A 223,647-nucleotide genomic window follows, 5' to 3' on the forward strand; every position below is an offset into this window, starting at 1 on the left:
TATAAGCAGGTATAGAAAATTTTATTAAGGCCTGCAAAAGGGCAAAACTAAGCAAATAAAATATATAGAAAATAGAATGTAAGGTGGTGAGAATATTTTCAAGTATACATATCAGTGACTGAAGTAAGTGCACATGACCTAAACTTTCTATAAGGACTTCCCTTGGCAGTCTGCTGGTTTAGAATCGACTTGCTGGGGCTTCCCTTGTGGTCCAGTAGTTAAGACTCCGAGCTCTCAATGCAGGGGGCCTGGGTTCGATCACTGGTCAGGGAACTAGATCTCACATATAGCAACTAAAAATCCCATGAGCTGCAACTAAGACCTGGGGCAGCCAAATAAATAAATAAAAATAGGTATTAAACAAAAAAAGAATCTATTTGCCAGTGCAGAGGACATGGGTTTGATCCCTGGTCCAGGAAGATTCCACATGCCTCAGGGCAACTAAGTCCACAGGCCACAACTACTGAGCCCATGTGCCCTAGGGCCCATGCTTTGCAACAAGAGAAGTCACTACTAGAGAGCAGCCCCCGCTTGCTACAACTAGAGAAAGCCTGCACACGGTAACAAAGACCCACTCAGCCAAAGCAAACAAACAACAAAAAAATTAAAACAACAACAAAAAAACCAGCAAAACTTTCCAGTTAAAAGACTGAGAATGTCAGATTGGAGAAAAACACAAAACAAAGCAAAAAGCAACTATACATTGTATGTAGGAAACATATTTAGAACAATGACACATAAATGTGAACAGAAGGTGACAGAAAAAGACGTAGTAGGTAAATACTAATCAGAAGAAAGTTGACACCATTATATTAATAACAGACAAAGTGATCTTGAAACAACAAGCATTATTGGAGATAAAAATGAATGGTCATCATATAAAAATAGAAGAAACAATTCACCAGAAGTATATGACAAAGTTTGTATCTAACAATATACCCTTCAAAATATATACAGCAAAACTTGATAGAATTTATTATTTATTTAGGCTATACATTTATAATAAATTTATTATTTATTTATTTAGTGGGTCTTCATTAATGCACAAGGGCTTTCATCTAGCTTCAGCCAGCTGGGGCTACTCATTGTGGTGGACAGGCTTCTCCTGCTGCAGAGCCCAGGCTCTAGGCTCACAGGCTTCGGTAGTTGCAGCTCGGGAACTCTATAACTTGGACTCAGTAGTTGCGTCACCTGTGCTTAGTTGCTCCGAGGCATGTGGAATCATCCCGGATCAGAGATTGAACCAGTGTTCCCTGCATTGGCAGGTGAATTCTTATCTACTGTAATGGCACCCCACTCCAGTACTCTTGCCTGGAAAATCCCATGGACGGAGGAGCCTGGTAGGCTGCAGTCCATGGGGTCGCAAAGAGTCGGACACGACTGAGTGAATTTACTTTCGCTTTTCACTTTCATGCATTGGAGAAGGAAGTGGCAACCACTCCAGTGTTCTTGCCTGGAGCATCCCAGGGACGGCGGAGCCTGGTGGGCTGCCGTCTATGGGGTCACACAGAGTTGGACACGACTGAAGCGACTTAGCAGTACCACCAGGGAAGTTCCAAAACTGGGTAGAATTTTAAGAAAAAAATGCACAACTCCATAATTATAAAAAAGAGATTGAAAATTAACAACTAAGTAACTGGCAACAAACATAAAACATTCAGAATGTAGAAGATTTAACAGTTAATAAGCTTGATCTGATGATTTCTACATTCAACAATTAGAGAAAACACATTTTTCAAACTTTCATGATGTATATATATAAATTGAGCATACAGTAGGCTGAAAAACTAACATAATCAAGTACCGAAGATTCATGCAGATCACTTTTTCTGATGATGGTACAAAGATAAAAAACATTTCTAAACATGTGGATGTACTTCCACATGTTTAGAAATTAAATAACAAAATACTTCTAAATAATCCATGGGTTTAAAAGGAAATTGTAATGGATACTAGAAAATAGTCAGTGCTGAAAGAAAATGAAACCATTATCCATCAAAGTTTATGGGATGCAGCTAAAAACAATATTCACAGGAAAGTTATAACCTAAATGCATACTTTAGAAACAAAGAAAGATAAAGAATGCTCTAGTGATTAGACTTAAAAAATTAGAGATAGTCCAGAGCAAACCTAAAGGAAGTAGAAGGGGAAAAAATAAAGTAATAAGATAGATAATACATATAAAATAACCATACACTAGAGACTTTAAAAAAGAAAAATCTAAAAGCTGCTTCTTTAAAATAGACAAGTCTCTGACAGATTGATCCAGAAACAAAAATCGCACAGCAGCAATTTCAGGAAAGTAGGAGGGACCACTGTAGATACAGCAGAGATTTAAAGACTCTTTGGCAAACACTAAAAAATTATTGTCTGCTGATAAATTTATAAGCCTTGTGTGGTAAGAGCCTTCAAGATGGCCCACAATAACCTTGACCCTCTGGAAGGCATAGCTCTGTGTAGTCCTCTACCACACTGCTCAGAGCTGAGCCATGCAACAAATAGGATACTGTGAAAAAGATGGTGTGTGAGTTTCAAAGCCAGGTCAGAGAAGACACTGTGGCTTCATCTTGATCTCTCTTGGATCACCCACCCTGGGGAAGCCAGCCACCATATTGGGAGGATATTCAGGCAAGCTCAGCTCCAAATGATGAGGAACTGAGGCCTCCTGCTCTCAGCCATGTGAGTGACCCAAATTAGAAGTGGATCCTCCAGCTCCAGTCAAACCTTCAAATGATAGCGGCGCTTGCTGACATCATGATTGTATCTTCACATAAGACCCTGACGCAGAAATACCTGGCTAGTCATTCCTAAAGTCCTGACCCACAGAAATTATATGAAATAATATATATTGATTGCTATTTAAAGTGCTAAGTGTAATTTTAGAAATTTTAAATGAACTTTACCTACTTATGTATATATTTATTTTAAATATATTTATTTTTTAGAGCTGTTTTAGGTTCACAGCAAAATTGAGCATATAATATACTGAATTTTCATATACTGCAGTCAGTCCCCAAGCTCATACAGCCTCTCCAACTACCAACATCCTGCACCAGAGCAGTATATTCATTATGCTCAATGAACCTACACTGACACAATCGTCATTCAGAATTCACAATCTACAATAGGGTTCACTCTTAGTGTTTTACACTCCATGGATTTTGACAAATGTTTGACATGTAACCACCACCATAGTATCCTACAGAATAATTCCACTGCCTTAAAAATCCTCTGTGTTCCGCAGATTCATCCTTCCCTTCCCCCTTGCTCCTGGCAACCAATGAACTTTTTACTGTCTCCATGTAGTACTGTGTCAGTCGCTCAGTTGTGTCTGACTCTCTGCGACCCCATGGACCGTAGCCCGCCAGGCTCCTCTGTCCATGGGATTCTCCAGGCAAGAATACTGGAGTGAGTTGCCATTTCCTTCTCCGGGGATCTTCCTGACCCAGGGATCGAAACTCTCTCCTGCATTGGAAGTAGATTCTTGTTGTCTGAGCCACCAGGGCTTGCCTACTGTCTCCATAGTCTTGCCTTTTTCAGAATATTATACAGTTGGAATCATTCAGCATGTAATCTTTTCAGATTGGCTTTTTTTTTTTCACTGAGTAATAAGCATTTAAGGTTCATTCATGTCTTCATAGCTTGATATTTCATTTCTTATTAGCACTAAATAATATTTCATTGTTTGGACATACCGTAGTTCATTTAGTCATCTACTGAAGAATATCATGGTTGCTGCCAAATCTTAGCAAATATAAATAAAACTTCTGTCAATATTTCTGTGCAAGTTTTTGAATGAATATACATTTTCAATCCATTTGAGTAAACACAGCATGGTTACTGCATAGTAGAAAAGTATATTTAGTTTTGTGGAAAGTGCTTGTCTTCCACAGTGCCTGTGGAAGATGTTTTACATTCCTACCAGGAATGAATGAGAACTCCTGTAGCTCCACATCCTTGCCAGCATTTGGGATACCCGTGTTCTGGATTATGGCCTTCTTAATAGTTGTGCAGTGGTATCTCATTGTCTTAATTTGCACTTCCCTAATGAGATATGATGTGGAGCACCTATCTATATGCTGATTTGCCATCTATGCGTCTGCTCTGGGGAGGCATCTGCTCTGGGGAGGTGTCTGCTCAGTTTGCCTCCTTTTTAATCAGGTTGTTCATTTTCTTATTGCTGAATGTCAAGAGTTCCTGTGCATTTTGGAGAACAGTCCTTTTTCAGATGCACTTTTTGTTGATATTTTCTCCAGGTCTGTGACTTACCTTTTCATTCTTGTAACAGTGTCATGACCACAGACACAGGAATGATACCAAAATAGTGAAATCTTTGTATTTTAGAATCAGAATTTTAAAAGGGTAGAATGTTAGAGTCATAAAATACTTATGAGTCCCAGAATCTCATAATTAATAGAAGGATACAATCCTAGAATCCTAGAAAAATGAATGCTAAAATTGCTACAATTTGGGAATAACTGAATATTCTTTAAAACCCTTTATTTACTTGTTGTAGCTCCTTTATTGAGCTAAAATTCTTACAGATTCTATCCTTCCTTGAGACCACCCACGACAGCATTTTAAAGTCATATTAAAAAACAATGGTTATATCCCCATTCTTCTCTTCTCAGGGTGAAGAGAAAGTCACTCAGTCATGTCCTACTCTTTGTGACTATACAGTGGCTTCCCTGATAGCTCAGTTGGTAAAGAACCCGCATGCAATGCAGGAGACCCTGGTTTGATTCCTGGGCCGGGAAGATTCTCTGGAGAAGAGATAGGCTACCCACTCCAGTATTCTTCGGCTTCCCCTGTGGCTCAGCTGGTAAAGAATCTGACCACAATGTGGGAGACCTGGGTTCAATCCTTGGGTTGGGAAGATCCCCTGAAGAAGGGAAAGACTACCCACTCTAGTATTCTGGCTCAGAGAATGCCATGGATTGTATAGGCCATGGGACTGCAAAGAGTTGAACACAACTTTCATTTCACTTCACTTCACTTCGGGGTAAAATATTCCTAATTCTTTCACTTATCATATGCAAATATTATACTAAAAGCCGGATACTTTGATATGCTATAGATCTCCTGTTACCCATCAAACTTTCATCCACTATTTTAACAACTATTGATGGCTCTTGCCTGAAACAGTTATTATGCTGCTTGCAAAACAGTGATTTCCTAACTTCATCATTCCTTCTATATTTATTAGTTGACATCATTGTTTATATCAGCATGAATTTTTTTCCAATGGGCATAATTTTTGTTACTATCATTTTTTATTTTGATGCTCAAATTGTTCCAGATTTTCACAGTGGGAGCCACTTGATATGACTCTGCTGCTCCCGTTCAATAAACTGATACAGATACATATTCAGGTCCATGGTGAACATGCTCCCTATCTTCCTTTCTCCGAAGTTACCTCCAAAAGAAGATGGTATAGATGCATGTTTTTGTACGTGTATTACATACCCATGCACCTACAATAAATTTGGTATTTTTTTTCCTGAGTGGTATCATACTTAATGAAGCTTTTCAGTGTGCCTTCTCCTTCATCCATACTGATACAGCTTGGCTTAATTAGGCCATTTCAACTGCTCTCTAGCAGTTTGTTGCATGATACAGCACTTTAAAAATCTACTTCCACTGATGAACAGTTAGGATGCTGCCATTTTTTAGCTATGATTGGAACAGCATGTTTTTTCTTATGTCTGGCTCCATCTGAGAGAGTTAAAGCTTAGGCAGGTTGATGGGGAGTGCAAGGCCCTTTCGCATTCTTTTGCCTTGGTCAGGGTAGGCTGCACAGGCAACATATATCTTGCTCATACTTTCCTTAAGCCTTATGCAACAATGTATCTTGCCTGAGAGAACTAGCTTTTCTTTAGAGCTGGAGCTAATGAATACACAGTGGTAATATATCTTAATCACGGGTATGATTTTCTTAGCCTCTATGTTAATGATTCTAATTGCAACAAATCTTTCCTGGGAACCTGTTTTCTCATATCACTGCTTACTAAGAAATAATATAGCTTGCCCAGAGACATTCTGCCAGTAACCTGTTCTCCTTGACTAATCTTGGGTCAGTGTTATTTGGGGATGTATATTGTGGGAGAAGGGATTTGGTAAAACTTTTACAGCCTTGTACAGCCTTGAAGTGTTCTTTTTATCTATTTTCAGCAGTCAATTGAAAAGTATATAATGCCCTGCTTAAACTAATGAGGCAGGTACTCTTTCCACGCCCTTCTGATGTCTTTGTCAGCTTTCTCTGTCCTTTCACTTTAAATAAAAATCTTTGCTGCACGAAGCTCTGAGTGACTGAGACTGTGTCTTTGGTCCCAGAGTTAAATCTTCTCCTTCGGAGACGACGAACTCAGCACCCAACACTGTAAGCTATCACATTGCCTATATGAGAGAAATTCTCCAGGGTTGACAATCCAGAAGTAAAATTTCTAAGTCATACACTATATGCTTCTTTTAATACAGAAGAAACAATTTGTTCTCCAAAGTGATTTTGCCAATTTACACTCCCACCTGTGAAGTGAAAGTTCCTATTTTTCAGTATTGTCACCAATATTTGGTATTACCAGACTTTTCTAACTTTTGCCAGTCTGAGGGATATGAAATGTTGTATTATGTGTGTTTAAATTCAAATACTTTTCCATGGGGATGGTCTTGATCCCTGTCTCCTGTACAATGTCATGAACCTCTGTCCATAGTTCATCAGGCATGCTATCTATCAGATCTCGTCCCTTAAATCTATTTCTCACTTCCACTGTATAATCATAAGGGATTTGATTTAGATCATACCTGAACGGTCTAGTGGTTTTCCCTACTTTCTTCAATTTAAGTCTGAATTTGGCAATAAGGAGTTCATGATCTGAGCCACAGACAGCTCCTGGTCTTGTTTTTGCTGATTGTATAGAGCTTCTCCATCTTTGGCTGCAAAGAATATAATCAATCTAATTTCGGTGTTGACCATCTGGTGATGTCCATGTGTAGAGTCTTCTCTTGTGTTGTTGGAAGAGGATGTTTGCTATGACCAGTGCATTTTCTTGGCAAAACTCTATTAGCCTTTGCCCTGCTTCATTCCATACTCCAAGGCCAAATTTGCCTGTTATTCCAGGTGTTTCTTGACTTCCTACTTTTGCATTCCAGTCCCCTATAATGAAAAGGACATCTTTTTTGGGTGTTAGTTCTAAAAGGTCTTGTAGGCCTTCATAGAACTGTTCAGCTTCTTCAGCGTTACTGGTTGGGGCATAGGCTTGGATTACTGTGATATTGAATGGTTTGCCTTGGAGACGAACAGAGATCATTCTGTCGTTTTTAAGATTGCATCCAAGTACTGCATTTCGGACTCTTGTTGACCATGATGGCTACTCCATTTCTTCTGAGGGATTCCTGCCCACAGTAGTAGATATAATGGTCATCTGAGTTAAATTCACCCATTCCAGTCCATTTTAGTTTGCTGATTCCTAAAATGTCGACGTTCACTCTTGCCATCTCCTGTTTGACCATTTCCAATTTGCCTTGATTTATGGACCTAACACAATGGCACCCTGCTCCAGTACTCTTGCCTGGAAAATCCCATGGATGGAGGAGCCTGGTAGGCTGCAGTCCATGGGGTCGCTAAGAATCAGACATGACTGAGCGACTTCACTTTCATGCATTGGAGAAGGAACTGGCAACCCACTCCATTGTTCTTGCCTGGAGAATCCCAGGGATGGGGGAGCCTGGTGGGCTGCCACCTGTGGGGTCGCATAGAGTTGGACACGACTGAAGAGACTTAGCAGCAGCAGCAGCAGCATGGACCTAACATTCCAGATTCCTATGCAATATTGCTCTTTACAGCATCAGACCTTGCTTCTATCACCTTAAATCTTAACATTCAGAAAACTAAGATCATGGCATCTGGTCCCATCACTTCATGGGAAATAGATGGGGAAACAGCGGAAACAGTGTCAGAATTTATTTTGGGGCGACTCCAAAATCACTGCAGATGGTGATTGCAGCCATGAAATTAAAAGACGCTTACTCCTTGGAAGGGAAGTTATGACCAACCTAGATAGCATATTCAAAAGCAGAGACATTACTTTGCCAACAAAGGTCCATCTAGTCAAGGCTATGGTTTTTCCAATGGTCATGTATGGATGTGAGAGTTGGACTGTGAAGAAGGCTGAGCGCCTAAGAATTGATGCTTTTGAACTGTGGTGTTGGAGAAGACTCTTGAGAGTCCCTTGGACTGCATGGAAATCCAACCAGTCCATCCTAAAGGAGATCAGTCCTGGGTGTTCATTGGAAGGACTGATGCTGAAGCTGAAACTCCAATACTTTGGCCACCTCATGCGAAGAGTTGACTCATTGGAAAAGACTCTGATGCTGGGAGGGATTGGGGGCAGGAGGAGAAGGGAACAACAGAGGATGAGATGGCTGGATGGCATCACCGACTTGATGGACATGAGTGTGGGTAAACTCTGGGGGTTGGTGATTGACAGGGAGGCCTGGCGTACTGCAGTTCACGGGGTCGCAAAGAGTCAGAAACGACTGAGCGACTGAACTGAACTGAAATGAAATTCAAATACTAGGGATGTTAGGCATCTTTTCATGTGCTTACTGCCTGTTGGAGTTTCTGTATATTACCTGTTTGTCTATTAGGTTAACTTTAAAGAATTATTTTGAGGTCTTTATATATCTTGTGTATTAATTACTATGGCTTGTATGCATTGCAAATATCTTCTCTCAGTGTGTGGCTTATCCTTTAATCTTGTTTATAGTATAGTTTGGCATACAGAGGTTAAATTTTAACACAATCAAATGTATCAATGAAATAAAAGATTAATACTTTGTGGGTTGTAATTTTTGCATCTTTAAGAACTCTTAGCAGGACTTCCCTGATTGTCCTGAGGTTAAGAACCTGCCTTGCAATGCAGGGGACTTGGGTTCAATCCCTGATCAGGGAACTAATATCTCACATGCTGTGGGGCAACTAAGCCCTTGTGGCACAACTAGAGAGACCACGTGCTGCAATACTGAGCCTGTGTGCAGAATGAAAGGCCCTGCATGAAGCAATGAAGATCTTGCATGATACAACTAAGACCTGCCACAGTCAAATAAATATTTTTAAAAAGAACTCTTAGTTACTCTGATGTTAAAGATATTCTCCTTTATTGTCTTTAAGATTTTTGTTTTTATATTTTTATCTACCCTTTGTGTATGATGTGCTTGTGCCATTCTTCCTTACTTACCATGCTCTGTATTATTTCAGTTTCCATCAACACTGTACTTCCTTGTCTTTCTCACTTCCTTATAGCCAGAAGTGGTCACATGACTTGATTCTATCCAATGAAATGTTAGCAGAAGGCTTCTTGAAGAAAGTGCAAAAATACTGCAGAGAGGCCCTGTACCCATCATTTCTCATCTCCCAATGGAAACATCGCAAATAACTATAGTACAGTACCAGAAAGAAACTGACATTAACACCATACACTTAAATAGACTACAGACCTCACTTGGATTTTACCAGTTTTTGCAAGCACTCATTCTGTTAAGTATGTCTTTGTGCATAGTCTATGACATTTTATCACATATATAGATTTATATAAACACAACCAGAATCCAGATACAGGACTGTTCTTTCACCACAAAGGATCTCTCTCTTACTTGCTCCCTCTTCATAGTCACATCCGCCCCTGATTTTCCTGGTGGAAAATGCCCAGAGGAGATGTGGCCGCTACTAGTCTGTCATCCATCTCTAAATTTTTGAAGTTTGAGAGTATTGAGATAGATTGCTTTTTTTTTTTTTTTTTTTTTTTTTGTCCACTAAGAAGAGTTCCCTGAAGATCTACCAAAGTTGTTGTATATTTCACTAGTTTGTTCCTTTTTATTGCTGAACATTATTCCTTTGGTTTAACCATTCTCTTACAGAAGGACATTTGCGGTTGTTTTTTTTTTTTTTTCCAGTTGGTGGCGATTACAAATAGAACTGCTATAAACATACCTGTACAAGTTTTTCTGCGAACATGCTTTCATTTCTCTAGGATAAGTGCTCAGGAGTGCATTTACAAGTTGCATGTTAAGTGTGTGTGCAACGTTTTATGAAGTACCATGTGTTTCCAGAGTGGCTGTACCATTTTATGTTCCCATTAGTAATGGATGAGAGATTCAATTCTATCAGTACTCGGTGCTATCAGCCTTTTTCATTTTAGCCATTCCAGTGAGCGTGTAGTAGTTTCTCATCATTTCAATTTGCATTTCCCTAGCAGCTAGTGATGCTGAACATATTTGCATGTGCTTTTTGAAATGACATATTTAAAAACTGTATCTTTCACTGTACTTACAAACAATACAATTGAATTTCTGCATGTGTTGCTCTCTATTCAGGGGTCATACTAAGCTCTCTAAATTAGTTTTAATAGTTTCTAGATGAGCTTGAACTTACTGTTCACAAAAAGGACAATGTTGCCTCCTTCTTTCTTATTTACACCTCTCACTTCTTTCTCTTATCCAGTTGTTCTTAATGCAGCCCTGGAATTATTATTTTCAACTTCAATGGAAATGTTTCCAGTAGCTCACCATTAGGAATGAGGTTGATTTTTGGCATATGATATATAATTCATCTATCTACTCCAATTTCACCAAGAATTACAGACAACTGAGAATATATGGTGACTTGGTCAGATGTCTTCACAGTCTCTTCAGAGATAACCACGTCTCTCCCACTTTTATCTTTCAACATATTTAATTATAATTTAATTGCTGAACTCAAGCCATTCCTGCCTTTTTGGTATAATGCTAGTTTGTGGTGGTGTGTCATTCTTTTCATGTGCTTCAGAATTCTACTTACTAAAATTTTGAGGATTGTTGTGTATTAATACTTATAAACAAGCTTGGGTTGTTTTCTTTTTGCTGAGGTGTTTTGGTCACAGTGGCCAACAGTGTTATGATGACTTTACTAAAAGCATTTGGATAGTTTCCTTTTCTGTGCACTCTAACAGTTTAGATGGAACTGGAGTTATCCCTTCCCAAGGACTCAAGATAACTCACCCATGAATCATCTGTACCTGGGGCTTTTCGGGGCAGCTCCTTGCTACCTGCGAGATGGACCATTTAATTCTCCAATTTGAGGCTCTTCAGTGGCTTGCCAATGTCCTTAGAATAAAATCTGACTCCTAACCATAGCCTTCTAGGCCCTGCAGGCCCTGGCTCAGGCCTGTTAACAACCTCCTTTCACACATTCACCTGCTGTTCACAGCACTCCAGCCTCACTGGTCCCCTTTTTGAACCTGAAACACACCAGGCTCTTTGCAGTCCACAGCCCTTGCATTTGCTGATTTCTCTGCCTGGAATGTTCTTCTTTTTGCTCTTATATTCAATGGCTTATTCTCATCCTTCAGGTCTTGCTTAATATCACATATCAAACAAGCCCCCCCGTCCCCACCATCTTATCTGCTGTGAGGTCCTTTCTATCTCATCATTCTCTTTATTTCATTAAGGTATCACTCCTTATGCTCTGTTATTATCTTGCTAACTTTTTTTTTTTAATTTTTATTTTTACTTTATTTTGCTTTACAATACTGTATTGGTTTTGCCATACATTGACATGAATCAGCCACGGGTGTACATGAGTTCCCAATCCTGAACCCCCCTCCCACCTCCCACCCCATATCATCTCTCTGGATCATCCCCGTGCACCAGCGCCAAGCATCCTGCATTCTGTATCGAACATAGACTGGCAATTCGTATCTTACCTGATAGTATACATGTTTCAATGCCATTCTCCCAAATCATCCCACCCTCTTCCTCTCCCACAGAGTCTAAAAGTCCGTTCTGGCTTACTTCACTCTGTATAATAGGCTCCAGTTTCATCCACCTCATTAGAACTGATTCAAATGTATTCTTTTTAATGGCTGAGTAATACTCCATTGTGTATATGTACCGCAGCTTTCTTATCCATTCATCTGCTGATGAACATCTAGGTTGTTTCCATGTCCTGGCTATTATAAACAGTGCTGCGATGAACATTGGGGTACACGTGTCTCTTTCAATTCTGGTTTCCTCGGTGTGTATGACCAACAGTGGGATTGCTGGGTCGTAAGGCAGTTCTATTTGCAGTTTTTAAAGGAATCTCCACACTGTTCTCCATAGTGGCTGTACTAGTCTGCATTCCCACCAACAGTGTAAAAGGGTTCCCTTTTCTCCACACCCTCTCCATATCTTGCTAACTTTTTACTTGCTGACTGTTTGCTACATCACCTTCCACCCTACTGTGGACTGGGAACTCCTTTGAGTCCCTTGGAAACTTGCCTGTCTTAGGGACTCTGTCTCCATCCTCTACAACTCTGTTTGGCACACAGGAGATAGCCGAACAAATGAGCAGAAATCACTGCTGACTGAATGAAATAAACAGAGGTCCAGTGAAAGGAACACCATTGTCAGAAGGGAGGTAAGGAATCACCTAGGGCAGCGCTCAGGTTTGTATAGGTTGAGATGACAGCAGAAGAGCCAAGTGGAATAGGCATCTGGAAATGTAAGAATTGAGTAAACTGAAATGCCGACTTGAGAGACCCTTAACCATCTGTTAATGCACTTAATCATCTCTCCACTCATCCATTAATCCATCTGTCTCTTCATTCATCTGTCCATACATGGATATATTCATTCATGGATTCAGTCTACAAACTTCTGAATAAACTATGAGCTAACCATGAGCCAAGCCCTGGGCACCTGGGTTACACTGACCAATAGACAGTCTCCATCCTCAAAGAGTATCAGTCTGAAAGAGATGCGAGAATAGAGGACATAAGTAATAACAGATTGTATTAAGCACTGCTATGAGGTAGCTACAAGCACATAATACAGAGCATAGCCAAAAACACATGGATATAATACAGAATTTAATCTTACGGGTATGCCAGAAATTAGGGAGCCCTGGAGAGGAGGAGCTTACGAGAGCTGACAAGCCAAGGAAGAGGCAGTTCATGGTGATAAAAGGAGAAATAGGAGAGACATTATATCACAGTAAAACAAACAAACAAATCTGGGCTTTTAGAGTAACCACACTTCGAATCCTAGCCCTTATCAGCTGAGTAAGTTTGGGGAAATGATTTATCTTCTCTGAGCTTCAGTTTTCTCTCTGGAAAATAGGGATAACAGTGCTAACCTCATAGCAGTGTTGTGTGGTATATCCTGCCTGATACATGGCACATGCTCATGATGATGGTTGGGTAATGGTGATGGTGGTGGTAGGGATGACGGTGTTTGGTTGATAGTGATAGTGGGGGTACTGATGATGGTAGCTGGCTGATGGTGACGATAGCAGTAATGGTAATGGGGGTGGTGATGTTGCTGAAGCAGAGGTGGTGGTGACGATGATGATGGTGATGGTAATGATGGGGTGGTGGTAATAATGGTAGTGGTAATGCAGATGAAGATGGTGGTGATGGTAACTGGAAGGCAATTTAGAGAGCTTACCTCGTGCTTGTTGAGCAGTCTTCGACTTGGATGTCTGGAGGCATTGCCCCTCGTCAGAAGAAAGCTGCAAGAAGTTTTGGTGGACAACAGAAAGGTGGGTCAAGTTTGTGCTGCCATCTTTTGCAGGATGACTGTAATTCTGGTGGAAGCTGGACACAGGCCATCTGCTTTCTGTAAGGAAAATGCATTAGCTACAGTCCATTAAGCTGGTTTGCTGACTCGAAACCTTTTATGATGAGCACTGAAATTAAGTGATTATATTTTTTTCTATTTTAAAAGATATGCCTTCCTGCTGGGCTTAAATAGTAGGGTTGAGCTCAATGGTCAGGGGAACCAGTTTTAGTTATAATCAAATTTCTCTTGATGAATATGGGGGACTGTGGCTTGTAACTTCACCAAGAGGACCCACATTTTGCCTTCTGCACCTTTGCAGAGTGGTGGGTCCCCTGGGATACTGAGAGTGGGGAAGAGGGAGCAGAGCCTGTTGGAAAAAAATAACTGTTTCTGTCTAGCAGTCCTTAAAGGGTGATACTATCACCTGCTTAAAGCACCCACTGCTATGCCCAGTACCTATCAGCTATGTGGCAAACAGACCTCTCATTTTCTTCCTCACATAGGCTTGGCATCCTGACAGGTAACTTAGTGGCAAGGATCACCTAAAAAGGGCAGGAAACCAGGACATGAGAGCCAAATTCAGTGACTGGTGAGACTGTGGGTTCAGAAATGGCTGGAATGAAAGATACTACTCTTTACTACACGCCTACAGACTGCCAAGCACTGTGCCAGTGGCTTCATGTTTGATCCTTACCATAGCCATGAGCATTAGCATTATCCAATTAATCTTGCAAATGAGGAAATCAGGTCTCAGAGAAGGGAAATGACTTGCCCCAAATTATCGAACTAATTCAAGGTCGAGCCAGCATGCGAGTCCAGGCCTTTCTGACTCCAAAGTCTCCACTCTTTCCATTATACAGCCCCATGAGGCTGGAATGTTGGGGACATGGGGTCTTAAAAATGGAGTATTGGAAAAGAGATTGAGATATGGGACAGCCAAAAGAGATCAGAGATCTCTGATCTCTCTTCACTTAGCTCAGGGCCTAAGTTCCTGGAGGAGCCAAACTTCTAGACAGCTAGGTCTGAGCCAGTCACATGTGGGGAGAGGGCATGGGAAGCAGGAAGGTGCAAGATGAAGGTGGGAAGGCATGTTCAGAATTTCCAGGATATCTCCCTACCCCAAGCCTCTCCCCTCCTTTGCTTATCCCCAGGTCCTCCATGGCACAGTACATGCCCAGAGCCACCTGGCTCTGGTATGAGTTCAGCCTTAAGCTCTTGGGGGAGCCAGGCCTCTGCAAAAACCCAGAGACATTTTAATAGTCTCATGGCCTCATGGTTTGGGGCCCACAAGCTTTCCAAGATCTTACACAAATAGTTAAGCCCCAAGAAGAAAATTATATTGACTCTAAAACATGAGTAGATAGGCAGCAATATCAAAATTAATAAGTGTTTAAATATCTACAAATGCAGTATGATGCCAACTAGTCACAGGCATCCCAAACTAATTTTTAACTTAGAATAAAGTTAAGTCACAAAACAAAATGAATAGTTTACTCTTCACAAAACTCAGAATTATAAAAATCCTTTTCAAAACTTTTACTGCGGAAAATGGTGTTTGATGCAGGAACCAGTTATAATGCTTGGCACAAGTTTATTATGCTTGCCAGCCTATGAAGGCCTTAGCAGGCCTCTGCTGGCCTTGCAGGGCTGGGTCCCTTTGGGTCATAATGGTGGCCACAGAGGAAGCTGCTGCTGATTTCCTTGCAGAACTGGGTACCATAATTCAGTATACAGGGACATAGCTGTGGGCCATCTGCTGTCAGCAGCTGTGGTCTCCTAGGAAACACTGGAGAAGGACAAGGAGCAAGGCGGCTGATTGGCTACACGCAGGAGACTGAACCGTCCTTCTGTCATCTGCTCTGTCCGGGCGAGGAGAGCAAGACACTCGGATGCGGGTTTCAGCAGCTCTTTCTGGCTGCTGCTGTGTGGAGAAGGGGCTGGCTGGAGCAGAAAAACCATGGAGGAAGCTGCATCAGGCTCCAGTGAAAAAGTGATGGTGGTCTGGCCTGCAGAAAGGGGCAGTGGAGATGGAGAGAGGAAGATGGATTTGAGAGATGAGCATATGGTAGAAATGGCAGGACTTTGTAAATAATTAGATATGGGAAGTGAGAGAAGGAAGAGGCCCGGACTGGGGGTGCAGGGGAGGGCTATCTGGTGGTGCTGATGACCTGATGGCATCAGGGGATATAGGAGAGCAACGTTTGTTACATGCTGGTGTCAGTTTGCATCATGTGAACCCAGCAGGCTTGAGGGGCTTGTGGGATCTCCAAAGGAAACTCTCCAGGATGCAAAGTGAGGTACTGGCTTCACAAGGTGGGCCCAAGGTGAGGACACAGATGAAGGCATCTGCCTACAATAGACAGAGCATGTTTATTTCACGTGGAACCATAGAGCAGAGCCCTCTTCTAGAGCCTTGGGCTTTCACCTTATAAACCATTCATTCAGTCTATTCATGAAACCTCCTCTGATGCTCACAGTCTGGTGGAGAATGAGACATGAATGAGGGCAACTGAGCTGCGAGGTGGAGAGGGTCCCCACTGTCAATGCTGTGGACTCTTCTCTATCTGGCGGGTGTGGTGGGGTCATAGCAGACCGTGTGGAGGAGGATGTATTGAATTGGGCCTGGGAGGTTGGGCTGGCTACCTGTGAGAGAAAGTCCCTCTGGGCAGAGAAAAGAGCAGGCTAACTCATGGTGCACAGATTACAGGCTAAGGGTTTTGCCATGGCCATTTGGGATTGCAAGAGAAAAGGAAAAGTTTCAAATTAATATTTACTGAACCTCTTCAAGATGCTATATTAGCTTCCCATCGCAATTACTACAAATTTAAAACAACACAAAGCTATTCTTTTACACTTCTAGAAGTCAGAAGTCAGAAATCAGTCTCATTAGGCTAAAGCCAGGGTATCAGCAAGGCTGACTCCTCCTGGAGGCACTGAGGGGAGAAGCTGTTATCTTGCTCTTTTCAGCTTCTGGGTTCTTTGGCTTGTACCCCTTTCCTTCATATTTAAAGTTCATCACTCCAGCCTCTGCTTCCATCATCACACCACCTTCTCCCATGATTCTCACCCACCGGCATCTTTCTTCTGAGGACAGTTGTGATTGTACCATGCCCACAAATAATACATAATCCAGGATAATAGCAAACTTCTTTAATCATGTATGCCATATCTCTTCTGCTATGTAATGGAGCATTCATGTCTCTGGGGGTAGGATGTGGTCATCTTTGGGGATCATTACTCAGCCTGCCACAGGTGCCCAGTACATTCATCATCCCCAGGGTATGAAGAGAACACTCAGGCCCTGGAAGCCTGTCTGGTCCAAGGTCCAGGCTTTCAGTTTCTACTCCAGGCTGACTCTGCAGCGATTCTGTATGGAATCTGGCCATTGTCCTTGAGCTCAGAAATTGCCAAGTATCTGATTAAGTTGTACTGCAATATTTAGGCAAACAAGGCAGGTGGGGAACAGAGGAATTGAACAGAGCTAAACAAGCTCTTTATAACAGGACCTCAGCATGCTATGTACTGTAACTCTCCAAATGTAACTCATCATGAAACTTTTCTGTGATAGCAAGGCTTCACTGAACATAGTTTAGGCAGTGCTGCGTAGAGTGGGCTACTGTGTGGGGTGTTTAGCCTGAAGGGGAAAATGCCACAGAGGAGGAGGTGCTTCCTTCAGCTCTGGGGCAGGTGAAAGTGAGGAGAAAGCCTCAGTCCTACATTTTTTTATTTAATAAATGCACCTTCTAGCTGCTGGATATAGACTGGTGAATTATACAATTGTGATTCTTGCCCTACAGGAGTTTACAGTCTATGTAGTAGATAAAAGTAAAAATGATTGATTTTAATACCACCCAGTGAGATAAAGGCAATGGAAGAAATGTCCAGGATGGAAGGAGAGGAAATAATAGGGTGTTCAAACATGTCATTTACATCAAGACCTGAAGAGGAAGGAAATAGCAATCATAATGTTGGGGCAAGAACACTCCAGGCAGAGAAGACAGCTTGAGCAAAGGCCCTGAGGTGGGAGGGAGTGTGACATAGCTAAGGAACTGGAAGGATGAAAGGAGGGCAGTGTGGATAGAGCACATGAACATGAGTGGAGAAGAGGAGAAGGTTGGCAGGAGCAACTGCCAGAGAGGCCAGATCACTCCTGCGCTTGTGGGCCAAGGTGAAGAGCCTGGAAATCATTGTGTAACTGTTAAGCAAGCAAGTAGCATAGTTAAAAAAGAAACAAAACAAAACAGTTATAACACAATGGTAACACTGAAGAACAGACGACAAGAAGCCAGTGGATAAGTCTTGCTCCTGCTGTGTTCCCAGTATCCAGAGCGGTGCCTGACAAATAGGATGTGCTCGTCTGACATCTATCTGTTGAGTGAACAAGTCAGTAAGAGACGTAGGAGCCTGGGTACAGAGGCTGGTGTGGTAGCCCCTGCAGGTGAAGGAGAAGGGAGGTGGGCAGACATGGAGGCATTCGAGATGTATTTTGGATCTAGAAATGACAGATGTGACTGATTGGTTGAGGGTAAAGGGAAAGGTGGTAAGGGAGGAATTTAGGATGTCTCCTGGCTTTCTGCCTCAAACTACTGGGTAGACGACGGTGACATTTTCTGTGAAAGAGAAGACTGGAAGAGGTTAAGGAATATTGGGAGTGAGAGTGAAAAAGAGAACCAAGAGTCCATCCTTGAACATGTTAGCCATGAGATACTTTTGAAATATCCAAGAACAGACATTAAGTTGATAGTCTGGAGGACAGGTAAAGTGTGTATTTATAAACTTGGAAGTCATGACACACAGATGGGTATTAAAACCATGTCTTGAGCAACATCACCCAGGGAGAGAATGTGAATGAAAGAAGAAGATGGCCAGGACATAGGTGGATTCAAAATGCTGGTCTTAACTTCAGACGACAGTACAAAGCTACAGTAATCAACACAGCATGGTATTGGCACAAAAGCAGATGTGGATCAATGGAACAGATTAGAGAACCCAGAAAGAAACCCACACACGTATGGTCAATTACTCTTTGACAAAGGAGCCAAGAATATACAAGGGTGAAAAGGCTATCTCTTCAGCAAATGGTGGTGGGAAAGATGGACAGCTGTGTGTTAATCAATGAAGTTAGAACACTCCCTCGTATCATACACAGAAATAAGCTCAAAATGGCTTAAAGACTTAAATATAAGACAAGACACCATAAAACTCCTAGAAAAGAACATAGGCAAAACATTCTCCAATGTAAACTATAGTAATGTTTTTTTAGGTCAGTCTCCCAAGGCAACAGAAATAAAAGCAAAAATAAACTAATGGGACCTAATCAAGCTTATAAGCCTTTGCACAGCAAAGGAAACTATAGACAAAATGAAAAGACAACCTACAGAATAGGGGGGCAATATTTGTAAATGAGGTAATTGATAAGAGCTTAATTTCCAAAATATACAAATAGTTCATACAGCTCAATATCAAAAATACAAACAACCCAATCAAAACACGGGCAGAAGACCTAAATAGACATTTCTCCAAAGAAGACATCCAGATGACCAACAGACACACAAAAAGATGCTGAATATCTCTAATTATTAGAGAAATGTAAATCAAAGCAACAAGGTATCACCTCACACCAGTCAGAATGGCCATCATCAGAACGTCTGCAAATAATAAATGCTGGAGATGGCGTGGCGAAATGAGAACCGTCCTATACTGTTAGAATGTAAAATGGTGTAGCCACTACGGAGGACAGTATTGAGATTCCTTAAAAACCAAACAATAGAGTTATTATATGATCCAGGAATCCCACTCCTGGGTGTGTGTTCTAAAAAGATGAGAACTCTAATTTAAAAAGATACATGCATCCCAATATTCATAGCAGTACTATTCACAACAGCCAAGAATGGAAGTAATCTAAGCATACATTAGCACATGAATGGATAAAGAAGTTACAGTATATATCTATATACACAATAGAATATTACTCAGCCATAAAAACAGTGAAATAATACCATTTGCAGCAACATGCATGGACCTAGAGATGATCATACTGAGTGAAGTAAGTCAGACAGAGAAGGACAAGTATCATAAGATATCACTTATATGTGGAATCTTAAAAAAGATACAAATGAGCTTTATTTGCAAAACAGAAATAGACTCACAGATACAGAAAACAAATTTATGGTTACCAAAGGGGAAAACAGGGGCAGGGATAAATTAGGAGCTTGGGAGTGACATATACACACTACTATAAATAAAACAGATAAACAACAAAGTCTTACTGCATAGCACAGGGAGCTATATTCAATATTTTGTAATAACCTATAATGGAAAAGAATCTGGAAAAGAGTATACATACATGTGTATAAATGAATTAGTTTGCACTGTATACCTGAAACTAACACAATATTGTAAATCAACAATATTTCAGTAAAAACAAACAAAAACAAATAAACAAAAAGGTTATATTATTGTGATGATCTGAAGAAATCTGTTTAACCCCTCTGAGTTTGTTTCTTCCTCTGTAAAGCAAGTAATTCCTCCTCCTAGGTCCATACTTCAAAGCACCAGACACACAGTAGGGGCTCCACAGGGGACACAGCCCTAGGAAGGCTTAGAATTCCCCATGCTGACAAAGCTGGAAAAGGGACAGATTTAGCTACTCTGCAGCCAAACCTAGCAGAAATAGACCACTTAGCCATCTCTGTGAGCAAGTTCCCCTCAACAGCTCTGCCTATTACTCAGGCTCCTCCCCAGCCCTCGCCAGCCCTCCTCTACAAAGGAAGTCCACCCTGCTTGCAACTTCAAAGAGTCGCCACCAGAGGGTGCGCCTCCCCAGGGCTGGTACTGGCTGGCTCTCTTCCTTCCATCCCAAACTCTCCTCGCTTTCTCTTTACTTGCTTTCTCCTTTTCTGTTTTTGTTGTTGTTTTAATTTCAGAAGTACCTGAGAGTCTTAAAAAGCACAAGAGTCCAAACAGAATTTGGACAGCTCCCAAATCTTCTGTATTGTTTCTGCCTTTTATTGGCTAGTTGTTAATTACTAACAATCCTGTTCGAAGACTTGTTAGAACCTTGAGAATTTGACAATTTAATTTGGGCCTTAGGAACATCATTTCTTTGAAGATGATATTCTAATCCAGAAGTTTTATGAATACAGGCTGGTTGGACAGACGGGCTGACGAAGGAGCCTTGAAGGGCTGCTTTCTCAAACAGCTCGAAATGAAGGTGGGATGTGAGAGGCAAGTGGACCACAGATACTGGAAAAGGGTGGACGGACCACAGGATTCCACGTGGTAGTTACCACCTGCGGGTGGACCCAGTAGCACCAAGGGCTGGACAGGAGCGCAGCGCTCAGCCCCTGGCCCTCAATCAGGCCGCTGGCCTGGGAGAGGGGCGGGGATAGGGACTGGGGGCAAGAGGTGGGGCAACAGAAGTGGGAATAGGGCCAGGGGTTAGAGAGCAGAATCATCTTCTCTTAAAAGTTAAAAAACAGGTCTTGAAGTTAAAAAACAGAAAAGGAGAAAGCAAGTAAAGAGAAAGGGAGCAGAGGTGGAGGGGCAGTTTGGGGCGGAAGGAAGAGTCGAGGGTCAGGGGTTCGGGGTCAGGGTTTGGGGGTAGGGGGCAAGGGCAAGGTTAGGCATTGGGTTGGGGGCAGGAGATGGGGTCAGAGACAGCGGTGGGGCTGGAGAGGGGGGAAAGTCAAGGGTGGAAGGGACAGTCGGGGGCGGGGGTGGGGGGGATAGTCAGGGGCAGGGGGGATGCGGGTGTGCGCGGGCCCCGGACTCCTCGACATGCCGTTGGAACTCGACCCTGATGCCCCCGCCATGGGGTTCCAGCATCCAGATTGTTGCGGTTCTTGAGCGCCGGGCTCACCCTCCTGGACAACGTCTTCTAGTCGTAGACGAGGAAGTATTGATATACTTCTTCCCACTGTCCGTCTTGCGCTCGGCCGCTTTCTGCTGTCCACATGGTTGAGGAGAAAGTCCACCTCCACTCTGCGGAAGCCAGAGAAGCGCCGGCAGATGTCACCCGGCGTCCGCAGGCGACGGCGTCCGCAGGCGAGGGCGTCCGCGCTCACCGCGCAGGCGCAGTTCCGCCGCCGAGCCTACACGACCGCCGCCCGCGGGTGGGTGCGGAGCGCACCAGCCAGCCAGCCAGCCGCCCGCCTTGGAGTAGCGGTGTAGTGTACCCGTTTTTGGCCGCTCCGCTGGATGTGCAGGCCTCCGCCCTCATTTCAGTTTTTTAATCAAAACACTTCTATCCTCTCGGTCTGTCTCGCATACTGGGGACACAGGATTACTGAGCTTTGAAGATTTGATGGACTGTTCAAGAAAGGAAACCAGTCATAAGCATGGAATGGAGAGTGTGAAGAAGGGGAAAGAAGGCTCTGGAGTCAGGAAGACCCAGACCGAGCCCAACTCCTGTCTTCTGTGAACTGAGAGACCTTAGATCACTGCGCCTCTCAGAGCTCTGATGGAACCAGCATTTATATTGGAGAGTTGTGAGAATAATGTGAGATGCCGGTTTTTATGTGTGTGAATTAGTGATGCCAGTAGCATCTACCTCACTGGATTGCTCTGAGAACTGAATGGAACAATGCACGTCAGTTCAGTTCAGTTCAGTCGCTCAGTCGTGTCCGACTCTTCGCGACCCCATGAATCGCAGCACGCCAGGCTCGATCGCCTGTTTCTTAGTAGACACTCAAAAATGTTGGCTCTTTTAAAAGTATTAATACAAAGAACAACTCATAGTCCTGTAGGCCCTTAATCTCAGTTATTTACCTTATAGCTCTAATCTCATCTGTTCTATAGATGTAGAAACAGGTCCAGAAAGGGTGGGCGCTTCCTCAGGATCACCTATAGAATGAGAATCAGGGTAGGGATCATTATCTTCCTTTAGTACCCAGTATTAAGCCAGCAGCAAAGACAGAAATCCCAGGCTCTTAGGGTGAACTGTCAAAGAGGGTTTTCTTTTTCTTTTGCTAAAGTTAGGAGGCCACCTGGATAGCAGAACAGACAGGACCTTGCCCACAGGCATGGGGGCTCAGCACCCAGCAGCTGATAAAGTCTTCTGCACAGTACCCACCTCCTGCACTTGACTTTGGACTTATGGTTATTTCTAGGTGGCAGTTCAGCCTGCTTTCTGGGAGCTCAGAGGAAGTCAAGGTCTTTTACCAATGAGTTATAATTGAATTCCTAATTCCATGCTTATCATCCTGCGTTCTCTCAACACCTTATGTTCCAGATACTTTAATTAATTGATCCAGTAAATATTTGAGTGTCTGCTTTGTAGCCAGATCAGGGAGGTCTTGCCCCTTATAGGCTTGAAAGGGCAAGGGGAGGAGCTACCATGGGAGCCTGGGAGAGTGGCAGGATGGAGAGGGTTGCCTGCCTGGCAGGATCTGTGCAGCCAACCCATGAGACCCAGAAGGGAGGTAGTAGATAATAAGAAACATAGAAGAATGCAGGGAAGCACATATCTCAAAGATAGGCAGATTACTGTACTGAGGACCTAGTGTCAAAATTAACAGAAAATTGGAAATAATAAGAAAGAGTCCAATGGAAATGCTGAAATTATTAAAAAAAAGAGAGAGAGAGAGATGAAGAGCTCTGGGCTTATCAGTAGACTTGAGATATCCAAAGAAATGATTACAGATATTGATGATAGGTCAATAAAAATTACCTAGACTGAAACACAAAGAGAAAAAGGAGTAAAAACAAACAACAGAGCTCTAAAGAGTTGCCATACCATATTGAACAGTCTAATACCCATGTAGCTGAAATCCCAGAAGAAGAGATAACAGAGCAGAAGTATTCAAAGAGGTAGGCTGAAAATGTTCCAAAAATAATGAAAGAGATGAAATCATAGATCCAAGAACACAGAGACTCTCAACAGGATTTTCTTTTTTTAATCTAGATGCATTAAATTAAAATTGCTGGAAACCAAAGGTAAAGTGAAAACGTTGAAGGCAGTCAGAGAAAAGGATACATTACATTCAGAGGAACAAAGACAAGAATTGCATCTTTAAAGAGCTGAAAGGAAAAATACGGTGAACAGAAAAAGCTATACCAGTGAAAATATCTTTCAAAAATTTAGGCAAAAATACAGATGCTTTTGGACAAACAAAAGCCAAGAGAATGAATTCCCAATTCCCCGGTGGCTCAGGTGGTAAAGCACCTGCATGCAATGCGGGAGACCTGGGTTCGATCCCTGGGTTGGGAAGTTCCCCTGGAGAAGGAAATGGCAACCCACTCCAGTATCCTGCCTGGAGAATCCCATGGATGGAAGAGCCTGGTGGGCTACAGTCCATGGGGTCGCAAGGAGTCAGACACGACTGAGCGAGCTCACTTCATAAGAAACATTAAAGAAAGTTTTTCAGGCAGAAGATAGATGATATCAGAAAAAACCCTGGATTTATAGTAAGAAATGAGCAACACCAGCAATGATAACAATAAAGACAAATGAAAAATACTTTGGGGGCTTTCCAGATACATAATCATACCACCTGCAAGGGATGGATTGACTCCCTGTCTCCCCCATTCTTAGGCCTCTTCCTGATTTCTCTTACTTTTCTCCTAATGCCGCCAGTACAATGTTGAGGGCCTCTTTGGTTTATTGCTGATCTTACGGAAATACCCTTAGTATTTCTGTGTTAAGTTAGATTCCGGCTTTAGGAACAAAGTGTATATATTTTATCATATTAAGAAATCACTCATAAATTTCACTGTGTGGGGAGTTTTGATCAGGAGCTTTTTCAGCATCTATGGAAATAACCATATGATTATCTTCCTAAAACTGTTAATCTGATATAATATATTAATGGATTCCCTAATCCTACCTGTTCATGGTATATGGTGACGTGATGTTAGATTGTTTCCTAATGTTTTCGAGTATAATATTTCTATTTTCCAGGCAAGAATACTGGAGTGGTTTGCCATTTCTTCCTCCAGGGGATATTCCCAACCTAGGGATTGAACCCTTGTCTCCTGTGTCTCTTGAGTTGGCAGGCAGATTCTTTACCACTGAGCCACCTGGGACGGAGAAGGTGATGGCACCCCACTTCAGTACTCTTGCCTGGAAAATCCCATGGACGGAGGAGCCTGGTGGGCTACAGTCCATGGGGTCGCGAAGAGTCGGACACGACTGAGTGATTTTACTTTCACTTTTCACTTTCATGCATTGGAGAAGGAAATGGCAACCCACTCCAGTGTTCTTGCCTGGAGAATCCCAGGGATGGGGGAGCCTGGGGGGCTGCCGTCTATGGGGTCACAAAGAGTCGGACACGACTGAAGTGACTTAGCAGCAGCAGCACCTGGGAAACCCATTTTATTCAAGTAGTTTGCTTTAATAAAGTAATTCAGTCTATAGTTCTCTTTTTCATGCTGTTTTGTACAAAACTGAGTTTAAATATCAATGTAATACTTGCTATAGAAGAAAGAAATTGTAAGTTTTTCTTCATTTTAAAAGCGTTGCAAACAATTTATGGTGCATCAGAGGTCTCTATCTTTACAGATTTGGCTAACTTCTATGAACCTTTCTGGAGCTGATTTGTGTGTGTGTGTGTGGTGGCGGGGAAATTCGTTGGTAATGTTCTCTGTTTCTTCTATGGAAATTCATCTGCTTAAGTTTTCTGTCATTAATTGGCTTGTTTGGTAAATTGTATTTCCTTAGGAAACAGTCAATTGTATCTAAACATGCAAATGTTTTTGCATTAAAGTTTGCAAAGTAGTTTCTTTTGATTTTTATTGATTTTCTTTATTTATTTTTTCGCACTCGACACAGCTTGTGAAATCTCAATTCCCTGACCAGGTATTGACCTTGGGTCACAGCAGTGACAGCATTGAATCCTAAGCACTAGGACACTAGGGAACTCCTTTTGATTTTTAAAATTTCTTCTATTTCAATTATATCTCCACTGTCCTTTCTTTCTTACATTGTGTATCTGTGATTTGTCCCTTTTATTCTTGATTACATTAGCTAGCAGTATGTTTTCTTTCATCCTTTTTCTAGAAAACTAAAAATTTAATTTATTCATTAGAGCTGTTTTTTTCCAAACCTCTCATTCATTTCTACCTTTAGCATTATTATTTTCTTCCTGTGGTTTCTTTGTTGTTCTTTTGCTGGATATTGTGACGTGTGTCCCCTAAGTTGTGTCTGACTCTTTGTGACACCATGGACTGTGGCCCCCAAGGCCCCTCTGTCCACGGGATTTTCTAGCCAAGAATACTGCAGTGGATTGCCATTACTTCCTCTAAGGGATCTTCCCAACCCAGGGGTCAAACCCAGGTCTCCTGTGTTGGCAGGCAGATTCTTTACCACTGAGCCACCTGGGAAGCCCAGATATCATGACTTGCAAATTAATTAATTTTTCCTTTCATTTTTATTCACATACGTGTTTCCTCAAAATGAACTGTGATTCAACATTTTATGAATTCCAACATCCAAGAGAGAATTTTTGAAAATTGTTGAGATGATTTCAAAATGTATATGGAAGAGTAGGAGTGAATTATAGCCTGGACACTTTTAAGATAGAAGAGCAAGCAGGCTTGCCCTCCCAGATATAAGAACTAAGTAAATAGTTAAGACTGTGTGGCACCAGCAGATATAGACAAATAGACCAATAAGAGTGAATAAGAGTCCTGACACAGGCCACATATGTGTAGAAATCTGTTGTATGACAGAGGTGGCACATTACATCATTGGGGAAGAGAGAGGTGTTCGACAAAAGGGACTGCCCAGAATGGTTCTCATATGTTAAAGATACAATTGGAACCTAACTCATACTCATACTACATAAGCATCCAGAAAGGACTTACATATGAAAAACAAGCTTTAAATTCTTAATGGTAAATATAGGCAAGAAAAATTTTCTGAATCAGACCAAGCAATGACTATTTAATAAAAGGGTGATAAATAGGAATATATTAAAATGTAAAATGTTTGTTCATTCAGTGACACCTTAAAACACAAGCTAAAAGTTGGGAGAAGAGATTCACAACATGTGTAACCAACAAAGATTAGTATCATGAGTGTACTAAAAACTTCAAATTTAGGTAAAAAAAAAATGGAAACAGCTGATGCCATGAACAGTGTAGCGGAGGCTTGCACTGATGTGAAGACCAAGTACAGTGCTTCAGTTGCAGCTTTGCCGAGAAGTTCCTCAAGGGGGATGGCTCCGGAGACCTGTGTGCTGACCTCTTCAAGCACTACCAGCAGTGTGTTCAGAAAGCATAAAGGAGGAGATTCCTGCTGAAGTACTGGAGAGTTCATGGGCCATGGCAAAGAGAAGCCTGAAAGCTCTTCTTGACCTTGAAAGTCACCTTGAATGTGGACTCCTCAAATCAGGAAATTGAGTACTCTGGATCATGTCAATTAAAACTGAAGATAGCATTGATTTGACGAATTTAAGAGGGAGGAGTTTCCTTTCCTCCTCAATATTTTTTTCTCAATTGTAAAAGATGATGAGCCATTACTTTTTGCTTTGAGATTTCTGGTTTTGGCATCTCAGCAGGAACTCATTGTTATGAATAATGGGATTATTTGGGATTGTGGTTGCATTTGAATTAAATTCGCCATTCTCGTCCATTTTAGTTCACTGATTCCTAAAATGTCAGAGTTTACTCTTGCCATTTTCTGCTTGACCATGTCCAATTTACCTTGACTTAACATTCCAGGTTTCTGTGCAATATTATTCTTTACAGCATCGGACTTAACTGTCACCACCAGACATACCTACAACTGAGCATCAAGTCTGCTTTGGCCCAGCCTCTTTTATTCTTTCTGGAGCTATTTCTCCACTCTTCCCCAGTAGCATATTGGAAACCTGTTGCCCTGGAGTGGGGTGGGGGCTCATCTTCCGGTGTCAAATCGTTTTGCCTTTTCATACTGTTCATGGGGTTCTCAAGGCAAGAATACCAAAGTGGTTTGCCATTCCCTTCTCCAGTGGACTTCCCTGGTGGCTCAGACGGTAAAAGCATCTGTCTACAATGCGGGAGACCCGGGTTCGATCCCTGGATGGGGAAGATCTGCTGGAGAAGGAAATGGCAATCCACTCCAGTTCTATTGCCTGGAAAATCTTCACTTCACTTCACTTCTTCTCCAGTGGACCACGTTTGGTCAGAACACTCCACCATGAACCATCTGTCTTGGGTGGCTCTGCATGGTATGGCTCATAGCTTCACTGAGTTACTCAAGGCTGTGATCCATGCGTTCATTTTGGTTAGCTCTCTGTGATTGTGGGTTTTCTTTCTGGAGGCTGTGGAATTGTAGTTCTTGCTTCTTCTCTCTACCCTCTGGTTGATGAGGATAAGAGGCTTGTGCAGGCTTCCCGAAAGGAGGGATTAGCTGTGGGGAAAACTGGGTCTTGCTCTGATGGGCAAGGCCCATGCTCAGTAAATCTTTAATTCAATTTTCTGCTGATGGGTGGGGCTGTGCTTCCTTCCTGTTAGTTTTTTGGCTTGAGGCTGCCCAGTCCTGGAGTCTACAGGCTCTATGGTCGGCCTAAAGGTGACCTTTAGAAGGACTTATGCCAACATGTGCCTCCCAGGACTGCTGTCGCCAGTGCCCCATCCCTGCAGCAGGCACTGCTGACCCATGTCTCCGTAGGCGATCCTCTAACACTCACAGGCAGGCCTGACTCAGTCTCTGTGGGGTCACTGCTCCTTCGCCTGGAATGCACAAGGTTTTGTTGGTACACTTCAAGAGTCTCTGTTTCCCCCAGTCCTGTGGAAGCTCTGCAATCAAATCCCACTGTCCTTCAAAGTCAGATTTCCTGGGGATTCCCAGTCTCTTTGCGGGATCCCGATTGGAAAGTCTGATGGGGTCCTAGAACTTTTGCAACAGTGCAAGAACTTTTTTGGTATTGTTGTTCTCCAGCTTATGGGTTACCCACTTGGTGGGTATGGGATTTGATTTTGACATGATTGTGCCCCTCCTACTGTCTCACTGCGGGTTCTCCTTGGTCCTGTGATGTGGGGTATCTTATTTTGGTGGGTTCCAACCTCCTGTCAATGGTTGTTCAGTAACTAGTTGCATTCTGGGTGTTTTCACATGTTCACTAAAAGGATGCACAATGTGAGAGTTGTAAGTTAAGTTTTACTTGGAGCAAAATGAGGACTACAGTCTGGGGGACAGCATTTCAGATAGCTTTGAGAGACTGCTTCAAAGAGGCCTGGGGGAGAAGATCAATATATAAGATTTTGGTGAAGGGGGAGTTCAATGCAATCAAATGCTTACTTTACAAAAGGTTTTCTGCTAGTCATGAGGAGCTGATGTCACCATGAAGGGATTGAGTGATTTTCTAAATATGAAGAGATGCAAGGATTGGGATCATGAAATCAGTTCCTGAAAATATCCAACGATCTAAAGATCTACTCCATCAGTTTCCCTAGAGCACAGAGTGCCTCACTCTCCACCCTGAACGCCCCTCAGTGGATGTTGAAGGTCAGCAGCTGCAGCAGCATAGGGTTCAGTCTTGGCAGACACAGATGGCAAATGCTTTTGTTGTTGTTGTTCAGTAGCTAGCAAATGCTCTTCAGTTCAGTTCAGTTAGTTCAGTCGCTCAGTCGTGTCTGACTCTTCGTGACCCCATGAATCACAGCACGCCAGGCCTCCTTGTCCATCACCATCTCCAGGAGTTCACTCAGACTCATGTCCATCGAGTCCATGATGCCATCCAGCACTCTCATCCTCGGTCATCCCCTTCTCCTCCTGCCCCCAATCCCTCCCAGCATTAGAGTCTTTTCCAGTGAGTCAACTCTTGGCATGAGGTGGCCAAAGTACTGGAGCTTCAGCTTTAGCATCAGTCCTTCCAAAGAAATCCCAGGGCTGATCTTCTTCAGAAGGGACTGGTTGGATCTCCTTGCAGTCCAAGGGGCTCTCAAGAGTCTTCTCCAACACCACAGTTCAAAAGCATCAATTCTTTGGCGCTCAGCCTTCTTCACAGTCCAACTCTCACATCCATACATGACCACTGGAGAAACCATAACATTGACTAGACGGACATTATTCGGCAAAGTAATGTCTCTGCTTTTCAATATACTATCTAGGTTGGTCATAACTTTTCTTCCAAGGAGTAAGCATCTTTTAATTTCATGGCTGCAATCACCATCTGCAGTGATTTTGGAGCCCCAAAAAATAAAGTCTGACACTGTTTCCACTGTTTCCCCATCTATTTCCCATGAAGTGATGGGACCAGATGCCGTGATCTACATTTTCTGAATATTGAGCTTTAAGCCAACTTTTTCACTCTCCTCTTTCACTTTCATCAAGAGGCATTTTAGTTCCTCTTCACTTTCTGCCATAAGGGTGGTGTCATCTGCATATCTGAGGTTACTGATACTTCTCCTGGCAATCTTGATTCCAGCTTGTGTTTCTTCCAGTCCAGCGTTTCTCATGATGTACTCTGCATATAAGTTCAATAAGCAGGGTGACAATATACAGCCTTGACATCCTCCTTTTCCTATTTGGAACCAGTCTGTTGTTCCATGTCCAGTTCTAACTGTTGCTTCCTGACCTGCATACAGATTTCTCAAGAGGCAGGTTAGGTGGTCTGGTATTCCCATCTCTTTCAGAATGTTTCACAGTTTATTGTGATCCACACAGTCAAAGGCTTTGGCATAGTCAATAAAGCAGAAATAGATGTTTTTCTGGAACTCTCTTGCTTTTTCCATGATCCAGCGGATTTTGGCAATTTGATCTCTGGTTCCTCTGACTTTTCTAAAACCAGCTTGAACATCAGGGAGTTCATGGCTCATGTATTGCTGAAGCCTGGCTTGGAGAATTTTGAGCATTACTTTACTAGCATGTCAGATGAGTGCAACTGTGGGGTAGTTTGAGCGTTCTTTGGCATTGCCTTTCTTTGGGATTAGAATGAAAACTGACCTTTTCCAGTCCTGTGGCCACTGCTGAGTTTTCCAAATTTGCTGGCATATTGAGTGCAGCACTTTCACAGCATCATCTTTCAGGATTTGAAACAGCTCCACTGGAATTCCATCACCTCCACTAGCTTTGTTCGTAGTGATGCTTTCTAAGGCCCACTTGACTTCACATTCCAAGATGTCTGCCTCGAGATTAGTGATCACATCATCATGATTATCTGGGTCGTGAAGATCTTTTTTGTACTGTTCTTCCATGTATTCTTGCCACCTCTTCTTAATATCTTCTGCTTCTGTTAGGTCCATACCATTTCTGTCCTTTATCGAGCCCATCTTTGCATGAAATGTTCCCTTGGTATCTCTAATTTTCTTGAAGAGATTTCTAGTCTTTCCCATTCTGTTGTTTTCCTCTATTTCTTTGCACTGATTGCTGAAGAAGGCTTTTTTAATCTCTTCTTGCTATTCTTTGGAACTCTGCATTCAGATGCTTATATCTTTCCTTTTCTCCTTTGCTTTTCACCTCTCTTCTTTTCACAGCTATTTGTAAGGCCTCCCCAGACAGCCATTTTGCTTTTTTGCATTTCTTTTTCTTGGGGATGGTCTTGATCCCTGTCTCCTGTACAGTGTTACATACCTCATTTCATAGTTCATCAGGCAGTCTATCTATCAGATCTAGGCCCTTAAATCTATTTCTCACTTCCACTGTATAATCATAAGGGATTTGATTTAGGTCATATCTGAATGGTCTAGCGGTTTTCCCCACTTTCTTCAATTTGAGTCGGAATTTGGCAATAAGGAGTTCATTATCTGAGCCACAGTCAGCTCCTGGTGTTGTTTTTGTTGACTGTATAGAGCTTCTCCATCTTTGGCTGCAAAGAATATAACCAATCTGATTTCGGTGTTGACCATCTGGTGATGTCCATGTGTAGAGTCTTCTCTTGTGTTGTTTAAGAGGGTGTTTGCTATGACCAGTGCATTTTCTTGGCAAAACTCTATTAGTCTTTGCCCTGCTTCATTCTGCATTCCAAGGCCAAATTTGCCTGTTATTCCAGGTGTTTCTTGACTTCCTACTTTTGCATTCCAGTCCCCTATAATGAAAAGGATATCTTTTTTGGGTGTTAGTTCTAAAAGGTCTTGTAGGTCTTCATAGAACCGTTCAACTTCAGTTTCTTCAGTGTTACTGGTTGGGGCATAGACTTGGAAAACTGTGATATTGAATGGTTTGCCTTGGAGACGAACAGAGATCATTCTGTCGTTTTGGAGATTGCATCCAAGTAGTGCATTTCGGACTCTTTTGTTGACCATGATGGCTACTCCATTTCTTCTGAGGGATTCCTGCCCGCAGTAGTAGATATAATGGTCGTCTGAGTTAAATTCACCCATTCTAGTTAATTTTAGTTCACTGATTCCTAGAATGTCGATGTTCACTCTTGCCATCTCCTGTTTGACCACTTCCAATTTGCCTTGATTCATGGACCTGACATTCCAGGTTCCTATGCAATATTGGTCTTTACAGCATCGGATCTTGCTTCTATCACCAGTCACATCCACAACTGGGTATTGTTTTTGCTTTGGCTCCATCCCTTCATTCTTTCTGGAGTTATTTCTCCACTGATCTCCAGTAGCATACTGGGCACTTAATGACCTGGTGAGTTCCTCTTTTGGTATCTTATCATTTTGCCTTTTCATACTGTTCATGGGATTCTCCAGACAAGAATACTGAAGTGGCTTGCCATTCCCTTCTCCAGTGGACCACATTCTGTCAGACCTCTCCACCATGACCCGCCCATCTTGGGTTTCCCCGCAGGCATGGCTTGGTTTCATTGAGTTAGACAAGGCTGTGGTCCTACTGTGATTAGATCGATTAGTTCTCTGTGAGTATGATTTCAGTGTGTCTGCCCTCTGATGCTCTCTTGCAACACCTACCATCTTACTTTGGTTTCTCTTACCTTGGGCATGGGGTATGCTTCACGGCTGCTCCAGCAAAGCACAGCCGCTGCTCCTTACCTTGGACAAGGGGTATCTCATTACTGCCGCCATTCCCTACCTTCAACGTGGGATAGTGGCAGGTGCCAATTTGTAATTGACACACAGGAGAAGATGAGCACACGTCCTGTTACTTTGCCATCTTGTTACTATGGCTTCATGGCAAATCACTTCATGGTCCCATCACTTCATGGTAGATAGAGAAAATGTGGAGACAGTGACTCATTGGAAAAGACCTTGATGCTAAGAAAGATTGAAGGCAAGAGGAAAAGAGGTGGTCAGAGGATGAGATAGTTAGATAGCATCACCACTCAATGGACACAAATTTGAGCAAACACCAGGAGATAGTGAAGGACAGGGAAGCCCAGCATGCTGCAGTCCACGGGTTTGCCAAGAGTTGGACGAAACTTGGCAACTGAACAACAACAACAACCTTACAAGGGTTATCAGATCTCATATTAACCTGTGAAAGATTCGTGAATGCTGTGGTGAACACCATTTCAGAGCTCATGGTGTAGTTCAAGAATTCAAATCCTTGGAGAGACTATGGAGGAAGATCCTAAATTACAAAGATTTGCTGCTGCCAGTTTTTAACTTAAGTCAATGAATTAAGTCAACCTGTATATAATAAAAATGCCAAAATGCTGCATCTGGTTGAATGAGGGGATGAGAAGAAAGAGTTAGCTTTATTTCCCTTGTTTACTCACCCTGCCCTATAATGCCTGTAATCATGAAGATGGAATAAATTGTTCCATTTATTGTTTCCATCATTAAAAGAAAAAGCACAAAAAACACTACAGAGGGATGGATGAAAATTAAGAATGAGCTTTTCAAAGAAAAGGAAATTCCTGTGACCAAAGCCATGTGCAACGTGCGTGTTCAGGAAATGCAAGATCCCAACCCTAGCTGGCAAAGAGCCCAACACTAGCAAACAATAATAAGTCTGACCACACCATGAGGCCAGCATCCAAGTGATCTCAGATACATTCTTGGTGAGGGTGTAAACTGGTGCTGCCATTTTGGGAAAAGCCTGGCACTACTCCTCCCCAGCTCGTACAGTCACATACCCTTTGACCCAGCAGTCTCTCTGGCTGTTGAGAGGGAGAAAGGACATAGAGACAGAGACCGGTGAGAACCCTGGTATCAGAGATGATCAAAGAGGCTGGCTGTGGGTGTAGCTTTCCCCTGCAAGAAATATCTAAATCAACAGAAGACTCATGGGTGAACCTGTGATAAAATGATATTCAAATGGCCAATGAACATTTTAAAATGTGCTCAGCCTCATTAGGCAATCTCATTAGGCACAGAGGAAGCCACTGTGAGCACAATAAACTGTCCCCATGTCCTCACTACAACGGATTAAATGTTGAGGAGGATGTGAAGCAACTGGAATTCTCATGTGAAGCTTGTGGGTATAAATTTGTACAATCACTTTGGGAAATATGTGAACTTACACAAAAAGACCCAGCTGTTTTATTTCCAGGCACATACTCAACACAAATGTATATAAATGAGCACTATAAGCCCGGTACAGTACACCTGTCCTGCCGTGTGATACATAACAGAGCTGTGAAGACTGTAGATCAGAATTCTCATCAAAAGGAGATTTTTGTCCCTCTTTCTTTTTATTGTACTATGTGAGACAATGGATGTTAACTAAATCTATTGTAATCATTCACAATGTGTCTAAACCAAATCATCATGCAGTATACCTTACGTTTGTACAATGATGTATGTCAATCTTTTCTCAAAGAAAAAAAATTGGAAAAAACAGAAAAGAATGCCCATAGCAGTACAGTTCATAATAGCCAGACTCAGGCAATACCCTACATGTCCCCCAGCAGATGAATTGTGGTATATCCACCCAGTGAAGTCTTACGTAGCAATGAGAAAAAACATACTGCAAATATACACAATTTGGATGATTCTTGAAATATAATCTTGAGCCAGAGAACCAGTCTCAAAAGAATATTTTGTGTGAGACTCACTTGTAAATTTCAGAGCAGACGAGGGTGGTATGAGGTTTGGAGAAGAGAGGAGTGACAGGCAAAGACGCAGGTGCTGGTCAGGTCCTATTTGTCCATCAGAATGGAGATCACACCAGTGTGTTCACTCTGGGACAATGTATCACCCCTACACTGAGGACTTGTGCCTTTTCCTGTATGTTTGATATATTTCAGTTCAAAGTGCACATTTAAAGGAAGAGATTCAGGAGAACCGACTAAGAGAGGTGAATGGAGAGGGACAGAAAGAGCCTAGAGTGATGCTAAGGTTTTGGCCTGTGTAACCAGGTCACTGGAGTCCCCTTTCCTGCGATGTCAAAGAGCAGAGGAAAGGCTGGCCTGGGCAGGAGAGGAAAGGTCAAGTTCAGTCTTAGACAGGCTGTGAAACAGATGCTGAGCAGACTACCAGGAAGGATATCAAGAACCCACCTACACAGTCAAGTCTGGAGCACAATGGGAGGTCAGGCTGAAGATGCAGTTTGGAAGTGTTCGTCCTGTAGACAGACTCCGAGGCCATGAGCCTGGATGAGGTCTCTGCGGGAGAGAGGAGGGAGGGTCCAGGCACAGAGTGGGCAGGAGAGCCCTGGTGAGGAATAAGAGCCACCGTGGAGACCCAGGGGCAGCCAGAGGGGCAGGAGGAAAACCAGGTGAGTGTGGTGTCCACAGACCAGTGGTTTCAAGGAGGAGGGAGGGACCAGCTGTGTCTGAGGCTGCTGAGAGGTCAAGATGAGAGCTGAGAATTGACCACTGGATTCAGCAGCATGGAGGCCACTGGTGAACTTGTCAAGGGCAATTCCACAGCACAGGAGCTGTTACTGTGTATTTGTGGAGGGGAAGAGCAGACATGGCAGAAGAGGGGAGACAGCTACTGCAGCCAAGTCATTGGGTAGATGTGAGGAGGACAGAACTGCCCTATACCTAGTGCTTGACCTGTCAAGGGGAGGGCAAGATTCAAGCAAAAAGAGAAAGATATCTGGCAGATAAGGTATTGCCTGAGCAGGCGAATGTCCTTCCCTTCCTCCTTCCTTTAGCTGACTCCAGGGCAGGTGGGTTCAAAGGTTTCTCCCAGGAAACAGATTCCTGCCAAGGTGAGGGCAGGGAGGCATTAGGCTGGGCCGGGGTGGGTGGGGCACCCTCCACCCAGACCACTAATGCTTACTCAACCTCTGGCAGCAACAAAACCAGTAGGTGCCTCAGACCACAGCAGAGCTCAGAGAAACCTGTGGAGTCAACCGAGGAGACGGCATGGTGAAGTTCGCACCCCTGTCCGTGCCGTGGGAGCGCAGACTGCAGACCTTTGTGGTTCTGCAGTGGATTTTCTCCTTTGCGGTCCTGGGTAAGGCGGGCTGGGCTGGGGGGACAAGAGACCATGGGATTCTTCATCTCATCTGCTGGCACCATACTAGTTAGGAACGGCTCCCCCAAGAGCTAGTGTCTAGCCTGTGGACAGACCCTACTAGACTGGGGATAAAATATGGACAGACTCTGTACAGGCTCTGAAATGGTCAACAGCCATTTCACACACTCACACACAAACATGCATGCACACACACATGCACGCAGGTACCATATGTATACTCCATGTCTTCCCTTAGATCCTCCCCCAAATTTTGCAGCTAAAGCATTTATCCCCAGGAAAGCAAGAAAACCAGCTCCTTACCACTGGCATCCTTGATGACTGACCTGTGTCTCTGCTCTAAAGGTTGTTGGGACATTTTAAATGTCCCTGCTGCTACTGCTAAGTCACTTTAGTCGTGTCCGACTCTGTGCGACCCCATGGACGGCAGCCCACCAAGCTCCCCCGTCCCTGGGATTCTCCAGGCAAGAACACTGGAGTGGGTTGCCATTTCCTTCTCTAATGCGCGAAAGTGAAGTCGTTCAGTCACGTCTGACTCTTCGCGACCCCATGGACTGCAGCCTATCAGGCTCCTCCGTCCATGTGATTTTCCAGGCAAGAGTACTGGAGTAGGGTGCTATTGCCTCCTCCCTAGTTACCCCCATCACACAGATGAGCAGGGAAGCTGAGTGCCTTAGATGTGCAAGGCTGTAGGTCTGGGCTCCTGTGCTGCCAAAGGATGAAAGGGAAGGAGGCAGAGGGTTGAGAGAGGGCTGAGGTGTGGGAGGAGGTGTGGAGCAGGGGGTACCCCAGGGCAGGGGACAAGTCCCTTGGCTCCTGGAGGAAGGGTCCTGGGGGCCCAGAAGCAGGTAGGCTGATGCCTGAGGATCACAGGGTGGGGGTGGGGGGATGAGGGACATCTTGCTCACCTGGCCTTGGTGGAGCTTTGCCAGCATGAGTGTGTCTATCTGCCCTCATCCACCCCCAGCTCAGCCCAAGACCTGGGACCATCATGAAGAGCACAGGGAGGTCGAGCAGCCCTCAGCCTGGAGCTAGAGTGAGGACAATTGAGAAGAGAGATCTGGGCCAGCTGGTGCTGGGAGCAGGAGCTTGTACCTTGTCCCTTACCCTGGGGAAAAAGGGGAGCCCCAGGAATGCTTTAGGAATGGGAGGGACAAGGTTCAGTTTGTGCAGTACAGGTCCCAGTGCTTGAAGCCTATGGATCTGCTGTGTTTGGAGTACGGGGGATAGACGGATGGCAGGGAGTACATGTAGGGGGAAGCTGAGTGCCCTAGATGTCCAGGCTATATCAGGGGTCCCCAGTTTATGTGGCATGGGTCAAATCCAGCCCACTGTTTTTTTGCACTTGTACAGCCCAAGAATAGTTTTTACATTTTAAATTCTTGCATAATTTAAATGATTACAGGCCTATGTAATATCCTCCAAGTTGCCCCATAGAGCCAGAAAGTATACAAAATATTTTCAATCTGGTTGTTAAAATAAAGATTACTTATCTAGATCTAGGGAAGCTTCCAGTGGATGGAGAGAAGGGACCCTTTCCAAAGATACTCAGGAGATGGGTCCACAAGTCAGGATTTAGTAAGGGCTTCCAGTGGGCCAGTAAGTGCTGGCCATACAGTGAACAGCTGGTTCACACTGGATATAGAGCAGGCATTTGGGAGAGGGGCAAAGAAGTAGCCAGAAAGTGTAACAAGGACGTGTCACCAAGGACTCAGGGCCCAGAAACAAATACTTTCCAGTTGGTTTCTTGTTTACTGTTTCTTTTCCTCTTCTCTGTAGCTCACACACTCACACAGGAAGGTAAACTCCTTTCGAACAGTTGGTCTTGTTCTCAGCTGAATCTCCAGCTCCTAGAAGAGTTGGTGTCCACTAACATTTGTTGATAAATGTCTTGTCCCATCTGACTAACTTTCTGTGTGAGCTCAGTCAATTTGCATGCCCTCTCTGGGCCTCTGTAAAGTGGGGTTTTACATATTTCCTTCTTGGTGTTATGAGAGAAGGTAGAGGTCTCCCTTCCTTAGGGAATGAAAAGATCACCAAGTTTGGTTTTGCCTGCTGATAGGAGTTAAGGGTGATGTGGATGGTGAGGAGTTCTTTCTAAGTGCAAGGGCCTCTTGAGTGGGTTTTTCCTAACCTTAACATGGTACATTAGTTGCAAAAGCCAGCATGTGCTGTTGTAACACTTCCAAACAGAATGTGTATCCTACAAGTGAAAGACTTCCCCAAATCCTATGCTCTTCAGTTCAGTTCAGTCACTCAGTCATGTCCGACTCTTCAGGACCCCATGGACCACAGCACGCCAGGCCTCCCTGTCCATCACCAACTCCCAGAGTTTACTCAAACTCATCTCCATTGAGTCAGTGATGCCATCCAACCATCTCATCCTTTGTCATCCCCTTCTCCTCCTGGCCTCAATCTTTCCCAGCATCAGGGTCTTCTCAAATGAGTCAGCTCTTCGCATCAGGTGGCCAAAGTATTGGAGTTTCAGCTTCAACATCAGTCCTTCCAATGTACACTCAGGACTGATCTTTAGGATGGACTGGTTGGATCTCCTTGCAGTCCAAGGGACTCTCAAGAGTCTTCACCAACACCACAGTTCAAAAGCATCAATTCTTCGGCACTCAGCTTTCTTTATAGTCCAACTCTCTCATCCATACATGACCACTGGAAAAACCATAGCCTTGACTAGATGGACCTTTGTTGGCAAAGTAATGTCTCTGCTTTTTAATATGTTGTCTTGGTTGGTCATAACTTTCCTTCCAAGGAGTAAGCGTCTTTTAATTTCATGGCTGGCTGCAGTCACCATCTGCAGTGATTTTGGAGTCCCCCAAAATAAAGTCTGACACTGTTTCCACTGTTTCCCCATCTATTTGCCATGAAGTGATGGGACCAGATGCCATGATCTTCTTTTCTGAATGTTGAGCTTTAAGCCAACTTTTTCACTCTCCTCTTTCACTTTCTTCAAGAGCCTTTTTAGTTCCTCTTCATTTTCTGCCACAAGGGTGGTGTCGTCTGCATATCTGAAGTTATTGATATTTCTCCTGGCAATCTTGATTCCAGCTTGTGATTTTTCCAGCCCAGCGTTTCTCATGATGTACTCTGCATATAAGTTCAATAAGCAGGGTGACAATATACAGCCTTGACATACTTCTTTTCCTATTTGGAACCAGTCTGTTGTTCCATGTCCAGTTCTAACGGTTGCTTCCTGACCTGCATACAGATTTCTCAAGAGGCAGGTCAGATGGTCTGGTATTCCCATCTCTTTTAGAATTTTCCACAGTTTATTGTGATCCACACAGTCAGAGGCTTTGGCATAGTCAATAAAGCATAAATAGATGTTTTTCTGGAACTCTCTTGCTTTTTCCATGATCCAGTGGATGTTGGCAATTAGATTTCTGGTTCTTCTGTCTTTTCTAAAACCAGCTTGAACATCTGGAAGTCCTACTCTCTAGGGAGCCACTACATATATATATGTAGTGGCATATATATGCCTCTAGTGGCAAGGCTTATATGAAAGCAGCAGTAAAAGTAGAGTCCTAACCACTGGACTTCCAGGGAATTCCCTCCAGGGAGTCACTACTAACAACTCAGTTTTATTCTCTACAAGCAGTTTTCTTTTTCTTTTGAAGAAAAAAAATTTTTTTGATGTGGACCGTTTAAAGTCTTTATTGAATTTGTTATAACATTGCTTCTTTTTTAAGTTTTTTGGATTTTTAGCCCCTGAGACATGTGAAATCTTAGCTCCCTGACCAGAGATTGAACCCACATGCTCCCTGCATTGGAAGGCATGATGGTAAAATATATATAACTTATACTTGGTCATCTGAACCATTTTTAAGTGTACAGCTCAGTGACACTACATTTATTCACTTTGACCGTCATGATTATCCATTTTCAGAACTCTTTTCATTTTCCCAAACTGAACCTCTGTACCCATTAAACAAAAATGCCCAGGTCTCCCTCCTCTAGCCCCTGCCAATCACCATTCTCTTTTCTGTCTCTATGAATTTGATTGGTCTACGAACCTCACAAAAGGGGAATCATCAAGTATTTGTGTGTGACTATCTTTATCTCACTTCACACAATGTCCTCAAGATTCATCCTTGTCGTTGCGTGTTCCAGAAATCCCTTCCTTTTGATGGCTGAATCATATTCCATTGTGCTATTTGCAACATTTTTCATCCTTTCATCCATCAATGGACTGATGGACATCTAGGTTGCTTCTACACTCCTTTTGGGTTGATCACTTTTCTGTTTGCCTTAAATATTTTTTAATAAAGACCTTGAATGGGAAAGTTGTAGAAGAGTGGGAATAAAATGCCACCATTTTCACAAAAAAGAACATGTCCACCCTGGTAGATGCTCATGCCTAGAGGATGGAAGGATGCTTGCAGGTCTGGAGGGAGGAGGCAGATGCCCAGAGACAAGGATGGCTCGGCAGTTGACTTAGATTTTTAAGTGTTTTTTTAAAATCCAAATATTTAATGTAAAAAAAAAAATTATAAAGAATGTCAGCTAGGACTGTCTGCTGCTGCTGCTGCTAAGTTGCTTCAATCGTGTCTGACTCTGTGCAACCCTATAGACAGCAGCCCACCAAGCTCCGCCGTCCCTGGGATTCTCCAGGCAAGAACACTGGAGTGGGTTGTCATTTCCTTCTCCAATGCATGAAAGTGAAAAGTGAAAGTGAAGTTGCTTAGTCGTGTCCGACTCTTCGCGACCCCATGGACTGCAGCCTACCAGGCTCCTCCGTCCATGGGATTTTCCAGGCAAGAGTACTGGAGTGGGGTGCCATTACCTTGGGGCAAAATCAAAAGTGTACATGGGTTATTCCCACTTTCAGAAAACCACTTCTAGGAACTTCCAGACCAGGGACTCTTAGACTAGTCAGCTAGGACTCTCTACCTTAGGGCAAAATCAAAAGTTTACTTCCCTGGTCTGGAAGTCCCTAGAAGTGGTTTTCTGAAAGTGGGAGCAACCCATGTAGACCTTTGGTTTTGCCCCAAGGTAGACAGTCCTAGCTGACATTCTTAAAATTTTTTTTACCTTAAATATTTGCATTAAAAAAAAAACACTTAAAAATCTAAGTCAACCGCCAAACCATCCTTGTCTCAGGGCATCTGCCTCCTCCCTCCAGATCTGCAAGCACCCTTCCATCCTCTAGGCATGAGCATCTACCAGTGTGGACATGTTCTTTTTTGTGAAAATGGTGGCATTTTATTCCCACTCTTCTACAACTTTCCCATTCAAGGTCTTTATTAAAAAATATTTAAGGCAAACAGAAAAGGGATCAACCCAAAAGGAGTGTAGAAGCAACCTAGATGTCCATCAGTCCATTGATGGATGAAAGGATGAAAAATGTTGCAAATAGCACAATGGAATATGATTCAGCCATCAAAAGGAAGGGATTTCTGGAACACGCAACGACAAGAATGACTCTTGAGGACACTGTGCAAAGTGAGATAAAGATAGTCACACACAAATACACAAATACTTGATTCCTCTTTTGTGAGGTTCGTAGACCAATCAAATTCACAGAGATAGAAAAGAGAATGGTGATTGGCAGGGGCTAGAGGGGGGAGACCTGGGCGTTTTTGTTTGATGGGTACAGAGGTTCAGTTTGGGAAAATGAAAAGAGTTCTGAAAATGGATAATCATGACGGTCAAAGTGAATGAATGTAGCGTCGCTGAGCTGTACACTTAAAAATGGTTCAGATGACCAAGTATAAGTTACATATATTTTACCACCATAGAAATTTAAAAAACAAAACAAATTGCCCTAAACACAATACTGTGGAAAGTCAGCTCCATGAAGGCAGGAATTTCTGTCTGTTATACACGACTGAACCACCAATGCTTGGCACATTATACGTGCTCAGTGTTATGTGAGTTCCAACCTATTTCCTCTGGTTTATGAATTTTACTACTGTTCAGATTGGGTCAAAAGTCCCCTCTTCCTGGAAGCCGGCCAGGAGTGACAGACCCAGTCTACTCTACTTTCACATTCAGTACAACTGGTGGCTGACATTTTAACAGCGTGAGTGCATGGTATTGAGGAGAAGGAATGGGATGGGGTAGGAGGAATATGCTCTGAGAATGATGCTCCATTTGCATTAGGTTAGGGTCATCCCCTCAGACCTCCCGACTCTGAGATGAAGCCAGGGTTAGCCTGCAGTAAAAGATTGGGAATTGTAGGTAAGAAGGTATTTCCTCACTTGACCAGGTCATAGCCATGCTGTATCCCTGACCCATGGGCCAGCCACAGGTTGGCCTCTTCCTTCCTCTTCCCTTCAGCAGCAAAGGGCAAGGTGGTCAGAGGAAATAGCATGATCAAAAGCTAAGAGACTGAAGGAACTTCTCTCCATGTAGATACACTGAACAGTTTCATGTGGCCAGAGTATAGGGTCCATATGGGTGAATGAGGCTGGAGCAAGATGGGGGTCATCTAGCTATGCAGAATCTGAATACCAGGCTGAGCTACATGGGCTGTTTTTAAAGTCATGAGAAAGTCATGGAAGGACTTTAATTAGAGGGGGGATCTGGCAGGATTTATAAATAGACAGATGGGCAGTGAGTGGGCAGAGAGAGGGCTGGGCAGAAAGCATTTCTCCTGTTTCTTTGGGGTCCTTAAGGGTGTACATTAGGAAGTGTTAATCTAGTCACTTCTCTCCCAGGCATTTATTGAGCACCCAGTGAATACAGACTACTTAACTGGACAGAAATGGGGGTGCAGGGGTAAAACTGGAACGAATAAGCAGCCTGGTACAGTGGGGAAAACTTAGTGTGGAGTTGGGTCTGCTGCTGCTGCTGCTGCTAAATTGCTTCATTCGTGTCCGACTCTGTGCGACCCCATAGACAGCAGCCCACCAGGCTCCGATATCACTGGGACTCTCCAGGCAAGAACACTGGAGTGGGTTGCCATTGCCTTCTCCAATGCATGAAAGTGAAAAGTGAAAGTGAAGTCGCTCAATCGTGTCCGACTCTTAGCGACCCCATGGGCTGCAGCCTACCAGGCTCCTCCGTCCACGGGATTTTCCAGGCAAGAGTACTGGAGTGGGGTGCCATTGCCTTCTCCGGGTCTACCTGGCTTCAAATCCAGGCTCCCAGTGTGACATGGACAGGCTGCATTCTTTCCTCCTTGAAGTCAAGAGAGTCTCCCCACTTCCTCCTCGGGCGAGGGCTGGACAGGGCAGTGCTGCTAGTTTGGAGGAGAGCTTGTTCCTTCATTCCTCTGACCGCTCATCTTCCTGCTTCCCTTCCCAGCCCAGATCTGCATTGCTGTCTTCATAGGCCTCCTGTTCACAAGATTCTGGATCTTCAGTGTCCTATATGCAGTCTGGTGGTACCTGGATCTATCCAAGCCGTGGCGGGGGGGCAGGCGCAGCGAGGCCTTAAGGCGCTGTGTCATATGGAGGTACATGAAGGACTATTTCCCCATCTCGGTGAGTAATGGGGTGGCTGGGGTGTGGTCAGGACTGTAGTGCCCCACACGTCCATGGGAAGTGTGATCTTCTGTGCAGTGAGCAAATACTGGGCTGGGAGGCAGGAGCTGGGCTTCCACCACTCTGTGGCCTGGGGAGGAGTCAGCTTCTGTCTGGCCAGGATGTAGGGCCACTATGCAGATGGATGGATGAATGAACAGAATTTGAAGGAGCTCTGTGAGCCATATATTGTGGCACACCTTAGGTATCTTATAGATGTAAAGCCCTTAGCAGCCATGCTTAGGGGTGCAAGTTATAAACTTAAGGTTCTAAGAGATCACCTAGCCCCACACTTCATAAGATGAGGAGACTAACCCCTAGAAAGGAACAGGATGTGATTGAGGTCACATACAAAGTTCTTCTACTGGATTAAAGTTTGTCCATTGTCAGTCTAGAGGGATGGGGGGAGGACAAGGAACTTGTTTTAGGTTCTCTAACCTGCCTGTCACTCTGGTACATTATGCATCCTTGGACAAGGACTTGCTGCATTCTGAATGTATCCTGGATACTGTATCCAGTGATCACACCGATCCCTGACACCTGAGTTCTTTTGAATCTCTGACTTTCTGACTGAGGGCACCTGATGGCCATTTGGACACTTGACCCTGGACCCAAAGTTCAGACCTGAGTAGAACAGGATCCTTGATTTGAGTGAACTGACCTTTGACTCCTTTCCTGAATCCCAGACAGACTAAAGTCTTAGATGTAAGCAGCTGGGCGAGGATGATTTATTGACCAGATAGAATGGGGAAGGTGATAGGGACACAGAGAGGTGCCAGCAGGGACAAGTAGGCCTCCTCTGGAAACAGGAGAGTGAGTGGACAGTGCTGAGCTGACCTGAAGGGACCAGGTTAGTGGGTGGTCTTCCCAGGCCCCATATCCACTTCCTCTGCAAGGTGCCCTCCTGGGACCTTGTCAGCAGAAGCTAGTAGGGTTTGCTGGGGCCTTAGAGGAGCCATGGGCCTGCCACAGGCAGAGTCCCTCATCCTCACCCCAGAATCTCTCGACTTTCAGATTATGAATTCCCTTCTCTCTCTTTCTTCTTCCCAGACCAGGGATTGCTCTTCTGTGCCAGAAAAGCCAGAGTTTCCATGAGAAAGTGTTGTGACATCAGCTACCAAGCCAAGGAAAAGCCATAAGTAGTTTCTGGCCTCAAGTCGAGCTTTCTGGCTCTCTTTGTGGATTCTGTCCCTGTGGTCTCACTCCACACTGTGAACTGAATCCCAAGTCCAGCAGGGAAGGAAAGCTGGCCTGGGAAGGGAAGCACACGTACAGGCCCAGAAGCTGACCAGGCCATGGTTTCTGAGCATTAGTGTGACTAAAGCAGAAGGTACACTGGGGATGAAGTTGGAGAGGTTTTTAAGGATAAGATAAGGGAGACCAGTGGGCTTCCCGGGTGGCGCTAGTGGTAAAGAACCCACCTGCCAATGCAGGAAATGCAAAAGACGTGGGTTCAGTCCTTGAGCTGGAAAGATCCCCGTAGGAGGGCATGGCAGCTCACTTCAGTATTTTTGCCTGAAGAATCCCATGTACAGAGGAGCTTGGTGAGCTCCAGTCCATGGGGTCGCAAAGAGTCAGACTCGACGGAAGCGACTTAGCACGCACATGTAAGGGAGACCAGTGCAAGCTATTCCACAGAAATGAAGTCTTCAACTGAAAGCTCTCCAGCGGGCTGTCTTCCTGCCATCCTGGGGCCTCCAAAGGGCCTCCTTTGCACCTGGAGTTTCTGCCAGTTGCAGAAAATGATTCTGTGCCTGTCTTATCCAACACTCTCCTGCTTTTCCCCCAGAGAGGATTTCTCAGCCCTGACACTAGTGACAATGGTGGCACACTGGACACTGCAGAATTTACCTGCACAGTGTTCAGGACCCTTGCCTACATCAGGCCTTTGGCGTTACCACCTACAGAAGGCAGGCAATACCACCTAGTGGCCAGCAGAGGGCGGGCTGATGAGCACTTTGACTTGCTTGTCCAGGCCTGGGAGCCTGCAGGGGTGGGGCTGTGGCCCCAGAGTCTGGACCGCTGCACTTCCCAGGCGACCCTCCAATTCTTCCACACACTTCTACAGCACAGGGCTGGAAGGGATCTTACGATGGCTAGGAGGTAAGGGTTCCCAGGTAAGGAGTCCGCACTCAACTGGAGCTCCCACCCATTCATAAGCCTCTGTACTCTGTGTCAAATTAGCCTGTGTTTCTGAGCTGCCTTCAGCTCTTACTGATTTTATGAGCTAGGGTCTATTGGGAGAATTTCAAGAAAAGTTGGGAAACTATTATATTTCTGAGCATTGGATCTTTCTAAGTGCAACATTTGGGCTTCCTAAAGAGCTAATTTTTTTGCCAAGAGAACGCATTTGGCAACTTTCTTTTGCCAAGAGAACGCACTGGTCATAGCAGATACCCTTTTCCAACAACACAAGAGAAGACTCTACACATGGACATCACCAGATGATCAACATCGAAATCAGATTGATTATATTCCCTGCAGCAAAAGATGGAGAAGCTCTATACAGTCAGCAAAAACAAGACCAGAAGCTGACTGTGGCTCAGATCATGAATTCCTCATTGCCAAATTCAGACTTAAATTGAAGAAAGTAGGGAAAACCACTAGACCATTCAGGTATGACCTCAATCAAATCCCTTATGATTATACAGTGGAAGTGAGAAATAGATTTAAGGGACTAGGTCTGATAGAGTGCCTGATGAACTATGTACGGAGGTTCGTGACATTGTACAGGAGACAGGGATCAAGACCATCCCCAAGAAAAAGAAATGCAAAAAAGCAAAATGGCTGTCTGAGGAGGCCTTACAAATAGCTGTGAAAAAAAGAGAAGTGAAAAGCAAAGGAGTAAAGGAAAGATATAAGCATTTCAGTGCAGAGTTCTTAAGAATAGCAAGGAGAGATAAGAGAGTCTTCCTCAGCAGTCAATGCAAAGAAATAGAGGAAAACAACAGAATGGGAAAGACTAGAGATCTCTTCAACAAAATTAGAGATACCAAGGGAACATTTCATGCAAAGATGGGCTTGAAAAAGGACAGAAATGGTATGGACCTAACAGAAGCAGAAGATATTAAGAAGAGGTGGCAAGAATATACAGAAGAACTGAACAAAAAGGATCTTCACAACTCGGATAATCACGATGGTGTGATCACTCATCTAGAGCCAGACATCCTGGAATGTGAAGTCAAGTGGGCTTTAGAAAGCATCACTATGAGCAAACCTAGTGGAGGTGGTGAAATTCCAGTTGAGCTATTTCAAATCCTGGAAGAGGATGCTGTGAAAGTGCTGCACTCAATATGCCAGCAAATTTGGAAAACTTAGCAGTGGCCACAGGACTGGAAAAGGTCAGTTTTCATTCCAATTCCAAAGAAAGGCAATGCCAAAGAATGCTCAAACTACCCCACAATTGCACTCATCTCACATGCTAGTAAAGTAATGCTCAAAATTCTCTAAGCCAGGCTTCAGCAATATGTGAACCATGAACTTTCAGATGTTCAGGCTGGTTTTAGAAAAGGCAGAGGAACCAGAGATCAAATTGTCAACATCTGCTGGATCATGGAAAAAGCAAGAGAGTTCCAGAAAAACATCTATTTCTGCTTTATTGACTATGCCAAAGCCTTTGACCATGTGGATCACAACAAACTGTGGAAAATTCTGAAAGAGATGGGAATACCAGACCACCTGACCTGCCTCTTGAGAAATCTGTATGTAGGTGAGGAAGCAACAGTTAGAACTGGACATGGAACAACAGACTTGTTCCAAATAGGGAAAGGAGTATGTCAAGGCTGTATATTGTCACCCTGCTTATTTAACTTCTATGCAGAGTACATCATGAGAAACGCTGGACTGGAAGAAGCACAAGCTGGAACCAAAATTTCCAGGAGAAATATCAATAACCTCAGATATGCAGATGACACTACCCTTATGGCAGAAAGAGAAGAGAAACTAAAAAGCCTCTTGATGAAAGTGAAAGAGGAGACTGAAAAAGTTGGCTTAAAGCTGAACATTCAGAAAACGAAGATCATGGCATCTGGTCTCATTACTTCATGGCAAATAGGTGTGGAAACAGTGTCAGACTTTATTTTTTGGGGCTCCAAAATTACTGCAGATGGTGACTGCAGCCATGAAATTACAAGACATTTACTCCTTGGAAGGAAAGTTATGACCAACCTAGATAGCATATTGAAAAGCAGAGACCTTACTTTGCCAACAAAGGTCCATTTGTCAAGGCTATGGTTTTTCCAGTGGTCATGTATGGATGTGAAAGTTGGACTGTGAAGAAAGCTGAGTGCCGAAGAATTGATGCTTTTGAACTGTGGTGTTGGAGAAGACTCTTGAGAGTCCCTTGGACTGCAAGGAGATCTAACCAGTACATTCTAAAGGAAATCAGTCCTGGGTGTTCATTGGAAGGACTGATACTAAAGCTGAAACTCCAATACTTTGGCCACCTCATGGGAAGAGTTGACTCATTGGAAAAGACTTTGATGCTGGGAGGGATTGGGGGCAGGAGGAGAAGGGGACAACCGAGGATAAGATGGCTGGATGGTATCACCGATTCGATGGACATGAGTCTGAGTGAACTCCGGGAGTTGGTGATGGACAGGGAGGCCTGGTGTGCTGTGATTCATGGGGTCACAAACAGTCGGACACGACTGAGTGACTGAACTGAACTGAAGTGAACTGAAGAGCTAATGGTGGAGAATCAGGCATATGCCCCCAGGAGGACCTGTCTCCATCTGCTGTTCCCCCTGTCACAGCTGGTGACATTCTGCATACATAGTCTTGCCCTTTGCTTTTCCATCTGATGAGCAATCGTGGCCATTTTCCCCTATCAGGACAGGAAGAGTTGCATTGTATGTCCCTATGGCTACACAGTGGCCCACAAGGAAGTATTTCATAATTTGTCTAAACAGGCTCTGTTGATATACATTTGACTGGATGCCAAGTTTTGGTATTACCAAAGGGGGGGTGAACTTCAGTTAATAATCATGTTCAGATGCTGTTTTGCACAAGTGTGAGAAATTCTGTAGCTAAATTCCTAGGCAGTGGAGTTGCTGGCTTAAAAAGGTCAGTTACATTTTAATACTGATAGATATTGCTTCATTGTCTTTAAGGGGTTGTAACAAAATTATTTTCCCACTAGCTGAGAAAGAGAATTCATAAAATACTTCAGTATGGGGAGTCAGGTATGTTTTTAAAGAAACATGCTGAGATGGGTTCCTAAGGAAACACCTTTCCCAATGAGAATAACCAGAAATATCTCTTGTCCTTATTTTCGGGGGCTTCCCTGGTGGCTCAGAGGTTAAAGCATCTGCCTGCAATGCGGGAGACCCGGGTTCAATCCCTGGGTTGGGAAGATCCTCTGGAGAAGGAAATGGTAACCCACTCCAGTATTCTTGCCTGGAAAATCCCATGGACGGAGAAGCCTAGTAGGCTACAGTCCACAGGGTCGCAAAGAGTCGGACACGACTGAGCGACTTCACCTTCACCTTCACCTTCCTTATTTTCACATTCAATAAATTCCCACTGCATGAGTGAAAGAAGTTTGCCTTTATCTGTGAAGCAATGGTGACTCCACCTAAGGTCCCCTCAGACTTTCTGCAAAGGGTCAAGGGTAACCAGAGGGCAGAGTGGGGGAGGGAGTTTGCAGAGATCAAGTCCAGGTCAACGACAGGACAAGCTGGGACGGTTCAGCTGCGGTAGGGCAGATAGGCTTAGACTTCCAATGCTGTCCCTTGGGTCCACCTCCAGTGCTATCTCTTGGGCCCCTGCTCTGAGATGGGCGGCCAGGCCTCTGGGGCCTGAAGGTAACAAACATCCTCAGGGCCAGTGCTGAAGATTTCAGCTTGTTGACTTGATGACCTTTCATGGTGCCAAAGCTGAGCCTGAGCGGAACGGACTGCCTGCACCTGGAAGCGCAAATTACGAGGCCTGGGTAGTCTTGTCAGGGAGCTTCCTGCCAGGGGCTTAGGGCTTGGGTCAGGGGCCTCAGGGCCTCTGAGTCTAAAGGCTGTGCCTCCCAGAGCCCAGGGCTCTGTAAAGGGTGGGCCCTGCATTTCCTGGCAGAGTAGGGAAGGGGGTGGTGACACACAGAATCACTGGCAGTTATCTTTGCACACTGAAGCCTGTCCAGTAACTGGTGGGGGCAGCATTATGTTTTTAAAATTATTTTCTGTTCAGCTGTGCTGAGTCTTTGTTGCTGTGTGTGGGCTTTCTCTAGTTGCGGATAGTGGAGATTACTCTTCACTGAGGTGCGTGAGTTTCTCATTGCGGTGGCTTTCTCATTGGGTTTCTCTCTTGTTGTGCAGCATGGGCTCTAGGCATGCGGGCTTCTGTGGTTGTGGCTTGTGAGCTCAGTAGTTGTGGCACACAGGCTTAGTTGCATCCCAGCATGTGGAATCTTCCCGGACCAGGAATTGAACACATGTCCCCTGCACTGGCAAGCAGATTCTTAACCATTGGACCACCAGAGAAGTCCAGGAGTGACATCTGTTAACTCAGTTCTGCCCCCTCTGTCCTCATCCCACTTTGCCTGGAAGCTGCTGGTGATGAACAGCTCTCCTCTCTCACTCCTTCTACAATGTCTGGTGGTTTCTGGTGCACCTTCTGTGCTGCAGGACCAACCAGACCTGGGAAGAGCTGTCAATAGCTAGGGGAAGAGGTGGATAGATGGTAATGAAGGTCTGACACAGGGGGAACAGAGAGCCATCAGGGAGACACTTGAATTGTACAGAGGGGTAAACAGGACTAAGGCCAGCCTCCAGGTCTGCAAACTCCTTCAGTTCGATTCAGTTCAGTTCAGTTGCTCAGTCATGTCCAACTCTTTGTGACCCCATGAATCGCAGCACACCAGGCCTCTCTGTCCATCACCAACTCCCGGAGTTCATTCAGACTCACGTCCATCGAGTCAGTGATGCCATCCAGCCATCTCATCCTCTGTCGTCCCCTTCTCCTCCTGCCCCCAATCCCTCCTAGCATCAGAGTCTTTTCCAATGACTCAACTCTTCTCATGAGGTGGCCAAAGTACTGGAGCTTCAGCTTTAGCATCATTCCTTCCAAAGAAATCCCAGGGCTGATCTCCTTCAGAATGGACAGGTTGGATCTCCTTGCAGTCCAAGGGGACTCTCAAGAGTCTTCTCCAACACCACAGTTCAAAAGCATCAATTCTTTAGCACTCAGCCTTTTCACACTCCAACTCTCACATCCATACATGACCACAGGAAAAATCATAGCCTTAACTAGATGGACCTTAGTCGGCAAAGTAATGTCTCTGCTTTTTAATATACTGTCTAGGTTCCGTCACAACTTTTCTTCCAAGGAGTAAGTGTCTTTTAATTTCATGGTGGCAGTCACCATCTGCAGTAATTTTGGAGCCCCCCCCAAAAAAAGTCTGACACTGTTTCCATTGTTTCACCATCTATTTGCCATGAAGTGATGGGACCGGATGCCATGATCTTTGTTTTCTGAATGTTGAGCTTTAGGCCAACTTTTTCGCTCTCCTCTTTCACTTTCATCAAGAGGCTTTTTAGCTCCCTTTCACTTTCTGCCATAAAGGGTAGTGTCATCTGCATATCTGAGGTTACTGATATTTCTCCCGGCAATCTTGATTCCAGCTTGTGTTTCTTCCAGTCCAGCATTTCTCATGATGTACTCTGCATATAAGTTAAATAAGCAGGGTGACAGTATACAGCCTTGATGTACTCCTTTTCCTATTTGGAACCAGTCTGTTGTTCCATGTCCAGTTCTAACTGTTGCTTCCTGACCTGCATACAGATTTCTCAAGAGGCAGGTTAGGTGGTCTGGTATTCCCATCTCTTTCAGAATGTTCCACAGATTATTGTGATCCACACAGTCAAAGGCTTTGGCATAGTCAATAAAGCAGAAATAGGTGTTGTTCTGGAACTCTCTTGCTTTTTCCATGATCCTGATATAGCTAGCGAATTCTCACTCCCAGGTCCTACGTGCTGAGTTTTCTCATAGGGAATTTGGTTAGAACAGGGCTGTTTGAGTGGCAGCCCTGTGTGTGGCCCTTGATGGTGTATGAACTATGCCAATTATGATTATCCTGTCCTGTAGTCTTGGTAATTCCAGGGAACTCACAGACCTGAGATTCTCAGCAAAATGTAGGCAGGGCAGGGTCAAATGTCCACATTTAATACATTGAAAGCTGGAGAGGGAGACAATTTGTCTGAAGCTCACAGCAAGTCTGGGACTTGGGTGGCAGTAGGATCTCCCTGGGTGCATTCACATGTATATCTCCATCTTCCTAAGAACTAGAGGCTCAGAGAGGGGGCGCAAGCTACCCAAGATCACACTGGTGCTTGCAGAATGGTATGAGGTACAGCTCCGATTCAGCAGATTGCTGTCCCTGCAGCTGGTCAAGACTGCCCATCTGGACCCCTCCCGGAACTACCTCGCTGGCTTCCACCCCCACGGGGTTCTGGCCACCGGAGCTTTTACCAACCTGTGCACAGAGAGCACCGGGTTTTCCTCACTCTTCCCTGGCATCCGCCCACATCTGATGATGCTGAACTTGTGGTTCTGGACTCCTTTCTTCAGGGATTATATCATGTCAGGGGGTGAGTTTTCCCAACCCTGAGTAACCCAGTTGGGTGAGGGCTGCGGGCATGGAGGAGCAATTTTACAGAGGGCTGTCAACACTTCTGTACTTCTTCCAGGTGAATGCGTAGTGGAGAAGGAGGCTAGATTCAAAGAAGCACTTCCCACAGCTCTGTGCTTAGTGATCCACTCAGTTGGGGGTTGGGAAGACCTGAAGGGCTCAGTCCCAGTCCTCAGGGAACTCACAGTTGGGAACTGGAGTGGAGCCTAGCCCACATCTCTGCCCATGGTCCCTGCCCCTTCACCCCATACCTAACCGCCTTTCTCTCTCCCCAGGGCTGGTCCCAGTAGACAAGGAGAGCGCTGCTCACATTCTGAGCAGGGAAGGAGGCGGTAACCTCATGGCCATCATTGTTGGGGGCGTCCAGGAGGCACTGGATTCCAAGCCTGGAGGCTACAAGCTGGTGCTGCGGAACCGCAAGGGCTTCATCAGGCTCGCCCTGATGCACGGGTATTGGGAAGAGGGCTCTGGGTTCAACTGGAGATTGGCAAGGATTGTGTTTTGGTGGGAAGACAGCACAGATGAATACACATCCTATTTTGGCAGGAAGAGTCACAATCCATTGACAGTGAAGATTCTGTGTTGGTGATCCATGTACTGTCTCATTCCTAAATAGCCAGAGAAGATTCTAGAAGGGAGATTTGGTGATGAAAGGGAATAGGGTCAAGGGTCATATTACTGAAAACTTGCATTACATCTGAGTCTAGGGCATTTGGGAGAATGGTGTTTGGGGCATAGCTTAGAGGTGTTCTCTTACCTTGAAGCATCTGTGAAGAATACAAGCTAACTGGGAAGAAGAAATTTTTCCAGAAAGTTTGCATGTTTTATGCCTGGAAGGGCTCTCTGAAGCATTCTGTTCTGTCATGGTGTAACTGGGAAGCCATGGTCCAGAGAGGAGCCCTGACCTGCCTAAAATCACAAAGCAAGGCTGTGGCGGGTCTGGAGAACACCCAGGGCCTCCTGCTTTTGTCCCAGGGCTTTGTCCTCTGCTCCAGTTCCTGCTCACTAGGTCCCTGCAGCAGGCTATGTGGCCAGCTTCTTGCCCCTCCGCACGCTCTCTCTCCTGTCTCCCTCTAGGGCAGCTCTGGTGCCAATCTTCTCCTTTGGGGAGAATGACATATTTAAGCAGGTTGAGAACTCTCCTGGCTCCTGGGTGCGCTGGTTCCAGGACCGACTTCAGAAGATTGTAAGAGTCTCCATCCCACTCTTCTATGGCCGTGGAGTCTTCCAGTACAGCTTTGGTCTTATGCCCTACCGCCGGCCCATCACCACCGTGGGTGAGCCTAGACTCGGGGTGGGAGAGGAAAGGGCTACACAGTCAGGGGCTCAAGCTGGTGTTGCAAAGGGGACTAGACATGAGCCAAAGACATCATTGAATTTCACGGAGTTCACATTCCAGAGTGTGAAACAGATACACAGGCAGATAACCCTGATGAAAGAAAGTCTGGGATGGGAAATCTAACTGAGACAAAACAAACAAACAGTTACCTCTACTGATTACTGGGCACCTGCTGTGTGTCAGGTACTGCACTGACTGCTTACATGCAGCAGCTTAGTTTTCCCAACAACCTTGTAGGCAGTGATTATTATCACCATTTTACTAAAGGCAAACTGAGACTCAGAGAAGGTAAATCACTTCCAAAAGATCACCCTGTCCTTGATACAAAGTTGAGGTTTGATGAGGGTCTACTTCGTTTTTTATGATGCCAGAGAGGAGGGTTTAATTCTGACAGGAGGATCTTGTAAGGCTTATTGGAAAAGTGGATACAAGGGAAGGGCATTCCAGGTCTGATAGTATTGTGTGTAAAGTAGCAATCAGCAGGCTGTGAAGGAGAGCCTGAGGGATTTCCCTGTAAATAATGGGCATGGGCCTTAGTGCCTGGATTTTGCACCATCTTTTCAGCTATTTGATTGTCTCATTTGCTTTGTCTTGGATTCCAACTAGGTTTCAATGGCAAAGCTTGTAGAGTGAGGTCTTTTCATCTCCACTCACCCAGTCATTTCTTAGTTGAGTACAGGCTTGGCCAACCCTCTACACCATGTCTTTCCCTGGGTTGTCTGGCAATATTTTCTTGAATATAATTCACAACGGATGCTTCCAGAACCATTCTCAGGAGAAGAAGACAGGACAGCTGCTTTCTGAGCCAGGCAGAACTTGAGGAAGGAGGTTGATAGGTCCTCCCGTGTCCTCCCTAGAATGGGGGGCACTGTAGTGGAAGGAGAGGAGGTAGAAGGCACTTGGGCTGTGGGCCACCTCCTCTCAGACATACAGACACTTCCACTCATGGGATGTGAGACTCCCAGATCCACGTGTCCATGAGGCTAAGAGCACAACCTCAGGGCTTACAACCAGTCACTGATTCTTCCTAAGTGACCCTGACCAATTTACTCAACCTCCCCGAGTCTCAATGCCTCAGCTGTCAAATAGGAATAATAGCAGGTTCTATCTTCTTAGGATTGTTAGGATGACTTAAGAGATAATGCATTAAAATGCATTAAAACTGGTGCATTAAAACACCAGCTGGAGATATTGTTAATATATCAGAATCTTGGAGTTGCCCTAACATCTTAGAATCTATGACACAAAATAGAATTGCAAGGGAAGGAGAAAGAGTGCTTACCTGCTCAGATGACCATTGTGGTGGGAACCCCGAGGGTCCCTGTGCCTTCAGTGGTTCTGGCTCTGAGCTACCACTCACCTCTGTGTCTTGCAGTGGGGAAGCCCATCGAAGTGCAGAAGACATCACATCCCTCCCAGGAGGAGGTGGACAGGCTGCACCAGCGCTACATGAAGGAGCTGGAAAACCTCTTCGAAGCCCACAAGCTCAAGTACAACGTCCCCAGAGACCAACACTTGGAGATCTGCTGAACACCTCCCCAGAGAAGGGGCTCCTCCAAAGGGCAGTGCTGGCATTAGGGAGGATGGAGGAAGGTTCTGTGATCCCAGAAGGCTTCCTGGAGGTGTCTGTTGAACACAGCTCCAGAGCCTTCCCTGACTCCTGCATCTCCACCCCACGCCAGGCCTTGGGTCACAGCTGGCTCCTTGGCAGAGGAGACCGGACTCTGGCATAGGTGACTTGCTCTCCTGCACTGACTCCTCTGTCGTGGGCCCTCCCCTTCATTCTGCCCACCTGAGAAGTGGGAGAGGATGATGTCTGTGTCTCCGTCCTCTGTGGTCCTGTCGCTCAATGGGCAGGACAAGAGCAGCTCCAGTGAGCAGGTTTCTCTGCCTCTGCCTTGAGTGACAGCACAGAAGCAGCCCCCAGCTGCTACAAGCTCCCCCATCCTGCATTCTGCCTGTCCCAGCTCCTCCCTCCCTGAGCTGGAGAGGAGGGCGAGGCCGCAACCCCCTGACTTATCCTGGCACCTTCAAGTTTCTGAGTCCTCTGAGCCCCAGAGTGGCAGCCAGAGGGGCCGGAAAGTGGGGAAGGAGACTGTAGCTCTATCACTGGCTGAATGACCATGGCAGACCTCTTCACCTTCCCTCTGGGTCTCAGTTTCCCCCAGGGACTAAGATGACCTCTGACCTCAGCTGTGATGTCACATTGGCTGAGAGCTCCATGAGTCAGCCGCTGTTCCTCCTTTGTAACTTCAGCCCTGACTTTGACACAGAAGGGAGCTCCATAAATGTCAATTCATCAGTGAAAGAATTCTGTTTCAGCCTTCTCTTCCTCCACCCTTCTCCCCAGCTGGGAGCCTCCCATTGTGTCCCAGCCTGGCCCTGCAGCCCTGCTGCTCCGTGTCCCCTTCCCAGATGGTGGATCCGATGGGCCACAGAATGGCATGTTACTCCTTCCTCCCCAACCAGTCAGCTCCAGCTTACCACCTCTGTCCTGTTCTGTGGGAGACAAGGGGGAGGCTATGTGCAGACACAGGGCAGACCAGGGAGAGAAGGAACATGAGGAGTGAATGGTCAGTGTCTGCAAGCAGGGCAGATGGGGACAAGCCTTTGATAAGGAAAATTCTGGGTCACTGGCTCTGGGATATGTGTCATGAATGATCAGACAGGATGATAGGGTAGGACCAGTACTATGAACGCCCACATCTGGAGTGGGAAAGCAAGTTCTTTTCCCTCTAGAAGCTAATCATAGCAATAAGTACAAATGGGGTGTTGGGGGTGGGGGGAGTGGGGAGAAATTCTGTGGATGTAAATTTAGGTTCAGTAACCCTGGGCAAGATCCATCCCCTTTCAACCTCAGGTTTGTTATCAGGGAAATAAGAATTACAGTACCTAACTTGGGTTTGTGCGTGGAATAGATAATATTATGAGATGGTTAACCATTCCCCATCCTGTGAGAAGTGCTGGGGAGTAGGAGTAATTAGCAGGCAGGCCATAAATGTACTCAGCATCTCTTGATGGCCTGTTCTGACCCTAGGAGGTGGGAGCAATAGGGTCCCAAGAGGGGGGAATCAAGTGCAGTGGGGTTGAGAGGGGAAGTGATGGTTTCCATCAAGGGAAGAGGAGGGAAGTGGCAGGTAAGCAGGGCCATTGAGGAAGGACTAGATTTTCCAGGAGAGAAGTACCTGCCCACTGCAGTTTCTATTGCTAGTATTGAACCACTTCAGACTTTAGTGGCTGAAGGCAGTAAGGATTTATTAAGTTCGCATCTCTGTGGATGGCGGGGTGATTCTCACTCTTTCAGCTCTCCCACCTGCTGTGTCTTGGGACCTGTTGATATCTTTCCCAGGATGCTTTGTCTCCTCAATTTGATCATCCAAAGGTCACCTCCTTGGTCAAGCCCTGCACACCCACCACCCTCAAGCTAAAACCCTGCTCTCCCAATCCACTGCCTGAATCAAAGTTAGTTATCCCTCTTGTAGAGAAGTTTGGTGTGAAAGATCTATGACTGATGAGTGGTCAAGTTTGTCACCAGAGAGCTGGAAGCACCTAGGTGTTCCTGCTCAGTTCACTCAGGAGGAGGCAGCTGACTTGCTCCAGTGGGAACAGTTTCAAAGCCTAAAGTGGGGAATCACTCCCAAGCTCTCTCGAGTGGCTGCTGGCAGAAGGCTTCAGAGCCCTGCATGTGGGCCTCTCCATCACGCTGTCAAGCGATGCTCACCAGGATTCTCCAGAGTAAGCCAGTCACCAAGGAGAGAGAGAGGGAGCCCAAGACAGATAGAGAGAAGCCCTACTGCCTTCTAGTACCTAGCCCTGAGTCACTCACCATCAAATCTGCCTTATTGTATCTGTTTGACGTGAGGTCCTAAGCCCAGTCCACTCTCCATAGGAGGCTGTGACACCTGGAGGTGAAGTCATTGCGGGCATCTTGCAGGCACTACCACAGTGATAGCCATTGAGCCCTCAGAGAATGCACTGGGCAATCTCAACACTGGCATTGCAGGAGGCTGTCTGCCTGGAGGACACAGGCTGAGATGTGTGCACAGCAGGGTCCCAGGTGGAGCAAAGGTGTGAGCACAGGTCAGAGGTGGAAATCATGGCTGTGAGCCCAGGCCTGCCTGGGAGGCAGTACAAGGTGACCAACAGACTAAGCACATCTGGATAGGGAATGGGGACAGACTGGCTGGGCCAGAGGGAAGGAGACAGCCCTCTTTCACTGCAACCTTGAAGGCCACACATTGAAGACCTCAGTCAAACAAGTGAAGAGCAGAAAGCCTGATCTGAGGGGGCTGCCTACAGAGGTACCCTATTAGGGACATCCACACTGGACTTTGTGTGGACAGAAGTGTCCTTTCATGTGTTCAGCACTGACGCTGAGGTGTTTGTTAAACAGTCGGCCTCCCCACAGATACAGAGATCCAGGAGCTGCAGAGCAAGGGTCCAGTACTACACAGCACCTGCTCCCTGACACCCCATTATCACCCTAACCTGCCTGAGTGTCCTTGCCTTTGTGGGAGGATCTCCCACCAACACACAGGCCAACTCAGACAGCCCAAGGAGCGCAGGAGATGTCAGCTGTGGTAAAGAGGCTCAGAGGTCCGCAGGAGTGTCCTCCTGAAATCAGGCTGCCCTTTGTTCTCAGACATCATTACTCACAGGGAACAAATGGCCTGTTGGGGCCCTGCCTGGTGACACTGCTGGATGGTGACAAGTGGGACAAAGGTCAGCCAGCACAGATCTATCAGCAACCACCTGGCCTGACCCAGCCTCACCCTCTCGGGGGGGACTGGGCTTTGCTAGAGATCAGGAGGAGGCAGAGGTGGGAACGCGGCAGCTGCTGAGGGAGCAAAGGCGGAGAGCAGGGAGTGGGCAGAGCACACGTGGGCGAGACTTCCTGGTGAGGGTCAGGGTCAAGTGAGGTTTAGGGAACAGGAGGCTGAGGTTTAGGCCTTTGTGCGGCGAAGTTCTATTGAGATAGAGAGGGAGCAGGGCAGACAGGGTTCCTGAGGGTGCCTGGCCTGCTGTCTGGGGTCTGCCTCCAGTCCAGGGGTCAGGAATTCATCCCCAGGTTGGGAGGAGCCCTGGAAGGTGCTTGAGCTGGAGCGAGTCGTGGGCCAGGTAGAAGGGCAGTGGGTGCCTCAGGCTGGACTGAGCATCTGTCTGGGTGACTCCACAGCAGGGCAGAGTCAGCTCCCTGAGCAAATTGCTCAGTGATTACTTACTTTGTGCTGGCCTCTGGGTGGATGCTCTACATACAGTATCTCAGTGTAACTGACAGTGACTTCCTCATGCAGATGAGGTTCATATCAGAGGTTAAAGACCTTTCTAGAATCTTGGTCCCAATATGAAACCTGCCTGCACAGATGTCCTGGCCTCACCTTGCCTGCTGTGGCCTCAAACTTGGCCGAATTTCACCCTGAAGACACCAGCGGCGCCAGTTGCAGCTGTGGGCTCCCAACACCACCGGCACCATGTGCTCCCACACAGCCCACAGCCCCTCCATCTTCACCTAGAACCAAAAAGGGTCCAAGCAGTGCCAGCGCTTCCTTGTCCCTTCTGTTGATAAATGCCTGAAAGTGGTTTAAAAGACCTGAGAGGGTTTGTGTCTATCATGAGCTAGGTTTGGGCTTTTCTTAGATTCCATGTCTTCCCCTCACTCTCTGCCACAGAGCTGACCTGAGTGTCTGCGTTTTAACGAGTTGAACAGATGCCATGTCTGTCAAGTTATGGGATTGAAAACAAATAGAAATGAGAGGAAGATTCCTTTTCCCAGCAGATTTAAACCTATGGCTGATTTATGTTGATGTTCGGTAGAAATCAATACAATATTGTAAAGCAATTATTCAATTAAAAATAAATAAATTTTAAAAAATAAAAGGGACCTTGAATAGAATCGAAACATCACTGAACTCTGGTCTTATCTGTAAATGTCAGGGTTGAGGATCAAAAGGGGCCTCCTCCCTCAAAAAAGGTTAACTATGTCTGAAGTTGTTGGAGTTGCCCTAGATTAGTGTTTCGCAATATGTGGTGGTAAAGGACCAGGTTTTTGTATTTTTCCTTCTTTTCTAATCTATCATGGACTTATCTATTTGTAAATGTGATATAAATTATTTTTAAAATGAAGCAAGAGAACAAATAGTACAAATCCAATAATTAATTATTAGTTTCAATACACATACAGCTGCTCTGCCACATTGCTCTAAGGTTTCTGAGCAGTTACTCCCCACCTCTGTACTTACCTGTCAGGAGCCAGTAGCAGGCAGCTCGTGGACAAGGCAGGTCCTCAGACCACACAGGAGCCGCACTGCCCCAGGACGTGCGGTGCTGCCTGGTTGTTGGCCTGTGAAGAAGGGAGTGGGACTTCCCATTGGCACTAGTGGTAAAGAACATGCCCACCAGTGCAGGAGATGCAAGAGATGTGGGTTTGATCTCTGGGCTAGGAAGATCCCCCGGAGGAGGCATGGCAACCCATTCCGGTGCTCTTACCTGGAGAATCCCAGGGCAGAGGAGCCTGGCAGGCTATATAGTCCATAGGTTGGACTATAGGTTGCAAAGAGTTGAACATGACTGAAGCTACTTAGCACACATGCATGCAAGATTGTGAAGTGAGGGGGCACAGAACCCCTGGAGGACTGCTTAGCACTGTACACTGGTCACTAGGGGCTGTCATCTTAGCCCCTAATACCTAGTAGGATGAGGGGCTCTGGGAAGGGAAGGACTTGCCTGAAGTCACACAGCTGGAAAGTGGCCAATGGAGGACTGGTCTCAGCTCTCATCCAGGGCTCTTCCAATCTGCCTTGAGCGTGGACCCTGGAAAATGCCTCCCAGATCCACCTTCAAGGAAGGAGGGGTGGTCCCAGCTGCAGAGCTTCTTGCACATGGGCAATTGATCCTAAGACAAATCCAGGTGGATGTCAGCCTTGGCCACTTTAGCCCAATCCAGGACCACTCTGATGGGCCATTTTGGTTCACCATTGCCCACTGCCTTCCTTCCTCATAAAGTTTTCACACAGAGGAAATGCAACAAATAAAGCCATGTTCACCATTCATCATAAGGAAATGGAAATCAAGACCCCATCTGGATATCTCTCTACACACCAGGAAATAAGGTGTCTGAATTTACCAACAAGGAGAGAGGATCTGCATCCACGGGTATATTCCAGGTGAGATGAAAACTGGTGCTGCTGTTTATGGAAAACCCTGAAACTACTCCTCCCCAGCTCATGCAGTCACATACCCTTTGACCCAGCAGTCCCTCCGGCTGAGTCTATGGGAGGAGAAAGGGCACACAGACAGAGACCAGAGAGACGACCAATGTCAGAGTCGATGAAAGAGGCTGGCTGTAGGGGTGAAAACAAGATTTCACATGCAAGTCATATTAAAATCTGCAAAATAACCTGTGATAAAATAATATTCAAATGGCAATTAAACTTTTTTTTTTTTTTTGCCATGCCAGTCTTTGTTGCAGGAGGGCTTCTCTTTTGCGGATCACAGGCTGTAGATTGTGAGGGCTCAGTAGATGTGGCATGCAGGCTTAGTTGCTCTGCACATTTGGAATCTTAGTTCCTTGACCAGGGATCGAAATCATGTCCAGTGCATGGCAAGGTGGGTTCTTAACACTGGACCACCAAGGAGGTCCGCACAGTAAACATTTATAAATGTGCTTCACCTCCTTTAGGCCTTAGGAAACCACTGTAAATACAATGAAGTATCTGAGGAGCCCAGGCACTCAATAGTGGAAGCCCTAACCTGTGAACCCCAAGGAATTCCTTGTGTAACCACTTTGGAAAGCTCTGACAAAATGTGGTCCACTGGAGAAGGGAATGGCAAACCACTTCAGTATTCTTGCCTTGAGAACCCCATGAACAGTATGAAAAGGCAAAATGATAGGATACTGAAAGAGGAACTCCCCAGGTCAGTAGGTGCCCAATATGCTACTGGAGATCAGTGGAGAAATAGCTCCAGAAAGAATGAAGAGATGGAGCCCAAATAAAAACATCACCCAATTGTGGATGTGATTGGTGATAGAAGCAAGGTCTGATGCTGTAAACAGCAATATTGCATAGGAACCTGGAATGTTAGGTCCATGAATCAAGGCAAATGATGGAAGTGGTCAAACAGGAGATGGCAAGAGTGAACGTTGACCTTTTAGGAATCAGTGAACTAAAATGGACTGGAATGGGTGAATTTAACTCAGATGACCATTATATCTACTACTGTGGGCAGGAATCCCTTAGAAGAAATGGACTAGACATCACAGTCAACAAAAGAGTCCAAAATGCAGTACTTGGATGCAATCTCAAAAATGACAGAATGATCTCTGTTCATTTCCAAGGCAAACCATTCAATATCATGGTAATCCAAGTCTATGCCCCAACCAGTAACGCTGAAGAAGCTGAAGTTGAACGGTTCTATGAAGACCTACAAGACCTTTTAGAACTAACACCCAAAAAAGATGTCCTTTTCATTATAGGGGACTGGAATGCAAAAGTAGGAAGTCAAGAAACACCTGGAGTACAGACAAATTTGGCCTTGGAATGCGGAATGAAGCAGGACAAAGGCTAATAGAGTTTTGCCAAGAGAATGCACTGGTCATAGCAAACACCCTCTTCCAACAACACAAGAGAAGACTCTACACATGGACACCACCAGATGGTCAACACCGAAATCAGATTGATTATATTCCTTGCAGCCAAAGATGGAGAAGCTCTATACAGTCAGCAAAAACAAGAGCAGGACCTGACTGTGGCTCAGATCATGAACTCCTTATTGCCAAATTCAGACTTAAGTTGAAGAAAGTGGGGAAAACGACTTGACCATTCAGGTATGACCTAAATCAAATCCCTTACAGCGGAAGTGAGAAATAGATTTAAGGGACTAGATCTGATAGATGAGTGCCTGATGAACTATAACAAAGGTTCGTCACATTGTACAGGAGACAGGGATCAAAACCATCCCCAAGAAAAAGAAATGAAAAAAGCAAAATGGCTGTCTGAGGAGGCCTTACAAATAGCTGTGAAAAGAAGAGAAGCGAAAAGCAAAGGAGAAAAGGAAAGATATACACATCTGAATGCAGAGTTTCAAAGAATAGTAAGAAGAGATAAGAAAGCCTTCCTCAGTGATCAGTGCAAAGAAACAGAGGAAAACAATAGAATGGGAAAGACTAGAGATCTCTTCAAGAAAATTAGAGATACCAAGGGAACATTTCATGCAAAGATGGGCTCAGTAAAGGACAGAAATGGTATGGACCTAACAGAAAAAGAAGATATTAAGAAGAGGTGGCAAGAATACACAGAAGAACTGTACAGAAAAGATCTTCATGACTCAGATAATCACGATGGTATGATCACTGACCTAGAGCCACACATCCTGGAATATGAAGTAAAGTGGGCCTTAAGAAGTATCACTATGAACAAAGCTAGTGGAGGTGATGGAATTCCAGTTGAGCTATTTCAAATCCTGAAAAATGATGCTGTGAAAGTGCTGCACTCAATATGCCAGCAAATTTGGAAAACTCAGCAGTGGCCACAGGACTGGAAAAGGTCAGTATTCATTCCAATCACAAAGAAAGGCAATGCCAAAGAATGCTCAAACTACTGCACAATTGCACTCATCTCACACGCTAGTAAAGTAATGCTCAAAATTCTCCAAGCCAGGCTTCAGCAATACGTGAACCATGAACCTCCAGATGTTCAAGCTGGTTTTAGAAATGTCAGAGGAACCAGAGGTCAAATTGCCAACATCTGCTGGATCATGCAAAAAGCAAGAGAGTTCCAGAAAAACATCTATTTATGCTTTATTGACTATGCCAAAGGCTTTGATTGTGTGGATCATAACAAACTATGGAAAATTCTGAAAGAGATGGTAATACCAGACCACCTGACCTGCCTCTTGAGAAACCTATATGCGGGTCAGGAAGCAACAGTTAGAACTGGACATGGAACAACAGACTGGTTCCAAATAGCAAAAGGAGAATGTCAAGGCTGTATATCGTCACCCTGCTTATTTAACTTCTATGCAGAGTACATCATGAGAAACGCTGGGCTGAAGGAAGCACAAGCTGAAATCGAGATTGCCAGGAGAAATATCAATAACCTCAGATATGCAGATGACACCATCCTTATGGCAGAAAGTGAAGAAGAACTAAAGAGCTTCTTGATGAATGTGAAAGAGGAGAGTGAAAAAGTTGGCTTAAAGCTCAACATTCAGAAAACTAAGATCATGGCATCTGGTCCCATCACTTCATAGCAAATAGGTAGGGAAACAATGGAAACAGTGACAGACTTTATTTTTGGGGGCTTCAAAATCACTGCAGATGGTGATTGCAGCCATGAAATTAAATGACACTTACTCCTTGGAAGGAAAGTTACGACCAACCTAGATAGCATATTAAAAAGCAGAGACATTATTTTGCCAACAAAGGTCTGTCTAGTCAAGGGTATGGTTTTTCCAGTAGTCACATATGGATGTAAGACTTGGACTCTTAAGTAAAGCTGAGTGCTGAAGAATTGATGCTTTTGAACTGTGGTGTTGGAGAAAACTCTTGAGAGTCCCTTGGACTGCAAGGAGATCCAACCAGTCTATCCTAAAGGAAATCAGTCCTGAGTGTTCATTGGAAGGACTGATGTTGAAGCTGAAACTCCAATACTTTGGCCACCTAATGCAAAGAGCTGACTCATTTGACAAGACCCTGATGCTGGGAAAGATTGAGGGTAGGAGGAGAAGGGGACGACAGAGCATGATACAGTTGGATGGCATCACCGACTCAATGGACATGCTGCTGCTGCTGCTGCTGCTGCTAAGTTGCTTCAGTTGTGTTAGACTCTGCGACCCCATACATAGCAGCCCACCAGGCTCCACCATCCCTGGGAAGCTCCAGGCAAGAACATTGGAGTGGGTTGCCATTACCTTCTCTGCAATGGACATGAGTTTGTATAAACTCTGGGAATTGGTGATGAACACGATGCCTGGCTTGCTACAGTCCATGGCACAGTCCATAGGGTTACAAAGAGTCGGACACGACTGAGCAAGTTAAGTGAGCAGGGGTTAATAGCCAGCTGCCTATTGTTCTGGCTAAGCCATGAGAAAATCACCACGGCAAAAGAATGAAAGCAAAATGTAGCAATAAAGAATAACCCAAATAAAAGTAAATCAGGTTGATTAGTTGGGGTCTGCATACCCTGGTAAGCTAAGGAAAAACGTAATGTGGACCTTGGAATACCGAGTCAGTACAAGTTCAGAACGCTGCTTGTGCACGCACTAAGATGTTTTCCCAAGGCATATGTGGATCGATGACCTCCAGCTAGGTGAAGGCCCTTGTACAAGAAAATAACAAAGATAGTTTAAAGTAATCAGTAAAATGGGAGACGTGACCAGGGGCACAGGAGGCTGACTTCTTCGTAGCACAACAGATACTTTCTGCTAGTCAAGACATTAAATAAAAGTGATGTGGCTCTGAGGAATAGAGCTTTTGATCCAAGAGGTTTTGAGTCCCCTGGTCCCATCTTTAAAACTTTAATTCTGTCTCTAGTTTCTTTTCCCAAAACTGTGCATTGACCACTTTTGATCCCTATTTGCTACACTGGCTGCAGCAGATGAGGGGAAGTCAAATTCAGTCTTAGACAGGCTGTGATGGAAGTTCTGAGCAGCCTATCAGGGAGGATGTCAAGTACCCACCTACACAGTCAAGTCTGGAGCTCAGGGGGATGTTAAGCTGAAAATGCAGTTTGGAAGTGTTGGTCTTATAGACAGACTCCAAGGCCATGAGCATGGATGAGGTTTCTGCTGGAGAGAGAGTGGAGAGAAGAGCAAGGGTCCAGGGACTGAGGGGGCAGGAGCCACCCCAAACACTTAGCCTGGTGAAGAGCTACCGTGGAGACCCAGGCAAGATGGAAACCAGGAGATTGTGGTGTCCACAGACCAACTGTGTCTGAGGCTGCTGAGAGGTCAAGATGAGAGCTGAGAGTTGACCGCGTGGAGGCCATTGGTGAACTTGTCAAAGGCAGTTTCGTGAAACAGTGATGTCTGAAGTCTAGAAGAGGGAGGACAGAATGGAAGGGAAGGATGTGGAATGCAAACGGCTCTTGCAGGAGTTGTGCTCTGCAGGTGAGGTGCAGAATAGGGCAAGAGGTGGAAGAAATGGTGGGGCTGAGAGGTATTTTGGTAGAAACTGTTACTGTACATTTGTGAAAAGGAACCGTGGGACTGGCAGGTGAAAGGAAACAGTTATTGCAGCCAAGTAGTTGGGCGGGTGAGAAAAGGATGGGATTACCCCTTAGTTGGTGCTTCACTTGCCAAGTAAGGGGTAAGATTTGACCAAAGGTGATCTAGCAGATATAAAGTATTTCCTAAGGAGTGAACTGTAATTATCTTCCTCCCTATTCAACTTGGTCCAGGGCAGGTAGTTGCAAAGGTTTCTCCTAAGAAATCAGTCCTTGCTGGATCAGGCACAGTGAGACCTTAGGGCTGGTCTGAACACCTACCCACATCCCTCACAAATGCTTAGACAACCTCTGGCTGAAACAAAAACCAGAAGGTGTCTCAGAGCTCAGAGAAGCCTCCAGAGTCAGAAGAGGAGCCAGGATGGTGGAATTTGCACACTTGTTGGTGTCATGGAGCACAGGTTTCAGACTTTGGGGGCCCTGCAGTGGATTCTCTCTTTCTTGATCTTGGGTAAGGTGAGCTGGGATGGGAATGAGCAACTATGGGCACCAGCCACTTCGAATGTACATGGTGCATTTTTAGGAGAAAGACACAGATATAAAGGGGCTGCTGATCTCATTGCCTGGGAATCACCTGGGATGGGGGACATCTTTCTCACCTGGCCTTGGGGGAGATTTGCCAGCAGGGATGTGTCAGACTAGCTGTGCCCGCTTCCACCCCAGCCCAGGACCTGGGAGTGTCAGAAACATCACAGGGAGGTGAGTATTTCTGGGCCTGGAGCTACAGCGAGGGCAGCGGAGAAATGGGATGTGAGCCTATTGGTGCCAGGAGCAAGAAATTATACCTTCTCCCTTATCCTGAGGGCAAAGGGGAGCCCCAGGAGGGCTTAGGTACCAGAGTGACATGGTCCAATCTGGGTGCAACAGGCTGCAATCCAGGAATCTACAGTGTTGGGGTGTCTGGGGAGATAGATGACAGGGAGCAGTTGTTGCCAAATCAAATTTGGCTCTGCTTATGGGAGCACAGTAAAGCCCATATACTGACACTGGGTTATGGTCAAAGAAAGTGTAGCGTTTATTGCAGGGGCCAAACAAGGAGTCCAGGTAGCTAAGACTCAAACTATAATTGAGTCCCCCATGATTTTCAGGGTACGGTGTTAGAGACTGGGTGAGGTAGAGTTGCTGGATGCATGATCAGCACCAATCGTCTTGGTGTGATAACTGGGAGCCAACATCACCAACCTCTGGTTCCATGTGGTCTGAGATCTACCGGCTGGTAAGCAAATTCTTCTACCTGGTGGAGGCTCAGTATATGCAAACAGCTCACAGATAAGGCTCAGAATATTATCTATAGCCCTTGGGGATGAACTAAAGGTCCTTAACACTGTTGAATGGCTAAATGATTATTATTTTGTCTTGCTTGACTGTTATCCTTTGTCTTTGTTGGGCTTCCCTGGTGGCTTAGATGGTAAAGAGTCTGCCTGCAATGCAGGAGACCTGGGTTCAATCCCTGGCTTGGGAAGATCCTCTGGAGAAGGAAACCACAACCCACTCCAATACTCTTGCCTGGAAAATTCCACGAACGAAGGAGCTTTGTAGGCTACAGTCCACGGGGTTGCAAAGAGTCAGACACGAATGAGCGATTTCACTTCACTTTGTCCCTGTATTTATTATTTCCCTGAATAATTTATTCTTTGACAAAGGTTAGGAGGTGAAGTAAAGTGAAGTTGTTTAGTCTCCCACATTGCAGGCAGACGCTTTACCATCTGAGCCGCCAGGGAAGCCCAACTAGGAGGCAGAAGTGTTTCTAGAAATAAGAGGCAGGCTGAGGACATGAAGAATTTTTCCCAGAAAGGTTGCAGAGATCCTGCTCAATTACAAGGTCATAATCTACAAATGGGATTACCACATAAACCCATCACCACATAAACCACATAATCCAACCCCCTGATTTTTTTGTATCTGTATACCTTATGAGCCAAAAATGGTTTTTACATTTTAAAAGCTTGTATTTTAAATGATTTATTGCCTATGTAATGTTCTCCAACTTGCCCCAAGGAGTCACAAGTCTGATTATTTACAATTTGGCTTTTTAAGAAAAGAAGACTTTCCTAAGTCTAGGGAGGCTGGTAGTGGGTAGAGAGAAGGGGATCCTTTCTAAGGATACTTAGGAGATGGTCCACAGGCAGAATGTACAGGGTGGCATGAAAGTAAGGGCTCCCAGTGGGCCAGTAAACGCTGCACATGTAGTGAGAGCTGGTTCACGCTGGACATAGAGCAGGCATTTGGGGGAGATGGCAAAGAAGTGGCCAGAAAGGTCAATAGGGACCTGTCACCAAGGACTCAGGGCCCAGAAACAAGTACTTTCTAGTGAGTTACTTGTTTATTCTATTTTCTTTTTTCCTCTCCTCTGTAGCTCAAATACTCACACAGTATTTAAAGCTCCTTTCAAATACTTGGTCTTGTTCTCAGCTGCATCGCCAACTCCTAGAAGTGTTGATGTCCATTAACCTTTTTTTTGATTGAATGAATGTTTGGAGACATACTAGTAGGATTGAATGCCAGGTTCCATCCTACTGGCTTGCTCTGTGAGCTTAGCCAAACTGCACACCCTTTCTGGGTAAAGTGGGGTTTTACATTTTTTCTTTGGTATTATGAGGAGAATGAAGGGGTTTTCCTTTCTCATGGACTGAAAATACTTCTAACTTAGGATCTGGCCAGCTGACAGGAGTTAATGGGTGACCTGAGAGTGAGGAAGACGTTGAGGTTAGAGGTGTTCTTTCTGGTCAAGTGAAAATGCCCCAATTTTCCTAAGCTTTTTTTTTTTTTTTTTCCTCACTGAAAAATGAATACATGCTATTGTAATAATTCCAAACAAATTCTGTTCTAGAAGTGGAAAATTTCCCCAAATCTTATCCTCCAGGGAGCCACTATTAACAGCTAGGTTTTATTCTCTAGACATGGATGTGGGAATTTTTGTTTCATGGGTATAGACGTTCAGTCTGTGAAGATGAGAGAGTTCTGGAGATGAACGATGGTGATTATTAGACAACAACATGAATGAATTTAATGCTGCTGAACAGTACATTTAAAAGTCATTTTGGGTATACGACCAACAGTTGGCATGCTGCATCCCAGTGTAGCTCTAGTTTTAGTTGTATGAGGTATATCCACACTGTTCTCCATAGTGCCTTTGTCAAGAAAAGAATAATTTGAAAAGATATGTGCACCACAATGCTTATTGCTGCACTGTTTACAATGGCTAGGAGATGAAGGCAACCTCAGTTCAGTTCAGTTCAGTTGCTCAGTCATGTCCAACTCTTTGCGACCCCATGAACCGCAGCACGCCAGGCCTCCCTGTCCATCACCAACTCCAGGTGTTCATTCAGACTCACGTCCATCGAGTCAGTGATGCCATCCAGCCATCTCATCCTCTGTCGTCCCCTTATCCTCCTGCCCCCAATCCCTCCCAGCATCAGAGTCTTTTCCAATGAGTCAACTCTTCTCATGAGGTGGCCAAAGTACTGGAGTTTCAGCTTTAGCATCATTCCTTCCAAAGAAATCCCAGGGCTAATCTCCTTCAGAATGGACTGGTTAGATCTCCTTGCAGTCCAAGGGACTCTCAAGAGTCTTCTCCGACACCACAGTTCAAAACCATCAATTCTTCAGCGCTCAGCCTTCTTCACAGTCCAACTCTCACATCCATACATGACCACTATATATGAAACAGATAACTAATAACCTGCTACAACGCATAAGGAAGTACTCAAAAACTCTGTAATGGTCTATATGAGAAAAGAATTTTAAAAAAGAGTGTATGTATGTGTATATATAACTGATTTACTTTGTTGAACACCCAAAACTAACACAATACTGAAATGAATTATACTTTAATGAAAATTTAAAAAAATAATGAAATTTAAAAATTATTTTGATGATAAGTATTATGTTAAATATATTTTGGATGATCAGGCACTCAGTCGTCTCTGACTCTTTGCGGCCCCATGAACTGTAGCATGCCAGGTTCCTCTGTCCATGGGATTTTCCTGGCAACAATACTGGAATGGGTTGCCATTTCCTCCTTCAGGGTATCTTCCCCAGCCAGGGATCGAACCCACGTCTCCTGCATTGGCAGGCAGATTCTTTACCACTGAGCCACCTGGGAAGCCCATAAAAAATGAAAAGACAAAACAAAGTGCCCAAAACAACACTGAAGTCAGCCCCATGAGGGTAGCAATATCTGTGTGTTGTGCATGACTGTACCACACCTGGCAGCCAGCCTACTTTGGCTTCTGCATTTTACTACTGTTCAGACTGGGAGAATTCCAGGGACAGGGGAGCCTGGTGGGCTGCCATCTACAGGGTCGCACAGAGTTGGACATGATTGAAGTGACTTAGCAGCAGCAGACTGGAAATCCAGCCAGGCTTCCACCATTATGTGGCCTGGGGAAGAGTCGGCTTCTCTCTGGTGATGGTTTCCCACCTACAGGGATGTTGGGTTAATATAAGGACTGATGAATGAACAGGATTTGAAGGAGCTCTGTAGCGTAGTGTAGCAGGTATATGTATCTTACAAGTGCAAAGCCTTCAGTAGCCTAAGTTTGGGGTGAGCAACCTCAGTTCAGTTCAGTCCAGTCCAGTCGCTCAGTTGTGTCCGACTCTTTGCGACTCCATGAATCGCAGCATGCCAGGCCTCCCTGTCCATCACCAACTCCCGGAGTTCACTCAGACTCATGTCCATCGAGTCAGTGATGCCATCCAGCCATCTCATCCTCTGTCGTCCCCTTCTCCTCCTGCCCCCAATACCTCCCAGCATCAGAGTCTTTTCCAATGAGTCAACTCTTCTCATGAGGTGGCCAAAGTACTGGAGTTCCAGCTTTAGCATCATTCCCTCCAAAGAAATCCCAGGGCTGATCTCCTTCAGAATGGACTGGTTGGATCTTCTTGCAGTCCTACCTGGTTTCAAATTCAGGCTCTCAGTGTGACACTAACAGGTGTTGACTGCATTCCTGTCTCCTTGAAGTCTTGGGAAGCTGACCTCTTCCTCCTGGGGTGAGGGCTGGACAGGACAGTGCTCCTATTGCTGTGTAAACGGGAAAAGCTCATTCCTTCACATCATTGACCACTAATGCTCCTGCTTCCCTTCCAAGCCATGCTCTGCAGTGTGGTCTTCACAGCCCTCCTGTTCACAAGATTCTGAATCATCAGTATCCTGTAGACGATCTGGTGGTACCTGGATTGAGCCAAGCTGTGGCAGGGGGCAGGCACAGTGAGATGGTAAGGCGCTGAGTCATGAGGAAGTACATGAAGGACTATTTCCCCATCTCGGTGAGTAAAGGGGTGGCTAGGGTCCCACGTGTCCATGGGGAAGTGTGACCCTGTGTGCAGTGAGCAGAATACTGGGCTTGGAGACAGGAGCCAGGCTTGCACCATTATGAGGCCTGGGGAAGAGTCAGCTTCTCTCTGGTGATGGTTTCCCACCTACAGGGATGTTGGGTTAATATAAGGACTGATGAATGAACCGGATTTGAAGGAGCTCTGTAGTGTAGTGTAGCAGGTATATGTATCTTACAGGTGTAAAGCCTTCAGTAGCCTAAGTTTGGGGTGAGGAAATCCATACAAATGTAAGATTTTAAGAGACCAGCTAGTCCACACTTTATCAGATGATGAGACTGACACCCCAAGGGGGAGGAAGGTGTGACCAAGGACATAGAGACAGGATTTTTGTTTTGTTTTTATACTGTTTTTAAAGTTTGTACATTAGCTCTGAGAATAGAAGCAGAACAGAGAGCCCTCAGGATCTATCCTGCCCAAACTCTGATAAACTGGGTGTCCTTGGACAGAGCTTTGTCCATTCTGAATCTTAGTTTCCCCATGGATCCACTAAGCAATCTGATTGCTCCTCTTCTGTGTGTCACCGACTTTCTAACTCAGGGTACCTCATGTCCATTTGGACACTTGATCTTGGACCCAAAGTTCACGCCTTAGTGATGCAGGCCCCTGAATTTGAGTGAACTGAACTTTGACTCCTTTCCTGAATCCCAGACAGACTAAACCCTTGGATGTAAACACCTGTGATGGTTAATTGTCTAGTGGGGATAGGAAGAGGAAGGCAGTGAAGACAGAGAGGAGCCAGGCAGGGACAGGTGGCCCTCTCTGGACTCAGGAGAGAAGAATGTATATGGTGTCACTTCTGAGGGTGGACATGATAGGTTTTAATACAGGTTCTGCAACATACCAGCTGAATGGTCTTGGGTTAGTTACACATGCTGTCTTAGCCTCAATTTCATGTGTTAAGTGGAAATGTTGCCACACACATCGTTGGGTTGTGCGGATTCCATGAGCCCTCAGGCCGTTCTTGGGCCTTCTACAGACAGCATCTTGGTCTCTTTCCACACCTGGAGGTGCCATCAATTGCACACTTGGCAGAGAAACCGTGCTGAGCGTCTCTGTGACTGTCTCATCTACGTCTGTTCTGCCCTTCCTTTAGCCAGGCATCTCTCTCAGAGGGTTTCAAAACTCAGGCACTATTGACACTGTGGTACATGAAGTTGATTTGCAGAAATTCCACGTTCACAGTGTTCAGCATTGTAGATCACGTCCACAATCCTGAACACTGCCTGTGACATCATCTGCGGAAGTCAGGCAGTACCACCGAGTGGCCAGCAGAGGGAGAGATGACATGCACTTTGAGTCCCCGGTCCTGGGCTCAGGCCTCCAGAGGGGGCTGTAGTAGGCAGATTTCTGGATTCCCTTACCTCCCAGGGGAACTTTCAAGTCATCCACATAGCTTTACAAAGCAGTCCCTGCAGGGATCTTAGGGTGGCAGGAAGTAGCGGGGCCAGAGATTCTCTGCTGTCTACTGAAAAAAAATGAACAAACAAAAAATTGTCAGGTGTTTTGTTCTAAGACCTTATTGAGGACTGTAGTTGGGAGATAGCCTCTCAGAAATCTCTGAGGAGCTGTTCTAAAAGGTAACGGAGGGGTCAGGATTTCTGGAGTTTTGCTGGGGCGGGGGTGGGGGGGCGGGTGGCGGGAAACACAAGGTTATGTAGAGAAACATAAAAAGATTTCTGCCAGTCACAAAAAGCAGACATCTCCAGTTAATGATTTTCATGTTTTTCTGTGTATGGGGAGATACAAAATCTGGGCTCACTGCAGTTATTCCTGTGATGTGCATCCTCACTTTCTGTGATCAGTATCCTGTTTTCCTCAATCCTGAATTGCTTTCAAGGTCCACTGTCAGTGGCAGCTACAGTGGCTGCTGGTTTGAAGGCAAGCAAGCAACATTCCTTGCCCTAAGAACTCTGCTGGGCCTACTCCACATTACAAGCCTTTGCGCTGTGATTCTATGAGCTACTGCCTAGTGGTAGAGTTTCTAGGGAAATTAGGAGATTAATTCTGAGCACTGGAGTTTTCTAAACATACCCTATAGGCTTCCTAAAGAGCTAATGGTGGAGAATCAACCAATCTTTCCCCAAGAACAATCTGTTTCCACCTCATGATGAAGGTCAGTCCAGGAGCTGGGTTTCTCTGTGAAGATTGCATGATCCTGAAAGCAGCAGTGTCTACACAGACCAAGCCCTGAGCAAGGGTGCAGTGCTGTCGGCAGGCTGTGACCTGGTGTCAGAAAGTGCTGCAGACTTGGCAGGACACCCCCCTGGCCCCTCCCCACCCACACCTGTGGGCATCACCAGGACTTCATGCCCCTCCCCCTGGCACTCTCTTCCCTGCACCCTGGGGTCTCTTACACTGAGTCACAGGAACTCAGGGGTCAGCCCTGACCCGGGACAGAACTCCAGCTGCCATAGTCCTTGAAGAGATGCTCACTCCCTCCTGTGATGGCTCCTTTATTCTGGGTGGGCTCTGCCTGGGATAAGGTTTCCCTTGATGTAGGACAGGGGCTTGTGTCCCAGTCACCCTGCTAGGAGTGCTACCTCTACCTTGGGCAGGAGCCTTCCTTATCTGGTGGGCTGTATCAGCTTCATCCATTCATGGGTCCGTTTTCTCCCTCTTCATCCAACGGTCTCCCAGAGCATCTCCTCTGCTCCAGGCCTGCACCAGGGATGAGGATCCTCAGATAGGCCATCTCTCGTTTCAGGACACTCACATGGGGGTGTGATAGCACTTGGGGACACATAGAAGAGGTCAGCACAGACAGTTAGCAGAGACTGGGGAGGGCATGAGGTGCAGCCCCGATTCACCAGGCTGCTGTCCCTGCAGCTGGTCAAGACTGCCAACCTGGACCCCTCCCGGAACTACCTCACTGGCTTCCACCCTCATGGGATCGGGGTGATTGGAGCTTTTACCAACCTGGGCACTGAGAGCGCTGGCTTCTCCTCAGTTTTCCTAGGCATCTGCTCGCATCTGATGATGCTAAACTTGTGGTTCTGGGTCCCTATCTTCAAGGGATTACATCATGTCCATGGGTGAATCTTCCCAAATCTAGCCAGCACAAGAAGGTGAGGGCTGGAGACATGGAGGAAGGGTTTCAGGGAGGGCTTCTAAGATTTCTATACTTCCTGCAAGAGCATGTGCAGTGGAGAAGGAGACTAGACATAAGGAAGCATTTCCCACAGCTCTGTGCCCAGCAGTGACCTTAGTGAGGGCTTGGGAAGAAGGAAATGATTTAGTCCCAGCCCTCAGGGAACTCCCAGCTGCAGGAGGAGGGTGAGTGGAGACCTGCCACCCGTGCCCCACAGCCTCTCCCTGTCACCCCATACCTAACCACCTTCCTCTCTCCCCAGGGCTGGTCTCAGCAGACAAGGAGAGTGCTGCTCACATTCTGAGCAGGAAAGAAAGCATCAGTCTGCTGTCCATGCTTGTTGGGGGCGTCCAGGAGGCACTGAACGCCAGGCCTGGGGCCTACAAGCTGGTGCTGCTGAACCGCAAGGGCTTCATCAGGCTTGACCTGATGCACGGGTACTGGGGAGAGGGCTCTAAGTTCAGCTGGAGGTTGGCAAGGATTGTGTTTTTGTGGGATACACCAGAGATTAAAGCAGATTCTGTTTTGGCAGGTAGATTCTCAATCCATTGACATTGAAGAGTCTATCTTGGTGATCGATGTTTTGTCTCATTCGCAAATACCCAGAGAAGATTCTAGAAGGGAGTTTGGTGATTAAAGGGAGTAAGTGTCAAAGGTCATATTGTTGAAAGCTTGCATTACATCTGAGTCAAAGGGACTTGGACAATAAAGTCTGAGACATAGCTTAGAGCTGTTCTCCTAAAGCATCTGTGAAAAATACAAGGTAGCTGGGGCAGAAGAGATTTTTCAGAAAATTTGAAGATATTTTCTATCTAGGAGGATTCTCGGCAGCATTCTGGACTCCCTGTCATGTTGCAACAGCCAGACAGTGGCCCTGAGGCAGGCCAGGTCCCAAGGCTGTGGCAGGTCTGGGAGACACCTGAGGCCTCCTACTTTCGGCCCAGGGCTCTGTCCTCTGTTCCAGTTCCTGCTCACTAGGTCCCTTCAGTAGGCTAAGGTACCAGTTTGTGCCTTCTTGCCCCTCCAGACGCCCTCTCTCCTGTCTCCCTCTACGGCAGCTCTGATGCCAATCTTCTCCTTTGGGGAGAATGACATATTTGACCAGGTTGAGAACTCTCCTGGTTCCTGGTTGCGGTGGTTTCAGGACCGACTTCACAAGAGCACCAGAGGCTCCATCCCACTCTTCTATAGCCGTGGAGTCTTCCAGTTCAGCTTTGGTCTTATGCCCTACCGCCGACCCATCACCACTGTGGGTGAGCCTAGACCTGGGCTGGGAGGGGAAGGGCTATTGTGTTAGAGGCCTGGGCTTGTGCTGCAAGGACACTTGGACATAGAGCAGTACACCTTTGATTTTGTGGCGCACAAATTCTAGAGTGTGAAACACACACAGGAAGGTAACCGTATGAAAGGCAGTCTAGAATGAGAAGAGTAACAGGGGCATGAAGACCAGTAGCCTCTACTGATCACTGAGTCCCTGCAGTGTGTCAGGCACTGCACTGGCTCCTTACATGCAGCGGCTTAGTTTTCCCAACAACTTGTGAGGAGGGCCTCTCCTCCCCATTTTATTGATTGCAAACACAGACCCACAGAAGGTAAATCACTTCCAAGAGATCAGCCTGAATTGAGGTTTGATAAGGGTATTTGCCTTTTTATTATGCAAGACAAGAGGGTTTAATTCTGACCACAGGGTCTAATGACAGTAATTGGAGAAGGTGGATACAAGACAATGGCAGTTCTGTTAGAATTGTATGTAAAGGAGAAATCAGCAGTCTCTGAAGGAGAGCCAGAGGGATTTCCTTGTAAATAATGGGCATGGGCTTTAGTCCAAGACTTAGCACCATCTTTCAAATATTTGCTTTCTTCTTGAATTTCAACTAGGTTCCAATGGCAGAACTAATAGAGGTGTTCATCTCAACTCACCCAGTCATTTCTTAGTTGAGTACAGGCAACCTCCTCTCCCAAACTTTCTTTGCGTTGTGTGGTGATATTCCCATGAATGTTTATAGTGCTGTTGCCTCAGGACCTTTCCCAAGAGAAGAAGACATGGCAGCTGCTTTCTGATCCACCTCCTCCCACAGACACAGTCTCTTCCAGTCATGGCATCTGAGACTCCCAAATCCACCTTTCCCTGAGGCTAAGAGCACATCCCTGGGGCTTGCAACCTGACACTGATTGTTCCTGGCTACAGGACCTTAAACAAGTAACCATAAACAAGTCACTTGCTGCTGCTAAGTCACTTCAGTCGTGTCCAACTCTGTGCGACCCCAGAGACGGCAGCCCACTGGGCTCCCCCATCCCTGGGATTTTCCAGGCAAGAATACTGGAGTGGGTTGCCATTTCCTTCTCCAGTGCATGAAAGTGAAAAGTGAAAGTGAAGTTGCTCAGTCGTGTCTGACTCTTAGCGACCCCATGGACTGCAGCCCACCAGGCTCCTCCGTCCATTGCACTTTCCAGGCAAGAGTACTGGAGTGGGGTGCCATTGCCTTCCCCGAACAAGTTACTTAACCTCCCTGAACCTCATTTCTTCAGCAGTAAAACAGGAATAATAACAGGTTCTGACATCCTAGGATTGTTAGAATGACAGAAGAGATAATGCATGCAAATGCCTGCTGACTGTATAGTTGATATATCAGAATTTTGGAGTTGTTAACATCGTAGAATCTATGACTCAAAAATAGAATTGAAAGAGAGGGAGAAAGAATGTTTACCTGCTCAGATGACCATTGTGGTGGGAACACCCTGTGCTTTCAGTGGTTCCTGCTCTGGGCCACCACTCACCTCTGTGTCTTGCAGTGGAGAAGCCCATTGAGGTGCAGAAGACACCGCATCGCTCCCAGGAGGAGGTGGACAGGCTCCATCAGCACTACATGCAGGAGCTGGAAAATCTCTTCGAAGCCCACAAGCTCAAGAACAATGTCTCCATAGACTAACACTTGGAATTCTGTTGAACACCTCCCTAGGGGAGGGGCTTCTCTAAAGGACAGGACTATGCAAGCAATAAATGCTGGAGAGGGTGTGGAGAAAAGGGAACCCTCCTACACTGTTGGTGGGAATGCAAACTAGTACAGCCACTATGGAGAACAGTGTGGAGATTCCTTAAAAAATTGCAAATAGAACTCCCTTATGACCCAGCAATCCCACTGCTGGGCATACACACCGAGGAAACCAGAATTGAAAGAGACACATGTACCCCAATGTTCATCGCAGCACTGTTTATAATAGCCAGGACATGGAAACAACCTAGATGTCCATCAGCAGATGAATGGATAAGAAAGCTGTGGTACATATACACAATGGAGTATTACTCAGCTGTTAAAAAGAACTCATTTGATTCAGTTCTGATGAGATGGATGAAACTGGAGCCGATTATACAGAGTGAAGTAAGCCAGAAAGAAAAACACCAATACAGTATACTAACACATATATATGGAATTTAGAAAGATGGCAATGACGACCCTGTATGCAAGACAGGAAAAAAGACACAGCTGTGTATAACGGACTTTTGGACTCAGAGGGAGAGGGAGAGGGTGGGATGATTTGGGAGAATGGCATTCTATCATGTATACTATCATGTAAGAATTGAATCGCCAGTCTATGTCTGACGCAGGATACAGCATGCTTGGGGCTGGTGCATGGGGATGACCCACAGAGATGTTATGGGGAGGGAGGTGGGAGGGGGGTTCATGTTTGGGAACACATGTAAAAAAAGAAAAAAATAAATAAAGGACAGGACTGGCATTAGGGAAGATGGAGGGAGGTGCGGTTGAAGCTGAAAAGTTAAAATTTTACATAACCTCCTGCTCCTTCTGTTGTAGCCATGCGTTCCAGGAAACAAACTCACTCAGAAGGACAATGCAGATAGTGGAGTGTAGTTTATTACACCGGTGGGCCCAAGGCAGAGTCTCTCTTAACCAAGGACCCTGACCAGCATTTGGGAAAATCTTTTATACCCCATGTGTACGTGTCTGAACCCGCCACTCCAAATTCCTTGAGACTTACATAAACCAAAGAAAATACAATCCCAATAACCCCATCATTCACGTGCTATGTGCTCATGTGCTCAAACAGTCAAACAATTAGCCAATAATCAGTAAACTCGAGGTTACACTCTGATAGATACAGAAAAATTTATGGCCTGTCTGGAGGAAGGGGTGATAGTGTATGTTTTCTCTTAGGCGATGAGTAACCTAGATATGATCTTCAAGGTTCCCCTGTCTTGAGGGGTCTTATCGGTCTGTTGTTGTTCTCATAGGCACTAAACACAGAGTTCAGAGTCCATTGGAAAGGTGGCTGAGCATGATCAGCATGAACAGGCCCAAGATGGAGTCCAGGCCCTGTGAATTCCTTCTTCACTTCTGCCTCTGTAACTCAGCTTGCTCCTTGCAAAGTCTGAATCATGTAGGTCTCAGATAGTGGTGAAGAAGGAATTCACAGGGCCTGGACCTGGAAAATCCCATGGACGAAGGAGCCTGGTAGGCTGCAGTCCATGGGGTCACTGACAGTCGGACCCGACTGAGTGACTTCACTTTCACTTTTCACTTTCATGCATTGGAGAAGGAAATGGCAACCCACTCCAGTGTTCTTGCCTGGAGAATCCCAGGGATGGCGGAGCCTGGGGGGCTGCCGTCTATGGGGTCGCACAGAGTCAGACACGACTGAAGCGACTTAGCAGTAGCAGCAGCAGGACTCCATCAGAGGCCTGTTCATGCTGATCTTGCTTGGCCACCTCTCCAGCAGACTCTGGACTCTGTGCTTAGTGCCTATGAAAACTACAATAGAAGGATAAGACCCCCTCTGGACAGGGGAATCTTGAAAATCACATCCAGGCTACTCATTGCCTAAGAGAAAACATACTCTAATCACCCCTGCCTCCAGACAGGTCATAAATTCTTTCTGTATCTATCAGAGTGTAACCACAGGCTTATTGATTATTAACTGTTTGAACACCTAACACTTGATAACACTGGAATAATGGGGTTACTGTGATTGTATTTACCCTTCCTTTGTTTTAAGTTCCAAGGAAATTGGGGTGGTGGGTTCGGACGTACACATGGGGTATAAAAGATTTTCACAAATGCTGGTCAGGGTCCTTGGCTAAGAGGAGACTCTGCCTTGGGCCCGCTGGTGTAATAAACTGCACTCCACTATCTGTGTTGTCCTTCTGAGTGAGTTTGTTTCCTGGAACGCGTGGCTGTAAGATTTTGGTGCATTGGCTGGGAAACTCCTCGCTTTGAGGAGACAGGTCTCATTTGAGGCCACCCCGAGGCTTTGTAGCTTGAATCTCCTAGAGTGGGGAAGGCGCCTCACCCCTCTGGAAGAATTCAGCCTCTCAACGCCGGGTTTCTTCGCTTTGGCAGGTCGTGAATGGCAGCAAGGGAACTGAGTGCTCAGGTGGGGAGGAGCCCACCTGGTAGGGTGGAAGAGGGGGCCTGATCACCCCCCTGGGAGGGACCAGAAGGGAGACGCATAGGAAACTGTTTAGGTTGGCAACAATAGCTGCTCAACACTCAGGTCGACGGCTGTGCAGGGATAAAGAAAGGGAATTTAGGGTTTAAGAAAGCCAGTCAGGAGGTGTGTCCATGCCATCTTAGGGAACGTGCCGAGCTGTCACCACAGGGTTTTAGAAAGAGGATATAGATTTCTGCGTGCTCATATTCTGCCCTCCCCCAGGAGGTACCCGTCTGCTGTGTGACCCATCATCTCCCCTGCCAGTGGAAACAGGTAGATTGGCTTCTCGGGAAGGCCCTGGGACGTGGGAATCCAGAGGTAAGAAAATAGGAGGAAGCAGATCTAAGGCCACTGTATTGGAGAAAATGATTAAGAATTTTAAGAAAGGATTCGATGGAGACTATGGGAGGAAAATGACGCCTGGCCGGCTCCGTACCCTTTGTGAAGTCAAATGGCCTTCAATGGGAGTTGGCTGGCCACCAGAGGGAACTATGGACTTAAATCTCATAAAGGCAGTCTATGCTATAGTTACGGGAAAGCCCGGACACCCCGACCAGTTCCCGTACAGAGACTCTTGGCTGGGAATAGCCCAAGACCCCCCCGAATGGGCCCGTTTTTACACTCATGGCGGGGAAGGAAAAATCTTGATGGCCCAAAAGGTAACCAAGGATGAGGAGGAAATTTTACAGGACCCTGAAGGAGATGAGCTTCCACCACCCCCATACTGGATGATGATCCCACCAGCTAGTAACACCGCGGCCACCGGAGGCCCAACCGGAGGAACCAGCCCGAGACCGGTAAGCCTCCTGGACTCCTCAACGGTCTGGACAGCTCCATAAGTTGTAGAGCCGCACCCCACCCCTCCGGCCCCCCTCACCGCACTCCCCACCCGGCAGGCTCCAGCCTCAGCTGGAGGGACAATAAGCCCACCGGACGCTACCACCCTGGATGCTGCCACTACGTTCCCAAAACTCTACCCTCCACTTCCGGTAAGTACTCCCAGACAAGGGGGAGGAACCATCAGAATTAAACAAAGGCTCCGCTAGGCCAAAGAGCCAGAGGAAAGAATACCCTTGCAGATGCCCCTCAGAGAAGCTCAGCAACCCCCAATGATAGGGGAGGACGGTGATTATCACCAAGCTCCTGTAACCTATTACTATCAGCCCTTTTCATCAACCGATAAACTGAACTGGCAAAAACACATCCTTTCTTACTCAGTGGAACCCCATGACTAGACTAATGGAGACTATTTTCCACACTCATCGACCAATCTGGGACAATATAATGCAATTACTAGCATCTCTCTTTAGTACAGAAGAGAGATATAGGATCAACACTGAAGCAAAGAAATGGTTACAGGAGATGGTTCCTGAGGGCACTGCTAACCCAGAGAGGTGGATAGAGCAAGACTTCCCCACAGACAGACCTAACTGGGACTACAATACAGAGGAAGGAAAAATCCAATTAGACAGATACCTGACAGCAATTATACAAGGACTTCAAAGGGGAGCCCGGAGGCCGATGGACAGGTTTAAACCGGCCAGAATAGTTCAGAAGGGAAACGAGTCACCTTCCAAATTTTACCAGAGACTTTGTGAGGCCTACAGACTCTATACGCCCATAGACCCTGAAGCTACGGGCTCCCAGATTGTTATCAATTCGGCATTTATCTCCAAAGCACGTCCTGACATAAAACGAAAGCTTCAAAAGACCGAAGGAGTTCTATCCATGTCTAGTTCTCAGCTGATTGAAATAGCAGATAAGGTGTTCTGGAATAGGGACATAGAAATAGAAAAGGAATACGAGAAAAGGTATAAAGGCAAGCAGAGGAGAACAGACGAGAGGTTTGCAATGTTGGCTGCTGCGCTTGGAAAGTCTTCTGAAGACTTTTACAGCTAAAGCAAAGAAACCCCCCCTATCTTCGAGGTCAGGACAGCCCTCCAACCAGTTCCAACGGAGGCCACGGGCTCCATTACAGCCAAATCAATGCGCCCGATGCCGTGGGTTCGGTCATTGGAAGAATGAGTGCCCAGAAGGAAGAAGGGAGAATAAACCCCTCCCGGTTGCAGAACTCACTAACATAGAGACTGAATAGGGATGCCGAGGCTCAAAGACATCAGGTCCCGGAGAGCCCATGGTAACTTTAAAAATTGGGGACCAAGACATTGAGTTTATAGTGGACATGGGGGCAGAACTGTCTGTGGTAACTAAACCCATGGCGCCACTGTCTAAAAGGACCACCGCCATAACTGGGGTTTCCGGAGAAGAAATGGTTAAGTCATTTTGCCAGCCCAGGAAATGTCAGATGGGGGGTCACCAAGTGACTCATGAGTTCCTCTATATCCCTGAGTGCCCAGTACCCCTGCTGGGGAGAGACTTACTCTCCAAACTGGGAGCACAAATGACTTTCTCTCCTGAAGAGAGGCCCACTTTTTGGGTGGGCACAACAACCTACTTACTCTCCTTATCTGTGCCCCCTCAAGACGGATGGAGGCTACATGAGCCCCCTGGAGATAAACAAGACCAGGCAACAGAGTTGGAGAGAAGGCTAACTCAGCTGTTCCCTGAGGTCTGGGCCAAAGATAACCCCCCTGGGCTAGCTAGACACCAAGCCCCTGTAATAACAGAAACTCAAACCTGGCGCCACCCCGGGGAGAAAGCGTCAATACCCAATACCCATAGAAGCCCGAATCGGGATTCTGCCTCACACTGGCAGGCTAAAACAGGCAGGCATCCTGGTGGAATGTCAGTCAGCCTGGGACACACCAATCTTACCAGTAAAGAAGGAAGGAGGACAGTCTTTATAGGCCTGTGCTGCTAAGTTGCTGCTAAGTCACTGCTAAGTCGCTTCAGTCGTGTCCAACTCTGCACGAACCCACAAACAGCAGCCCACCAGGCTCTGCCATCCCTGGGATTCTCCAGGCAAGAGCGCTGGAGTGGGGTTGCCATTGCCTTCTCCAATACATGAAAGTGAAAAGTGAAAGTGAAGTCGCTCAGTCGCATCCGACTCTTAGCGACCCCATGGAATGCAGCCTACCAGGCTCCTCCATCCATGGGATTTTCCAGGCAAGATTACTGGAGTGGGTTGCCATTGCCTTCTCTGATAGGCCTGTACAGGATCTCCGATTGGCAATCAAGCCACTGTAACTCTGCACCTGACTGTCCCAAACAAACCCCTATGCCTTACTTAGCCTCCTCCCACCTAAGACAAGGATCTATACTTGCTTGTACCTCAAAGATGCCTTTTTCTGTATACGCCTAGCACATGCATCACAACCCATCTTTGCCTTTGAATGGGAGGACCCAATCAGAGGCAATAAGCAGCAGCTCACTTGGACCTGCCTCCCGAAAGGATTCAAAAATGCACCAACCTTCTTTGGAGAAGCCTTAGCCTCGGACCTGGAAGCTTTCCAGCCTGAAAGATATGGATGTTGGCTCCTGCAATATGTGGATGACCTGTTGCTGGCTGCTGAGATCTGGAGGAATGCTGGGAAGGGACCCAACCGCTCCTCCAATTGCTGGCAGAGGCGGGATACCGAATGCTGAGGAAAAAGGCACAAATCTGCAAGGAAGAGGTAAGGTATTTGGGGTTTGTCCTAAGGGAAGGCACAAGGTTGCTAGACGAATCTAGAAAAGAAGTAATTCTGAGGCTCCCCACACCTAGGACTCGGTGGCAAGTCAGGGAGTTCCTAGGGGCCACTGGATTCTGCAGGATTTGGATTCCAAGGTATTCTCAAATAGCCCAGCCCCTATTTGAGCTCCTGGCAGGGCCTGAAGAAAATCCAGTAAGTTGGATTGAGAAACAGCAGAAAGCCTTTGAGGAGCTAAGACTAGCAATCACCTCTGCCCCCGCCTTGGGATTGCCAGACCTCACCAAACCATTCACTATATATGTGACTGAGAAAGATAAAACAGCCATGGGGGTTTTGACTCAAACTTTGGGAACGTGGGACAGGCTGATAGCTTACCTTTCAAAGCAACTTGATAACATTGCTACCAGGTAGCCTAGATGTCTGCAGGCAGTGGCTGCAGTCGCTCTACCGTACGTGAAGCCACAAAGCTGACTTTTGGCCAGGACCTGATCGTAAAAGTCCCACATGAAGTCAGCACCTTCCCTCGAGGAGACCCCCACAAATGGCTGTCAAATTCCCAGATTATTCAATACCAGGGACTTCTATAAAACCCCAACCTCCATATTGAGCCTTGCCGGGGTTTAAACTTAGCAACGCTTCTCCCAACAGGAGAAGGTGGACCTACCCACAGTTGTAAGGAAGTCTTAGAGGAGGTCTATGCTAGCCATCCGGACCTCAGAGACAGGCCAATTTCAAATCCTGACTGGACTCTGTATACCGATGGCACCAGCCTGATAAAGCTAGGACAGCGACTGTCAGGCTATGGTGTAGTCACAGAGAGGACTGTTATTGAGGCTGGCTCCTTACCACAGCACTGGTCAGCCCAGTGAGCAGAGTTATGGGCCTTAGTCCAGGCACTGCAGTTGTCAAAGTGTAAGAGCGTGAACGTCCACACCGACTCCCGGTATGCTTTCGCTACAGTCCACGTACATGGGGCCCTAACCGGGGGAGAGGCCTTCTAACGGCCAGTGGAAAGGACATTAAGAATAAGGAGGAGATCCTGACCCTGCTAGACGCTGTCTGGAGCCCCACGGAGGTAGCAGTCATGCACTGCCGTGGCCACCAGAAGGACACATCCCACAGGCTCAAGGAAATAGGCTGGCTGATGAGACCGCCAGATGGGCAGCCGAGGACAGAAAGGAATCCGGGTAAATCCCCATGAGAACATTTGTCCTAGCTGAGCTACCCGAGCTGGCCCTAGACTCCCCGACACACACTGAGGCTCAAAACCAACTAGCTGAAGCGGAGGGAGCCACCAAAACAGACAAAGGATGGTGGGAGCTACCAGGTGGTAAGCTACTAGTGCCTGAAAAGATGGCCCCTCTCTGGTGAGCCAAGCTCATCGTATGACTCACCTCAGTTCAGCTCAGTTCAGTCGCTCAGTCGTGTCCAACTCTTTGCAACACCATGAATTGCAGCACGTCAGGCCTCCCTGTCCATCATCAACACCAGGAGTTCACTCAGACTCACGTCCATCGAGTCAGTGATGCCATCCAGCCATCTCATCCTCTGTCGTCCCCTTCTCCTCCTGCCCCCAATCCCTCCCAGCATCAGGGTCTTTTCCAACGAGTCAACTCAGCATGAAGTGGCCAAAGTACTGGAATTTCAGCTTCAGCATCATTCCTTCCAAAGAAATCCCAGGGTTGATCTCCTTCAGAATGGACTGGTTGGATCTCCTTGCAGTCCAAGGGACTCTCAAGAGTCTTCTCCAACACCACAGTTCAAAAGCATCAATTCTTTGGCACTCAGCTTTCTTCACAGTCCAACTCTCACATCCATACGTGACCACTGGAAAAACCATAGACTTGACTAGATGGGCCTTTGTTGGCAAAGTAATGTCTCTGGCTTTTGAATATGCTATCTAGGTTGGTTATAACTTTCCTTCCAAGGAGTAAGCATCTTTTAATTTCATGGCTGCAGTCACCATCTTCAGTGATTTGGGAGCCCCAAAAAATAAAGTCTGACACTGTTTCCACTGTTTCCCCATCAATTTCCCATGAAGTGACAGGACCAGATGCCATGATCTTCGTTTTCTGAATGTTGAGCTTTAAGCCAACTTTTTTACTCTCCTCTTTCATTTTCATCAAGAGGCTTTTTAGTTCCTCTTCACTTTCTGTCACAAGGGTGGTGTCATCTGCATATCTGAAGTTATTGGTATTTCTTCAACAACACAACACAACAATTTCAACAACACAGCAGGAGACTCTACACATGGACATCACCAAATGGTCAACACCGAAATCAGATTGATTATATTTCTTGCAGCCAAAGATGGAGAAGCTCTATACAGTCAGCAAAAACAAGACCAGGAGCTGACTGTGGCTCAGATCATGAGCTCCTTATTGCCAAATTCCGACTGAAATTGAAGAAAGTAGGGAAAACCACTAGACCACTCAGGTATGACCTAAATCAAATCCCTTATGATTATACAGTGGAAGTGAGAAATAGATTTAAGGGCCTAGATCTGATAGAGTGCCTGATAAGCCATGGCCGGAGGTTCGTGACATTGTACAGGAGACAGGGATCAAGACCATCCCCATGGAAAAGAAATGCAAAAAAGCCAAATGGCTGTCTGGGGAGGCCTTACAAATAGCTGTGAAAAGAAGAGAAGTGAAAAGCAAAGGAGAAAAGGAAAGATATACCCACTTGAATGAAGAGTTCCAAAGAATAGCAAGAAGAGATATGAAAGCCTTCCTCAGTGATTAGTGCAAAGAAATAGAGGAAAACAACAGAATGGGAAAGACTAGAGATCTCTTCAAGAAAATTAGAAATCTTGGGAACATTTCATGGAAAGATAGGCTCAATAAAGAACAGAAATGGTATGGACCTAACAGAAGCAGAAGAAATTAAGAAGAGATGGCAAGAATACACAGAAGAACTGTACATAAGAGATCTTCATGACCCAGATAATCACGATGGTGTGATCACTCACCTAGAGCCAGGTAATCTGGAATGCAAAGACAAGTGGGTCTTAGGAAGCATCACTATGAACAAAGCTAGTGGAGGTGATGGAATTCCACTTGAGCTGTTTCAAATCCTGAAAGATGATGCTATGAAAGTGCTGCACTCAATATGTCAGCAAATTTGGAAAACTCAGTAGTGGCCACAGGACTGCAAAAGGTCAGTTTTCATTCCAATCACAAAGAAAGACAATGCCAAAAAATGCTTAAACTACCACACAATTGCACTCATCTCACATGCTAGTAAAGTAATGCTCAAAATTCTCCAAGCCAGGCTTCAGCAATACGTGAACCGTGAACTTCCTGATGTTCAAGTTGGCTTTCAAAAAGGCAGAGGAACCAGAGATCAAATTGCCAACATCTGCTGGATAATGGAAAAAGCAACAGAGTTCCAGAAAAATATCTATTTCTGCTTTATTGACTATGCCAAAGCCTTTGACTGTGTGGATCACAATAAACTGTGGAAAATTCTGAAAGAGATGGGAATACCACACTCCCTGACCTGCCTCTTGAGAAACCTATATGCAGGTCAGAAACAGCAGTTAGAACTGGACATGGAACAACAAACTGGTTCCAAATAAGAAAAGGAGGACGTCAAGGCTGTATATTGTCACCCTGCTTATTTAACTTATATGCAGAGTACATCATGAGAAACACTGGACTGAATGAAGCACAAGCTGGGATCAAGATTGCTGGGAGAAATATCAATAACTTCAGATATGCAGATGACACCACCATTATGGCAGAAAGCAAAGAAGAACTAAAGAGCCTCTTGATGAAAGTGAAAGAAGAAAGTGAAAAAGTTGGCTTAAAGCTAAACATTCAGAAAACTAAGATCCTGGCAACTGGTCCGATCACTTCATGGCAAATAGATGGGGAAACAGTGGTTGACTGTATTTATCTGGGCTCCAAAATCCCTGAAGAAGATTATTGTAGCCATAAAATTAAAAGGCACTTACTCCTTGGAAGGAAAGTTATGACCAACCTAGGCAGCATATTAAAAAGTAGACATTACTTGTCAACAAAGGTCCGTCTAGTCAAGGCTATAGTTTTTCCAGTAGTTATGTATGGATGTGAGAGTTGAACTGTGAAGAAAGCTGAGTGCTGAAGAATTGATGGTTTTGAACTGTGGTATTGGAGAAGACTCTTGAGAGTCCCTTGGATGGCAAGGAGATCCAACCAGCCCATCCTAAAGGAAATCAGTCCTGAGTGTTCATTGATAGGACTGATGTTGAAGTTGAAACTCCAATACTTTGGCCACCTGTTGTGAAGAGCTGACTCATTGGGAAAGACCATGACACTGGGAAAGATCGAGGGCAGGAGGAGAAGGGGACAACAGAGGATGAGATGGTTGGATGGCATCACAGACTCAATGGACACAGGTTTGTGTGAACTCTGGGAGTTGCTGATGGACAGGGAGGTCTGGTGTGCTCGGGTTCATGGGATCACAAAGAGTTTACATTACTGAGCAACTTTCACGTTACTTGATTAGTGGCAAGTATTACCTCAATATATTATGTTAAAGGTTGAGATTTTTGTATTATATCTTTTTTCTAACCTACCACGAACTAATCTATTTCTAATTGCTTTTGTTGTTTTGGCGGTAAGTCGTGTCCAACTCTTTGTGATCCCATGAAGCGTAGCCCATTAGGCTCTTCTGTCTATGGGATTTCACAGGAAAAATACTGAACTCAGTTGCCATTTCCTTCTCCTGGGGATCTTCCTGACCCAATGTTGATCCCGTGTCTCCTGCATCGGCAGGCGAATTCATTACCACTGAACTACCAAAGAGGCCCAACCATTTGTAAAATATAAGATAAATTACCAAAGAAATGAAGAAAACAAGCAGTTCAAATCCAGTTTTTAATTATTAGCTTTATACAACTAGAACTGCTTTGCCACTTTGCTCTAAGGTTTCCGAGCAGTACTCTCCCACTCTGTACCTTGTCAGGAGCCAGTAACAGGCAGGTTGTGGACAACGCAGGTCCTCAGACCACACAGGAGCCACACTGCCCCAGGATATAAAGTGCTCCCTCGTTCTTTACTTTAAGGGGGCTGTGAGGTGAAGGGCACAGAACCCTGGTGGACGGCTGAGTGGTGTACCTGGGTCAGTGGGGCCCTATCTTTGCCCTGATACCCAGTGGGATGAAGAGCTCTGGGAAGGGAAGGACTTGTCTGAAGTCACATAGCTGGGAGGTGGCCAATTCAGGACTGGTCTCAGCTCTCATCCAGGGCTCTTCCAACTGGTCTTGAGGGAGGACCCTGGAAATGACTGCTAGATGCACCTTCAAGAAGGAGGGGTGGTCCCAGCTGCACAGTTGCCTGCATAGGGGCAGTGACTTTGGAGCCCCCAAAATAAACCCTGTCACTTTTTCTTCTGTTTACCCATCTATTTGCCAAGAAGTGATGGGACCGGGTGCCATGATCTTCGTTTTCTGAATGTTGAGCTGTATGCCAGCTTTTTCATCTCTTTCATTTTCATTAAGAGGCTCGTTAGTTCTTCTTCACTTTCTGCCATAAGGGTGGTGTCATCTGCATATCTGAGGTTATTGATATTTCTCCCGACAATCTTGATTCCAGCTTGTGCTTCATCTAGCCCAGGAATTCTCATGAGGTACCCTGTATATAAGTTAAATGAGCTGGATAACAATATGCAGCCTTGCCGTACTCCTTTCCCAATTTGGAACCAGTCTGTTGTTCCATGTCCAATTCTAACTGTTGCTTTTTGACATAAAAACAGATTTCTCAGAAGGCAGGTCAGGTGGTTGGTATTCCCAACTCTTGAAGAAATTTCCACAGTTTGACGTGATCCACACAGTCAAAGCCTTCAGGATAGTCAATGAAGGAGAAGCAGATGTTTTTCTGGAACTGGCTTTTTTTTTTTTTTTCGATGATCCAACAGATGTTGGGAATTTGATCCTAGTTTCCTCTGCTTTTTCTAAATCTAGCTTGAACATCTGGAAGTTCACAGTTCACGTACTGCTGAAGCCTGGCTTGGAGAATATTGAGTATTACTTTGAAAGTGTGTGAGATGAGTGTAATTTGTAGTGTTTGAACATTCTTTGGCATTGCCTTTCAGTGGGATTGGAATGAAAACTGACTTTTCCTGTCCTGTGGCCACTGCTTTGTTTGTAGTGATGCTTCCTAAGGCCCACTTGACTTTGTTTTCCAGAGTGTTTGGCTGTAGGTGAGTGATCACACCACCGTGGTTATGTGGGTCATGAAGATCTTTTTTGGATAGTTCTTCTGTGTTTTTCTTGCCACTTCTGTTTAATATCTTCTGCTTCTGTTAGGTCCATACCATTACTGTCATTTATAGTTCCCATCTTTGATGAAATGATATCACTCTATCCACCAGCAAATAAGGTGTCTGACTACACGGAGAGCCAGAGAAGATATGTATCTGGACATTGCATATATTCTGCTCAAAGTCGACGTTGGTGCTACAGTTTTGTGCAAAGCCTGGCACTACTGCTCTTTAGCTTGTGCAATCACATACCCAGCAGTCCCTCTGGCTTATGAGTCTGTGGGAGGAATAAGGGCACAGGGACAGAGACCAGTGAGAATGTTGTCATCACAGTCCATCCAAGTGGCTGGCTGTGGTGGTGGAAAGCAGCTTTCCATTGCAAGAGATATTTAAATCAACAAAGAGTAGAGCATGAACTTGATGAAATGATATTTAATGACTTGTAAACACTTTCAAATATACTCACTACCATTAGGAAAGCACTGTAACCACAGTGAAATTTCCAAGGCACCTAGGCCATCAGCCATGAAAGGCAGAGGCATAAGCACTGGTTGACCAGGATTGTCCCTGTGTGACCACTTTGCAAAGCTCTGTGGCTATGTGGAGACCATAGCCTGGGAAGGTGAGGGGAAGTCAAGTTCAGTTTTAGACAGGCTGTGATGGAGGTGCCAAGCAGACTGTGAGTGAGGATGTTAAGTACCCACCTACATAGTCAAATCTGGAGCTTGTGGGGAAATCCAGGCTCGAGATACAGTTTGGAAGTGTTCGTCCTGTAGACAGACTCCATGGCCATGAGCCTGGAGGAGGTCTCTGAGGCGGGGAGGATGGAAAGAAGAGAGAAGGTCCAAGGACTGAGGGAACAGAAGGGCCCTGAAACACTTAGCCCGGCGAAGGATAAGAGACTCTATGGAGACCCAGAGGCAGACAGAGGGGCAGGAGGGAAACCAGGAGAGTGTGGTGTCCACAGACCAAGTGGCTTCAAGGTGGAGGGAAGAAACAGTTGTGTCTGAGGCTGCTGAGAGGTCAAAATGAGAGCTGAGAATTGATCACTGGATTCAGCAGTGTGGAGGCCAGTGGTGAACTTGTCAAGGGCAGTTCCATGGAACAAGTGGCATCTGAAGTCTGGAAGAGGGAGGACAGAATGGAGGAGAGGCATGGAAATCAGACAGCTCTTCCATGAGTTTTGCTGTCCAGGCAAGCTGAGGAAAAGGCAGCCAGGGAGGAGATAGATAATGGGGCCTGGAGATATTTACATGGTAGCTCATAGTTCTTATTGTAAAGGGGAACCTTGGACCTGGCAGGTGAAAGGAGACAATTACTGCCGCCAAATAGTTGTGTCAGTGTAAAGAGTGCAGGATTGCCCTACACTTGCTGCTTCAATTGCCCAGTAGTGGGCAAGATTTGAGCAAAGGTGATCTGGCAGATAATGTATTGCCTGAAGAGTCCACTGCACTTCTCTTTCTCTGTAGTAAGTTTCGTCCAGGCCAGGAGGTTTTGAATATTTCACCTAGGATACTGTTCCCTGCCAGGGTAGGTGCCATGGGACTCTACGGCTGGCTGGATACCCATCCCCCACCCCACCCTCACAAATGCTTAACAAGCTCTGGCAGCAACAAAACCCAGCAGGTGTCTCAGACCACAGCAGAGCTCAGAGAAGCCTCCAGAGGAAGCAGAGGAATCAGCATGGTGGAGTTTGCACCTTTGTTTGTGCCACTGGAACGCAGGCTGCAGACCTTCGCGGTCCTGCAGTTGATCTTCTCTTACTTGGCCCTGCGTAAGGAAAGCTGAGATGGATTTGGGAGGCCATGGGCACCTGCCACTTTGGGTGCACATGGTGCATTGATGGGGAAAGATACAGGTCCTAAGGTGGATGCTGAGCTCAGTGCCTGGGGATCACCTGGGATGAGGGACATCTTGCTCACAGGGCCTTGGGGGAGATTTACCAACAAGAGTGTGTCTGACTGTCCCTGCCCACCTCAGCCCAGCCTGGGACCTAGTAATATCCAGAGGAGGACAGAGAGTCAAGTAACCTTGGGCCTGGAGCTAGAAGGAGGGGGCTGAGAAAAGGCTTCCAGACCCTCTGATGCTAGGAACAGTAGCTTGTACCTTGACTCTTATCTCAAGGGCAAAGGGGATCCCCCAGAGGGCTTTAGGTACAGGAGTGACAAGGTCCAATCTGTGGGAGACAAGCTGTAATTTAGGGATCTTCTGTGTTGAGGTGTTGGAGGAGAGAGATGACAGGGAGCAGTTGTTAGCAAATCAGATTTGGGTCTGCTTGTGGGAACACAGCAAATTTCCTATACTGACACTGGGTTGTGGTGAAAGAAAGTGTAGGCTTTATTGCAGGGGCCATGGAAGGAGTCCAGAGAGTTAAGGCTCAAAATACCTGAAACCCCTTTAATTACCAGGGAACAGTGTCAGAGACTGGGTGAGGTAGAGGTGCATGATCAGCTCCCAGAGAGTCGTCTGATTGCTTGGTGGTGAGGTAACTTGGAGTCATCATCATCAGCCTTCTGGTTGCCTCTGGTCTGAGTCTATGGACTGGTGAGCAACTTCCTCCACCTGCTAGGAGTTCAGTATCTGCAAAACAGCTAAGTGATGAGTCTCAATATTATCTATGGCTATTGGGAGCAAACTAAAAGTGTTTGAATTTATGGAATGGTTAAAGTGTTCTTTATTTTCTTGCTTGACTGTTTTCTGTGCTTATGATTTCTCTTTAGTTCAGTTCAGTTCAGCTCAGTCGGTCAGTTGTGTCTGACTCTTTGCGACCCCATGAATTGCAGCGCGCCAGGCCTCCCTGTCCATCACCAACTCCTGGAGTTCACTCAAACTCACGTCCATCGAGTCGGTGATGTCATCCAGCCATCTCATCCTCTGTCGTCCCCTTCTCCTCCTGCCCCCAATCCCTCCCAGCATCAGGGTCTTTTCCAATGAGTCAACTCTGCATATGAGGTAGCCAAAGTATTGGAGTTTCAGCTTTAGCATCATTCCTTCCAAAGAAATCCCAAGGCTGATCTCCTTCAGAATGGACTGGATGGATCTCCTTGCAGTCCAAGGGACTTTCAAGAGTTTTCTCCAACACCACAGTTCAAAAGTATCAATTCTTTGGCACTCAGCTGTCTTCACAGTCCAATTCTCACATCCATACATGACTACTGGAAAAACTATAGCCTTGACTAGATGGACCTTTGTTGGCAAAGTAATGTCTCTGCTTTTGAATATGCTATCTAGGTTGGTCGTAACTTTCCTTCCAAGGAGTAAGCGTCTTTTAATTTTATGGCTGCAATCACCATCTGCAGTGATTTTAGAGCCCTCCAAAATTAAGTCTGACACTGTTTCCCCATCTATTTCCCATGAAGTGATGGGACCAGATGCCATGATCTTCGTTTTCTGAATGTTGAGCTTTAAGCCAACTTTTTCACTCTCCTCTTTCACTTTCATCAAGAGGCTTTTTAGTTTCTCTTCACTTTTTGCCATAAGGGTGGAGTCATCTGCATATCTGAGGTTATTGATATTTCTCCCGGCAACCTTGATTCCAGCTTGTGCTTCTTCCAGCCCAGCGTTTCTCATGATGTACTCTGCATATAAGTTCAATAAGCAGGGTGACAATATACAGCCTTGACGTACTCCTTTTCCTGTTTGGAACCAGTCTGTTGTTCCATGTCCAGTTCTGACTGTTGCTTCCTGACCTGCATACAGGTTTCTCAAGAGGCAGGTCAGGTGGTCTGATATTCCCACAGTGAATTTTCCACAGTTTATTGTGATTCACACAGTCAAAGAATTTGGCATAGTCAATAAAGCAGAAATAGATGTGTTTCTGGAACTCTCTTGCTTTTTCCATGATCCAGCGGATGCTGGCAATTTGATCTCTGGTTCCTCTGCCTTTTCTAAAACCAGCTTAAACATCTGGAATTTCATGGTTCACATATTGCTGAAGCCTGGCTTGGAGAATTTTGAGCATTACTTTACCAGCATGTGAGATGATTGCAACTGTGTTGTAGTTTGAGCATTCTTTAGCATTGCCTTTCTTTGTGATTGGAATGAAAATTGACCTTTTGCAGTCCTGTGGCCACTGCTGAGTTTTACAAATTTGCTGGCATATTGAGTGCAGCACTTTCACAGCATCATCTTTCAAGATTTGAAATAGCTCAACTGGAATTCCATCACCTCCACTAGCTTTGTTTGTAGTGATGTTTTCTAAGGACCACTTGACCTTACATCTGGCTCTAGGTGAGTGATCATACCGTCATGATTATCTGGGTCATGAAGATCTCTTTTGTACAGTTCTTCTGTGTATTCTTGCCACCTCTTCTTAATATCTTCTCTTAATAATTTTATTTTTGAAATTTAGCTAAGTCTTAGGAAGCTGAAGATTTTCGACAAATAGGAGGCAGGCAGAGGACATGAGGGATCTTTCCCAGGAAGGCAGCATAGATCTGGCTCAATTACAACGTCTCAGTCTACCACAGGGGTCACCATGTAGACCCATGAGTGAAAACCATCCCATGACTGTTTTTGTGTCTGTATAGCCCATAAATGAAATATTGTTTTTACGTATTAAATGCTTGCATTTTAAATGATTTTGTGCCCATGCAATATCCTCCAAGTTTCCTCTTGAACCACAGTGTCTGAAATACTTACAATCTGACTTTCAAAAAGATTACTTACCCTGCACTAGGGAGACTGGCATTGGGTAGAGAGAAGGGGCTCTTTTTCAAAGATATTAGAAGATGAATCTACAAGGCTTCAGGAAAGTAAGTTTTTCCAGGAGGCCAGTAAACATTGCACGTATGGTAAACAGATGGTACTTGCTGGCCTAGCGCAGCTGTTTGGGCAGGGGTGAAGATGTGGCCTGAAAAGTCAACAAGGACAGTTACTGAGGACTCAGGCCCCAGCAACAAATTCTTTCCAGTGGGTTACTTGTTTAATCTGTTTCTTTCCTCTTCTCTGTAATTCACACACTCACATAGGAAGGTAGTTAAGTTCAGTTCACTCAGTCGTGTCCAACTCTTTGTGACTCCATGGACTTCAGCATACCAGGCCTCCCTGTCCATCACCAGCTCCCGAGTTTACCCAAACCCATGTCCATTGAGTCAGTGGTGCCATCCAATCATCGCATCCTCTGTCATTCCCTTCTCTTTCCAGCCTTCAATCTTCTAAGTATCAGGGTCTTTACAAATGAGTCAGCTCTTTGTGGCCAAAGTATTAGAGTTTCAGTTTCAATATCAGTCCTTCCAATGAATATTGAGGACTGATTTTATTTAAGATGGACTGGTTGGATCTCCTTGCAGTCCAAGGGACTCTCAAGAATCTTCTCCAACACCACAGTTCAAAAGCATCAATTCTTCTGTACTCATCTTTCTTTATAGTCCAAATCTCATATCCATACATGACTACTGGAAAAACCACAGCCTTGACTAGATAGGCCTTTAATGGCAAAGTAATGTCTCTCCTTTTTAATATGCTGTCTAGGTTGGTCTTAACTTTTCTTCCAAGGAGTAAGCGTCTTTTAATTTGATGGCTGCAGTTACCATCTACAGTGATTTTGGAGCCCCTCCAAAACAAAGTCAGCCATCGTTTCCACTGTCTCCCCATCTATTTGCCATGAAATGATGGGACTGGATGCCATGATCTTAGTTTTCTGAATGTTGAGCTTTAAGTCAATTTTTTCACTCTCCTCTTTCACATTCATCAAGAGGCTCTTTAGTTCTTCTTCACTTCCTGCCATCAGGGTGGTGTCATCTGCATATCTGAGGTTATCAGGGAGTGATGAGGATGTGAGAATGAGGGAGATGTTTAGATGGGGGAGTTTCTGATCAAGTAGAAATGCTCATAGTTTTAAATTCTTTTTCTGACTGAAAAACAAATACATGCTATTTTAACACATCGAAACAAAATGTGCATCCTAAAAGTCAAAGATTTACCCCAAATCCTACCTTACAATGAACTGCTATTAACAACTGGTTTTATTCTCTCAACCTGGATTGAAGAAGGAGCAGGAAGGTAAGCTCCTTTCAAATAGCTAGTGTTGTTCCCATCTGCATCTCCATCTCCTAGAAGAGTTAATGTTGATAAATGCTTGATGAATGAATGAATGTTGGGATCATGATATGGACTTAACAGTAAAATTGAAACCACCCCTCATCCTACTAGCTTTCTGTATGAGGTTAGCTAACCTGAATATCCTCTCTGGTCTCAGTATAGTGGGATTATACATCTTTCCTTCCTGGCATTATGAGGGGAAAGCAGGTGTTTCCTTGCTTAGGGACTGAAGATATACCCAAGTTAGGATTTTGCCTGCTGACAGTAGCTAAATGAGTGGCCAGAGTGAGGGAGATCTTTAGATGGGGGAGTTCTTTCTGATTAAGTAGAAATGTCCACATTTTAAAATTCTTTTTTCTGACTGAAAAACAAATACATGCTATTTTAACACACCGAAACAAAATGTGTGTTCTAAAAGTCAAGGATTTCCCCCAAATCCTACCCTACAACTAGCTGCTATTAACAACTTGGTTTTATTCTCTCGACCTGGATGGAAGTTCTAATTTCTGGGTACAGAGGTTCAGTTTAGGAAGATGAAAAGAGTTCTGAGATGAAGGCTGGTATAGTTACACAAAAATGTGAATTAATGTAATTATACCAAATTGCCTCTCAAAAATCATTTTGAGTATATGTCCATGAGAGGGACTGCTCAGTTCAGTTCATTTCAGTAGCTCAGTCGTGTCTGACTCTAGGCGACCCCATGGGTTGCAGCACGCCAGGCCTCCCTGTCCATCACCAACTCCTGGAGTTCACTCAAACTCATGTCCATCGAGTCGGTGATGCCATCCAGCCATCTCATCCTCTGTCGTCCCCTTCTCTTCTGCCCCCAATCCCTCCCAGCATCAGAGTCTTTTCCAATGAGTCAACTCTTCGCATGAGGTGGCCAAAATATTGGAGTTTTGGCTTTAACATCATTCCTTCCAGTGAACACCCAAGACTGATCTCCTTTAGAATGAACTGGTTGGATCTCCTTGCAGTCCAAGGGACTCCCAAGAATCTTCTCCAACACCACAGTTCAAAAGCATCAATTCTTCAGCGCTCAGCTTTCTTCACAGTCCAACTCTCATATCCATACATGACTACTGGAAAAACCATAGCCTTGACTAGACGGACCTTAGTCGGCAAAGAAATGTCTTTGCTTTTGAATATGCTGTCTAGGTTGGTCATAACTTTTCTTCCAAGGAGCAAGCGTCTTTTAATTTCATGGCTGCAGTCACCAGCTGCAGTGATTTTGGAGCCCAAAAAATAAAGTCTGACACTGTTTCCCCATCTATTTCCCATGAAGTGATGGGACCGGATGCCATGATCTTCGTTTTCTGAATGTTGAGCTTTAAGCCAACTTTTTCACTCTCCTCTTTCACTTTCATCAAGAGGCTTTTTAGTTTCTCTACACTTTCTGCCATACAGTATTCTAATAGTTTTATAAGAAATCTCCATACTGTTCTCCATAAGGCCTCTGTCATGAGCCCATAATTTGGAAAGATACGATCTCCTCAGTGTTCATAACAGCACATTTACAATATCTAGGACATGGAAGCCACCTAAATATCCATTAGAGCAATACATAAAGAAGATGCCATAATGCAGGCAATGGAATATTACTCAGTCATAAAAAGGAACATATGAACGTCATTTTCAGCAACATGTATGAACCTAGAGATTGTCAAACTGAGAGAAGATAATCAAAGAAAGACAAATATCACATGATATCACTTATATGCAGAATCATAAAACAGGTACAGAAGTACTTATTTACAAAACAGAAGTAGGAAAAACCCTATGGTTACCAGGGGATAAGGGGGACGGATTAAATGGGAAATTTGGATTGACAGACAACACCACTGTATATATCCACTCAGTTCAGTTCAGTCGCTCAGTCATGTCTGACTCTTTGAGACCCCATGAAACACAGCACGCCAGGCCTCCCTATCCATCATCAGCTCCCAGAGTTTACACAAACTCATGTCCATCGAGTCAGCCATGCCATCCAGCCATCTCATCCTCTGTTGTTCCCTTCTCCTCCTGCCCCCAATCCCTCCTAGCATCAGAGTCTTTTCCAATGAGTCAACTCTTCGCATGAGGTAACCAAAGTATTGGAGTTTCAGCTTCAGCATCAATCCTTCCAAGGAACACCCAGGATTGATCTCCTTTAGGATGGACTGGTTGGATCTCCTTGCAGTCCAAGGGACTCTCAAGAGTCTTCTCCAACACCACAGTTCAAAAGCATGAATTCTTTGGCACTCAGCTGTCTTCACAGTTCAACTCTCACATCCATACGTAACTACTGGAAAAACCATAGCCTTAACTAGACAGACCTTTGTTGACAAAGTAATGTCTCTGCTTTTTTGAATATGCTATCTAGGTTGGTCATAACTTTCCTTCCAAGGAGTAAGCGTCTTTTAATTTCATGGCTGCAGTAACTATCTGCAGTGATTTTGGAGCCCAAAAATAAAGTCTGACACTGTTTCCACTGTTTCCCCATCAATTTCCCATGAAGTGATGGGACCAGATGCCAAGATCTTTGTTTTCTGAATGTTGAGCTCTAAGTCAACTTTTCACTCTCCTCTTTCACTTTCATCAAGAGGCTTTTGAGTTCCTCTTCACTTTTGTCATCTGCATATCTGAGGTTATTGATATTTCTCCCAGCAATCTTGATTCGAGCTTGTGCTTCTTCCAGCCCAGCGTTTCTCATGATGTACTCTGCATATAAGTTAAATAAGCAGAGTGACAATATACAGCCTTGATGTACTCCTTTTCCTAATTCAAACCAGTCTGTTGTTCCATGTCCAGTTCTATCTGTTGCTTCCTGACCAGCATACAGGTTTCTCAAGAGGCAGGTCAGGTGGTCTGGTATGCCTATATCTTCCTGAGCACTGGAGCATCTTAATGCACCCTATGGGCTTCCTACAGAGGTAATGGTAGGGAATCAGGCAGTGATGACAATTGATTCACCCTCATCCTGAAGATCAGTCCAGGAGCTGGGTTTGTGTGTAAGATTTCATTATCCAGAGAAGCAGTGTCTACAGAGGCCAAGGCCTGAGCAGGGGTGCAGTGCTGTGGGAAGGCTGTGACCTGGTGTCAGAAAGTGCTGCAAACTTGACAGGACACCTCCCTGACCCCTCTCCACCCACACCTGCGGGCATCACTAGAGACTTCATGGCCCTCCTCCCAACCTCTACCTTCAGCATCCTGAGGTCTCTTACACTGAGTCACAGGGACTCAGAGATCCAGCTCTTTACCCAGGACAGAACTCCAGATGCCACAAAACTTGGTGAGAGGCTCACTCCCTCTTGTGCTGGCTCCTTCTTTCTGGTCAGGCTCTGCCTGGAAGAAGCTGTCCCTTCATATAGGACATTGGCTTGTCTCCAGTCTTCTTCCCAGGAGTTCTATCTCTGCCTTGGGCAGGGGTCTTCCTTCCCAGGCAGGTGGCCTTGGTCATCATTTCATGGGTGTGTTCTCTCCCTCTTCATTGCATAGTCTCCCAGAGCATCTCCTCTGCTCCATGCTTCCGTTGGGGTCAAGGATACTCAGACAGGCCATCCCTCATCACAGGACACTCACATGGGGTATGACAGCACTTGGGCACAGGGGACAGGTAGAAGACGTCAGCACAGAAACTCAACAGGGAGACCGGAGCAGGGGTGGGGAGGTACCAGGTGCAGCCCCGATTCACCAGATTGCTGTCCCTGCAGCTGGTCTAGACTGCCGAGCTGGACCCCTCGCGGAACTACCTCACTGGCTTCCACCCTCATGGGGTCCTTGCCACCGGAGCTTTTACCAACCTGTGCACGGAGGGCACAGGCTTCCCCTCTGTCTTCCCAGGCATCCACTCGCATCTGATGATGCTGCACTGGGGTTTCTGGGCCCTGGTCTTCAGGGATTACATCATGTCAGAGAGTGAGTCCTGCCACTCTTTGTATCCCAGGAAGATGAGTGCTGAAGGACTGAGTAAGCGTTTTAAGGAAGGCGGCCAATTGTTCTCTACTTCTTCCAAGTGAATGTGTAGTAGACAAGGAGATGAGACCCAAAGAGGCATTTCCCACAGCTCTGTGCTCAGTGATGGGTTTGGTGGGAGAATTGGGAAAAGGGGTAACACTCAGTGCCTGCTATCAGGGGACTCCCAGCTGGGGAGTGGGGGAGAGCCCAGATCACATACTCCTGAACCGTGCTTGGAACTGTACGTGGCCGCTTTCCTCTCTCCCCAGGGCTGGTCTCATCAGACAAGGAGAGTGCTGCTCACTTTCTGAGCAGGAAATGAGGTGGCAACCTGCTATCCATTGTCGTTGGGGGCGTCCAGGAGTCACTGACTGCCAGGCCTGGAGCCTACAAGCTGGTGCTGCGGAACCGCAAGGGCTTCATCAGGCTCGCCCTGATGCACGGGTACTGGGGAGAGGGCTCGGGGTTCAACTGGAGATTGGCAAGGATTGTAGTTTAGAGGGAAGACTGCAGAGGCAAATGCAGATCCTATTTTGGCAGGCAGCGTCTCCATTCATTAACAATGAAGATTTTATGTTGGTGATAGACGCACTGTCTCAGGCCCACATACCCAGAGAAGATTCTAGAAGGAAGATTTTGTAGCTAAAGGAATTAAGTCTCAAAGGTCATATTGTTGAAAGGTTGCGTTACATCTGAGATCTAGGAACTCTGGGAGAATGGAGCTTAGGACATAATTTAAAGCTATTCTCCTATCTTTAAACATCTGTGAAGAATACTAAGCTAGCTGGAAGAGATTTTCCCAGAATGTCTGCAGATGTTTTATATCTGGGAGAACTCTCAGCAGTATTCTGTTTTGTCTTATGATCCTGTAACCAGAAAGGGTTAATCCTGAACTTGTGCTGGACCTGTTTCTGTGACTTTAACCCTCATCTTGCAGCTTTTGTTACTGTAGGAATACATAATGGGCTTCCTAAGGGAGATAACCTGAGTTGCCCACCTGTAAAGGACTGTAAGGAAGTGAAACTAACGCATTCCTCTGCCCGATGCTCGCCATTCTATTAGACATTTGCAAGGATCAAATAGTCTGTTTAGTTAGTTTCCTCACCTATATCCCAATCTATGATCCATAAAGAACTTGGCAATCAGCCCTTCAGGATGGTTATTTGGAGGCACTAGCCTGCCGTTTTCTTGGTCATCCACTCCGAATAAAGTCCTTTCCTTGTCCCAACACTTCGTCTCAGATTCACTTGCCTATCTTATGGCAAGCAGAGAGAGCATGGACTCAGAAACAATCCCAGTGCCAGTTATTGGCCCTGAGAAGAGCCATGACCTGCTTGAAGTTATAAAAGAAGCCCTGGCAGGTCTGGGAGACACCCAAGGCCTCCTACTTTTGTCCCAGGGCTCTGTCCTCTGTTCCAGTTCCTGCTCACTAGGTCCCTTCAGGAGGCTAGGGGACCAGCTATGCCTTCTTGCCCCTCCATGCGCCCTCTCTCCTGTCTCCCTCTAGGGCAGATCTGGTGCCGATCTTCTCCTTTGGGGAGAATGACATCTATGAGCAGGTTGAGAACCCTCCTGGTTCCTGGTTGTGGTGGTTTCAGGACCGACTTCACAAGAGCACTAGAGGTTCCATCCCTGTCTTCTATGGCCGTGGAATCTTCCAGTACAGCTTTGGTCTTATGCCCTACCGCCGACCCATCACCACTGTGGGTGAGCCTAGACCTGGGCTGGGAGGGGAAGGGCTATAGAGTAAGAGGCCTGGGCTTGTGTTGCAAGGAGACCTGGACCAATACACCCTTGACTTTGTGAAGGACAGTTTCTAGTGTGTGAAACAGACACACAGGCAAGTAAGCCTATGAAAGGCAGTCTAGAATGAGAAGAGTAACGGGGACACAAAAGTCAGTAGCCACTACAGCTGTCTGAGACACTGCACTGGCTCCTTATATGCAGTGGCATATTTTTCCCAACAACTTGTGAGGTAGGACTCTCATCCCTATTTTATTGCTTGCAGACCCTGATCCACAGAGTGATCCCCCTGCCTTCCAATAAGAATACCATGTCTTTGATAACATAGTTGGGGTTTGTTAAGAGTATTTGACTTTTTATTATGCAAGACAAGGCGGGTTTAATTCTGACCACAGGGTCTAATGACAGTAATTGGAAAAGGTGGATACAAGACCATGGCAGGTCTGTTAGATCTGTGTGTAAAGTAGCAATCAGCAATCTCTGAAGGAGAGCCAGAGGGATTTCCTTGTAAATAATGGGCATGGGCTTTAGTCCATAGACTTAGCACCATCTTTCAACTATTTGCTTTCTTCTTGAATTTCAACTAGGTTCCAATGGCAGAACTAATAGAGGTGTTTATCTCGACTCACCCAGTCATTTCTTAGTTGAGTACAGGCAACCTCCTCTCCCAAACTTTCTTTGCGTTGTGTGGTGATATTCTCATGAATGTTTATAGTGCTGCTGCCTCAGGACCATTCACAAGAGAAGAAGACATGGCAGCTGCTTTTTGATCCACCACCTCCCACAGAGACAGTCTCTTCCAGTCACGGCATCTGAGACTCCCAGATCCACCTTTCCCTGAGGTTAAGAGCCCATCCTCAGGGCTTACACCCTGGTACTGAATTTTTCCTGGCTATGTGACCTTCAACATGTTATTTAACCTTCCTGGGGCTCATTTCCTCAGCAGTCAAACAGGAATAGAACCAAATTATATCCCCACATAATTGTTAGGATAACATAAGAGATAATGCATGCAAATGCCTGCTGGCTGTGCTGTTGATATACAGATTGTTGAAGCTGACCTAACATCTTAGAATCTATAACACAAAATAGAATTGAACGGGAGGGATTTAGAGTGCTTACCTACTCAGATGACCACTGTAGTGGGAATACCAAGGTCCTGCACCTTCAGTGGTTCCGGCTCTGAACCACCACTCACCTCTGAGTCTTGCACTGGGGAAGCCCATCGAGGTGCAGAAGACACTGCACCCCTCTCAAGAGGAAGTGGGCGGGCTGCACCGCACTACATGAAGGAGCTGGAAAATCTCTTCAAAGCCCACAAGCTCAAGTACAACGTCCCCAGAGACCAGCACTTGGAGATCTGCTAAACCCCACCCAGAGGAGAGGCTCCTCCAAAAGGCAGGGCTGGCATTAGGGAGGATGGAGGGAGGTGCTGTGGTCTCAGAAGGCTTCCTGCAGGTGTGTGTTGAACACATCTGCAAGAGCCTTCACTGACCCCATGCCAGTCTTTGGGTCACAGCTGGCTCCTGGGAGAGGAGACCAGACTCTGGCATCAGTGATTTGCTCTCCTGCTGTGACTCCTCTGTAATGGGTCCTCTTCAGGTCTGCCCACCTGAGAAATGGGAGAGATGCTGGGAGAGAAAGCTGTCTCTGTCTGTGTCCTTTGTGATCCTGTCACTCAATGAGCAGGACAAAGAGCTGCTCCAGTGAGCAGGTTTCTCTTCCTCTGCCTTGAGTGACAGCAGAGAAGCCACCAGCAAGTACAAGCCTTTCTCCAGAAGCTCCTCCAGTCAAAACTTCCTGATTCAACCAGGCACTTTTGAGTTTCTGAGTCATCTGGGCCCCAGGCTGGCAGTCACAGAGGCCCACAGGTGGGGAAGGAGACTTCAGCTCTGTCACTGGCTAAAAGACCGTGAGAATACCTCTTTAACCTTCTTCTGAGTCTCTGTTTTCCTAAGTGACTAAGGTGACCTCTGACCTCAGGTCTGATGTCACATGAGTTGAGAGCTCCATGAGTTAGCCCCTACATGCTTTGTAACTTCAGCCTCGAGCTTGACACAAAGGGAGCTCCATAAATGTCAGTTTACCAATGAAAGGATTCTGTTTCAGCCTTGTTCTCTTCCTCCACCCTACTCCCCAACTGGGAACACAGGTCAAAGCCTCCTGTTTAATCCCAGCCTGGCCCTGCAGCCCTTCTGCCATGATTCCCCTTCCCACGTGGTGGATCCAGTGGGCCACAGAATAACATATTGCTTCTTCCTCCCTGACCAGTCAGCTCCAATTTACCACCACTGCCCTGTTCTTTGGGAGACAAGGGGGAGGCTATGTACAGACACAGGGCAGACCAGCCAGAGAAGGAACATGAGGAGTGAATGGTCAGTGTCTGCAAGCAGGGCAGATGAGGACATGCCTCTGATGAGAGGTATTCTGGGCCACTGGTTAGCGACACACATCATAAGGGAGGGGACAGCATGGGAGCATAGGGCCAGTATTGTGAGCCTAACAGCTATGTGGGAAAATAACTTTTCTTCCAACAGAAGCTAACAACACCAATAACTATGAATGTGGTCCATCTCAAGATGCAAATATGCGTCCAAGCCTGACCTAACCCTTATCAGTGACCATGCGCAAGTTACATCCCCTCCAAACCCCACTTTTGTTATCAGAGAAAGAAGCATCACAAAGTGCACATCGAATCTTAGGAGTGGAATAGAGTTAATGAAATAATTAACCATTCTACATCTTGTGAGGAAGGGTGGGAAAGTGAAAGTCACTCGGTCATGTCCAAATCACTGGGACCCCATGGACTGTAGCCTGTCAGGTTCCTCTATCCATGGACTTCTCCAGGCCAGAATACTGGAGTGGGTAGCTGTTCCTTCTCCAGGAGATTGTACCAACCCAGGGAATGAACTCAGGTCTCCTCCATTGCTGGTGGACTCTTTACCATCTGAGCCTCTAGGGAATGTTGGGGAACAGGTATAATTAGAAGTCAGGTCATACATGTACCCAGCATCTGATGATGGCCTGTTCTGACCTGACCAGGTGGATGCGATAGGTTCCCAAGAGAAGTGGGACTCAAGAGCAATAGGTTTGGGAGGGGGAGTGATGGTTTCCCCCAGAGAAGACCGAGGAGGTGGCAGGTGGGCATGACCACGAAGGCAAGGCAAGATTCGCCAAGGAGATAAATTTCCGCCCACTGCAATTTTCCATTCTTGGGTAATAAACCGCTGCAGACCTCAGTGTCTGAACGCAGGAAGGAGTTATTATGCCTTCACCGTTGTGGGTGGCTGGGTGGTTCTATGAGTTCCTGCTCTCTCACCTACTGTGTTCTGGGACCTGCTGACCTCTTTCCTTAGATACCTCATCTCCTCCAACTGGTCAATGAATGTCACCTCTTTGTCACATCAGCTCCACACCTGCCTCAATCCCAATCCGCTGCCCTCCCAGCGCACTCTCCTGATCACAGTCAGTTACTCCTGTTGTGGGCTTGCTTGGGGTGAAAGGCCATGAACGCTAATAGATGAATGGATAATTATATGCCCTGGGCACTGGGAGCAACTGAGGCTTCCTACTCAGTTCATTCATGAGGAGGCAGCCAACCTGTTCCAGTGTGAGGGGACAAGAGCCTTGATTTGGGCTGGAGGACCCACTCTCAAGCTCACTCACAAAGCTGCTGGCAGAAGGCTCCAGAGCCCTGCTTGTGGGCTTGTCAGTTACCTGGTCGTTGCCACTCACCAGACTTCTGCAGAGCAAGCCTGTCAGGAAGGAGACAGAGGGTGGGAGAAGGAGAGCTGGACAGCACCACACACCGTCTGCTGCCTAACCTCTGGGTCACTTGGCAACAATTCGACCTTATTTGCTCGGTTGGATTCAATCCCCAAGTCCAGTTCACACTCAGTAGGAGGGTGTGACACCTGGAGGGGATGTCACTGGAGGCATCTTGGTGGCATTACCACAGTGATAGCCCATGAGCCTTCAGAGACTAGACTAGGCGACTCCAACGCTGTGGGTGCTGCTGGAGGCAGTCTGCCCGGAGGATATGGCTTAGATGTCCACACAGCAGAGCCCCACGCGGGGCAAAGGTCAGAGGTAAGAATCATGGGAATTGTAAGACCCTGGGAATTCTGATCCCAGGCCTGGATGGGACACAGTACAAGGTGACGATCAGACTTAGGGCACCAGGATGGGGCTTGGGGGATGGGGAGAGACTGGCAGGGCCGAGGGAAGGAGATGCCCTCATTCACCACAACCTTGAGCCGCACAAGCAGGGAGCAGAGAGCCTGAACTCAGAGGAGTGCTGTCTAGTGATGAACCCAAATAGTTATACCCGCACTGGAGTTTGTGTGAACAAAGACGTGCTTTAATGTGTTAAGCACTGACACTAGGGTGTTTGCTCTGCAGTCAGCATCCCCATGGGTACAGAGAGCCAGGAGCTGCACAGCAAGGGTCCAAAACTACAGGGCACCTGCTACCTGACATCCCTCTGTGTCCCCAGCCTGCCCTAAGGGACTTGCCCTCATAGGAAGGCTTCCCACCAACACACAGGCTGACTCAGACAGTCCAAGGAGCACAGGAGCTCTCAGGTATGCAAGAGAGGCTCAGAGATCCTCAGGGTTGGGCAGAGCTGGAGTCTCCTCCTGAAATCAGGCAGCTGTTGACTTGGAACAAGTTCTCAGACACCATTACCCACAGGGAACAAAGGACCTGCTGGGGTCTAACCTAGTGACACTTGGATGGTAATGAAGTGATAGTTGACAAGGGGTCAGTCAGCACAGATCTGTCAGCAACCACATGGGCTGGCCAAGCCTCACCCTCTCATGTGGAATGGACTTTGCTAGGGTCAGAAGATGGGAGAGGTGGGAGTGTGGGAGCTGTGAGAGAGCAAAGGTAGAGAGGAGGGAGCGGTCAGAGCACACGTGGGTGAGATTTCGTGGTGAGAGTCAGGGTCAAAGCGAGGTTTAAGAAATAGGAGGCTAAGGTTTAGGCCTTTGTGCAGCAAGTGTCTATGGAGACAGGATTGGGCAGTGCAGACAGGGTCCCTGAGAATTACTGCCTTCTGTCTGGGGGAGCTACTGTCCAGTCCAAGGGGTAGGAATTCATCCCCATGTAGGGAGGAAGCCTCGCAGGTACTTCAGCTGAAGCGAGTCATGGACCAGATAGAAGGGCAGTGGATGCCTCAGGCTGGATTGAGCCTCTGTCTTAGTGACCCCACAGCAGGGCAGAGTCAGCTGCCTGAGCAGCTGCTAGTGAGCACCTACTCTGTGCTGGCTCTGGGTGGATGCTGGGCAGGATCTCAGTGTAACTAACAGTGACGTGCTCATACAGATGTGTTTCACAACATAGGTTAAAGATCTTTCTGAAATCCTGTTCCCATTATGAAACCTGTCTGCCCAGGTGTCCTGCTCTCACCTTGCTTCTGTGTCCCCAATCTTGGTGGAATTATACACTGAAAACAGCAATGGAATCAGCTGGGTACACACCCCGCCCCCCTGACCCACCTGCTGGCTGCATGTCCCCTCACAACACTTATTCCCTCCCATCTTCAACTATAAATGCTTCATCCATAACAGAGGGTCCAGTTAATGCCAGCTCTCCCTCATCTGTTCTTTTTATACATGTTTTGAAATGGTTTTAAAGGACCTGAGAGTGTTTGTGTCAATCACCAACTAGGTATGGACTTTTTAAAAATTCCATGTCTTCCTCTCACTTCCTACCAGAAAGCTGACCTGAGTGTTTCCTTCTTCTACAAGTTGAATTGGTGCCACGTCTTTCAAGTTACATCCCTGTTGAGAGCTTAGATACAAATAGATGGGCAGGAAGATTCCTTCTCTCAGCTATTTTATGAGGGGCCCTGAATCTAACAAGAGCAGCATCAAGCACTGGTCTTATCAGTAAATATCGGTGCTGCAGGATTAAAGGGCCACCTCCCTCAAAGGTGTTAAAAATGTCAGATGTTCTTATTATAGTTACCCTAGATTAATGGGCCTCCCTTATGACTCAGCTGGTAAAGAATCCACCTGGAATATGGGAGACATGGGTTCAATCCCTGGGTTGGGAAGATCCCCTGGAGAAGGGAAAGGCTACCCACTGGAGAAGTCCATGGACTGCATAGTCCATGGGGTCACAAAGAGTCCACATTACTGAGCTATTTTCACTTCACTTAATTAGTGGGCAATATTACCTCAACATGTTATGTTAAAGGTTGAGATTTTTATGTTATTTCTTTTATCTAACCCACCATGAACTAATCTGTTTTTAATTGCTTTTGTTGTTGATTTGGTAGTAAGTCATGTCCAGCTCTTTGTGATCCCATGAAGTGTAGCCCAGTAGGCTCTTCTGTCTTTGGGATTTCACAGGAAAAATACTGAACTCAGTTGCCATTTTCTTCTCCAGGGGATCTTCCTGACCCAATGTCGATCTCGCAACCCCTGCATTGGCAGGCGGATTCTTTACCACTGAGCTACCAAAGAGGTCCATCCATTTGTAAAATACAATATAAATTACCAAAAAACTGAAGAAAACAAACTGTTCAAATCCAGTTTTTAATTATTAGCTTCATACACCTAGAACTGCTTTGCCACATTGCTCTAAGTTTTCTGAGCAGTTACTCTCCACCCCTCTACCTTGTCTGGAACCAGTAACAGGCAGGTCATGGACAAGGCAGATCCTCAGACCACACAGGAGCCACATTGCCCCAGGATATAAAGTGCTCCCTGGTTTTTCACTTGTCAGGGGGTTGTGAGGTGAAGGTCACAGAACCCTGGTGGATGGCTGAGCGGTGTACTTGGGCCAGTAGGGGCCCCCATCTTAGCCCTGATACCCAGTAGGATGAAGAGCTCTGGGAAGGGAAGGACTTGTCTGAAGTCACATAGCTGGGAGGTGGCCAATACAGGACTGGTCTCAGCTCTCATCAGGGCTTGTCCAACCGATCTTGAGGGAGGACCCTGGAAATGACTGCTAGATACACCTTCAAGAAGGAGGGGTGGTCCCAGCTGCAGAGTTGCCTGCACAGGGGCACTTGATCCTAAGATAGATCCAGGTAGAATGTCAGCTTTAGCCACTGTAGTACAATTCAGGACTTCTCTGAGGACCTGTTTTGGTTCAACTTCTCCATCTGCCTAATTTTACTGTCTTCTTTGCTCAAAATTTTCCAATAGGAGGAATGCAATGAATAAAGTCATGTTCACAATTCATGATAAGGAAATGGAAATCAATACCATGACCTGATATCACTCTCAGTTCAGTTCAGTTCAATTGCTCAGTAGTGTTCAACTCTTTCCAGCCCCATGGACTGCAGTACACCAGGCTTCCCTGTTCATCACCAACTCCTGGAGTTGACTCAAACTCATGTGCATAGAGTTGGTGATGCCATTCAATATCTCATTCTCTGTTGTCTCCTTCTCCTCCTGCCTTCAATCTTTCCCAGCATCAGTCTTTTCCAATAAGTCAGTTCTTCGCATCAGGTGGCCAGAGTATTGGAGTTTCAGCTTCAGCATCAGTCTTTCCAATGACTATTTGGGATTGATTACCTTTAGGATGGACTGATGTGTATCTCCTTCAGTCCAAGGGACTTTCAAGAGTCTTCTCCAACACCACAGTTCAAAAGCATCCATTCTTTGGTGCTCAGCTCTCTTAACAGTCCAACTCTCACATCCATGCATGACTACTGGAAAAACCATAGCTTTGACTAGACAGACTCCTGTTGGCAAAGTAATGTCTCTTCTTTATAATATACTGTCTAGGTAGGTCATAGCTTTTCTTCCATGGAGCAAGTGTCTTTTAATTTCATGGCTACAGTCTCATTCTTCAGTGATTTTGGAGCCCACCAAAATAAAGCCTGTCACTATTTCCATTTTTTTCCCCATCTATTTGCCAAGAAGTGATTGGACCAGATGCCATGATCTCAGTTTTCTGAATGTTGAGTTTTAAGCCAACTTTTTCACTCTCTTTCACTTTCATCAAGAGGCTCTTTAGTTCTTCACTTTCAGCCATAAGGGTGGTGTCATCTGCACATCTGAGATTATTACTATTTCCTTTGGCAAACTTGATCCCAGCTTGTGCTTCATCTAGCCTGGGAATTCTCATGATGTACTCTTCCCTGGTGGCTCAGATGGTAAAGCGTCTGCCTACAATGTGGGAGACCGGGGTTCGATCCCTGCATCGGGAAGATCCTCTGGAGAAGGAAATGGCAACCCACTCCGGTACTCTTGCCTGGAAAATCCCACGGATGGAGGAGCCTGGTAGACTACAGTCTATGGGGTCACAAAGAGTCCAAGACAACAAAGCGACTTCACTTTCTTTCTTTCACTCTGCATATAAGTTAAATGAGCAGGGTAACAATACACAGCCTTGCTGTACTCCTTTCCTGATTTGGAAGCAGTCTGTTGTCCCGTGTCCAGTTCTAACTGTTGCTTCTTGACCTGCATACAGATATCTCGGAAGGCAGGTCAGGTGGTCTGATATTCCCATCTCTTGAAGATATTTCCACAGTTTGATGTGATCCACACAGTCAAAGGTTTTGGCATAGTCAATAAAGCAGAAGTAGATATTTTTCTGGAACTGGCTTTCTTTTTCGATGATCCAATGGATGGCAATTGATCTCTGTTTCCTCTGCGATTGCTAAATTCAGCTTGAACATCTGGAATTTCACAGTTCACGTACTGTTGAAGCCTGGCTTGGAGAATTTTGAGTATTACTTTGAAAGCATGTGAGATGAGTGCAATTGTGTGGTGGTTTGAACATTCTTTAGCATTGCCTTTCTTTGGGATGGAATGAAAAGTGACTTTTCCAGTCCTGTGGCCACTGCTGAGTTTTCCACATAGCTGGTATATTGAGTGCAGCACTTTCATAGCATCCCATTTAAGATTTGTAACAGCTCAGCTGGAATTCCATCACCTCCACTAGCTTTGTTTGTAGGGATGCATCCTAAGGCCCAGGATGTTTGGCTCTAGGTAACTGATCACACCATCATGATTATCTGAGACATGAAGATCTTTTTTGTACAGTTCATCTGTGTTTTCTTGCCACTTCTTAATATCTTCTGCTTCTGTTAGGTCCATACCATTACTGTCATTTATAGTTCCCATCTTTGATGAAATGATATCACTCTATCCACCAGCAAATAAGGTGTCTGACTACACGGAGAGCCAGAGAAGATATGTATCTGGACATTGCATATATTCTGCTCAAAGTCGACGTTGGTGCTACAGTTTTGTGCAAAGCCTGGCACTACTGCTCTTTAGCTTGTGCAATCACATACCCAGCAGTCCCTCTGGCTTATGAGTCTGTGGGAGGAATAAGGGCACAGGGACAGAGACCAGTGAGAATGTTGTCATCACAGTCCATCCAAGTGGCTGGCTGTGGTGGTGGAAAGCAGCTTTCCATTGCAAGAGATATTTAAATCAACAAAGAGTAGAGCATGAACTTGATGAAATGATATTTAATGACTTGTAAACATTTTCAAATATACTCACTACCATTAGGAAAGCACTGTAACCACAGTGAAATTTCCAAGGCATCTAGGCCATCAGCCATGAAAGGCAGAGGCATAAGCACTGGATGACCAGGATAGTCCCTGTGTGACCGCTTTGCAAAGCTCTGTGGCTATGTGGAGACCATAGCCTGGGAAGGTGAGGGGAAGTCAAGTTCAGTTTTAGACAGGCTGTGATGGAGGTGCCAAGCAGACTGTGAGTGAGGATGTTAAGTACCCACCTACATAGTCAAATCTGGAGCTTGTGGGGAAATCCAGGCTCGAGATACAGTTTGGAAGTGTTCGTCCTGTAGACAGACTCCATGGCCATGAGCCTGGAGGAGGTCTCTGAGGCGGGGAGGATGGAAAGAAGAGAGAAGGTCCAAGGGCTGAGGGAACAGAAGGGCCCTGAAACACTTAGCCTGGCGAAGGATAAGAGACTCTATGGAGACCCAGAAGCAGACGGAGGGGCAGGAGGGAAACCAGGAGAGTGTGGTGTCCACAGACCAAGTGGCTTCAAGGTGGAGGGAAGAAACAGTTGTGTCTGAGGCTGCTGAGAGGTCAAAATGAGAGCTGAGAATTGATCACTGGATTCAGCAGTGTGGAGGCCAGTGGTGAACTTGTCAAGGGCAGTTCCATGGATCAGTGGCATCTGAAGTCTGGAAGAGGGAGGACAGAATGGAGGAGAGGGCATGGAAATCAGACAGCTCTTCCATGAGTTTTGCTGTCCAGGCAAGCTGAGGAAAAGGCAGCCAGAGAGGAGATAGTGGGGCCTGGAGATATTTATATGGTAGCCCATAGTTCTTATTGTAAAGGGGAACCATGGACCTGGCAGGTGAAAGGAGACAATTACTGCCGCCAAATAGTTGTGTCAGTGTAAAGAGTGCAGGATTGCCCTACACTTGCTGCTTCAATTGCCTAGTAGTGGGCAAGATTTGAGCAAAGGTGATCTGGCAGATAATGTATTGCCTGAAGAGTCCACTGCACTTCTCTTTCTCTGTAGTAAGTTTCGTCCAGGCCAGGAGGTTTTGAATATTTCACCTAGGATACTGTTCCCTGCCAGGGTAGGTGCAATGACACTCTATGGCTGGCTGGAAATCCACACTCAACCCCCCACACTCCCACAGATGCTTAACAAGCTCTGGCAGCAACAAAACCCAGCAGGTGTCTCAGACCACAGCAGAGCTCAGAGAAGCCTCCAGAGGAAGCAGAGGAATCAGCATGGTGGAGTTTGCACCTTTGTTTGTGCCACTGGAACGCAGGCTGCAGACCGTCGCGGTCCTGCAGTTGATCTTCTCTTACTTGGCCCTGCGTAAGGAAAGCTGAGATGGATTTGGGAGGCCATGGGCACCTGCCACTTTGGGTGCACATGGTGCATTGATGGGGAAAGATACAGGTCCTAAGGTGGATGCTGAGCTCAGTGCCTGGGGATCACCTGGGATGAGGGACATCTTGCTCACAGGGCCTTGGGGGAGATTTGCCAACAGAAGTGTGTCTGACTGTCTGTGTCCACCTCAGCTCAGCCTGGGACCTGGGAGTGTCCAGAGGAGGACAGAGAGTCAAGTAACCTTGGGCCTGGAGCTAGAAGGAGGGGGCTGAGAAAAGGCATCCAGACCTTCTGATGCTAGGAACAGTAGCTTCTACCTTGACTCTTATCTCAAGGGCAAAGGGGATCCCCCAGAGGACTTTAGGTACAGGAGTGACTAGGTCCAATCTGTGGGAGACAAGCTGTAATTTAGGGATGTTCTTGGTTGGGGTGTTGGGGCAGAGAGATGACAGGGAGCAGTTGTTAGCAAATCAGATTTGGGTCTGCTTGTGGGAGCACAGTAAAGCTCCTATACTGACACTGGGTTGTGGTCAAAGAAAGTGCAGGCTTTATTACAGGAGCCAATCAAGGAGTCCAGAGACTTAAGGCTCAAAATGCCTGAAACCTCTTTGATTACCAGGAAACAGTGTCTAGAGACTGGGTGAACTAGAGATGGTGGGTGCATGATCAACTCCTAAAGAATCGTCTGATTGATGGTGGTGAGGTAACTTGGAGTCACCATCATCAGCCTTCTGGTTTCCCCTGGTCTGAGGTCTATGGCCTGGTGAGCAACCTCTTCCACCTGCTGGGAGCTCAATATCTGCAAAACCGCTCAATGATGAGTCTCAATATTATCTATGGTTCTTGGGAACGAACTAAAAAGTTTTGAATTTGTGGAATGGTTAAACTCTTATTTTCTTGAGTGGGACTGTTTTCTTTCATGTTTATGATTTGTCTTTATGATTTTATTTTTGGAATTTGGTGAAGGCTTAGGAAGCTGAGGATTTTCTACAAATAAGAGGCAGGCAGAGGACACGAGAGATCTTTCCCAGGAAGGCTGCATAGGTCTTGCTCAATTACAAGGTCACAATCTATATCAGCTGTCACCTCATAGAGCCATGATTGAAAGCTAGTCCCCTGATTATTTTTGTGTTTGTACAGCCCATGAGCGAAGTATGGCTTTTGCATTTTAAATGATTTTGCGCCTATACAATATCCTCCATGTTGCCTCTTGAGCCCCATTGTCAGAAATGCTTACAATCTGGGTCTTTAAAAGATTACTTACCCTGGTCTAGGGAGGCTGGCAGTGGGTGGACAGAAGGGGCTCTTTTCCAAAGATATTAGGAGATAAATGTACAAGACAGAATGTACAGGCCATCAGGAAAGTAAGTTTTCCCAGGAGGCCAGTAAATGTTGCACATATGCGCATATGATCAGATGGTTCATGCTGGCCTAGTGCAGTTCTTTGGGGAGGGGCAAAGATGTGGCCAGAAATGTCAACCGGGACATGTTACTCAGGACTCAGGCCCCAGCAACAAGTACTTTCCAGTGGGTTACTTGTTATTCTGTTTCTTTCCTCTTCTCTAGAATTCACACACTCATGCAGGAAGGTAAGCTCCTTTCAGATAGTTGGTCTTGTTCTCATCTGCGTCTCCATCTCTTAGAAGAGTTAATGTTGATAAATGCTTGTTGAATGAATGAATGTTGGGAGCATGATATGGACATAATAGAATTGAAACTACCACTCATCCTGCTAGTTTTCTGTATGACGTTAGCCAACCTGAATACCCTCTCTGGGTCTCAGTAAAGTGGGATTTTACATCTTTCCTTCATGTCATTATGAGGGGAAAGAAGGTGTTTTCTTTCTTTAGGGGCTGAAAATGCACCCAAGTTAGGATTTTGCCTGCTGACAGTACTTAAAGGAGAGGCCAGAGTGAGGGAGATGTTTAGATGGGGGAGGCTTTTCTGATCAAGTAGAAATGCCCACATTTAAAAATTTTTTTTTCTGTCTGAAAAGCAAATACATGCTATTTTAACACATCAAAACGAAATGTCTATTCTAAAAGTTAAGGATTTCCCCCAAATCCTACCCTACAACGAACCGCTATTAACAAGTTGGTTTTATTCTCTCGACCTGGATGGAAGTTCTAATTTCGTGGGTACATAGGTTCAGTTTAGGAAGATGAAAAGAGTTCTGAGATGAAGGTTGATATAGTTACACAACAATGTGAATTAATTTAATTACACCAAATTGACTCTCAAAAATCATTTCACATATATTTCCAGGAGGGAGATTTCTGGGTCCTATTGTATTCTAATTGTTTTATAATAAATCTCTATACTGTTCTCCATAAGGCTTCTGTCATAAGCCCATAATTTGGAAGATAGAATCTCCCCAGTGTTCACAATAGCACATTTACAATAGCTAGGACGTGGAAGACACCCAAGTATCCATTTGAGTAATGCAGAAAGAAGATGCCATAATACAAGCAATGGAATATTACTCAGTCATAAAAAGGAACATATGAACGTCATTCTCAGTAACATGTATGGACCTAGAGACTGTCAAACTGAGCGAAGATAGCCAAAAAAAGACAAATATCACATGATATCACTTATATGCAGAATCAAAAAGAGGTACAGAGTAGTTATTTACAAAACAGAAGTAGAAAGAAACCTGTGGTTACCAGGGGATGGGGGGAGGAAAAATTGGGAGATTTGGATTCACAACACTACTGTATATATAATAGATAACAATAGAATCTGCTGCAAGCATAGGGATCTCTCCTCAGTGCTCTGTAATGATCTGTACAGGAAAGGAATAAATTAAAAAAAAAAAAAGCCAGAGTCAATATGTGTATGAGTTTAACAGGTTTACTTTCCTATACGACTGAAACTAATAGAACATGTAAATAAACTATACTCAAAGCAGAGACATTACTTTGCCAACAAAGGTCCATCTAGTCAAGGCTATGGTTTTTCCAGTGGTCATGTATGGATGTGAGAGTTGGTCTGTGAAGAAAGCTGAGCACCAGGGAAATGATGCTTTTGAACTGTGGTGTTTGAGAAGACTCTTGAGAGTCCCTTGGACTGCAAGGAGATCCAACCAGTCCATTCTGAAGGAGATCAGCCCTGGGATTTCTTTGGAAGGAATGATGCTAAAGCTGAAACGCCAGTACTTTGGCCACCTCATGTGAAGAGTTGACTCATTGGAAAAGACCCTGATGCTGGGAGGAGTTGAAGGTACGAGGAGAAGGGACGACAGAGGATGAGATGGCTGGATGCCATCACCAACTCGATGGACATGAGTTTGAGTGATCTCCAGGAGTTGGTGATGAACAGGGAGGCCTGACGTGCTGCGATTCATGGGGTCTCAAAGAGTCGTACACAACTGAGAGACTGAACTGAACTGAACGGAATGAAACCTTAAAAAAATAATAAACTACCAAAGAGTCATATCAATGACTAGTATATGGTGAACATATTTTACCATCATTAATATTGAAGGGACAAAACAAAGCACTCCAAACACAACCCTGAAGTTAGCACCAGGAGGGCAGGGATTCCTGTCCGTTGTTCACGGCTTAACCACCAGCACCTGACAGGTTGCCGATGCTCTGAATAAAGAGAGCCTCTGTGAGCCCCAAACTACTTTGATTTATGCATTTTGCTACTACTCAGACTGGGCTTCCCCAGTGCCTCAGCAGTAAAGAAACTGCCTGCAATGCAGGAGCCACAGGAGATGCTGGTTTGATCTCAGGGTCTGGAAGATCCTCTAGAGGAGAGCATAGCAACTAACTCCAGTATTCTTACCTGGAGAATCCCATGGACGGTGGAGCCTGGAGGGCTACAGTCCACAGGATTGCAATGAGTCAGACATAACTGGAGCAACTTAGCGCCCGCAGAGGCACTATTCAGACTGGGTCAGAAGTCCCCTGCTGCATGAAGTTGGACATGAATGATAGTCCTGGTTTGCCCTACTTTCAAATGGACTACAGTTGGGGGATGAACTTCTTTATGAGTATGAGCAAAGGGTGTTCAGTGGAGGGAGTGGAATGGAGAGGACACAATATTCTCTAACAGTGAGGCTCAATTAGCATCAGATTAAAGACAGTCCCAAAGACCACCTGACCCTGAGTCAAAACCAGGATTATCCTGTGAAGGGACTCAGAATCATAAGTCTGGGAGGAATTGCTCACTGGGGCTGTCTCTAGCCCTGCTGCAGTCCTGATGAACAGCCCAGGCCTGAGTTGCCCTCTTCCTCCCTCCTTCCTTCAGCAGGACAGGGCCTGGCAGCAAAGGAAAGAGCTCAGCAAAAGCTAGAGCTCAGGGATTTTTATCAACTGAGCAACTTAGCGTAGCTGGAACATGAGGTGCATGTAATGAGTGAGACTGGAACAAGAGAGGGTTTGGGCCACCAGTGAGGAGCTTGAGTTCGGGCTGAGTTGCTTGAGCTGAGCATCAAAGTTATAAGAAGTCATGAGGGGTCTTTAACTAAAGGGGGAATGTGGTGGGATTTATCTATGGAAAAATGGGCTGAGGGTAGACAGGAAGTGGGCTGGGGAGAAAGAATACCTTTTCTCTGGGGTTCTAAAGAATGGATACCAGAAAGAGTTCATCCAGTCACATCTCCATTAGGTCTCTTTTGAGCATCTGGTGTACAGACAGAGAGGGAGGTGGAGGGGGAAGACTCAAATGAGTAAGCGATCTGGTGCAGTGGGACAATGCGAGTTTGAAATTAGGCCAACTGGTTTCAAATCCAGGCTCTCAATGTGACACTGGTGGTGTTTACAGCATTCTGTCCTCCTCAAAACCTTGGGAAGCTGGTCTCTTCCTCCTAGGAGGAGGGCTGGAATGGGCAGTGCTGCTAGAGCTGGGTATATGGGGAGAGCTCATTCCTTCATACTTCTGACCGCTAATGGTTCCTGCTTCCCTTCCCAGACTTGATCTGCTACGTAGTCTTCATTGGCCTCCTGTTCACAAGATTCTGGATGATCAGTATCCTGTATGCGATCTGGTGGTACCTGGATCGAGACACGCCACGGCAGGCGGGCAGGCAGAGTGCTTTCATAAAGCACTGGACCATATGGAAGTACATGAAGGACTATTTCCCCATCTCGGTGAGTAAGGGGCTGACTAGGGAGTGGTCAGGACCATAGTCCCCACGTGTCCATGTGGAAGTGTGACCCTGTGTGCAGGGAGCAGAATACTGGGCCGGGAGCAGGAGACAGGCTTCTACCACTATGTGGCTAGGGGAAGAATCAGCTTTTGTCCAACTTCAGTGAGGTGAGGCCACTCTGACAACTGATGAATGAACAGGATTTGAGGAACCCAGTAGGCCATGTAGTGCCACACACTTATGTATCTGACAGGTGTCAATCCCTCCACAGTCTAAGTTTGGTGTGAAGGAATCTGTAATGGAAACAAGCTTTCAGAGCATCTGGCTGACACTTTATCAGATGATGATACGGATACCCTGATAGGGAAGAAGGTGTGAGCGAGGATACAGAGCAGGTTCTTTGACTGCTTTTAAAGTGTGTGCATTGGCTCAGAGAATAGGAACAGAGCAGAGAGCCCTCAGGGTGTATCCTGCCCCTGTGTGTTTGATATGTTATGTGTCCTCGGACAGAGCTGTGCTCGTGCTGAATCTCAGTTTCCCCAGGGATCCACTAAACAGTCCAGTTCCTCCTCTTCTGCCCATCTCTTAATCCCTGATCTCTGGCTCATGGTACCTCAGGTCCATTTTGTACCCTGGAGCCTGGGCCCAAGGATCAGTTTGTAGGGATGCAGGCCCCTGAACTTTAGTGAACTGATGTTTGCTCCATTCCTGAATCCCAGACAGGCTAAACCCTTGGATGTAAGCAGCTGGGATGGTTAATTATCTAGTGGGGACAGGAGAGGAAGGCAATGTGGACACAGAGAGGTGCCAGGGAGGGACAGGTGGCCTTCTCTGGACACAGGAGAGAAGAATGGATACTGTGTCACCTCTGGGAGTAGACATCATAGGTTGTCATCCGGGTCTGCAACATGCCAGTGGTATGACCTTAGGTGAGTTACACATGCTCTCTGAGCTTCAGTTTCTTCATGTGTAAAGTGGAAATGCTGCCACATACATCATTGGGTTGTGTGGATTCCATGAGACATCAGGTGATCTGGGGCTTCTGAGGACAGCATCTGGCTCTCCTACCACCCCTGGAACTGCTGTCTTTTGCACATCTGGCAGAAAACTCTGCTGAGCGTCTCTGTGCCGGTCTTATCTGTGTCTGCTCTGTCCCTCCTGTAACCAGGTATCTCCTCCAGAGTATTTCTCGCATAAGACACTACTGACATTGTGGGAAACATCTTTGCAGAAATTTCATGAGCACAGGGTTCAGGATTGTAGGCCCCTGCAGTCCTGTGGCGAGAACAGCTGCAGACGGCGGGCAGTACCACCGAGCGGCCAGCAGAGGGAGAGATGACATGCACTTTCACCTCCCTGTCCTGGACTGTCCCTCAGTCCTGGACTGAGGCCTGCAGGAGGAGCTGTGGCTCACAGAGTCTGACTCTTGTCACCTCCCAGGACAACTTCCAAGTCATCCACACACCTCAACAGAGCAGGCCCTGCAGGGATCTTCGGTGGCCATGGATAGGGGGGTTCAGGGAGGCTCTGCTGTCTACTGGAAACAAGTGTACAACCTTAGAGTTGTCAGGTGTTTTGTTCCGATGCCTTACGGAGGATTGTATTCAGAGACAGCCTCTCAGAAATCTCTGAGGAGCTGTTCTACAAGGGACAGGAGAAGTCAGTACTTATGGGGCTTTGTTGGAAAAAACAAAGCCAAACCAGCCATGTAGCTAAACATCAAAAGATTACTGCCAGTGAAAACGCAGACATCTCCAGTTAATGATTTTCATGTTTTTCTACATATGGGGAGAAACAAGATCTGGGCTCACTGCAGTATTTCCTGCATGCGCATCCTCACTCTCTGACCAGTATCCTATTTTCTTCCATCCTGGATTCCTTTCAAGGCCCATTGTCAGTTGCAGCTACAGTGGTTGCTGGCTTGAAGGCAGGCAAGCAACATTCCTTGTGCGAACAATTCTGCTGGGGTACTCCACTCACAGTCCTTTGTGCTGTGACTCTATGAGCTAGAGTCTAGTGGTAGAGTTTCTAGAGAATTTAGGAGACTACTTCTGAGCACTGGAGCTTTCTAAATGCATCTTATGGGCTTCCTAACGTGGTAATGGTACAGATTCAGGCAGTGTTTCCCTGATGACAATTGATTCCCCTTCATCCTGATGATCAGTTCAGGAGCTGGGTTTCTGTGTAAGAGTTCATATCCAGGAACAGCAGTGTCTCCAGAGGCCAAGGCCTGAGCAGGGGTGCAGTGCTGTGGGCAGGCTGTGACCTGGTGTCAGAAGTGCTACAGACTTGACAGGACACCTCCCTGACCCCTCTCCACCCACACCTGCGGGCATCACTAGAGACTTCATGGCCTTCCTCCCAACCTCTACCTTCAGCGTCCTGGGGTCTCTTACACCGAGTCACAGGAACTCAGCAGTCCAGCTCTTTACCCGGAACAGAACTCGGAACAGAACTCCAGATACCGCAAAACTTGGTGAGAGGGTCACTCCCCGCCATGATGACTCCTGCATTCTGGTAGGGCTCTGCCTGGGACAAGGTCTGCCTTCACATGGGACAATGGCCCGTCTCCAGTCTTCTTCCCAGGAGTCCTAGTTTTGCCTTGGGCACAGTTCTTCCTTCCCAAGCAGGCGGCATTGGCCTCATCCATTCGTGGTACTGTGTTCTCCGTCTTCATTCCATAGTCTCCCTGAGCGTCTTCTCGGCTTCATGCATGCACTGGTGTCAAGGGTCCTCAGACAGGCCATCTCTCACCACAGAACACTCACATGGGGTGTGATAGCACTTGGGCACAGGGGACACATAGAAGAGGTCAGCACAGAAACTTAGCAGGGAGATTGGAGTGGGGTTTCGGGGGGAGTGGGTGCAGCCCCGATTCACCAGATTGCTGTCCCTGCAGCTTGTCAAGACTGCTGAACTGGACCCCTCCCGGAACTACCTTGCTGGCTTCCACCCTCATGGTGTCCTCGCCACTGGAGCTTTTGGCAACCTGTGCACGGAGGGCACAGGCTTCTCCTCTGTTTTCCCAGGCATCCGCTCACATCTGATGATGATGCACTGGTGTTTCTGGGCCCCGGTCTACAGGGATTACATCATGTCTTTAGGTGAATTTTTCCTTTCTATCCCAGGACTATGAGGGCTGAAGACAGAGGAGGGATTTTTAACGAGGACGCCTGATTGTTCTATACTTCTTCCAAGTGAATGTGTAGTAGACAAGGAGATGAGACCCAAAAGAAGCATTTCCCACAGCTCTGTGCTCAGTGATGACCTTGGTGGGAGTATTGGGAAAAGGGGTACTGCTCAGTGCCTGTCATCAGGGGACTCCCAGCTGGGGAGTGGGGGAGAGCCCAAGTCACATACTCTTGAACCGTGCTTGCCCCCTTCACACTGTACGTGACTGCTTTCCTCTCTCCCCAGGGCTGGTCTCATCAGACAAGGAGAGTGCTGATCACATTCTGAGCAGGAAAGGAGGTGGCAACCTGCTGTCCATTGTTGTTGGGGGCGTCCAGGAGGCACTGACTGCCAGGCCTGGAGCCTACAAGCTGGTGCTGCGGAACCGCAAGGGCTTCATCAGGCTCGCCCTGGTGCATGGGTACTGGGGAGAGGGCTGGAGATTGGCAAGGATTGTAGTTTAGAGGGAAGACTGCAGAGGCAAATGCAGATCCTATTTTGGCAGGCAGCGTCTCCATTCATTAACAATGAAGATTTTATGTTGGTGATAGATGCACTGTCTCAGGCCCACATACTCAGAGAAGACTCTAGAAGGAAGATTTTATAACTAAAGGGATTAAGTGTCAAAGGTCATATTGCTGAAAGGTTGCATTACAGCAGAGATCTAGGAACTCTGTGAGAATGGAGCTTAAGACATAACTTAGAGCTATTCTCCTATTTTAAATATCAGTGAAGAATACAAAGCTAGCTGGAAGAGATTTTCCCAGAATGTCTGCAGATGTTTTATATCTGGGAGGACTCTCAGTATTCTGGTTTGTCTTATGATCCTGTAACCAGAAAGAGTTAATCCTGAGCTTGTGCTGGACCTGCTTTTGTGACTTTAACCCTCATCTACAGCTTTTGTTACTGTAGGAAGGCATGATGAGCTGCCTAAGGAAGATAACCTGAGTTGCCCTTCTGTAAAGGATGTAAGGAAGTGAAACTAACACATTCTGCTGCCTGAGGCTCCTCACTCTAGGGGACATTTGCAAGGATCACATAGTCTGTTCAGTTAGTTTCCTCACCTATATCCCAATCTATGATCCATAAAGAACTTGGCAATCAGCCCTTCAGGATTATTATTTGGAGGCACTAGCCTACCGTCTTCTTGGTCAGCCACTCCAAACAAGTCCCTTTCTCATCCCAACACTTTGTCTCAGATTCACTAGCCTATCTTGTGACAAGCAGAGCGAGCATGGACTCAGTATCAATCTGAGTGCCAGTCATTGGCCCTGAGAAGAGCCATGACCTGCCTGAAATTCTAAAATAAGACCATGACAGGTCTGGGAGACACCCAAGGCCTCCTACTTTTGTCCCAGGGCTCTGTCCTCTGTTCCAGTTCCTGCTTACTAGGTCCCTTCAGGAAGCTAGGTGACCAGCTTATGCCTTCTTGCCCCTCCATGCGCCCTCTCTCCTGTCTCCCTCTAGGGCAGATCTGGTGCCGATCTTCTCCTTTGGGGAGAATGACATCTATGAGCAGGTTGAGAACCCTCCTGGTTCCTGGTTGCGGTGGTTTCAGGACCGACTTCACAAGAGCATTAGAGGTTCCATCCCGCTCTTCTATGGCCGTGGAGTCTTCCAGTACAGCTTTGGTCTTATGCCCTACCGCCGACCCATCACCACTGTGGGTGAGCCTAGACCCGGGCTGGGAGGGGAAGGGCTATAGAGTAAGAGGCCTGGGCTTGTGCATCAAGGAGACCTGGACATAGAGCAGTACACCCTTGACTTTGTGGAGCACGCTTTCTGGTGTGTGAAACAGACACACAGGCAAGTAAGCCTATGAAAGGCAGTCTAGAATGAGAAGAGTAACAGGAGCACAATGGCCAGGAGCCTCTACTGATGACTATGCCCCTGCTTGTGTCAGGCACTGCACTGGCTCCTTACAGGCAACGGCTTAGTTTTCGCAACAACTTGTGAGGTTCAGTTCAGTTCAGTCGCTCAGTCACGTCCGACACTTTGCAACGCCATGAATCGCAGCACACCAGGCCTCCCTGTCCATCACCAACACCCGGAGTTCACCCAAATCTATGTCCATTGAGTGGTGATGCCATCCAACCATCTCATCCTCCGTCATCCTCTTCTCTTCCTGCCCTCTGTCTCTCCCAGCATCCGTGTCTTCTCAAATGATTTACTCTTCACATCAGGTGGCCAAAGTATTGGAGTTTCAGCTTCAACATTAGACCCACCAGTGAACACCCACAACTGATCTCCTTTAGAATAGACTTGTTGGATGTTCTTGCAGTCCAAGGGACTCTCAAGAGTCTTCTCCAACACCACAGTTCCAAAGCATCATTTCCCTGGTGCTCAGCTTTCTTCACAGTCCAACTCTCACATCCATACATGACCACTGGAAAAACCATAGCCTTGACTAGACGGACCTTTGTTGACAAAGTAACATCTCTGCTTTTCAATATGTTGTCTGGGTTGGTCATAACTTTCCGTCCAAATAGTAAGTGTCTTTTATTTATTTATTTTTTTTATTTTTTAAGTTTTTTATTTTTTTAATTTTAAAATCTTTAATTCTTACATGTGTTCCCAAAGTGTCTTTTAATTTCATGGCTGCAATCACCATCTGCAGTGATTTTGGAGCCCCCCAAAATAAAGTCAGACCCTGTTTCTGTTGCAAGAACGGGACCCCTTCCAAGACCTGAAACTAGGCTCTTGTCTAACACGTGGAAATGAATTGTCGGAGGAGACATATCTGCTGACAAAGCAAGAGATTTTATTGGGAAAGGGAACCCGGGTGGAGAGCAGTAGGGTAAGGGAACCCAGGAGAACAGCTTTGTCACACGGCTTGCAGTCTCGAGTTTTATGGTGATGGGATTAGTTTCTGGGTGGTCTTTGGCCAATCATTCTAATTCACAGTCTTTCCTGGTGGTGCAGGCATCGCTCAGCCAAGATGGATGCTAGCGAGAGGGATTCTGGGAGGTGGACGGACACATGGTGTCTCCTTTCAACCTTTCCCGAACTCTTCTGGTTGGTGGTGGCTTATTAGTTCCCTGTTCCTTACCAGGACCTCCTGTCGTAAAACAACTCACGCAAACAGTTTCTACCGTGCCTGACCAGGGTGGGTGGTTTTAATCAGTGTGCTTCCCCTAACAACTCCCCCCTGAGAGACTTCGTACTTAAGATACTTCTTGGGAATTGGGGTGGAGGTCTCTTTCTTCTTAATTTCTTCCTGCTGTGCATGGGCGTAGGGCGTAGGCCTGCCTAAGTGAAAGTGAAGTCGCTCAGTCATGTCCGACTCTTTGCTACCCCATGGACTGTAGCCTACCAGGCTCCTCCATCCGTGGGATTTTCCAGGCAAGAGTACTGGAGTAGATTTTCCAGGCAAGAGTACTGGAGTGGATTGCCGTTTCCTTCTCCAGGAGATCTTCCCAACCCAGGGATTGAACCCAGGTCTCCCGCTTTGCAGGCAGACGCTTTACCATCTGAGCCACCAGGGAAGACTTGTAGGCCTGCCTAGCAGAGCAGAAGTGTGTCTCTACCAGATCTATGTCACGGTATTTTTTTGCCTGAAACCAGCATTCACCCTTATAATAACAGCAATTTAGTTTGAAACTGTTGGCCTTTTTCAGAGATGAAATTGACAGGGGCCAAACAGGAGACCTAATAGGATGGTCATTCTGGCCCCTGGAAACAGAAGGCAACATTTGGGGTGAGGGTTGCAGGGTTTGTGACCCTTTTTGATTGGTTGGTGGTGAGGCAACAGAGCTGTGCTCCAGGAATCTTGTGTTCAGTCTGAAGTTACCATCCTCCACCTGGGTCGCGGCTCAAAGACATTGTTATGCATATTTCTTTGAGTAGGAACCAGGACTCTGTCTGGAGGTTGTACCAATCTTTGATTGTTTCTCCTGTTTCTGTATCCCCTCGTTTCCCTGATTAGCAATTGTTTGAATCCACCCTTTGGAACTCAGGGAAGGTCAATGAGGCTGAATGAAGCCTATATCCTACAGACAAGAAATGGAGAGCACAGAACATATCTCTACTCCAGAGCCCCACAGAGTCCTGCTCAGTTTTTGTTTTCTTTTTTTTTTTTTAATTTTTATTTTAACTTTATTTTGCTTTATAATACTGTATTGGTTTTGCCGTACATTGACATGAATCACGGTGTACATGAGTTCCCAATCCTGAACCCCTCTCCCACTTCCCACCCCATATGATCTCTCTGGATCATCCCTGTGCACCAGCCCCAAGCATCCTGTATCCTGTATCAAACATAGACTGGAGATTTGTTTGTTACATGATAGTATACCTGTTTCAATGCCATTCTCCCAAATCATCCCACCCTCTCCCTCTCCCACAGAGTCCAAAAGTCCATTCTATACATCTGTGTCTCTTTTGCTGTCTTGCATACAGGATTATCATTACCATCTTTCTAAATTCCATATATATGTGTTAGTATACTGTATTGATGTTTTTCTTTCTGGCTTACTTTACTCTGTATAATAAGCTCCAGTTTCATCCAATTAGGGAACAGGGCAACTATGACTGTGATAACTTCCTGTCAAAATGGGGCATAAGACTGCCTCAGCTTGGAGTGTAGACACTGAATTGGAAGTATTTGAGTTCCAAGTTCTAGATCTGAGCCTTGTATGATTAAAATCTCAATCCCTTGGTCTGCCATTTTGGTAGAACAGACCCAGTTAGAAGTAGTTGGAGGAGTGATAACTGGAATTTAGTAGACAAAATAAATCTCATTTCTTTTTAGAAGAATAGGCCTGAAACTCAGTCTGGACCTGGTACTTTGGGGAGACTTGCAGCCAGGGAGTCAGTTACCTAGTTTTATAAAAAGTAAGGTTGCAGTTACTAGCTTCCAGCAGACATTGTTTTGAGAATGGTGGCATCTAAGCCTGACACAACTCAGAAAACTCGTGTTTAGCAATACAAGGTCTAATCTGAAATTACACCCATAGTATCACCTAGTTATTTCCCAGGATGTCTGAACCATAGCTACTCTATTTTGACTTTTAATTGTAAAATTTTCCATAATAGCCAAAGCAGATGTCACCGTTAATGACATCAGTGTTTTTCTAGGTATGAGACGATGCAAGAATTGGAACTCATAAAATCTTCTCCTGAAATGATCTAACTATCTGAAGGCCTGTTCTGCCAGTTTTTCCCAGAGCACAGAGTGCCTCATTCCTGATTTTCACCCTAAACTCCTTTCAGGGGCGTTGAAAGTCAGCAGCTGTGGTGGCCATGATTTAATCTTTGTAGATGTAGATGGCAAGTGTCAGTCTTCAGTTGATAGAGCCCCTTTTTGCTCATAAACTTGACCATGATTTTGAGGGGGGCATTTCATGACCATTTTATCCCATGGTGCTGAGAATGTCCATTCTCAGGTTTGGCAAAGATTTTGTTGACAGGCCACTTAATGTGCTGTTACTGGACTAGGCCATAAAACAGTATCCAAAATTCTCTGGACCACCTGTCTTGCTAGCCTCTTGGTCCAGGAAAATATTCCCTCTTGTTGCTTCTTCCCATATCTAGAGTTACACTGTTATCAACATCAATCTCATATGGGACTATATATTATTCTATTAGAGGCCTCAGACACACATTTGGCAGTGTAAGAAACAGCAATTTTGTAAAACAGGTGAAATACAAATAACACAGCCAGCAGTATTAGTAAAGTCACAAGTTAAGAGCTTCCATTAGATGTAGCCCAGTATATCTCAGGTCATCTGACTTAGTCTACTCTGTAGAATCTTTATCTTCCAGGGAAATCATATAATGGCACCACCGTCTATAAGGCACATAGCCCAGTTTTCTAGTGTTACTAGACTGATTACCCTTAGTATGATTTAATTGTTTCCAACACAGAGGAGACTTTAAACCTAAATTACCATAGCCTGGTGTTAGCTATATAAATCCATCCCATAATAGTGGGAGATTTTTTTCCTCCTTTGCTGAAACTTTTCTTGTTGCTCTGATTCAGCTTGAGTAATAGAAAAAAGCTCAAATTTATAACCAGAGTCAGAGAAGGCATTATTAATTGGCCCAGTGAGGGGATCCCATCTAGTAATATCACAGTGACCTGAATATGACTATAATTTTTTTTTTAAGTAAATTTTCTTGGGGCCAACCAGTTAGAGTCTTGTAGTAGAGAAACTTACCAAGGTAACCCAGAACTAGACACAGGTAATTGGCCACAAACCCAACAAGTGGATTGATTTCTAAAACTACCATAGGATCAGGCCTATGATAGAAAAGCATTTGATTTATATGCAAAGGTCTAAGAAATCAAGAAAACATTATAAATGATCATATGAGTCAGGTCCAGCATCTTGGGTAAGCTGTCTACCTCTGATGTCGTCTTCTCATCCTGGTGTAGTGTAGTTTCTCCCGTTTGAGCATCATTTTAAGGTGAGATCAGGTTAGCTGTCTTTTCTATAGACCAATCCAGTGTAGGGGCCTTTGGAAGTGGAAATTAATCTAAGAGTTAATTTTCCTTCAGTTTCATTGTGCATGAGCTAGTTAAAAGTACCTGATATAAATGTCCTTCTGTTGCAGGAAGAGGGACCCCTTCCAGAGCCCGAAACTGGGCTCTTGTCTAACACTCAGAAATGAATTGTCTGAGGAGACAGATCTGCTGACAAAGCAAGAGATTTTATTGGGAAAGGGCACCTGGGTGGAGAGCAGTAGGGTAAGGAAACCCAGGAGAACTGCTCTGCCGCGTGGCTCGCAATGTCGGGTTTTATGGTGATGGGATTAGTTTTCAGGTGGTCTTTGGCCAATCATTCTAATTCAGAGTCTTTCCTGGTGGCACACGCATCGTTCAGCCAAGATGGATGCTAGCGAGAGGGATTCTGGGAAGTGGACAGACACGCAGTGTCTCCTTTAGACCTTTTCCGAACTCTTCTGGTTGGTGGTGGCTTATTAGTTCCATATTCCTTATCAGGATCTCCTGTCATAACAACTCATGCAAATGGTTACTATGATGCCTGGCCAGGGTGGGTGGTTTCAATCAGTGTGCTTCCCCTAACACTTCCATCCAGGTTGGAGACAGTCCCTTAAATTATGTCTTTCTCCAGTCGTGGTTGCTGGTCATGAGGCATCTGATCTTCATCCAAATATAGATTACTGAGACAAGCTTCAGAAACAAACTTAGGGTGTTCTTTAAGACTTCAATTAAATTTTACATTAATACCACATAACAGCAAACAACTGTCCAAGAAATGAGTCCTACTACCTCATTGTTAGATCTCTATTAACAAACTGGGATTTAACATTTATTAAAACATCTTTTTCTCCCTAAAATTACCCTCATTTTTACCGAATATAACCAAATTAAGGCTAGCTTGTTTCCAAAATAGGTCTGTTCTCACTAATTGTGGTCTGATGATTTATATGACCATAATTGATCATAGACTTTTTATTTTGCTGAAACATTTATGGAATCAGTGAACTAAAATGGACTGGAATGGGTGAATTTAACTCAGATGACCATTATATCTACTACTGCGGGCAGGAATCCCTCAGAAGAAATGGAGTAGCTATCATGGTCAACAAAAGAGTCCAAAATGCAGTACTTGGATGCAATCTCAAAAATGACAGAATGATCTCTGTTCGTCTCCAAGGCAAACCATTCAATATCACGGTAATCCAAGTCTATGCCCCAACCAGTAATGCTGAAGAAGCTGAATTTGAATGGTTCTATGAAGACCTACAAGACCTTTTAGAACTAACACTCAAAAAAGATGTCCTTTTCATTATAAGGGACTGGAATGCAAAAGTAGGAAGTCAAGAAACACCTGAAGTAACAGGCAAATTTGGCCTTGGAATGCGGAATGAAGCAGGGCAAAGACTAATAGAGTTTTGCCAAGAAAATGCACTGGTCATAGCAAACACCCTCTTCCAACAACACAAGAGAAGACTCTACACATGGACATCACCAGATGGTCATCACCGAAATCAGATTGATTATATTCTTTGCAGCCAAAGATGGAGAAGCTCTATACAATCAACAAAAACAAGACCAGGAGCTGACTGTGGCTCAGATCATGAACTCTTTATTATCAAATTCAGACTTAAATTGAAGAAAGTAGGGAAAACCTCTAGACCATTCAGGTATTACCTAAATCAAATCCCTTATGATTATACAGTGGAAGTGAGAAATAGATTTAAGGGACGAGATCTGATAGATAGAGTGCCTGATGAACTATGGAATGAGGTTGATGACATTGTACAAGAGACAGCGATCAAGACCATCCCCATGGAAAAGAAATGCAAAAAAGCCAAATGGCTGTCTGGGGAGGCCTTACAAATAGCTGTGAAAAGAAGAGAGGTGAAAAGGAAAGGAGAAAAGGAAAGATATAAACATCTGAATGCAGAGTTCCAAAGAATACCAAGAAGAGATAAGAAAGCTTTCTTCAGTGATCAATGCAAAGAAATAGAGGAAAACAACAGAATGGGAAAGACTAGAGATCTCTTCAAGAGAATTAGAGATACCAAGGGAACATTTCATGCAAGATGGGCTCGATAAAGGACAAAAGTGGTATGGACCTAACAGAAGCAGAAGATACTAAGAAGAGGTGGCAAGAATACACAGAAAAAACTGTACAAAAAAGATCTTTACAACCCGGATAATCAAGATGGTGTGATCACTCATCTAGAGCCACACATCCTGGAATGTGAAGGCAAGTGGACCTTAGGAAGCATCACTATGAACAAAGCTAGTGGAGGTGATGGAATTCCAGTTGAGCTGTTTCAAATCCTGAAAGATGATGCTGTGAAAGTGCTGCACTCAAAATGCCAGCAAATTTGGAAAACTCAGCAGTGGCCACAGGACTGGAAAAGGTCAGTTTTCATTCCAGTCCCAAAGAAAGGCAATGCCAAGGAATGCTCACACTACTGCATAGTTGCACTCATCTCACATGCTAGTAAAGTAATGCTCAAAATTCTCCAAGCCAGGCTTCAGCAATACGTGAACCATGAACTTCCTGATGTTGAAGCTGGTTTTAGAAAAGGCAGAGGAACCAGAGATGAAATTGCCAACATCCGCTGGATCATGGAAAAAGCAAGAGAGTTCCAGAAAAACATCTATTTCTGCTTTATTGACTATGCCAAAGCCTTTGACTGTGTGGATCACAATAAACTGTGGAAAATTCTGAGAGAGATGGGAATACCAGACCACCTAACCTGCCTCTTGAGAAACCTGTATGCAGGTCAGGAAGCAACAGTTAAAACTGGACATGGAACTACAGACTGGTTCCAAACAGGAAAAGGAGTACATCAAGGCTGTATATTGTCACCCTGCTTATTTAACTTACATGCAGAGTACATCATGAGAAACGCTGGACTGGAAGAAACACAAGCTGGAATCAAGATTGCCAGGAGAAATATCAATAACCTCAGATATGCAGATGACACCACCCTTATGGCAGAAAGTGAAGAGGAACTCAAAAGCCTCTTGATGAAAGTGAAAGAGGAGAGTGAAAAAGTTGGCTTAAAGCTCAATATTCAGAAAATGAAGATCATGGCATCCGGTCCCATCACTTCATGGGAAATAGAGGGGGAAACAGTGGAAACAGTATCAGACTTTATTTTTTGGGGCTCCAAAATCACTGCAGACAGTGACTGCAGCCATGAAATTAAAAGACACTTACTCCTTGGAAGAAAAGTTATGAACAACCTAGATAGCATATTCAAAAGCAGATACATTACTTTGCCAACTAAGGTCCGTCTAGTCAAGGCTATGGTTTTTCCAGTGGTCATGTATGGATGTGAGAGTTGGAGCGTGAAGAAGGCTGAGCGCTGAAGAATTGATGCTTTTGAACTGTGGTGTTGGAGAAGACTCTTGAGAGTCCCTTGGACTGCAAGGAGATCCAACCAGTCCATTCTGAAGGAGATCAGCCCCGGGATTTCTTTGGATGGAATGATGCTAAAGCTGAAACTCCAGTACTTTGGCCACCTCATGCGAAGAGTTGACTCATTGGAAAAGACTTTGATTCTGGGAGGGATTGGGGGCAGGAGGATAAGGGGACGACAGAGGATGAGATGGCTGGATGGCATCACTGACTCGATGGACGTGAGTCTGGGTGAACTCCGGGAGTTGGTGATGGACAGGGAGGCCTGGCATACTGTGATTCATGGGGTCACAAAGAGTCACACACGACTGAGCGACTGAACTGAACTGAACTGAAACATATATAGAATCTCAGACTGAACTTTTAAAATAAAACAGGGCTGGGAAACTCACACCAAACTCTTATCAGAGATTTGCCTAACAAATCAAGGTGAATTCTTCCCTTTTTAAGGTCTCAAAAAGTTTTTGAGATTTTTGTACCTGTTAATGAGATAACCTTCCTATCTCATTTGATAAACTTACTAGAAGCCAAGAGTTTCAAATTTCTGGAGGAGTCAGATAGAGAGAAAATATAATCGTTTTGTTTATAACGTATAATTTTAGCAAATTATTTTCATAGTTTGAGAGGAAGGTTTTCCCTACTCCCAGAAAACACAAGATTGAAACCTGTAATTTTTCAGATAGAAACCATAAAAGTTATAAGCATATTCGCTGGTTCATTCAGTCCTTTGTTAGCTTTTGTGGAGTCACTAGGTTTTCCATTAAAATACCAGCACATATCAAAATGTTAAGAACTCCATATAATTTCTAGGATATTCATATTAGTAATTTTACCATGGACTCTGATGCTGGGAGGGATTGGGGGCAGGAGGAGAAGGGGATGATGGAGGATGAGATGGCTGGATGGCATCACTGACTCGATGGACGTGAGTCTGAGCAAACTCTGGGAGTTGGTGATGGACAGGGAGGCCTGGCGTGCTGCGATTCATGGGGTTGCAAAGAGTTGGACACGACTGAGCGACTAAACCGAACTGAACTGAATTTTACCATACATTATAACATGAGAGGATTTATTATTCATTTGATAATCTTTTTCATGTAATTTAACCAACCAAATCGGAGAAGGCGATGGCACCCCACTCCAGTACTCTTGCCTGGAAAATCCCATGGACAGAAGAGCTTGGTAGGCTGCAGTCCATGGGGGCGCTAAGAGTCAGACACTATTGAAGCGACTTCACTTTCATGCATTGGAGAAGGAAATGGCAACCCACTCCAGTGTTCTTGCCTGGAGAATCCCAGGGACGGGGGAGCCTGGTGGGCTGCCGTCGATGGGGTCACACAGAGTCAGACACGACTGAAGTGACTTAGCAGCAGCAGCAGCAACCAACCAAATAAACACAGTTTAATATCTCTCTTTGGGATGTTTCAGGGGCCCTCTGAAGCACCCCAAAGTTAGCTAGAGGTCAAAGGAACTTCAAAAGAATTCGATTTAGGAAGTTTTATCGAAAAGATCAATTGAAAGCATTTAGAACATTTGGTCAGATTTAGTCAGTGTTGATGGGTGTGTCATTTAGCTTGTTGATATGTCACAATGGGCGTAAATACCAAGGCTCAAGGTCTAGTGAAAATCAGCTCCTCCATCTTGGACCTAGTTGACTCTAACCAGTTTTCTTGTGGTTGTGTCGTTCTTAACAAAAGCCTTTTATCTAACTAATTGTAATCCAATTTTAGAAAATCCTGATCATGGAAAACTCTTTTTAGTATTTTTTATACCTTTTTTTTTTAAACTGAAAACACACTTCCTACTGTCCTTTAGCAACCAAGAACTAACTTTTATATTAGCATTTTATAGATTGGTGAGCATAAATACCAGTGATAATTTCTAAAACCCTTGCTTTCTTAGAACATTTTAGGATGGCACCAAACATTATTCATTTATAGTCCCAAATCTCTTTAGTTTCTCTGTAAAATGATATTAGTGTTTAGTAGTAAATGTTTCAAAATCTTATTTTATTTGGAAATGACCTAACTATTCAATAGACTTCCCACACTTAGCACACTTAGCACAACCCTTAGAAATTCAAGTTATGCCAGTCTGGAGAGACTATTTTAGACAGATATTCCTAAAGAGTAATTATTCTTAAGAGAGTTTATATAAAAGCTCATATCTCGTTTACATTTTTTTAGAAGTTTCTTCACTTGAGGTAATTTCCTTGTTGACAAACTTGTAACAGATATAATATTTAACTTATATTAAACGTAGGTACAATGAAAATATTCTACTTAATATTAATTACTCCAAGACATGTCTATATTAGATAGGTCAACAAACAAACATTAATATCAGGTATTTAACTGAATTATTTCCCAGTTCACATGAACCTGGAATTTATTGTTTGACACTGAATTATTTGATTTATAAGCCCTTACCTTTCTTTAAGCCAATTAAATAGGACTCATTTACAAATTAACCTCAAAAATGTTACACAGAGACAAAGACATATCAAGACATATTTAGACAGACACAATGTAAGATCTAGCTTCATTTTCTAAGTTTAGTCATTAATTAGATATTACAATATAAAATTTACTAGTTTATAAAAAAACAGTTGAAATAAGGCTTTTTCCCCCTTTCCCTCAGTCTCAGGAGTTAGAGATGGCCTAGATAAGTGCTCCTGAGAGCCCTGGTCTCAAGGCACAGGGAAAGAAAATCAAATTCTAACAAAATGGTGACAGGTCTAAACCAAATGGTGGCCAGATAAAGCAAAACGGTCAACAAAAATCACAACACGGAATACAGAGTTAAAACACACACATATAAACCTGGTAGTCCTCATCAGACACTCCCTTAAATACAAGAATACAGTCCTTCAGAAAACCTATAGAGACACATAACTTCAGATCCAAGTACTAACAGAGTAAAGGGAAATATCTCAGGTCTTCAAAGATTTCAAAGGGAGGAGAGGAAGCCAGGTTGAAAGAAAAAGGGGGAGGAGGCGGCAGAGGGGGACAAAAGGGGTGGCCTTACAGACGTCTCCTGCCCCCTGCAGATGCCCAGGCATTATGGGACTTTTCCCTGGACCTCCAGAGATGGGAGGACTGGAACTCAGCCCTATCAGAAATCAGACCAGACCAGAACCAGAATTCAAGTTCTCTGCCAAGAGGAGGTGATCAGTCTCCAATCCTCAGCTCAGGCTGAGGCCCTTTGACCAGATTCCTGCATCAAGGACTGGGGGACTAGAAAAACAGGGAAGGATAGGAAGGTTAAGGAGAGGAAAGAGAGAGGGAAGGGGAGAGAGGTCAATAAAGTCTCTTGTTCCTTACCGGTCGGGGCACTCTGCCCAGTTGTTCTGCGTCAGGAAGAGACCAGGGACAAAAATGTCCCAGTTGTGGTTGCTGTGTCTGGTCCATTGGCAGGCAAGCTGGCCCCTGAGTACCCCAAATGGTCAGGATGTCAGTCTCAGCAAAGAAGAGTCCCTGCCAGAGTTGCCATTTGTTGCAGGAAGGGGGACCCCTTCCAGGGCCTGAAATTGGGCTCTGGTCTAACAGTTGGGAATGAATTGTCTGAGGAGACAGATCTGCTGACAAAGCAAGAGATTTTATTGGGAAAGGGCACCCGGGTGGAGAGCAGTAGGGTAAGGGAACCCAGGAGAACAGCTTTGTCACATGGCTTGCAGTCTCGGGTTTTATGGTGGTGGGATTATTTTCTGGGTTGTCCTTAGCCAATCATTCTGACTCAGAGTCCTTCCTGGTGGTGCACAACTTGTTCAGCCAAGATGGATGCCAGAGAGAAGCATTCTGGGAGGTGGCCGGACAGGTGGTGTCTCCTTTTGACCTCTCCTGAACTCTTCTGGTTGATGGAGGCTTATTAGTTCCCTGTTCCTTACCAGGACCTCCTGTCACAAAACAACTCATGCAAATGGTTACTATGGTGACTGGTCAGGGTAGGCGGTTTCAATCAGTGTGTTTCCCCTAACATTTCCACTGTTTCCGCATCTATTTGCCATGAAGTGATGGGACCAGATGCCATGATCTTAGTTTTCTGAATGTTGAGCTATAAGCCAACTATGCTCTGACCAGTGCATTTTCTTGGCAAAACTCTATTAGTCTTTGCCCTGCTCCATTCTGCATTCCAAGGCCAAATTTGCCTGTTACTCCAGGTGTTTCTTGACTTCCTACTTTTGCATTCCAGTCCCCTATAATAAAAAAGGACATTTTGGGGGGAGTTAGTTCTAAAAAGTCTCATAGGTCTTCATAGAAACGTTCAACTTCAGCTTCTTCAGCGTTACTGGCTGGGGCATAGACTTGGATTACTGTGATATTGAATGGTTTGCCTTGAAAACAAACAGAGATCATTCTGTCGTTTTTGAGATTGCATCCAAGTACTGCATTTCTGACTCTTTTGTTGACCATGATGGCTACTCCATTTCTTCTAAGGGATTCCTGCCCTCAGTAGTAGATATAATGGTCATCTGAGTTAAATTCACCTATTCCAGTCCATTTTAGTTTGCTGATTCCTAGAATGTCGACGTTCACCCTTGCTATCTCCTGTTTGACCACTTCCAATTTGCCTTGATTCATGGACCTGACATTCCAGGTTCCTATGCAATATTGCTCTTTACAGCATCGGACCTTGCTTCTATCACCAGTCACATCCACAGCTGGGTATTGTTTTTGCTTTGGCTCCATCCCTTCATTCTTTCTGGAGTTATTTCTCCACTGATCTCCAGTAGCATATCGGGCACCTACCGACCTGGGGAGTTCCTCTTTCAGTATCCTATCATTTTGCCTTTTCATACTGTTCATGGGGTTCTCAAGGCAAGAATACTGAAGTGGCTTGCCATTCCCTTTTCCAGTGGACCACATTCTGTCAGACCTCTCCACCATGACCTGCCTGTCTTGGGTGGCCCCACAGGGCATGGCTTAGTTTCACTGAGCTAGACAAGGCTGTGGTCCTAGGGTGATTAGATTGAATAGTTTTCTGTGATTATGCTTTCAGTGTGTCTGCCCCCTGATGCCCTCTGGCAACACCTACCGTATTACTTGGGTTTCTCTTACCCTGGACGTGGGATATCTCTTCACGGCTGCTCCAGCAAAACGCAGCTGCTGTGCCTTACCTTGGACAAGGGGTGTCTGCTAAATGCCGCCCCTCCTGACCTTGAACGTGGAATAGCTCCTCTCGGCACTTCTGCGCCCATGCAACCACTGCTCCTTGGATGTGGGATTGCTCCTCCCGGCCACCACCCTGGCCTCGGGCGTGGGGTAGCTCCTCCCAGCTGCCGCTCCTCTTCCAACAACACAAGAAACAGCTCTACACATGGACATCACCAGATAGTCATCACCGAAATCAGACTGATTATATTCTTTGCAGCCAAAGATGGAGAAGCTCTATACAATCAACAAAAATAAGACCAGGAGCTGACTGTGGCTCAGATCATGAACTCCTTATTGCCAAATTCAGACTTAAATTGAAGAAAGTAGGGAAAACCACTAGACCATTCAGGTATGACTTAAGTCAAATCCCTTATGATTATACAGTGGAAGTGAGAAATGGATTTAAGGGCCTAGATCTGATAGATAGAGTGCCTGATGAACTATGGACAGAGGTTCGTGACATTGTACAGGAGACAGGGATGAAGACCATTCCCATGGAAAAGAAATGCAAAAAAGCCAAATGGCTGTCTGAGGAGGCCTTACAAATAGCTGTGAAAGAGAAGTGAAAAGCCAAGGAGAAAAGGTAAGATATAAGCATCTTAATGCAGAGTTTCGAAGACTAGCAAGAAGAAAGCCTTCCTCAGCGATCAATGCAAAGAAATAGAGGAAAACAACAGACTGAGAAAGACTAGAGATCTCTTCAAGAAAATTAGAGATACCAAGAAAGTATTTCATGCAAAGATGGGCTTGATAAAGGACAGAAATGGTATGGACCTAAAAGAAGCAGAAGATATCAAGAAGAGGTGGCAAGAATACACAGAAGAACTGTACAAAAAAGATCTTCAAGACCAAGATAATCACGATGGTGTGATCACTCACCTAGAGCCAGACATCTTGGAATGTGAAGTCAAGTGGGCCTTAGAAAGCATCACTACGAACAAAGCTAGTGGAGGTGATGGAATTCCAGTTGAGCTGTTTCAAATCCTGAAAGATGATGCTGTGAAAGTGTGGCACTCAATATGTCAGCAAATTTGGAAAACTCAGCAGTGGCCACAGGACTGGAAAAGGTCAGTTTTCATTCCAATCCCAAAGAAAGGCAATGCCAAAGAATGCTCAAACTACCACCCAATTGCACTCATCTCACATGCTAGTAAAGTCATGTTAAAAATTCTCCAAACCAGGCTTCAGCAATACGTGAACTGTGAACTTCCAGATGTTCAAGCTGGTTTTCAAAAAGGCAGAGGACCAGAGATCAAATTTCCAACATCCGGATCATGGAAAAAGCAAGAGAGTTCCAGAAAAACATCTATTTCTGCTTTATTGACTATGCCAAAGCCTTTGACTGTGTGGATCACAATAAACTGTGGAAAATTCTGAAAGAGATGGGAATACCACACTCCCTGACCTGTCTCTTGGAAACCTATATGCAGGTCAGGAAGCAACAGTTAGAACTGGACATGGAACTACAGACTGGTTCCAAATAGGAAAAGGAGTACATCAAGGCTGTATATGGCCACCTTGCTTATTTAACTTATATGCAGAGTATATCATGAGAAACGCTGGGCTGGAAGAAGCACAAGCTGGAATCAAGACGGCCAGGAGAAATATCAATAATCTCAGATATGCAGATGACACCACCCTTATGGCAGAAAGTGAAGAGGAACTAAAGAGCCTCCTGATGAAAGTGAAAGAGGAGAGTGAAAAAGTTGGCTTAAAGCTCAACATTCAGAAAACGAAGATCATGGCATCTGGTCCCATCACTTCATGGGAAATAGATGGGGAAACAGTGGAAACATTGTCAGACTTTATTTTTGGGGTTCCAAAATCACTGCAGATGGTGACTGCAGCCATGAAATTAAAAGATACTTACTCCTTGGAAGGAAAGTTACAACCAACCTAGATAGCATATTTGAAAGCAGAGACTTTACTTTGCCAACAAAGGTCCATCTAGTCTAGGCTATGATTTTTCCAGTAGTCATGTATGGATGTGAGAATTGGACTGTGAAGAAAGCTGAGCACTGAAGAATTGATGCTTTTGAACTGTGGTGTTGGAGAAGACTCTTGAGAGCCCCTTGGACTGCAAGGAGATCCAACCAGTCCATTCTGAAGGAGATCAGCCCTGGGATTTCTTTGGAAGGAATGATGCTAAAGCTGAAACTCCAGTACTTTGGTGACCTCTTGTGAAGAGTTGACCCATTGGAAGAGACTCTGATGCTGGGAGGGATTGGGGGCAGGAGGATAAGGGGACGACAGAGGATGAGATGGCTGGATGGCATCACTGACTTGATGGACGTGAGTCTGGGTGAACTCTGGGAGTTGGTGATGGACATGGGAGGCCTGGCGTGCTGCGATTCATGGGGTCGCAAAGAGTCGGACACGACTGAGCAACTGAACTGAACTGAACTGAAGCCAACTTTTTCACTCTCCTCTTTCACTTTCAACCAGAGGCCCTTTAGTTCTTCACTTTCTGCCATAACGGTGGTGTCATTTGCATATCTCAGGTTATTGATATTTCTCCCAGCAATCTTGATTCCAGCTTGTGCTTCTTCCAGCCCAGCGTTTCTCGTAATGTACTCTGCATAAAGTTAAATAAGCAGGGTGACAATATACAGCTTTGACGTACTTCTTTTCCTATTTGGAACCAGTCTGTTGTTCCATGTCCAGTTCTAACTGTTGCTTTCTGACCTGCATACAGGTTTCTCAAGAGGCATGTCAGGGCGTGTGGTATTCCATCTGTTTCAGAATTTTCCACAATTTATTGTGATCCACACAGTCAAAGGCTTTGGCATAGTCAATAAAGCAGAAACAGATGTTTTTCTGGAACTCTCTTGCTTTTTCGATGATCCAGCGGATGTTGGCAATTTGATCTCTGGTTCCTCTGCCGTTTCTGAAACATCTAAAGCATCTGGAAATTCACAGTTCACGTATTGCTGAAGCCTGGCTTGGAGAATTTCAAGCACCACTTTACTATTGTGTGAAATGTGTGCAATTGTGCAGTAGTTTGAGCATTCTTTGGCATTGCCTTTCTTTGGGTTTGGAATGAAAACTGACTTTTCCAGTGTTGTGGCCCCTGCTGAGTTTTCCAAATTTGCTGGCATATTGAGTGCAGCACTTTCACAGCATCCTCTTTCAGAATTTGAAATAGCTCAACTGGCGGGCCTCTCATCCCCATTTTATTGATTGCAAACATAGACGCACAGAAGGTAAATCACTTCCAAGAGATCACCCTGCCATTGGTAATAAAGTTGAAGTTTGATAAGGGTATTTGACTTTTTATTATGCAAGACAAAGAGGGTTTAATTCTGACCACAGTGTCTAATGACAGTAATTGGAGAAGTTGGATACAAGACCATTGCAGGTCTGTTAGAACTGTGTGTAAAGTAGCAGTCAGCAGTCTGAAGGAGAGCCAGAGGGATTTCCTTGTAAATAATGGGCATGAGTTTTAGTCCATAGACTTAGCACCACCTTTCAGCTATTTGGTTTCTTACTGAATTCCAGCTAGGTTCCAATGGTAGTGCTAATAGAGCTGTTCATCTCTACTCACCCAGTCATTTCATAATTGAGTTCAGACAACCTCTTCTATCAAAATTTTGTTGCACTGTGTGGTGTTATACTTAGGAATGTTTATAGAACTGCTACCTCCAGACCGTTTCCAAGAGAAGACATGGCAGCTGCTTTCTGATCCACCTCCTCCCATAGACATAAGCTCTTCCAATCATGGCATCTGAGAATCCCAGATTCACCTTTCCCAGAGGCTAAGTGCACATCCCCAACGCTTATACTCTGGTACTGATTTTTCCTGGCTATGTGACCTTGAACAAGCTATTTAACGGCCATGGGCCTCATTTCCTCAAGAGTCAAACAGGAATAATATCAGGTGATTTCTCTATAGGATTGTTAGCATAACAGAAGAGATAATGCATGCAAATGCCTGCTGACTGTATTGTTGATATATCAGAATCTTGAAATTGACCTAACATCTTAGAATCTGTAATGCAAAATAGAATTGAAAGGGAGGGAGAAAGAGTGCTTACCTGCTCAGATGACCATTCTAGTAGGAACACCAAGGTCTTTACCCCTTCAGTGGTTCCTACTCTGGACCACCACTCACCTCTGTGTCTTGCAGTGGGGAAGCCCATCGAGGTGCAGAAGACACCGCATCCCTCCCAGGAGGAGGTGGACAGGCTTCACCAGCGCTACATGAAGGAGCTGGAAAATCTCTTCGAAGCCCACAAGCTCAAGTACAACGTCCCCAGAGACCAACACTTGGAGATCTGCTGAACACCTCCCCAGAGGAAGGGCTCCTCCACAAGGCAGGGCTACAATTAGGAAGGATGGAGGGAGTTGCTGTGATCCCAGAAGGCTTCCTGGAGGCGTCTGTTGAACACAACTCCAGAGCCTTCACTGGCCTCTGAAGCTCCACCCCATACCAGGCCTTGGGTCACCGCTGGCTCCTGGGAGAGGAGACCAGACTCTGGCATCAGTGATTTGCTCTCCTGCTGTGCTTTCTCTGTAATGAGTCCTCTTCATGTCTGCCCACCTGAGAAATGGGAGAGATGCTGGGAGAGAATGATGTCTGTCCTTTGTGATCCTGTCACTCAATGAGCAGGACAAAGAGCAGCTCCAGTGAGCAGGTTTCTCTTCCTCTGCCTTGAGTGATAGCATAGACAGACAGCAAGTGCAGGGCTTTCTCCTAGAAGGTCCTGCATCCTGCATTCTTCCTGTCCCAGCTCCTCCCTCCCAGAGCTGAAGAGGAAGGCCAGGCTACAAGGTCCTGTTTCATCCAGGCACCTTTGAGTTTCTGATTGTCTGAGCCCCGGGCTGGCAGCCAGAGGGGCCCACGAGGTGGGGAAGGAGACTTCAGCTCTGTTCCTGGCTAAATGACCATGGGCAGACCTCTTCACCATTCTTCTGAGTCTCTGTTTCCTGAGTGACTAAGGTGACCTCTGACCTCAGCTCTGACGTCACATGAGTTGAGAGCTCCATGAGATAGTCCCTACATGCTTTGTAATTTCAGCCTCGAGCTTGACACAAAAGGGAGCTCCATAATGTCAGTTTATCAGTGAAAGGATTCTGTTCCAGCCTTCTTCTTTTCTTCCACCCTGCTCCCCAACTGGGAACACTGATTAAAGTCTCTCATTTAATCCCAGCCTGGCTCTGCAGCCTTGCTGCCATGATTCCCCTTCCCACATGGTGGATCCGATGATCCACAGAATGGCCTCATCCTCCCTGACCAGTTAGCTCCAACTTACCAACTCTGCCCTGTTCTATGGGAGACGAGGGGGAGGCTATGTGCAGATACAGGGCAGACCAGGGAGAGAAGGAACATGAGGAGTGAATGGTTCTGTGTCTGCAAGCAGGGATGATGAAGACATGCCTCTGATGAAAGATACTCTGGGCCACTGGTCATCGACACAGATAATAAGAGAGGGGACAAGATGGGAGCATAGGGCCAGTACTGTGAGCCCTAACACCTATGTGGGAAAATAGCTTTTCTTCCAACAGAAGCTAATAACACCAATAACTATGTATGTGGGCCATCTCAAGAATGTAAATATGCATCCAAGCCTGACCTAATCCTTATCAGTGACCATGCGCAAGTCACATCCCCTCCAAATCTCACTTTTGTTATCAGAGAAACAAGCATTACATTGTGCACCCTGAATCTTAGGAGTGGAATAGATTTAATAAAATAATTAACCATTCTACATCCTGTGAGGAATGGTGGGAAAGTGAAAGTCACTAAGTCCTGTCCAACTCCTTGAGACTCCATGGACTGCAGCCTGTCAGATTCCTCTATCCATGGACTTCTCCAGGCCAGAATACTGGAGTGGGTAGCTGTTCCTTCCCAAAGGGATCTTACCAACCTAGGCACTGAACTCAGGTCTCCTCACTGAAGGTGGACTCTTTACCATCTGAGCCACAAGGGATGTTGGGGAGCAGGTGTAATTAGAAGTCAGGTCATACATGTACCCAGCATCTGATGATGGCCTGTTCTCACCTGACCAGGTGGGTGCTGTATGTTCCCAAGAGAAGTGGGAATCAAGAGCAATAGGTTTGGGAGGGGGAGTGATGGTTTCCCCCAGAGAAGACCGAGGAGGTGGCAGGTGGGCATGACCACGAAGGCAAGGCAAGATTCGCCAAGGAGATAAATTTCCGCCCACTGCAATTTTCCATTCTTGGGTAATAAGCCGCTGCAGACCTCAGTGTCTGAACGCAGGAAGGGGTTATTATGCCTTCACCGTTGTGGGTGGCTGGGTGGTTCATGAGTTCCTGCTCTCTCACCTACTGTGTTCTGGGACCTGCTGACCTCTTTCCTTAGATACCTCATCTCCTCCAACTGGTCAATGAATGTCACCTCTTTGTCACATCAGCTCCACACCCGCCTCAATCCCAATCTGCTGCCCTCCCAGCGTACTCTCCTGATCACAGTCAGTTACTCCTGTTGTGGGCTTGCTTGGGGTGAAAGGCCATGAACACTAACAGATGAATGGACAATTATATGCCCTGGGCACTGGGAGCAACTGAGGCTTCCTACTCAGTTCATTCATGAGGAGGCAGCCAACCTGTTCCAGTGTGAGGGGACAAGAGCCTTGATTTGGGCTGGAGGACCCACTCTCAAGCTCACTCACAAAGCTGCTGGCAGAAGGCTCCAGAGCCCTGCTTGTGGGCTTGTCAATTGCCTGGTCGTTGCCACTCACCAGACTTCTGCAGAGCAAGCCTGTCAGGAAGGAGACAGAGGGTGGGAGAAGGAGAGCTGGACAGCACCACACACCGTCTGCTGCCTAACCTCTGGGTCACTTGGCAACAATTCGACCTTATTTGCTCGGTTGGATTCAATCCCCAAGTCCAGTTCACACTCAGTAGGAGGGTGTGACACCTGGAGGGGATGTCACTGGAGGCATCTTGGTGGCATTACCACAGTGATAGCCCATGAGCCTTCAGAGACTAGACTAGGCGACTCCAACGCTGTGGGTGCTGCTGGAGGCAGTCTGCCCGGAGGATATGGCTTAGATGTCCACACAGCAGAGCCCCACGCGGGGCAAAGGTCAGAGGTAAGAATCATGGGAATTGTAAGACCCTGGGAATTCTGATCCCAGGCCTGGATGGGACACAGTACAAGGTGACGATCAGACTTAGGGCACCAGGATGGGGCTTGGGGGATGGGGAGAGACTGGCAGGGCCGAGGGAAGGAGATGCCCTCATTCACCACAACCTTGAGCCGCACAAGCAGGGAGCAGAGAGCCTGAACTCGGAGGAGTGCTCCCCAGTGTGGAACCCGAATAGTTATATCTGCACTGGACTTCATATGAACAAAAATGTGCTTTAATGTGTTAAACATTGATACTAGGTTGTTTGTTAAGAGTAGGGATCCCCATGGATACAGAGAGCCAGGAGTTACACAGCAACACCAGTGACATCACCTCCAGGTGTCACATCCTCCTACTGCGTCCAAAACTACACAGCATCTGCTACCTGACATCCCTCTGTGTCCCCAGCCTGCCCTAAGGGACTTGCCCTCATAGGAAGGCTTCCCACCAACACACAGGCTGACTCAGACAGTCCAAGGAGCACAGGAGCTCTCAGGTATGGAAGAGAGGCTCAGAGATCCTCAGGGTTGGGCAGAGCTGGAGTCTCCTCCTGAAATCAGGCAGCTGTTGACTTGGAACAAGTTCTCAGACATCATTACCCACAGGGAACAAAGGACCTGCTGGGGTCTAACCTAGTGACACTTGGATGGTAATGAAGTGATAGTTGACAAGGGGTCAGTCAGCACAGATCTGTCAGCAACCACATGGGCTGGCCAAGCCTCACCCTCTCATGTGGAATGGACTTTGCTAGGGTCAGAAGATGGGAGAGGTGGGAGTGTGGGAGCTGTGAGAGAGCAAAGGTAGAGAGGAGGGAGCGGTCAGAGCACACGTGGGTGAGATTTCGTGGTGAGAGTCAGGGTCAAAGCGAGGTTTAAGAAATAGGAGGCTAAGGTTTAGGCCTTTGTGCAGCAAGTGTCTATGGAGACAGGATTGGGCAGTGCAGACAGGGTCCCTGAGAATTACTGCCTTCTGTCTGGGGGAGCTACTGTCCAGTCCAAGGGGTAGGAATTCACCCCCATGTAGGGAGGAAGCCTCGCAGGTACTTCAGCTGAAGCGAGTCATGGACCAGATAGAAGGGCAGTGGATGCCTCAGGCTGGATTGAGCCTCTGTCTTAGTGACCCCACAGCAGGGCAGAGTCAGCTGCCTGAGCAGCTGCTAGTGAGCACCTACTCTGTGCTGGCTCTGGGTGGATGCTGAGCAGGATCTCGGTGTAACAGTGACCTCCTCATACAGATGTGTTTCACAACAGAGGCTAAAGACCTTTCTAGAATCCTGTTCCCATTATGAAACCTGTCTGCCCAGGTGTCCTGCTTTCACCTTGCCTTCTGTGTCCTCTGTGGTGTCCACAGACCAAGTGGTTTCAAAGTGGAGGGAAGAAACAGTTGTGTCTGAGGCTGCTGAGAGGTCAAAATGAGAGCTGAGAATTGATCACTGGATTCAGCAGCGTGGAGGCCAGTGGTGAACTTGTCAAGGGCAGTTCCATGGATCAGTGGCATCTGAAGTCTGGAAGAGGGAGGACAGAATGGAGGAGAGGGCATGGAAATCAGACAGCTCTTCCATGAGTTTTGCTGTCCAGGCAAGCTGAGGAAAAGGCAGCCAGAGAGGAGATAGTGGGGCCTGGAGATATTTATATGGTAGCCCATAGTTCTTATTGTAAAGGGGAACCTTGGACCTGGCAGGTGAAAGGAGACAATTACTGCCGCCAAATAGTTGTGTCAGTGTAAAGAGTGCAGGATTGCCCTACACTTGCTGCTTCAATTGCCTAGTAGTGGGCAAGATTTGAGCAAAGGTGATCTGGCAGATAATGTATTGCCTGAAGAGTCCACTGCACTTCTCTTTCTCTGTAGTAAGTTTCGTCCAGGCCAGGAGGTTTTGAATATTTCACCTAGGATACTGTTCCCTGCCAGGGTAGGTGCCATGGGACTCTATGGCTGGCTGGACAACTCCCTCCACCCCCACAAATGCTTAGCAACCTCTGGCAGCAACAAAACCCAGCAGGTGTCTCAGACCACAGCAGAGCTCAGAGAAGCCTCCAGAGGAAGCAGAGGAATCAGCATGGTGGAGTTTGCACCTTTGTTTGTGCCACTGGAACGCAGGCTGCAGACCTTCGCGGTCCTGCAGTTGATCTTCTCTTACTTGGCCCTGCGTAAGGAAAGCTGAGATGGATTTGGGAGGCCATGGGCACCTGCCGTTTCAGGTGCACATGGTGCATTGATGGGGAAAGATACAGGTCCTAAGGTGGATGCTGAGCTCAGTGCCTGGGGATCACCTGGGATGAGGGACATCTTGCTCACAGGGCCTTGGGGGAGATTTGCCAACAAGAGTGTGTGTCTGACTGTGTCCACCTCAGCTCAGCCTGGGACCTGGGAGTGTCCAGAGGAGGACAGTCAAGTAACCTTGGGCCTGGAGCTAGAAGGAGGGGTTGAGAAAAGGCATCCAGACCCTCTGATGCTAGGACCAGTAGCTTGTACCTTGACTCTTATCTCAAGGGCAAAGTGGATCCCCCAGAGGACTTTAGGTACAGGAGTGACAAGGTCCAATCTGTGGGAGACAAGCTGTAATTTAGGGATCTTCTTGGTTGGGGTGTTGGGGGAGACAGATAACAGGGAGGAGTTGTTAGCAAGTCAGATTTGGGTCTGCTTGTGGGAGCCCTCTGATGCTAGGAACAGTAGCTTGTACCTTGACTCTTATCTCAAGGGCAAAGTGGATCCCCCAGAGGGCTTTAGGTACAGGAGTGACAAGGTCCAATCTGTGGGAGACGAGCTGTAATTTAGGGATCTTCTTGGTTGGGGTGTTGGGGGAGACAGATAACAGGGAGGAGTTGTTAGCAAGTCAGATTTGGGTCTGCTTGTGGGAGCACAGTAAAGCTCCTATACTGACACTGGGTTGTGATGAAAAAAGTGTAGGCTTTATTACTGGGGACAAGCAAGGAGTCCAGAGAGTTAAGGCTCAAAATGCCTGAAACCTCTTTGATTACCAGGGAACAGTTTCTAGAGAAGAGATGCTGGGTGCATGATCAACTCCTAGAGAATCGTCTGAGTGCTTGGTGGTGAGGTAACTTGGAGTCACCATCATCAGCCTTCTGGTTTCCCCTGGTCTGAGTCTATGGCCTGGTGAGCAATTTCTTCCACCTGCTGGGAGTTCAGTATCTGCAAAACTGCTCAGTGATGAGTCTCAGTATTAACTATGGCTTTTGGGAACAAACCAAAAATCTTTGAATTTGCAGAATCGTTGAGCTGTTATTTATTTTCTTGTTTGGGACTGTTTTCTTTCATGTTTATGATTTCTCTTTATAATTTTATTTTTGAATTTTGGTGAAGACTTAGGAAGCTGAGGATTTTCTACAAATAAGAGGCAGTTAGAGGACATGAGGGATCTTTCCCAGGAAGGCTGTATGTGAAGTTGTTTAGTCGTGTCTGACTCTTTGCGACCCCATTGGCTGTAACCTATCAGGCTCCTCCAACCATGGGATTTTCCAGGCAAGAATACTGGAGTGGGTTGCGTTTTGCATAAGTCCTGCTCAATTACAAGGTCACAATCTATATCAGATGTTACCTCATAGACCCATGATTGAAAACTAGCCCCCTGATTGTCTTTGTGTTTGTACAGTGCCAGCCCATGAGTGAAGTATGGCTTTTACATTTTAAATGCTTGTATTTAAATGATTATGTGCCTATGCAAAATCCCCCATGTTGCCTCTTGAGCCCCACTGTCTGAAATGCTTACAATTTGGCCCTTTAAAAGATTACTTACCCTGGTCTAGGGAGGCTGGCAGTGGGTAGAGAAAAGGGGCTGTTTTTCAAAGATATTAGGAGATGAATCTACAAGGCAGAATGTACAGGCCTTCAGTAAAGTAAGTTTTCCCAGGAGGCCAGTAAATGTTGCACATATGCGCATATGCTGGCCTAGCGCAGTTCTTTGGGGAGGGGCAAAGATGTGGCCAGAAATGTCAACCGGGACATGTTACTCAGGACTCAGGCCCCAGCAACAAGTACTTTCCAGTGGGTTACTTGTTATTCTGTTTCTTTCCTCTTCTCTAGAATTCACACACTCAAGCAGGAAGGTAAGCTCCTTTCAGATAGTTGGTCTTGTTCCCATCTGCGTCTCCATCTCTTAGAAGAGTTAATGTTGATAAATGCTTGTTGAATGAATGAATGTTGGGAGCATGATATGGACATAATAGAATTGAAACTACTACTCATCCTGCTAGTTTTCTGCATGAGGTTAGCCAGCCTGAACACCCTCTCTGGGTCTCAGTAAAGTGGGATTTTACATCTTTCATTCTTGTCGTTATGAGGGGAAAGAAGGTGTTTGCTTTCTTCAGGGGCTGAAAATGCACCCGTTAGGGTTTTGCCTGCTGACAGTACTTAAAGGAGAGGCCAGAGTGAGGGAGATGTTTAGATGGGGGAGTTCTTTCTGATCAAGTAGAAATGCCCACATTTTTAAATTCTTTTTTCTCACTAAAAAGCAAATACATGCTATTTTAACACATCGAAACAAAATGTGTGTTCTAAAAGTTAAGGATTTCCCCCAAATCCTACCCTACAACGAACCACTATTAACAAGTTGGTTTTATTCTCTCGACCTGGATGGAAGTTCTAATTTCATGGGTACAGAGGTTCAGTTTAGGAAGATGAAGAGTTCTGAGATGAAGGTTGATATAGTTACGCAACAATGTGAATTAATTTAATTACACCAAATTGACTCTCAAAAATCATTTCAAGTATACGTCCAAGAGAGGGGTTACTGGGTCCTATTGTATTCTAATAGTTTCATAAGAAATCTCTATACTGTTTTTCATAAGGCCTCTGTCATTAGCCCATTATTTGAGAAGATGCAGTCTCCCCAGTGATCATAACAGCACATTTACAATAGCTAGGACGTGGAAGCCACCTAAGTATCCATTTGAGTAATGCATAAAGAAGATGCCATAATACAAGCAATGGAATATTACTCAGGCATAAAAAAGAACATATGAATGTCATTCTCAGTAACATGTATGGACCTAGAGATTGTCAAACGGAGTGAAGATAGCCAAAAAAAGACAAATCTCACATGATATCACTTATATGCAGAATCAAAAAGAGGTACAGAGTAGTTATTTACAAAACAGAAGTAGAAAGAAACCTGTGGTTACCAGGGGTTGGGGGGAAGGATAAATTGGGAGATTTGGATATATATATATATCTATATATAATAGATAACAATAGAATCTGCTGCAAGCATAGGGATCTCTCCTCAGTGCTCTGTATGATCTGTATAGGAAAGGAATAAATTTTTTTAAAAAACACACACACAAAAAAACAGAGTCAATATGTGTATGAGTTAACAGGTTTATTTTTCTATACAACTGAAACTAATACAACATGTAAATGAACTATAATGAAAACTGAAAAACAATAATAAAATACCAAAGAGTCATTTTGATGACTAGTATATGGTGAACGTATTTTACCATCATTATAATTGAAAGGACAAAACAGAGTGCTCCAAAGACAACCCTGAAGCCAGCACCAGGAGGGCAAGAATTCCTGTCCATTGTTCACGGCTTAACCACCAGCACCTGACAGGTTGCCGATGCTCTGAATAAAGAGAGCCTCTGTGAGCCCCAAACTACTTTGATTTATGCATTTTGCTACTACTCAGAATGGGCTTCCCCAGTGCCTCAGCAGTAAAGAAACTGCCTGCAATGCAGGAGCCACAGGAGATGCTGGTTTGATCTCAGGGTCTGGAAGATCCTCTAGAGGAGAGCATAGCAACTAACTCCAGTATTCTTACCTGGAGAATCCCATGGACGGTGGAGCCTGGAGGGCTACAGTCCACAGGATTGCAATGAGTCAGACATAACTGGAGCAACTTAGCGCCCGCAGAGGCACTATTCAGACTGGGTCAGAAGTCCCCTGCTGCATGAAGTTGGACATGAATGATAGTCCTGGTTTGCCCTACTTTCAAATGGACTACAGTTGGGGGATGAACTTCTTTATGAGTATGAGCAAAGGGTGTTCAGTGGAGGGAGTGGAATGGAGAGGACACAATATTCTCTAACAGTGAGGCTCAATTAGCATCAGATTAAAGACAGTCCCAAAGACCACCTGACCCTGAGTCAAAACCAGGATTATCCTGTGAAGGGACTCAGAATCATAAGTCTGGGAGGAATTGCTCACTGGGGCTGTCTCTAGCCCTGCTGCAGTCCTGATGAACAGCCCAGGCCTGAGTTGCCCTCTTCCCCCCTCCCTCCTTCAGCAGGACAGGGCCTGGCAGCAAAGGAAAGAGCTCAGCAAAAGCTAGAGCTCAGGGATTTTTATCAACTGAGCAACTTAGCGTAGCTGGAACATGAGGTGCATGTAATGAGTGAGACTGGAACAAGAGAGGGTTTGGGCCACCAGTGAGGAGCTTGAGTTCGGGCTGAGTTGCTTGAGCTGAGCATCAAAGTTATAAGAAGTCATGAGGGGTCTTTAACTAAAGGGGGAATGTGGTGGGATTTATCTATGGAAAAATGGGCTGAGGGTAGACAGGAAGTGGGCTGGGGAGAAAGAATACCTTTTCTCTGGGGTTCTAAAGAATGGATACCAGAAAGAGTTCATCCAGTCACATCTCCATTAGGTCTCTTTTGAGCATCTGGTGTACAGACAGAGAGGGAGGTGGAGGGGGAAGACTCAAATGAGTAAGCGATCTGGTGCAGTGGGACAATGCGAGTTTGAAATTAGGCCAACTGGTTTCAAATCCAGGCTCTCAATGTGACACTGGTGGTGTTTACAGCATTCTGTCCTCCTCAAAACCTTGGGAAGCTGGTCTCTTCCTCCTAGGAGGAGGGCTGGAATGTGCAGTGCTGCTAGAGCTGGGTATATGGGGAGAGCTCATTCCTTCATACTTCTGACCGCTAATGGTTCCTGCTTCCCTTCCCAGACTTGATCTTCTGCGTAGTCTTCATTGGCCTCCTGTTCACAAGATTCTGGATGATCAGTATCCTGTATGCGATCTGGTGGTACCTGGATCGAGACACGCCACGGCAGGCGGGCAGGCAGAGTGCTTTCATAAAGCACTGGACCATATGGAAGTACATGAAGGACTATTTCCCCATCTCGGTGAGTAAGGGGCTGACTAGGGAGTGGTCAGGACCATAGTCCCCACGTGTCCATGTGGAAGTGTGACCCTGTGTGCAGGGAGCAGAATACTGGGCCGGGAGCAGGAGACAGGCTTCTACCACTATGTGGCTAGGGGAAGAATCAGCTTTTGTCCAACTTCAGTGAGGTGAGGCCACTCTGACAACTGATGAATGAACAGGATTTGAGGAACCCAGTAGGCCATGTAGTGCCGCACACTTATGTATCTGACAGGTGTGAATCCCTCCACAGTCTAAGTTTGGTGTGAAGGAATCTGTAATGGAAACAAGCTTTCAGAGCATCTGGCTGACACTTTATCAGATGATGATACGGATACCCTGATAGGGAAGAAGGTGTGAGCGAGGATACAGAGCAGGTTCTTTGACTGCTTTTAAAGTGTGTGCATTGGCTCAGAGAATAGGAACAGAGCAGAGAGCCCTCAGGGTGTATCCTGCCCCTGTGTGTTTGATATGTTATGTGTCCTCGGACAGAGCTGTGCTCGTGCTGAATCTCAGTTTCCCCAGGGATCCACTAAACAGTCCAGTTCCTCCTCTTCTGCCCATCTCTTAATCCCTGATCTCTGGCTCATGGTACCTCAGGTCCATTTTGTACCCTGGAGCCTGGGCCCAAGGATCAGTTTGTAGGGATGCAGGCCCCTGAACTTTAGTGAACTGATGTTTGCTCCATTCCTGAATCCCAGACAGGCTAAACCCTTGGATGTAAGCAGCTGGGATGGTTAATTATCTAGTGGGGACAGGAGAGGAAGGCAATGTGGACACAGAGAGGTGCCAGGGAGGGACAGGTGGCCTTCTCTGGACACAGGAGAGAAGAATGGATACTGTGTCACCTCTGGGAGTAGACATCATAGGTTGTCATCCGGGTCTGCAACATGCCAGTGGTATGACCTTAGGTGAGTTACACATGCTCTCTGAGCTTCAGTTTCTTCATGTGTAAAGTGGAAATGCTGCCACATACATCATTGGGTTGTGTGGATTCCATGAGACATCAGGTGATCTGGGGCTTCTGAGGACAGCATCTGGCTCTCCTACCACCCCTGGAACTGCTGTCTTTTGCACATCTGGCAGAAAACTCTGCTGAGCGTCTCTGTGCCGGTCTTATCTGTGTCTGCTCTGTCCCTCCTGTAACCAGGTATCTCCTCCAGAGTATTTCTCGCATAAGACACTACTGACATTGTGGGAAACATCTTTGCAGAAATTTCATGAGCACAGGGTTCAGGATTGTAGGCCCCTGCAGTCCTGTGGCGAGAACAGCTGCAGACGGCGGGCAGTACCACCGAGCGGCCAGCAGAGGGAGAGATGACATGCACTTTCACCTCCCTGTCCTGGACTGTCCCTCAGTCCTGGACTGAGGCCTGCAGGAGGAGCTGTGGCTCACAGAGTCTGACTCTTGTCACCTCCCAGGACAACTTCCAAGTCATCCACACACCTCAACAGAGCAGGCCCTGCAGGGATCTTCGGTGGCCATGGATAGGGGGGTTCAGGGAGGCTCTGCTGTCTACTGGAAACAAGTGTACAACCTTAGAGTTGTCAGGTGTTTTGTTCCGATGCCTTACGGAGGATTGTATTCAGAGACAGCCTCTCAGAAATCTCTGAGGAGCTGTTCTACAAGGGACAGGAGAAGTCAGTACTTATGGGGCTTTGTTGGAAAAAACAAAGCCAAACCAGCCATGTAGCTAAACATCAAAAGATTACTGCCAGTGAAAACGCAGACATCTCCAGTTAATGATTTTCATGTTTTTCTACATATGGGGAGAAACAAGATCTGGGCTCACTGCAGTATTTCCTGCATGCGCATCCTCACTCTCTGACCAGTATCCTATTTTCTTCCATCCTGGATTCCTTTCAAGGCCCATTGTCAGTTGCAGCTACAGTGGTTGCTGGCTTGAAGGCAGGCAAGCAACATTCCTTGTGCGAACAATTCTGCTGGGGTACTCCACTCACAGTCCTTTGTGCTGTGACTCTATGAGCTAGAGTCTAGTGGTTGAGTTTCTAGAGAATTTAGGAGACTAATTCTGAGCACTGGAGCTTTCTAAATGCATCTGACGGGCTTCCTAAAGAGGTACTGGTGGTGAATCAGGCAGTGTTCCCGGAGGACAATTGATTCCCTCTCATCCTTAAGATAATTTCAGGAGCAGGGTTTCTGTGTAATATATCATTATCCAGGAACAGCAGTGTCTCCAGAGGCCAAGGCCTGAGCAGGGGTGCAGTGCTGTGGGCAGGCTGTGACCTGGTGTCAGGAAGTGCTGCAGACTTGACAGGACACCTCCCTGACCCCTCTCCACCCACACCTGCGGGCATCACTAGAGACTTCATGGCCCTCCTCCCAACCTCTACCTTCAGCATCCTGGGATCTGTTACATTGAATCACAGGGTCTCAGGGGTCCAGCTTTTTACCCGAGACATGACTCCAGATTCCACAAAACTTGGTGAGAGGGTACTCCCTCTTGTGCTGGCTCCTTCATTCTGGTAGGGCTCTGCCTGGGACAAGGTCTCCCTTCACATGGGAAAATGGCCTGTCTCCAGTCCTCTTTCCAGGATTCCTACCAACCTTGGACAGGGGTCTTCCTCCCAGGCAGAGGGTATTGGCCTCATCCATTTGTGAGTCTGTTCTCTCCCTTTCATTCCATAGTCTCCCTGAGCATCTTCTCTGCTTCATGCTTGCACCGGGGACAAGGATCCTCAGACAGGACATCTCTCACCACAGGACACTCACATGGGGTGTGATAGCACTTGGGCACAGGGGACACATAGAAGAGGTCAGCACAGAAACTTAGCAGGGAGATTGGAGTGGGGTTTGGGGGGGAGTGGGTGCAGCCCCGATTCACCAGATTGCTGTCTCTGCAGCTGGTCAAGACTGCCGAGCTGGACCCCTCCCGGAACTACCTTGCTGGCTTCCACCCTCATGGTGTCCTCGCCACCGGAGCTTTTATCAACCTGTGCACAGAGGGCACGGGCTTCTCCTCTGTTTTCCCAGGCATCCGCTCATATCTGATGATGATGCACTGGTGTTTCTGGGTCCCGATCTACAGGGATTACATCATGTTTTCAGGTGAATTTTTCCTCTCTTTCTATCCCAGGACTATGGGGGCTGAAGACAGAGGAGGGATTTTTAACGAGGACGCCTGATTGTTCTATACTTCTTCCAAGTGAATGTGTAGTAGACAAGGAGATGAGACCCAAAAGCATTTCCCACAGCTCTGTGCTCAGTGATGACCTTGGTGGGAGTATTGGGTAAAGGGGTACTGCTCAGTGCCTGTCATCAGGGGACTCCCAGCTGGGGAGTGGGGGAGAGCCCAAGTCACATACTCTTGAACCGTGCTTGCCCCCTTCACACTGTACGTGACCGTTTTCCTCTCTCCCCAGGGCTGGTCTCATCAGACAAGGAGAGTGCTGATCACATTCTGAGCAGGAAAGGAGGCGGAAACCTGCTATCCATCGTTGTTGGGGGCGTCCAGGAGGCACTGACTGCCAGGCCTGGAGCCTACAAGCTGGTGCTGCGGAACCGCAAGGGCTTCATCAGGCTCGCCCTGATGCACGGGTACTGGGGAGAGGGCTCGGGGTTCAATGGGAGATTGGCAAGGATTGTAGTTTAGAAGGAAGACTGCAGAGGCAAATGCAGATCCTATTTTGGCAGGCAGCGTCTCCATTCATTAACAATGAAGATTTTATGTTGGTGATAGATGCACTGTCTCAAGCCCACATACCCAGAGAAGACTCTAGAAGGAAGATTTTGTAACTAAAGGGATTACGTCTTAAATGTCACATTGCTGAAAGCTTGCATTACATCTGAGACCTAGAGAATCTGGGTTAATGGAGTTTGGGGCATAGTAAAGAGCTATTCTCCTATTTTAAATATCAGTGAAGAATACAAACCTAGCTGGAAGAGATTTTCCCAGAAAGTCTGCAGACTTTTTTTATCTTGGAGGATTCTCAGCAGTATTCTGGTTTGTCTCTCATGATCCTGTAACCGGAAAGGTTTAATTTTGAATTGGTGCTGGACCTGCTTCTGTGAGTTTAACCCTCATCTTGCAGCTTTTCTTCCTGTAGGAACACACAATGGGCTGCCAAAGGAAAATAACCTGAGTTGCCCACCTGTAGAGAACAGTACAAAAAAGATCTTCACCACCCAGATAATCACGATGGTGTGATCACTCACCTAGAGCCAGACATCCTGGAATGTGAAGTGAAGTGGGCCTTAGAAAGCATCACTTACGAACAAAGGTAGTGGAGGTGATGGAATTCCAGTTGAGCTGTTTCAAATCCTAAAAGATGATGCTGTGAAAGTGCTGCACTCAATATGTCAGCAAATTTGGAAAACTCAGCAGTGGCCATAGCACTGGAAAAGGTCACTTTTCATCCCAATCCCAAAGAAAGGCAATGCCAAAGAATGCTCAGACTACCGCACAATTGCACTCAACTCGCACGCTAGTAAAGTAATGCTCAGAATTCTCCAAGCCAGACTTCAACAGTACATGAACTGTGAACTTCCAGATGTTCAAGCTGGCTTTAGAAAAGGCAGAGAAAACACAGATCAAATTGCCAGCATCCGCTGGGTCATTGAAAAAGCAAGAGAGTTCCAGAAAAACATCTATTTCTGCTTTATTGACTATGCCAAAGCCTTTGACTGTGTGGATCACAATAAACTGTGGAAAATATTTAAAGAGATGAGAATACCAGGCCACCTGACTTGCTTCTTGAGAAATCTGTATGGTCAGAAGCAACAATTAGAACTGGACGTGGAAGAACAGACTGCTTCCAAATAGGAAAAGGAGGATGTCAAGGCTGTATATTGTCACCCTGCTTATCTAACTTATATGCAGAGTACATCATGAGAAATGTTAGGCTGGAAGAAGCACAAGCTGGAATCAAGATTGCCAGGAGAAATATCAATAATCTCAGATATGCACATGACACCACCCTTATGGCAGAAAGTAAAGAGGAACTAAAAAGCCTCTTAATGCAAGTGAAAGAGGAGAGTGAAAAAGTCGGCTTAAAGCTCAACATTCAGAAAATTAAGATCATGGCATCCTGTCCCATCACTTCATGGGAAATAGATGGGGAAACAGTGTCAGACTTTATTTTTGGGGGCTCTAAAATCACTGCAGTTGGTGATTGCAGCCATGAAATTAAAAGACGCTTACTCCTTGGAAGGAAAGTTATAACCAACCTAGATAGCATATTTAAAAGCAGAGACATTACTTTGCCAACAAAGGTATGTCTAGTCAAGGCTATTGTTTTCCCAGTAGTCATGTATCGATATGAGAGTCGAACTATAAAGAAAGCTGAGTGCTGAAGAATTGATATTTTTGAACTGTGGTGTTGGAGAAGACTCTTGAGAGTCCCTTGGACTGCAAAAAGATCCAACCAGTCCATCCTAAAGGAGACCAGTCCTGGGTGTGCATTGGAAGGACTGATGTTGAAGCTGAAACTCCAATACTTTGGCCACCTGATGCGAAGAAGTGACTCATTTGAAAAGACCCTGATGCTGGGAAAGATCAAGGGCAGGAGAAGGGGATGACAGAGGATGAGATGGTTGGATGGCATGACTGACTAAATGGATATGAATTTGTGTAAACTCCTGGAGCTGGTGATAGACAGGGAGGCCTGGTGTGTTGCAGTCAATGGGTCGCAAAAAGTTGAGCGCAACTGAGCAACTGAACTGAAAGGACTGTAAGGATATACTAACACATTCCCATGCCTGAGGCTTGCCATTCTGGGACATTTTCAAGGATCAAATAGTCTGTTTAGTTTGTGTTCTCACCTATATCCCAATCTATGATCCATAAAGAACTTGGCAACCTGGCCCTTTAGCATGGTTATTTGGAAGCACTAGCCTGCCATCTTCTTGTTCAGCCACTCCGAATAAAGTCCCTTCCTCGTCCCAACACTTTGTCTCAGATTCACTAGCCTATCTGTGACAAGCAAAGAGAGCATGGACTCAGTAACAATCCAAGTGCCAGTCATTCACCCTGAAAAGAGCCATGACCTGCTTGAAGTTATAAAAGAAGCCCTGGCAGGTCTGGGAGACACCCGAGGCCTCCTACTTTTGTCCCAGGGCTCTGTCCTCTGTTCCAGTTCCTGCTCACTAGGTCCCTTCAGGAAGCTAGGTGACCAGCTTATGCCTTCTTGCCCCTCCATGTGCCCTCTCTCCTGTCTCCCTCTAGGGCAGATCTGGTGCCGATCTTCTCCTTTGGGGAGAATGACATCTATGAGCAGGTTGAGAACCCTCCTGGTTCCTGGTTGCGGTGGTTTCAGGACCGACTTCACAAGAGCATTAGAGGTTCCATCCCTGTCTTCTATGGCCGTGGAATCTTCCAGTACAGCTTTGGTCTTATGCCCTACCGCCGACCCATCACCACTGTGGGTGAGCCTAGACCCGGGCTGGGAGGGGAAGGGCTATAGAGTAAGAGGCCTGGGCTTGTGCATCAAGGAGACCTGGACATAGAGCAGTACACCCTTGACTTTGTGGAGCACGCTTTCTGGTGTGTGAAACAGACACACCGGCAAGTAAGCCTATGAAAGGCAGTCTAGAATGAGAAGAGTAACAGGAGCACAATGGCCAGGAGCCTCTACTGATCACTGTGCCCCTGCTTGTGTCAGGCACTGCACTGGCTCCTTACATGCAGCGGCTTAGTTTTCCCAACAAATTGTGAGGAGGGCCTCTCCTCCCCATTTTATTGATTGCAAACATAGGCTCACAGAAGGTAAATCACTTCCAAGAGATCACCCTGCCCTTGGTAACAAAGTTGAGGTTTGATAAGGGTATTTGACTTTTTATTATGCAAGAGAAGGAGGGTATAATTCTGACCACAGAGTCTAACGACAATAATTGGAAAAGGTGGGTACAAGGCCTTTGCAGGTCTGTTAGAATTGTGTGTAAAGTAGCAATCAGCAGGCTCCGAAGGAGAGCCAGAGGGATTTCCTTGTAAATAATGGGCATGGGCTTTATTCCATAGACTTAGCACCATTTTTCAACTATTTGCTTTCTTCTTGAATTCCAACTAGTTTCCAATGGCAGAACTAATAGAGCTGTTCATCTCTACTCACCCAGTCATTTCTTTGTTGAGTACAGGCAACCCCGTCTATCAGACTTTCTTTGCGTTGTGTGGTGCATATTCATGAATGTTTATAGTGCTGCTACCACCAGACCATTCCCAAAAGAAGACATGGCAGCTGCTTTCTGATCCACCTTCTTCCATAGTTACAAGCTTTTCCAATCATGGCATCTGAGAATCCCAGATTCAACTTTCCCTGAGGCTAAGCGCACATCTCCAGGGCTTACACCCTGGTACTGATTTTTCCTGGCTATGTGACCTTGAACGAGTTATTTAACCTCCCTGGGCCTCATTTTCTCAGAAGTCAAACAGGAATAATACCAGGTTATATCCCCATAGGATTGTTAGGATAACATAAGAGATAATGCATGCAAATGCCAGCTGGCTGTATTATTGATATATCAGAATCTTGAAGTTGACCCAACATCTTAGAATCTATAAGGCAAAATAGAATTGAAAGGGAGGGAGTTAGAGTGCTTACCTGCTCAGATGACCATTTTAGTGGGAACATCAAGATCCCTGCGCCTTCAGTGGCTCCTACTCTGTATCACCACTCACCTCTGTGTCTTGCAGTGGGGAAACCCATCGAGGTGCAGAAGACACTGCATCCCTCCCAGGAGGAGGTGGACAGGCTTCACCAGCGCTACATGAAGGAGCTGGAAAATCTCTTCGAAGCCCACAAGCTCAAGTACAATGTTCCCAGAGACCAACACTTGGAGATCTGCTGAACACCTCCCCAGAGGAAGGGTTCCTCCAAAAGGCAGGGCTGGCATTAGGGAGGGTGGAGGGAGGTGCTGGAGTTTATGTGAACAAAAATATGGTTTAATGTGTTAAGCACTGATACTGGAGTGTTTGTTCTGCAGTCAGCATCCCCATGGGTACAGAGAGCCAGGAGCTGCACAGCAAGGGTCCAGCACTACACAGCACCTGCTACCTGACATCCCTCTGCATCCCCAGCCTGCCCAAAGGGACTTGCCCTTGTGAGAAGATCTCCCACCAACACCCAGGCTGACTCAGACAGCCTGAGAGCACAGGTGTTGTCAGGTATAGTAGAGATTCAGAGGCCCTCAGGATTGGGCAGAGCTGGAGTCTCCTCCTAAAAGCAGGCTGCTGTTGACCTGGAACAAGTTCTCAGACACCATTACCCACAGGGGACAGAGGACCTGCTGGAGCCTAACCTGGTGACACTCCTAGATGACAATGAAGTGATAGTTAACAAGGGGTCAGTCAGCACAGATCTGTCAGCAATCACGTGGGCTGGCCAAGCCTCACCCTCTCATGTGGAATAGACTTTGCTAGGGTCAAAAGATGGGAGAGGTAGGAATGTGGGAGTTGTGAGAGAGCAAAGGCAGAGAGGAGGGAGCGGTCAGAGCACATGTGGGTTAGACTTCGTCTAAGAGTCAGGGTCAAGGTGAGGTTTAGGGAACATGAGGCTAAGGTTTAGGCCTTTGCACAGCAAACTTCTATGGAGATGGGAATGGGCAGTGCAGACAGGGTCCCTGAGAATTACTGCCTGCTATCTGGGGGACTACTGTCCTGTTCAAGGGTTAGGAATTCATCCCCAGGAGGCCTTGGAGGTGCTTGAGCTGGAGCGATCATGGACAAGCTAGAAGGGCAGTGGATGCCTCAGGCTGGACTGAGCCTCTGTCTTAGTGACCCCACAGCAGGGCAGAGTCAGCTGCCTCCGCAACTTGCTAGTGAGCACCTACTGTGTGCTGGGCTCTGGGTGGATGCTACACTGAGTATCTCAGTGTAACTAACAGTGACCTTCTCTTACAGATGAGGTTCATATCAGAGGTTAAAGACCTTCCTACAATCCTGGTCCCGATATGAAACCTGTCTGCCCAGGTGTTCTGCTCTCACCTTGCCTACTGTTTTCCCAATCTTGGCAAACTGTACACTGAAAACACCAGTGGCATCAGCTGGGTACACACTTCCACCTACATGACACTATCTGCTGGCTGTATGTCCCCTCACAATACTTATTCCCTCCCATCTTCACCTATAAATGATTCATGCATAACTGAGGGTCCAAACAATGCCAGCTCTTCCTCATCCTTTCTATTTGTAAATGCTTGGAAATGGTTTTAAAAGATCTGAGACGGTTTGTGTCAAGCACCAACTATGTATGGAGTTTTGTTAGATTCCATGTCTTTCTCTCACACTCTACCAGAGAGATGACCTGAGTGTTTCCTTCTTCTACAAGTTGAACTGATGCCATGTCTGTCAAGTTACATCCTTAGTGAGAGAATGAATAGAAACAGATGGGCAAGAAGTTTCCTTCTCTTAGCTATTTTATGAGGGGCCCTGAATCGAACAAGAACAGCATCAAACCCTGGTCTTATCATTAAATATCAATGTTCAATTCAGTTCAGTTCAGTAGCTCAGTCCTGTCTGACTCTTTGCGACCCCATGAATCGCAGCACGCCAGGCCTCCCTGTCCATCACCAACTCCCGGAGTCCACCCAAACCCATGTCCATCAAGTCAGTGATGCCATCCAACCATTTCATCCTCTGTCGTCCCCTTCGTGTCCTGCTCTCAATCTATCCCAGCATCAGGGTCTTTTCAAATGAGTCAGTTCTTCACACAATGTGGCCAAAGTATTGGAGTTTCAGCTTCAACATCAGTCTTTCCAATGAACACCCAGGACTGATCTCCTTTAGGATGGACTGGTTGGATCTCCTTGCAGTCCAAGGGACTCTCAAGAGTCTTCTCCAACACCATAGTTCAAAAGCATCAATTCTTCTGCACTCAGCTTTCTTTATGTCCAACTCTCACATCCATACATGACTACTGGAAAATCCATAGCCTTGACTAGATGGACCTTTGTTGACAAAGTAATGTCTCTGTTTTTGAATATGCTGTCTAGGTTGGTCATAACTTTCCTTCCAAGGAGTAAACGTCTTTTAATTTCATGGCTGCAATCACCATCTGCAGTGATTTTGGAACCCAGAAAAATGAAGTCAGCCACTGTTTCCCTATCTATTTGCCATGCAGTGATGGAACCAGATGCCATGATCTTCGTTTTCTGAATGTTGAGATTTAAGCCAACTTTTTCACTCTCTTTCCCTGTCATCAAGAGGCTCTTTAGTTCTTCTTCACTTTCTACCATAAGGGTGGTGTCATCTGCATATCTGAGGTTATTGATATTTCTCCAAGCAATCTTGATTCCAGCTTGTGCTTCCTCTAGCCCAGCATTTCTCATGATGTACTCTATGATGAAGAATTAAAAGGGCCATCTTCCTCAAAAAGTGTTAGAGGGGGTGGTCCTAAGATGGCAGAGGAATAGGACAGGGAGACCAATTTCTCCCCCACAAATTCATCAAAAGAGTATTTAAAGGCTGAGTAAATTCCACAAAACAACTTCTGAATGCCAGCAGAGGACATCAGGCACCCAGAAAGGCAGCTTATTGTCTTCGAAAAGAGGTAGAAAAAAATATAAAAGACAAAAAAAGAGACAAAAGAGGTAGGGAGGGAGCTCCGTCCTGGGAAGGGAGTTTTAAAAAGAGAGGTTTCCAAACACCAGGAAACACTCTCGTGGCTGAGTCTGTGGCAAGCCTTGGAAGCACAGAGGGCAGCATAACAGGAAAGAAAAATAAATAAATAAATAAAACCCACAGATTACGAGCCCAACAGTAACTCCCCCAGCGGAGAAGCAGCGCAGACGCCTGCATCAGCCACTAGCAAGCAGGGACTGGGCAGGGAGGCGCAAGCTACATTGCTTTTTAAGGATCAGGCCTGAATGCCCCTCGGGTAACTCTGGTTCAGGTAACCAGAGTGAACTAACTTGGGCTAGCAAACCAAACTGTGGGATAGCTACCACGTGTAAAGCTCTAACATAAGACACCACTAGGACCGCGCACAGAACAAAGGATGGAACAGAATTAGTCAGCTGCAGACCATCCCCTTCTGGTGACAGGCAGCCAGAGCTGGAAGGGCTGGAAGGGGGCAATTGCAGCCCCAGAGAGACATTATTTACCAAACTGCAAGCAAGTTTCTTTGCTAACTAAGACTTCTTGGGGTTCTGGACAGTCATCATCCACGTGAGAAGGTGTGCCAGTTGTACACCCAGAAAACTGAGCAGCAGGAACGGGAGAGGCGATAAGCCACAGCGACCACGCTTGCCAGACACCTGAGCTACTCGGACCTGGGAAGGGCACAGAACGCAGGCCCGATCGAGTCTGCGCCTCTGAGGGCTACCTGAGTGCCTGAACCTGAGCGGCTTAGACCTGGGAGGTGCATGCAGCCCAGGGCCAGCCTCAGACAGTTCCTGGCAGAGCAACCTAGAGCCTGAGCAGTGTGTGCCACGAGCGGGGGCAGGCCCAGCGGGGCTGAAACACTGCGAGCACACACCAGTGTTATTTGTTTGCAGCATCCCTCCCTCCCCACAGCGCGACTGAACAAGTGAGCCTAAAAAAGTGTCCACCACCGCCCCCCTTGTGTCAGGGCGGAAATCAGTCACTGAAGAGACCAGCAAACAGAAGAAGCTAAAACAGAGGGAACCGCTTGGGAAGGGAAGTGACAGGTGCAATAGATTAAAACCCTGTCGTTAGTACTGACTACATAGGAAGGGGCCTATAGATCTTGAGAAATATAAGCCGGACCAATGAACTATCCAAAAATGAACTGACCCACACTGCCCACAAAAACACCTGAGTATGTCCTAGATGTATCTTTACTATTTTTATGATCATTCTTTTTATCTTTTTCTTCTTCTTTTTTTTTTAACTTTTTAAAAATTTTAAGTCCTCTATTACTCCTTTAATTTTCATTTTTATAACCTACTATTGCTTTTCAAAAAAGACCCTATTTTTAAAGCAAACTCCATATATATATATTTTAATAATTCTTGTGACTTTGTTTTTTTTCTTCTTCTTCTTTTCTTTAATATTGTATTTTTGAAAATCCAACCTCTACTCGAGTTTTAATCTTTGCTTTTTGGTATTTATTATCAATTTTGTACTTTCAAAAACCCAATCTTCAGTACCCATTTTTACCTGAGAGTGAGATTACTGGCTTGATTGCTCTCTCCTCCTTTGGACTCTCCTTTTTCTCCATGAGGTCGCCTCTGTCTCCTCCTTCCCCCTTCTCTTCTCTACCCAACTTTATGAATCTCTGTGTGTTCCAGATGGTGGAGAACACTTAGGGAACTGATTACTGGCTGGATCTCTCTCTCTCCTTTTCATTCCCCCCTTTTATCCTCTTAGCCACCTTTGTCTCCTTCCTCCCTCTTCTCTTATCTGTATAACTCTGTGAACATCTCTGAGTGGTCCAGACTGTGGAGCGCACATAAGGAAGTGATTACTGGCTAGCTTGCTCTCTCCTCTTCTGATCCCACCTCATCTCATTCGGGTCACCTCTCCCTCCCTCCTCCCTCTGCTCTTCTCCATGTAACTCTGTGAACCTCTCTGGGTGTCCGTCAATGTGGAGAAACTTTTCATCTTTAACCTAGATGTTTTATCAATGGTGCTGTATAGAAGGAGAAGTCTTGAGACTACTGTAAAAATAAAACTGAAAACCAGAAGCAGGAAGCTTAAGTCCAAATCATGAGAACATAAGAGAACCCCTGACTCCAGGGAACATTAATCGATAGGAGCTCATCAAATGCCTCCATACCTACACTGAAACCAAGCACCATCCAAGGGCCAACAAGCTCCAGAGGAAGACATACCATGCAAATTCTCCAGCAAACAGGAACACACCCCTTAGCTTCAGTATACAGGCTGCCCAAAGTTACTCCAAAACCATTGACATCTTATAACTCACTACTGGACACTTCATTGCACTCCAGAGAGAAGAAATCCAGCTCCACCCACCAGAACACCGACACAAGCCTCCCTAACCAAGAAACCTTGACAAGCCACTGATACAACCCCATTCACATTGAGGAAATTCCACAATAAAGAAAACTCCACAAACTTCCAGAATACAGAAAGGCCACCCCAAACTCAGCTATATAAACAGGATGAAGAGACAAAGGAATACCCAGCAGGTAAAGGAACAGGATAAATGCCCACCAAACCAAACAAAAGAGGAAGAGATAGGGAATCTACCTGATAAAGAATTCCAAATAATGATAGTAAAAATGATCCAAAATCTTGAAGTAAAAATGGAATCACAGATAAATAGCCTGGAGACAAGGATTGAGAAGATGCAAGAAAGGTTTAACAAGGACCTAGAAGAAATAAAAAAGAGTCAATACATAACGAATAATGCAATAAATGAGATCAAACACTCTGGAGGCAACAAATAGTAGAATAAGTAGAGGCAGAAGATAGGATTAGTAAAGTAGAAGATAGAATGGTAGAACTAAATGAACCAGACAGGAAAAAAGAAAAACGAATTAAAAGAAATGAGGACCATCTCAGAGACCTCCAGGACAATATGAAATGCTCCAACATTTGAATTGTAGGAGTCCCAAAAGAAGAAGACTAAAAGAAAGACCATTTCTGTCCTTTATCAAGCCCATCTTGGCATGAAACATTCCCTTGGTATCTCTAATTTTCTTAAAGAGATCTCTAGTCTTTCCCATTCTGTTCTTTTCCTCTATGTCTTTGCATGGATTGCTGAAGAAGGCTTTCTTATCTCTTCTTGCTATTCTTTGGAACACTGCATTCAGATGCTTATATCTTTCCTTTTCTCCTTTGCTTTTTGCCTCTCTTCTTTTCACAGCTATTTGTAAGGCCTCCCCAGACAGCCATTTGGCTTTTTTGCATTTCTTTTCCATGGGGATGGTCTTCATCCCTGTCTCCTGTACAATGTCATGAACCTCATTCCATAGTTCATCAGGCACTCTATCTATCAGATCTAGGCCCTTAAATCTATTTCTCACTTCCACTGTATAATCATAAGGGATTTGATTTAGGTCATATCTGAATGGTCTAGTGGTTTTCCCTACTTTCTTCCATTTGAGTCTGAATTTGGCAATAAGGAGTTCATGATCTGAGTCACAGTCAGCTCCTGGTCTTGTTTTTGTTGACTGTATAGAGCTTCTCCATCTTTGGCTGCATAGAATATAATCAATCTATTTTGGTGTTGACCATCTGGTGATGTCCATGTGTAGAGTCTTCTCTTGTGTTGTTGGAAGAGGGTGTTTGCTATGACCAGTGCATTTTCTTGGCAAGACTCTATTAGTCTTTGCCCTGCTTCATTCCACATTCCAAGGCCAAATTTTCCTGTTACTCCAGGTGTTTCTTGACTTCCTACATTTGCATTCCAGTCCCCTATAATGAAAAGGACATCTTTTTTGGGTGTTAGTTCTAAAAGGTCTTGTAGGCCTTCATAAAACCGTTCAACTTCAGTTTCTTCAGCGTTACTGGTTGGGGCATAGACTTGGATTACTGTGATATTGAATGGTTTGCCATGGAGACGAACAGAGATCATTTTGTCATTTTTGAGACTGCATCCAAGTACTGCGTTTTGGACTCTTTTGTTGACCATGATGGTTACTCCATTTCTTCTGAGGGATTCCTGCCCACAGTAGTAGATATAATGGTCATCTGAGTTAAATTCACCCATTCCAGTCCATTTTAGTTTGGTTATTCCTAGAATGTCGACGTTCACCCTTGCCATCTCTTGTTTGACCACTTCCAATTTGCCTTGATTCATGGACCTAACATTCCAGGTTCCTATGGAATATTGGTCTTTACAGCATCAGATCTTGCTTCTATCATCAGTCACATCCACAACTGGGTATTGTTTTTGCTTTGGCCCCATCCCTTCATTCTTTCTGGAGTTATTTCTCCACTGATTCAAGGCTATGGTTTTTCCTGTGGTCATGTATGGATGTGAGAGTTGGACTGTGAAGAAGGCTGAGCTCCGAAGAATTGATGCTTTTGAACTGTGGTGTTGGAGAAGACTCTTGAGAGTCCCTTGGACTGCAAGGAGATCCAACCAGTCCATTCTGAAGGAGATCAGCCCTGGGATTTCTTTGGAAGGAATGATGCTAAAGCTGAAACTCCAGTACTTTGGCCACCTCATGTGAAGAGTTGACTCATTGGAAAAAACTCTGATGCTGGGAGGGATTGGGGGCAGGAGGAGAAGGGGACGACCAAGGATGAGATGGCTGGATGGCATCACTGACTTGATGGACATGAGTCTGAGTGAACTCCGGGAGTTGGTGATGGACAGGGAGGCCTGGCATGCTGCGATACATGGGGTTGCAAAGAGTCGGACATGACTTAGCGACTGAACTGAACTGAAAAGAAAGACCATGAGAAAATACTTGAGGAGATAATAGTTGAAAACTTCCCTAAAATTATTATTGGGAAATAATCACCCAAGTCCAAGAAACCCAGAGAGTCCCAAACAGGATAAATCCAAGGTGAAACACCCCAAGACATATATTAATCAAATTAACAAAGATCAAACACAAAGAACAAATATTAAAAGCAGCAAGGGAAAAACAATAAATAACACACAAGGGGTTTCCCATAAGGATAACAGCTGATCTTTCCATAGAAACTCTTCAGGCCAGGAGGGAATGGCAAGACATACTTAAAAGGATGAAAGATAATAACCTACAGCCCAGATTACTGTACCCAGCAAGGATATCATTCAAATATGAAGGAGAAATCAAAAGCTGAGAAAATTCAGCACCACCAAACCAGTTCTCCAACAAATGCTAAAGGATATTCTCTAGATAGGAAACACAAAAAGGGTGTATAAACCCGAACCCAAAACAATAAAGTAAATGGCAACAGGATCATACTTATCAATAATTACCTTAAACGTAAATGGGTTGAATGCCCCAACCAAAAGTCAAAGACTGGCTGAATGGATACAAAAACAAGACCCCTCTATATGCTGCTTACAAGAGACCCACCTCAAAACAAGGGACACATACAGACTGAAAGTGAAGGGCTGGAAAAAGATATTCCACACAAATAGAGACCAAAAGAAAGCAGGAGTAGCTATACTCATATCAGATAAAATAGACTTTAAAACAAAGGCTGTGGAAAGAGACAAAGAAGGCCACTACACATAATGATCAAAGGATCAATCCAAGAAGAAGATATAACAACTAAAATATATATGCACTCAACATAGGAGCACCACAATATGTAAGACAAATGCTAACAAGTATGAAAGGGGAAATTAAAAATAACACAATAATAGTGGGAGACTTCAGTACCCCACTCACACCTATGGATAGATCAACTAAACAGAAAATTAACAAAGAAACACAAACTTTAATGATACAATAGACCAGTTAGACCTAATTGATATCTATAGGACATTTCACCCCAAAATAATGAATTTCACCTTTTTCTCAAGTGCTCATGGAACCTTCTCCAGGATAGATCACATCCTGGGCCATAAATCTAGCCTTGGTAACTTCAAAAAAATTGAAATCATTCCAAGCATCTTTTCTGACCACAATGCAGTAAGATTAGGTCTCAATTACAGGAGAAAAACTATCAAAAATTCCAGCATATGGAGGCTGAAAAACATGCTTCTGAATAACCAACAAATCACAGAAAAAATCAAAAAAGAAATCAAAATATGCATAGAAACAAATGAAAATGAAAACACAACAACCCCAAACCTATGGGACACTATAAAAGCAATGCTAAGGGGAAAGTTCATAGCAATACAGGCATACCTCAAGAAACAAGAAAAAAATCAAATAAATAACCTAACTCTCCACCTAAAGCAACTAGCAAAGAAAGAAATGGAGAACCCCAGGGTTAGTAGAACGAAAGAAATCTTAAAAATTAGGGCAGAAATAAATGTTTAAAAAAAAAAAAAAAACCCACAAAAGAGACCATAACAAAAATCAACAAAGCCAAAAGCTGGTTCTTTGACAGGATAAATAAAATTGGCAAACCATTAGCCAGACTCATCAAGAAACAAAGAGAGAAAAATCAAATCAATAAAATTAGAAATGAAAATGGAGAGATCACAACAGACAGCACAGAAATACAAAGGATCATAAGAGACTACTATAAGCGATTATATGCCAATAAAATGGACAACGTGGAAGAAATGGACAAATTCTTAGAAAAGTACAACTTTCCAAAACTTAACCAGGAAGAAATAGAAAATCTTAACAGACTCATCACAAGCACGGAAATTGAAACTGTAATCAGAAATCTTCCAGCAAACAAAAGCCCAGGTCCAGATGGCTTCACAGCTGAATTCTACCAAAAATTTCGACAAGAGCTAACACCTATCCTACTCAAACTCTTCCAGAAAATTGCAGAGGAAGGTAAACTTCCAAACTCATTCTATGAGGCCGCTATCACCCTAATACCAAAACCTGACAAAGATGCCACAAGGAAAGAAAACTACAGGCCGATATCACTGATGGACATAGATGCAAAAATCCTTAACAAAATTCTAGCAATCAGAATCCAGCAACACATTAAAAAGATCATACACCATGACCAAGTGGGCTTTATCCCAGGGATACAAGGATTCTTCAATATCCACAGATCAATCAATGTAATTCACCACATTAACAAATTGAAAAATAAAAGCCATATGATTATCTCAATAGATGCAGAGAAAGCCTTTCACAAAATTCAACATCCATTTATGATAAAAACTCTCCAGAAAGCAGGAATAGAAGGAACATACCTCAACATAATAAAAGCTATATATGACAAACCCACAGCAAACATTATCCTCAATGGTGAAAAATTGAAAGCATTTCCCCTAAAGTCAGGAACAAGACAAGGGTGCCCACTTTCACCGCTACTATTCAACATAGTTCTGGAAGTTTTGGTCACAGCAATCAGAGCAGAAAAAGAAATAAAAGGAATCCAAATTGGAAAAGAAGTAAAACTCTCACTCTTTGCAGATGACATGATCCTCTACATAGAAAACCCTAAAGATTCCAGAAAATTACAGAAAATTACTAGAGCTAATCAATGAATATAGTAAAGTTGCAGGATATGAAATCAACACACAGAAATCCCTTGCATTCCTATACACTAATAATGAGAAAGCAGAAAAAGAAATTAAGGAAACAATTCCATTCACCATTGCAACGAAAAGAATAAAATACTTAGGACTATATCTACCTAAAGAAACTAAAGACCTATATATAGAAAACTATAAAACACTGATGAAAGAAATCAAAGAGGACACTAATAGATGGAGAAATAGACCATGTTCATGGATTGGAAGAATCAATATAGTGAAAATGAGTATACTACCCAAAGCAATCTACAGATTCAATGCAATCCCTATCCAGCTACCAGCAGTATTTTTCACAGAGATAGAACAAATAATTTCACAATTTGTATGGAAATACAAAAAACCTGGAATAGCCAAAGCAATCTTGAAAAAGAAGAATGGAACTGGTGGAATCAACCTTCCTGACTTCAGCCTCTACTACAAAGCCACAGTCATCAAGACAGTATGGTATTGGCACAAAGACAGAAATATAGATCGATGGAACAAAATAGAAAGCCCAGAGATAAATCCACACACATATGGACACCTTATCTTCGACGAAGGAGGCAAGACTATACAATGGAGTAAAGACAATCTCTTTAATAAGTGGTGCTGGGAAAACTGGTCAACCACTTGCGAAAGAATGAAACTAGAACACTTTCTAACAACATACACAAAAATAAGCTCAAAATGGATTAAAGATCTAAATATAAGACCAGAAACTATAAAACTCCTAGAGGAGAAAATAGGCAAAACACTCTCCGACATAAATCACAGCAGGATCCTCTGTGACCCACCTCTCAGAATACTGGAAATAAAAGCAAAAATAAACAAATGGGATCTAATTAAAATTAAAAGCTTCTGCACAACAAAGGAAACTATAAGGAAGGTGAAAAAACCTTCATAATGGGAGAAAATAATAGCAAATGAAGCAACTGACAAACAACTAATCTCAAAAATATACAAGCAACTTATGCAGCTCAATTCCAGAAAAATAAACGACTCAATCAAAAAATGGGTCAGAGAACTAAATACACATTTCTCCAAAGAAGACATACAGATGGCTAACAAACACATGAAAAGATGCTCAGCATCACTCATTATCAGTTCAGTTCAGTTCAGTTCAGTCGCTCAGTCGTGTCCAACTCTTTGCAACCCCATGAATCGCAGCACGCCAGGCCTCCCTGTCCATCACCAACCCCCGGAGTTCACTCAGACTCACCTCCATCAAGTCAGTGATGCCATCCAGCCATCTCATCCTTGGTCGTCCCCTTCTCCTCCTGCCCCCAATCCCCTCCAGCATCAGAGTCTTTTCCAATGAGTCAACTCTTCGCATGAGGTGGCCAAAGTACTGGAGCTTCAGCTTTAGCATCATTCCTTCCAAAGAAATCCCGGGGCTGATCTCCTTCAGAATGGACTGGTTGGATCTCCTTGCAGTCCAAGGGACTCTCAAGAGTCTTCTCCAACACCACAGTTCAAAAGCATCAATTCTTCCGCATTCAGCTTTCTTCACAGTCCAACTCTCACATCCATACATGACCACAGGAAAAACCATAGCCTTGACTAGACGGACCTTAGTCAGCAATGTAATGTCTTTGCTTTTGAATATGCTATCTAGGTTGGTCATAACTTTTCTTCCAAGGAGTAAGCGTCTTTTAATTTCATGGCTGCAATCACCATCTGCAGTGATTTTGGAGCCCCCCAAAAATAAAGTCTGACACTGTTTCCCCATCTATTTCCCAAAGTGATGGGACCGGATGCCATGATCTTAGATTTCTGAATGTTGAGCTTTAAGCCAACTTTTTCACTCTCCTCTTTCACTTTCATCAAGAGGCTTTTGAGTTCCTCTTCACTTTCTTCCATAAGGATGGTGTCATCTGCATATCTGAGGTGATTGATATTTCTCCTGGCAATCTTGATTCCAGCTTGTGTTTCTTCCAGTCCAGCATTTCTCATGATGTACTCTGCATGTACGTTAAATAAGCAGGGTGACAATATACAGCCTTGACGTACTCCTTTTCCTGTTTGGAACCAGTCTGTTGTTCCATGTCCAGTTCTAACTGTTGCTTCCTGACCTGCATATAGATTTCTCAAGAGGCAGGTCAGGTGGTCTGCTATTCCTATCTCTTTCAGATTGTTCCACAGTTTATTGTGATCCACACAGTCAAAGGCTTTGGCATAGTCAACAAAGCAGAAATAGATGTGTTTCTGGAACTCTCTTGGTTTTTCGATGATCCAGCAGATGTTGGCAATTTGACCTCTGGTTCCTCTGCCTTTTCTATGCAAATAAAAGCCACAATGAGGTACCATTTCACACCAGTCAGAATTGCTGCGATCAAAAAGTCTACAAGCAATAAATGCTGGAGAGGGTGTGGAGAAAAGTGAACCCCCTTACCCTGTTGCTGGGAATGCAAACTAGTACAGCCACTATGGAGAACAGTGTGGAGATTCTTTAAAAAACTACAAATAGAACTGGCCTTATGACCCAGCAATCCCACTTCTGGGCATACACACCGAGGAAACCAGAATTGAAAGAGACACGTGTACCCCAATGTTCATCGCAGCACTGTTTATAATAGCCAGCACATGAAAGCAACCTAGATGTCCATCAGCAGATGAATGGATAAGAAGCTGTGGTACATATACACAATGGAGTATTCAGTTCAGTTCAGTCCCTCAGTCGTGTCCGACTCTTTGCAACCCCAAGAATCGCAGCACGCCAGGCTTCCCTGTCCATCACCATCTCCTGGAGTTCACTCAGACTCACATCCATCAAGTCCGTGATGCCATCCAGCCATCTCATCCTTGGTCGTCCCCTTCTCCTCCTGCCCCCAATCCCTCCCAGCATCAGAGTCTTTTCCAATGAGTCAACACTTCACATGAGGTGGCCAAAGTACTGGAGTTTCAGCTTTAGCATCATTCCTTCCAAAGAAATCCCAGGGCTGATCTCCTTCAGAATGGATCTCCTTCAGTTGGATTTCCTTGCAGCCCAAGGGACTCTCAAGAGTCGTCTCCAACACCACAGTTCAAAAGCATCAGTTCTTCAGCGCTCAGCCTTCTTCACAGTCCAACTCTCACATCTATACATGACCACTGGAAAAACCATAGCCTTGACTAGACAGACCTTAGTCTGCAAAGTAATGTCTCCGTTTTTGAATATACTATCTAGGTTGGTCATAACTTTTCTTCCAAGGAGTAAGCGTCTTTTAATTTCATGGCGGCAGTCACCATCTGCAGTGATTTTTGGAGCCCCCAAAATAAAGTCTGTCACTGTTTCCACTGTTTCCCCATACTCAGCCATTAAAAGGAATGCATTTGAATCAGTTCTAATGAGGTGGATGAAATGTGCCAATTATACAGAGTGAAGTAAGCCAGAAATTAAAACACCAATACAGTATACTAACACATATATATGGATTTAAAAAGATGGTAACAATAACCCTTTATGTGAGACAACAAAAGAGGCACAGAAGTATAGAACAGTCTTTTGGACTCTGTGGGAGAGGGAGAGGGTGGGATGATTTTGGAGAATGGCATTGAAATATATATAATATCATATAAGAAACGAATTGCCAGTCTAGGTTTGATGCAGGATACAAGATGCTTGGGGCTGGTTCACTGGGATGACCCAGAGAGATGGTATGGGGTGGGAGGTGGGAGGGGTGTTCAGGATTGGGAACACGTGTACACCCGTGCCAAATTCATGTTGATGTATGGCAAAACCAAGACAGTATTGTAAAGTAAAATAAAGTTAAAAAAAAAAAAAGGTCTTAGAAATTCTTGTTAGAATTACCCTAGATTAGTGGGAAATATTACCTCAATATGTTATGTTAAATGTCCAGATTTTTGTACTATTTCTTTTTTCTAATCTACCACGGACTAAACTATTTTTAATTTTTGTTTTTGATGTTGTTTTAGTGCTAACTTGTGTCTAACTCTTTGTGATCCCATGAATTGTAGCCCATCATCCTTATCTGTCTATGGGATTTCCCAGGCAAAAATACTGAACTCAGTTGACATATCCTTATCCCGTGGATCTTCCTGACCTAGCGTCAATCCCATGTGTCCTGTATTGGCACGCGGATTCTTTACCACAGAGCCACCAGGGAAGCCCATCCAGTTGAAAATACAATATAATTTACCCGAGAAATGAAGAAAACAAAGGCAAGCTGTTTAAATCCAGTTTTAAATTATTAGTTTCAATACACATAGAACTACTGTGCCACATTTCTCTATGGTTTCTAAGCAGTTACTCTCCACCTCTATACTTACCTTGTCAGGAACCAGTAACAGGCAGCTCGTGGGCAAGGCAGGTCCTCAGACCACACACAAGCTGCACTGCCCCAGGAAGTATGGTGCTGCCTGGTTGTTGGCCTGTAAAGGAGTTTGTGAGGTGAGGGTCACAGAATCCCTGGTGGACTGCTAAGCGCTGTACACTGGTCACTCGGGGCCATTTCTTAGTCCCTGATACCTGGTAGGATGAAGAGCTCTGGGAAGGGAAGTGTCTGAAGTCACAGACACTATGTGTCTGAAGTCACATAGCTGGAAAGCAACCAATGCAGGACTGGCCTTATCTCTCATCAGGGCTCTTCCAATCTGCCTTGAGGGAGGACCCTGGAAAATGCCTCTCAGATGCACCTTCAACAAAGAGGGGTGGTTCCAGTTGCGGAGCTTCATGCACAGGGTCAACTGATCCTAAGACAGATCCAGCTGGGATGTCAGCTTCGGTCACTTTACCCCAAATCAGGACCACTCTGATGGGCCATTTTGGTTTAATTTTGCCCTCTGCACAATTCCACTCTCTTCCTTACTAATAAATTTTCCAATAGGAGAAATGCAATGAATGTTCACCATTTGTATGATCATTGCATGGTCACCATTTGTAATGAGGAAATAGAAATCAGTACCTCAACCTGATATCATCCTCAGTTCAGTTCAGTTCAGTTCACACAGTTGTGTCCGATTCTTTGCGACCCCATGAATTGGAGAACACCAGTCCTCCCTGTCCATCACCAACTCCCAGAGTTCACTCAGACTCAAGTCCATCGAGTAAGTGACGCCATCCAGCCATTTCATCCTCAGTCTTCCCCTTCTCCTGCTGCCCCCAACCCTTCCCATCATGAGAGTCTTTTCCAATGAGTCAACTCTTCGCATGAGGTGGCCAAAGTACTGGAGTTTCAGCTTCAGCATCATTTCCTCCAAAGCAATCCCAGGGCTGAACTCCTTCAGAATGGACTGGTTGGATCTCCTTGCAGTCCAAGGGACTCTCAAGAGTCTTCTCCAACACCACAGTTCATAGGCATCAATTCTTCAGCGCTCAGCCCTCTTAACACTCCAACTCTCACATCCATACATGACCACAGGAAAAACCATAACCTTGACTAGATGGACCTTAGTCCACAAAGTAATGTCTCTGCTTTTGAATATGCTATCTAGGTTGGTCATAACTTTTGTTCCAAGGAGTAAGAGTCTTTTAATTTCATGGCTGAAATCACCATCTGCAGTGATTTTGGAGCCCAAAAAACTAAAGTCTGACACTGTTTCCACTGTTTCCCCATCTATTTCCCATGAAGTGATGGGACCAGATGCCATAATCTTCGTTTTCTGAATGTTGAGCTTTAAGCCAACTTTTTCACTCTCCTCTTTCACTTTCATCAAGAGGCTTTTTAGCTCCTCTTCACTTTCTGCCATAAGGGTGGTGTCATCTGCATATCTGAGGTGATTGATATTTCTCCTGGCAATCTTGATTCCAGCTTGTGCTTCTTCCAGCCCAGCATTTCTCATGATGTACTCTGCATAGAAGTTAAATAAGCAGGGTGACAATATACAGCCTTGATGTACTCCTTTCCCTATTTGGAACCAGTCTGTTGTTCTAAGTCCAGTTCTAACTACTGCTTCCTGATCTGCATATAGGTTTCTCAAGAGGCAGGTCAGGTGGTCTGGTTTTCCCATCTCTTTCTGAATTTTCCACAGTTTATTGTGATCAACACAGTCAAAGGCTTTGGCATAGTCAATAAAGCAGAAATAGATGGCTTTCTGGAACTCTCTTGGTTTTTTGATGATCCAGCAGATGTTGGCAATTTGATCTCTGGTTCCCCTGCACTTTCTAAAACCAGCATGAACATCTGGAAGTTCACAGTTCACATATTGCTGAAGCCTGGCTTGGAGAATTTTGAGCATTACTTTACTAGCATGTGAGATGAGTGCAATTGTGCAGTAGTTTGAGCATTCTTTGGCATTGCCTTTCTTTGGGATTGGAATGAAAACTGACCTTTCCCAGTCCTGTGGCCACTGCTGAGTTTTCCAAATTTGCTGGCATATTGAGTGCAGCACTTTCACAGCATCATCTTTCAGGATATGAAATAGCTCAACTGGAATTCCATCACCTCCACTAGGTTTGTTCGTAGTGATGCTTTCTAAGGCCCACTTGACTTCACATTCCAGGATGTGTGGCTCTAGGTGAGTGGTCACGCCATCGTGATTATCTTGGTCATGAAGATCCTTTTTGTACAGTTCTTCTGTGTAATCTTGCCACCTCTTCTTAATTTCTTCTGCTTCTGTAGGTCCATATTCTGTCCTTTATTGAGCCCATCTTTGCATGAAATGTTCCCTTGGTATCTCCATTTCTGTCCTTTATTGAGCCCATCTTTGCATGAAATGTTCCCTTGGTATCTCTAATTTTCTTGAAGAGATCTCCAGTCTTTCCCATTCTGTTCTTTTCCTCTATCTCTTTGCTTTGATCCCTAAGGAAGACTTTCTTATTTCCCCTTGCTATTCTTTGGAACTCTGCATTTAGATGGGTACCTCTTTCTTTTTCTCCTTTGCTTTTCGCTTCTCTTCTTTTCACAGCTATTTGTAAGCCCTACCCAGACAGCCATTTGGCTTTTTTGCATTTCTCCTTCATGGGGATGGTCTTGATCCCTGTCTCCTGTACAATGTCATGAACCTCTGGCCATAGTTCATTAGGCACTCTATCAGATCTAGTCCCTTAAATCTATTTCTCACTTCTACTATATAATCATAAGGGATTTGATTAGGTCATATCTGAATGGTCTAGTAGTTTTCCCTATTTTCTTCAATTTCAGTCTGAATTTGGCAATAAGGAACTCATGATCTGAACCACAGTCAGATCCCGGTCTTGTTTTTGCTGACTGTATAGAGCTTCTCCATCTTGGCTGCAAAGAATATAATCAATCTGATTTCGGTGTTGAGCATCTGGTGATGTCCATGTGTAGAGTCTTCTCTTGTGTTGTTGGAAGAGGGTGTTTGCTATGACCAGTGCGTTCTCTTGGCAAAACTCTATTAGCCTTTGCCCTGCTCATTCCACATTCCAAGGCCAGATTTGCCTGTTACCCCAGGTGTTTCTTGACTTCCTATATTTGCATTCCAGTCCCCTATAATGAAAAGGACATCTTTTTTTGGATGTTAGTTCTAAAAGGTCTTGTAGGTCTTCATAGAACCATTCAACTTCAGCTTCTTCAGCATTACTGGTTGGGGCATAGACTTGGATTACTGTGATATTGAATGGTTTGCCTTGAAAACTAACAGAGATCATTCTGTCATTTTTGAGATTGCATCCAAGTACTGCATTTCGAACTCTTTTGTTGACCATGATGGCTACTCCATTTCTTCTGAGGGATTCCTGCCCACAGTAGTAGATATAGTGGTCATCTGAGTTATATTCACCCATTCCAGTCCATTTTAGTTTGCTTATTCCTAGAATGTCGACGTTCACCCTTGCCATCTCTTGTTTGACCACTTCCAATTTGCCTTGATTCATGGACCTAACATTCCAGGTTCCTATGGAATATTGGTCTTTACAGCATCAGATCTTGCTTCTATCACCAGTCACATCGACAACTGGGTATTGTTTTTGCTTTGGCTCCATCCCTTCATTCTTTTCTGGAGTTATTTCTCCACTGATCTCCAGTAGCATGTTGGGCACCTACTGACCTGGGGAGTTCCTCTTTCAGTATCCTACCATTTTGCCTTTTCATACTGTTCATGGGGTTCTCAAGGCAAGAATACTGAAGTGGTTTGCCATTCACTTCTCCAGTGGACTACATTCTGTCAGATCTCTCCACCATGACCTGCCCGTCTTGGGTGGCCTCACAAGGTATGGCTTAGTTTTATTGAGTTAGATCAAGCTGTAGTCCGTGTCATTAGATTGGGTAGTTTTCTGTGATTACGGTTTCAGTGTGTCTGCCCCCTGATGCCCTCTGGCAACACTTACCATCTTACTTGGGTTTCTCTTACCTTGGACGTGGGGTATCTCTTCACAGCTGCTCCAGCAAAGTGCAGCTGCTGCTCCTTACCTGGGACGAGGGGCATCTCCTCACCGCCACCCCTCCTGACCTTAAACGTGGAGTAGCCTCTCTCAGCCCTTCTGCATCCTTGCAGCCACCACTCCTTGGATGTGGGGTTGCTCCTCTTGGCCGCCAACCCTGACATCAGGTGTTTGGTAGCTCCTCCCAGCCGCTGCCCCTGGCCTCGGGCATGGGGTAGCTCCTCTCTGCCATGCTTCTGCGAGGTCCATCGCAGCCTGTGCGCTTCTACCACGCTGTCCATTGTGGATAAGGGATAAGTCTAAGGAGAGTTCTTCTTTAAGTCCAGTTTTCACTTCAGTGGCTGCAGCTCCATTGCCTGGTACAGGTTCTCAGTGGAGAATGCAGCACAGGTGAGATCAGTCAAACCTTGCTCTGACATGCTGAACGCCACAGGAAGCAATTTTCTTAAACACCTGCTACATCGATTGGGCTTCCCAATTGGGCCTCCGGTGGCTCAACTGGTAAAGAATCTGCCTGCAATGCGGGAGACCTGGGTTTGATCCCTGGGTTGGGAAGATTCTCCGGAGAAGGGAAAGACTACCCACTCCAGTGTTCTGGCCTGGAGAATTCCATGAACTATACAGTCCATGGGGTTACAAAAAGTCAGACAGGACTGAGTGACTTTCACTTTCTAGATATCATTCTACACACCAGCAAATAAAATGTCTGACTACACAGAGGGCCAGAGAAGATATGTATCTGTGGACACTGCACATATTCCATGCAGAGTCTACATGGATACTAAACTTTTGCACAAAAGCCTGGCACTACTGCTCTTTAGCTTGTGCAATCACATACCTACCCCTTGACTCAGCAGTCCCTCTGGCTTATGAGTCTGTGGGAGGAATACGGGCGCAGGGACAGGGACCAGAGAGAATGTTGTCATCAGAGTCCAACAAAGTGGCTGGCTGTGATGGTGGAAAGCAGCTTTCCATTGCAAGAGATATTTAAATCACAAAAGAGTAGAGCATGAACTTGTGATAAAATGATATTCAACTGACTTGTAAAAATTTTCAAGAATACTCACCTGCCGGTTCAACAATGAAACCCTTAATCAGTTTTATTCTAATGATTTTTCCTAGAATTTCTTAAGCTTTCAGTGCCTCTCGAGATTGGGAGGCTGTAAACAATTCACATGCACAGTTGTAAAAATCCGGACAGACCGGTCAGGTAAGTTAAAAAGCTATCAGAGGGGTTTAAGCCGAGACATTCTTTTTACACCCAGGAGACTTATTAACTGGAGTTCTAAGTTAATTCCTTTTAGAAGAAGGTGGTGGGGGACAGCCCCTGTTAATGTCAGAAGCATAAACAAAAAACATAATACAGTAAGGCAGGCAGACTCTGGTTCTGGGGGTAGATGCTCGAGAAAATCCAGCTAGGCTCCCTTAAGGCCCGACTCACCTTTGCCTGTCGGGCCCCTTAACCTCATGACCTTTGCCACGGGTGGGACTCCTCGTGCTGGCTCCCGACACTCACCTCCATTAGGAAAGCACTGTAACCACAATGAAATTCCAAGGCACCTAGGTGCTCAACCATGAAACGCAGAGTACTAGGCACTGGAAGACCAGGATATTCCCTGTGTGACCACTTTGGAAAGCTCTGTGGCTATGTGGAGACTGTAGCATGAGCGGGTGAGGGGAAGTCAAGTTCAGTTTTAGACGGGCTGTGATGGAAGTGCCAAGAAGGCTGTGAAGGAGGTTGTCAAGTACCCACCTACATAGTTAAGTCTGGAGCAGAGAGGGAGGTCAGGGCTGGAGATGCAGTTTGGAATTGTTCTTCCTGTAGACAGACTCCAAGGCCATGAGCCTGGATGAGGTCTCTACAGGAGAGAGGGTAGAGAGAAGAGTTTCAAGGACTGAGGGGACAGAGGGGCCCTGAAACACTTAGTCTGGTGAAGGATAAGAGCCACCATGGAGACCCAGGGGCAGCCAGAGGAGCAGGAGGGAAACCAGAAGAGTGTGGTGTCCACAGACCAAGTGACTTCAAGAAGAGGGAGGGAACAGTTGTGACTGAGGCTGCTGAAAGTTCAAGACCAGAGCTGAGAACTGACCATTAGATTTAGCAGTTTGGAAATCACTGGTAAAGTTATCAAGGGCAGTTCCATGGAACAGTGGCATCTGAAGTCAAGAGGAGGAAGGACAGAATGGCAGGGGAGGGTGTGGAAATCAGATGGCTCTTCCATGAGTTGTGCTGTCCAGGCAAACTGAGAAAAAGGGCAGGAGATGGAGGAGATGGTGGGGCCTAGAGATATTTATATGGGAGCTTGTACTGATTATTTGTAAAGGGGAACCATGAACGTGGCAGGTGAAAGGAGACAATAACTTAGCCAAGTAATTGAGTAGCTGGGAAGAGGGCAAGATTGCCCTACACTTGCTGCTTCCCTTGCCAAGTATTGGGCAAGATTTGAGCAAAGGTGATCTGGCAGAAAATGTATTGCCTGAAGAGTCCATTGCACTTCTCTATCTCTGTAATAAGTTAATCCAGGCCAGGTGAGTCAAAAGCCCACACAAATGCTTAGCAACTTCTGGCAGCAACAAAACCCAGCAGGTGTCTCAGACCACAGCAGAGCTCAGAGGAGCCTCCAGAGGAAGCATAGGAATCAGCATGGTGGAGTTTGCACCTTTGTTTGTGTCACTGGAACGCAGGCTGCAGACCGTCGCGGTCCTGCAGTTGATCTTCTCTTACTTGGCCCTGCGTAAGGAAAGCTGAGATGGATTTGGGAGGCCATGGACACCTGCTGTTTCAGGTGCACATGGTGCATTGATGGGGAAAGATACAGGTCCTAAGGTGGATGCTGAGCTCAGTGCCTGGGGATCACCTGGGATGAGGGACATCTTGCTCACACGGCCTTGGGGGAGCTTTGCCAACAGGAGGTGTCTGACTGTCCATTACCACCTCAGCTCAGCCTGGGACCTGGGAGTGTCCAGAGGAGGACAGAGATTCAAGTAACCCTGGGCCTGGCACTCGAAGAAGGGCAGCTGAGAAAAGGCATCCAGACCCTCTGAGCCAGGAACAGTAGCTTGTACCTTGGTCCTTATCTCAAGGGCAAAAGGGATCCCCAGGAGGGCTTTAGGCACAGGAGTGACAAAGTACAATCTGTGGGAGACAAGGTGTAATTTAAGGATCTTCTTGGTTGGGGTGTTGCAGGAGACAGATGACAGGGAGCAGCTGTTAGCAGATTAGATTTGGGTATGCATGTGGGAACACTGTAAAGCCTCTCTACTGACCCTGGGTTGTGGTGAAACAAACTGCAGGCTTTATTGCAGGGGCCAAGGAAGAAGTTCAGGGAACTAAGGCTCAAAATGCCTCCAACCCCTTTGATTACCAGGGATTGGTATCTGCAGATTGGGTGAGGTAGAGATGCTGGAGGTATGATCAACTCCTAGACAATCGCCTGATTACTTGGTGGTGAGGTAACGTGGAGCCACCATCATCAACCTTCTGGTTTCCCCTTGTCTGAGGTCTATTGGCTGGTAAGCAACTTCCTCCACCTGCTGAGGCTCAGTATCTACAAAACCTCTCAAAGATGAGTCTCAATATTATCTTCAGCTCTCAGGAACAAACTAAAAGTCTTTGAATTTGTGGAATTGTTAAACTCTTACTTCTTTTTCTTGCTTGACTGTTTTCCTTTGTTTCTGCGTTTATGATTTCTCTTAATAATTTTATTTTCAAAATTTGGAGAAAGCTTAGAAAACTGAAGATTTTCAACAAATAAGAGGTAGGCAGAGGACATGAGGAATCTTTCCCAGGAGGGCTGTATAGGTCCTGCTCAATTACAAGGTCACAATCTACAGAGGGGGTCAACATGTAAACTCAGGTGGCAAAACGAGCCCCCTGGTGGTTTCTGTATTTGTACAGCCCGTGAGCGAAGAATGGTTTTTACATTTTAAATGCTTGCATTTTAAATAATGTTGTGCCTATATAATATACTCCAAGTTGCCTCTTGAGCACAAATGTCTGAAATATTTACAGTTCAAAAAGGATTACTTACTTCTGGTCAAGTGAGACTGGCAGTAGGTGGAGAGTAGGGGCTCTTCTCCAATGATATTACGAGATGAGTCTACAGGGCAGAATGCACAGGCTGGCATGTAAGTAAGGATTTCCACGGAGTCAGTAAACACTGCAAATGTAGTGAATAGCTGGTTCACACTGGGCACAGAGAAGGTGATTAGGGAGGGATGAAGAAGTGGCCAGGAAGGTCACTAAAGTCTGGCCCATCACTGAAGACTCAGATCACAGAAAGAAACACTTTCCAATGGGTTACTTGTTTTATCTGTTTCTTTCCTCTTCTCTATAATTCACAAACTCATGCAGAAGGTAAGCTTCTTTCAAATAGTTGGTCTTGTTCTCATCTGCATCTCCATCTCCTAGAAGAGTTGATGTTGATAAATGTTTGTTGAATGAATAAATGTTGGGAGCATGATTTGGACATGATAGTAGAATTGAAACTATTGCTCATCCTACTAGTTTTCTATGTGAATTTATCCAATGTGGATATCTTCTCTGGGTTTCAGTAAAGTGGAATATTACATTTTTTCCTTCTTGGTGCTATGAGGGGCAAGAAGGGGTTTCCTTTCTTCAGGGACTGAAAAATACACCCAAGTTAGGATTTAGCCTGCTGACAGGATTTAAAGGGTGAGCCCAGAGTGAGGGAGATGTTTAAATGTGGGTACTTCTATCTGATCAAGTGGAAATGCCAGTATTTTTAAATTCTTTATTTCTGACTAAAAAACAAATACATGCTATTTTAACATATCCAAACAAAATGTGTGTTCTGAAAGTGAAAGACTTCCACCAAATCCTACCCTACAAGTAACTGCTGGTAACAACTTGGTTTTATTCTCTCAACCTGGATGGAAGTTTCTGTTTCGTGGGTACAGAAGTTCAGTTTAGGAAGATGAAAAGAGTTTTGAGATACAGGCTGGTATAATTACACAGTAGTGTGAATTAACTTAATGCTGCCAAATTGTCTCTCAAAAATCATTTTGAGTATATGCCAAGAAGTGGGATTGCTGGGTCCTATGGTTGCTTTAGTTTAATTTTAGAAGGAATTTCCATACTGTTCTCCATAAGACCTCTCTCATGAGCACATAGTTTGAAAAGATACAAACACCCGTGTTCATAACAGCACATTTACAATAGCTAGGACATCAAAGCCACCTATCTATCCATTAGAGTAATGGATATAGAAGATAAGGTATTATGATAATGGAATATTACTCAGTCTTAAAAAAGGAACAAATTAATGCCATTTTCAGTAACATGTATGGACCTGGAGATCGTCAAACTGAGTGAAGATAGTCAAAGAAAGACAAATATCACAGGATATCACTTATATGCACAATCAGAAAAAGGTATACTAATCTACTTATTTACAAAACAGAAGTAGAGAAAAAAACCTATAGATACCAGGGGCTAAGGGAGAAGGATAAATTGAGAGATTTGGATTGGCAAATAACACTACTGTATATACAATAGATGACAATAAGAACCTGCTGTATAGCACAGGGATCTCTACTCAGTGCTCTGTACTGGTCTATATAGGAAAAGAATTTAAAAAGAAAAAAAAAACAGAGTGGATATATGTAAGTGTATAACAGATTTACCTCTCTATACACCTGAAACTAATACAACATTGTAAATGAATTATAATCTAATAAAACTTTAAAACAATAATAAAATACCAAAGAGTCATTTCAGTAACGAGTATTTTGTTAAAGATATTTTACCACCATAAAAATTGAAATGACAAAACAAAGTGCTCCAAACACAACACTGAATTCAACACCACGAGGGCAGGACTTCCTGTCTGTTGTTCATGGCTGTTCCACCAGCACCTGGCATGTGGTAGGTGCTCTGTAGAAACAGGCTTTGTGAACCCTAATCTATTTTGGCTTATGCATTTTACTATTCAGACAGGGGTTCCCCAGTAGCTCAGCTACTGAGTACTGAGTACTGTAGGCAGGAGATAGCCTCTCAGGAATCTCTGAGGAAGTGTTCTAGAAGGTAAAATGGGAGGAGTCAGGACTTATGGGTTTTTGAGGCGGAAAGAAACAAAACATGTAGTTACACATCAAAAGAATCTGCCTGTAATGCAGGAGCCATAGGAGATGTGGGTTTGATCCCTGGTTTGGGAAGATCCCCTGGAGGAGGGCATGGCAACTCACTCTGGTATTCTTGCCTGGAGAATCCCATGGACAGAGGAGCCTGGCTGGCTATAGCCCACATGGTTACAAAGAGTCAGACACAACTGAAGCAACTTAACACCCACACATACACTATTCAGGCTGGGTGAAAAGTCCCCTTCTCCAGGAAGTAGGCTATGAATGACAGGCTCGGTTTACCCTACCTTCAAATAGACTACAGGTGGAGGATGAACTTCTTTAAGAGTATAAGAACAGGGTGTTGAATGAAGGGAATGGAATGGAGAGGACACAGTATTCTTTAACAGTAAGGCTCCATTGGTATGAGATTATAGACAGACCCACAGACCACCTGACCAAGAGTCAAAGCACAGATTAGTCTGTGAAAGGGACTCAGAATTATAAGTCTGGGAGGAATTGCTCACTGGGGCTGTCTCTAGCCCTGTTGCAGTCCTGATGAACAGACCAGGCCTGAGTTGCCCTCTTCCTCCCTCCTTCCTTCAGCAGGACAGGGCCTGGCAGCAAAGGAAAGAGCTCAGCAAAACTAAAGAACCTGGGAGTTGTATCAACTGAGCAGCTTAGTGTAGCTGGAACATGAGGTGTATGTGGTGAGACTGGAACAAGAGAGGGTTTGGGCCACCAGTGGGGAGCTCGAGCTCAGGCTGAGCTGCTTGAGCTGAGCCTCAAAGTTATAAGAAGTCATGGGGGGACTTTAACTAAAGGGGGAATGTGGTGGGATTTATCTATGTTGAGGTGAGGGTAGACAAGAAGTGGGCTGGGTAGAAAGACTGTCTTTTCTCTGGGGTTCTAAAGAATGGATACCGGAAAGAGTCCATCCTGTCACATCTCCATTAGGTGTTTCTTGAACACCTGGTGAATACAGACAAGGCAGGTGGGTGGGGAAGACACAAGTGAGTAAGCAATCTGGTGCAGTGGGAAAATGCAAGTTTGAAATTAGGCCAACTGGTTTCAAATCCAGGCTCTCAATGTGACACTGGTGGTGCTGACTGCATTTGCTCCTTCTTGAAGCCTTGGGAAGCTGATCTCTTCCTTCAGGGGTGAGGGCTGGACTGGACAGTGCTGCTAGTGCTGGGTAGATGAGGATGGCTTATTCTGCTTCCCTTCCCAGACATTATCTGCTATGTAGTTTTCACTGGCCTCCTGTTCACAAGATTCTGGATGATCAGTATCCTGTATGTGATCTGGTGGTACCTGGATTGAGACACACCATGGCAAGGGGGCAGGCAGAGTGCTTTCATAAAATGCTGGGCTGTATGGTAGTGCATGAAGGACTGTTTCCCCATCTCAGTGAGTATGGGGCTGGCTAGGGAGTGGTCAGGACCATAGTCCCCATGAGTCCATGGAGAAGTGTGACCCTGTGTGCAGTGAGCAGAATATTGGGCTGGGAAGCAGGAGGCAGGTTTCCACCACTCTGTGGTCAGTGGAAGAGTCAGCTTCTGTCTGGCTGCAGTTCTCCAACTTCAGTGAGGTGAGGCCACTATGAGGACTTGATGAAAAAAACAGAATTTGAGGAACCCAGTAGGCCATGAAGTGCAGCATATGTATCTTCCAGGTGTAAATCTTTAATTTACAGATTTTACAGTGGGGTGAAGGAATCTGCAATGAAAACAAAAATTTCTGAGAGCATCTAGCTGACACTTCATCAGATGATGATACTGATACCCTAAGAGGAAAGAAAGTGTGATCAAGGACATAGAGCAGGGCCTTTTATTGATTTTAAAGTGTGTGCATTCGCTCTGAGGTTAGAATCAGAACAGAGAGCTCTCAGGATGTATCCTGCCCCAACTTTGATATGCTGTGTGTCCTTAGACAGAACTTTACTCATTCTGAATCTCAGTTTCCCCAGGGATCTGCTAAACAGTCCAATTCCTCCTCTTCTACCTATCTCTTAACCTCTGATCACTGACTCATGGTACCTTATGCCCATTTTGTAAACTTGACCCTGGACCCAAGGATAAGTCCTTAGGGATGCAGGCCCCTGAATTTGAATGAACTGACCTTTGTCCATTGCTGAATCCCAGACAGGCTAAACCCTTGGATGTAAGCAGCTGTGATGGTAAATTTTCTAGTGGGGACAGGAAGAGGAAGGTAATGTGGACACAGAGAGGAGCCAGGCAGGGACAGGTGGCCCTCTCTGGACACAGGAGAGAAGAATGTATAGTGACACCTCTAGGAGTGGACATCACAGGTTCTAATACAGGGTCTGCAACATAGCAGCTGTGTGACCTTGGGTGAGTTACACATGCTCTCTGAGCTTCAGTTTCTTCATGTGTAAAGTGGAAATGCTGCCACGTACATCATTGCATTGTGTGGATTCCATGAGACATCAGGTCATTCTGGGGACTTCTAAGGACAGCATCTGGCTCTCCTTTCATACCTGGAGGGGCTGTCGATTGCACACCTGGCATAAAAATCATTCTGAGCATGTCTGTGCTTCTGAGAGGATTTCTCAAATAAGGCACTGTTAAAATTGTGGGAAACTGGGCCTGATTTGCAGAAATTTCACCTGCACAGAGTTCAGAATTGTGGGTTTCCTTGGGGGCTCAACTGGTAAAGAATCTCCCTGCAATGTGGGAGACCTGGGTTTGATCCCTGGGTTAGGAAGATCCCCTGGAGAAGGGTACCACTACCCGCTACAGTGTTCTGGCCTGGACAGTTCCATGCTCTGTGTGGTCCATGAGGTTGCAAAGAGTCCATAGGACTGAGCGACTTTCATTTTCACTTTCACTGCAGTCCTGTGGCATCAACACCTGCAGAGGGTGGGCGGTACCCCTGTGTGGCCAGCAGAGAATGATGATATGCACTTTGACTCCCCTGTCCTGGACTGAGGTCTGCAGGGGACACTGTGGCACGCAGATTCTGGACTCTTGTCACCTCCCAGGAGAACTTCCAAGACATCCACAAACCTTTACAGAGCCTTTACAGGCCTTGCAGTGTTCTTAGGATGGCAGTGAATAGGGGGCCAGGGAGTCTCTGCTGTCTACTGAAAACAAGCGCATAACCTAAAAGCTGTCAGGGGTTTTGTTCTGACACACTGCTAAGTACTGTAGGCTGGAAATAGCCTCTCAGGAATCTCTGAGAAGGTGTTCTAGAAGGTAAAATGGGAGGAGTCAGGACTTACAGGTTTTTGAGGGGGAAAAAACCAAAAACATGTAGTCAAACATCAAAAGATTATTGCCAGTCAAAAAGCACACGTCTCCAATTAATGATTTTTCTACATATGGGGAGATAAAAAGCTGGGCTCATTGCAATTATTCCTTTGATGTGCATCCTCACTCTCTGTAACCAGTTACCTATTTCCTCCATCTTGAGTTCCTTTCAAGGCCCATTGTCAGCAGCAGCTACAGTGGCTGCTGGCTTGAAGGCAGGCAAGCAACATTCCTTGTCCTAACAACTCTACTGGGCCTACTCCACATCACAAGCATTTGCACTGTGACTCTATGAGCTACTACCTAGTGGTAGAGTTTCTAGCAAAAGTAGGAGACTTACTTCTGAGCACTGGAGTTTTCTAAATGCACCCTATGGGCTTCCTAAGAGCTAATGGTGGAAAATCAGGTTATCCCCAAGTACAATTGCTTCCCCCTCATGCTGAAGATCAGTGTAAGATATCATTATCCTGGAGCAGCAGTGTCTACACAGACCAAGGCCTGAGCAGGTGTGCAGTGCTGTGGGCAGGCTATGACCTGGCATCAGGAAGTCCTACAGACTTGGCATGACAGCTCCCTGGCCCTTCTCCACCCACACCTGCGGGCATCACTAGAGACTTCATGCCTCTCCTCCCAGCCCCTACCTACCTTCAGCACCCTGGGGTCTCTTACACTAAGCCACAGTGACTCAGGGGTCCTGCCCTCAATCAGGGACAGAACTCCAGCTGCCACAGTCCTTGAAGAGATGCTCACTCCCTCCTGCAATGGCTCCTTCATTCTGGATGGGCTCTGCCTGGGACAGGGTTTCATGTAGGACAGGGGCTTGGGTCCCTGTCACCCTCCCAGGAGTCTCACCTCTGCCTTGGGCAGGGGGCCTTCCTTTCCTGGAGGGCTGTATCAGCTTCATCCACTCATGGGTCTGTTCTCCCCCTCTGTTCTACAGCCTCCCAGAGCATCACCTTTGCTTCAGGCCTGCAACGGGGACTAGGCTCCTCAGACATGCTGTATCTAATCTCAGGACACTCATATGGGGGGTTTATAGCACTTGGGCTCAGGGGACATAGAAGAGGTCTGTACAGAAAACCAGCAGGTGGACCAGAGGCAGAACAAGGTGCAGCTCCGATTCACCAGGTTGCTGTTCCTTCAGCTGCTCTAGACTGCCGACCTGGATCCCTCCTGGAACTACCTCACTGGCTTCCACTCTCATGGGGTCCTTGCCACTGGAACTTTTACCAACCTGTGCACGGAGGGCATGGGCTTCTGCTCAGCTTTCCCAGGCATCTGCTCGCATCTGCTGATGCTGCACTGGGGTTTCTGGGCCCCTGTTTTCAGGAATTACATCATGTCAGGGAGTGAGTCCTGCCACTCTTTCTGTCCCAGGATGATGAGGGCTGAAGGCATGAGAAAGGGTTTTAAGGAAGGCGGTCAATTGTTCTGTACTTCTTTCAAGTGAATGTGTAGTAGACAAGGAGATGAGACCCAAAGAAGCATTTCCCATAGGTCTGTGCTCAGTGATGAGCTTGGTGGGAGAATTGGGAAAAGGAAGTTCCCTGCCAACACGGAACTCCCCGCTGGAAAGTGGGGTAGAGCCCAGGCAACATACTCCTGAACTGTGCTTGCCCCCTTCACACTGCACGTTACCACCTTCCTCTATCAGGGAAGCCCCAGGGCTGGGCTTATCAGACAAGGAGAGTGCTGTTCACATCCTGAGCAGGAAAGGAGGCAGCAACCTGCTGTCCATTGTCGTTGGGGGCATCCAGGAGTCACTGAATGCCACACCTGGAGCCTACAAGCTGGTGCTGCAGAACCGCAAGGGCTTCATCAGGCTCACCCTGATGCACGGGTACTGGGGAAAGGGCTCGGAGTTCAACTGGAGATTGGCAAGGATTGTAGTTTAGAAGGAAGTCTGCAGAGGCAAATGCAGATCCTATTTTGGCAGGCAGTGTCTTCATTCATTAACAATGAAGATTTTATATTGGTGATAGATGCACTGTCTCAGGCCCAAATACCCAGAGAAAATTCTAGAAGGAAGATTTTGTGACTAAAGGAATTAAGTCTCAAAGGTCATATTGCTGAAAGCTTGCATTACATCTGAGACCCAGAGGATCTTGGTGAATGGAGTTTGGGGCATCAGTTCCGTTCAGTTCAGTTCAGTTCAGTCTCTCAGTCGTGTCCAACTCTTTGCGACCCCAAGAATCGCAGCACGCCAGGCCTCCCTGTCCATCACCATCTCCTGGAGTTCACTCAGACTCATGTCCATCGAGTCAGTGATGCCATCCAGCCATCTCATCCTCTGTCGTCCTCCTGCCCCCAATCCCTCCCAGCATCAGAGTCTTTTCCAATGAGTCAACTCTTCACATGAGGTGGCCAAAGTACTGGAGTTTCAGCTTCAGTATCATTCCCTCCAAAGCAATCCCAGGGCTGATCTCCTTCAGAATGGACTGGTTGGATCTCCTTGCAGTCCAAGGGACTCTCAAGAGTCTTCTCCAACACTACAGTTCAAAAGCATCAATTCTTTGGTGCTCAGCTTTCTTCACAGTCCAACTCTCACATCCATACATGACCACTGGAAAAACCATAGCCTTGACTAGATGGACCTTTGTTGGTATAGTAGAGAGCTATTCTCCTATCTTTAAATATCTGTAAAAAATAGAAGCAAGCCAGGGCAGAAGAGATTTTCCTAGAAACTCTGCAGTTGTTTCATATCTCGGAGGACTTTCGCCAGTATTGTGGTCTCCCTCTCATGATCCTGTAAACTGAAAGGGTTAATTTTGAATTTATGCTGAATCTACTTTTTTAACTTGCTGCTTCTTACTATTACTGTAGTAATATACATAATGATCTGCTTAAGGGAGATAACGAGAGTTGAAGGAGTCTTTGGGCCTAGAAAGGAAAACAACAGTTACAAAGGCCCTTGCTGAGTTATCTAACTTCAGAGAAAACAAAACCGAACTTTAGGTCCCACCCTGACCTGATGCTCCAGGCCAGTTGTATCTATCTGGGACTTATCACCCTGTGTCCAGAAACCTTCCACACCATACATTTGCCAGATACTTATCACCCCCTGCCCAGAAGACTTATCACCCCCTGCCCAACTACAAATGCCATCTCAACTAAAGAATACCCAAAACATCCTGCCTGACTAACGTTTCCCTTATGGCTTCCACAAATCTCCCTTTAAATATGAAGCCTCCCTGATCCCTCTTGGCCTCAGCCTGGTCATTAGGCTGACTGTCTCCCCTCCTTGCCTGAATAAAGGTAACCCACTTCCGTTGAGGTGTCTCTCCTTTTCTGCCTCGGGGGAAACTATACCTGATATTCTTGGTGCCGAACCCAGGAGAGGGCGAAGCACTCGTCTCACACACACCCTCTCTCTCTCTCTCTCCCTCTCATTGTTTTCCCTCTTCCAGGAGTCTGGGAGCATGAACACCCCAGAAAGTTCACTTTCTGCTGGGGCTTGTAAGTTCCCCTTGGGGACACTAGTGCCTTTGTGAGCAGTACAAGCCTTGTGCTAAGGCTTTATTGGTTCTTCGAGTACCCCCAGGCCTCAGCTCTACCCCCTTCCTCTTTCTCTCTCTGATGGCCTCTGGAATAGGGAACTCTTGCCATTCGACCACTCTACATGCAACACTCCTCTCAAGCAGGCCCCTAGATTGAGGTAGGATCTGGACGGTGTTCTAGAGGCACCCTAGAACTCAGTCCTCTCTGGGTCCCAGGGACCCCCAGCCTAGGGCCACTCTGTAGGCAACGGTGGGGAACGCTCCATCTAACACAGAGCTCTCTTCTCATAACTCCTACTGTGACTGCGAATAGGAGCCTCTGCTTGCCTTTAATAGGCTCCAATAGGAGCCTCTGCTTGCCTTTCAATTATGGGGTCTGGCCAATCTGTCCCAAAAGATTCCCCTCTGGCCTGTGTTCTCAAAAATTTCAAATCACTATTACTCACTGAACTCAAAGCTAACCACTTAAAACCACTCTGTATACAGATCTGGCCTCAATACCAATTTGAGAATCAAGACCGCTGGCCTGAAGTCGGCACATTTGACTTTAACATTCTTCAAAATCTCACCAACTTCCTTAAACGAAATGGCAAGTGGTCTGAGCCCCATATGCTCAAGGCTTTTGGGCCCTTTGGAGCAGGCCTTGCATAGGGAAGGCCTGCTCCACCCACAAGGTCCTTCTATGCACCTTGCCTCCCAAGCAAAAAGGCTCTTCTTCCTCAACTAACAGCTGACCTCGACCTTCCACACCCCGGGAATTTGACCCCGTAGATGAGCCCCCTCCCTACCCACCACCCCGCCAACCCTATCCTTCCCCCTCATCCAACACACCTACTGACCCCAAAACTTCTCCTGACTCCCCCTCGACCCTGCTACCCCATCTTCCCAACTCCCCCTTCCCCCTCCCTCCACCACTGCCACACAGGTCACGTACCCAACACGTGTTTCCTCTGAGAGAGGTGGCAGGACCAGAGGACCCCACCCGAGTCCATGTGCCATTTTCATTGTCAGACATGAGCCAGAGAGAAGAAAAGTTGGGATCATTTTCTGAAAATCCTACCAGATACAGAAAAGAATTCCTGAGACTCTCCCAGGCCTATAACTTCACATAGAGTGACGTCTATTATATCCTAAATGCCACTCTCACCCCAGATGAAAAAGACTGTATCTGGTAAGTAGCGAAAGCTCATGCTGATCATTTACATAACCAAGATCAGGATAGCCCAGTTGCTGATGGGGTAGTGCCTCAGTTAGATCCCCACTGGACTTACCAGCCCAGTGACCCAGGTGTTAGGAGACTCAATCATATGATTACCTGCATTCTAGAACAGAAAAATACTCATATCCATGTCAATTATGATAAAGTCAGGGAAATCACCCAAGGGGCAGACGAAAATCCAGCCTTATTCTTGGTACGCCTCACAGAGGCAGTCCAGAAGTATACCAACCTAGATATCACCACCCCTGCTGGGTTACTCTACCTTCATGTTTAATTCATCAGCCAGTCCACCCCTGACATCAGGCGCAAGCTTCGACAACTAGATAAGGGCCCTGGGACTCCCCAAAGAGACCTTCTAGAAGTAGCTTTCAAGGTGTTCAATAATATAGAGGAGGAGGCTAAGAGAGAAAAAAGACCTTGAGAGAAAAGCTAAATATGCCTTTTTTGGTGGCAGCAATTAAGGGAAGAGATCAGCCCAGCCTAAGTCATCCCAGACCGGGACTTAAGACCCGCCCTGGACCCTGCTTCTGATGCAACCAGTCAGGACACTGAGCAAAGGCATGCCCTAACCTGAAGCCTCCACAAAAGCATGCCCCACTTGTGGTCAATGGGGACACTGGAAGATGCACTGTCTCCAGGGATGCCCTGGGACCCCTGGGGAGGTCCCTACCTTCCAGACCTGGAGAGTGGAATGTCCACAGGGACACCCTGGCACCCCTGGAGAGATCCCCACTTCTCCCCAGAACCCCAGTCCAACCCTAGGAGAGTTGTTCCAATGATGGGACCCGGGTTCCAGCCCCCCGGCCTATGTCCCAAACCCGAGCTCGGAACTTAGGGTAGATGGGGTTCAGTTCAGTTCAGTTCAGTCGCTCAGTCGTGTCCGACTCTTGGCGACCCCACGAATCGCAGCACGCCAGGCCTCCCTGTCCATCACCATCTCCCGGAGTTCACTCAGACTTACGTCCATCGAGTCCGTGATGCCATCCAGCCATCTCATCCTGGGTCGTCCCCTACTCCTCCTGTCCCCAATCTCTTCCAGCATCATGGAAACAGTGTCAGACTTTATATTTTGGGGCTCCAAAATCACTGCAGATGGTGACTGCAGCCATGAAATTAACAGATGCTTACTCCTCGGAAGAAAAGTTATGAACAACCTAGATAGTATATTCAAGAGCAGAGACATTACTTTGCTGACTAAGGTCCACCTAGTCAAGGCTATGGTTTTTCCTGTGGTCATGCATGGATGTGAGAGTTGGAGTGTTTAGAAGGCTGAGCGCCAAAGAATTGATGCTTTTGAGCTGTGGTGTTGGAGACGACTCTTGAGAGTCCCTTGGACTGCAAGGAGATCCAACCAGTCCATTCTGAAGGAGATCAGCCCTGGGATTTCTTTGGAAGGAATGATGCTAAAGCTGAAACTCCAGTACTTTGGCCACCTCATGAGAAGAGTTGACTCATTGGAAAAGACTCTGATGCTGGGAGAGATTGGGGGCAGGAGGAGAAGAGGACGACCAAGGATGAGATGGCTGGACGGCATCATAGACTCGATGGACGTGAGTCTGAGTGAACTCCGGTAGATGGGGTAGTGGCCAGAAAAAGACCTCCTTTACAGTAAAAACTGGAGCCACTTTCTCTCTCTTAACTTCCTACTCTGGCCCAACTCAAGACTCAGAACTCACAATCAAGGGGGTCTCTGGAGTTCCCTTAAGGCCAAAAATCAGCCCTCCATTACTCTTGTTAATTTGGAAAATCAACCCTCATACACTCATTCCTCACAATGTCTCAGTGCCCGATAGCACTCCCAGGGAGAGATTTGTTATCCAAATTGGGGGTCTTTATTACCCTACTCCACCTCAATACAGTCTCTATATTCTGCATGCAGATGGCACCTGGACCATCCCTATCCCTCACCCCTGATCTTCCCTTGGATCTGCCCGCCTTAGACCCCCAAATCTGGGACACTGACCACCCATCCATAGCCAAACATCATCCCCCAGTCCACATTACCCTAAAAGACCCCTCGACTATAATTACCCAACAATGGTACTCTCTCACCCAAGGGGCCCACAAGGGACTTAAGCCTATCATAGACCATCTTCTTCAATCCTCTATCTTAATTCCTACCCATTCACCACACAACACCCCTATGCTGGCAGTAAGGAAGGGACCAAACTCTTGGACACTGGTCCAAGATCTGTGAAAAGTCAATGAGGCCATCATGCCGACATTCCCAGTAGTCCCTAATCCTTACAACCTACTGTCTGCAACCCACTTCATGGTATTAGATCTCAAAGACACCTTTTTCATCATCCCCCTCCACCCCCTCTCCCAATCCCTTTTCGCCTTCACCTGGCAAGACCCTGAGACTTATGTTTCCCAGCAACTAACATGGACAGTTCTATCCCAGGCATTCAGAGACAGCACCCACTTTTTGGGATAGGCTTTACAAAAGGACCTACAGACACTTGACCGAGCCCCGAGTCATCTCCTCCAATACGTAGATGACCTCCTCCTCCCAAGCTGAAAACTCTGCCTCCAACATACTGCCAAACTCCTTGGGGCCCTGGAATCCTGGGGTTAGCAAGTGTCCCAATCCAAGGCCCAAGTAGTACAGACAAATGTCACCTACCTGGGCTCTCCATATCCCACCAACAAAGAACTATTCCACCAGATAGAATCCAGACCTTAATTAACTGTCCACTTCCAAAAACAAAAAGGGAACTCCTGTCTATCCTCAGCCTCCTAAACTTTTTCCATATCTGGATTCCTAACTTCCCCCTCATTGCAAAGCCACTCTATGAGGCAACTAAGGGATGTCTGGATGAGCCCCTCTTTAAGCCCTCCTTGCTGGCCAATCCTATTTACCAGCTCACACAGAGCCTCCTCTGACTGCCAACTCTCCACCTGCCAGATCATACCAGACCATTCTTTCTCTTTGCCCATTCCAACCAAGGACAGGCCCTGGGACTTCTATATCAGCAGGCCGGAGACACCTGGGCTCCCATAGCCTATCTATCAAAACAGCTGGACATGGTGACCAAGGAGTGGCCTCCCTGTATACATGCCATGGCTATCACAGCCCTTGTACCCGAAGCAAATAAACTCTCTAGGCATGCCCCTTTAACAGTCTGTTCTCCACACACCTTCCGAGACTTACTACCACATCAGGCTTTCCTCTCCCTTCCCCCTTCCAGGGTACAGGTCCTACATGCTTTTCTCCTTGTCCTTCAGCTCTCATTTTCCCCCTGCTCTCCCCTTAACCCCACCAACTTATCACCCACATCCTCTACAACAGACCCTCTCCTACATAGCTGCAGCCTGACAGTAGATCTTACCCCAAACCCCTTCCAACATTTAACAGATCAGCCCATCCTAGACCCATACACCCCACACTGGTTCGTTGATGGCAGCTCTGAAAAATCCCCACCCTTCGCAGCAGGATATGCCATCATCCAGGGGGACCTTGTCACAATCATGGGACCCAGACAATTGAAGCTTCACCTCTGCCACCTCACACCACCTCCCAACAGGCAGAACTGATAGCTCTCACCAGAGCTTTGACTCTGGCTAAAAATCTAAGGGATAACATCCACACAGACTCCAAATATGCCTGTAACATACTTCACTCAAACATCCTAATATGGAGAGAAAGAGGTTTCCTAACCCAAAAGGGATCCCCCATTCAGACCTGATCCACAAACTTCTAGAGACAGCACTCTTACCAAACAAAGCTGCCATCCTCCACTATAGGGGACATCAAAAGGGAAGTCTCATATCAGCCTACAACAATGCTGCAGACCAGAAGGCAAAGGAGATGGCACTGTGCCATCCTTCCCTCCAGTCCCCTGTCATCTTAGCCCTGACTCCATCCAACCCTCCCACCACCAGAGAAATCCTCTCTTATCTACACTCATTCTTTCATCCCTCAGCCAAGACACTCCAACAGTTCCTCCATAACCACTTCCCCATATCCACTGCTGACCAACAATATTTAGATAACCTTACCCGCCCCTGTCAAACATGTCAACGTACTATTCCCAATTCCAATCTTAAACCGACATCCTTTCCAATATATCAAATGCAAGGCAGCCTACCAACACAGGATTGGCAGATAGACTTTACTCATATGCCCCTGGTTCAAAGAGTCAGATTCCTCCTGGTCCTTGTGGACACCTTTTCGGGATGGGTAAAAAGAAGCATTTCTCACTACAAACAAAAGAGCCCAGACTGTGGCCCAAATCCTCCTCACAGAAATTATCCCCAGGTTTGGCCTGCCTTCATCCCTACAGCCTGATAATGGCCCGAAATTTATGTCCAAGGTCACCCAACAATCTGTCCAATTCTTACAGATACCCTAGAAATTTCACATTCCATATCGTCCCCAGTCCTCAGGAAAGGTAGAAAGGATGAATAGAATAATCAAAGAAACTCTTACCAAACTAACCCCTGAGGTACATCTGGATTGGACTAAACTTCTGCTGATTGTTCTCTTCAGAGTATGGGCTTTGCCCAGAAAGCCCCTGGGGCTGAGCCCCTTTGAGGTGATGTATAGAAGGCCCATGCTCCCTCGTGGACTCTCACAGAACCTCCTCCCATAACAAGCTTCCTACACTTCTCTCTCCTGGTGGAACTCTGCAATGCCCCCTGGAAATACGTCGACCACAACTTGCCCGCCCCTGACCCCAAAGCCTCTTTGCCCCCTTTACAAACTGGGGACATGGTCTATCTGTCTGATAACCCCTAGGGTGACCTAACCCCAAAGTGGCAGGGACCATTCAAAATCATCCTCCTTACTCCAACTGCAGCTAAACTCGAGAAGGTCATCTCCTGGGTACACCTCTCTCGCCTAAAATGGGTCACCTCCGATCCTGCACTGCCCTCCTTAACTGACCCCTATCAAAGGTCCCTCACAGGACCTACCTCCTGAAAAATCACCCAGCAACAACCTCTGTCAACCATCCAAGAAGTCACTGAATGACCTGGACACTCTTCAACCTACAGCTGTTCCTGACTCAACTACTTCAACACCTCTGGACCAGTGCCCTGACAGGAACATCCTTAGAAGATCTGACCATGCTGGTGTCTCAACCGTGGCTCCAGGGGACCTTCTGCAACCTAAGTCCAGACAAAATTGATTTCTTTACTCTCATTCTCTACATCATTCTACATCCTAATGAACAGTGTTCCTCCTCAGATTCAAGCAACCACCAACTTGGAGCATTCTGCTCCTTGCACTGACTGGCCTCTCCCCATCTCTCTAATTATAACTGCACTCTTAATCTTAATCCTTGCTATAGGCCTAGTAACTGTCTCCCCTCAGGACTGGTCACCTATCCTTCATCTCTTCGTCGGTATGGCCTAAGTTGTTAGCTGTGTTCTACTCCTAGGGTGCTATTTCCTCCACACTGCCTAACTAACAGCCCCATGACTCCCTCGTTCCTTATCCTTGCTGCACTCTCCAGCCTTCTGGCTAGTCCCTGCCCCTGCTCAGACATCTATTCCTATGTTCATTCCTCATGTTATAATATGGCTCCAAGACCATGCACTATGAACCTCGTTGGGGGGAAATCCAAATCCTTACTCACTGTTAAAGTACAAAAGAGAGGGAGTTTCGTGAGCACCTGCCATAGGCCAAATAGAAGAAACATGTTTCTATCCCATTACCCTCCAGGGGTTCTCAGATGGGGTGGGGTACTAGATTAAAATCAGGAAAAGAAACAAGAACAAATCATAAAGAACATAATTTCCCGGTTACAGGCAACCCCTGAGCCTTATAAATGCCTAGACCTCCGTTCCCAATTACGGCCTCTCCTAAAACCTCCCTTTGGCAACCAACACCTTACCTGCTTTCTCAATTCTTCTTTCCAATTCTTCCAGTACACACAACACACATCCCAGTGTTGGACATGTGTGTCACTGTCTCCCTCATCACACATAGCAATTGCCTTACCTTCAGCCTGGCTGTCACAGGGCAACTGTACCTCCCCTTCCCAACAAAAAACTACACAACTCATTGGGCCAGTCTCTGACAATGTCCTACTCTCAGCCTCTTCAAACCTAACCTGTATCAACTACTCTAGTCCCAACTACACTGATCTTACAAGTTCCACTCCCTCCTTCTGTTCCACTTGGGTCCACTGGAACAGCACAAATAATTGCACCAACCCGGAAATCTTCATTCTCTGTGGGACCTATGCATATTCATCTCTCCCCCTTGACCACCTCCCCGCCCCGGACCTTGCATCTTGGTCTTCCTGACCCCGGGTCTAACATTTCTAAAAGAAGAAGAGGTAGAACAAATAGTCTACCTATTTGTTAGAACAAATTTGGTAGAACAAATTACCCCCTATGGGGAAATTTTCCCACAGGAAAAGACAAGCTGTCATAGCCCCCCTCCTGATTGGGTCTGGCATAGCAGCAGCCCTAGGCACTGGGATTGGGGGCTTCTTGACCTCAGCCCATTTCTACTTCAAGCTGTCCCAAGAACTTAATGAAGACATGGAGCAGGTAGTGGAGTCCTTTGTTTCAGTCCAAAGACAAATGAACTCATTAGCTTCTGTGTCCCTACAAAATAGGTGAGCCCTGGACCTTTTCACCATGAGAAAAGGAGGGACCTGCCTTTTCTTAGGAGAGGACTGCTGCTATTTTGTTAATGAAATGGGCATAGTCCAGGGCAGAGTCAAAGAACTTAGAGACAGAACTGAACGTCACAGAAAAGAGTTACAAAACCTTTACACTCCCCAAAACCTGTTCCAACAGGCCCTCCCTTGGTGCTCCCTTTTTGGGGACCATTGGTACTTACCATTTTATTCCTCTTATTTGGACCCTGTCTCTTCAATCTCTTTCAAAGTTTTCTCCAAGAACGGATTCAGGCCATCTCTCGAGACCAGGTGAAGATCATTCTTATTCTCGAGAGCCTCACCCCAAGCTCACAAAAAGGAGAGTCCTGGGTCCTAGGATGATCCTCCGTTCCAGACCCGAAACCATCGCCCCTATCCAGCAGGAAGTTGCCAGAGAGATACGGCACCCTTTTCCCCATTTTTTATGATTTCAGGGTCTGGAATGAAGGAGTCTTTGGGCCTAGAAAAGAAAACAACAGTCTCAAAGGCCCTTGCTGAATCATCTAACTTCAGAGAAAACAAAACCGAACTTTAGGTCCCGCCCTGACCTGATGTTCCAGGCCGGTTGTATCTATCTGGGACTTATCACCCTGTGTCCAGAAACCTTCTACCCCATACATCTGCCAGAGACTTATCACCCCCTGCCCAGAAGACTTATCACCCCCTGCCCAACTACAAATGCCATCTCAACTAAATAACCAAAACATCCCACCTGACTAATGTTTCTCTTATGGCTTCCACAAATCTCCCTTTAAATATGAAGCCTCCCTGATCCCTCTTGTGCTCTGCCTGGTCATTAGGCTGACTGTCGCCCCTCCTTGCCTGAGAAAAGGTAACCTACTTCCATTGAGGTCGTCTCTCCTTTTCTGCCTCGGCAGAAACTATACCTTATAAGAGCCATCCACCGTTAAAAGACTGTAAGGGAGTAAAATAACAAATTCCCTTGTGTGAGTTCGCCATTCTAGTGGACATTTGCAAGGATCAAATACTCTTTTTACTTTGTTTCCTCCCCTATCCCCCAATCTCTGATCCATAAAAGAACTTGGCAACCAGGCGATGACAAGATGGTCATTTTGAGGCACGAATCTGCCATTTTCTTGGTCAGTCATTCAGAATAAAGTCCCTTCTTCATTGCAACACTTAGTTGCCAGAGTCCAGCTCCAGCAGCCAGGGAATCAGCCTGAAGGGATGGGCGGTGTCAGCAAGTGACAATGCAGCCTCTCACTTAGTTTTCTTGGACTGCGTGTTTATTTCAAGCTTTAGGTTCTCTTTTATACTTTGACAAAAGCATTAGGTCAGAGGTTTGACATTTTCAGTTTCCCCTCACCCAAATGTATTGTCTCCATAAATCACTGTTGTCCTTCAAGCAGAGTTTCTGCTTCAGCGGTTCTCTCAGAATTGTGCTTACTTTAACTTGTGATTACACTGTAACTCATGCTTATATCTGGACTACATACCACAAACCTCAGTTTATTTCTTATCTTTCTAAATCCTGTTTACCCCTAGTATCCTGATCTCACTATCTCCTAAAAAGGCTTCTAATATTAATATCTCTAAAATTCCTAATCTCTATAAACTATAGTAAAATATGCTAACATTATAACATTTGTTAAATCTTTAGCTTCTAACGATATTTAATTATTCCTAAGCCCTAAATTCAGCAAACTCCTTTGCCATAAACATTTCCCTCACAAATATGTTTCAGATAACAATCCTTACTATGGCCTCAAGCTGCAGCCTATGTGCTCATCCTGGATAACTCTTTTGTAAAGATCCTTGAACAAATGTCAATGATTAACTTTATGGATTATTCTCTGAGCACAATTGCAGAAGGCTTTGTGCCTTCTTATGCTCCTTTTAAGAACAATAAGCACCTTAACATTCTTTTCAGTCAACTCAGCCGAGGAAAGGAAAAAACAAGGCAGAATCACAAGGGCTAACTCCTCCATCCCAGGTCCGTGCCTGTGGGACAAAGAGGGGGAGTTGGGGCTGTGCCTCCATTTTGTCAGTAATGCCTAATGCGGCTCCCAACACTTAGTCTCGGATGCATTGGCCTGTCTTGTGGAGAGCAGAGTGAGCCTGGAGTCATTAATAATCCCAATGCTTGTCGTTGCCCAGAGAAGAGCCATGACCTGCTTGAAGTTATAAAATAAGACCAGGGAAGGACTGGGAGACACCCAAGGCCTCCTACTTTTGGCCCAGGGCCCTGTCCTCTGCTCCAGTTACTGCTCACTAGGTCCCTTCAGGAGGCTAGCAGACCAGCTTATGCCTTCTTGCGTCTCTACACACCCTCTCTCCTGTTTCCCTCTAGGGGAGATCTGGTGCCGATCTTCTCCTTTGGGGAGAATGACATATATGACCAGTTTGAGAACTCTCTTAGTTCCTGGTTGCGGTGGTTCCAGGACCGACTTCACAAGAGCACTAGAGGCTCTATTCTGCTCTTCTATGGCCATGGAGTTTTCCAGCACAGCTTTGGTCTTATGCCCTACCACCAGCCCATCACCACTGTGGCTGAGCCTAGACCTGGTCAGGGAGGAGGAAGGGTTACAGAGCAAGAGGCCTGGGCTTTTGCTGTAAGGGGAAATGGACATAGACCAGTAGACCTTTGAATTTGTGGAACACACATTCTAGAGTGTGAAACAAACACACAGGCAAGTCTAGAATGAGAAGAGTAATAGGGCCTTATTGCCAAATTCAGACTTAAATTGAAGAAAGTAGGGAAAACCACTAGACCATTCAGGTATGACCTAAATCAAATCCCTTATGATTATATGTGGAAGTGAGAAATAGATTTAAGGGCCTAGATATGTTAGATAGAGTGCCTGATGAACTATGGAATGAGGTATGTAACATTGTACAGGAGACAGGGATCAAGACCATCCCCATGGAAAAGAAATGTAAAAAAGCCAAATGGCTGTCTGGGGAGGCCTTACAAATAGCTGTGAAAAGAAGAAAGGCAAAAAGCAAAGCAGAAAAGGAAAGGTATAAGCATCTGAATGCAGAGTTCCAAAGAATAGCAAGAAGAGATAAGAAAGCCTTCTTCAGTGATCATTGCAAAGAAATAGAGGAAAACAACAGAATGGGAAAGACTAGAGATCTCTTTAAGAAAATTAGAGGTATCAAGGGAACATTTCATGCAAAGATGGGCTCGATAAAGGACAGAAATGGTCTGAACCTAACAGAAGCAGAAGATATTAAGAAGAGGTGGCAAGAATACACAGAAGAACTGTACAAAAAAGATCTTCACGACCCAGATAACCATGATGATGTGATCACTAATCTAGAGCCAGACATCTTGAAAAGTGAAGTCAGGTGGGCCTTAGAAAGCATCACTACAAACAAAGCTAGTGGAGATGATGGAATTCCAATTGAGCTGTTTCAAATCCTGAAGATGATGCTGTGAAAGTGCTGCACTCAATATGCCAGCAAATTTGGAAAACTCAGCAGTGGCCACAGGACTAGAAAAGGTCAGTTTTCATTCCAATCCCAAAGAAAGGCAATGCCAAAAAATGCTTAAACTACCCCACAATTGCACTCATCTGACATGCTAGTAAAGTAATGCTCAAAATTCTCCAAGCCAGGCTTCAGCAATACGTGAACCATGAACTCCCTGATGTTCAAGCTGGTTTTAGAAAAGAGAGAGGAACCAGAGGTCAAATGGCCAACATTTGCTGGATCATTGAAAAAGCAAGAGAGTTCCAGAAAAACATCTGTTTCTGCTTTATTGACTATGCCAAAGCTTTTGACTGTGTGGATCACAATAAACTGTGGAAAATTCTGAAAGAGATGGGAATACCAGACCACCTAACCTGCCTCTTGAGAAATCTGTATGCAGGTCAGGAAGCAACAGTTAGAACTGGACATGGAACAACAGACTGGTTCCAAATAGGAAAAGGAGTACGTCAAGGCTGTATATTGTCACCCTGCTTATCTAACTTCTATGCAGAGTACATCATGAGAAACGCTGGACTGGAAGAAACACAAGCTGGAATCAAGATTGCCGGGAGAAATATCAATCACCTCAGATATGCAGATGACACCACCCTTACGGCAGAAAGTGAAGAGGAACTCAAAAGCCTCTTGATGAAAGTGAAAGAGGAGAGTGAAAAAGTTGGCTTAAAGCTCAACATTCAGAAAACGAAGATCATGGCATCTGGTCCCATCACTTCATGGGAAATAGATGGGGAAACAGTGGAAACAGTGTCAGACTTCATTTTTTTTGGCTCCAAAATCACTGCAGATGGTGACTGCCGCCATGAAATTAAAAGACACTTACTCCTTGGAAGAAAAGTTATGACCAACCTAGATAGCATATTCAAAAGCAGAGACATTACTTTGCGAACTAAGGTCCGTCTAGTCAAGGCTATGGTTTTTCCTGTGGTCATGTATGGATGTGAGAGTTGGAGTGTGAAGAAGGCTGAGCACCGAAGAACTGATGCCTTTGAACTGTGGTGTTGGAGAAGACTCTTGAGAGTCCCTTGGACTGCAAGGAGATCCAACCAGTCCATTCTGAAGGAGATCAACCCTGGGATTTCTTTGGAAGGAATTATGCTAAGGCTGAAACTCCAGTACTTTGGCCACCTCATGAGAAGAGTTGACTCATTGGAAAAGACTCTGATGCTGGGAGTGATCGGGGGCGGGAGAAGAAGGGGACGACAGAGGTTGAGATGGCTGGATGGCATCATGGACTCGATGGACATGAGTCTGAGTGAACTTCGGGAGATGGTGATAAACAGGGAGGCCTGGCGTGCTACGATTCATGGGGTCGCAAAGAGTTGAACACGACTGAGTGAGTGAACTGAACTCACCTGAACTGAAATCTAGAAACAGAGATAACAGAGCAGAAGAAATGTTTAGGCATGATCTGAACATTTTCCAAAATAATTAAACATATAAAACCATATATCCAGGAACATACAGATTCTCCATGGGATTTTTTTTTAAAACCTACATACATTATAGTAAAGCTGCCCAAAGCCAAGGGAATCTGCGAGGCAGTCAGATCAAAAGGTACATTTAATACAGAGAAACAAAGATAAGAACTATACCTTTGAAGAGCTGAAAGGAAAAGTAATTGTCAACCAAAATGTATCTACTCTGTGAAAATCTGTTTCAAAATATAAGGCAAAAATTAGATATTTTCAAGCAAACAAAAGCCAAGAGAGTTAATTCCTAATGGGCTTGTGCTAGAAAAAGTTTTAAGGAAATTTCTTCAAGCAGAAGGATTATGATACCAAATAAAAACCTGGGTTTACACCAAGCAACGAATATAACTCCAGAAATGATAAAAACAAACAAACAACAAAAAAACCCCAACAAAAACACTTTTAGAGCTTTCCAAGTACACAATCATATCAACTGCAAGGGATTGATTGTCTCCTTTTCTTCCTCATCTGGGATCTCTTACTGATTTCTCTTTTCTTAATGCTTTCCCTAATGTGTCCAGTACATGTTGAATAGCAGAGGGCTTCTTCGGTTTACTGTTGATCTTAGTGAAAATGCCCCAAGAATTTCCCCATTAAAGTAGATTTTTAGCTTTAGGAATGAAGTATATAATTTTATCATATGAAGAAGCCATTCATCAATTTCACTCTACAGTAATTTTGGTCAAGAGCTTTTTAGCATCTATGGAAATAATCATGATTTTCATCTTAAATCTATTTATCTGATGTACTATGGTGATGGTTTCCCTAAACCAATCTTTTCATAGTATTTGATAGTGTGAAGTTTGTTTTTTAATATTTTCTAACAGAACATTTTAATATTATTAATATATTTTGTCTTAATACTCAGCAATTCAATAATTGCTTAATTGCTTCTCTTTTTTTGTGCTTCTTTCTGAAAAATTGAGTTTAAATATCAACGTGCTACTTGCTATAGGAGGAAGAAATTGGAAGTTTTTCTTCATTTTATAAACTTTCAAACAACTCATGGAGCAGTGGGGCTATTTAGTCTTAACAAATTTGGTGAAATTATTACGTGAAACCATCTTGGCCTGGTGCTATTTTGTGGGGAAATTCTTCTGTTTCTTCTATGCAAATTGTTCTGTTTTACTTATCTAACCTTAACTGGATCTGTTTGGTAAAGTGAATTTCCCTTTAACCTATTAATCTCATCTAAGTATGAAAATTTATTTAAATGGAAGCTTGCCAAGTAGTTTTTTGGAATTTTAAAATTTCTCTGTTTCAGTTATATCTCCATTATCTTTCTTATTTTGTATAATGTGATTTGTCCCTTTATTTTTTTTAAATAATTTTTAAATTTATTTCTGGCTGCACTGTGTCCTCATTGCTATGTGCGGGCTTTAAGTGCACAGGCTTCTCCTTGTGGTGACTTCTTTTGTTGTGGAGCACAGGCTGTAAGGCTCACATGTGGGCTCCGTAGTTGTGGTACACTGGCTTAGTTGCCCTTTGGCACATGGAATCTTCCTGGACCAAGAATTGAACCCCTATCCCCTGCATTGGTGTGCATACTCCTAACCACTGAACCACCTGGGATGTCCTTTTTATTCTTGATTATATTACTTTTTTAAAATGTTTAGAAACCAAAATTTAATTCATTAATTAGATTTATTCTTTTTTAAAAATCTCTGTCTCATTAATATCTGATTTTTAATCTTTAATATTTTCCTCCTTGTGTTTTCTTTTGGGCTTCTTTGTTACACTTTTGCTAGATTTTAAGCCCTGAAAAATTTAACTCATCTATTCTCTCTCTTTTATTCACATACACATTTCCTCAAAATGATCTCTGAATTCAACATTCTATGAATGTAACATTCCAAGAATTACCAGAATTTTAAAAGTGAAAGTGAAGTCGCTCAGTTGTGTTGACTCTTTGTGACCCATGGACTGTAGCCCACGAAGCTCCTCCATCCATGGGATTCTCCAGGCAAGAATACTGGAGTGGGTTGCCATTTCCTTCTCCAGGGGATCTTCCCAACCCAGGGATCAAACCCAGGTCTCCCACATTGCAGGCAGATGCTTTAACCTCTGCACCACCAGGGAAGCCCTTAAATACAAGAATACAATCTCTCAGAAAACCTCCTATAGAGACACAGAACTTCAGACCCTAAAACACACTTGGAAAAATAAATTGCTAATTAAACCTTGGAAATGTTTTTTTCCTTTTTAAATATTTATTTATCTATTTGGCGGCACCGAGTCCTAGTTGTAGACTCATGGGATCGTCAAACTTCTTTGTGGCATGAGAGCTTTAGTTGTCTCAAGTGAACTCCTAGTTGTGGCATGTAGGATCTAGTTCCCTGACCAGGAATGGAACCCAGGCCACCTGCTTTGGAAGCCAAGAGCCTTAGTCACTAGATCCCAGGGAAGCCTCATATCTTGGACATGTCTAAGATAGAAAAACCAGGAAGCTTGCCCTCCCAGATATTAGAACTAAATAATTAAGGGGGTGTGGCATTGGCATAGATACATAAATTGACCAATGAAAGAGAATAAAAGCCCTGACATAGTCCAGGTATTGTTGAATTCTTTTATACATCAAAGGTGGCACATTATATCATTGGGGATGGGAGAGGTATTTAACAAATAGGACTGCTCAGAAAGGTCCCCAGTGTTAAAGGATAAGTGAAAACTAACTCATACTATATAATTATATAAACATCCAGATGATTAAATATTTATGTATGAAAAGCAGTATTAAATTCTCAATGGAGAAGTTGTTTTTTCTGAGAAAAAAGTGTTTTGGAGTTTCTTTTTCACACTTCTTTTAATGCCATATTCTATGTTTTCATTTAAAAGGGAAATAAAGCATGAAAAAAACTTAATATAGGGGCTCAGTATAGTAATTTACCTGGATTGAAAAAAACTTAGTATAAGGGCTCAGTATGGGAAGTCACCTGGATTGAAACACCAAGATATTACTGTGGGCTTAAAGAAAAGAACTTAGAAAATAATTCTCAATGTCTTTTAGGTGGGTTTGGTTTAGTTGCTCAGTTGTGTCCTACTCCTTGCAACCCCAAGGACTGCAGCAAGCCACGCTTCCCCATCCATCACCAACTCATTGAGCTTGCTCAAACTTATGTCCATTGCGTCAGTGATGCCATCCAACCATCTCATCCTCTGTTCTCCCCTTCTCCTTCTACCTTCAATCTTTCCTAGCATCAGGGTCTTTTCCAATGAATCGGTTCTTCACATCAAGTGGCCAAAAAATTGGAGCTTCAGTTTCAGCATCAGTTTTTCCAATGGACTGATTTCCTTTAGGATTGACTAGTTGGATCTTCTTGCAGTCCAAGGGACTCTCAAGAGTCTTCTCCACCACCACAGTTCAAAAGCAGCAATTCTTCGGCCCTCAGCTTTCTTTATGGCCCAACTCTCACACCCATACACTACCACTGGAAAAACCATAGCCTTGACAAGATAGACCTTTGTTAGCAAAGTAATGTTTATGCTTTTTAACATGCTGTCTAGGTTTGTTGTAGCTTTCCTTCCAAGAAGCAAGCCCCTTTTAATTTCATGGCTGCAGTCACCATCTGCAGTGATTTTGGAGCCCAAGAAAATAAAGTCTGTTACCGTTTCCATTGTATTCGCATCTATTTGCCATGAAGTGATGGGACTGGATGCCATGATTTTAATTTTTGGAATGTTGAGCTTAAGCCAGCTTTTTCACTCTCCTCCTTCACTTTCATCAAGAGGCTCTCTAGTTCCTCTTCACTTCCTGCCATGAGGATGGTATCTTCTGCATATCTGAGGTTATTAATATTTCTCCTGGCAATCTTGATTCCAGCTTGTGCTTCATCCAGTCTGGCATTTCCTATGATGTACTCTGTATATAAGTTAAATAAGCAGGGTGACAATATATAGCCTTGACCTACTCCTTTCCCAATTTGGAACTAGTTGTTGTTCCGTGTCCCATTCTAACTGTTGCTTCTTGACCTGAATACAGATTTCTCCGGAGGCAAGTATGGTATTCCCAACTCTTCAAGAATTTTCCACAGTTTGTTGTGATCCACACTGTCAAAGGCTTTAGCGTAGTCAATGAGGCAGATGTAGATGTTTTTCTGGCCTTCTCTTGCTTTTTTGATGATCCAATGGATGTTGGCAATTTGATCTCTGGTTCCTCTGCCTGTTCTAAATCCAGCTTGAACATCTGGAATTTCTCAGTTCATGTTCCGTTGAAGCCTCGCTTGGAGAATTTTGAGCATTACTTTGCTAGTGTGTGAGATGAGTGCAATTGTGCACATTTTCAGCATTACTTGATTTTTTTATATCAAAGTAAGCAATGTCTATGTTTGAAAAGCTGACAAATATGAGTATATTAAAATTTAAAATGGTTTGTCTTGCAGTGACACCTTAAAACAAAGCTAGATATTGAAAAAGAGATTCGCAATATGTACAGACAAACACACTATAGGGAACTAGCAAAAATTAAGGAGTTTACACTGAGAGGAAATGCCTCCAAATAAAGACATGTTCAACGTTCATGATGAGGAAATGCAATCAAGATCCCGACTCAATATCACTCTACACGCTAATAAATAATTAGAAGTCTGTCCACACCAAGGGCCAGAAAGGATATGCATCCAAGGGATCTCATATACATTTCTGGTGAGAGTGTAAACTGGTGCTGCTGTTTTGGGAAAAGCCTGGCACTGCTCCTCCCCAGCTCATGCAGTTACATCTGCTTTGACCTAGCAGTCCCTCTGGCTGTTGAGATTGTGGGAGGGAGAAAAGGTGCAGAGTCAGAAACCAGTGAGAACACTGGTATCAGAGTCGATCGAAGAGGCTGGCTGTAGGCATGGAAAGCAACTTTCCCACGCAAGAGATATATAAATCAGCAAAAGACTCGAGCATGAACTTGTCGTAAAATGTTACTCAAATGGTCAGTAAACAAATTGAAATGTGCTCCAGCTCTCAGGCTAGAAAACCACAGTAAGCACAATGAATTGTCCCCACATACTCACTACAATGGCTGAAATGTTAAGGAGGATGTGGGGCAATTGGAACTCTCGTGTGAAGTTTGTGGGTGTAAATTTGTACAATCACTTTGGGAAATACGTGGTTTTATAAAAAGAGATATGGCTGTCCTATTCCTGGGGACTCATTCAATAGAAATGTATGGAAATGTGAATCAAAGTCATGAACAGAATGCCCCTATTACTGCATGATACATAGGAGAGTTGGGAAGTCAGTAGACCATAAGAGCTCTCATCATAAGGAGAATTCTTTTCTTTTCTTTTTGTTTCATTGTACTATGTAAGATGATGGATAATAGTGAAATCTATTGTGGTAGTCACGTCACAACATTTGTAAATCACACCATAATACTGGATACCTTATGTTTCTACAGTAATGTTTGTCAATTATTTCTCAAATAAATTTGAAAAAGAAAAACAGAAAAGAAAGCCTTCAGCTACACAATTTGCAATAGCCAGAAACAAAAACACACTAAAAATATTCAGTAGTAAAATGCAAGAATTGTGGTTTATTCACATAGTGAAGTCCTATGTGTCAATGAGAACAAACGTACCACAAATACACACAATTTGGATGACTCTCAAAATACAATCTTGAGCCAAAAGAGTCAGTTCCAAAAGGCATACTGTGTAAGACTCACTTATTATAAAGCTCAAAGCAGAGACAAGGCTGTGTGAAGTTTGGGGAGAGGAGTGATGGACAAGGTGTTATTTGTCAGTCAGAGTGGAGATCACACAAGTATGTTCACTCTGGGACAATGCATCACTCCTACACTTAGGATTTGTGCCTTTTCCTGTATATTTGATATATTTCAATTCAAAGTGTACATTTTAAAGGAGAGATTTAGGAGAACAGGCTGAGAGAGGGGAATGGAAAGGGAAAGAAATAGTCCAGAGTGACTCTAAGGTTTTGGTCTGAGGAACCACGTCATTGAGTCCCCTTTCCTGAGATGACAAAGAGCAGAGGAAAAGCTGGTCTGGGCAGGAGAGGGAAGGTCAAGTTCAGTTTTATTCAGACTATGATGGAGGTGCTGAGATTACCAGAGAGGATATCAAGTACCCAACTACACAGTCAAGTCTGGAGCCCAGAGGGAAGTCAGGCTGGAGATGCAGTTTGGAAGTGTTCGTCCTATAGACAGACTCCAAGGCCATGAGTCTGGATGAGGTCTCTGCAAAGGAGGGAGGGTCCAATGGCTGAGAGGGGCAGGAGGGCCCTTAAACACTTAGCCTGGTGAAGGATAAGAACCACTGTGGATATCCAGGGGCAGCCAGAGGGGCAAGAGGGAAACCAGGAGTGTGGTATCCACAGATCAAATGGTTTCAAGGAGGAGGGAGGGATCAGCTGTGTCTGAGGCTGCTAAGAGGTCAAGATGAGAGCTGAGAATTGACCACTGGATTCGGCAGCATGGAGACCACTGGTGAACTTGTCAAGAGCAGTTCCATGGAACAGTGACATCTGAAGTCCGGAGGAGGGGGGACAGAATGGAAGGGGAGGATATAGAATGCAGACAGGTATTCCATGAGTTGTGCTATGCAGGTGAGCTGAGGAATAGGGCACAAGATGGAGGAGATGATGGGGCCAACAGATTTTTGATAGAAGCTATTACTGCATATTTGTGGAGGGGAACAGTGATCTGGCAAGAGAAAGAAGACAACTGTTTATTGCTGGGAAGGTATGAAGAGGACAGGATTACCCTATACTTGGTGCTTCACCTGCCAAGAAATGGGCAAGATTTTACAAAAAATGATCTGGCAGACAAAGCATTGCCTAAGGAAGCAAATGCATTTTTTCCCTCCATCTCTACCTGGGTCTAGGATAGTGCGTTCAAAGAATTCTCCTAGGAAAGAGGTCCTTGCCAAGCATGGGCAGGGAGGCATTGGGGCTGGGTTGGATTGGGCACTCACCCTCCCCAGCCCCCACAAATGCTTAGACAACCTCCAGCAGAAACAAAAGCCAGCAGGTGTCTCCAACCACAGCAGAGCTCAGAGAAGGCTCAGGAGCCAGCAGAGGAGCCCGCATGGCGGAGTTTGTGCCCTTGTTTTTGCCATGGGAGCGCAGACTGCAGACCTTCGCGGTCCTGCAGTATGTCTTCTGCATCATTGCCCTGAGCAAGGGGGCTGGGTTGGGGGACAGGAGACTGTGGGTTCCTGTCATTCCAGGTACACACAGTGTATTGATGGGACAAAGATGTAGGTCCTGAGGGGACTGCTGAGGCTACTGGCCCTCCTGGAGGCCTCTGCAGGGGATGGGAATTTGTTGGGTCTGGGGTGTAGAAGCCCTCACCTGTGACTTTGGGCAGGATTCTTAGCCCTCCTGGGCTGTGGGTTCCACCTGAATACCAGGACAGGGACCCACCTCAAGATGCTTGGTGCTGTGAGGAAAGAATCGGTGATTCTGGGACATTTGGGCTGCCCAGACTGCTCAGACAGGATTGAGTTCTTGCTTTTCATTCAGAGAAGAGAAGACTGACTCTGGTGGGTGGGGAAAGAGAGGGGAATAGGGATGAACAGGAAGGGGAATGAGGCAGGGGCCCATAGGGAATGGGCGAATGAGAAGCACAGCTGGGTCAGGCTCTGGCTGGGCAACTGACTGGCTGTGGGACCCTGAAGGACCCATGCCAAGCCTCCCCGTGCCTCCATCTCATCATCTGCAGAATGGGCCCAAGGATGCTGACCTTATCAGGGAGGGGCTGTGGCCTGGCCCCAGGCAGGGAGCCCAGAGGGTATGTGGGATCTAGTACCCAACCTACTCCCACAGTGAACATATCCATTATGACAGGAAGGCCTCAAATATGCCAAGTTCAGCTCTGCTGAAGAGAGCATTTTTGAGGAGGGCCCGGGATTGAGGACTGGGAAAGGAAAGTGACTAGAAGTGTGTGAGATTCTTCATCTCCCCTGCTGGCACCAGACTGGGTAGAAACTGCTCCCCCTGTAACTGCTGGTGTTCAGCCTGTACACAGATGCCACTGCTGTGCTAAGTCACTTCAGTCCTATCCAACTCTCTGTGACCCCATGGACTGTAGCCCACCAGACTCCTCTGTCCATGGGATTTTCCAGGTAAGAATACTAAAGTGGTTGCCAAGTCCTTTTCCAGGGGATCTTCCTGACCCGGGGATTGAACCTGCATCTCTTTGGGCTCCTGCATTGCAGGCAGATTCTTTACCACCGGTGCCACCTGGAAAGCCGTCTATCCTGGTGTTAAACTATGGACATACTCTGTACAGACTACTCTACAGCCATTTCACACATTCACACACAAACTCACACACACATAGGCACCACAAACCCAGCACACATACCACACACATATACCAGGTGGTCCCTTAGAACCTCCTCCAACTTTAGCAGCTAAAATTCTCATCCCAAGTAAAGCCCCCCAGTTTCCTGCTCCCCGCATTCCTGATGATTGACTTGTGTCTCTGTCTTAAGAGTCATTGGGCTCAGTCACTCAGTCATGTCTGATTCTTTGTGGTCCTTTTGGACCATAAGCCACCAGGCTCCTCTGTCCATGGGATTTTTCAGGCAAGAATACTGGGGTGGGTTGCCATTTCCTCCTCTGGAGGATCTTGCCAATCCAGGGATCAAATCCTGGTGTCCTGTGTCTCCTGCATTGCAGGTGGATTCTTTATCCACTGAGTTATCAGGGAAGCCCCTAATGATTAGTAGACATTTTAAATATCCTTGATTGCCCTCATTACACAGATGAGCAGAGAAGCTGAGTGCCTAGATATCCAAGACTGTAAGTCTGGGCCCCTCTGCTTCCAAAGGAAGAAAGGGAAGGAGGCAGAGGGAGGAGAAAGGGCTGAGGGTGTGGGAGGAGGTGTGGAGCATGGGAAGGAGGGTTACCCTAGAGCAGGGGACAAGTCCCTTGGCTCCTGGATGAAAGGCACTGGGGGTCCAGAACCAGGTAGACTGACACTTGGGGATCCTGAGGATGAGGGACATCTTTCTCACCTGGCCTTGGGGGAGCTTTGTGAGCAGGAGTGTGTCCGACTAGCTGTGCCCACCCCCAGCCCAGCCCGGGACCTGGGAGTATCAGGAACAGCACAGGGAGGTCAAGTAGCCCTGGACCTGGAGCTAGAGGGAGAGAAGTTGAGAAAGAGGACGTGAGCCCACCAATGTCGGGAGTGTGTACCTTGTCCCTTATCCTGGGGACAAAGAGGACCTCCAGGAGGCTTTAGGTATGGGAGGGACAAGGTTCAGTCTCTGGCTACAGGTCTCTGTGGCTGCATTTGGGGTTTCTACTCTGTCAACGGTTTAGGGGGTAGAATGATGATGGCAAGGAGTAGCCACAGTCTACATGAGAGGTCACCAAATTATGCCCCATGAACGAAACCCAGGTGACTGGTTATTTTTGTATTTGCACAGCCCATGAGCTAAGAATGGTTTTTACATTTTACATGATCTTGTGTCTATGTAATATCCTCCAAGTTGCCTTTTGAGCTGAGTGGCAAAGTCTAAAATATTTACAATCTGTCCCTTTAGGTAAATGATTGCCTCCCCTGGTCTAGGGAGGCTGAGGGTAGGTGGAAAGAAGGTACCTCTTCCCAGACATAGTAGGAGATGGATCTTCTGGGAAGGATTTAAAGGCTGACAGGAGATTAAGGGCTTTCAGTGGGTGAGTGAACCCCATACTTACACTGGACAGCTGGTTGACACTGGATGTAAAATATGCATTTGTGGGAGGGGCAAAGAAGTGGCCAGAGAGATCAATTCGGGCCTGTCACGGTGACCTCAGGGCATAGGTACCAATAGTTTCCAATGGGTTACTCGTTCACTTTGCTTCCTTTCCTCTCCTCTGTAACTCTCACACCTCACACAGGAAGGTAAGTTCCATTCAAACAGTTGGGCTTGTTCTCAGCTGTGTTTCCAGATCCTAGAAGGGTTGAAGTCAATGAATGTTTGTTGAATGAATGAATGTTGGGAGCATGATGGAGCCAAAATAGTAGAAATGAATGCCAGGTCCCATCCTACTAGCTTGCTGTCTGAGCTTAGGCAATTTGCATACCCCCTCTGGGCTTGGTAAAGTGGGGTGATACATTTTCCCACTTGATATTATGAGGTGAAAGAAGTCTCTTTCCTAAGTGACTGAAAAGACTCCCAAGTTTGGGTTTGGGATAAGGGGGATGGTGAAGTGCAGGGAAGTCTTTCTGGTCAAGTATAAATGACCAAAATGTGTTTTTTTCCTAACACTTTTTTCTGGTTAAAGCTAATATTTGCTGTTGTAACACATTCAAACAAAATGTGTTTCCAAAGTGAAAGATGTCCCCTAAATCCAACCCTCTGGGGAGCCACTAATAACAACTTGATTTGATTCTCTAGAACTGGCTTTCTGAAAGCGGGAAAAACCAAAACAGATTTTTAATTTTGCCCCAGGGCAGAGATCTAACTGGGTCATTGTTTTCTTCAAATTAAACATTTGTAGTAAAAATAAATAAATAAATAATTTTACTTAATTAATTTATTTTAATTGGAGGCTAATTACTTTAAATATTGTGGTGGTTTTTGCCATACATTGACATGAATCAGCCATGGGTGCACATGTGTCCCCCCATCCTGAACTGCTCTCCCACCTCCCTCCCCACCCCATCCCTCTGGGTTGTTCCACAGCATCCGCCTTGAGTGCCCTGCTTCATGCATCAAACTTGCACTGGTCATCTGTTTTACATGTGGTAATATATGTGTTTCAATGTTATTCTCTCAAATCATCCCACCCTCACCTTCTCCCACAGAATTCAAAAGTTCTTTACATCTGTGTTTCTTTTGCTGTCTTGCATATAGGGTCATCGTTACCGTCTTCCTAAATTCCATATATATGTGTTCACATACTATATTGGTGTTTTTCTTTCTGACTTACTTTTCATTGTATAATAGGCTCCAATTTCATCCACCTTAGCTGAACTGACTCAAATGTGTTCTTTTTAATAGCTGAGTAATATTCCATTGTGTATATGTACCACAGCTTCCTTATCCATTCATCTTCCAATGGATATCTAGGTAGCTTCCACGTCCTAGCTATTGTAAACAATGCTGCAATGAACTTTGGGGTACATGTGTCTCTTTCAACTCAGTAAATAAAATTGAAGTTAAATCCTGACCAACTTTCCCAGTGGCATCTTTTCTCCATCCCCTGGATTTGAGACAGTCAGCTCCAGGAGGGCAGGCATGGCTGTACCACCAGCACCTGACACATCACAGGAGCTCTCTGGGAAGTGAACATCTGTGAGCCTCAACTTACTTTATCCAGATTCTGTATGTTACTATTGTTCAGACTGAGTCCAGAGTGCCTTCCTCCTGGAAGCATGCCAGGAAAGAGCCCGGCTACCCTTCTTCCAAAAGGAATAGAAATGGAAGCTGACCTTCTTAAGGAATTTGATCGCATGGTGTCAGGAGGAGAGAATGGGGTCTGGAAGGGGCAATATTCCCTGGAAATTAGGCTCCATTGGTATCATAGCACCTGACTCTTGAGATGAAACCAGGTTAGCCTGTGGTAGGGACTGAGAATCAAGGATCAGATGGAAATTCCTCGTCAGGCCCAGTCCTGGCCCTGCTGCACCCCCAACCTACAGTCCAGTCAGGTGTTGGCCTCTTCAACCTTCCTTCAGTAGGAAAGGGCATGGCAGGCAGAGGAAACTGCATGAGCGAAATCTAAGAGGTTGAAGGAGCTCAGGCAGTCGGAGGAGCACTGAGCCGCTTAGTGTAGCTGAAGCTACGGGGCCTGTGCATGAGGTAGGCTGGAGCAAGTTTCTTGAGGAGCCTGAATGTCAGGCTGAGCTGCTTGCGCTGTGCCTCAGTCATGAGAAGTTTAAGTAGAGGGAGGAATCCAGTGGGATTTATCTACAGAAAGATGGACAGCGAGTATACAGAAGGAGGGCTGGGCAGAAAGAATGTCTCCATTTCTCTGAGGTCCCAAAGAATGATAACTGGAAACAATTTATGCAGTCACTGGGCTCCTGGGAATTTATTGAGCACTGAGGAAAGAAAGACTTCTTAACAGACAGGGAGGGAAAGGGAAGGGAAAACCAGAGTGAATGAGGCAGCGTGGCACAGTGGGAACAAGTGAGTTTGGAGTTAGTCCTGGTGTCAAACCCAGGGTCCCAGTGGGGCACATCCTCAACTGCATTTTCTCCTCCTTGGAGTACTGGGGAGGCTGACCTGTTCCCCCTGGGGTGAGGGCTGGACAGGACAGTGCTGCTAGTGCTGGGCATACGGGGAGAGTGCATCCTTCACCCTGGCCATTAGTGCCCACTAACGCTCCTGCTTCCCTTCCCAGCCTTTATCTGCTATGTGGTCTTCAAAGGCCTCCTGTTCACAAGATTCTGGATCTTCACTATCCTGCATGCCACCTGGTGGTACCTGGACCGAAACTCTCCACTGTACAGAGGCAGGCACATCCAGGCCTTCAGGTCCTGGATCTTAGGGAAGTACGTAAAAAACTATTTCCCCACCTTGGTGAGTAATGGAGCTATCTGGGTAGTGGCCAGGACTGTAGTGCCCCTTTTGTCCATGGGGAAGTGTGATCCTATGTGCAGTGAGAGGGTACTGGGCTGGGAGAGACGAACCAGGCTTCCACCACTACGTGGCCTGGAAGAGAGTCCAGCCTCTGTCTGCCCATGGTTTTCCATCTGCAGAGATGTAGGGCCGATATGAGGATTGATAAATGAACAGGATTTGAAGGAGTCTTGTGGGCCATCTAGTGTGACACACATGTGTAACTTACCTGCACCTCTCAGCAGCCATGCTTGAGGGTGCAGGTAATAAAGTCATGTCCTTAGAGACCTTCTGGCCTTACAGTTCATCATATAAGGATTCAAGCACCCAGGAGAGAGGAAGGTGTGACCAAGGTCACACAGGAAGTTCTTTTACTAGTTTTACAATTAGTGCCTTTCTCGGTAGAAAGCAAAACAGAAAGCCCTGAACTGGTTCTCAGGTTCTATCCTGTTGCATCTGGGTATGGTACGCGTTCTTGGAAAGCCTTTCCTGTTCTGATCTCAGTTTCTCCATGTATCCCCTAAGCAGTCTGCTCCCTCCTACTCTGAGTGCCTCTGATTCTCTGACTCAGGGCTCCTCATGGCCATTGTGAAGTCCTGACCATGGACCCAAAGATCAGTCCTGATGGAAGAAAACATTGATTTGACCAACTCCATTCTGCTCTTTCCTTTATCACGCAGAGAATAAACTCAGTTTGTAATCAGAGAGGAAAGGATGGCTCGTTGACCAGATAGGGTAGGAAAGGCAGAAGGGAAACAGTGCCAGGCCAGGGCAGGCAGCTGTCCTCTGCACACAGGAGAGAAGAAATATATGGAGTGTATTCTTTGGGCCTGGGCAGAAAAGGTTCTAATACCATGTGTGCAACCTACCTACTACACACCTTACTGAGTATAATAAAATAGCCTTTCTGAGCCTCCATTTCTTCATATGTAGAGATGATACAGCATACATCATTGGGTTGTGTGGATTCCATGAGACATCAGGCCATCCTGGAGACCTCAGGACAGCATCTGGCTTTCTTTACAACCGGAGTTACTGTCAAATGCATGACTGGGGAAAAAAAATGATGCTGAGCAATTCTGTGCCTGTCCTTTGCACCCCCTTTCTGCTCCTTCCTTCGTGAGGTTCCAAGGGGATTTCTCACCCCTAAACTATTGACAGTGGTGGGACATCGAACTTGATTTGCAGAAATTCCACCTACACAGTGTTCAGGATTGTTGCCCCCTGGAGTCTTCAGGCATCGCCATATCCACTGGAGGGGCAAGAGCACAAAGTAGCCAGCAGAGAGAGAGATAACATGCACTTTGCCTCACCTGGCCTGGGCTGGGGGCCTGCAAGAGTGGGGATTTGACCTGCAGATTTTAGACCTAACCACCTCCTGGTAGCTCAGACAGTAAAGCATCTGCCTACAATGCAGGAGATCAGGGTTCAATCCCTGGGTCGGGAAGATCCCCTGGAGAAGGAAATGGCAACCCACTCCAGTATTCTTGCCTGTAAAATCCCATGGACTGAGGAGCCTGGTAGGCTACAGTCCATGGGGTCGCAAAGAGTTGGTCACGACTGAGCGACTTCACTTCTTCACCTCCCAGGAGACCCTTCAACATGCCCACACGTATTTATAGTACAGTTCCTTCAGGGATCTTGGGGAGGACAACATGTTTGTGGTCCCAAGTAGGGAGCCCCTCTCTGTTGGTGCTCCCCTGCATTCATAAGCCTCTGCACTCTGTGTCAAATGAGCATGTATTTCTGAACTTCCTTCAGTTCTTACTGATTTAATACCTACAGTCTATTGGTAGAGTTATAAGTAAATTTAGAAAACTATTTTAGAGTACTGGATCTTTCTAAGTATACCCTATGGCCTTCCTAAAAAAGTCTTTTGGCATTGCCATATCCACAGGAGGGGCAGTAGCACCAAATGGCCAGCAGAGAGAAAGCTAATGGTGGAGAATCAGGCAGTGTTTCCCCTAGGACAAGTTGCCTCCACCTCATGCTGATGATAAGTCCAGGACTGGGTTTCTTTGTGAAGATTTCATTATCCTGGAGCAGCAGTGTCTACACAGGCCAAGGCCTGAGCAGGGGTGCAGTGCTGTGGGCAGGCTGTGACCTGGTGTCAGGAAGTGCTGCAGACTTGGCATGACAGCTCCCTGACCCTCCCCACCCACATCTGCGGGCATCACTAGAGACTTCATGCCCTTCCTCCCAGCCCCTACCTTCAGCACCCTGAGGTCTCTTACACTGAGTCACAGCAACTCAGGGGTCCAGCCCTCCATCTGGGATGGAACCCCAGCTACCACAGTCCTTGGAGAGATGCTCACTCTCTCCTGCGATGGCTCCTTCATCCTGGGTGGGCTCTGCCTGGGACAAGGTCTTTCTTCACATAGGACAGAGGCTTGTGTCCCTGTCACCCTGCCAGGCGTCCTACCTCTGCCTTGGGCAGGAGGCCTTCCTTCCCAGGTGGGCTGAATCGGCTTCATCCATTCATGAGTCTGCTCCCCCTCCCTCTTCATTCCGCAGTCTCCCAGAGCATCTCTTCTGCTCCAGGCCTGCAGTGGAGACAAGGATCCTCAGATAGGCATCTCTAATCTCAGGACACTCACATGGGGGTGTGATAGCACTTGGGCACAGGGGAGACATAGAAGAGGTCAGCACAGAAAGTCAGAACAGAGACCAGGGAGGACATGAGGTGCAGCCCCGATTCACCAGGCTGCCGTCCCTGCAGCTGGTCAAGACTGCCGAGCTGGACCCCTCCCGGAACTCCTTCACTGCCTACCACCCCCACGGGATCATGGGCATTGGAACTGTTACCAACCTGTGCACTGAGGGCACAGGCTTCTCCTTGATCTTCCCTGGTATCCACCCACATCTTATGACATTGAACATGTTTTTCCAGGTCCTCTTGGTCAGGGATTACATCATGTTAGGGGGTAAGTCTTCCAACCATTGGGTTGCCCAGGTATATGAGGGCTGGAGACATGAGGGGGGTTTTTAGGAAGGGCTACCAACAATCAGAACTTTCTCTAAGAGTATGTCTATTAGAAAAGGAGGTTAGATATAAGGAAGCACTTCCCACAGTTCTATGCCCAGCAGTGAGCTCGGTGAGGGGTTGTGTGGAGAGAAAGGACTCTGTCCCAGTCCTCAGGGAGCTCCCACCTGGGAGAGGGGAGCCCAGGGTACACTACCCCCACCCCCACAGTCCCTGCCCCCTTTATCCTGTATCTAACCACCATCCTCTCTCCCCAGGGCTGGTCTCAGTAGACAGGGAGAGTGTTGCTCACTTTCTGAGCAGGGAAGGAGGCAGTAACCTGCTGTCCATCGTTGTTGGGGACGTCCAGGTGTCACTGGATGCCAGGCTGTGGAACCACAAGGGCTTTATCAGGCTCACCCTGATGCATGGGTATCAGGGAGAGGGCTCTTAGTTCAGCTGGAGATTGACAAAGATTGTATTTTGCTGGAAAGACTGAGAGATGAATGTAAATCCTATTTTGGCAAGAGATGCTCAGTCCATTCACAGTGAAGATTCTATCTTGGTTATAGATGTACTGTGCTGTGCTATGCTTAGTCACTCAATAGTGTCCAATTCTTTGTGAACCTATGGACTGTAGCCCACCAGGCTCCTCTCTGCATGGAGATTCTCCAGGCAAAAATACTGGAGTTGGTTGCCTTGCCCTCCTCCAGGGGATCTGCCCAACCTAGGGATCAAACCCACATCTCCCACATTGCAGGCATTCTTTGCTATCTGAGCCACCGAGCCCTAGATGTATTGTGTCATGCCCAAATACCCAGAGAAGATTCTAGAAGGGAGACTTGGTGATCAAAGGGACTAGATGTGAAGGGTCATAATGCCCACAGTTGGCATCAGATCTGAGACCTAAGGCTTCTGTGAGAATGGAGCTTATGAAGTAGCTTAAAGCTGTTCTCTTACCCTGAAGCACTCTTTAAGAATATAAGCTAGCTGGGGCAGAAGAGATTTTTAAAGAAAATTTGCAGATGTTTTAAATCAGAGAGGACTGTCTGCAGCATTCTGGTCTCCCTGTCATGGTGTAATGGGGAGGTGATGGCCCCAAGAGGAGGCAGTAACTGCTTGAGTCATAAAGCAAGGCTGTGGCAGGTCTGAGAGACACCCGAGGCCTCCTACTTTTGGTCCATGACTCTGTCCTCTGCTCCAGCTCCCACTCACTATGTCCCTGCAGGAAGCTAGTGACCAGCTTGTGCCTTCTTGCCCCTCCACATGCCCTGTCTCTTGTCTCCCTCCAGAGCAGCTCTGGTGCTGATCTTCTCCTTTGGAGAGAATGACATGTTTGACCAGACTGAGAACTCCCCTGGCTCCTGGTTGCGCTGGTTCTGGGAAAGAAATTCTGAAGATCGTGGGAGCTTCCATTCCACTCTTTTATGGTTGTGGTGTTTTCCAATACACTTTTGGTCTTAATCCATACTGCCAGCCCATCAATGCTGTGGGTAAGCCAAAATCCAGGCTGGGAGGGGTTGGGTTACAGGGCAAGGGACTTGGGCTTGGGCTGAAGGGGAATGGAAATGGGCCAGACACATCCTTGTCCTCCTGGAGTTCAGGTTCTATTACTGGGAGATGGACATATAGGCAAGTAACCCAGATGCAAGGCTGCTGGGAGACAGTGTAAGGAACTCCGCCCGTGGCAAAGGTCATGAGGAAGGAGGCTTCGGCATATGCAAAGGCCGGATCGAGCCTCAGGAAACCCCCTGTTCCCGAGCATCTACCCCCAAAACCAGAGTCTGCCTACTTTAATGCTTCATGCTCTCATCTACACCTCTGACTTTACGGGGGGCTGTCCCCCACCACCTCTCTTGGAGAAGGAGTTAACCTACAGCTCCAGTTAATAAAAATTCCTGGGCATGACAAGAGTATTTCAACTTAAAAACTCCTCTGAAGGTTATCTAGCCTGCCTGAACAGGTTCGTCCGGCCACATGTGATTGTTTACGGCCTCCCAACCATGAGAGGCATGAGATGTTTTAAACTTTCTAAAGGCAGATTCTTTTAGGAAGTTAGAAATTATTAGTATAGTGGGTTGACTAGGAATTATATTGGTGAAGGCTTTTTCATTTATTGGGCCAATGTTTGCTGCTAAATCTCCATATTCCCTGCCCTTATAATGAATATAACTAGCATATAGGAGAAATAAGTATTAACCTTTAAGATTAATCATGTTAATGAATCAAGGCAAATCGGAAGTGGTCAAACAAGAGATGGCAAGGGTGAACATCGACATTCTAGGAATCAGCAAACTAAAATGGACTGGAATGGGTGAATTTAACTCAGATGACCATTACGTCTACTACTTCAGGCAGGAATCCCTCAGAAGAAATGGAGTAGCCATCATGGTCAACAAAAGAGTCCAAAATGCAGTACTTGGATGCAATCTCAAAAACGACAGAATGATCTCTGTTCGTCTCCAAGGCAAACCATTCAATATCACAGTTATCCAAGTCTATGCCCCAACCAGTAATGCTGAAGAAGCTGAAGTTGAATGGTTTTATGAAGACCTACAAGACCTTTTAGAACTAACACCCAAAAAAAGATGTCCTTTTCATGATAGGGGACTGGAATGCAAAAGTAGGAAGTCAAAAAACATCTGGAGTAACAGGCAAATTTGGCCTTGGAATGAAGAATGAAGCAGGGCAAAGACTAATAGAGTTTTGCCAAGAAAATGCACTGGTCATAGCAAACACCCTCTTCCAACAACACAGGAGAAGACTCTACACATGGACATCACCAGATGGTCAACACCGAAATCAGATTGATTATATTCTATGCAGGCAAAGATGGAGAAGCTCTATACAGTCAACAAAAACAAGACCGGGAGCTGACTGTGGCTCAGATCATGAACTCCTTATTACCAAATTCAGACTGAAATTGAAGAAAGCAGGGAAAACTGCTAGACCATTCAGATATGACCTAAATCAAATCCTTTATGATTATACAGTGGAAGTGAGAAATAGATTTAAGGGCCTAGATATGTTAGATAGAGTGCCTGATGAACTATGGAATGAGGTTCGTGACATTGTACAAGAGACAGGGATCATGACCATTCCCATGGAAAAGAAATGCAAAAAAGCAAAATGGCTCTCTGGGGAGGACTTACAAATAGCTTGAAAAGAAGAAAGGCAAAAAGCAAAGCAGAAAAGGAAAGGTATAAGCATCTGAATGCAGAGTTCCAAAGAACAGCAAGAAGAGATAAGAAAGCCTTCCTCAGCGATCAATGCAAAGAAATAGAGGAAAACAACAGAATGGGAAAGACTAGAGATCTCTTCAAGAAAATTAGAGATAACAAGGGAACATTTCATGCAAAGATGGGCTCGATAAAGGACAGAAATGGTATGGACCTAACAGAAGCAGAAAATATTAAGAAGAGGTGGCAAGAATACACAGAAGAACTGTACAAAAAAGATCTTCACGACCCAGAGAATCATGATGATGTGATCACTCATCTAGAGCCAGACATCTTGGAAAGTGAAGTCAAATGGGCCTTAGGAAGCATCACTATGAACAAAGCTAGTGGAGGTGATGGAATTCCAATTGAGCTGTTTCAAATCCTGAAAGATGATGCTGTGAAAGTGCTGCACTCAATATGCCAGCAAATTTGGAAAACTCAGCAGTGGCCACAGGAATGGCAAAGGTCAGTTTTCATTCCAATTCCAAAGAAAGGCAATGCCAAAGAATGCTCAAACTACCACGCAATTGCACTCATCTCACACGCTAGTAAAGTAATGCTCAAAATTCTCCAAGCCAGGCTTCAGCAATACGTGAACCGTGAACTCCCTGATGTTCAAGCTGGTTTTAGAAAAGGCAGAGGAACCAGAGATGAAATTGCCAACATCCACTGGATCGTGGAAAAAGCAAGAGAGTTCCAGAAAAACATCTGTTTCTGCTTTATTAACTATGCCAAAGCCTTTGACTGTGTGGATCACAATAAACTGTGGGAAATTCTGAAAGAGATGGGAATACCAGACCAATACCTAACCTGCCTCTTGAGGAATCTGTATGCAGGTCAGGAAGCAACAGTTAGAAGTGGACATGGAACAACAGACTGGTTCCAAATAGGAAAAGGAGTACGTCAAGGCTATATATTGTCACCCTGCTTATTTAACTTATATGCAGAGTACATCATGAGAAAATGGTGATTGCAGCCATGAAATTAAAAGACGCTTACTCCTTGGAAGAAAAGTTATGACCAACCTAGATAGTATATTCAAAAGCAGAGACATTACTTTGCCGACTAAGCTCCGTATAGTCAAGGCTATGGTTTTTCCTGTGGTCGTGTATGGATGTGAGAGGTGGAGTGTGAAGAAGGCTGAGCACCAAAGAATTGATGCTTCTGAACTGTGGTGCTGGAGAAGACTCTTGAGAGTCCTTTGGACTGCAAGGAGATCCAACCAGTCCATTCTGAAGGAGATCAACCCTGGGATTTCTTTGGAAGGAATGATGCTAAAGCTGAAACTCCAGTACTTTGGCCACCTCATGCAAAGAGTTAACTCATTGGAAAAAACTCTGATGCTGGGAGGGATTGGGGGCAGGGGGAGAAGGGGACAACCAAGGATGAGATGGCTGGATGGCACCACGGACTCGATGGACGTGAGTCTGAGTGAACTCCGGGAGATGGTGATGAACAGGGAGGCCTGGCGTGTTGCGATTTATGCAGTCACAAAAAGTTGGACACGACTGAGCGACTGAACTGAACTGAACTGAACCTTAGGCTAAGTAAAGTCCTTTCTTAATTGTAACCCACTACACCCTCACCCTATAGGAATGCTACTTTATTTGGTACCTTCAGAGGGTGGCACCTGGTTTAAGAAAAAATCACCCCTGGAAAAAATAAGTTTTCTGGTTGACTGACGGTTATCAGAAAGAAAGGGTCATAAAATGTTAGCAGGCCTCATGACCAGAAGATGATTTAAAGCCCCTAAGACCTTTGTATACATTTGTATAAAGCACCTGATTTTGATAAGGGTCAGGTCTGCTGACCCCACATGACTCTGTATTCATCCCTATGTATAACAAAAAGTATATAAGCAGACCTGAAAAATAAAGAAAGGGGACCAGTTCCTGGAAAGACTGGTTTCTGCCATGTGGTCTTTACTCGTTCTCTCCGTTTTTCTGGCTGAATTCCCTTCTGGAGCATGGAGGCTCGCCATGTGTACTTGCTTGCCCCGGCTTCTAAGACCCACGCGAGAGGGAGCCCAAGGCAGGGCACCCTCCACTATTCAAGCGGGTGCCGGTGGCCTATGTAGATGGTGCAAATTTCTTGTCTTGGAGTTTTATTGGTATTCCACGTAAACCAAATTATTCAGCATCCTTTTCTCCACTAGCATTTTCCTACTACACTATTTCTTTCTAATCTCCCTCCATATCTTTAATTAAGCAATTAATTCCTAGAACGCTGACTCCATCCCTGCTTCAAATTATTACTGGGAAATGGACATATAGGCAAGTAACCCAGATGCAAGGCATCTGAGATGAGAAGAGTAACAGGGGCATAAAGACCAGATGCCATTACTGATAACTGAGCACCTACTGTGCCAGGCACTGCATTGGCTACTTATATGCGGCTTCTCAGTTGTCCCTACAACCTTGGAAGCAAAAACTATCATCCTCATTTTATTGATCAAAAAATGAGACCTATAGAAGGTAAATCACTTCCAAAAGATGACCCTGCATTTGAGTAACACAACTGAGATTTGAGTCAGGATCTACTTGACTTTTACTATGCCAGAGGAAGGAGTTTTTACTTCTGAGAAGACAATCTCCAAAAGGCTTATTGGGGAAGATGGATATAGGGACGTGCACTCCAGGTCTGTTAGAACTGTGTATAATAGCCATCATCAGGCTACAAAGGAGAGCCTTAAGAAATTTCCTATAAATAATGGGCATGGGCTTTAGTGCATGGATTTAACACCATCTTTTCAGTTATATGGTCATCTCATTTGCTCTCCTCTTGGATTCCAAATATCTTCCAATGGCAAAGCTTGTAATGAGAAGTCTCTTTACCTCCATTCACCCAGTTACCTTTAGCTGAGTCCAGGCAGTCAAGAGTTTCCCTGGATTTGGGGGTAATATTTTCAGGAATGTTATAGGGCTGCTGCCTCCAGATGACTTTGAAGAGAAGACATGACAGCTGCTTTCTGAGCCAGATAGAACCAGAGGAAGGAAGTTGATAGGGCCTCCTATTTCCTCCTTAGAATGGGGGGCACTGCCCTCTAGCATAGCAAGAGAGAGGGAAGTAGGGTGCTTGGGGTGTGGCCCACCGCCTCCCAGACATTTGGGTGTGTCCAGTCATGGCATCTGAGACTCCCACATCCACGTGTCCTTGAGACTAAGAGCACATTCCCAGGGCTTACAACCTGACACTGATTCTGCCTAGCTATGTGACATTAAACAAGTTACTTAAGCTCCCTGAGGTGAGTTTAACACCTCAGCTGTCAAAAAGGAATAAAGCAAATTCTATCTTTGGAGGATTTCTAGGAGGATAAAAAGAGATCATGCATTAAAGTATCTAATACATTGCCTAGCAGGAGGTCATGCAGCCTGTGACATTTTATCATCAGAGCTTGGAGTTGCCCTAATATCTAGATTAGGTCACCCAAAATACAATTGGAAGGGAGGCAGTACAGGCACCTTCCAGCAGGTGTGACCTCTGGCATGGAGTCCTGGCCCATGGGATCCTGGGACTCCAATGGTTCCTGCTCTGGGCCATCACTCACCTCTGTGTCTTGCAGTGGGGAAGCCCATCGAGGTACAGAAGACACCACATCCCTCCCAGGAGGAGGTGGACAGGCTGCACCAGCGCTACATGAACGAGCTGGAAAATCTCTTCGAAGCCCACAGGCTCCAGTACAATGTTCCCAGAAACCAACACTTGGAGTTCTGCTGAGCAGAGATGCTGCCCCAAAGGGCAGGGCTGGATTGGGGAGGATGGAGGGAAGGTGTTGTGATCCCAGAAGGCTTCCTGGAAGTGTCTGTTGAACACATCTCCAGAGCCTTCACTGACTCCTGCAGCTCCACCCCATGCCAGGCTCCAGGTCACACTTGGCTCCATGGCAGAAGAAGCCAGACTCTGGCATCAGGGATTTGCTCTCCTGCACTGACTCCTCTGTAATGGGCCCTCT

The 223,647-nt window shown here is 45.6% G+C and overlaps 3 protein-coding genes and 5 pseudogenes across 3 annotated transcripts; all 8 read left to right on the top strand.

The window, feature by feature from the left end:
• The first annotated feature begins 26,645 nt into the window (after positions 1-26,645).
• On the top strand, positions 26,646-26,870 carry LOC128060999 (TP53-regulated inhibitor of apoptosis 1-like; annotated as a pseudogene).
• An 8,751-nt stretch (positions 26,871-35,621) lies between these two features.
• LOC128060673 (2-acylglycerol O-acyltransferase 2-like) lies at positions 35,622-54,748 on the top strand. The gene is made up of 6 exons (XM_052653050.1): positions 35,622-35,763; positions 43,045-43,223; positions 51,634-51,838; positions 52,155-52,329; positions 52,957-53,156; positions 54,594-54,748. Exons 1-6 carry the CDS (start codon positions 35,673-35,675, stop codon positions 54,746-54,748), a joined length of 1,005 nt encoding a protein of 334 aa, XP_052509010.1. The 5' UTR covers positions 35,622-35,672.
• An 11,052-nt stretch (positions 54,749-65,800) lies between these two features.
• Positions 65,801-76,812, top strand: LOC128060665 (2-acylglycerol O-acyltransferase 2-like; annotated as a pseudogene).
• Positions 76,813-79,959: 3,147 nt separating this feature from the next.
• On the top strand, positions 79,960-102,239 carry LOC128059921 (2-acylglycerol O-acyltransferase 2-like; annotated as a pseudogene).
• Positions 102,240-111,511: 9,272 nt separating this feature from the next.
• On the top strand, positions 111,512-139,222 carry LOC128060671 (2-acylglycerol O-acyltransferase 2-like). The gene is made up of 6 exons (XM_052653048.1): positions 111,512-111,653; positions 116,589-116,767; positions 119,666-119,870; positions 120,184-120,358; positions 121,405-121,604; positions 139,068-139,222. The coding sequence occupies exons 1-6, from the start codon at positions 111,563-111,565 to the stop codon at positions 139,220-139,222; spliced, it is 1,005 nt and encodes a 334-aa protein (XP_052509008.1). The 5' UTR covers positions 111,512-111,562.
• A 4,815-nt stretch (positions 139,223-144,037) lies between these two features.
• LOC128060674 (2-acylglycerol O-acyltransferase 2-like) lies at positions 144,038-156,939 on the top strand. Its single transcript, XM_052653051.1, has 6 exons — positions 144,038-144,179; positions 148,940-149,118; positions 152,001-152,205; positions 152,520-152,694; positions 155,321-155,520; positions 156,785-156,939. The coding sequence occupies exons 1-6, from the start codon at positions 144,089-144,091 to the stop codon at positions 156,937-156,939; spliced, it is 1,005 nt and encodes a 334-aa protein (XP_052509011.1). The 5' UTR covers positions 144,038-144,088.
• A 21,055-nt stretch (positions 156,940-177,994) lies between these two features.
• Positions 177,995-198,696, top strand: LOC128059922 (2-acylglycerol O-acyltransferase 2-like; annotated as a pseudogene).
• A 9,292-nt stretch (positions 198,697-207,988) lies between these two features.
• Positions 207,989-223,412, top strand: LOC128060367 (2-acylglycerol O-acyltransferase 2-like; annotated as a pseudogene).
• Positions 223,413-223,647: the final 235 nt, after the last annotated feature.

Source organism: Budorcas taxicolor, chromosome 15, assembly GCF_023091745.1.
Source record: "Budorcas taxicolor isolate Tak-1 chromosome 15, Takin1.1, whole genome shotgun sequence".
Taxonomy (NCBI): Eukaryota; Metazoa; Chordata; class Mammalia; order Artiodactyla; family Bovidae; genus Budorcas; species Budorcas taxicolor.

Excerpts from the sequence above, each read along its gene's own strand:
- LOC128060673 (XM_052653050.1), top strand. The coding sequence starts at position 35,673 with ATGGTGAAGTTCGCACCCCTGTCCGTGCCGTGGGAGCGCAGACTGCAG. Across the intron at positions 35,764-43,044 it reads TTTCTCCTTTGCGGTCCTGG|CCCAGATCTGCATTGCTGTC; the intron begins GTAAGGCGGGCT and ends TTCCCTTCCCAG. Across the intron at positions 43,224-51,633 it reads AGGACTATTTCCCCATCTCG|CTGGTCAAGACTGCCCATCT; the intron begins GTGAGTAATGGG and ends CTGTCCCTGCAG.
- LOC128060671 (XM_052653048.1), top strand. The coding sequence starts at position 111,563 with ATGGTGGAGTTTGCACCTTTGTTTGTGCCACTGGAACGCAGGCTGCAG. Across the intron at positions 119,871-120,183 it reads GGATTACATCATGTCTTTAG|GGCTGGTCTCATCAGACAAG; the intron begins GTGAATTTTTCC and ends CTCTCTCCCCAG. Across the intron at positions 120,359-121,404 it reads AGGCTCGCCCTGGTGCATGG|GGCAGATCTGGTGCCGATCT; the intron begins GTACTGGGGAGA and ends GTCTCCCTCTAG.
- LOC128060674 (XM_052653051.1), top strand. The coding sequence starts at position 144,089 with ATGGTGGAGTTTGCACCTTTGTTTGTGCCACTGGAACGCAGGCTGCAG. Across the intron at positions 149,119-152,000 it reads AGGACTATTTCCCCATCTCG|CTGGTCAAGACTGCCGAGCT; the intron begins GTGAGTAAGGGG and ends CTGTCTCTGCAG. Across the intron at positions 155,521-156,784 it reads CCGACCCATCACCACTGTGG|TGGGGAAACCCATCGAGGTG; the intron begins GTGAGCCTAGAC and ends TGTGTCTTGCAG.